A 253131-nucleotide genomic window follows, 5' to 3' on the forward strand; every position below is an offset into this window, starting at 1 on the left:
GTGTTAAAAGAATGACCATGTCTGTGGGGCTGGTCAATATGGGGCTTGATCACTAAAGGGATTCTTGATGCGACTGAAGGGATCTTGTGCTTAGGCTTCTACACTCTGAAAAGGAAATATTAAATTGCTCCATCATCGGGAAAAGTTATTGTAAAGGGGAAAAAAACCAACACCAACAGTGATGTCTGGGCTTGGATAGACAAACTGCTTTTATAAACACCATCTCCATATGTCTGTTTTCTGAAACAAATATTTGAACAAGGTGCTTCATCATTATTAAGCTACTGGTAGGCAAAAAGAAATCAATGACTCTGCAATGTGTTCCCTGATTTTATTCCATTATATGAAGTCAGAGCAGAAAACATCCTAGCAGCTATCCTCGATGAAATAAGCACAGTTTAAGATCTTTGCTTATAGAGAGGAACAGTGTGTCAGGCATGGACAAAGTACCACCTAGAATCATGGAGCATGAATTTCCCATTGGATCCTGTAGGTTATTGTAGCTATCAGTTCATAGTCACAGCAAGCACACTGGACCATCAGCCTCTTCTGTGGTCAGTGGCATGTATTTTAATCTTGCAAGCTAAAAAGGGTTTGTCTCACTGGAATCTCGAGATTCAGTGTAAGAGGCATCTGAGTGGAATGTAATGGTCTGCAATACAACGGGAGGCTTGTAATGTTAGCAGTGTGACTCAGTACAAGTGGACCTGAAAGGCAGCACAGTTGCTTCTGAGAACCTCTGTACTGTGTGTATTGCAGGTTTCACTTAGGATCAGTTCTCCTGTGGACCTGTGGACTGAATATTCATTGTTCGCCTGGGGCACATGTTCTGTTTTGGTTTTATTTAAAAGGAGTCCAGCTTGATTTCTGAAGCTGTCAAGTTATAGGAGTCAAGAGTACAGTATTATTCCAGATGATGAGGAAATTTACTTCTAAAATACACTCATCTGAATTTTAGTGGTACTGTAGAGGCACTCTTAGTGTGCAAGTCTCACTTGAGTTGAGTTTTTATAAGCTCTCTGAGGCACGTTACTCTGTGCTGAGCTTCACAGTGTGACTGCTTCCATATCCATGCACACCTTTGTTCCTTGTGATCAGCTTCTGTCAGGAAAAGCCTGTGGCTCTCAGTATTAGGCAGCCTGTCCCCTAATTTTTAACTTCACCACATGCTGCAATGTACAGGAACTCAGGTGACTCCTTGGGTCATCTCTATGTCACTAACCCAGACAGACATTAACACTCACTGAAGGTAACTTGAAAATCACCATTCTCGGTTTGCCCTCTAGTCACAGATATTTAAAAATCCTCCACAGCTACAGCATCCTCAAAACTTTTAAAAAAAGTTAAAAACTACACAGGCTTTTTCTTCCTTCTGAGCTCAGTTTGAACCCTCTTCAGTTCTACTCTCCACTCTTCCCAGAATTCTCAGCAAAACTCACAGTAACCTCATACAAAGAAAGAAAAGCTTTCACTCAGCCCTGTAAGCCAAGGTGAAAGTCTAAATAAAGCAGAATATATTAGTACTCTGGTTCTCCATTTTTTTCCTTTCATTCAAGAAAATCTCAGGGTAGGCTCACTAACATGCCAGGCTCAGCCAAGCTTCTTCCTGGTCAAAGGCTCTTCTTTATTATGCATTTCTAGACCTTTGAAAGGAAACCTAACTCCTTTGTGGGTAGGTTCTTTGTGCCTATGTCCTTTCTAAACAAGTATCTGTTGAATCTCTGGACAGTACTATAATAAGGCTAATTAGATAGTAGGGTGCCATTAACCCTTATGTGCTACTGTGGATTTTATGCTCCCTGTCTATTGAGAGATAAGCAGCAAAGTCTTTTGTCACTGTGGTTGAAATTGGTTTGCAGAGGATTTTATTTTATCTCAGATTTTAACTTTTTTTTCAGCAAAGTAAAAAGAATTTTACTCATTTGTCATTTACATTGCTATGTGAATGCAACTTTTTGGCGTTTTGTAAAATGTTTGCATTTCAATTTTTTTATTAAATGCGTAAATCCTAATAAGGTAGAATATAAACATGTGAAATTTGATATTCAGTGTTACCCTGTGATTTTTCAGGTCCTAATGTTTAAATGTTTGTATGTACACTGTGAGAAGCCTCAGCTGAATTTTCATAAGTCACTGTAAGTTTATTTGAAAGTGGGAGTTTAACATGCATCATACTTGTCATTGAATAGAGAGGAGAAATGCTTTAGAAGGGAGAGAGCCCAGAGCACTGGTATGTCTGGGATGGGAGGTGCTAATAAATGATTCTTACTGCAGGGTGGGGAAGCAAGATGCCTAAAAATCTGCCAGAGAACTGAGTGGAAAAAAGAACTAAAAAGGTCGGTTTCCCATCCAATTGTCAATAAAAAAATTAGTAGATGATATTTTGCGACTTGCCACCTTGACAGAATACAGCGTAACATCTTGGAGTCCAAGTTTTAATCTTTTTTATGCAGGCTAGCAGATGAGAATACTGAGAGTTTTTTGTTGGTGTTGGTTTTTTTGTCTTTTTTTTTTTCTTTAAAGACTAACATTTGAATTTCTGAACAGCACTCTATTTTGTGAATATCAAAGATATTGGTGAATGTTCTCTGGGAAAGCATCTCTATGAGGTGCTTTTCTTCAGCAGATGCTTTAAATGAAAATTAGTTGCTTATAAGGAATTATTCCACAAGCAGTTGCCTCCAAGGCAATAATAATATGCTTAACAAGGCATGCTTGAACTCATAGGAAATTGATAATACTGCCTCATGACGATGTACTCATGGTGATACACCTGACACTTCAGTTTCTACTATTTGAGGCAGAGTCTATAAACTGTGCCAAGCAAAGTGTACATGGGTGTGTGGGAGTGTGAATCCCACATAAGCAGACATGCAAAAATTCATCTTTCTTGTGTTGAATGTGAGATTTTCTAAACATTGCAAGCTAAAAATCAGCAGGAAAATAATGAAAAAAGACCCAAACTTGCTTGTGGGTTGAGAACAGTTTTCAGAAATGTTGTCACTTGGTAGGTGTATATATATACTTAATATATAGCTCTTGCTTTCACTTGGGTGAAAATGGCCCTATATATCAGAAGAGAATTCAAGTAAAAATCTTTGGTAAAGACAGTAATTTATTGTCCATCGTTAACAATAATAATAATAATAATTGTAGGCAATTTTTTATTTCTTCATTTACTTTGAGGAGACATAAAAGATTGCAAAATAGAAGGACAGAGAAAAAAAGGTAATAAAAATTAAAATACCACATTTATACCAGGTATAAAGAGCAATATATTTAGTAAGATTTCTGGAGCTAGTTGGTATTATGATGATGGATTCTTGCCAATTTAGTTTCAAGTTAAGGTTTAGGAATTACAATGATGTTGCTGATTCGGTGTATTTTGTACTGAGTATTCTACAATATAGATCTCTGTATGTATTTAACAACGGGAAATAGAGCTGAAGCAGAGATGACTAGGAGATAAGTGAAACAAAATTTGTGGCAGCTGGGGATTCATTCATTCTCTCTGAAAGTTTAACTTTGCCTTATCCTGAAAGACCATGAACTTTCTTGCTAAAAAAGGAGAAATGAACACCTAGAACTCCTGTGTTCATCTTCCCTGGTAAGGCAGAAATTCCCTAAGTGGTGATTTTTAAAATACAAAGTCTTACATTACAAATCAGGAGCTTTGAAATGTAAGTGAAGCAGGACTGTATAAAATTAACTTTTCTTCAAATTTGGATCAGATACACTGTGTGCAACAAAGCTATTTCATGAGGGGGATTTTATATCTCAGTTTCATGTGCTTTCTTACGATTACCTTGGTCAGTGCTGATGAAGGAATTCACCAAGTCCACCTCAATTTTCTGGATTATCTTGTTAAAATCAGTTCTATGGTGGCTCAAATCCCCCATATTATCACTGTGCTACCTCCTCTGAACACCTGGACAAAGAGGTTAGTGGTGGGATTAAAAACAGGGAATAAGAATGATTCAGGTGCACCACACCACTTTTGTAAAATTATTTAATTAAAAGATTTTTATAATTATTGACTTGTGATGGAGACTTGATATGTGCATTTTATTAATTGAATTGGCACAAGTTTCTACTTTTGAATCACCAGTCAAAAGTTGTAGATCTATCTGCACCATATCTGTACTCCAAATTCTTATCCATAAAATTGGATTAGTAAATTTTCCTGTCCTAACAGAAAGTTCATTTCAACAAGAATTATTACTTAATTTATCTAAAAAATTATAACTATGTAATTATATTTCACCCAGTTACATCTTATAGTGGCCTTCTAATACCTGAAGGTGCATACAGGGAAGCCAGGGAAGGACATTTTACAAGGTCATGTAGTGACAGAACAAGGGGTAATGGCTTTAAACTGAAAGAGGGTACCTGTAGGCTAGACATTAGGAAGGAATTCTTTACTTTGAGGGTGAGATACTGGAACAGGTTGCCCAAGGAGGCTTGAGGGTGTCCCATCCTTGTAAGTGTTCAAAGCCAGGTTGGATGGGTCTTGAGCAACCTGGTCTAGTGGAAAGTGTCCCTTTCCCACAAAAACCATTCTGTGATTCTATGATCTTGGACTTCTGAGGAAATATATTAAAAATCATTTTCTAAAACATCAGATTGTTTTCTGTGACGAATAACTCTAATGTGGAGCGCTGGAAAATTGTGTGTGAAATATCTTCTATTATGAATTGGTGAATAATTTTCTGGTTTGGCTGCAGTAAGGTTTAATTGATCAAGGGAGAGCAGTAATATGTATTGAGCACACAACCAGAATACAGAGGGTGTTTCATTCAGTAGCAGAGAGACAGCACTGTCTTGTGAGGACAATAGTAACCAAATACCCATCTCAAAGATTTGGCATAGCCAGTTTTTTTTAACTAGCTTGCTTTTGGTGACATTGCAGAAGCTTATATTGCTTTTGGGCTGTCAAGAGCGCTGGAGGTGCCTACTGTCATCTGCTAGCCCCCTGCAGGAGATGCTGCCTGTTGCCAATGCCTCCTTTCCTGGTAGTTCTCAGCAGAACACTATGCTTCTGGCTTTTTACTGTCTTCCAGACAGCTCAGCAGTAACCAGGCTCTCCCTGTCACCATCTAGAAGCTGTTGTTCTGTCAATTTTTTAATTCTAGTGCTTATTCTTAACATGTCTTTCACACAACTTGTAGAAACTGTATTATTTCCACCATTTATCTTTCAGTTTCATACCATCTGCTGCCAAAGACTCACATTTCTCTGGGCTAACAATGGTAGGGGGTCTATACCATACTGTGATGATACTTCACTACAGATGTATCCAGAGGATGGTTTTTCTGGGTGCATTTTCAATTTTTTTTTTCATATATCAAAAATATTTGGTTGAAGGTGATTCATATTCTGGAGAAAGTAAAAGATGAACAAGAAATCTTTGGGTAAGGTAGATTCATATTTTCAATGTATCTTTTTTTTTTTCCTTCCCCTTCCTTCTCCTCTCTGAAGAATTGAATTCCTTTTTCTTCATTCATTTACACTCTTCTCACCTTCTTTTAAATAGTTTTAGACATACAAAGACACTGTGGATATAGATAGAAAACTATGCGTCTGACTTCCTCACTTACTAATCTGCCATGTATCCATATTTCCATTACTAAAAACCTCTTTTTAAATCAGCTGGAAAAAAAGATCCACGATAGAAACCTGAAAGTCAAAGTGAAAATGGGGACAAACACTGATACTGATGTGATATGAAAACTGAATTGCAAACTGGGTCTCGGGAAGCAACCATGAATAACCTAACTCTACTGTTTGTTCAGCTTTGTGTATTTTTATACTCTGGTGATCATTTTAAATTAATTGCAGAGGAAAGAATGATAATATGGTTTAAAGGAGAAAAGTAAGGGAGAAGCAGAAGCTCTAGACCAATCTTCAGAAAGAAAACAGTTGTACACTATTGCATATTTGAATGCTTTGATAAATCACCACAAACAGGTGTGAATAAATGAGCACAGTAAAATGACTTTAGAATTTCTCACAGCCATCTTTTTCTGTATGTATTATGATTATTACTACCCCCTTGCTGGAACAAAAACAACAATAAAAATATTTTGAAACAGCTACAGAATGGGAATTTCTCTACAAGTGAATGAAATAATCATAGTTCTCAATATGTGCAACCACTGCAGAGGACACAGTGGAATAATCGGTGCTTGCAGACAAAATCCTTGGGAAAAGTTTGGCTGCCACGAGTCAAACCACAACTCACTTCACCATAGTTTTCTGTTTATAGAAGGATCACAATTGTATACACTTCACAGATGCATCATGAAGAGACTGAAGTTTAAGCAGATGTAGAGCAGCAATAATACGAGGCTTAGTGATGTCATTACTAGCTATTAAAATGCAATGGAATAAACCAAAAGAAGAGGCCGACATTTAGATGTCTTTGCTGGAAGACTGTAAATATGATAATTAGGATCCCTTTGAAATAATTTAGGTGCCTTTTTGGAGTATATTAGCTGGTGTATTTGACTCGATACTCTAGTAATTGTCAGTTCCCAGGGATAGCTGAAAATGCACAACTTAAGTTTATTGCCAAAATATTAATATTAATGAGAGTGGAAGAAATCCTATTTATGAACATTTTGGAAAAAAATATCTATTTTTAAGCATCTTCATGTCTTTCAGGTACTTACACAGCCACTGCCGTAACAGCTTTATCATTTATAATTAGCCCAACTGGGCTAACTGATATTCAGAACCCCATCTAAATCCATGAAAGACTCCACTTAATTTTGGCTGTTTTAGATTAATCACAAAACTGTCCTCTCTCTTTATGTTTTCTGAACCCAAGCAACCTAAGTTTTGATGGGTTTCTCCATTTTGGTTTTGTTTGTTGCTTGCTCCCTAATGTAAGAGATGTCCTCTTTATCAGAGTAAATTATATCATTAATGTTTCCAGCAATGACTGGAGAAAGGCATCTTTATAATCTCAGACATTCCTGGTGGAGGCTGAAGAAATTACTTATTTTTCACCTTGTCACTGAAAACATTCAAGCATGTCTGTTATCCTGGTAAGGGAATAGCTTCAGAACAACAGCTTGCAGCTTCTGATAAAACTGAACAAGTGAGATGGCTTCAGGCCTAGGAAGTCCACAAGTTTCTTTCAGGGACAACATGCCCAGTTAGAACCTGACTAACTGCAGTATCACAGTGTGCCTCTTGGGAAGTACTGACCTGTGATGAGGATAGGGTGTAATGCAGGTGAATGCATACCTACTAAAGTTCAGCATTGGTATAAATTTTCAGTGGTTACCTAAGTCTCTCTGATCTGAATCATCTTAGTGTTGAAGTCATATTTTTAAGATATTAATATATTGGGAGCACATAAGTACTATTTCTTTTCCATTTGGTATTGTTCTTCTATCTGTCATTAATAAATTAGCATGCCTGAATAATCCTGTGCTACTTTAATTAGAATTAGTCTATAAACAGTTTCCTGATTCAGCCTACAAGCTAAACTTATGTCCAGTTTTAACACCTTCACAGCAGGTATTAGGTGAAAATTTGACCCTTCTTCTGAATTTAATCATATAGCTTCCACTGGTAATGATATGTGATAAAGCCTGAGCTCATGTAACTTACTTATGTATTCTGGCATCACTAAAACATTAAAACAAATGAATAGAGTGTTGTTTCTACACCACAACTGGAACACATTACATTTTGAGTAACATTATTCTTCTCTAAGTACAAACAGATATTCTTAGTTTTCACTCATCTGCCTGTAAGTTGAGAGGGAAAAGAAAGAAATGAGCAGAACATTAAGGCAAAACACAAAGCAACTCAGAATGAAAGTGTGCATGCAAATGATAGTATGTGATAGTGAGAGGAACTGATTGCATCCTAAGTACCCTGCCTTTTTTCAGGTTTTGCATTAGTCTCCAAAGTCTAAAATTATAGTGCTGGATCAAATAATTGTCAGAAAACCAAAACAAACCCCAGTATTATTAGGTTAAGCAGATATACCATATGGCGTTTGTTACCATTTGCTAATTTTCAATTCATTTATTAAGACCATCTTTCGTATTTTAATTTTCAGTAATCAGTGTAACTCTGTTATGAAAGCACCTCTGCAGTCTAGACAGTATATACTCATTTATCTGATAAATAATGGATAAACACTGAGTGTGCCATTAGCCATTAATGCAGCAGATTGATTCCCTACAGCACATACTCTCCATCCTTGCTTTAGCACTTATGCCATCCGTCTCTTGCACTTACTGTATGATGCTTCAGTAATGCAAATGGAGTTCCCTCATCTTTCTTAATTTAGCTCATTTTTATCCTCTCGTAAGTAGGTTGGCATGGCTATAACAGATGCAAATCAAAAACTGTCTCACTACTACCTTTACTCTGTCCAATGTTTTTAGCACAATACAGATTACTTGTGGATAACTAGATAGAAACAGTAGACCTATTTTCTTTCTACAGTTTTCCATTTTAACATATTACTAGTGCTTCGCCTAAGAGGTTGAGACAAAAACAAGTTATTTCAAGTCTCTATTCCCATCTCCTTCAATTGTAAGAACAGAGATTGAAGCTGTGTTAAACCAAATAGAAAAATAAGTAAGTCATGAAGCATTCAATCAAGAGTCTGCAGGAACTCAAATGTGAAATTCCAGTACTTTTTGCCATATTGTCTAACAAATCTATAGAAATAGACCCTGTGACAGACTGCCAGTGAAACTTCTCACTGTTAGAAAGGGCTCTAAAACAGATTTGGGCAACTACAAACTAATAAATGACTCCATTCTTGATGCAGGGTACATCTTACAGTATAAGGTACTTGATCACATGTAGAAGCCTCACCTATGGGGAAGAACTCAGCACAGCCATCTCAATCACCTGCTGGAGTTCTTTGAGCACAGTGGCTAAGCTCGTGGATAAAGAGTTTTCAGGGGACTTAATCTTTTTTATTTTCAAAAGATCTTTGACATGATTCCTCACCATTGGTTATTACAAGAGGTAATTTTCCATGGGGATGAAGGAAATGTTATTTTATGGACTGAAAGCTGGTAAAAGGATTGGGCAAACGGAAGAGTTTGATCATCACTATTAAGACTGTGCTCAGTTACAGGATTCAGTGATTTAGATAATTTTATTCAACACATTCGTCAGTGACATGGAGTAGAAGGTGTCCAGTGAATTCTCCAAGACTTCTTTTGGGTTACAAGGTGCAACACATAAAAAAGAACAACAGAAACAACTTACTAAGTTGGGAGATCAGGCAAGCAGGTATAGCACTAGCTTCAGTGCAGATTCTATGGAAAAATAATCTAAACTCCATGCCTGCACAAAAGGTAAAAGTTAGAAAAGAGATCTTGGAGTTAATATTGACACTTTCTTGAGGTCATTATTTCAGTGTGAGGTAGCAGCCAAAAAAGCCAATATAATGTTGTCTATCATTGGGAAAGGTACTGAGAACATGACAGGAAATGCACTGCCATTTTTTAAGATGTCATTGCACCCACACTGTAGGTACTGTGTGCTTCTCCATCCAACACAGCTCAAGAAGACATGATGGAATCAGAAAAGATACAGAGAAAGAAGACAAAATGGTTAAGGAAATAGAGCAGTGGACTCATAAGAGACTAAATTTTCACTGAGGAAAGAAGAGGGCTGAAGAATGCATGTTCTAAATCATGCAAATGTCATGATCCTAAGTTAAGAGACGCTCGATGAAACTAGAACATTAGTTTAAAATGTATTTTCAAATTACTACTTCACCAAGCAGGTAGTAAATTTTGGAATCTTGCCTCTCCCAAAATTGTGTTTTCTTCTGACACAGTTGGAGAGACAATGCTGAACTAAATGGATCACTGCTTTGAAACAAGGGGCCATTTTTATTGTTATATTTTTGTACACTATTTTCAGCTAACTGAGGAAAGGAGGCATCTCACTTGCACACCTTTGTCACAGCTTTCTGCATGACACAGCAGGGTGTCTCAGTTTTGTTGATGCACAGTACCTGACTGGTGTGAGTGCTGTTATTCTATGTGCTTTGGATGGTTTTTACCAATGACAATATGTGAGATAGGGCACAGTGATAGATCAGGGCAAGAACGTCCTTGACAGATGGATGAATACAGGTATGTATGCAGAAGTTTGTGATTGTAATGCAGTTCACTGTGTACTTTTCAACAATATTTACATATAGATTTATGTATAAAAATACATGTATATGGTATACTAGAATAAATATCTTCTGCTCTAGATTCTAATAGCCTAATTATTGATTTATTTGTTCCTTACATAGTGCCTTTGTGTTTACTGGATGATGTTCCTAAATGTTTCTTGCTTTTGATATTTCATCTTTCCGTGAACATAACAGTACTCAAGTCCTCCTATCTAATTTTTCATGATTCCCCTGATTCTTTGTGTTCAAAGCAAGAGGTGTGTGGCTGCAAGTGGCTACCAAATTACTATCTAACTGTTGGTCATGGGATATGCCAATAACTTAAATGTGAAAAAACTTTTTTTTGATCTGAAACATTATATTGTGGGAACAATGTGCGAGGAAGAGCAGAGGAAAGGATGGGCATCAGCAACTGAAAGATGAACTCTCTCCACTGAGTAGTTGAGGGGTTAAAGCAATCACCAAGTATATGAGAAAGTTTGGTTCAGTTCCTTCCAGCAGCAAAACTCTAACTACGTATTCTGTCCAACATGTTAGAGGATATGTTTGGGTGGAGAAGGGTTCTTTTAACTATTTTAATGACTATATATTTTCTAAAAATAAGAAAAATACTCTTCATTTTAGAGATTCATGTTTGAGTTTCACAGCTGAAGCAGCTGCTTACAGCTTGTTTTATGCGGAGGAAAAGGTGTCAGCAGTAGAAAAATTGACTACCCTATAGCTTAGTCATTAAGGCTCTCATATGAAGATAGTGGGAGAACTGGTCTGAATTCCTGTATACCCATCACATTTTAGACTTGTAGTTAGGTTTCTTTCTCAGACAAAGAACTGAACTTGTGTTGCTCTTTCCTTGGGTAAGCATTTGGACCCTGAAGGTATTAACTAAAAAAAGGGGGGAAGAAGGATGCAAGGAAAACCTCCATTATTCCTGTTGTTCTCCTGTGAAGACACTCCTACCCACTCCCCAAAAGCACCTTGCAGTCAAAAGTATTCAAGCATTTAAACAAATACTTGCAAATAATTTCAAGACTATTAAAAATGCATTTTCCTGGATTTTATATTCCTTCTGTACTTGCTTAATTCTATTGAGGCACAGCTAGCTCATTTTCCCCCTGGATGGGCACAGTGACTTTCCTGAGCAAGTGAAAGATTGTTAGCAGAGAAAACAGCCTTTAAAAAATAGCCCCACTGAGAACACAGCAAAAGCTTATTTGTGCCTTAGTATTCCAGAGCCAGTAACAATGTAGCATGTCCAGAGATTGCCGGAGTTCTCCAACACTTAGAGCTGTAGTGCAAAGGAGCTAAGCATGTGAAAGAGTCAGGTCAGTGTATATACATTAGGAAAATACAGGGATATGATTTGATACATATATTGAGTTACACATACTCTGAGACAGTTCTTCCAGATTCAATTCGTCACAGACAAAATTGCTACTAGAGGGCATCTTCTTTCCAAGTCCATTTGTCTTTTCTATGGACACAATTGAAAATCAAGGGGTTTTGAAAGGCTTTTAGTCAGAAAACTGACCCTTCCTATTTTTTTTTTTTTTTTTTTTTTTTTTTTTTTTTTTCTCTCTTTTTTCTTTTTTTCCCAGCATTTGCATCTTGCAGAATTATTAATATAAGAATATTAGATTTTAAAACTGAAAGTCATGAAGATGATTTCAAACTAAAATCAAACTAAATCAAAGGTTGGCATGCATCTTGCTATTGAAAATTAGCAGTTATTGCTTGCCAGAACTTGTACTTCACCAGCAGTACCAGAAAACTCCCTGGGTGTACAGCTAAATCTTGACTGGCAGGGCTTAAACAAAATTCAGTAAGAAATAAAAAACCTTGCTAATGCCATGAAAATACAAGGAAGTGACCTTTTTCTACCTACATTTCATGTTACATTTTACACAAAACAAAGACTGTCTTGGTTGAAGATAGTTCATGCTGAGTTAAAAAAAAAATTTATTTTTGTGACTATAAATTCTGTCCCCCAGAGGTCACCAAATTTAACCCCTGTTTGGTTTGGGTTTGTTTTTTCTCCCTGGCATTATTTTTAGTTGTGGAATTTCTCTTCCCCTTTCAGCCTTTAAAAAAAACAGAAAGGTGTTTGTAAATATATATATATATATTTATATGTGAAATATATATGAAGTCACACTGGTGACTTCATTAAGCTATGTAAGCAAGGATTTGTGTTTCCAATAGTAATAATGTTCTTCCATGGTTAAGAGGAGTCCCCAAACACAGCTGGTGGAACTGATACTTGACACTGTCTCCTCCTTTGGTAACAAAAGCTCCTTATCCAGAGAAGGTTTCTTTTCTCATGAAAATAAACCTGGACTAACTGGGCAGTAAGTTCTGTTGGGGCTGCTGACAGCACCAGGAGCAAAACCTCTGCCTATTCAGCCAAGCATGGAACTGGCCATGGGAGTCTGTGGTGCTGTGCCTGCCAGGGGATGACAAGCAGGCTTGTGTGGGCTGTCTGTCTGTCTATCTTCCCATCTGCACACTGCCTGTGCAGCCATGGTGCAGAGAGAAAGCCCAGATGCGGCTGGAAGCAGTGCCTGGTCATGGCTGCTTCAGGGGCTGCTCTGTTGCTGGGGCATCAGCACTGAACCCCCCAGAGCAGCTGCTGTCACCTGGGAGACTGGGCCTGGAGGTGTTCCTCAGGGTATATCATGGGAATTGAGATCCTGCTTGAGGTAAACCTGGAGAAGGATCAGTGCTCCCATTGTCCCTTCAACTTTCTCCTCTCATCTTTCAGTATAGGAAGAAGTGCAGGACACCGTGAGCCAAGGCTTACAGGGTTCCTGATCAAATCCAGGGCAACCTCAGTGAGGGAAACCAGGGAATGTATTTCTCTTCATTGCGTAGTTCACAATGTATATTTAAATAATGTAACTCAGTCGATCACTAGAAGTCCTTTTATTAAAAAGAGGACTGAAGTATGAAAACTAAATGAAGCCGGCATGTCTCTCTCTATAGATAGACAAACCGTTTTGACTGTAGTAAAAACATAGCCAAAAAGATCCAATGTAAATCACTTTAACCAACAAAAGCTTTTTCCTCAAAAGGCTGTCAGAACAGGATTCATGTTTATTTAATGTTAATTTAATTTAATTTATTTTGTAGAAGAAAGCTACAACTCATACTCAAATTAATTTACCCACATGCAAGAGAAAAAAGTGAGCCTGAAAAATGTCCTGAGATTTCAGATTTAGTAGCTTTTCTTCTGGTTCCATTAGATTCTTTCCTTCTTTAATTTCAAAGTCTCTTAAGCAACTGAGTCATGCTACATAGGAAAATTGCCCAAAACAATCTGACTTTCAGAAGAATGATTGCTATGGCTGAGCCTTGGAAAAAATGGTAAGAGGCCAGCTTAAAGTACTAGGCATATCTTATTGTCAGTCTTACAAGAGTGAACTACTTTCATCTGTGACTCTACTTTTCTTAGCAGGTTTTCATAAAGGATTCAGAAAAGTGAAGTTATTTCAGGATGAAAAACAGCAACAACTACATCCCCTGTGTCTTTACTGTCAACTAGTATGGTTTGTGTATGTAAGTTATTGCCTGTTGAATTTATTGGAAAGGACCCAGTCATTTATCCTCTTATTTCACGGGAAAATCACTACAGCATTAAGAAAACACTTGAACTGAGCACCAAGATGCAGCTGATACCATGGAAATTAAAGCAGTTTCCACATGAATGCATCAGGGTCCCTTTCTTCCCATGCCAGCCCACTAGTGATGTGACTTAGTTCATCCCAGTCAACTCCTGATGTCCAGTGGCCTTGGGTTTTTGTTCTGATTCTTTGCCTGTAAATACCACCTATGGAGTAAGATATCAGACTAATACTGGGGGGCAGTTAAACCTGATGCAGATCTTACCACAGTCTTGCTCAATGACATGAGTAAGTCCAGGACAGTGGCAGAAATCTCACCTCTCTGGTATTCAAGTAACATATCCCATCTTTGTCACTGTGAAGTCCTTGCTCTACTGCCCTAGGAAACTAATTTATATATATATATATATATATATATATATACACACCTATATATACACACATATATAAATCTCTGACTTTTAAAAAAGAAAAAAATTAAAAATAAATCTTAGTATATCTCAGACTTTATTATGCCGCTTCTAAATATCTGAAGTCTTTCTTGAGGAACAGCCTGAATCCAAAATTGTGCCAACAGACTGGCACACCCATGTCCAGTCAGCACTAGTAGAGCTCTGACTCTATGGGAGCAAAGACAACATGATGATCTTGTAATCTGGAATACACTCTTTGCATCCATTTAGCATCCTACTTTTTTAGATACTCTGTTTGGTCTTCCTTGCTGTTTTCTTTAACCTAAGTAAGTCCTGTAAAATCTGAGGGCAAAAAAATGTAGTTAGTTTCACTGTGATGAAGGATTAGCTGACAGATGAACTGTAATTTGTGAGAAAATACGTTGTAGGCCCTAAGGAGAAAGAAAGAAAAAAATCAATCACAAAACCTATTAAAACATTGTAACTCTTCTCTCATAAAATGTTTGGCTCTTTTACATGTTATGAAAGTCAGTTTGTCAGAGTTATAAATAAGAGTATAGCTGACTAAAGGTCAGATTAATGTATACTGATACAAAATGTATTACATCAAGCAGTACAGTAATTTGTGTAGATAGCTTTAGTCAGTCTATTACCTAACCTGATTGGATACTCAGGATACTTATAATGGATTTAATTTGGTAATAATAAAGTATTGCTTATGCTAATGGTGCTAGCCAGATTAATAGATTTTAAATGGTTAGGGATACTTTATTGTCTCTTCATGACTGATGAGTTAGTCTATGTATGCACTGCACATTGAAAGATGGAGACCAATATTTTAAACAGTATCATTACAGTGGTGCCAATATGGGACATCTGAAAGTTTTTTTTCTGACATGTAAAATGGTAAAGTTGAAGTTTATGAAGAATTGCTCTCAATGTTTAATGTGTGAAACAGAAACTGTAAATAGCTGACAGAACACTAGGAAATTGGTACCGAGTGCCTCACCACTCCTCACTCAAACCATCTGTCAGGCACTTCTTCAGGAAAAAAGAAATACATAATTTTTAGAAATTTTTGTTCTGAAAATGCAAATTAATATTCTTTTACATTGATTCCACTCACATAGATAGATCTGCTGCTTTTACACCATGCTTGCACAGAGATAGGGTACTTAAATACTTCAGAAAAAGGTTGTGAAGGTTTAGATGGTCCATCTGAGGTAAGTCTGGAATCTGTTTAGCTTTGCTAAAGGAAAAGTGGAGTGGCAGAGGACACCCAGTGCATGTTGACAAGTATCTTTAGTTTGTGTGTAGCTCAGCTGCAGATGCTGAAAACCCCAATTTTGCCCTCACCTCTCCTACTTACATATTCCAGCCACCAGTGCAAATGCATTCCTGGTGCCACTGGCAATTCAGCACTGGCAGTTCAGTGGAACACCAGGCCTAGTGACATTGGGAAGGAGAAAATCATCTCTCTCAGTGACAACATGGACTTACATAATTTTAAACTGCTTGTGAAACTTCACTGCTCGAATATATGCCTAACTTGAGGCACACAGAGTATGGGGAAGAAAATATCGAAGCATATGCTTTAGCTTAAACCACATTATTAAGTGCATCCTGAATTGAGATTATTTCCTTCTCAGTATTTCTTCTCTTCCCATCCAGCAGAACTTTATTTTTTCACTCTCTCCCAATATTTCCTTCCTTGCATATTGCCAGCTATCCCTCAACTTTCCAGTTGCACATTTTTTCATCGTCTCAGGCTACCTCTGCCTTGATGTGTAACCTAGGGCCAGGACGTGGTGTGAGCCCTCTGCATGCAATTCTGTATGATGTTCAGCAGTGAACGTGTTTTCGGGTTTTGGCTTGTGCCAAATGGCAGTCTCCCAGATACACCTGAACACAGCCTGGGGAATAGCATGGGCTCGGGGCTGTTTCCGCCAGGTAGTGTGTGTGGTGCTGCTCTATTTTGGGAAGGCATCAAAGATGCAAGGCATTAAAGATGTCCTCAGGGACAGAGAATGGGCCCCAGCCTGGTTCATTGGCTAGCATAGCTATAGTTTTGTTGTCTTCTATGTTTTATGAATCTGGCTGAAAACCTATAAGAACCAAATTAAGAAATCCAAATATGCTCAAGTGAATTTGGATTCAAGCATCAGAACTTATGGTATGGAGGGAAATATTACTTCTGCACTGTTTCTAACTAGTGCTTTGTCTCCTGTGAGCCTTGCAGAGGCAGAGAAGGGAAATGAAAAACTTCTAGAGTAGTGTGTTGTAAGTCAGCTAGTCAGTGTGAGACAGTGTCATTGAAGACCACAGACTGTAAACAAGTTTATGTCACTAGCTACCTGATTTGTTGGCTCAACTATTTAATCCTCAAATTTTTGTTTTATTCTTGATTCAACTAAAAGGACTTTACTGAAACCATCCTCAAAACTTTCTACTTTCTCAGGACTTCAGATGTTTGCTATGCTTTCCACAAATGTTCTCCAGTTGTGGTAGCTGGAACGGCATAGACTATGCAGGCAATAAGTTGTTATATTCAACTGAATGAATAATACCTATTCAGTCTCTGAGGTCCTGTTGGGATGATACTGGAGGACTAGAACTGAAAAGGAATACCAAATCTCTCAGGCTACTTTACTGTCAACAGCCACCTGTTTTGATCTGTGTATCATGTCCTCTAATAGACTATTCTACCTGTACAACCTTTAATTTGTCTGAAGCTATATCTGACATGATGGCTTCAGAGATATTTTTTTCCCCACAACACCTCTCACTTTCTTACTATATCTGGCTGTTAGAATGTTTTTTAAATTTTATTCTTTTAACCAAAATCCATGTTAATTTGCACTTCAGGAACATCTATTGCCTACAGTCACGAAGTGTCTTTAGCCATATTTTGGGGTTTGCTCTGAAACAGAAAATGAAATTTCTATGTTTTGAAAGGAAAACACCTAAACTATTTAACAGACATTTACACTTACCCGAGATTGGAAAAAAAAAAAAAAAAAAAAAAAGTGGTCTTTTTTTAATTACATGGCTGCAAGTGAGGGGCTTCTGTGTTCATTGCTTATAGCACACACTGTTAGCTGATTAATTGCTGAAGTTTGAAAATTTTCTGGATTGTTTAAGTACAATCACATTTTAAATGAAGATGCCACAAAACATTTAGTTTGGTCTTTTAGTGATCTCTGAAGTCCAGGGTCCTTGAGCCAGGAACACTGATGGCCATGATGTAACCCCAAGACTGAATATTTATATATATTGGTACCCAGCAACTGATTTCTCCACCTGAACAGGTTTCTTGCTAGTTCCTTAACAAAACAGTGTTCTTACATTTGCAATTACAGTTCTTAGCTATAGGGAAAATGCTTTTTAAGCAGTCTGTCACTGTCCCTACAGACCAAAAAGATAATCTGACTAATTTTTTTTTAATCTTCTCATCTCTACTGATTTCTCAAAGCTATATTGAGACCACAATTAAAAATGTTAATGAGCAACAGCCAATGAGCACAACCTGTTTGAACTTGGTAGTGTCCACCCAAGTGAAAAATGCAATCATTCTCAAAAAGAAAGAAAGTACTTTACTTACTTTCATTCTCAGAAAGTAAGAAAGAAAAGTAAGAAAAGTAAGTATCCATGTAGATGGATACTTACAGTCATTTGAGATGGGAAGATTGTCCGCATTATTGTATTGATTTGGGCCAAATAATATTTCTCCTCCTTGAGGTTTGTATGAAATCTCTAGGAAAAAAGATGAAAGGCACAGTTGTTCCTGCATTGTGAAATCTAGAGTACTCAAGCATTTGTTTAAATTTAAGCCTATGAAATATCACTGATATCACTAGGTTATTCCTGCACTTAACAGTAAGTATACCTTTACATGCCAGCTTGACTTCAGACTTTACTGTCCTATACTGAGTCTGTGCAATTTTACCCAGCTCACATTGATGTAAAAATCATTGTGCAGTCCTTACTGGGTCTTAAGTGATATTAAATATTCCATTAGACAAATGTTGTTTCCATTACAGTTTACAATTTAACATTTGAAGACTATCATTAAAATATGGAGATTTATAACATACTTTGTTCGTGTATGTAGCAGATTGCTACTTACTGGCAACTGGTCTTATATTAATTTTTCAGAAATGTGTTTCCTGCATATGAGTAATGACTCACATCCCTTTCATACCTCTTTATTACAGATGAATGGTATATGGATTCTGAAATGCAAAACATATGCTGAATACCTAGTAGGACTGACAATGCTTCAAAAAGGTTAGAAGTTAAAAAAAAAAAGTTAATGCGAAGTTTGCTGTCTGGGTATTTCATATTTGTAAAGTTCTGGTATTCAGAAAACAGAGTTTATATTGATTTTTAACTGTTAGAGTTGGTTACATCATGACAAATCAGTATCCTGCTGCAGATCTTTCAATGCACTTTCGTTTTCAAAGCAGAAAATGAAACGTGCTCTGCAATCTCTCATTCTGAAGAAAAACAGTTCAAGAATGAATTGAAATTTTAATTTAATGCTTCTCCATTTAATCTTCAAAACTGAAAATCATGATAAAGGCAAAAAATAGTTATAGGTTTAGAGAAGGAGAAGCTAATTATGGCTTAACTCCCCTCCTCCACCAGCATCCCTAAACTGGTCGGAAGATAAGAGCTGTCTCTGCTGAAGCCAGATGAAAGGTACATGTAGTTTATTATCCTCAAGGTGTGGCCAGTTACATTGCTCAGAGAAAAAAGTTTCTCTTTTTGTCTCCTATATCTTTTCTGTGATATATCTTCTATCAGTCAGCAAGTGGCTCAGAGACTGATCATCCTGAGCACACGTGTGCATATCAGCATTGGTTTAATAGATTTTTTCACAGCTAATGAGGCAAATATCTTTTTGAAGACATTCATACTTTAGCACCCCACTGCATTCTTCTGCTCCAGGGAGTGATTTAGCACTAAACTTGCCATCCCATTCTGTAGAACTGCCCACAATGACTTCCAGACCTTTTTGTGCTGGGTGATAGCTGGTATAGACCCCATGACTGTGATTGCAAGTATAGCATGTTATCTCTCCCCCTGTTTTGTGCATGCTGACAAGGGGTTTTATAACCCTTCTATCTCCTACATATGTGAAGTCTTGAATGCTATGGTTTCAGATAGTAGAGATTTTAAAGTACTGTATGACAGGTTGATTAAGACTGTGACAAAACCAGTAGAAACACTTAAAACTTTTATTATACATATTTTCAAACTGTAAAAATATTAAAAATCTATTCTAAAATACGATTTTGCTTCTTTACTTTCCATCTGCATTTTATAGTAAATTCTTGATGAGAATTTTTTAGAACAATATTTCTTGGAAACAAATACATCCAATGCAAAAGTGTGATAAGTTTTACAGACATAAATGATCTGTTAATTTCAGTAAAACACAGTTTTAGACATTTTGATTATCTACTGTAATGTACATGAGCAGAATTTAAATCACTGACTCCAAAGTGAAGGACTCTGATAAGCATAAAACCCAAAAGTTTTCCCAGTTAATCCAATTCCACAGTTTTTAATAAAAGCAATTGTTCTTGTTAAAATATGTATCTATGATCTCCTATTACAAGAGTTGAAACAACATTGACATCTGTTTCAACATTTTTTTTGAGAGCAAAAATGATGCCTTACTGTACATGAATAACTCAATGGCATGAGACACAGGTAACCAAAGGTAACTTTGTAGCTGTGCCAAACAAGTCATGACAACAACAAGCATAAAGTTTCCTTTGAGCTTGTTCAATCAAATTACTAACTGAAGAAGGTGCACTATCAAAGGTAACTACCATCTGACAGTAAAGGAATTTGTTCACTCATTTGTTAAAAAATATTTACCTAAACAGTAAATGCCACATATGTCAGTATTGCAAACACATCCATGTGCCATGCTGACTGTTCCCAAATCTAATATTTCCTTAAAGTTACAGAAATAATTCTTGATATTTATCCCACTTCTGGCAAAAGTGGCAATATAGAGATAACACTTATGCGTGGTTTCAGACAGAGGATTGATTTTTATCTCTAATTAGACTGCTTACACATAAATTAGACAGAGCTAGCCTGGAGTGTGTTTTCTCATGTCTTTCACCGAAGACTAATTCCTTATTCAAATCAGTAGTGTTCAGGAAAGGAAAAGCTCTTCAGAAAGTCCCATAGGTGTAGGACGTGGCTGAGGTCCTTCAGTAGGTGGCACACTTCCCTCTGGATCAGTGATGAAAGAAGGTATTGGAAGGATGCCTGGGGCACTGGCCTGTGGGAAGATTCCTGAGATACAAAACCCGAAGGGCAACCAACGTGGTTAGAAAGGTTCCCATGGCATGTGCCAGAAGTGTAAAGGAGATAGCTTAATATGGCCGAATCCAAGGTAGCTACAACTTAGTTCATGCCATTTTGAACTGCCAAGATATTCTCCTTTTCCTTATTTTCAAGTGGTCTCTATATACTATGAAGAGTGGTCTGCTCCTCTCTCCAGCCTATACATGAAATTCTCTACACGTGAAGCAGTCGAGGTTTCTTTGAATTGGAAGATGATGCAAAACTGAAATCTGCCAGTTTGAGAAGAATGCTAAATGAAAGGCCACCAGGTCTAATGGGAGTATAAATAGGTAAGCTTTTAGAAAATTAAGTCACTTAATTGTTCAGGTTATATATAACTCAAAAGTTGCTAAATCATTCCCTGTCTTTGGCAAGCTCTTCAGCTCTTCCTAGAAAAAGTGGGGCAAGGGGGGGGGAGAGAGCTTAGCACAGTATACAAAATACATAGAAGCTATTACTCTTTATTTAAAGATAAATAACCAGTGCTTCATAATATGGACCACTTGTTGGCAAAATATTTTTCCAAAATACCTAAAAGTAAAGGTCTTTCAAAAACTTAATTTGGCTGTGATACTAAAAAAATATGATCAAAGAGAACCTGGCTATAGCACTTACAGGGTTCATTTATTTCACATGAGAAGCATACCTAGCCACTTGGCTGAGTTTCTGGTTAGTATTGTAGATTTTCCTATTCAGCTTGTTAATTAGCTGTGAAAAAATGGAAATGAGTAAAAATAATAAATTTTTACACACACACACACACACACACACACACACCCAAGAATTCATGGGCTTTAAACAATGTTCCCATGAAAGGGCATAATTTCAGAAAATTCTTCCTTTTTCATTTCCACACCCCTAGTCCAAGGTCAAGTGATGACATGTTATTATCAAGCTGTTGATACACGCAGCATATTAATTCTGCATCTGGAAATACTTTGTTGTGGAGAAAATAACTTTTTTGTTGTTGGTGGTGGTTGTTTTTGGGTTTTTTTGTTTTTTTTTTAAGGAAAGCTCAATATAGCAGAGAAATATTTCTCCTTCAGGAAATACAGCCATTTCAGCCATTTGTTAATTGCCAGGCAAATAGTACTCCCCTTCCTTTGGGCCCTCTGCCAGAGTTATTTACACACAGGCTTGTTCAAACTAACCACCCTGGCTCCTTCACACCATTTGATACCACATGAGCTTGAAGCTGTTGTGGATAAAGAAGTACTTCACTGTGACTTCTTTGTCTTCAGTGGAGGAGTCATGGGCACACTCCCTTATGAGGAAAGATTACCCTTGCTTACACAGGAGAGCAGACAAACAAGATACAGCAGCCTGGATCCAAGGAACACAAAAGGAGAGGTGTTGAGAGGGTGAACTGGTGATGTGTTTTGCTTTTTGCTTCTTAGTGAAACTGGCACTCAGACACAATGGGGAAGTGGAACGTGGTAGGTGAAAATACATTTTATGCTGTTGAAATGCATCACTGCTTGCTATCTCTGAGAAAAATTGCTTGAGAGAGTCAGTAGAAGGTAAGTATCTCTCAAAATAAAAATTCCCTCAGTTATCTGGGTTAATACTTCTCTATAAGCTGATTTTGTGATGTGTTTGGAATCCAAAGTAAAAGAGGAGACATGCAGCTCGTTCAGGACTCTAAGTGAGTCTTCTGATCTAGCTCAGTCTCCCTTCTCACCCACCTTCCCAGCCCCAGAGCTGCTGCAGGTGCTCCCTCCGGCTCTCCAGGAGTCCCTGAGGAAGTGCTGGTGGTAGGGACACTCATCCTTGCTGGGTATTCATCGTCCCAGCATCCCCAGGTATTTTGCAGTTTTACTGGTAAGCGTAAGGAACACTGTAAGCAGGGAGTTAGAAAAGGCAGTGATGAGGGCAAAGGGACAAAGACAAGCAAGAGACATTGCAGTCCAGGCATTTGGAAAAAGAAGTGAAGGAAAAGGGAAGGAGGCCCCTACACAAATAAACACAATGTGCTTTAAACAACATTGATTGGAAATGATCACTATTTGCTTATTTATGAGGAAAGCCATTCCCAGAAAGTTTCCCATAGATTTTCTCAGTTAATCAGACCTTAAGAATGAGGATGCTAAACAGCAAAATTATACCAAAATTATACTAACACTAATTTTAATTTGCATTTAATTTCCATTTTGTTTTACACTCCTCACACTGAAATCACTAGACAGTATCAATCCTTTATATAAATAAATTGTCTCTTCTGGAGTGGCTCAATCTGTAACAATTATGTGAAGAAATAAAGTGATTGTGCACACAGGTTTAGGTACCAAGTAGTTTTCCCCAAGAAAGAAAGGATGAACTTCTTTAAAACTGTCAGCTATTTTAGGAATGGTTATTTAACATTTCAACTCAGCTGCAGTATTACAGAAAAATTATGCAATGCTTTCTATTATCTGCTTCGGGATCAGCACAGTTTATAAAACCAATGAATTCTGTATCTTTTGAGATCAAACCAAGTTTTCAGAATAATTTATAATGTTTCATAAACTGTGAACATAATTCCTGAATATTATAATTCTGCATTGTGCTCGCTACTAGTGCAGCTGTGATGGCCACGGTGCTATCCAAGCAGTGAGAATTACTTCGTCTTCTGATGAATCTGCAAAATCTGTGCTTAAATAACAGCTGTAAATCTCACACCTGAAAGCTCCCTTAGTTCTTTTTTCAGCTTAGTTAGAGTGATGTCTTTATTAAATGCTGGATGTAAACATAAAAAAAATAATCCAGAGGGAAATTATAGGATAGTATGATGCATCATTATTAGGACATCATTACTGAGTTATGTTGTTGTCACAAGTAGGCGAGGGACAGTGAATCAGTTGTCTTCTGCTTCCCTGTGGAGTTACTGGCAGGAATTTGTGAGGAAAACTAACTCAGCATCCCAGCTGCATTGCCTCTGGGAGCCAGTGCTCCTGCCTCCAGTTCCCCATAGGAGGGGAGGGGTATCAGCCAGGGATACAGGTAAGCCTGCACTCAGTTACACCCATTCCTCTAAAATGGTGCACAAAGGACAAGTGGGCTGAAGGAACCATGCAAAGAGCTCCCTGCCTCTTTGTTTAGGAAAGCTAGGGACTCCTGGAGCTGCCCGTTGCAAATTATGTATATGCATAATGTTATATATATGTTATATATTATGTATATACAAATTATGTATAATAGTTGAAGTTTCTGAGCACACGTGAAGTTTCGGTCTCTTCTCTGGGACCACTAAGGTGCCCTGGAGCTGTAACTCCACTGTGTCCATTGGGGAGCCACAGCAAGGAAAACGTCTGTGGCTCAGATGCTACAATACTGAGAGAATGTGGGAAAGGCCACAGACTAAAACTTTTCCAGATAACCAAGGTAACTGTGAAAAGACCCTTCTTTTGAAAAGTGTTATGGAGGTATTGCGTGAGAACAATTGTCAGTAAATTCTTTCTTCAAAATGATTTTGGATACTGAATCTTTTTGCAGTAGCTTCTGTGAGTTGGTCTCTGTGACAATAAAAATGAACTCCTGAAGTCTTGTGAGAGGTGGGAGAGAGGCTGACAATGCTGGGCACACAGCAAGAAGTTGAATGCGTTGGTCAGAAATCTGCAGCTTCCCAGAGGGGAAGACACTGGCAGCCATCATTTGGTGGCAGAGGTAAACACAGTTGCTCTGGAAAGCAGCAGGATGGGAAAACCCCAACTTAAAACAAATCTTAAGGACTCCTGTCTCTGATTGATGTATTCTGACATGACATCAAATAACGATCACAAACCCAAGGTCAGTATGTTTGCCCCGACAGAATAATTCCAGTCACACAATACCCAGTCTCAGGAACAACAGTACCACACTGAAAATCAGGAAAACAGACATGCTCACAGACTGAATAAGGAGCAACTCTCAGTTATTGTAAGATTACGATCATGTAAGATGCTCGTGCTCGTGTCACTTGAAGTGAGGCCAAAGAAACCCAGACTCTTCTGAACCTCCTGGATTGAGCACAAGGAAGTCCTGTGAACCTGGCTCAAAGGCCATCAAAGTCAACAGGGGTCAGGGACCACGTTGGGATGACAAGGTATTTATTAATAGATTCTGTGCCCTTGTATTGCCAGCCCCAAGCACTGAGTTGTTACTCCCTAAAAGCTGCAGGAATGACTTTTAGAATAGAAATAGAATAGAAATTCCTAACTATTGAAATGGCAAAATATTGGTTTTATTCGCCCTGGCATCTGCCATAAGAATACGTGCTTTCAGGATTTATGCACAGCCTCTTTCCATTTCACACGAGGCTGATTATTTTTTTTATTTTAATCAAGGTAATACTCTCGGGCGCTAATAGGACTTCTGATGTGACAGTGAATGGCTTCCCCAAAGCAAAGTCATTTTGCCCTAAAAACTAAACGAAGACCCTGCCAGACTGCGCCACGGGGAAGCCAAACCAGGCGAAGCCCGAGCAGGGACCCCAGCGCTGCCGGAGCGGCCGGGTGAGAGAACCAGTGGGCGAACCTCACTCTCCGAGCCGCCACAGCAAATCTAAGGCAGAGAAACGCTGCTCCTCATAACCTCCCTCGGGTGTGAATAACCCAAAGCCGCTGTAGCCAGCAGCAGCAATCGGTGCCAGACCCGGGCCAGGTCCTGCCTCAGCGACGGCTCCAGCACCCGGCTGCCGGTTCGCAGAAGCAGGAGCGCGGTGGGGCGGTCCAGGGAAGCACAAGCACCGCCTCTCCCCTCCCCTCCCTTCCTCTCCTCGCCTCGCCCCTCCGGGAGGGTATTCCCCCTGTGGCGCCTCTACCCGGGGGGCGGGACGGCTCCGGCGGCTGAAGCGTGAGACCGGCCCCGACAACGGCCCCGGCACGGCTTCGTCCCGCCCCGCCGATGACGTTACGGGCGCTCATTGGCTGCGTGCAGCCCCCTGAGCTGCGGAGAGGGGAGATGGGGTCTCGCCGTTAGCACGCGTCAGGCGGTGGCGGCGGTCCTCGGCGGGGCACATGGCCCCCGATGGCACCGTCCGTCCGTGTGTCCTCCCGGTGGTGCGGGCCGCTCCCGGGGAAGGCGCTTCGCCGCGGCGCTGGCGGCGAGAGGCTGTCAAAATAAATGCGTGTTTCTGCGGCAGAGCTCCAGAGCCTGGAGCGCCCTCGGCGTGCCGGCCACGGGCTGGCGGGAGAGCTGGCCGGGCTCCGGGGCTGCGGTGAGCCCCTCCGTGCTGCGCGGCCCCTTGCAAAGGGCTGTGTCGTAAGGTGCTGAGAGAGGGTCAGGGCGGCCGCTGGCGGAGCCGTGCGCTCTTTGAGATGCGCTTGCCAGGGTCGGGCAAACGTCGCTGGCGGGCAGGTTGTGCAGCCGGGGACTGCGGCCGGCATGGGGAGCCCCGGCCTTGTATTGTTCTCCCTGACATAACGTGATGATCTTGTCCAGGCAGGAGCGGAGGGGCCGGGGGGGAGGGAGAGAGGAAAAAGAAAAAAGAAAAAAAAAAAAGGAAGCGGAGGGAGGGGGCAGGAGGATCCCGTGTCCTGGGAGGAAATTCTCAGGCCAGGAGGACGCACGGCTGGTGCAGGGCGAGTCGGGGCTGGCTCTCCTGGGAGTTCCCTCGACGAGGAGGGGGGGGAACGGGACTGAGGGGGAGGGGGAGCGGCGGTCTCCGCCGGCGGGGAGAGGCCGCGGCTTCGCCCTCCGAAGCCCTGCCTCCTCCCTCCCCTCCCCGACCGCACGGCGCACCGCGCTCCCCTCGCCACCTCTCCGCATACACACCCGCACACGGACACACACGAGCAGGGCAGGACAGGGCAGGCGGCGCCCATCACCCCGCGGCCGGGAGCTGCCTGTCGCGCCCCGCTCGCGTCCCCGCCGGCGCGCGGGGGGACCCGGTGACGTCACGGGCGGCGCGCTCCCCGCGCTCGCCACCCCGTAACTTCTGTTCTGGGAAGTGGTGCCAGGAATAGCCCGGCAGATCCGCCTGCAGCGCGGAGCTGCTTCTTCCCTCCCTCCCTTCCTCTTTCCCTCCTTCCCTCCCTCCCTCCCTCCCTCCCTCCCTCTCACCCTCCCTCCCGCCGCGGCCGGCCGGGGCGGGCTGCGGCTCCCGGGCCTCCGCCTCTCCCCCGTGCAACACCAGCCCCTCCGCCACTGTCAGGGTGATGGTGATGATCCTTACCAAAAAGAGGGAGAGAAATGACCTGCCTTACGTTAAGTGCGTGAAGCGGGCGCCCCTCGGCCGCTGGAATATCTCTGTCTGTCTTTATATATAAAGAAGCACCGCGAGCCACCTCACTCCAGGCGAGCCCTTAGCAAAGGAGCCACAAGAGCGCCCGGCGGGATCAGCAGCGGCAACAACAACAAGGGCACCGGGAGGGCTTCCCTCCTTCCTCCTCGGTGACTTCCCAGGTGAGCAGCAGCGGCTGCTGCCGGCAGCCCCCTCCTCCCAGCTCGCCGCTTGCCCGCCGCTCGTCCCCTGTCACCGGCACCAGCTGACAGCCGCGCCAAGCTGCCGGCGGGGGGCGGCTGCTGGCGGCGGGGGGGGGGCACTTCGGCGGCGGGGCTGGGGTGCGGGGCGCCGCGGGACTGCGTTTCGGGCCGCGACGGAGAGAGCGCTTTGCTGAACGGGAGGGTCTGACGCCGGTGCTCCAAGTGCCGCCGGAGCAGCTGGCCTTGCCGCCGGGCGCCCCCCGGCCTTGGGGCTGCAGGGGTAAATGGAGGGCAGGCGGCGGGAGGCGCGGGGGAGGGCGCCGGCGGGGGAAGCCGGCGGGGCTGTAAAACCGCCGGATCGGTAAGTCACCTCTGTGGCGGCGGCTCAGGGCACTGGTAGTCACCGGCGCCGTCCCCGGGGCACCACGGCCGGAGGCCCTTCCCCCGGCCCGGGTCGGCCCAGCCTGCCGCCCCGCTGAGCCGGCATAGGAGGAGGCCGGGTCCGGGCACAGGCCTTTGTCGGTGACACGCCGTTAGGAAATGCGGGGAATACCCAGCCTGTAAGTGTATGCAGATGAGGCGCAGGCTGCCTTGCGTAATCCCCTCCTGTGGCGGGGAATGGGCATGGTCACCGCCGGGGAGAGGCGCCCGCGGGGGGGCCGCCCCGACGGGGCTCTCTCCACGGCCTCGGGCGCCCTGCGGCGGGGGGGCACCCAGCGGAGGGAGCGGCGGTGGGGGAGGGCAGAAGGGAGGGGGCACCCGGGGCCGCCCAGCGGAGAGGGCAGGGCAGGGCGTCGGGGTTAGCTGGGGGAGAGGGGAGGGAGGGTCCGCTCTGGCTGGCAGCACGGCTCCGAGGGGGATGTCGACGGGCACAGGGGGGTCTGCGTGTGTGCGGGGAGACCCGCCGCTGTGCCGGGCGGTGCGTGTGCGTGCCTGTGTGTGCTGCGCCGCGGTGACTGTTCCCTGAAGTGGGTGGGACGTTGGCCCGTTCCGGGAATGTTCCATGACGTGTAAACGCCACAGGAAGGGGGTTAACGAGGGGCTCGGCCGGGGCCGCCGCCGGGGCCCTCCCTCCTTCCGCCCGCCGGCGGGGCTGCCGCGGGGGTGGCGGCGGGCGGGGGCTGGCAGGGGCTCGGTTCCTTATGTAACGCGGGGTACGCGTGCGGCCGGCGGTGATTATGTAAGCGGCACGTCCGCGCCTGTCGCGCAGGATGCCTCACACCGGCACCGCGCAGCGCGGCGGGGGCAGCCCCGGCGGCGGGGACGGACGGACGCTGCCCGGTGTCTCGCCGCGTCCCCGCCGTATAGGAGAAGCGGCGCGGTGAGGGGAAAACCCCGGTTCACCCCGGGTAATGCCCCGCACCTCCGCACCCCGCTGCGACCTCCCCGTCGAGGGCTGGCGGGAGGCAAGGCCTTCCCCTCTGTGGGAGGGAGCCCGAAGTGGAGGGGTGGGAGGTGATGTCTCCGCTTCAGACGGTGCTCTGAAGAGCTCCGGCAGCAGGGTGGGGAAGCCGGCGGGAGGCCCCGGCATCGGCCCCGGGAGCTCGGCCGGCCGCTGGCCAGCCTGCCTTGTCTCCGCGGACAGGCGGCTGGGGCTCGCCCCAGGACAACGATAAACGTCTTCCGAGCTTAATTTCCCAGAAAAAGAGTTCTCTGTTTTTCTTATTAGTTGGCAGCAATGGTCAAATGTTATTTAGAGTGGGTTTTCTTTTTTTTTGTTTGGTTTTGGTTTTTTGGGGTTTTTTCCCTCCTTCGTATGGTAATTGGAGAAATTAAACTTATACTCAAAGGCTTTTTTTATTACAGTAATTCTTAGGTACCCTTTTAAATTAAGCTAACAGAAATACTAATGAGTTTCCGCAGAAATATTTTGCTAAATAATTTCCTTTCATTTTAAAAATCAAGTCAACTTTATATTAAAGCCTGTCTGGTTTTGTATGTTATTAAATAATACAGCAAACATTTTATGCCTACTTAGCAAGGGTGTTACTTTTTTCCCCTAGTAAATCTGTACCGTGAACTATAAATCGGGTAGCTGGGATGGCAAAAGCAAGCGATTAGTGAGTAGATGTGTGTTCCCCTGCTCGATGGACCTCCTTCAGTTCCGTGTTTGTGCAGCTCCTAGCACAAGGGGGCTCCTGTTGTCATAAGGAGTCCTGGGGCACGGAGTAATTACAGTAATTACTGAATTCAAAGAACTACTGGTCTAACAAGGTACAGATTCAGTGGGCCCGGTTTTTAAATTGTTGTTATGAATTACTACTGACTACCAGATGAATTTGATTCTCTGGGTACTAAGGACGCAATGCAGAATCCTTAGTATTTTGATAGTGAAAATGATATGCAGACATGCTAAAAATGTACATCTGTTTTTAAAGATAGGAGAGTATTTGCCTGTTAGGTTTGAAATGTGGACATATTTAGATAGATGCCCTGTAACTTGGGGTTTTTGTCTGTTTACAGTTAGATGTTAAATCTTTCCTTGTCCTTCTAGTCAGGAGAAACTTCTGAAACTTCTTGTACAAATTACCTTCTTCATTATTTTTTTACTTTGCCTAATTTTTTTAAAAAAATTGTTAGTGGTGCAGATTATGCTGACAGGGTGTTTTCTATGTGAAGTCTTGTTTTTTTTTAAGGTTATTACTGTTACCTGTAAATATGAATAAAGTTACTGTGGTTTTCAATTGTGCAAAAGCAGCAGCGCTATGGTACGAAGTAAGTGTCATTACTTCTGCTGACAGATCAATCAAAATCTTTAATGCTTTATAGCCTATTGTATTGCTATTGTTTTTTCAATGGCGATTTGGCATAGCAGGCATATACATCCTGGTTGAGGTGGCAAGTTAAAACGTCACTGCTATGGATAAGAATAAAACTGAGTAGCACTTGTCCTAGAGGACTAATATAGAGGACTTTTAATTGTGTATCGAAGTCTCATTGTGTGGCAACAGTGCAGAACGCTTCTTTACAAAGGCAGTTTTTTAGATTCTCAAGTGACTAGATTGCTTCATATGTGCGATCTGTTTACTAACCTTCTTGTTACTATGAAGACAAAACAGAGAGCCATATGTGTTCATGTGGTCCTTGCTGAATAATGGGTACATGTGTCTGCTTGAGTGTTTGGCAGTATATCATGTTTAGTTTATGTGGTGGCACCCTGCAAGGCCATTCTTTTTTGACTTTTAACTATTTCTAATGCCATTGGCTGGAATGAAGCTTACGATACTGGTCTGCATGTCCCTAACTAAGCTGGAAGTTCTTAAAGCAGGAAATCTAGTGCTGAACATTTTGCCATACTTATTTACTTATTTATTTAGGTGCTTGTTTTAAAAAGAGTTCAGGTGAACTTCATGTAAAGAGAACTGAAAGCAGTGAGTATCATTTTCCATGTGCCTCTTGCCATTTCTGAGTCATCAGCAAGGGCAGTTAGTGCTTTTGAAATTTATCTCAGGTAAGGTGAATGGAAAATAGGAGCTGAGTGTTTGTCAGAAATGGTTTGGCTAGCAAAATATTGCAATACCCATCAAAGAGGAAAAGCTTGCTATTTAGGAGTCATGGTTATGTGACTTGTATAATGAAATGTTGCAAGCTATCTTTCATATTTGAGTACGGTGGGGCTTAGTAATAAGCTGTGGTTGGTTATATTGGTAGCTATCCATCCAGCTTTGTAAGCAGAACTCAGCAAGTTCTACTTCCAGGTATTTCTCACTTGATTCTGTGTAAGAATTCCAAGTAGATTTTAAGAGCTGAGTGCTAACTTTATCTGTCTGTCTTTGGTCCAGACATAAACCAGGCGAAGCAAAAGCTGGTTCTTCGTGTCAGTGGCCTTCACACAGGGTAAAGAGAGGAAAATGTTTTATCCATCTTACCTCAGTTGTTGAGAAGAGGTGAATCTGACAGTGTGTGGTTTTAAATTATTGGTCCTCCTAGCAGGAGGAATACATAATTATTAGTAGATCTGATAGGGTGAAGTTTTCATCAAGAGTTTATTGCTAATACTCTTGGGAGCTCCACAGAAGTGTTGAGTGCAGGGACTGCATACCTTTGTTACTTGGAAAAGGTCTGATAAGTTATGAGGAAACTGCTTTAAAAATTCTTTATTTAAAGAGGCAGATTATTTTTTCGCAATAGATTTTCTTGACCAGCATCTCTGAAGTAGTATGCTACAGATTAAGAGAATGATTTTTGTAGTTACTAGGTTTTCTCCTGCAATTTACCTGTGTTTTTTCCCTTCAATAGAAGGAACTATCTAGCAGTCCCTGAAGAAGTGAAGAAACAACAAGGGGAAGCATAAGCTAGATGGTAAATGGAGTGTAAAATGCTACATTTAATTTAAGTGGCACAGAAAGATGGAAGTTTCAAGCTGGCTTTGCCATTTTAATAGGAAATAGCACCTTTGTACAGTTTTGTTTCTCTTTTTTTGGGCTTACATATTTTTATAAGACTTTATAACAGCTGTTCTGTTTCAGCAGGAAGTATTAAAAAGCAATTCATTGGAGCCATATTTTTCATTCTCAAGTGAAATTAGGACTTGTAAAAGTGCTAGTCTGACAGCCTGAGAGCAAAACTGCATTGTAAATAAAAGTATTAGAAGTTATTCCATAATAACTGATTAGTAAGCTCCTGCTTGGACTTTGAGAAATCATCGGTGAATTGAAATAATATGGAAATCTTTGAAAAAGTCTGTTTTTGGTTTTTTCGTCTTAAATAGCAAGTGGGAAGCACCATAAACCTCTTATTTTGTTCATAAATTAAACTTATTCTAGCCATGCATTTGTAGCAGGTTGCCCCCAGTAACATTTGTCCCCAGAGATCTATCTCACAAAGCTATGAGCATGGAAAAGGGGTGAGAGGGTATGGACAGGGGAAAAAAATCTGGTGTGGTGTTTCCAAATCCCCAGTGTGAAATAATCAGAAGACTTACAAGTATCATATGCAACTCTGCCTGTCAAAGTAAAAGTCTCTCTCTCTTTTTTTTTTTTTTTTCATGGTCTTCTGATAAATTTCTCACCATCAATAATACAGTCTAAACGTGAATATTGCCTTTTACTTTTTCATAGATTTAGATATGAGTAAGCAAAAAACTATATGTTGTTTTTTTTTAACTCCACTTTCTCTGGATGGGAATCATGGGTACAAGAAATGTACCACTTGGGTTGTAATATTTTTAAAGTAATACAGTGTACCAATGTGGATTTAATAATTTGATATAAATTCCCTCAGTACATGGCTACTAGTTTATTGATAATTCCATACAAAGAAAAGCAGTCAGGTAATTTGAATGTATAGTTCATTTTAATAGAAAAGTGAGAATTAGAGGAGTTAAATAACACAAGTGGTCCACCGTATATATTTGTGTATTTTGTATGTATGGTTTGCATTAGAACAAAACCTGTTTTTTTTCTATCAAGAAAGAATAGCATGAAACAACAACTGGGTTTACCCTTCCTTGACAACAGGACATGACATGATTTACTTAGAGCAAAAACAATTTGGTTTAGACCAAAGTCAGTATTTGGTGGAGGCTAACTTGCTGGCATCTATTTATGGTCTTCATGGCTCAGTGTTCCAGTGTAGTATGTTCACCCAAGTCCTAACAGGATGTGGAGTTTCATGTTCCATGTCATTCAGAGACAGCTACAGTAGGTCAGCTAGCTGGAAAACATATCTTTATTTGCTCTAACCATTGCCAGTTTATGTGAAGTTTGAGAGTTATTTTATTTCTTTCTATGCAAGCATTAGCTATGAAGAAGAAATGTTCTAGAGAGTAATGCAGGCCTCTGGTGAACTGATGGATGCACATGCTGGCAGCCTTTAACGTAGTGCTCTGTGACACCTGCAAACACTGATTCATCTTGAGATTTGAATTTCTGAAACTGTTGTGTTCCTTTCATTTGTCTGAGATAAAATAGTTCTCCAGTGAAAAAGGTATTTCTGTCTTTGACTGGACATTCATATACACCTAGAATCAAATTTCCTGTCCTGCTTTAGTTAATAAAGTTCGTACACTTTAGTAAAGGGAGAATATAATAATGAACTTTCAGACTAAAAAGTTGGATGTCTTGATACTTTGTGGTATGATAGGCTATTTTGATAGCCAGGAGAGGTCATGGTACTAGACTTTTGTAGTAAAGAGATTTTGCTTTAAAATCTCTGCAAAGCAATGTGAACATAATTACATCCACCATTCTTAGTAAAAAGGTGTCCAACAAAACTTGTAGGCTGCTCTGTTATTTTGTGCTTGGTCCTAGCAAATTTCTCTAAAAGACAGTGGATATTCTTATAGTGCCAGTTGGCTAGAGTCTTCATTTTCTTAAGATTTAAGTAATGGATACTTAAGCTGCTTGTGAGGTATGGTTGAATTTTGATTTAGGCTTAGCAAGACGTTATGAAAAAATCTGAAGAGTACATCTAAAGGTAGGAGTAATTTTATGTGTAACACTTGAGTAGGGAATTGTGTGAGTGAAACACAAACTCACTGGAGGTGTTTGTAGTATTTTAGAGCTAGAGTGATGTCAAATACAGTGCTTTTGCCTCTGCTGTACCTCAGTATGGTGGCAAAATGTTGGGATGGAGAGGGCAATAAAGTTGGTCTCACAACTTTTATGTTTGATACATGTTGCGTATTGTTCACATCCTCTTCAGTTTTTTGATCTCTCATTTACTTAATTACTAATTTTAAAAATACACAATTTATACTAATTTTTGACCAAGTTTATTGTCGTGGGTAATGTTAATTATTAATGAATAACATTAGAATCAGCCATACATTAGTAAAGCTACTATGTAATTTGGAGTAATTAGCAGGGCAGTTTTGGTCAGCTGTGTTTTTGCAAAGGAGTAAGGTTGAATGGTAGAACTGATACACAGTAGTAGAAAGGTTCCCACAGCACCTTCCTTTGGTCTGATTTGTTATTGACAGGATTTTCATCTGCATTTCTCAGGAGACAAAGGGATGACATACGGTACCTTTGTTTTCTCTGCTTTGTTTTTAACTCAGCTCATTAATAGTTGAAAACTGTTACCATGTAGCTGTTCAGTGATTCCATTAAATTGGTTAGTGATCTGTTTGTGGACAAAAATTCATCACTGTCTGTGTTGCTTTTATGAACAGGCTTGACAGAGAGGTGAGAAAGTAATAGACAAGGAAATGAAAGGATATCAGAGCCTGCAGAACTTCTGTTTTGGAGCAAGGAGAAGGTGCATTTATACACCACCTTGGAAATTCTTGTTTTGCTTCTGAGTTGTGCAGATTTCAGCATTTGGAATTTATCAATTTATCAACCTGACCCTTCCGTGATGGCAGGCTGGCCCAGACACATTGACTTGAAGTTTGAAAGGAGAAGGACCTCTGCTTCAGTTTTGCTCTGTATATTTTATGTGATGCTTTATAGTGGTGTGTCTGGGGTCTTTGCTTGTTGTTCCTCAGTAACAGCAAAGTAGCTCTCAGTAGATACACTGTGACTTTCCTTCCCTTGCGGCCGGGATTGCTCTCTGTTTAGCAGGAAAGAGACACATTGGGACGATGGCATCCTTTACAGACACCTCTCAAAAGCTTCAGTACAGCTTATTTTCCACAAATGGAGTGACTGTGAGAGAAACATTTACTTTTCTTTCTCTATTATGGCCTTGGTAATAAAGAAGAAAATAAGAATACTGGATGCACATTTTTGAATGGGTACCATTTGAGAATGAGGCCTAGAGGAGAGGGACGGGGGGCTTGAATGTGACTGACAGTGGATTATAATTGCCTACAAGAAATAATTTTTATCAGATCAGGTCTCCCTCTAACATTAAATCCTCAACCTAAAGAATTTTAGAACTACAGCTTTTAAAATCCCTGTCCATCATACAGGGATGTCTTGATGAAAAGCTAGGATCTGATAGAAGGCAACAGCTTGCATTCAGTGGTAGCATCCTCTAACTACTGTTGTTTGACATCTGCACAGATCATTTATACACAGAATACAATTCCTTCTTATCTTGATCAATCCTTGCAGGTGTTTCTCTTTGCTTTTGCTTATGGACTCTCTTGATTTAACTTAGCTGCATTAACTTAGTAGCATTTGATCCTGGTTATTAGTTCAACCCACTTAACTAGCAAGCAGGATAATAAATGAAACCTATTTTGACTGACTCTTTCTCAGTCAAGTGGGTTGTCTAGCAAGCCAAGAGTGTAATAAATAGATGTTGTGGCTATTTACAGACTCACACACTACAAAACAGAGGGCTGTGCTTCCCAGATTTATTACGCTATTCAGAGAGTATCACATGCAGATGATTGGATTACACCTGTTTTATCTTGCCTAAAAACACAGTTTTTGGCACCAATACACATTTTTCCCCCCATAAACATTACACCAGAAAACTGAGGGGTTTTGCTATATTGTAGGAAGAAATAGTTAAGCATGCATGTATAAGTATAGACATATAGTAACTTATATTTCTATGATCATTGCATTTGCTTTTGCCTCCAGTCATGTTCTGTCTCCTTCACAGTACAGTATACCTGGAGTAACTTCATGAGAGCTTGTGGTTGCAGGTCTGGCTTGTCACCAGAGGAGGATTTGTCCTAGATTCAGTGTAGGTTCAACTTTTGCTATTATTTAAATATCAAAGAAAATATTTTAAATAAATAAACTACATTATTGACGTGTATGAGCATTTATTTCACAAGTGTGCGTATAGATGCATGTACACAGTCACATTTTGTTAAACAGGTGAAAAATTATATCAGTTCTCTATGATGAACTGCTGTGGTTTCACTTTGGTGCAATGGGTATGGGCATCTGCCCAGGTGATCTTTCTAAAGCGTTATTCACTGTCCCTGGTACATTGCTGATAAGATGATGCCAGCACAGTCAGTAGCTGAGCATGGCCCATTTTATTGCCTGTGACTGATTCAGCCAAGGTCACTTCTAGTTGGACCCTGAAGATGTTTGCCTTCATGTTGAAGCACTTTGACTTCCTTTATGTCCTTTTTTTCTGAAGGATATAATTGCATCACTCTTAGCCTCGTCAGAAGGTGAAAGGGTGTTTTTTGAGGCCCTGTCATTGGTGGTGTGTGACAGTCAACTTGTGCGTGGTGCTCATTAACTCTCACCCCTCTGTTAGGACACTACACACTTCAGCACCACAGCTGAATAAGAGAAGATCATTCCATGAACAGAGTATCTGTGTCAATAGTTTATGTAAATGAAAAATATAATAAAGAATTCTTGCATCATGCTAACACTTGGTATCCTGTTGCTTGACCTTCACTTTCTCTGATGTCAAGCAGAAAAACATCTTCCACTCATCTCACAGTTCTCTAATCAGTGCAACAGAGCCGAGAAGATGACATCAAACTGTGCTCAGCACAGCTTGTGCTACTGTGTGAACTGCCTCATCTCTTGTGAATAAAATGAAAACTCTGTCGTTTTGAATCAAATCCTGACTTCAATAAAAGTGCAGAATGGCAAGTTGTTACTGATTTTTCTCACGAGGCCAGTGTTTTGCCATCAGCTGTAGATAAGACTTGGACTGCTGAAATAGTGCTCCTCGTGACTGTCTCAACTTATAAATGGAAACCTCCAGCATATGAGGTTTGCTCTTCATTGAATATAGAAACACTAGGTGAGAATATTGGAAAAGCTGACTGCATGAAAACAGCCTCTGGACACTTCAGACAGAGAAGATGCAAAACGAAACTCTCTATGCAAATGAGTGTTACATTGCCAGATGGTATAAGGTAATTTGGAAAGAAAAAGTAAAGATATATTATCTATCCTAAGGTGCTTTCATTGTGACTGGAATATAAAATACTTAGATACAAGTGTTAAAAATGACAGTTGCTCAGAGCTGTGGTGGTTGTTTGTTTGGGTTTTTTGTGTTTTTTGTGGTGTTTTTTTTTTTTTTTTTTGCTAGTAATGACCCATCTGAGAAAGGAACTTGCTGGACATCAGGACTTCACAGTTCCTGCAGAGTTTGGGAGGCTGTACTTTTGCCTGTCCTGTATGCTGCTTTTCCCAGTGAAACCCCACCATCTGGTTTTGGAACTTCTGGTTAAGATGTGAGAAACTTGCATTTCAATTCACTTTGTGCATGATGTCATTTGTTTTTTTTTTTTAAAGTGAGGTCTGATACCTTGTTTCAAGTGGCATAGTTTTGGAGATTTTTTTCCTGCTTCTGGTACAGTTCCTCATAAAGAAGACAGAACCAATATTTATGGTAGGTTTTCAAGGTTTTAGTGTGATGTTTAATTCTAGTATAACCTACTGTCCTATGTATCTAGTCCTCCATCTGAAGCCCATTAGCACTGAATTGAATTGGGCTATCACTGGTAACTGGATTTCTCTGCAGTTTTTCCATTTCCAGGTGTAATTTTGAAAGACTTTTGCACCTGATGGGTTGATTAGAGATGAAAAAAAATTTTTTGAACAATTTTTTTTTTTTTACTACAAACAAAAAATGAAAAAAAGAAGGGAGGAAAAAGTTCAGATCACCCAAAGCTTATGACATATTTTAGAATGCATAACCCTGGGCAAAAAGGGCCAGTTATTGGAGCAGCTCTTGAGTAACCTAATTGTTTGATAAGGATCCTTGCCTGTTTAAGTTCTTGTTGGTTGTTGGAAACATTCCATTTCTAAATTTGTGCCTTACTGCATACTCTGAGGTATGTGTACAGCCCACTGTAATTGCACAATTTATTATTTTATTAATGAGAGCTCTGATAATGTGTTGGCTCGTGAATTCCCTGCAGTCCAGGTATGGTCTCCTAATTGCCCAGGGTTCTACAATTCTATAATTTGTTCTGGAGGTGGTGACGCTGAGCAAAAGCAAAGCCTTTGCAAGCGTGGTTTAAAGGAGGAAGGTCTTGCCCTAAAGCATGCATTTGGTTTGATATTGCAACCAAAGGCTGGAAGAGGTAGGATACATTTTTAACACATGCCTAATGAATAATAATAGAAGAGGCAGAAGTAAATTCTTACTACATAATCCCAAGTACCTGAGACTTTGCCAGCTGGAAGGAGAGGGACGCACACCTTAATTGGCCTTCCTAACCATAACAGAACACCCCTCAGCACTTCTTTAATCTGGATCTCTCCTGTCTGTCTCTTTGCCTGAGTGGCTGGAAGACTCGCACTTCATTTGCTGCAAGGCACACAACAGTGAGCAAGCATCTGGCATGCAACAGCAGCTCCTATTTTTAATGAGCCTCCAGGGTAGCAGGAGTACTAGGGTGCCCATTCCTGTGTTCTGGAAACTATTTCTGTGTGCACATTTTGTAGCACAAGAGGAAGGAGAAGCATCAGGGAAGGTGTGGTCTGTGGAGGAGTCGGGGAAATCCAGTTTACTGTGTTTGTAACTCCGGAGACAAAACCTTCCTGTAAAAAGCCACGGCAAAACACCACAACCTCAAACAATTTCCACTTGCTCCTCAGCACTGTCCAGATTTATTGGTACACTGTAAACCTCTGACCCTGGGATTGCAAGATCTGGGAAGGTCTCCGAGGACATCGAGGCAGCCCGGGTCCCCCAAGTCCTCAGGGGGAGGGGACGGCGAATTTCCCGCTGCGCTCATCGCCGGCTGCCTCCTCACTGTGGTGTCTGGTACAGTTCCACGGCTTCTGAAACTGCTCATTACAACGCTTGGCTCTTCTGCAAGGGCTTTTCATAGCTGTAGCCCCTGTGGCTTGCTGCAGCACGGTTTGCTGGCAGAACAGATGGTGTATTACGTAGAAAGTTACTGTATTTTTGTATCACTGATTTTTATTTATTTTGCTCTTTGTCTCCCTTCCCCTCCCCCTCCTTTTTTTTTTTATTATTTTTTTTAAAGGGCATATAGTATAAGTGCAGAATGTGGAATCTGTGTTAGGTTTCCATTTGATATATTAATCTTTTTATTTTTGCATGCGTGCAATATTTAACATTGAGTAGCATGTGCTTTCTGAAATTTTAGTGAAGAGATGTAGGCTGAAATTAGTTCAAAATACTTTAAGGGGAAAAAAGCCTATGCAAGAAGATCTTTGAAAGGAAAAGTAAACGTCTTAAGCAAGCTTTTTATTCACTGGAGTATAGTTTTGTTTTTAAGTCGGTAGATGTGTTTTCTGTGTCTAATCTTTGTTTTTATTTAATTGATATCATCTGGTCAGTTTGAGCAAAAATGCTATTCCCATAGGAAAAATATTTATTCTAAATATTATTGTTGCCTAGGATCTTGTTGAATTCATAAGATACAGAAGCAGTCAAATTGATTTAATATTTCTAACATTTTTATAGTGTTTTCTCATTGTTTCCATGAATGCAATTTCAATAAATATTTTAGCAATTGCTTTTGGTTTCTTGAAATTAGGTTACCTATTGTTAAAAACCGCAGGTTCATAAACATGGATTTCAGATCTGCTTTGTCTTTATTAGACATTTAAAATAAAATACAAATACTTGAGCAAGCCCCAGAATAAGGGCTTGCCTTTTCCCGCACTGAGCTTCCAGGATTTAATGTGTTTTGTCCAAAGAATTATGGAAGTCATTACTTATAAAAGGCATTTACAATCACAGAGTTTTGGTTCCACTTAGCTAAATCACTTTTTCATGTATTAACCCTTATTTTGTATGCGTGTATATATATTATATATATACAAAGATGTATATATTATTTTATATATATACACACACAAGTGTATGTATTTACGTATGGCTACACACACTTCACACATACATCCACTGTTAGACTATATGTCTACAAACACTTGCACACACCTGCCATTTGAAATTTAATGTTTAAGTGTTCACCCTAAACCCACCCAGTCCTTGCCACATAATTGCAGTGATGCTTTTCTCCCCGTTGTGGAGCATTTTTCCTGTAGCTTCTAAATGTGAGGCTATGCATTCTTGTGGCTGGAGACCCCCTGAGGTACACCAGTGCTGGTGGCAGAGTCCTCCTGGGGCAGGAGAGCATGGTGTGGGGCATCCAAGTGTGCTAGATGAGAAGGGAGATGATGGGGGATACTTCAGGTTTTTTTGGATGGCTTCCACTTTACTGGTGGTCAGATTGTGGCTTTCCACAGTGGCCAGTCTCTCATGCTACATCCCAGTAACTGCTGTATTTAGACCCAGCACCAGGTTCACAGTGAAAAACAAGCCTTTCTGTTTTCTGCAGTATCTTTCGAAGCTAATAACTATCTGCTATCAGGTGTTTGGCAGCTTGGACCTTGTTATCTTTATTTGCCTTGTTTTCCTCATAAAAGTGGCACAGGGTGTTTTAATAATCTGTTTACAGGATTGCTTGAAAGAATTCCCTTAGTGATGAGACAGGTCAACAAAAAATCGCAAGGTGGTGGATTTTCCACTTGGATTTCTCAAACATTCTTTCAGATGGAAGTGAAAGAATTACAAAAGCCTTGTACATAGTTTAGATTCCTGAATGATATAATACAGATTGTTTTTTTCTCTAAGTATTACACAGATGGCTTGTAAAGGGTAGTATTATAATGGAATTTGTGGGCATCTGTAAAGGTGTTAAATATTTTGTGGGTAGTTGAAGTTGGTTTCAATATGTATTTGTACTTACTGCAATCGACTTCTGTATTGGAGTGGAAAAACATGTGTTTTCTTCAGCATACAAAGGGCACTGACAATGAGGCCAGTTCAGTTTGCATCTGTCCCTTTAAGTTTCAAACTTTAATTGAAAAAAACCCACAACACAACAGATACTTCTTTTTAAAAAATATTAGGGTCCTCTTTGGATGCAAAGTATACTGCAGAGAAGATACAGATATGGTACTTTCTCACCTCAGACCATGGTAGAGATGGTTTAACCATTCTTCAGCTAACCAGTACATGGATAGGTGTGTGAAAACACTGTGATTCCTTGTTCTTTCTTACTAGAAACTGTATTGCAACAGACAGCCATATATGTGTGAAAAATACCTATTGCAATATTATGATGCTGAGTGCTTACATAGCCTGGCCATGTGCTGCAGTTCTGCAATTGTCTCAGTATAGTCAAAAGTACACATTACAGGTGCATTTCTTTCAGTCTTGGATAAGGGGCTAAAAATAGTTGACCAAGCTTATTTTGAGTCAGCATGGTGCTTCATGGTCAGATTTCAGAAAATCGAAAGTTTCTCTTATGTGTTGTTCATGGAGTGTTCTTACAGTACTTTGAAGGTCTTGCCCCCTTTTTCCTTCTCTCAGGAGAATGTCACTATTTACACCTGTCATTGTGTATGATATAGGCTGGATTCTGACCCAGCACACACATTTTTAAGGGTCAGATTATGATCACTTTACTCTGGTTGAAGTAATCCAAACTGTCTTTACTAAAGTTAATGCTTCTTTGATTTGATGGAAAGTTAAGATCAGATTTTCTCCCTCAGATTGTGTATTGTGTACTGCAAGTCATTGTTAACACCGAAGAGTAATTTGTCTGTTTTTGTTTTCATTATTATTATTATTGAAGAATTCTGTTGAATACTGTTTCTCTAACAACTTTCAGGATTAAATCTTCAAGCTAACGTCAGAACAAGTGGCAGTAGATGTTTCTCCATTCTAACTGGGCATGAATCCTCAAGAGAAAGTGTCTTTTAAAAAATTGACCTCCAAAGGGAAGGGTAGAAAACAACCAGATCAGCTCACACCCTTGTAGAAGAGTATATTTTTTAACAGTATACCCCAAATGTTTCATTTATAAATAATTAAAAATACTAAACTTAATGTTCTTTTAGTAAAGTGAGCAGTTTTGGTAAAACAGTGGCATTACATTGGTCTCATGAAAGATAGGGTTTATAATGATTTCAAGATACAGACTTGTGGTTCCCTAGTTTCCGCTCTTAATACTCCAAATGACTACTAGGTTGAAGGGCTGGCTAAAGTTCTCAGTGTGACCACTGGGTGGTTAGTGCAGAAATGTGGCAAGAATACTGGTGTTGGTGGTATGAGATGGGAATCTAGAAAAACATTTTTTCAGACTCCTGGTAAACTTTTTCATTGAGGTTTGTTGAATTAATGCCTCCATTTGAAAATCAGCTTCTATCAAGCAGAGAACTGCTGCCCAAGATGTTTCATTTGGTATACAGAGGTAAAGTCTGGTGTGCTGGGTGCCAGAGATTGTTGCTGGGCCATGCTTTTTGTGGAATGGCTGGGCTTATCACTGTAATTTGACATGCTGTTTAGAGACTAACAAAAATGGGTCTAGAACATGCCTCACGAGTGAGAGTGAAGCATAAGCCTGTCTGCCCCAGGGGAGGATCAGTTATAACCAAACCATTTCCTATGGTAGTAATGGTGGGAAGAGCTGCAATCCAGGTTCTCTCTGTGCTTACCAGCAAGAATACTATTGATTTGTCCAGGGTCGGACAGACAGATGGACGTGAGTCCATCAATTACCAAATGCTGAGCTCTCACATGCCACTGTGCAACTCTTGTGCCTTAGTCCTTTGACTTCAGCTGGGCCCTGTCTTCATCTGCTTCAGAAGGGCAAGGCCAAAATTGAAAAGCATCATCTGTATTCTCTTTGCTGGGTTGTCAGCCATATCTGACAAGGGAATCCTGTGGTTTTACACTCTAGTTTTACCCCAAGTGCATTCACCAAACACATTTTACTTTGTGGGATCCAAAAATATGTAAGGCTTCATATCCAGATGTTGCAGCAGTGTGTGCTCTAGTGCGAGCTCAGCGCATATCCGTATTGTAGTACTATTCTTACACAAGCTGTACAAGAAAAATAAGAGCAGCATGGCTCCTGAGCAAATATTGTTTCTAGTCACATACGATACTTTGCAGCTGAGCCTGGTAACACGCTGCTTAGCTGTTTTGCTATGCAAGTGCAGAGAACACTGTTAGCAATAAAGCCACTGCTGGTTTCTCCTCTAAAACCTCCCTTCTTGCAGTGCATTGGAAATGACTGAACTTTGGCCCTCAATCTGCTGACACCCTGAGGGAGTGTAAATGTAATGACGTCTTTGCTTGTTTCAGCTGCACAACAGGAAACGCTCATGGCCTCCCCTTCTTCCTGCTCTGAGAAAGTGCTGCCTTTTTTTTTCCCCCTCCCTTCCCCTGCAGTGGAGCAGGCTGAGACCTAGTTTCAGGTCTGGGCTCTGCATCCAGCCAGTGCTTGCACAGGGCCCCCACTGCTGCTGCCTCCTCACCCCAGCAGCAAGTCACCTCCCTATTGCTCTGCTGTGGTGGTGATGTCAGGAACACGAGCTTTTCAATTTTTATTCTGTTTGGGTTTTTTGGAGTTTTTTTTTTTTGTCTTTTTATCCCCCTGGAGAAGTGACTGAGAAGAGATCATAGTTACGAGCCCATGGCTTGCTCCACAGAGCATGTCAGTAGATACAGCTCAGCTGCAAAGACCAGGATGGTCAGGTGATGATTTGCCTTGGGGAGACCACATCACTTGCATAATATAGAGGACACACCGTCAGGTGGGCATTGAGGGATCCTGCAATATGGTCCCAGTAGTGCTGAATAATGCTGAATACAGAGGGCCTGAACAGATTTCTTTGCCTTGCTAAAATACGGAGGCTGCTTCTTGCGGAGCATTGACAGGAAAACTGTTTAACCCTCTCTGGCTGCTGCTTGTATACTTTGTAACTGAAACAGGGGTATGAGTAAGAATGGAAATGCAAGCAATTTACATCTTACTCAGGGAGGAGGATTCTGTCTCATCAAAGTCAGCCAAAACATTAAAGCAATACAGAGTTCTTGCAAGTGAAATTAATTGGTTCAATATTCAACTGTTATTCTTTAATGCTGGGGGAGGGTTGGGCAACTCTTAAAAAATAAAATGCATATGCACTAAGGAGATGGCATATTGTGGTGTGAAAAGAGGCACTGAGTAGTCGAGAGTACAGTATTCTGAATTTGAAAGATTTAATTAACTTTGAATGTAAACAGGGCTGGTGCAGTTGCTTATTCATTTATGTCACACAGGCATATTATTTGAGTAGCAGCTTTTGTCTGGGTTCTGTGATAAACAAGTTCTGGGTTTACCTCATCAATCTACACACTACCTAGGCAAATAACTGTTGTTTTTAGCAAGCTGCAGTTATGTAACATGAATCATGGCTGGTGAGATGGTTGCAAGCAGGAAAAAGCAAGACAGGCAAAGAAATAACATCAGTCAACCTTCAGCAGAATGGGATATGACTGGGTTTTGAAATTAAATACTGCGTGTTGGTACTCACAGCCATGCAGACAAGGTCCAGCTATTCCTTATGAGGATGTGTCTTGAAACAAAGTCTTGGGATGGGAATGTTTAACAGACAGAAGAGTGAATTTGCTCAGGCATGTGCAGTCCTTGGAAGGTTTTGTATATGTGCATGCCAACTCCCACCCTCCTCCTCCTTCCTCCCCCTCCTTCCCCCTCAGGCTGTTGTTTTTCCTCTGGAAAGGCAGTGTAGAATAATAAATGGGAAAAGTCTCTTAAATGGGACTGATTTAAGGTGTAAGAGAAAATAACTTGATGAGCTGTGATTGCCCGTATAAAGCGTTATATAAATTGCTTTTCTTCTTTTAAATATGCCCCTATAGAGCCATTAGGCGAGTATACACTACAATAGTCCTCTGTCTCAAGAGATTTTACAACCAGTTTATGGAAAAGGGGAAGCAAGTAATTATATGAATGCATTAGAATAAAAGCAATTGATTTTAAGTTAAATCTTCCTTTAATAGTATTTCCGCGACAATTTTCTCTTCTGTTCCTTGGTTTTGATCTTCAAAGTCACACTGAGTTGGCTGAGATGATCTTTTGTGTTAGTGGCACAGATACAAATATTAAATAATAATATTAGGAAATAAAGGCATGAAAATATCAGGTCTTTAGGAAAGGAGTGGAAAAAATACCTTTTTGAGGAAAAGAAAGGTTTAGTGCTTCTGAATTCCCCTCCAAATTCTCCTGCTCCTGTATTCTAAATTTTTCTTCCTTTTATCTGCAGGTGAAATATCTGTAAAATGTGCTATAGGGTTATTAAGCTCTGTCTTTCAAAATTTTATTGTTATTAACAACAAATATGTAAAAATGAGTGCTGGTATTTATGGTTTTCTCTTATGTACTATGCGTGCACACCTACCTAGTGGCTTAGTATGCATTAGTACAGACAACAGCTGAGATCTTATATAATGATGAACAGTTACATCTGTAAGCCTCTTCTGTATCTTGCACCATTGCTGATAATCTCAGCATGGAGAAGAAGAGCTGAGCACACAGATGGAAAGATGTATTTTGTCATGCAGAATGCTGTTCAGCTCATGGCCAAGAGAAGTCAAAAAGGCACTATAAGGAAGTGCTCTGTGTTGCTCTTGGTATGTCCTTGTTTTCCAAACAAATGAAGGATTTCTCTTGCGACTGTCAGGGCAAAATCCTTCAGGAGGAGCTTAGTTTTTATGAAAACTTAAATACCATTCTTCAGGAGATTTTTTTTCGTTTATCATACTGAATTGACGTAGTGTAGCCATGTGTTACTGTTACAGGAGCAGCAGCTTTAGGGATGGGGATCTATGTAGGGGATGTAGGGATGGGGATCTATATATAAGGACACCAAGATCTTGTAGGTGGAGAAAGACCTTCTCTTGAATCTGCAAATATAGAGTTCATCAAATGCTTTCTGTTTGTATGGACTCCAGTAATCTTTACTTCTGACTTTGTAGTGGTTGTTGGTGAGTAACAGAAATTTGCCCTATCTGCAAATCCATGATTTTTTTAATGCAGATGGATATTATGAATATATCATATTAAACTGCTGCAATTTTTGTGCATATTGTCAATAGCAGCATGGTTGCAATTTTCCCGTGTGGTTAATCTGGGGGGTTCTAGTGTTCTTTACCTTTTCCCCTTACTCTTTTGGATGAGAAGTGCTTGTGGTTTTGTCAAGAACCCAGCTTTGTAGGGCCAGGAGGGTAGGAGAGAACACCATGTGGCCCACAGGAGCTTTCACCCTGCATTTTGGCAGCCTGTGGGATGGGTGGAGCTGCAGGGGTTGTTGCAGCTGCCTGCTGCCTTTCCTTGTCTGGTGAGAGCCTGTGCCTGCAGCCCTTTGTAGGGGCATGAGGGGAGGTGGGCTGAGGGCTGAGCCCATCTCACTGGGGTGTGAGCTGTGGCAGTGGGGTCACTCTCCCGAGCCAGGGCAGGTGTGGGGCTCAGTGCCTGGGAGGAGCAAGGGGTTTTCAGTGTCTGCTGTGGGAGCGTGGGCTGGCCTTGACTTCTGGTGGGATTTCTTTTGAAATCGGTGTGATTTCAGAGCCAAGTAGGGTGAGTATGTGAAAGAAATGAATTGCTGCTCTAGCCCTGATGCACAGTCAGGGAAGGGATATCTGTGTGGGTACGGGTGGGTGGCAGGGGTAAACTCTTGCACCCCCAGGTCATTGAGTAGATCTTCAGAGGTTAATAGTCCAGGTCATAAGGCTCTGCAGAGAGGGATTTCTTGCCTTGCAAGTTGCTGCATGCAGTTGTTATGTTTTCCTTGCTTTTGTTAAGAGCCAGTGTATCTTGTCCTTTCAAACCCTTAGGTGTCTTCCAGTTGTTGAGTTGTTTCTGTATTGCAGCAAAACTTGAAATAATTACTAACATAGTTCACCATTTTCACCTGTTAAAAAGGTGAAATTTAATTTACACTATTTAACTACATGAGGTGCTCAGCATGAAAATGACTGGGTGCAAATTAAGATGAAATAAGTAAAAGAAAAAAAAATACACGGTGTGTTACATTTTTCATGTTTAGTGTTCTATTTGTATTTTATTACCAGTCCATCTGCAAGAAGATTTCTCTTAGCAGATTTAAGCATTTTTTTCAAGAAAAAAATCCCAAAATGTACAGTTAGAGTGATAAAACCAAAGTTTTAGTCTGAATAGATTAAAATGGGGGAGTTTTTTGAAAATCTTCTCATTATTACAGGCTTACTTTCCCTTAATTCTGTTTACATCATGTGCCTTGCTATGATCTCCAGAGCTGTGCAGTGGCCGCCCTTTTCCATGTTTCTTTGCTGAAACATGAACATTTTGTAGACTTCCCAAAGCTTAGTGAGTGTGTGAAATTAACTCCTAAGAAATACCGAAGGTTGCAAAACACATAACCTGAGTAGATGTGTGGTCACAGCTTCTTGTCACAAGAATGGATTTTAGGGTGGACTTCACTGGAGAGCTTTTGCCTGGTTCCTGTAGTTGTGGTTGTTGCAGTCCTGCTGGCCCGTGGCCTGTTCCAGGTGTCGGTGCCACTGCTTTCAGAGAGGCAGATCACAAGTCGTGATGTTTTCCTCCTTTGTGGGGATAAGAAACAAAATCTTTTGTACAATCACCGGCAAGATTAGCTGAGGGTGTGTGTTGAATGTGCCATCAGTCTTATCAGATAGGGTGAGTTGTTGTGGTCTCTGTCTCTTTGGAAGCACCAGTACAACACACTTCTGCATTGTTGAGGACTTGTTTCACCATCCAAAAATACATGAGCTGTCTTTCTTTACCTCAGCTGACCTTGGCTTTGACCTTTCCCAAACTTTGGAGATGTTTGTAGCGAGACTTCCCTTTGTGAACGGAATTTGTTTTTCTAAGTGTGACATGAAAGATTTGGTTTATCTGCACGGAGCATGCTTGCTTGGCAAGCTGCTTTCCACACTGCAGCGCCTGCAGATTAAAATGCTTTCTGTTGTGGTTGTGCCAGTTCCGTCCTTCTGCAGCAAGTCAGCTTTGCTGGGGAACTAGAGTAAGGTACCTGCTTGCATTAGTGAGAAAGGAAATTTTTCGTTTCCTCCAAAGTGCCATCCTTACAGATTCAAAGTGGTAATTACAGTTTCTATAACCATTTTAAAAAGATACTCTCAAAACTAAATAACTCCCTGCTTCCACGTGTATTTTTTTTTCACCTGTAAAACTGCTTTTAATCCCTGAATTTGTGCTTGGAATTTGAATTCTTTCCATCAAAACTAGAAATGACAGTGCCATATGCATGGAATATACTTTTTAGCTTATGGTGGCATGTTTTAGTGTTGTGATGTGTGATCACACGAGTGCAACAGTACATGGCTGACTTGACTTGCTTACTGTAATTGTCTACCTAAGGAAATACGGTCTAGTGATGAGCAGGCTAGGTTCAGTTCAGGTCCCCATCTCGCACTGCGAGAAGTTCCTAGTTCTGCTACACAGTTCATGAGTGTGGGGTAAGATTTACAATACCTTACACTGATTTTCATGTGAATTGTATTAATAAATGTGAGGTAGGCACACAAACGCTTTGTTGTGCAGTATTCTCTTCATGTCAGTTGCACTTCCTTATCTTCCTTATCTCCTGCAGAGATGTCCTGCAGACAGATGCTGTATTCTGCTATTGATCATAGCAAGCCAATGGGAGTTTTATGCTAATATCGACTGCAGAATTTGACTTTTTATATCTTGTTTTGTGTGCCTGTTTTTAAGAGACAGTTCTCAGAGTGATCAATAGTTACATCCTTGCTCACAGTATTTATGCTGCTAAAGATCACACATGTCATTGCAGAAGTCAGGCAACATGCTGCTTTTGAGTCCAGTTCTGTCTCCTTTAATTAGGAGTGAAAATAGCCCAACTAGGGAACAATCAGCAGCTAAGGCACTGGAGAAAGAAGGATGCATAGACATGGATACTGATGTTAAGAGATGTGGTTAGAAGAAAGTCTTAAGCTAGCAAACATGAGAAAAGCATGAAAAAATGAAATAATTAAAGTAGTTAAATTTATGCTCTCTGTGTTGCCAAGGATGCCTCTGGTGCACTCGGGAGGATTTCCTACCTCTGCCGTACTTTCTGCTTGTCTTGTCCTCTGCCTGGCAACATCTGTTGCTTGGATGTCTCCTGGGTGCAGCTGTGCCCATCTTAGCCAGTTTGTTGAGAACATTGCTAAGCAAATGAAGAAAATGCAGGGGCAGATGGAAAACGTAACATGCAGATCCAGTGAAAAAAGAAGCCCATTAACACCTTCCAGATGTATCTGGTGCTTGCTTAGAAAACCCCCTAAGTGAAACTTGAATTTTGTGCAGGTTCTAACTTGTAGTGAAATCACTGTGTCCTACACGTGCTCATAAAGTTAAGTATATGCTTATATACTTTGTGAATAGAAATGGCTTATTGAGCTGGAGCCAGTGTGGGGAATTTTTGGCCTCCTGCTTACAGCATTTTGCAGGAGAGTTTAAGGCTGTAGAATGACACCAACTGCATCCACAGAACAATCTGCTCCTATTCCCGTGAACTCTAAATTATTTTTCTTTGCACATGCAAAGTTGTACCAAGAGCTGCATTTAAAAACCCATCTGTTGTCCATATTACATCAATAGGAAGAAAAACTTCAGACTTCTAAAATATTCTGGTTATGTCTTCCATCCTGCTGTCATCTTGTCTTTCAACTACAAGCCATTTCTCAGAGTTGCACTTCTAGACACTTAAATCATTTCTCTCCCGCCAACAGATGAAACACCAAGTTGCATAAACTGCAAAAGTGGAAGCAGGATGCTTACAAACTGGTAGTGGAAAGAAATGACTGCTTTCAAAATAAGATGCTTTTCAATTATGTAAAATAAATAAATTGATATAAAAGGGGTTTTATTATCAAGTGTGAGAATATTAAATTACTTTAAAAGTTGTGTCTTCATATTTTTAATTACACAGATAGTATATTTGAAGACTCATCATCATGAGTCTATATTTGAAGACTCATCATCATTTCCCAGAGGGGGAAGAGGCTTTTGGGGCAGGACTTAGCAGGGCTCATTGGGAGAGCTTTAAACTAGATGTGAAGGGGGAAGGGGAGAAAACTGGGTCTGTTAGGGACAAACACAAGAAGAACAAACCAGGGCCCAAAGGCAGTTGGTCTAGGAAGGATTTAGTCCCACCAGTGTGCTCTGTTTGTTTCCTGAAATGTCTGTATGCTAATGCACACAGCCAGCCTTTCACAGTCTAGGAGGTTCCTCCAGTGCATTGATGATAACTTCTTAATGCAGATGGTGGACAAGCCGACTAGAAGAGGAGCGCTGTTGGATCTTATACTAACCAACAAGGAGGGCCTTGTCGAAGAAGTGGTGGTCAATGGCAGCCTTGGCTGCAGTGATCATGAGATGGTAGAGTTCAGGATCCTGTGTGGAAGGAACAGAATACCCAGTAGGACCAAAACCCTGGACTTCCACAGGGCAAACTTTGGCCTCCTCAATCAACTGTTAAGAGAAATCCCATGGGACAGGGTGTTAGAAGATAAAGGGGCTCAAGATAGCTGGTCAATATTCAAGGACCACTATTTGCAAGCACAGGATCAGAGCTTCCCTATGGTTAGGAAATCTAGTAAGGGAGCTAGGAGACCAGCATGGTTAAAAAGGGAACTGCTGGGAAAACTTAAGTGGAAAAGGAAAATCTACAGATCATGGAAGGGGGGGCTGGTCACTTGGGAGGAATACAGGACTGTCGTCAGAGGATGTAGGGAGGCAATTAGGAAAGCTAAGGCCTCCTTGGAACTTAACCTTGCAAGTCAGGTTAAGGATAATAGAAAGGGCTTTTTCAAATACATAGCTAGTAAAACTAACGCTAGAGGCAATATTGGCCCACTAAGGGATGAGATGGGAGCCCTGGTGACAGAGGATATAAAGAAGGCAGAGGTGCTGAACGCCTTCTTTGCCTCTGTCTTTACTCCTGCAGGGTTTCCACATGAGCCCCAGATTCATTTAGCCCCAGAAGTAGTCAAGATAGATAAGGAATTTGACGTACTAGATGAGGATTGGGTTAGGGATCAGCTGAGTAATCTGGACATCCATAAGTCGATGGGTCCAGATGGAATGCATCCAAGGGTGCTGAGGGAGCTGGCGGAGGTCATTGCTAGGCCACTCTCCATCATCTTCAGTAAGTCATGGGTAACAGGAGAGGTGCCTGAGGACTGGAGAATAGCAAATGTCACTCCAGTCTACAAGAAGGGCAAGAAGGAGGACCCGGGTAACTATAGACCAGTCAGCCTCACCTCCATCCCTGGAAAGGTGATGGAACAACTTGTTCTTGTCACTATCTCCAGGCATATCAAGGACATGGGAGTCATCAAGAGCAGTCAGCATGTTTTTATCAAGGGTAAATCATGTTTGACTAACCTCATAGCCTTCTATGAGGAAATTACTAGGTGGATAGATGATGGAAGAGCGGTAGATGTGGTTTATCTTGATTTCAGTAAAGCATTTGACACCGTCTCTCACAGCATCCTTGTAGATAAGTTGACCAAGTATGGGTTTGGTGATCAGGTAGTGAGGTGGATCAGGAACTGGTTGAAAGGAAGGAGTCAGAGAGTTGTAGTCAATGGGGCAGAATCTGGTTGGAGGTGTGTGACTAGTGGAGTCCCTCAGGGGTTGGTACTGGGACCGGTGTTGTTCAGTATCTTCATCAACGACTTGGATGAGGGTATAGAGTGTACCCTCAGCAAGTTTGCTGATGACACTAAGCTGGGAGGAGTGGCTGACACACCGGAAGGCCGTGCTGCCATTCAGAGAGACTTAGACAGGCTGGAGAGTTGGGCAGAGAGAAACATGATGAAGTTCAACAAGGGGGAGTGTAGAGTTTTGCATTTGGGGAAGAACAACACAATGTCCCAGTATAGGTTGGGGGCTGACCTGCTGGAGAGCAGTGTAGGTGAAAGAGACCTGGGGGTCCTGGTAGACAAGAGGATGACCATGAGCCAGCAATGTGCCCTTGTGACCAAGAAGGCCAATGGCATCCTGGGGTGCATTAGAAAGGGTGTGGTTAGTAGGTCAAGAGAGGTTCTCCTCCCCCTCTATTCTGCATTGGTGAGGCCGCACCTGGAGTATTGTGTTCAGTTCTGGGCCCCTCAGTTCAAGAAGGACAGGGAAGTGCTTGAAAGAGTCCAGCGCAGAGCTACTAAGATGATTAAGGGAGTGGAACATCTCCCTTATGAGGAAAGGCTGAGGGAGCTGGGTCTCTTTAGTTTGGAGAAAAGGAGACTGAGGGGTGACCTCATCAATGTTTTCAAATATGTAAGGAGTGAGTGTCAGGGAGATGGAGTTAGGCTTTTCTCAGTGATGACCAGTGATAGGACAAGAGGTAATGGGTGTAAATTGGAGCACAGGAGGTTCAAGTTGAATATTCGAAAAAATTTTTTTACTGTAAGGGTGACAGAGCCCTGGAACAGGCTGCCCAGGGAGGTTGTGGAGTCTCCTTCACTGGAGACATTCAAAACCCGCTTGGACACGTTCCTGCACGATGTACTCTAGGTGGCCCTGCTCTGGCAGGGGGGGTTGGACTAGATGATCTTTCGAGGTCCCTTCTAACCCCTAGGATTCTATGATTCTATGATCTATGTGTGTTTTAATGCAGTTTGTAACACAAATATGTGATGTATAACAAAATACAGCAATTTTATTTTTTTTCTTTTACATTTGTTACAGCTTTGGGGCTCTCCCCACCATTTTTAAAGCAGTAGCTTCTCATGGAGGGCTTCAGGATTTTTTTATTTTTTATTTTTATTTTTTTATTTTATTTTTTTATTTTTATTTTTTAAATATATTTTACATTGTGGTGTCCTCCCTGGAAAACTCCATGTGAGACACTTAGCTGGTAGGAGCTGTATGGCATCTTCTCAGTGAGATAAAGTTCACAAACTGTTATCTCACAATGGCTGGATTCGTAGGCCATAGTTCTCTCTTCATGAGAAATTCAGTGCTAACACATCTTTGTTCCTCGTCAGTTCTTTGTAAGGATTTGTGCTAAATGTTACAGAAGTGTCTGTGTTGGGAGGTGATGGGTCCATCTTCATTTCCCAGTGTGAAGAACACAAGAGCTTTCACCACGTATGGCTAATTATCAGCTAAACAGCTCATCTGACCTGTACTTCTGTTTCTAATACCTAAACCCTATACTCTTATCCCAGTCCTCTTCAATGATTTAGTATTTCCAAGGATTCAGCTGAAGGGTACTTAAACTCTTGAAGCCATCCCCTAGGGAACAGAAGGTCCTTGATGTGGGAGTGTTTGGCAAAACCATTTTCTTAACGTGTTGGTGTGTGGCCCAAGAGGATCCAACCAAAGTCTGTCTACAGATTTCCAGCCTTTAGGATTTAGGTAATGGAGGTGATTGACACTGAGGAAAGTTCTGATATGGAAAGCTTCTCCCCATATAAAAAGATTTCAAGGACAATATTTGGGCAGGGATAATCCCACAGAGAGTGTCTGTCAGATTTCAGACTTCAGTGAAGGAACAAATAGCTCCTGAATTCAAATTGTTTTGTTAAATGGCAGCACTAGTTTATTCTGTTAGTACCTTGCATAAGAATAGATCAATCTTGGACAAGCAGTTTGCAAGACCCCCATTGGATTGTTGCATTTGGGAGGGAAGGCACTGGGATAAATCATCAGTGGAAATAGTGGATAAAAAAGGACATAAGGTAGACCTCTATAATAAATATAACCATGGAGTTCTGATACAGTAGTACGTTGTCTAAAATACTAACATGTTAAAAATACTAACATGTTACTTTCCAAGAAGCCTAGAGCTGTCACAAATCTTTCTGCTACCTAATTTCTGTCCTGAACAATTGCGAATAGTGAGTTGTAAAGCAATGACTGTTTTCACTATGGTGATGTATATTTCCACAAAATAATCTCTAAGTATTACTTACTCATTTTTTCACCTGAGTGTAAATGCTCTAAAGTTTGGAAGTATGCTCGAGTTGCTGCTTTTAAACATGATGAGCACACAGTGTAGGCTGGGTAGGTAACCAGCACATGTCTGCAGTAGTAGATTTATGCAACAGTAATATAGGACTGTTTGGGAGAGCCCACTGTGGAAGGATGTGGAAGCAGGTGAGGGCCAGGGGGACGACTGGGTTCTCAGTCTGCAGCAGCTGCATGCTGGGCAGCAAAACTCATCTCCAGAGCCAGCTCTAGCAGGCGTGTCACCCAGTTGTTGCTTGTATACTTGACTTACAGCACCGACATTTGAATTGTGGTCAAAGAGGGGGGGGGGAAGAGGGGTGGGACACAAGAAAATGCCTCCGATTTTTCAGTGTGTAGCAGAAGTAATGACCCCCAGCTTACCCCAAGTGCCTGTCCAAAACCATGCAGCAGGCAAGCTATGGAGCAGTGTGCTGCAGTGCTCAGACTTGCTGCTTTTTCCACATACAATTAGCCATCAAGGTGCAGCTGTAGTTGTGAATTTCAGCTCTCAGCTCCATTTTGCATCTCTGTACATCTATTTTATCTGCAGATTCTGCACTGTCTTATGAGTCAACATGGATTTTTTTTCCCTTAATGGGGACACTGATCATCTCTTGTCTCTTTCAGCATGTTGGAATTAGCAACTGAGTAATTCTGAGATTTCTACATCTTTGGTAAATGCCTTTGGAGAAATTATTAGGGGCAGACATGGGCATGAAATTACACACAGTGTGTGCAGTTTTTAATAAAGTAGGAAACAAGGGATCTTTGAAGGAAGGCAGAATTGATTCCTTTGAGAATACTTTTCTGGTAGGAAGTTGTGTGAAAATGGTAAAATGTTGGTATTGTGTTACATAAGTAATTTTTTTATTATAGTGACTATTATTTTCCCTGTGGTAGCATCTAAAGGCTTCTGTGAAGATGTAGACTTCCCTGTCTTTACATCTCCAAACACACTGAATTTACAGTATAAGTACCTGATGGATGAAGATGAAGAGAGGAAACAAATGTTATCACAGGGACCAAAGATTGTGAGGTGCCCTTCCTGGTCAGATATTAAATCTCTGGCACCTAAGAGCTCAGTCTGTTTCTCAAGCCCTATGAGGTGGTAGAACTCCCAGCATCATACTTTGCTTAGCAGCATAGGGGTCAATCTTGTGATACCGTGTGAACTTTAAACTTCATGTTAAACCTTCAGCAAGCCTTTTTTCAGTGAAGTTTTTGACATATCTAAAGTCTGTTACACGTATCTTTGTGTTGTGATTCAGACCTAAATTTATTTTATTCTGAAACCTAAAGGTCCCATCTGACATAAAGTACACTAATTTTTTTTAAGATTTATGGAATAATGTCACTTGCTGCTATTTAAAAAAAAATGTTACTGCCTTGCAAGAGTGAATTTCTTGTTTCTTTGTCTAGTAACATATTCAGAACACTTGAAAGGAAGTTTTGGAATTAGGAGATTTCTATCCTGGGGGAGTAGTATCCTGTGCTTTCATTAGGTCATGTCAGGCCATTGTTTTGCTTTTCTTATCATGAAGATCTTGTGTCTTTATTCATGCTTAGCTGTGGACTTGAGTTTCCTGCAAAAGAGTGAAATATTTGAGAATTATTACTACAAAATCATATGTCCTCTGTTTGTAACTCTGTTTGTTTAGTTGAAAGCAGTTCGTATCTGTAGTTATGTATAGTAATAGGTGGTGTAGACACATAGCAGCAGTAAGTAGTATCTTAGGTCTGTGATTCTCAGCACAGCTGAAAAGAAATACGAGTGTGCTCTATGAGAAAACATAGACTGAGAGATTAAAGGTCACCCATCAAATGGGTAGTAAAATGGGGGTCTCTTGTTCCCTGCTGATTTTCACCCCTGACTGCCAGCTGATGTTCTCAGTGGCTTCTTCTCTGCCAGTGGATTACATGGTGGCAGGGTCTGGGAAAGGGCATATTTAATTTATCGCTCTAAATGCAGCCACTGGGGAGGATGGTTAGGTACGCAGTGTGGTTTATCAGAAGAAGTGATCATTAAAGTAAGTCATCAGTAAAGCAGAGTGATTAATGTGGTGCCAGAGAAGGGCAGGGGGCGTATTTTACTTGCTCTTAAAATATGTGACCTGCCATACAAGGTCATGCAGCCTAAATACCATCGTGGTGAAAGACGTCAGAGAAGAAAGAAGGGCACTGCCAACCTAAATTGAGAGCAGATATTGCTGTGCAACTGTGTTGTGTGATGGGGTAACACCTCCCTAATGACTGGCTAATGGGACAGACAAACCTCTGGTAAAACTGGCTTGGTTCTGCTGTGACAGAACTGAGACATTAGTTTAAGTGATGTGACAATAGTGTCCCGGTCATGGCCTGGGATACATGAATCTGCTTTGCACGTAAGCAGAATTTCTGGCTCTTGGTAGTGAAATGCCTTTCTCTAGGACTGAATTTATTGGTAAGTAGAAGGAGGCATGAGAAGGTGGAGCCAGTTAAGTCTCATGTGTGTGGGACTTTTGCTTTGAAATGTGTTAATCCATTTCCATTTCCTCCAAGTTTCTTCGAAGTTTTCCTCAGGGAAACACTTAATATATATTTTCTATGCATTTTACCATTGATTCTTCGGTTGTCACTCTCTGCTTGAAAATTATGGCCATAGTTTCTCTCTACTTTATTCTTTACTGTATTCTCTGCCTTCTTGCAGGCTGCACTGTGACACATAGGTTGCATGCCATGTAAGGAAGGTGGCAGAAGTTTTGGTACATATTGGGAGCAAAGCAGAGGTCACCCGGGTGACCCCATAAAACAGATGATAGGTGGGCAGCAGCTGGCAGATCTGGCAGCCCACCAGTTTAGCACAGAAACTTCCTCCCACACAGACATAACTTTTCTGACTAAGGACCAAAGTGTTCTCATACAAACAAAACCAAATACATTGCACCTAGGATATTGCAGCCTTTTCAGGGGACAGCTGTGACTGAGAAAAGCTGTAGAAAAAAACTCCTGGCAGAGCTTATACTGAGGCTCTCCATGTAAGTAGCAGCACCAGAAAGCGACGACACACATAAATGCACAGAGCCTGAACTGCACACTTATGCCTCATCCATCACATACAACCCTTCTATAGTGTGAAATGAAATGTCCAGCACCAACTTTAAGCTTCCCTCAGCAGACATGCTGTTCGTTACCTTCTGTCTCAGTTCACAGCTGTAATCTCATTCTGAAGAATAAGATTTTTTACCTTTCACTTGCCCTTCTGGAGTCAGCTTGACAGAGCAACATGGTAGCACAAACTTATCCTGCTTAATGTCATCTAATTAAATTCATTCTTGAATATAGTACTAAGCCAATTTAATTGTGTCTTTCGGGGCCTGCAGAGACAGTTGTGACTCTCAGATGGGTTTCTGTCTCTGATTAGTGATAAATCTCTGCTTTTTTAGACTCTCCATCTTTTTTTCTGTGTCTCTCACCTATACTTGTGATGTTGGGAAACGGGGTGTTTTTCTCATGGTTTCATAGCCTTAGCATCTACTGTCACATTTGACAGCATACTTGGTTTAGTAACTTTTGTTCTTTGAAATGAGTTTCATTACTGCTGGAATGGAAATAGAAATTATTGTGAAATATTCCTGCTGCTAGATTCTGATTCTGGAGGTTATTTTTCAAAAGTGTTGATCTTTGAAGGGATGAATATTTGAATGACCTTCTAAATGATCTCATATACCAGCCTCTGGATGATCATCCACGTTGCAATCCAAGTGCAACAGCCTCCAGTAATGTTTACTGTCTGTCACTCTCAATATATTTTGTGATCACTAACATTCATGAAAAGGAGGGGCAGAATTAAAAAAAAACAAAAAATCAGAAAAAGGGAGGTCAGAGCAAGCCACAGTGTGGAAAAGAACAATACCTTGATTAAGTAAGTATTAGTGGTAGAATATATCATGCAAGAGACAATCTGATGAGTATTTTTTGTTTTTAAATGCCCTCTTTGCAGGTTAGCAAAAAAAAAAGAATTGTTTGCTTGGGGATTTTCATGCATTATTTTTCCTATAGCTCTGGCGTGTCCTTCACTCCATTTGTGCAGCTTTGTGCCAGGGAGTGCCTCTGATCTGCTTGCTGTCCCTTCATCCCCTGATGCTGTGGGACATAGATAGGTGTGCAGCACCATGCAACCTCCTGATGCAGTTTACATCATGTTTGCGGTTACATTTTCTTTCTCTTATTTTCTTCTGCTTCCCCTACCAGCTGTTGATGTGGCTTATTCACATTTGGACATTACAAGCACAGAACTGGATTGCTATTATTAGTGACATAATTCCCAGTTACTGAGGAACTGCTGCTCTTGTTCCTTCCAAAGCATAGCTAGAGTGTAGGGGGAGACACAGATTGACAAGAAGGTTGTATTGTGGTTGTGCACTGTGCTTGCTCTGGATGGAGAAAGAGGGCTTCAGTCTGTGTGGATGTTATCCTGACACAGTTTACAGGCAGTTGATCCATCTGTCCATCCATCCATCCACCCATCCATCCATTTTTTTGTGTTGCATAGTAAAGTATACAAGTGCTATCATGTCTGTAATGTAACTTCTGATGTCAGAGAGAACTAATATGAGCTTTCTCAACCTTTACAGAAATAATGCTGAAGTTCTGAAATGAAAAGGCAGGGAAATAAGACTGAAGACTGTATTTTTTTTTCTTAATTCCATAAATTTATAGAGAGGAAAGGAAAGTTTTTTTCAGATAATTAATAACATTTTTTCATTAATTAAAAAAATATTTTTCGGAAAAATATTCATAGGTATATCTTTTTGAAACTAGAAGCTATATATGTTTTTAATTCAAAATAAAAATATATTTCTAAAGAGTTTTTTAGGCTTAGCACTTTGACCTGATTTTAATAAAAAAAATTCAGTGCCTGTATCTAATAAATCTAACCATTTAACTTAGATATTTTGTCCATTTTTTAAAGTCTTTGTTCATTTTTTCAAATGAACAAACAGTATTTATTCAAGGTCGAGAAAGAATTGCCAAACCCCTGCTAAGTCCCAGAGCACAGCAGTGGTTTTTATAGGTACTTTTAAAATACCTGCCTCCTTATCTCTGCTGGTGTACCTTAATATGAATATTTATAATGCAAAAGAATGTGTATTTGCTTCTTCATTGCTGTACTTTGTTGTAAGAAAGGCATTCTTTGGGGTAACAGAATAGTTTATCTGTAGTTTAGTATGTATAAATGCAGTTTCAGGATTGTCTTAAGACTGATAGACAGTTTTATGAAGTGATGGCACACTTTTGTGCAAGTAATTTGGCAGCAGAAACTATGTTTCAGCTTCTGTTAATTTTTCTAATTGTGCTTAATGTTTACATTTCCTTAAAAAATGAAGTGAGAAAGGAAGGTCTTGGTTGATGGCACTGGAGATTACCACTGCCTAGCCATAGAAAATCAACAGTTTGGACAAGAACTGTGTGCATTTTCTTCCAATTCTCTCCTTCTGTAGAGACTATATTGATTTATATATTTAGTTCCCAATCTTTCTACCACCAAGATTTTAAGTGTTCAGTCCTCAGTGTATTTCTGTCAACACTAGCGATTTCCATAATAGCCAGAGCCATATATATATGGACTTAAATATATGTCCTATATAATTTCCATTTTCGGATTTCACACAGTCTTCCATGCTTAGGCTTCATCTAGAAGGACTTTGCCTCTGCTCTTAAGAGGTTCTTGCAAATTCTGAATGTATTTTCAGGGCTTTAATGTTTCCTCACTGAAGGAAAGGCACTGGCAAGTCTTTGCCAGAAAGTTCCTTGTGAAAGATTTCAAAGTTGTGAGTTTCACGAGTAGTTCATTTGACTCTTAGCAGCTACTTCTTAGTCCCTTCTGCTCTGCTAGAAGTGATTTGTTTTGAGCAGTTTTGGCTTTCCCCCACATGGTGTCTGAGATTCCTCCATCTTAGCTGTGAGCAGCAAGTACTGTAAAATGGGGCATGACTTGTGGCCTTGAAAATGTGGACCATGGCTTTGACCTGGCCAAAGAAGAGGATAAAGATTCAATGAAGGACTTTGAGCACAATCAAATGTAGAATTACACTAATTTCCTACAGGACTCTGAACAGCAGGAAAGCCAGTGGTAGCTGATGGTGGCTGCAGGTTTGAACTGATTCATTATGGATGAAAGACTGCATTTCACTTGTGTCCATGTGTTGTTATAGATTTCTGTTCAAGATGTAGCTTCTTTGTGGTCATTCTTTTCAATTCATGTGTGATTTAGGAATTTTGTTTTATATGTCCATTTTCCAAGATCAGAGCTAAAAGGCAGCAACAAAAAAAGGAAAGAAAAATGTTTAAATACGTTATTAATCTGAGAAGTTCTGTTAGTTTTCTAAAAGGGAAATGAAGTGATGCAAGGTAAATTATTAGGTGTAACCATTAGGGACAGATGATTAAATGACTCCAAATAAGTCTGCAAGCAGAAGAAGGCTAAGTTGCAGGTCTTACTCTCTTTTCCTGTTGAAAACAGGTGGCCATTTTTAGCAGCATTATTTTGTGACAAGGATGCTTCAAATGAGTTTTGAGCCTTTGAGGAGCTGAGAAATAATTGCTTTTGTCAGTAACAAAGTTACTAGGAAGCCAAATGTAAGCCGTTCAATAAAATGGGTATATCTCAGACTCACAAAAGTATCTGGGTTAGAGAAACTCCTCAATAACATCAAGCCTAGATGTGAATAGTGGAATATGTATGTTCCCCAAAAATTCTAGGTGTAGTTTGTAAGTCAAAACTGCCCACTCAATCCAGACAATGCTTTCTTAGTCTCTTGTACCTATCTATATCTGGGAATGCAGACACTTGGTCAGCTCTTGGCATTTCTGAAAACAAGGGACTGGTGAGCTCTCTGCATGAAGTTTCTGGCAGAAGTCCCCAGGCAGGCAGGTGAGTGGTTTCCACAAATCAGTGCTTTTTGTTAGGTCAAAACTGCTGCCAGTTTTGCAGTGTTTCATCTGCTGCCAGTGCCCACAGCCAGCTGCTTGTGCTGGTGCTGGGTCCCCAGCCCACTTGGCGTTGGCACCTGGCCTGCCCACCCGTGCTCAGCCCTGCCCATGTCTGCCAGAACCTGCCATTACTTACTGGTAGAATCATAGAATTGTCAGGGTTGGAAGGGACCTTAAAGATCATCCAGGTCCAACCCCCTCCCAGGGGCACCTCCCACTAGATCCGGTGGCTCAGAGCCTCACCCATCCTGGTTTTCAAAACTTCCAGGGATGAGGCTTCCATTACCTCTTTGGGCAGCCTGTTCCAGTGTCTCACCACCCTCGTGGTGAAGAACTTCTTCCTAACATCTAATCTGAATCTCCCCTCCTCTAGTTTGAATCCATTCCCCCTAATCCTACCACTACCCGACATCCTACAGTATCCCTCACCAGCTTCCTTGTAGGCCCCTAGCACTCCTTGACATTCGCTGGGTCTACAGGAGCTTCCCAGTGAGCCGCCCGCTGCTTGAGCAGTCATGGGGGGCTGGGAGGGGATGGGACGGGGACACTGTGAGGGGCACAGGGTGAATGACTGAGATGGCTCAGTCACCTCGGCGTGCTCCAGTGTGCCAGCATGTTGCACTGGGGAGCGCAGGAACCGCCCCAGCCCCACACAGAGCCGGGGGAGCTGCCTGCTGGGGCTCTTCTTGATGGAGGGGAGTGGTGCCGATACCCCAGCTATGGGGCCTGGCAGAGCACTGTGTCATCTGCCAGCCACAGCTGCCTCGGGGTGCTGTGAGCAGCCACTGCCATGACAGCTCCCTCCCTCCTCATAGAGCCTATGCTGTGGCTCAGCAACTCACCCCAGTGTCAGGCGTTTCAAGATGTGTATACTGAAATATATTTGTTCACTACCCTGTGCCGATTATGTTTGCTAACTTGTATATATGCTTTCAGAGCAGGCAAACGTTAGATATTACATAATGGCATTGTGCCTATGGGAACTGTACCCTTAACCAATAACATTTGTTTGTTTGTTTGTTTGTTTGTTTGTTTGTTTTGGAGTATGTTCTGTGTAACTTAAATCTTTACTTGGTTTATGCTTGTTGTTGAGGTCCAGAGTATAGGACTTGCTAAAGTGCAGACATCCATGGTATTAGTGAACTGCGTGATGTTGCGGTGGCCAGTGAAGTGTAACAAAAGCAAGAGCCAAGCCACTTTGGAGGTATGAAGAGTCAAAGAAACATTAGAGTAATTTAGAAAATGTAAACTGTGGCTAAAATCTGAAAATATAGTTTCTTGAAAATTCTTTGCTGGTTACCAGACTTCCCTCCTGAATACCTCTTACTCTTAGATGAGATGCAACTTGGAAGAGCAAAAGCAAGATCAGCTTCTCTTTGGAGAGGCTTGATTTGAAAAAATATGACCTGAAGTTTATATGTGATATAACTTCTTATCACTGTGGGTGTGTCTATATGTGTCATCTGGGTATATTTCTCGGTATCCTGTAAGTTGTTGAAATAACATTTGAAAATGTTATTGACATTTTCAAAATAAAAAGGATCCAATTAATCTACCATTTGTATCAATAGGTGTGTTTTACACTTTTATCCCTACCCTCATGCACTGCAGTGTGAGTCAAACAATTAACAAGAATTTCTTAATTCTTATTTCAAATACTTATTTAGGGGAATCCATGGTCCAAGTGAGTTTTCTGTATTTAACACTGTAGACTTTTATGGTGCCCCAACCTACTTTTATTTCAATCAATTGTTATTTTACTGTTGGTTTTGGTAAGAAAAACTTCTTCAGCTCTTAAATTGGAAAGTTTGTTAGTTTGCTACCATGTCTTGTCACTGGAGACAACAGTGCTAGTTCAACCTCGTTTTCTATATCTGCACTGGTTACCTACAATATATATGAAAATATTTAAAACCAGACTCACCTATCATGAAATGATTGAATGATTGTAAATAATTTGATTGTAGTGACCAACAGGAAATTAATACTTTCTGAAGACTACTTAATCTCAAGAAAGTAGTTCATGAGGAAGATCCTATCTTGTGTCTTCTTTTAAACCAGCAGTTTTCAATGTTGAAAAAAGAGAAAGGTATAGCCAAACTGGCAATTCACAGGTGAAAGAAATTATGTGCTTGTCAAAGACCTGACAAATGGAAAATCTGAAATTCTGTATCTGTCTGCCAGACAGTTACAGCTTCAGCAATTAGCATTGAAAACTAGTTTTCCTTGCTTTGATAGCATGCCTGAAATCTGGTCTGGAGCAATGGGCCAAAACAGTTTGGCTTCAGCAGGACACTTTTGCTTGCCATTGGAAGAAACAAAATGTTTTAAGTCTAGAAAGAGCACAAACTCTGTTAAAGTAGAAGAGGAGTATGTAAAAACAGAAAAATATATTAGCAGAGCTTGGTGCAAACCTCTGAATGTGATGAACTTACTATCTGGATTTGTTGTGCTTTCAGGTGGGACCCTCTTCTGAGATGTGATCTACAGCAAGCTACTTTGAATTGTACAATGACAATGTTATCACTGCCACATCTCTGGGAACCAATTATTCATAAGTATACGGTATGTGAACGTCTGCATCTTACATTAACCATTGCTTGTTGGAACATTGTGGTAACAATAACACAAAGGTGCTAAAAGTCATTGAAGTTAAATGTTAAGCCACATGTTCAATCAATTACACCCAGACTTTCCAGCAGATGTTTATCTGCTAGGCCTGTTCTGTGTGCAGACCAGGGAGCGGTTGTGACTTGAAAGTGTATTTATTTACAGATATTGGTAGAAACATTCTACCAATGTTTCCTTTGGATAAAGTTATACTGGTGCAGTCGTGATATGTAGATCTACAGAGTATTACTCTTTTTCTCAAGTAGGAGGTGATGGTAGCAGTAGCATGAAGAGTTCTGTACTTCAACTGTATTAGTGCACTTCAAGCACTAATTTTTGCCTTTCGGAAGGATCTTTCCTTGCTTTTCTCTGTCATTCAATTTTCAATTTCTGGTCAGTCTAAATTAGATAAATTTCACACACCAGTGAATCCTTAAAGAAGTGTAAATTCACTCCATTTTACCAAACCCAGCTGGATGGTGGCAGTTACTCCTTGATGTGTGGCTTTCCATTACTCACCGTCTTTGACCGAGATTTTAATAGAAATTGAATCCATATATTAAGCCTGTTTTCATCTCGCTATATAAGGCATTAGAGACTGAGACCCATGTCTAGTTAAAGGAGGGTATTTAAATTATAGCCTACAAGACCAAAAACATAAGTTCATTGATAGCTGGTGTGTTTCTCTTTTCTATAGTTCTGGCTTGAAACTGTTAACGCGCACTCAGGTCCTGCAAAACCATGACCAAACTGTTTTTATGAGAGTGGTTACATCATTGTTTTATGTTCTGAAGCAGTTTGTAGCATACCACATAATTGTTAGCATGGAGCATCTTCATCTGATTTATGGCCCTGATGCAACTCCTTCTGAAGCCGGCTGAAAAATGTTTCTCCATGCTGGTGGGAGCTGAATGGCACTTCACTGAGACTGAGTGAAGTGGCACTGAGACTTTTGTTTAGGTTATATATTGGTTATATATTCCTTGCGTGAAATTTGCTTTGATGATCAGCCACTTTAAGTATGAAAGATAAAAGCATAAAAAAAATCAGAAGGAAATGGATTGCCAAAATAACCTAGAAGAGACTCAACTGATGAAAAAGTTTGTCTAGCTTCAAAACATACAAACTGATGAAGAGAAATGACCATTTGCTCCAAAAGGATGTATCTGTATTTAATTTAAAATTTAAATACATTTTTATATATAATTTTGAAGGCAATGTTTGTCAGAAGTGTAGGTGATTTGCTGCTTTGTCAGTGCTGTGAGAGAAGGAAAGCAAGACATAAGGGAGTGGGGGGAGAGAGAGGTCATACTTCACTGATCAGGTTAGAGTGTTTTTGGAGAGCAGTTCACAGCTTGACTGACTTATGTGCTGAATGGTGAAGAGGTTTCTAAATCTGGTTTGGCTCTTAGTCACTTCAAAGAGTAGCTCAAACAAAGCAACAGAGCACTGATCTTGCTTGTGGTGGCAGGTCTTCTAGAGCACCTGTATAGCCACCTTTCTTAATCCCTGCTGACCCTTTGCAGTCTTTTTCTATTAATCTGTTCAGTTATCTCCTTCTAGATCATATCTAAGTGCCTTTTCAGGATGGATATAACAATATTAGTCTCCACTGCTCTTGTTTCTTCTGAGCTGGTTAATTTTTAAATGTTTGGAATTGTCTGTTGATACATAATTTGTAAATAAGTCGTGTGGTGTGTATGGGAGCCTTGGTAATGGAAGGCTGATTTGTGGAAGATGAGTTTTGCGTTCTGCAGGAGCAGAGGTCTGGAAAGGACCCAGGAGGCCAGCTGGTCTGCTTTCCTGCTGTCGCAGGTGTCTCATCATGGAAAGCATGACTGTGTCTTGGTTGACATTTTCACTTTTTTTTTTTGGTGAAATGCAGTGCTTTGCTGGTGGAGGGGACCTCTATGGGAGCTGAGGGCAGGTGACAGGTAGAGGAAGTTTTTGGAGAGGTGACTGCTTGCAGATCTCCGTGTTCCCTGAGCACAAAGAGCAAGCAGCTGTCTCACCACCTTGCTTTTAATAAGCTGTAGAGCAAGGGATGTCGTCTTTCCTCTCTTGTGAGGCTTCTTCTGATACACAGTAATAACCCAAATCAAAATGAAATTTCCTTTGACTGGTGAATGCGGCAGTCAGAAGCAAGCAAAGGGTTTCATGTTTGTTTTTCCTTTTGGGCTTTATTTTCATTTTCCTCTTTTGCTGGTTCTCACATAGCGTTGCAAACATTTTAGGAAAGTAATCTGCAGGAGCACAGCTCATGAAAGATCAGCCTGCAGGAGGATGAGGCTCTTCTTGTTAAGGAAAAACTTCTGAGACAGTCACAGCTGAAGAGATTACACACTTCCACAGGAAATTAAATATATTTGATTGTAATATAGTGAAAGAATGACAAAATGGAAAGTACATATATAATGCATTTGTGATTAGTAAGTGGTTGAAAAATGAAAACTTGAGATCCAAAACTGTATGTAATTGTATCTAGATATAGATACAAAATTCACAATAGTTTTGAAAATATTTGGCCTTCTGCTTTCCTTTGCTCAGTCTCGATGTTGTTACCTCAATGTAGAAATTCATTACAGTCTCATAAAACTATGTCAACTTTTTGGGCATGTTAGATTATAAAGTCTTTAAAACAAGTTTCAGAGGAGTCCTATAGAGTCCAGTTAGATCGTGTTCTTCAGCTCAAGGTGCATATGTGACACCAGGCTGGGAATGAGAGGCAAGAGCTTCCTTCTTTGCTTTCTTCTTCTTCCATGTGGATGTGCAGTGTGGACAGAGGGGGAAGCTTGCCTTCTCTTCCTGTCCATGCCTCTTGTCAAGGTGCAGTCTGGTGTTTGAGGGTGGATGGAGGTCCCAATCCCATCCCAGCCACTGAGCAGAGGATGGGGACTGTTCAGTTTACACATGTGCTGAAGAGATCTGGTAGTGTTAAGGTCCTTGCTGCTCATCCAGGGCACAGGCAGGGGATGTGTCCCCTCTTCCTTTCAACCTCAGGGTCAGCGTAAGCACTGTGGTGAGCCAGGCTCTCTGCTGGCCAGGTGCTTCATAGCAAAATGTAGGTTTTCTTTCAAAGGGGCCAGTAATAACTTAAAATATTTTAATATTTTTTTCCTTTAAGATCTGGTTACCTGCAATTGGAAAGAGTAAGTGGGACTCTGGCAGATTTAACTTTATTAGCCATCATAAATCCTTTCCCTTTTGACTCTAATCAGTCCCTGGGGTCCTTTTAATGCTCCTGACATTGCACTGGCCTTTCATCACAACACAATATACATTTTCCTGTAACTAGAAAACTGATGGTGAGAACCTTATGTAAACCTGAGGTAATGGAGGCAGTGGTGGGAATGTGCGGCTGTCAGATGCTTGGCTGCTGCTGAAGAGAGGAGAGGGAACGTGTTCTGCCAGCACAGCTCTTCCCTTGGCAGAGGGAAGGAGGGGAGACCTGAAGGTGCTGCTTAGGGTTCTAGTGTGCACCCAGCGGTGCCCAGAAACAGGGGACCAGTCACTTTACTCTGACCCAGACATACAGACAGGCAGGCAGAGAGGAAGTGGTGCTTTTGTCTTCTGCTGGCAAGCTGGGGGATGCCAGGGGCCAACCCTTGTCTCAGAAAGCCCTTCTGTGAGCAGTCCCCAGCCCACATCCCCAGGGCAGAGAGTGCTGGAGCTTGCCAGTGGCCACCCGGCTGGCTGGGCCACCGGAGCTGCTGGCCAGGAGGAGGTCGCTTGTGGCGCAGGGACCAGTTGAACCCACTGGGACAGAAGGGCTAGGTGAATGGATCTTTTCTGTGCTGGGGACAAGGCTAAAAGGACGGAGTGTTACCAGGTGGTCGAGGGGCAGGCACCCAAGCAACAAATACCTTCTTCATAAATTAGCTACCTGGCTTATTGCCTTTCTGTCCAGCCCGCACACAAAATCCCATGGAAGGCAAGAGGGGAGTTCCCTGGTTGGTAGTCTGTCTGTCTCTCTGCTGTCCAGGAATTCATGAGACCGAAAAGGCATCCCAAGAATCTGCCCCTGTGCGCAGAGAAGCTAAATTCCCTCTTGTTTTTCTGTGTACACAAGTCAGCAAGTTTCTTCAGCAAATGCTTTAATTTTAAGTTTAATACTATGCAAATATTTAACTTTGGACAAAAAAGCCTCCAGCTGGCTTCAGACCAGGGACGGGCTTCCAGCTGTTCCTGCAGGTACACATCCAATGTTCATGTACACAAACAGTTGTTTGTTTATTTGCTTATTTACTTACTATGCTAATCTTTTTATAATGAACTTGGCTATTTGTGTACTTAGTTTTTCTTTTGAACATAATAATCTAGGCACTAGGAAAATGTCTACAGCCATTTTCAGAAGCTTTGGCAAAAGCTGAGATCTGCTGAGTATATATCACTGTAGGCTGAATCTCTAGATGACAGAGTTGTACTTAATAATTTTTTTCTGTAACTGAATTTCCTGAAGCTCTGTTTGCTCCTGAAAGCCCACCAGCCTAGGTTGTGAAAAAAGGTGTGGAAAGACCAGGCACCTGCTGCAGGACCTTTATGCTGTAATTTGGTTGTCCAGACAAGTGGGTGTAAAAGAATATTCAGAAGGAGTGTCAAGAGTGGTAGCACTAAAAATGTTAACAAGGTTTCAAAAATCTGCTATCTTGATATATAATACTTTGTTGTATCCACATACAGTTCTTAGGTGTTTGCTTTCTCTAGTCATGTCTCAGCTGCTGCATGTCTGCAGACAGCCTCTTTATTATAAAGGTATAGTCTGTAGTCTTGTGGACCTTCTATAATGTGCTCAGTGTGTGAGCTATTGACTTCAGGGAGAGGAGAATAATTATGTCAAATGTGTTTCATTTGCATGTGGCAGAATAGAAAAAACAAACTCTATGTGAAAACAAGCAGACATGAACGACATCAAATGCCTTAAATACTAAGGGAGTTAATGCTATGCAGTGATTCTGCTTCTGTTATAGGAAGTGTAAGAACAGTGTGTTTCCTGGAGTGTATCATCATCTAAAATGCAAAGGTTTCAGTTCCATGGCAACACGAAGAGCCCGATTGTGCTTAAGGTGTATCTATTAATGCATGCAGAATGAAGGGCTAGGAGTGAGTGAGCTGGGAAAAAATAAAACATGCAAAATCTTTCCTGTTTGTTTATTTATTAATATAAAAAGTGAAGACTGCTCTTAGAAAATTATAACTGACATGAATACACTCGTCTCTGTCTCCCCCAGTTCTCTCTGCTTCTTGTTTAAACATGTTTTTCTTAGGCAAAAAGCAAATGAAGAGGCTGCTTTGGTGTTTTTTTTGTTTGTTTGGCTTTTTTTTTCTTTTTTAAATAAGACTAAGTGCAGCAGTGCTTGAATGTTGCAAGAAAAAGCTATTAATTCCTGAGACTGTTGTATATCCCTGGAGAGAGAAAGACTTTGTGGGGAGAGGGTTATGTTTTCCACAAGGTACTGCTTTAGAGAGCAGTGTGGAGCAGTGTTTGGTTTTTTTTAATTATTATTTTCCTTGATCCTTTTGATCTGCCCTATTTCTGCCTTTCTCTACATTCACCTCCAGTTTCCCCCGCCTCCCCTGGCTGAGGAGCAGGAAACAAGACTGAGCTCTGTTTCCTGACATCCAAAGAAATGTAAAAGTATGAGGAAATAGTGTATTTTGTTTTGCCAGCCAACTCAGATTTGCAGACCCATGCTAGGAAGGCACCTGCTCCCAGAAAGGGTCAGGAGTCACTGTCTGGAGCAACTGACAATCACCAGGGAGTAACTGAGAGCTGATCATAAGGTGAATTTTGTTTGATCAGCTTAGTTGACTGTGGGAATGTAGGAAGAGGGATTATGACAAATGTATTTTGCTCGGGGTGAGGAACTACCTAAGGCTGGTCCTGCCAGCTGTGCTGATGGGTGAATGAATTGCAGATCTCCAGGGTTTGAAGCTGGATTGGGTGGTGGGGGAAACCTCCAGATGCTGAGGCTAACAGCAGTGCTAATCTGGTATGGGGAAGATGAGAGAAACTGGAAAGTTAAACTGGATTAACAGCTGCTTTACATTGCTAAAGCAGGCAAAGCATCCAGAACATATCAGTGCATCTGGCTATGGATTTCAGTGAGGTTTCTCTGTGTAACTGGGGAGAGAATATAGCTCTGCATTTGGAAGTTGGTTAACTGCTCTCCTCTTGCTGTGCCAATAAAGTTCATCCCTCTCTTATCTGTATCCTTTCCTTTCCTTTCCTTTCCTTTCCTTTCCTTTCCTTTCCTTTCCTTTCCTTTCCTTTCCTTTCCTTTCCTTTCCTTTCCTTTCCTTTCCTTTCCTTTCCTTTCCTTTCCTTTCCTTTCCTTTCCTTTCCTTTCCTTTCCTTTCCTTTCCTTTCCTTTCCTTTCCTTTCCTTTCCTCTTTCTTTTCCCCCTCCCCTCCCCTCCCCTCCCCTCCCCTCCCCTCCCCTCCCCTCCCCTCCCCTCCCTCCCCTCCCCTCCCCTCCCCTCCCCTCCCCTCCCCTCCCCTCCCCTCCCCTCCCCTCCCCTCCCCTCCCCTCCCTTCCCTTCTCTTTCTCTTTTTCTTTTCCAAGGGAATAAATAGAATTGAAATTATTAAATTACATTGTCTTAGCATTCTACAAAGGTCTGGATTTCACCCTTGGGGTATCAGAATCTTGAAGTAGGAAGGTGTAGTTTTCAAACAGTCACTTTGTGAGGGGAGAGCAGCACTGGGAAGCCTGGGCCACTTGTTAGTGCTGAGTTTGACATTGTTCCAAATTTGTTTCTGTAGTTTCTAGTTTCTCCATGGCCCCCAAAGGAAAAAAAAAAAAATCAGCCCCTCAAATGTTGCTCCTTGAGTACTACAGTATGCTTCTCAAATTATGTGACACCTTTATTTTCCTAGCTTGTGACAAAGGGACTGTACATACAATCCTGAATGAAGAGGAGAGATCACGGCAGCCAACAGCATAGTAAGGGAGGTGAAGAACTCCTGGGTAGGTGTCCTGGCCTGGCACCAAACTGGTTGGCTGCTGTTTGCAACCACCTTCCCCATGGAGCACCTCATCCAGCTTGGGGCAAAGGATGAAGAGAAAGCACCAAGAGGTACTTCAAAGGAAGAAGAAAAAGAGTTGAGAAATCAAGGGCAGGAAGAGTGAGGAAACAGAACAAAGGCAGAAGGGCAAGTGGAGAAAAAACGGGGCTGGAAAGAGCACAACACAGGAAAGAGATGATGCTCTGATGCCTGTAAGGGAAAAGCTGTTTTTCATATGTAATGTAGGGAAAAAAAAACCGAGCAAGAAAATTAAAATACATGAAGTGGGAGAGGATATAAGGATGTCAGAGTTATGAGTGAAGAGAATTCAGTTTGAACAGAAAAAATACCGAAAACATAATAATTTCATACACTAGTCCAGCCAATTTTAAATAGTAACTCCTAAGTCTGTAGCATCAAAGTCTTGTGACATTCTCTATGGGGAGGCTTTGGGGGCTGGTGGGGAGTAGCGGAATCACACTGTGAGGCTGCAGCAGGCACCAAAGTGGGTAGTTAGAGCTAGATATCTTCCGGGCACCTTGGCTGGAAGCCTAAAACCAGTATGAATATCCCTGAGGAAAATTGTCCATCCTGCATTTGGAGACTGGCAGTCATTAAGATGTGTCAAGTTCTCTCTAAAGGTATCTGAGGAAGGGCTGCTGCCGTGCAGGCAGGGATAAGGGCTCCCTCTAGATCCCTCTTCTTCCACTTGTTCAAGTAATCCAGGCTACCAGAAATAAATAGCTGAATGGAAAATTTAGTTCTGGCTGTGAAAAGAAGCTTTTGAATGAATTCTACATGAAGTAACAAATGTCTTCTTTCCACCTCCTCTCCACCTACCTTGTTCCTAAACATTAACATTTCATGTCACTTCAGCTAAGTTCAGTGTCAGACTTACCAGATCCTGCTGAAAAATACACCCCTCTTTTGTGGCAAGCTGAAGAAAATGAGAGGCTTGTGCTGTTTTTCTTTCTCAATCTCTGCTCTGCTGGGAGAAGCAGCTAAGGCTGTGTGAAACTGTCACCTTCCCACTCTCCTAAACTTTGCTCTTAAACATCCTTCTCCCTCAACAGTTTTGCTGCTTTGCTGGAGGAGACATGGCTTGACCCATTTATTAGTGCTACCCTTTGCCAGGGGCTTTTTTCTCAGATGGCCATGATTTTTATTGTAATAGGAGGCTGAAGAAGAGTGCTGTGGAATAAGTCATGGGCAGCGCTAGCCATGCCATGTGAAAATACTTAAGCATAAAAGAGGAAGATCAGGAATTAAGAGATTTAAATCCTACCTGAAGCCCCAGACCTCCAAGTAATTTCTTCTATCTCTGCTTCCAATGTTCTCAGTGCTTGGGCTGTATTTGTGTTTTTATTTTTTTTAAACTTTCCTCCAGAACCAAAAAGGTGTGAGAAATACCCTTTCTCTGAATTTGGTTATTTTGTGGGCAGCGGTACCAGTGTGTTTTCTCCTCTGGGACTTTTTCACCCCCAGGACTTCTCACTCACCTCCTCTCTGTGGCTAGCAGCAGCAGGCTGGGGGCTGCTCATTCCTGCTTGCTGCTGAGGTGGCTGTGCAACACCCAAGGGCTGAGCTTGGGGAATTGGTCTGGCTTTCCTCCTCATGCAGCCAATTTTCTTGGGACTTGTAATTATTGAAATTCAGTGGAATTTCTCATCTAGGAGAGAGGATAGGAATGTCTAAAGTGTTAAAAAAAGTGTCTATTTGAATAATGAGTTTGTTGTACAAGAAGAGGAATGGGTCTTGCTGGGCAGTTGTGTCTGAAATACTCTGCAGCATGTGGTAGTATTCACAATAAATATGTATGCTTTTATGGTAGAAACATGGGGACCTGAACTTATGTGGAGACCTTAACAATTCTTCCTATTATGGAGAAAACAAGTGGTGAGGAGGCACAAGAGAGAAATGTTGTTGAAAACAGACCTTTTGACAGTGAGTGCAGTTTTGCTGCCTTTGGTGGAGTGAGTGGGGATGTTCCTGTATTGCAATGTAATTATGCAGGGATGTGCTGATACTTGCTTATTTTGATCAGTGCTGAAAAACAGAAGCAAAAAAATTGAATGTGGCTTTGGGGTGCTATAATACAATGCTGAATCACCTCAAATCAAAGTCAGTTTGAGGTGAAAATACAGTAGCTGATTTTTGTGAAATCCTGAATCTCTTCTGAATTTACTGAATTTATTTCTCAGATGTTAAGAGAAAAATCATCCTTTCCACAGATGCTGTGCAAGCAGAGCAGCCGTTCCTCCACAAAAGGAGGTTTTTTTCCCCTTTCTTTACCTCACTGGTATACAGTCCAGCAATTAGGAATCAGATTTAACCCTCAGTGATTGCTTCAGGCTCTGTGAATCTTTCATTTTTTCCCAGCAGCAAAACAATTATTTTTGATAGACACAATAGTTGTTTGTTAATTTGTTTATAATCAGTTTTCCAAGAGGTTTCTTTGATGTGGGAGGAACTGAATTCTTTGGGTGCAAATGCTTACTGCTGACTCTGTTCTTAGTCATTAAGAGTTGTTTTTCAGATTAAGGCGCCTTTACTTTTAAGGGAAAAAGTCAGGCATCTTCTGATACCAGACATACAAAATGTGTGGTTGCCTAAAGTGAAACCATTCTCTGAGCTGCAGCATGTGAGGGCAGAAATGGACAAGGGCAGCCCAAGCTTTCGCTGGCCTCCTGGGGAGGGGCTGAACATCCCCTGTCCCCTCTGGCTGCTCTGCTGCTGCAGCCACCTGCACTTGCCCCATGACCTGAGACCCTGCAGATGCTGCTTCCATCTCCCGACCTACATCCCTGCTGATACACCTCCATGCTAAAAGATGTCACTGTTCTTTTCCAAAAAAAGTGTGTCTTTTTTTTTAATTTTTAAATTCCCTTGCCACCTTTTTGTATTTTCCAGCTGCAGCTCCTTTAAGTCTCCCTGCCTCTGCAGTTCTTGCCTTTGTATAGGTTATTTATGGAAACTGGGGAATCAGGAAGAGGGCTGAAATTTAGGGAAGTTAACTGCAGTAGAATTAGAAAGCTCTTTCACTTGGTGTGCTTTTTCTTCCCTCTCCTTTCTTCTGGTGACCTCCATGGTCTGACCCCAATCGCATTGCTTGTTCCAGGGCAAGCCACAGCTGATGCTCTTTGTGCCCAGTGAGTGACTTCTTCCTGCACAGAGGCGTGCTGGGTCACAGGCTGAGCTCACCTCTTCCCCCCTACTGCAGCCATTGTGTCTCTTCTACTTTTCTGGGTCAGCCAGTTGGCCAAAAAGTGTTTGGTAGTCGAGCATAGTTTTTCATAGTGAAATACCACGTACACTTGGGAAGTTATGTGCCTTAGAGTAAATTGGATGCGGTTCCTTTTTTACTTCTTCAGTGGGGCAGTCCCATTGAGGTGGTTGGCTTTTTCTTGATATGTTGGCGAGCCTTCCTGTCACTACTACTGCATGCTGATCACCAAACTTTGCGAGAAAAAACAAATTTTTCTGAAGAATGAGGAACTGCAATTGAACTCCCCTGACCTGGTGGGGAGACAAGGCACAGGGGGGAGGTGGTGAGCCCTGACCCCCAAATTGTCTAAGCTCATCTGCACAGGGAGAAACACTTCACATCTTTCATTTTGAATGCAAAAATATCAGGAGATATTTTCTATAAAGGAGCGCTCAAGGACTTTCTTTTTTTTCTTTGTATGTTTTCTACAATCACTAGGGCATAGAAAGACATTGACCATACAGTAGGTCGTGCTGCCCTTTTGATAACTGAGACAGTATTCGGATAATTGAGATGCCTGTGATTGCCCATGAAAATTTGCTGATGTTTACAGTGCTGTCAGGTAAAGTCACACTGTAATATTTATTGTGGGATCTTGCAATGGATTTTTAAGTAGATCAATATCACAGCACAAAGTGGGAATTTTCCTCATTTGTTCCTGTGGTTATCAAAATGCCTAAATAGCAGTATAGTGCAGTAAATGTTAAATGCTAAAAACTGTTTTTGTGTGTGCTAAGGGTAGATCGGTAGAGGAGGAAGTGACTTGAGTTTGGTTGGTAAAGTTGGCAGGAGTATGATGGAAATCAAAGCAGGGGAATTATTGTAGACTCAAAGCAGTAGCATGCCATCTTTAAAGGATAGGTTTGGGTCAGCAGCATAACAAGAAGCGATAATAAGGAAGACTTTAAACCTAAATTAAAAAAAAAATAAAAACAAAAGAAGCAGATGATTGTATACAAGAAGCTGCAAAACTGATGTAAAAAGCCAGCCAAATACAGGGAGAACAAAGTCAACAGAACATGAAGTACTGTCTTAAAATACATAGAAATGGAGGGGTTTTTTCTGCTGTGCTATGGCAGAGATCAATTAGGCTGTGCAAAATGGTTATGCAAAATGTTCGCTGTAGGGAAAGCACCGTTTCCTGTAGGTGCTATGAAGGAGTCCTGGCACGCCGCCGGCAGCGATTTATTTTCACCCAGCCCCGGTGCTTGTGGCTGGCACTCAATGAATTCTTTAGGGTAGATTATTTATTTAATTAAGAATGGCCACAGTTGCACCGAGAGACTGGCAGCACAGTGGCAGGAAGTCTGTTAGAGCTTAAGTCTAACTTCATACAGATAGGCTGCTTATGTATACTATCAATAATTAAAATCGTAAATAAGTGTATGTTGGCATTGTTGTGTAAGCTTATTAAAAAGGGTTCATAATGCTGAATGTGGTGTATGTACTGCTGTGTCTTGTAGTCTTCTGATTTCTTGATTAACAAACCCAGAGGCTTGTGCAGCAAGCTAAGACATCAGATTGCTGCTAACTGAACTTTTGAACTTTTCATAAGAAAAGGAGATGTCAGTAAGTGTCAAATTTATGAGTGCGTATGCATGAGCAACCCCAAACCTTTCATTTCAGGAAGTATTCCCATAAGAGCAAAGAGAGAAACCCCCCTCTTCTTAGGTAAAACAGGCAAGGTAGTGCTTAATTCTTAGTTTAACATATTCCAAAGATAGTAGTTGTACCTGATGGCTTGAGAGAGACCCAGGAAGAGAGGAATTTGAATATAACTTAATGAGAGAGAGTCATTTAAGGAGAAATCCCTGAAGAAGTTCTACAAGGGATCTGTGTTTGTTGGTTGGGGTTTTTTTGTTTGGTTTTTTTTTTTAAGTGAAGCAAGCAAATGTGATTTGGCAATTTTTGGTAATTGTGCTTTTATCAATAAATTTGATTTTTGAAAAATACATTCTGAGTTTGATCCTTGCTTTCTTTCCTGGATTGTTGAGTAAAAAGAAAACATCTTGCAAGAGGAAATCACTTGTGGATTTAAGCTGTATAGTTTGTCATGAAGGAAAAAAATGTACAAAATGTTTTGAAAAATATCAGAAATTGACAGTTTTGAAACATTGGACACATTTGATTTTGGACTGGCCTAATAAGCAAATCAGCACAGAGCTAAATTCACCATCTGGGAGCAAGTTCCCCTTTTGATGGGGGCTGACAGTGCCCTTGGACTGACCTCACAGGGGCATGAAACTGCATGCTCAACACAGATCAGATCTTGTATGTGTGAGGCTGTTCATATTTGAGTACTGTGTTCTGTTATCAGAGTAATCAGGAATGGATACTGAGAAGATGATGGTGAAGGACAGTGGTGCTTCCTGTGCTGCCCTTTTCATCTTCCCAGTTTTGGTGACCTCAGGTTACATTCTGTTTCCCTTTCCAGATGGAATCAGAAATGGTTATGTATTCAGAATCAGGTTTTACTGACAGCACCTGTAAGCAACAAAAGATTGATTGTGCAGATTTGCAATCAAACTTCAAACTGAAATTAATGTAATTTCAGAGTAGCTTACTTGCAGCCATTTTTAAATTTTTTTGCAAAGAAATAAAAGGCTCTACAGTAACTCTGAGTTATGATTCTAGTTACTGTGCACTAGAGTCAGGTAGAATCACAGAATAGCTTGAGTTGGATAGTGCTTTAAAGATCACCTATTCCCAGCCCCCTGTCATTGGCAGAAATATCTTTTACTAGATCATGTTGCTCAAAGCCTCGTTTCAACCTGGCCATAAACACTTCCAGGGAGGCAACATCCACAGCTTCTATGGGCAACCTGTTCCAGTGTCTTGCCACTCTCATAGTGAAGAATTTCTAATGTCCATACTAAATGTACATTCTTCAAGTTCAAAAGCATTGACACTTGTCCTGTCACTAGAGGACTTGATAAAAAGGCTCTCTCCATCTTTCTTAGAATCTCCCTTTATAGATTGGAAGGTCTCACTAAGGTGTCACTGGATCCTTCTCCGGGCAGAACCACCCCAGCTTGTAGCAGTTCTCTGGACTCACTCCAGCAGGTCCATGTATTTTTTATGTTGGGAGTCACAGAACTGGGCAGTGTCCCTAGGCCTGCTGGCCACATTTCTTTTCATAGAATAGTTGGTGTTGGAAGGGAACTTTAAAGGTCATCTAGTCCAACCCCCCCTTATGAGAGCAGGGACATGGACATCTTCAACTACATCAGGTTGCTGATGGCTGGAAAACAAGATGATGAGTTTTGGGCTGCCTGATCTATAGGAAATTCTCATCGAACCTAATTTGGGAATAGCAGCCCAAATTTGACTTTGTCCAACTGCTGTACTTCAACAGCCAGGTACGTATTCATAAAACTTCAGATGTGCTGTGGATTTTGAACTGTTCCTGGATACTGCTTTCCTAAGCCTATTGTTGGGTTTTGGGTTTTGTTTGTTTGGGGATGGGGGGCGTTGTTTTGGTTTGGTACTGTTAGTTTTGTTGCAGCCCAGGATACTGTTGGCTTTCTGGGCTTCAAGCACTCATTGCTGCCTCATGTCTGGTATTTCATCTACCAGTATGCCCAAATCCTTCTCTTCAGGTGTGCTCTCAGTCCTTCAGTCTCTATTGCCCTGGCCCATGTACAGGACATTTGCCTTTGTTGAGTTTCATGAGGTTCCCATGGGCCCACTCCTCAACCCTGTCAGGGTCCCTCTGAATGGTGACATTTCACCACTCAGCTCAGTGTCATCTGCAAACCTGCTGAGAGTGCACTCAATCTCACCATCTCTGTAATTTATAAATATATTGAACAGTACTGGTCCCCATATGGACCCCTGGGGGACACCACTTGACACTGATCTCCATTTCAGCATTGAGATGCTGACTGCAGCTCTTTGGATGTGGCCCTCCAGCCAACTTCTTATTCATGGAATAGCCCATTCATCAAATCTGTGTTTCTCCAATGTAGAGAGACAGTTGTGTGAGACTGTCACACAAAACCTTAAAGAAGTCAAGACAGGTGACATCAATTTCTCTTCTGTTATTCACCATTGAAGTCACTGTAGAATAATATATAGAATAAACCTGTCATATTTTGGTGGTAAGCTTTATGTGGCCACTTCAAGTCAAGTGGTGTATCTGTGATGTGAACAGACCACTGAGACTACTATTAATTTTCATCACCATATTCTAAAAATATTTTTTAAGAATATTGGTAAAGAATAGATCTAAAAAAGGTATTTTAAATTAGTATCTTAATGTACAAAAGTACACTTTCCTCAACTTACAGTTACTCAGCTCTAAAAGAGCTAGTTGTTTAGGGGACTCAAACTGAGTACAGTGAAATCATGAACCCTCAGATCCTTTTGCTGCAGCTGCAGAAGAGGCTATTGCTATCAAATACTAGTTTCTCATGTTGACAAAACTTTATGCTAGATGCTCAGGCAGCAGCTTTCCTTCATTTTGTAGTTTAATTTGCTTTAAAATTTTGGTCAAAACCTATACTTTACTGTAAACTATGTTACCAAATGTAACCAGTTTAGAGTATATAATAGATAGTGATAATTCCACATAATCATGGAATCATAGAATGGCTAGGGTTGGAAGGCACCATAAATATCATATAGATCTAAACCTCCTGCATGGGCAGGAACACCTTCCACTACTAGATGTACTTATTTTCAAAAAAAAAATGTTTTGTGTTAAATATCTAAAACAAACACAACTGTCACTGTCACCGCCCATTGTTACTCATCTTAGACTTTTTTGGAGGTGTTTGCATGCAAAGAGAAGTATCAGATTCCTACTTCCAAACAGAGAAAAATCATTGTGTGGTCTTAGAAGCCTCTCCTTCTACGATATATTTATTTTGCTCTTCAGTTATAATCAATATTACCTGTTTTCCCAACACTAGCATTGGGAGAAAAGCTCTAAGAGATTCATATGCAGGCAGAACGGGAGTAGTATGACTATTGCCTATTTTTGTGTTTCTCATCAGAGTTATGGTTTATCTAATGTTACGTAACACAGCGATTAAACACTCCATACAATTCCATCCTCAGTGTATCAGATATCTTTTCAAGTATTGCCCCTTGTTTCAGAAGTTGTAGAAAGGTTAACAAATAGTTTGCTAATTTGGGCTGTTCTCTTACTGCCTATTTGGAAAGCTAGCTGTCTCTTTAATTTTCATAAACAATATTTCTAAACCACATTAATGTATATTTCTAATTGGATGCTCATGGGTCAGTAAGATTAATGAGCTTCCTACTTCACATATGACATTTTTTAAAACATCATGAATCTTTTTTACAACAAGATATTTCTGCACTCTTTTATGCTTATTTAGACAGGTACATGCAGTTACCATCATAATTCCGGTTCTGTGTTTTAGCTGTTTTCATATTTTTTTTCTCTCTATTGGAAAGCAATACATTTTTACTACAGGGAACAGTAACAGCTGCCCCTGCTAGATACTCATTTTTCCACATTTCCTTTCTCACCATAGATACCGCCTTCACCACCCATCTGTCACATTCCCACAACTGTGCCTATTCTGTACAGGGGTTTGCTGAGTTCCTTTATGTTTCAAGAAAGCAGGCTTTTGAAAAGTCTGTTGACTTCCAGAATTAGTTGTACAAACCATCCTCATGCCAGGTCTCCTGGATGAGAACTGACAGAACTTACAGCTGGTCATAAAAACAAACAAAAAAACCCAAACCAAACCAACCAGCCAACAAACCAACCAACCAACCAACCAAAAAAAAAAAAAAAAAAAAAAAGAAAGGAAGAAGAAAATGAATTGTGCTGAATTTTTACTTTCTGAGTGAAGTAGAATATGTCTTGTGTAGACAAAGGATTTTGACTATTACTGTTCAAACAGTCCCTTGGTCTTTTAATGATGTAGAGATTTGGATTATATCCCCTTAATGAATATTGACTGAGTTGTGTGGTATCCTTTTCCTGGGTGGGTGTCTGTGAAACAAAACTTTTAGTTGTAATATTGTAATAGGTTGCTAGAGAAATGAAGCCCCAGGACCTTTCCAAAATGCCTGGCTCCTGTGACTAACCCATACTGTGTTTCACAGGCAAATGGCATTTGGAAGTTAACTTCCAAATACAGCTGCATGTGGCACTTGGTGCTTCTCAAACATCTGAGTGGTTACTGCTTTACAGCTGCTGTTCAGACACAGAAATAAGAGTGTATGGTACAGCTTTCTTCCCATCAAGGTATAAACAGAATCACAGAATCATCACAGTTGGAAAAGACCTCTAAAATCACCATGTCCAACCGTCAGTATCTCCCCTGAATAAAATACGTGTATCAATATCCATATCACCCACTAGAGCATGTCCCAAAGTGCCTCATTTACATGGTTTTTAAGTACTTCCAGGGATGGTGACCTTTTGGAATTATTAATACTGTTTTAAAAGTTAGCCAGTTGCACAGTGTTTATATTGAGCTTCAGATCCTGGTCTTTCTTCATGTTTGCTATGATTAATGGCTGGTGTGGGGCTACAGACATCTTTGGCTTTAACTAAATGCAGAGACAGCCAGCTCTGGCTAGCCTCTGCTTCATGCAGCTGGGTGAGGAGGAGCCTTAGCCTGCAGCTTGAGTCTTGTTTTTCTCATAGCCTCCCAGCCTCTTCATCCTCTGAGCTGCTGATGGCTGCTGGAGTGACTCAGAGCAGATGCACCCACTGGTGGAGATGCCAAAGAGCTCTCCTGGCAGCCTGCTCTCAGGCAGGCACCTTGTGCTGCTCCTCCCTTGGTGCCAAGGCTGGGGACACCACAGGCACATGGTGTCCTGGGGCATCTCTTCCTCAGTGGGGGTTTCCCTCCAGCTAGGGGATTTCCCATTTGGGATTTGGGTACTGTTTCATCTGCTCACCTGTGACACCAGAGATGGTGTCTGTCAGCACCCCGGCCTCGTGAATTGGATGGCTTTGAAGATGCAGCAGTGCTTCAGGCTTGTCCCCACCACAACCATGCAAGGGTGTGGTGGTGGGGCTGTGTACCCCCCCTGCAGAGAGGGGATGAAGGGAGAGGGCAGCCTGACGGGTGGACTGGGCAGTGTTTTCTTTTGGCAGATATCTGTGAAGGAAGAGGCAGGCTCTCACCATTCTCTCAGGCTTGCGTGATGGCAAAAGAGAGGTCCTGGGCTGTGAAACTGCCTGACTAATCTTGCATGGATCTCAGAATATGTGGCAAAACATAATATATGCCTTATAAACTGTTTAAATGCTCCTAAGGATGGGGGTGCAGGGTGGGTTATATTGCTCACTTCTGAACAAGTGATGGGCTTTGTGTGTTTCATGTCAAACTTTGAAGGTTGTATTTTCCCATTGAATTTGAAAACTGATTAAAAAGTATATTTTGGTACTTCACAGGTTCCTGGTGATGTAGTATCTTACACATTTACACTTCTACTATTTTTCATGATGCTTGTGTTACTGTAAGAGCTTCTACAATAGACAGTGCTAGGGGTTTGAATGTTTTAACTCACGCATCCTCCCATGGGAAGTGAATTGTTTTATTCCAGGACATTGCATTGAGTGGGCACCAGCAAAAAGTCCAGGGCATGACAGGAGGAGAAAAGTGAGAGTGGTATTAGGTGTCGGTAGCAAACTGGTTAGGATAATCAGCTAGAGGGCACCAATGAATATTTCTTCTTAGGGCTTCTTATGGCTTCTTAAATTAGGCCATATGGACTGTCAGCATATATATGCATGAGAGAAACAGAAGGACTTTGTGAAACAGTTGTGCTAAAAATAATTTTTGCTATTACTTTTAATGATGTTATCACAGATGAAAAAAGTGAGGTAGAATTTTATAGCCTGGGACATCTCTTTCTTCTGCTTTACAGTGTAAACACTATAAATGCTTGAGTGTTTGTTTGGCTGGGTAATGCTTTCCAGAAGTATATCAATGAAGTAGGCATCAGAGTCATAAAATACTTTTCTATATTTAGATTATAAATATGCGATAGAAATTCATTAACTTTTAGACTCCTAAGCACCAAAAATGCTTCTGAAAAGGGGGCTTGGATATTAAAATCAGTTAATTAAAAAATAAAGATTTTAATATTGCTAGAAATGCACAGTCAGTTTTTTGTCATCAGCAGTGTTAGTAGGCTCAGTCATAACTTAGTAAATTTGGTTGCTCTGAAGGCAGGAAAAGGATCCTGAAACTGTGGAATGGGTCAGAAATATTGTGGGATTACCATTTGACTTGTTAATTTGGACAATTGTTTTAAATTTGATATTAATGAAAAAAAAAAAAAAAAAAAGAAATTGCACAGAATCATAGAGTGATTTAGGTTAGAAGGGATCTCTGGGAATCATCTTTCTAGCCCCTTCTCAAAGCAGGTACATGATACATGATTTTGCATATTGCTAATAATTTACCTTTAGATGGTACATTGCCTTTGTTCAAGGAAGGTTAACTACTCAGTTGTGTTTCTGAGTAATAGAGAAACAAAGCCAAAGAGAAGTAAAATTTAACTAAAAAATATTTTGCAAAGAAGTTTATCCATATATCATTGAAATGTCTTGAATAAATCCCATTGCATTTCATGTATATTGATCTTTGTTTTAAAATAAACATTGCTCTTGGGTTGCGCAAGGGACTTAATTTGAGCATTTGTGACTTAATTTTAAATTGTTCTTTTTATTGCTGGCTGATGTGTAGAAGGGATTGGAAAATAGTGAGAGCGAAGGATATGCAGCTTTTTATAGCCAGTGGTTTTGTTTAGACTTAATCCGTATAATGCAGTGTTAAAGTTTACAAAACAGCTTGTAATTGCAGTAGCTTATTTAAACCAGCTATTTGTGGTTACGTCTGCTGAGGAAACTTAAACTTCAATGTTCCTCAGCCATCTAATAGCAGCAAATTGACTGCGGGTCTCTTGTAAGAATATCTAAATGTAGGCTGTTGAATAATCCCTTTGGGGGCCCTATAACTATTTTTGTGCCTGGATATGCGTCATCAGCGGGTATTTTCTCTGGTGACTAGCTTACATCAGTAGGTCTCCTACCATACACTCTGTCAGTGAGTGACTTATGATTGATGGGAGTCACGGCTGCTGTTTCGCTTTTATCTGTGACCTCAAGTAATGGACAACCAGAATTTCCAGGCTGTTAAATTCCTTGAATGACTGAAGACACGGGATGGCTCTGCTGATAAATGCAGGTAGTACCCAGATGCTGGGTGTTCAGGGGGGCCAAGGCGGGGAGGAAGGAGAGGGGGGTTCCTCGGCTGCGTGGCGGTCAATCCAGCTCCGATGCGTACCCTGCCCCGGATGCCGGGGAAGCGGCTGCGCTGGAGGACTGCCGAGCGCCCGTGATGCTCTGACTGACTCTCCCGAGCTCTCCAGCCCTACGGATCTGCCGCTGGCAGCATTCAGTGTCTTCGACCAGCTCATCTTTAGGGCAGTTCATCGGCAGGTTTCATCCCAGGGAGACTGCAGTTTGCGGCTCTGTGGAGGGAAGTGCTGTGGAATTTCAGCTGCAGCCTAGTTGTTTTCTTAACCCTTTTTGGTACTGGCCGAGAGAAGCGAGGGGGTTTACTGGAGTGCTGAACCCAGGTGCTTTCTGGGTTAGATCTGAAGGGGCAGTAGGCTATGTGGTTTTAAGGTTAAGTTGCACCTGCCTCAGTGACCTGCTGAACGTGGGGTTGCAGTTAATTTCCTGGTGTTCAGCGCTCCATATTACAAAAACAAGGACTGCATATACTGAGTTATCTCCCTCTTTCTCCTTCCACTCTGCCTTTCTGTCAGAAGCTGACGTGACATGGAACTGCGAGACAGCTATGAGATCTCTGTGAATGTTACCTGGGAGGAATTTAGCTGCTTGAGTCAGCTCTACAGTGAGGGACTTCGTAATGTCTTCTTTCCTTCTCATTCTTCCCATCTCTCCTGGGCTCAGTTTCTCTGATACAGCTGTGATAGGAAATAGGAGACTGGCCCCCTGTGAACTCGAGCTCCAGAGTTTGTTTAGTCCTTCTCCTGGCAAGCAGGGAGTGAAAATGAGACATGGTTGCTCTTGCTGTGATTGATGATTAAAAAAAAGTCCTTAATGCTATTCCTTGTGTGGCATTGTTTGACTGAGGGAGTATAGCAGCTGAATCCCAATTCCTCCTCACTACTTCTTCCAGTTGGCAGGTGGCCCTCAGCAGGGGCCAGGCTTGCAGACTGTCACACAGGTCTTCCTTCTTTGAGTGCCTACTACTGTTTTTCACTCAGGTGACTGCAGAATGGGGTTTTGTGAAGTATTTTGACACATTAAACTTTCAGAAGGAAAAGAGGAGCTTTGCTTTAACTCTCCTGTGCACCGCCTTCTCTGTGTGCACTATCCTAGAGGTGATAGCTAATGAATTAAGCCAGGATTCCTGCAGGAGCCAGTTAACCCATGTCTTTGCCTTTGCTGGCACAGTGCTTACATAAAGTTGCCTCCTGTACCAAGGCATATGCTGTTCTAGTGTGGATGCCCTTGCTCTGAGGGATACAGGTTGTGTATAGCTTTCCATGCCTTACAGACCCGTGCCTGGTCCAACACATGCACTGGGGCTGAAGTTTCCTCATCTGCTCTCTGGCTAGCTGAGTGCCACTTAGGAATTGTTGGGGATTGTTGGGGACCGACCAAAGTAGGAGGCAAAGAAGCAGCAATGAAAAAGAGTCTTGGAAGATCAAGGGAGAAGAGGGAATGAAAAGGTTTTCATTGAACAGTGGTTTACGAATGTACTCTTCCTTTCTGTATCATATTTTTTGCAGTCACTTCAGTATGGCTTTGTGATTCATGACAAACTGGTTATGTAATTCATAATCTATGAAAGGTTAAACACAAAAAACTTGATGAATCTTGAGTCATCTGCATTAAAATTCAAGCTTGCTAACTGGTTGATGTTGCTATATGTATTGTTTGCCACAGCTTTCTAGGAATCATGCCTAGTAATGTATTTTGGCTAATAACTGACCTTCTTTCCTCTCATTTTTAGAGGGACTGGATTTAGGATAGTGATAGTATTTTAGGGCAGATTTCCCTCACAACATTTGTGTGAAACCTCAGCATCACTAAGTTTCCAGAAAGTGCATGTCTTCAAAACAGTTCAGAAAGAGTCATCTTTTGCTAGGAAAAAGTGTTAGCAAATTGCCTTCTGATTCCTGTTGCTTGACACTGGGGCTGTCTGAAAGTCAGAGGTATGAAGTCCAAACTGACATGTGGTAGTGTAGGTTCCTCCCTCTATGATGTGACAGAGCTGTTGCATTGGGGACAAACTAATTTAGGTGCTGAGCCTGCAGTTAAGCCATCCCAGGTGGATGCCTGGGTACATATGCCTACACCCTGCTGCATCTTTTAATAACCCCACCAGCAAATTTTGCCTTCCCCCACTGAAGTCTGTTGGTGTGCAACTAGTTCCCAGTGGGTGCAGGGCTGTAATTACCATACTTGAGAGCTAGGGAGGTGAAAACAGAAACTCAATCCAACATGGAAATATCAGAGGCTGTATTTTGAACTTTTTTTTTTAATGTGTCAGTCAAAGCAAAATATTAAATGCAATTAATTTCTCCCCTTCCTGGTAAATCTATAACAGCACACTCTGTACAGCTGCGTTAATGTTGGGTATTTCTTGAGGGTCATAACAATAAATTGTTATTTTTGTAGTTTTGTATTGTTTCAACAGAGTATGCTCAGTGCTTAAATACTTTTGAGAATAAAGAGATGCCCTGGGATGGGAAGAACAATATGAAGGCAGAACAAAGTTTATCTTTCCCATTGCCCTCCCTTCTGGCACCACTATTTTGCTGGAAGAGCATGGAGCAGACAGTGCTGTTCAGTCATTCACAGTATCAATGTGATACTATGAGCTGGCTTATCCATTGTGAAAGTGTTCTGAAATATGAGGCAAAGTAGTGATTTCACTACTATTTCAGGGCATACAGTGTCCTTTGATTCTGCTAGTTTAGAATCATCTTATTGCAGCCATTATTACTTAATCTCTCAAAGTCATCTGTATAGTTCCATAAAGTGCCATTGAAATTGTTGAACCAGTTCTTAGATACCAGGAAACTCTAGTATTTGTCAGTTTGGGTGAGGAGAAGCTCGAGTACTTTCATTGGTTTATTCTGCATTTTGTTTCTTCAGGTGTCATGGAAGAAATACAGATTAGCCATCACCTCATTTGGATATTATTTTGCTGTAGGGAAAAATAAGGAGTTACTCATAAACATTGTGATGTTTGTAGTAAGCAGAGTAATATGTATGGAGTGGAGAGTTAAAAAAAGCCATAAGGTAACATAATGTAAGGTATCTGCAGCATAAAGAAAAGTCAGAAAAATAAAAATAAGTGTTGGTGTTTAATTTTTGTGGTATTCGATGTTTTAATACAATAGGTAAGATAAATTAAGAGCTTTCCATAACCTTGATATTACTGTGTACAATAATGTGAATGAATGGAGTCAGATAACACTTCAGCTCTCCATGTGTGCTCCGTGGCTGATGGCCTTGGTCCTGAAACCTTTGCTCATCAAGAAAAGCTCAGGGTCAGGATCTTTCATATGACTGTTGGAGATCCTGGACCAAGCTGCCAGTAAATTAATAGATTTGCAAATGTTACTCTGGCATCAAGTTATCTGGAAAGGCATCCACACATTAGTTTGCACATGGGCAAGAAGAAGGAGGGAAGATGGGGATACAGGTGAAGGCTGTGTACTGTGGCAGATGGGAAGGTACCTCTTTTGTGTCAGTAGCCCAGCACCAACTCCTGTAAACTGTGGCAAAGTCTTTTCTTTGTCTTTTTGTTCTGTGTCCTGTATGTACACTGTGCAGTAATTCCAGCAGGGATTTCTGCTCTTGGCAGAATTTCTTTTCAGTGCCACAAAGTGAGCATTTTCCCTGCAGGACCTCAAACAGCTCAACAAGTGGTGTGCTGCTGGTGAGTCAGCACTGAGTTCCTGGCTGGCTGCTCGCAGCCATGAGCACTTCCTACCAACCTCCTATTTTCAGACACAGACCAGTAGGTGAATCCTGAGGGACAGGGCAAGGGACAGGGTTATCCTGGGGAAGGAGGTTCTATATCCCAAGGTAACAACAAGAGAAGAAACTCCCCTTTACACTCAGGTTGTAATCTTTGTGAGTCAGGACTTGGCCCTTCTCAGGATGTTTGGATTGGCTTGGAAACTTGGTGTAAAGGAAGTGAGAAAGAGAAAAGTGAGAAAGAAATGCCATGTACTGACATCCCCAGGAGCTTTAATAGTGTCAGAACACCTCACAGTACAGCGGTGCCTCAGAAGTCACACTGTTCTGAAGGATTTACATGACACTGCAATAGCTAATAACAATGACAGCAGTGCAAGACGTCAATTGGAGATTGCTGAGGGGTTTGCCAAGTGTCTGTAGCTTCATGTCATGACTTTGTCCTTTTGCAGACAGGCTTTTAGTTTTGATGAGTTTTCCAGGAACTCATCCAGCATTTCTTTTTCTCAAGCACAGTTGCCAGTTGCCACCTGGCTAGTTAGATATAATAGCAACTGAATTAAAAAATAAAACTGCTTATCAGGTAGTCATTTTGTTTTTCACAAAGTTATTCCAGAATGCTTAAGGACAGTGAAGTGAATCTATGGTACTGAAATGGAATTGCTCTGCATGCTGCTTGTGATGGTCTTTGTTCAGGGACATAGGAGACAGAAAGTCAGGCTAGGAGGTCCTGACATCTGCTGTTCCTTTCTTGGTAGGCAGAATATCCATCTGCAGTGTGGAATTCCTTCCCACCCTCCAGGAAATTCCATTTCCAAATAGGAAAGCCAGCCAGAAATCCTAAATTGTAGTTAGGGAATGAGCATTTTCTACCTTAATTGCTCTTAAATTAGATATCACTGTGGTAAAAGCATCAGAGCCAAGATCACCTAGAGGGGAATAGCAGTCTCAAAGAGTATGTATAAAAGAGTAAAATGATGCAAAAAAATAAAAGGAGTATTAGGTTAACTACCAGGAAAAAGAAATTGTTATGATGAATGTCTGTTCTCCTGATGGAAACCAGAAGAGCTGATGAGTTTGGGTAACTCAAAGTGAGCTGGACAAAACAGTGTAAAATATACTGTGTAGACTTCTTATTTGGGTACAAGATGATCTAATAGACTTCGGTCATTTCCTTTTTGATCTAATTTCTGGGATTCTATCATCACTTTTAAAAAAGGTTATTTTCTTGCCTGTCTCCCTGCAAACCTTCATCCTGGAAGTTTTTGGTCCTTTTTACCACAAAGGGAGGCACTTGCAGATATCCAACATGGTGGTATTTTGAAGACTGTACAGATTTTTCACGGCCATATCTTGCCATTGCTCATTGTAAAATTCCCACAATACTTGATTAGAGTTTTGCTTTACAACTGTATGATATTTATATCTAGCTGCTTTTTAGAGACCCAAGCCATATTCCTGCTCTGTTCCCAGAGTAGCCTTCTTCCATTTCCTTAAAGCTACACTTTGACTTTACAGGAAATAATACTCATGCCTACCATACTATAACTAAAATATTCAGACACATGAATCTTTCTCTTGACTTCCTATAAAAATGTCATTTGTAGCTTTATTTTGTTTCTTCTGGTTTGACTGTAATATAAACAAGAGTTTATTAAAGCATCAGCTTGAAGCTGAAGTTCTTTCTTGAGACTGCAAGGTCTTACAAAAAAAATTATCAAAGCTGCAGGGCAAAGCATGTATTAAGAGAAAAATGAATAATGAGTCTGGTTTCATATAGATTTTTTTTAACAGTACTGGTTTTTGTAATTGAACTAAATGTACTATTTCTTCTACTACAGCCAAGAAGCCCTCATAGCCTTTTGACAGCGCCGCCAAAAAATTAATGCTTCAGCTGTTTAAAAGATATCAAAAGCTTGTTTGACAATTGTAATCTCTTCCAGGAATTTCTTTCTCATTTTCCCTCCCTATAAAAATTGATAACAAGATGCTTATATAGTAGAAATGGAAAGTCAGAGGTATGTTACAAAGCCTTGTGCATTCCTTCCAGCCTCATGAGATGAGGCACAGCATTTCCACGTCGGGCTAGGACATGCAGGCACTCCACAGTGTAACTAGCATTTGCTTCAAGGATTAGCCACTTGCCAAGACAGTGCAGATTTAAATGTTTTCTAATCCATTTTTGAGTTTTTACATGACGTGGCAGCCAATAGAAGAGTTGCTGGAGATGTCTGGGTAGGAACTCAAAGCAGTGACCAAGGAAAGACAAAACCAAAGGAAGCAGAGAAGTAGGCTGCATGTGCCATCATCACCCCAAGGGCAGGGACTGAAGGCAAGGGAAAGCAGTGCCAGCCTGGCTGGCTTCTCTTGTATTTCTTTCCTCACTTTTACATGCAATGAGATGTGACAAACTGAAATGAGTGGAGCTTGAACTTTTGTTCTGAAGCGTGTCAAAAAGGCACTGAAACATGGACTCAAAGGTCAGATTTGTTCCCTTTCCTGTAACAAATTCCCATGACAGCTGTTAATACAACTCTGTCTTTTAAGGCTAGTTTTTAATAGTATAAAGTGCTATGTAATAGGAGATAAATAGTATTACTCTGGCTGTGGTAAGGAGCAGTTTATTCTTCTCTAATGATAGAAAGGAGATTGTTTGCTAGGAAGAGTGACATAATTAAAGAGGTTGCCAGTAAAAAAGCTACTGTGTTTGCAGAGGGTGCCCTTGCATTCACAAAATGCCAATTAGAGAAATGTTACTTTATCTGTACGATGGTTTATAACTACAGAAACACTTGTGCAACTATGTGCTGTGTCAGGAGGACAAGCTACCTTCACCACACAGCCATTATTTTAAAGCAAACACAACTATCAGGCACACCAATATCAGGCACTGTTGAAGGGGAACGGTAATGAGTATTTGAAAATGCAGGCTAAAGAGAAAAAGAGTCAATATAACAAACCTGGGTGTTGTGGGAGGTGATTTTTACAATGTTTGCACTACATGGATTAGAAATAACCATCTTTACATAATGGAGAAGCAAATGCTTCTTTCCAACACTTAAATAAGGTTAATATACTGTTGTGTTGTTCTGATGCTTGGGAATGGGAAGAGAATATATATTTTTTCAATTACCTTCTACTGAAATATTTGTAGTCTGCATGCCTTTGTAAGTTGAATTTGTGTACTTTCTTCTACTGTGCTACCAATGGCTGGTATCACCAACCTCTCTTGTGTGGCGCTGACTTCAGTAAATAGAATAAAGGGCAGCTCTGCAAGTATAGTGCTGAAAGGCATGGCCTTGAATGTCTATTACTTGCTCCTGTTTAAAGGTGTTCTTCTTGGTATGTTATTTCCATGTTTTACCCGAAGCTTCATTAGATTCAAGTCAAAAGAAGCAGAAGGCTCTGAGAATGCTGTAGCTGTCTCAGGTGTGTACAGGGTAGCTGTGCTATGTGTGGATTCCTGAGTTTTGCTCCAAGGATATCAGGATTATCTTCCTTTCCAATGTGGCTGCAATCACTGCTCATGCTGACTTCTCTCTGGGTTGTGAGAATGAACAAACTTCAGTGGGGATTGTGTTATCATTGCTGGCCTCAACCTTTGTGCTTGACCTCATACCTCTAGGAAGCTCAGCTGGCAAACGCAGCACAGACCTTTGTGGCAACACCCTCCAGGGTGTGTGGGCTGCCAGTTAGGTCCCGCTTCCATATATGCCAAGATATTTTCATCGACGTGCTCTTTTCACACGTTTGAAATTGCTGTGGCTTTAAAGTACCAGCTTTCCCTAAAGGGGAAGCACTGTTCTTGCCTGAGGACCTGCTTGAGCCCAGCATCTGCTGGGGCAGGACAGGGTGGCAGAAGTTAAATGGAGAGTGTTGGTTTGAAAAATTTTATGAGGTCACCATTCTTTTAAATTGGTTTACACAGATGGCTGTCTGGTTTGTTGCTTTGTCCTTGCTTAATAGTAACTGTTTATGGAAAAATGCATTGCTTTGCAGAAGGAGGTCCAAAAGCTCATGCTGTTGTTTCCCTCACTGGAGATCTTCATGTTATTATGGGCATACAAAGATTTGGCTTGAAATGGAGATTAATTATGAAGCATACAGTGAATAATTAACTATTTGACTTATTCCTCCTAAGCTTTGTAGTCACCGAGTTAGAAATGATTTCCCAAACTGCAGGAGATAAGAAAAGGTTATTCCTGTTTTCACAATGTCCACATTGTCAGGGCTTTGTGCTGTGTGTACTCTGACATCAGCTGATACCTACGCAAGTTGGGTCCAGCTCCTCATCCAAACCACTTCCTGGGGTTTTCTCGGGTAATGGCAGTGATTCAGAAGACACCACAATGCCTCAGAAAACTGTTTCTTACATGTTGCACCCAGACTGTGTGACCAGGAAGAAATGAGGTTCTTAGAGTTTTGATCTTACAAATACTGGCATTCTCTATTTTGTTCTGCACTCAAATTTAGATGTGTGCCGCTTGGCTTGTGTCCTACTGACCTGTTTGTAGAGTTGCGGTATGTATTGTGGAAAATGTAGGAATATGTCTGTACACCTATGCATGAAGCAAGAGCCGGAGACTAGCTTCCAGGCAGGGATGCTGATTTAGCATCCTCAATTGTTCCTACCTGGCAACTCCCTCCCACAAGAAATAGACAGGATTAAAATCTTTTAAAGGAAATCGAATCCAAGTTATGGTACTCTGCACTTTTGCAGGACTGTCTACTTAAGAAGCTGAGAGTGAGTTAGAAACATTGATGAAGCCTCCATTCTCTGAGGTGAGTATGTTTTTTGATTGCTATTTTGAAAAAGTATAGAAAATTCAAACCATTTGCCCAAGTCCGTGCACAGAGCTATTTAAGAGCTGTGAATAGAGTCCAGAGCTTTTCTGCCATGGCACATGTTCTGATCAATACCTACAAATAAGCTCTTTTGCCCTTCTGTGGAAGGAAGTGATGAGTTTTTGCACTCTGTTAGCATTTGAAGTAGCTCTTTTAATTTTCAGTTTCTGACTAATGGAATAAGGGAACTCTCCCAGATACTTTTGCTCCATTGTCCTCTTGATCATGTTGTGTGGTGGCCTTAGATGGCAGTTTGGGGAGATAACAATCTGTGTTAGGGTAGTCAGTAGAAATCAAATATGTCCACTTCATCCAGGCCAAACATCAGAAATATTCAATGTGTTTAATTATTTTTTATTTTAGCATTTTGTCACAGCCAGATGCACAGTCAGTCTTTTAATAAACCTTCTTCTGTGTTGAGACCTGCAGCTCAGTTTTGTAGACACATGAGGGCTGGATAATTTGAATAAATCTGAGAAGTGAAACTGAACATTTGTAGGTGCAGCAGCTACAGGCAGCAAAACTAGTGAATCTTTGTAATGTTGATAGCCTTTCTCATTACAAGATACTGCATGCGAAACCATCAGCTCCTCTTGCCCTCTGTATGAGCATCTTGGACATGGACTCTCAGGTCTTCTGTGTGCTGGGCTGGGTGCCCACCCCTGCTTGAGGGCCCTGATCCCAGATAATTTGTTTTGAGCAGTGGCCTGAGGAAACTCCTTGGGCTCTTGGGTATTTCCATTGTTTTCCTTTTGGCTTTGGGAGATAAAACTAGAGAGTAGGCTTCTCCCTCCTGCTTCACACCATCAGGATCCTGGACTTGCCATGGCAAGGAATAAGTCAGTATTGAAATGTGTCTCTGTAAGGATTTGGGTTTTTCTCTAAAGTAGTGTTTGTCTTTAGAAACCTTTTTCGAATAACTTGCTCTGACAGTGAGTACCAGAATAGATATTGATAAAATATGAATTTATGCATGCCAGCATTTATCCCTTTTGTGTCTATTCACAAATACATACCAAAAATTGAATCTAGTTCCATATGGCTTTCCATCTCTTCCCTCGCCCGGCTGTCAGCTTCTCCTTACCTGGAGCAAAGTGCTGGGCCATGAGCTGAAGGTGGGTGTAGCTGAAAAGTTATATTCAAAATGTTTTTCTCTAGGATGTAACTGTGGCTCCTTAAGTAATCTGTCAGTTCAGGCAGAAAATGCGTTAAAATATGTTGCAGGTTAATGTCAATCTTAGCTTGAAAAAGGAATGAAAATATTCAGAGGGTGAGTTACCTATATGGAGATTTGCTTTCTGGTTTTTAGAGACTCTGCAAAAGCTTTCATTGCTTTAGAAGCTTTTCAATACACATTATTGGCTATTAAAATAATTTATTTTTTAATGAGGAATTTACATTTGGTTGAATTAGAGATTAAAAACCTGCTTGTAATCTGTTCAGTGGGGCTATAAGAAAGTTGAGATACCTCCATCCTGAGGCCTTACATTTCCTGAACATAAACACCATTTGTTTTGATCAATTTTGAAGCATTTAAGTTCAAAATCTATGTTGAGATTAGTAACACTTCATTTGGTTGAAATTATGCACATCCATTGCTGTAGTGTAGCAGTAAGATCTTTGCGAGAGAAACCACACATTGCTTCTCCCTTAATGCTCCCGGAGGTGGAAGGTGCAGATTTCTCACAATATGTTGGGAAAGCTTCCTGCCTCACTCCATGCACCGTGCTGCCAGATAACCTGCTCCAGTCACCTCAAGGCTTTGGTGTGAATGGACTCCCCCCAAAAATTCTGAGCCCGTATTAGGTATTGTTGCCATTAATTGGTGGTTCCATTATGACAGCTTTACCTTCTGGGGCCCTGTGTGGGTGGGCACCTGAGCCTTGAAGTCGTCTTCTGTTGCTGATGCTCATAGTCAGCTGGTAAGGGAGCTGACATGGTCACAACTGATGTGGAGGTTTCTTTGGGATTCCTTTCTGCCACTGTCTTTAGAAACCAAACATGAAACCACTGCTTTGTGCACTGTTAGAGCATTAAGTTATATTGTCAAATTAAGACTGGTGAGATCAAGTTTTAAATATATCTAGGGGGTGAACAGAGAGAGATGTTGCTAAGGAGGAACAGAAGATGAAACTGGTTGGAAGAACACTGAAATGGCAGAAGGTTCTCAAAGTACTTTACCTGTGCTCTAAACTAGGACAGACCCTTGACAGCTCTTATACAATATCTTAGATCAGAACATTTTAAGTGTTCATTCAGTTTTCTTTTGCATAAAGATATTTTGATGATTTGAAGGTACTCCAGCTCATCCTGAATGTCTTGTTAAATTATAATTCATTGGGAAGCACAACAATACTGTTAAACTGTTAGTATTGAAGTAATCTTGTTTTATCACATTTATTTATCTTCACTTAAACCAGGGACAAAATCGCTATTTTTAAAGGAATTTTCACTTCTATCAAATCAGTATGTTTTTCTTTCAGGAAAGCCTTTCAGTATGAGAAGTTTGTATGAGTTACACAGTTTTAAAAACATTTTCTATTCTTACTATACATTTTCAATGTTTAAAAGGAGTGAAATGTGCCTTCTTTCATTGCCTATAAACCCCATAAATCCCTAGAATTACATATTTATGATTGCATAGGATTTCAGCACAGAGAAGGCTGTGAGAATGTTTACAGTTGAATGGTCTCAAGAATAAAATTTCATCTTTTTTATGCACGTGTTTTGCGAATACAGAACTCGCACACACCCCGAGCCGTGAACCAAACCCTTCAGATTTAGCCAGCAGAGAGGAAGGAATTTGTCTGCTTTACAGCAAAAGGAAGTATTTGCTGTGTTATTGTAGCACATGGCCTTTTGCCATCTTTGATAAAGTATTTAAGGGCTGTGCACCCAAAGTCTGCTGCCCTCTTGACCCACTATCCATCACCAGCTGTGGGTGAGGTGGATGCGAAGCGGCTCCATCCTGGAGCCGTTCCCTCATCCCACGTGGCTCCGCCAGTATCGGAAGCTGCAGACAACGATCCCAGCTCCCTGGGATTCACCGCGCCGCTCTGCCCCACAGCCTCTCTCTTTTACCTACACCTTTTCTGGCGCTGCTCTGTGTCAGACAAGGTGGACAGACAGAGGGAGGAAGCTGTGGGATTGCTCTGCTTCCCACACAGCTTCTCTGGGCATGAGTGAGAAAAGCAACTGGGGTGTTTTTTTCTTTATTATAAAGGGAAACCAGAGGCAGTTATCATACCATTGGATATATTTACATTTATTTCCTTTTTGACTGTTCGACACTGTTGATAGATGATGCTTGAAGGACAGAATTGCCCATCATTTTTTTTTCTAGTCTTTAAATTTCCCAGTCTTTTTTTTCCTCTGTCAATGCTGGTTACAGAGGTGCCAGCATCCTCAGTAACTATGCCAAGAGTGTACGTGTTACGGTCCGAGGTAACATTAAAATTTATTTTCGTTTGGATATACAAAAAAAAGTCCAACCATAGAAAATGGTCGAGTGCAAGCAGAGTTTATTTGACAGTTGTCACAGGCAAACAATATAGAACCAGACAAAAGAGGTAGAGAGGAAAAGAGGATATAAGAAAGAGAGAGAAAAAGTGGTAAGAAGTGGTAAGAAAGAACGAGAATGAAGAGAGGAGAAATAAAGGGTAAGAAGTTGGGAAGAATGAGAGAGAGAGTCACCACCAGGGGTCCAGCTGTCCAGCGAGGTTCTTCGGGATGGCGTGCTGATCCTGGACAGGGTCCGGTGCAGTAATGGTGGTGGGTCAAAAGACGAGGACGTAGTCAGAGCATGGACAGCAATATATACCCCTGAGTCCTTTTGTTCCTAAGGGGCAGCTGTCAGTCAGCCAGGGTCGTTAGCAGGCAGGCTGCCTGGAGGGGAGCAGAAGGGTGTAGTCCCCCACTCAGTCATCAATTCCTATCTTTGTCCAGAAGCAATTCCTCCTCTCTTCCAGCCACTTAACCAGGTACATCGTGCCTCCAGGGGTGTCCCAGCATTGAAGGTTGGCCCTCAGGAAAGGGGCTTCTTCCCGATGCCATCCTTGCTCTGCTCCAGCCCCATTAGCGTGCCTGGAGGGATGTCCCAGCATTGAAGGCTGGTGCTCAGAGGAGGAATAGCCTCCACCCAGTAGCTCTTATCACATCCCGAGGGGTCACCCCTGCTCAGCTCTGGCCAGCCAGCTCCTCCACCCTATCCAGGGCTATTCATTTTAAAATTGCTCTTTTGAGACAGTTGCAAATCAGTGAGGTCAGACTCACACAGTACAGTTATACTTCAAACGGCTAAATTCACAGACAGTAGTCTCACCAAAGCAGATTTAGCTCCCAGATGGGAAAAAGTCTTCTCTAGCCCAAATTTTAATGACTTCCTTATATGAGAAAGTTTCACCAATATAGCATACAGGGTGATTTAAAAATAATTCTGTCATCTCTTTATGTTGATGACAGGTAAGTTGTAAAAAATAGTGATGATTTCTTTATTTTCAATGACCAACCATGGCTTGGCATGTCTGGACATTTTGGCAGGTTGTATCTTCTTGTAGTATCTTAAACTATTTAAAATTTAAAATGATAATTTTTAATTTGTCATTTCTACTTTTCTGAGCACTGCTTTGAAATGAAAAACAGGGTCTGGTTCTTATTTGATTTCTTTTGTATTTATATGCATGTAAATCTATTATCCTTGTGAATGTAGTAATAATTTGCATTCTTGTAAGTGGCAGAAGAATGAGTCCTAGATGATGAAACAGCACTATCAGAAGAGCTAACTTCAATTCTTGCAAGATGTGTTGCTGATGGCATGAAATATTCTCAGACACACAGTTCTGTCTCCTGACCTGGAAAGCTCTAGTCATGAGATGATGAAATTTGTTGTCTTTGATGATTTACCTGTGCCACCTGGAATAACAAGGGAGGTTTTGCCCTCCCTGCAAATTCTATCAATGATCGTGTTATAATGAAATGAGGCAGAAGTTTTACATTTATTTAAGAGAAGGTAAAGGGTCTTTCATTTTTATAAACACTTAAGCAATGCTGAAGTCCATAGCCAGACTACTCCCTGCAACCGTTTTAGATTTCTGCCAAGAAACCAAGTGAGATACCCCAGTGCTAGAAGAAAAAGTTGAAATAGGTGTACGTGTGTTTAGATAGAATTACACAATTCTCTGTGGTTTTACCAGACACTGCAAATGCCAAAATTTCCAGTCATTACAGGTGTTCAGACATTGGAGAGATACTTTAGGTGGGACTAATTTGAGTTGCTGTCCAGTTCACAGTATCTCTAGTTTTCAGTGCATTGTACAACTCTATTCCTGTTTATAAATCTTTTAAGCATGCACATTAAAAAGTAATTAAATTGTCATTATAATTTATAGTACGCCTGAAGTCAATCACCTAATTAAATGGAAAGAGCAGAGAGGTAGTAGGTTTATAAGCATTTATTAAGTACTATAGTATTAATTATGCAGGACTTTTGAACCAAGCAAAAGAGGAAAGAATGGAAACACCAATCTAAAAAGGCTTTCCATTGCTGCCCTTCTCAATTTAATAATATGAGACACTCCCCTGTCCCCAGTTGGCAGGACAACAGTAATGCTTTATTTTTGTTAATTTTTAATGAAATTATGATGGAGGGTTTTTTATGATGATCACTTGCAGCATTCTCCTACAATATTTTTGAAAGAATAATATGTACCTGTGCGGGGGTCTATAAATTACATCAGTAGAATTAGAGGATATATTTAGAGTTATGGTTTTGGGTGGATTGTGCAGAACAGACTCCCTTGATCATCACTCCTGAGCATCTCAGGCAGGGAGCAGAGCCCCTGCTGGCCCCAGAAAAAGGGCTTGGATGGCAATGAAGGAAACAGCTGGGCCCAGAAGAGGTGGCACTGAAAGCAGCAGGGATGGGTAGGGATGTTATGCTCATGAGTAGGTTTGATCCTTCTTGGCAATTTTTAAATCTTTAAGCCTTAAATTTAGCCTTTCTTCTTCTCTCCTAGTTTGTTAGGAAATTGAAAATGCTAATAACACACTGAAATAGACTTAGCTGTGGTGTGTGTTGTTCCTGGGACATTCATTTCAGCCTCAGTGTTCCTTGCATGTGAACATTAGAAATCAAAACTTCTCTTTTAGTTAGCAGAGAGGTTGATCTTGCACCCCCCGGACTCTAGCCCTGGCTATGCTGAAGTGGCCCACAGGCTTACGGGAGAGAGCAAGTGAGCAGACAAACCAGCAGCTGCTCAACTCATCAGCAATATGTAGTTATGATATAAGGGCAAAATCTAAAAGTTGGACCTAACTTAGCTGAAAACTAGAGAATCAGTTCATTAGCTCCTTTTTTTTTTTTTTTCTGGAAGAAATTGAGATTGTGTGGTTGGAATAGAAATTCCTGCTGAAGGCTGTTTCTTTTCACAGTCTTTAATAGGCTGTCCTGAACTGACAGCAAAAAACATCAAAAAATGTAAAGATAGCCTGAATAATCAAAATTTACCATGCATAATTTTTTTCATTTATAGAGAAAACATTGAATCTCTTTGGCAATGAGCACTGCAGTATGCTGCACTGTCTTCTTTTGTTCAAGGATGCAGGGGATTTTAGGATTTTATGCTAAGGCCTGATCCAGCAATTCAGTTGTCAGCACCTTGTCTCCATGTCCTGCACACCCACTGAGACATGGGCTTGCATGCCTTGCTGGAGGGAACCCTGTCATTAACACTCTTAATCCAATCAAATAATTAAGAGGTTTTCTAATGTTTCAGAAAGGTATAATTGGGATTCCCTTTACAAAAAGGACAATTTTTTACCTTATATGGGGTGAATCAAATAACTGACAGCTCCAAAACTCATAATAACCCTGTAATGAGCACAGTCATTATGGTTCATGTTAGCACTGCAGCAGCATTATGTAAGGAATGTAAGATGATAGTTTTCTGGGCTAAAAATAATATAAAGACATGTATATAGAAAAAAGTTAATGGCCTAACCAAGGCCTCAGATGACATAATACAGGTTGGGTTATATAATTCATTTTATGGTCAATAAGCCAGTCTTCTGAGCTGCATATTGGAAAATGTAACGCTTGTCTGTTTGTATCAGACTTTACAGCTATCTCTTTAATGTATAAATTGCTTATGCCATGCTATTGTTAAATGTGTTTTTAACTTCTCATGCAGGCAATAGGCAGAGGCACTTCGATCAGCAGTGTCCTCTCTTTATTGAAACAGTTAAAAATTAGAAATCCCAAACCTTCCTCATATTAATTTTGAAAACAAGTTGGATGAGTATTATATTGCAACTATTTGAAGCAACTGTTGAGTGAGCTGTTTGGATTCTGTCTGCCAGTTTTTTTTTGTCCAAACAGAAGGAAAAAAGTCTTTTCTTTGTGTGAGAGCCCCTTCATTATCACTTTCTTTAGGAATGTATTTTCATTGGTAAAATTGACTTGTTTTGTTTTACAGGCAAATAATTGATCTAAATTCCTAGATGGTACTTCAATGCCCATGCATTATGATACAATGACACACAAAATGAATATTGTATTTTAAATGCATGCCTGTGGAAATACTTGCAAATCCTCAGGTATTGAAACTGGCACAGGTATTCTGTCACAGATGGAGAACTTGGCCACCCAAGTCTGCTTTATGGGTTGCTCAGAAATCACTCAAGGAGATCTGTTTCAGGCAGATTTAGGATGGGTGGGTATTTGGTACCATGTGCATCCCATGTATGGTGTGTGACTCCAGGCAGCTCAGCAAAAGGCTCTTGCTGCAAGGGTGAGCAGGCCACCAGCTTCTCCTCTGCTCCTGGACCTTCTTTGTGTTGGGAGCACAGGGATATCACAGTCATTAATTAATATGTGCCAGGTGAAGGGTGTTACTTGAAAATCAAAGTATATGGTGCTTTTGCCATGACTGCAGCCTGACCAGGCATGTCAGAAGCAGCTTTTAAGTTCCTGCTGCTGGAATTTAGTGTGGACTTGACAGCTTTCAGACACTGTAAGTGCTCAAGTAATCTTTGTGATGATGTGGCTTCACTCCTAGCAATGCCTAATAGAGAAAACATGCATTTATGTAAGGAGGTAACACTCCTTGTTCAGGTTTGGGTGGATCTTTCTAGGAGCACTTCCTGAAGAACAGCAGTATTAAATTCTCTCATTAATATGTGTATTGATCTTGTATATGTGCTTTTCTGAAGGCGTTTCTGGAGAGAACAGTATTAAATTTGTAAGTACAAATGCCACTATCAAGCAAGGAGGTGTGATGTGTCATATTTGTAACTTCAAGCCTCATATAACAAATTCCTTGGTAGACTTGGTGCAAACTTTTCAAATCAACTTCAGCCCACAAAATCAAAAGCCAAAAAATAACCTCAATTCACTGGACTCCTCAGGAAGATGGAAAAGCCCAAAATTAAGATGGTAGAGTATTTGAGAAAAGAAATCTAGGTATGTTGGGTCTGGAGAAAGTGTAAGTCAGAGCTTTAACTGCATATATATATATATGCAAAACGGATGTAAAGAACAGGACAAGGTGTTTTTAAATATTATTGAAGATAAAAGGGAGAAAAATACCATGGTTAAGTTCCAGCAGGGAATATTTTGCTAGACTGTTTGATATTGGAAGGGGGTTACTACTATGCAACATTTAGGTCAGTGGAGCAAACTGCCATGGGAGGGTGTGGAGTCAGCCATGGCTAGACTAGGTAAGTGTCTATTATAGATGATCTAGGATGACCCACTTAAAGGTGGCTTCCAACCCAAATATTTCTGTGATTTTTGTTCTCCTCAGGTACAGCTCTTTTCAGACTGACTCATCCTTCCTGTTAGTATGTGAATTATTACAGCCCTATTGACAAAAAAAGCCTTCTGTGCTTAGAGCATGTTATCTAGAACTATTACCAATATTACTTTTCACGTTATAGCAGATGTAAAATGCCAAATAATTATTACATAAACTCAATAGTGTGTTTGCCTTTATGAATAATATCTTGAAATCTGTGTCAAATTAAAATGTCTTATGAATATTTAGTCTTAAAACATTAGGTTTTCTTCTGTTGGATAAAGCTTTTTTTTTACCTACAGAAATGTCTCCGTGTTTTAAAGACAGGAAATATATAAAATTGTAGAGAATTAGATTACACAGGAGGTGAGATACACTCTGTGTCATCATGACCACATGCACCACACCTCTCCTCCTACAAATGTTTGTTGTGCTGCTGCTTAGGGAAGGGTTTAGAAGGCCAGGCCTGCATATCAGTAAGGGAGTGCATGTGTATGAACATATATACATGCATACCTTTAGGTCGTAGTGTGATAGTCTTACACAGTGGTTAAGGTGGAATATTAATTGATCCCAGGGCACAGAAAGCATGTGTTCTATATTCCAGGTTATAATTTCTGTCATGGCACTATATTGTTCAAAAGCAAGCTCAATTGTTAAGTAATTAAAACCATGAATGGCAAAAGATACACTTTATTAAGAGAAGAAGTATAATGTATAGCTAACCACTCATAGGGAAAATAAAACTCTGGGCTTAATCCAACTTCCATTGACTTTTACAATACATGGGATCAAGCTTCTAATTATGTTGCTGTGAGGATCCTCAAACCCACTGGGGACTTAATTGCTTATTGCCAAGACTAGTTGTAATGAAATTATAGGAAAAACCCTGGAACGTCAATGCTGAAATCTGGATCTGCAGTTCAAATTAGGGATTTCTTTAACTTGTCAGAATGAAAGAAAAGGAATAGCCCCAGCAAAGGAAATTCTGACTCCATTTACTTAACCTCTTTATATCCCATTTGAAACTACTGTAGGGTTGGTGTGCTAGGAAGCAATCCTTAGAGAAGGGTTGTGGATTTTTTTACAATATCCTCAGGGCACTCTAGGTATATTGGATATACTGAGCCTGCCTGGAGCCTTCTCTGGGGATCTCCTAATTCTTCTTGTCTCCTGTGAAGTAGTACTGATAGAAGAATAGCCCGTTTTCTTTTAGTGTTTGCTCTTTTATCATTTAAGTGGTTTCAGCTGGTCACAAAGGCTCTGGAACAGGGTGATAACAGTTTGGGATATAATTGGTTGAATTTTAATATATCTGCTCTAACTTCCTGAGTCAGTGGTATTCATCTCTGGAAACACTGAATCTGAATAACTCTTTGGAGATGTAGAATTCAGTAGGGTCTTTTTTTCTCCTTTTTTCCCCTCTAGCGTATCACCTTTCTTAGTTTTTAATTGTGTCCAAGTTTCTCAATGATCACTACTTTTGTTGTGCCCTTTATTCCTCATGAGCAGCTTTTACCTTGATTTATTATGTTTTTTAGCAGTGGTGTTGTGTTTTTCTGGTAGAAAATGCACTTTCCTTTCCATGCTCTTTCTTGGCTCCTTTCCTAGGGCAATTTTTCCTCTGTTGGACTTTCTACAGTCATTGTGGCCTCTCACCATTTTCCTGCTTTTATTAATTTTTAAGCAGAAGCCCAAATGTAGAATCACACCTTAAGGTTTTAACGGTGAACTTGCCACCTTGTAGTCCTTAGTCTTTTGCCTGCAACTGCACTAAAAGCTCTGCTGAACACTGTAGAGAGAGTAAAGGTTGGTTAAAACCAGTTTTTCCATTTGTCTGGTTCCTGGAGCAACCAACCAGGCCTTGAAGATAGTCCACTCTGATAGGAAACAGCCCCAGAAACCAGGTTTAGCTGGTTTCCCTGCCAGTCACTTTGAGTCAACCGTGAGGCCTCTTTCTGTCACTTGGTGGTAGGGTTTTCATGTGAGCTTTTGGGAACAGACATATAAATTCAGTAGAGACTCTGCTCTCCTGAATTGCCATTTGTGTTTCCAAGGTCAGTAATTTTCTTCTTTAAAATATATTGCTTTTTAGTAACTTTTCTGGATATTGCAAATAAAGGTAGTTTAGAGGGGGACTGGTTTAGTACACTGTTTCAATGTCTTTTAGTCTGACTGTTATACTGGCCATCACAGAAGGAGATCAAGGTGGTACTTTGCGCACAGCAACATTCACAAGTCCTGAAAAACTGTGTGTCTGCCCTAAAGTAACAAGTTTTCTGTAAAGTGCCACATGATAGACAATCGTTACTTAGAGCTCTTAAGTTCAGTAGGGTTGCTGGTAGAGCTCTTAAGTTCAGTAGGGTTGCTGGTAAGCTTACCTTTCATCTAGTACTGTAGTGATACAGAAATTAAAACTTTCTGTTTAGACTCCCATTGTCTGGTGTAGGAAGTGTGAGCCTCCAGACAGGCAGGAGGGAGCTGGGCCAGGAGCACCTTCAGTTTCCATGGCTTGAAGAAGATGGCTTCTGTTTTGGTCTTAGCCTGCAGCAGTTTTCCTTTAAACGAGACACGCTAGAGTTGATAAGACAGCTACAACCTTTCATATTATGTGTTTTCCTGCCTGATGCTGTGGAGCACTGGTTGAAATTCAAATGCACAAGTGTACCAGAGTCTGTCTGGTAACTATAATTACAGGAGCTTTCTACTGTCTTCCAAACCCTAGTCTTTTATCTGAGATCATTCTCCAGGCAGTTGATTGCATTTTTCAGAGCTGCAGTGGTCTCAGCGATGATTGAGTCAGGACATTTGGTTGTTAATTCCAGGTCCTCAGTGTTCTTTTCAGCCTCCTGCCATTTTAATCCCAAACTTTCAAGCTTCTTGTCTGTGGAAACCATAGTAGCCTGAACCGGGCCCATTCTTCCAGAAATATGTACTTACATGCCTTGTAAAGAAGTTGGATAATACCAGGTGGCCAAGGACCACAGCTCCAGACATTGCCAAATGTAAGGCAGGTAAGCAGGTAAGCAGGTAAGCCTTTTTAACAGGCTGAAGCTGTGTATGAATATGCTGCCAGATCCCTTGCTGAGCTTAATTTCCTCAAAGGCATGTTAAAGTCACTGCCCCTTCTCTTATGGAAATCCTAGATGACAGTGTTAAAATCATAAATCACTTGAGTGATTGAGACCAGCAGGTCATACTCCACAGCACACCTGGAAGATATCTTTTCACACAGCTCTGGAAAGCAGATCCACAAATTCCTTTAGAACACATCTTAAACCAGCTGTGTTTTTCAGCATTAGTGAATTTGCTTATTTTCTCAAAGCTGCACATCTAATCCGAGGCATTTGATTTGGCATATTTTTTCTTAGAGAGCTGGTACATATGGAATATATGATGTACCATTATCTCCCATAATGGTACCTCATGGTCTGCCCTTCTCCATCCAGGGAGGGGGCTGTGTCCACAGAAGGCAGCAGCACCAAGCCCATGTCTGCTTCCTCCTGCCTGTGGCTCTGGGGAGGAGCCACAAGAGGGGGATGAGCCTTCTCCTCCAGCATGGTGGCGCAGCAGGGTCACAGACCACAGCCTGGGGTCGCTCACAGGCACCCCAGAGACCTATTTTGCTTGTGGAAACACTGTAGCCCATTCAGTCAGGGCACCTGTGACAAGATACTTTGTATTTCTGCTAAAGTGAATGCCAATGTTCTATTCCTGTTAGTGTAAGAAACCAGCACCGGAGTCTTTACAAAGGACTTCTCACTCCTATGGAAGACAGAAAATGCCTGTTTTACAGGTTTTTGCTGTCATAGCTGCTTTGACCAAAGGTTTAAAGAGGCTTGATCCTTGACTTGATCCCTGACTGGCACAAAAGCTCTGATTGTGGACACACTTAGAACAAACCTCTACTTTTACTGAAATGCTTTTTGCTTGGTGGATGAGGGACCTCAGGAAAAAGCAGTGCCAGCAAATTATAAGATTTTGCTGGTATGAAATAAAGCTGTGTTGGGAACAGACTCTCAGTACAGTTTGCTAGGACAGCTACACCAGCAGAGCTGTCCTGTTCTGGATACAGCCTTTTCTTCTGTTCCAGTTTGTCATACACGATTTATCTTTCTGTCACCTCTTCAGGTCCCTCGGCACCTCTCAGCATAAAAAGAAATTAAAACACAATACAGATGAGTCTGCACTGTATTGGAGTCTTGACCTTTAATATATCAGCTTTTCATATTGCAACTTTCCCAGCAAATAGGCTTTCCTACAGGAACTGAGGTTGCTTTAGTTATCTGCAGAGGTCCCACCTCAGCCATGCTTCAGTTTTATTTGCTTCCAGCTACAAACTCTAAAGCTGCCTGAAATGCTTTAGGGAGGAGATAAAGATTGCCTAGGAGATCATAATAGTGAACTCCAGTGGTCCTAAGAGGAAAAAAATTATCATTAAAAATCAGAGAAAACATTTTGGCCACCAAAGTGTCAGAATTTTTGCTTAATTTTTTGTTCTGTTATACCAGCACTAATTTTTAACAGATTTCAGGGTTTGTGTTTTTCTCCCCTTGGTGCTCTCATTACATTTTCCTTCCTTTAAAAGAAAGCGTCTACATCTTGCTTTGTCCTTTTGTGGCAGCACTGCTCCTGAGCACACTCCGACAGCAGGTTTTCAGTTAGACTCCTTAGATCAATAACCCATCTTAGTTAGTTGTTGAGTGTACAGGGTTTGAATTTTAAAAACCCACAGTTGTACTCACAAGGCCACAGAGGCCAAAACCTGATGCAAATTTTAAGGGGCAGCTGAAGAACTGCTATATATTTCAGTCATAAAGCTTTGCCAGCATTACCATTTGACCAGATCACTGCTTGGTTTGGTTTCAGTCTCATGTTTTTCATGTTTTTCTCTGCAAGAATTGAGGGTTGTTCTTTTTTTTCTTTTCTTTTCTTTTTTCCCTTTTCTCTCTCTCTCTTTTTTTTTTTTTTTTTTTTTTTTTTTTTTTTTTTTTTCTGAGAGACAGACAACTGTGTCTTTAAAGAAACAAAACAACTGTGTCAACAGATGGGAGAGAAAATGCTATGTCTGAAATAGTGATAGGAATAAACTGTGTTAAAAATAGGTAGTCTTGCCACAACTGTTTCTCTGGTCAATGTGGAAATCCTTCTTTCCCTACTAGTATGTTATCAAAACTGTACCAAAACCTTCCTAGAAAACCTTTCTAATCAATCCATTGAATGTTGCTAGAACAATAACTACCCTTTTTCTGTCTAATTGTAACAGTCATGCTAGGAAAGGAGAAAGGCTGAGGGGAAGTTGCGTTGCCACGGGAGAGATCTGAACAATTCCCTTGACTGGTGCCTGACCAACAGCATCTCTGACAATAGCTCTTGCACTTGTGGATATAGATTTTAATGATGTGACCCCCTCTCCCCCTGAAGCAATACTAAGACTACTAGGACACTAGACCTTGTCAGGATTTTTCCCTTTCTTAGAGGCATCCTTTCCTTCCTAGGTACACAGAAAAATAATTTTCCTGTCCCACAAACTATCTGGGGAGAACACACAGCAGTTATGCTAACAAGTTGTTTTTTTTAAAGAAAACTCCCACCCTCCCCATAATAGGAAAGCAAGCCAAACTCTGCTTAAATGTGCCTGTTACTAGCAGAATTATAGCTGCATTGTATTTCTGCTTTCCATCTGTTGTCTCCTTATTTTTGCTGTCTGTCTCCTTGCTTTCAATTGTCTCTTCTGTGTCTCAGTTTATCCAGTTTTCAGGGCTGGACAGCCATTTCAGCATTATCACTGTCCTAATGTCTGTAAGGAGAGCAGAGCAGCTCTTGACTAAATGATATTTTTTTTCCACAATGCCTCTGTGCTTTGTTTGGTCGGGTTTTGTTTGTTCTTCGTGCTCCATGTTGTGTCATCTGGGAAGAGAGATGTTTGCATAATGTGTATTTTGCTGGGGTTGTTTAATTTCTGCAAACATTACTATTCCACAGCTCTCGGTGCCTTTGGGGCAGGGACAGATTGTAATCTCAAAGAGAGAACAAATCAGAGGGCTGACCCCATGCTGGCCGTCTCTGGCTGCCTGGAGGAACTGGAGAACAGGTAGAGCCTGGCCCTTGGCTGGGAGACCCGCTTGGGAGGAAGCAGCCTCTGGCAGCTGAGCATAATTTAGGGCAGCCCTGCGGCGTAGGTAATTGATTTCTGATCTCTGAGATGAAATGCAAAGGTAGATAGGGCCCCTTCATCAGGGAAGAAGGGCAGAGGTAGGCAAGCAGTGCAGCCTGTGGCTGAGCGTGAATTCCCGGTGAGTGGTTCCAGCCCTGCTGTTTGCAGGAGGCTTTCCCTTCCTCACTTATCTGCAGTCGAGGAATGCTCCTGGGGATCCGTGCTTGCCTGGAAGTTGTCTCTGTTAGATTGATGTTGGTTGCTAAGACTAAAGGAAATTTAGCTTAAAAGAAGAGGTTTCAGAGGACTCAAGAGGTTGCCCAGTTACTTTGCTGTATCGAGCAAAGAGCCGCATTCCTTATCAAAGCAGTGTGTTTGTTATCCTTTCTCTTTCCACATTCCCGTGGGAGGAAAATTGAAATGGAGGAATCAAAACTCCCAAGACTTTTCATTATTCTTCCAGTGGATAAGAAAGCTCATAGTCCATTCTGTAAAAAGACTTAGGTAATCAGCAATTCTGGATGTAGAGGATTTTCTGTAGTAGCTTCCTCATCTTTTCTGTTACCTCATTCTACCTCTGTGGTCCCTGGCAATCCAGGGATTGTATGTACATCTGTCTGCGTCCAGCCTAAGGATACATCCCATGGCTTTTTAAAATTGTTTTTGCCTAACCAATCTATGGGTGAGTTAAAAATACTAGTACTGTACATGCATAAGTGACAATTTGATTAGCAGCTGAATTCTGCATCTTCCAGGATGATGAGCTCTAATGGAAATCAGGGGAAGTTTTGTGCAGCATCTTCAGTCTGTGAAAAACCTGTATTACAGAAAGCTATACACTACCTATTCACTTTTAACTTGGGCACATGCTTTGCTTTGCTGAGTTGGCATTATTTATTAGAGATGGAATTAAGCATATGCTTAATGACTTGCTTAGCTGTGACTGAGGTTGCATAATTTGTCTGCTGGAGCTTTCCCATACAATGCAGTGAAAATTGACTCAGGCCACAGTGCTAGAGAGGTGATGCAGATGTAATTGGCAGGATATGCCAATTAAAACTTATTCCCTTTTATTGTAAAATGAAGTTTTGCTTTCTCATTACTGCCAGTTTCAAATTATGCTTGTGAATTGTGGTCAAGCCAGTATGGTTTCATGGGACAAGTATAGCAAAACATTTTTGTAATTAGCCAGAGGTTCTCCTGTAGCTGTATCCAGGCTGACTGCTTGCTGCTGCACTGCTTTATTTTTCATACTGCTTCATCATTCTTGTGTTGGACACCAAAATCATTATAAAACATGCACTGGCACCAATAATCTATTAGTAATTTTTTTTTTAATTCCACTCCTCCACAAATGAAAGAGAATAAAATAGAAATTGTTAAAATAAAGGCGATTTTTTAAAAAACGTTGTATATATGGCCTTTGGTTTTTTTCTTTTTCTTTAATGTACCAGCTTGTTTTCTTTTTCCGAGAGTCAATGGTGATTGCAGAAGGTGAAAAATTGCAAATAAAACTAAGAAGTGCAAGTGAGCTGTGGAGCCAAAAGTGTGATTCAGGAGCCAAAAATATCTCTGTGCTTCATGCATCAAACTCAAACACTGTGCTTTGGCAACACCCCCTGGATTAGAAGCGGAATTTGAGGTCATTCCTCCTCCAGCCTGCCATGTATGGATAGAGCCCACGTTCATGATAAATTACTGACTTACTGAGCACACACCAAGAGCAGAGTGACATCAGTGCAGAGGGATCTTTTCTCATTGAAGAGGACCAAAGACCCCACTGCTGCCTTCCTCTTGTCTGTCGTTAGACCTGTAGGACCACTGTGGAGGTACTGTGAAGGAGGTCACCTTAAACAGTCCTTTTCTAGACCTGGCAATAACAAGGGGTAGTGAGGTAGCACTTGTCTCCTGGTAAAGCAGTTGCACAGCATCCAGCAGAAGTGCTAACAATGTGTGTGGTCGGAGCTGTTTTGGTGGCCCATTCAGATATTTAAGAGAACTGATCAGCTGCCAGTGGTGGTGCCTCATGGTGCCTGCCAGTGTTAAATGCCAGCAGTATAACCTATGCTATACAAATTCTCTTTTCAACCAAGAGCATAGGGTCAGAGACTCATCTCAGCTTCTCATGTGTAAATGCAGTGTCTTGAATGATGTCTTTGCTTGACTAAACACCAGTCCCACTGAGGTCTTAGTTTTATTTGCTAGAGAACATTGGCTTAGATATTGAGGTAACAACAACCAAAACTCTGTAAGCAGACCCTAAGTCCTTAGATTATTCTCTGTTGTTCCTAGGCATCACACTTCCCTCCTGTTGTCCTGCATGTTTGTTTAGTTGCTTCCAACTTCTCAGGGGCAAGTTAGCTTTTATCTACTGCTGAGGCTGCCCGGTGCTGCTGCCATCACTCTGCCATGGTCGTGAACTTGCTTTGGTCTTCCTTGGAGATGGAGATAATTTTGGCTGCTCAAGTGATTGTCATGGGCTTGTAGCCACATTGGTTGGTGGCTACAAGTGGGTCCGCCTCAGTTGCTTTACTGTGTGCCTGGCTTTATTGGTTTGCCCCAACACAGCAGAGTAACCATTCAAAGAGGGAAGGAAAACCGGGGCACTTGGTGTAGGAGGTTCCTTGTGGTGATTTTGCTGAAGCTTGTTTGGATCACACAGAGCATGAGCTCTACCTGGAATCCTATCTTGGGTTTGGCTGAAATCTGATGTTTTTGCCTTCTCTGCCCACTCTCAGAGGATCGCCAGATGTACTTGCATCTTGCTGCCAGCTGCCTACACAAACAGCCCTCTTTTGGCAACAGCAGGCTAGGCAAATGGGTTGAGAAAAGTGTATATGGACACTGTGTCAATTGTCAGCCTGACCATTGTCTAAAACCATCAAGCCTGGTTAGTAAGGGCATTGATCTCAGCTGGCACTGTCTAAACTGTTATTTGCAGTGAGGTTATGGACCTATACTTAGGGGGATGTGCTCTTGCTAATTTAGGTCCTGGCTGAACTGAAAAAAAAAGCAACCTTAAATCATAATTCCAGCAGTAGTAGCAAAACAGGATCCTGTGCAGAGTGGGCTGTGGGGACAGACGAGATAATGTAGGGATGATCCAGAGAAGAAAACATGTCCTTTATTTTAATAAAGCAAATTGCCCATGTGTAAAGCAGAGTTCATAGGTAATGCTCCATAAGTCATTTTGCATGAGATATCTTTTAGGTAAATTTTATTCTTATTGCTAACTCTACGCAGGACCTGAGAGACAATAAAACCATCTCCACTGACACACACGTGTTAGTTGATATGGCTATTTCTTTTATATAAGATGTATACATATGTGTACATGCATATGCACGTGTACATGTACACATAAATTTATTTATCTATACATACACGCATGTATGTGTACACCTGAATTCACACATATTTCAACAAATTAAAATTTTACTAAAATTTTTTTGGTGCTCTTTGCATCCAGATCTGCAACATGGTGCTAGCATGCAGGAACCAACATACCAAAATGAAGAAAAGATGTGAATAAACAACATTTAAATGGGCTATCTCACTCTAGTGAGAAAAATTTGGAAAACAAAATGCATAACTACTGAAAAACAAATTAGTCTTCAAATGTCTTTCTGCTTAACAATGAAGACATTTACCTTTAACCTTGTAGGTAGTTCAAGATTTGATTTGTTAATTCCATCCAACTCCTTGTAGGAAAACATTCCTGCAGCATCAAGAGCTGCCAGAATGACCTGAAAATAAGGGGGCAAAGGTAGAGACACTGTGAATGTTTTCAGTCATCTCTTCATGGATGAATTGTGTGAACACATTACGAACACCATTAAGGTAATGGGAACAATTTTTCCCCATTTTTTCTTCATTCAGTTGTAAATGGTATGATTGCATTTTATCAGTACATGAATGTAATTTCTTAGGTATTGTGTTTTGCCATTGATCATATGAAATCAATTTAAACTATGACATTGCTTTTATCTTCGTCAACTGGGAAAACATTTTTACTTCTAGAGTTAGCTGCCATAGCTATCAAATTGTGTGTATAATAAATTGGGCTTTGTTTAGAGAGTGATAGCTATAAAATATTCCCCATTCAGAGAAAAAGGATTGAGATTTATGCCTGCAGCATAATGCATTGTAGCTGCAATGAAGAAAATTTTAGACTTGTTACTTTTGCCATTACAGGCAGTAATTTACAGAGTTCACAGAATCATCACAGTTGGAAAAGACCTTGAGGATCACTGCATCCATCTGCCAACATCCCCCCAAATAAAACACAAGTATCAATATCTGTATCACCCACTGCAGCATGTCCTGAAGTGCCTCATCTACACGCTTTTTCAGTATCTCCAGGGATGGTGACTCCACCACCTCCCTGGGCAGCCCATTTCAATGCCTAATTACTCTCTTAGTAAAGAAATTCTTCCTCAGATCTAGTCTAAACCTTCTCTGGTGCGACTTCAGGGGTTTTCCTCTACTCCTGTCATTTTTCACTTGAGAAAAGAGGCCAACACCCACCTCCCTACACCCTCCTGTCAGGTAGCTGTAGAGCAATAAGGTGTCCTCTCAGGTTCCTCTACTCCAAACTAAACATTCCCAGTTCCCTCAGCTTCTTCTCACAGGACTTGTTCTCCAGATCCTTCACTGGGTTGGTTGTCCTTCTCTGAACTCACTCCAGCAGCTCAAGGTCTTCCTTGTAACGAGGGGCCCAAACCTGGACACACCACTGGAGGTGCAGCCTCACTAGGGCTGAGCACAGGGGCGCCATCACTTCCCTTCTCCTGCTGGCCACACTATTGCTGATACAAGCCAGGATGCTGTTGGCCTTCTTGGCTGGGTGCACTGCTTGGCAACTTTCAAGCCACTCCTCCCCAAATTTGTAATGTTTCATGAGGTGTTCATCAGTTCTCCAGACTTTCTGTGTTTGAAAATGAGAAAGAGGGCAAAGAGAGGATTACAGTTATCCACACAGTCTGGGTTCACAGTCTTTAGCTAAGAGTACAGAAGCTTTGTCAGTTCATTATATTTAGTAAAAAAAAACAACCCACCTATAAAGGGGAATTTGAACCCATGGAGAAGTGGGAGATTTGCATATAGCCTCACTGCTTTGAGTTACCCAGCCATGAATTCAAACCCTTGGGTGGTATGCTACAGAAGCGTGTACATTTTTCTACCTGTGTTGCCTGGCTTCTCTCTGGTATGAATTATCCTGTATAATCCTGGAACCAGTCTACTATTTAAATGGCACCTGTTTGTTTTTTTTTTTTACAGACTTTGTCAAACTGAGGCTTTAGGTAAATTCCCAACCCATGGTCAGGTACAGTCTGTGCTGGAATGCTATCTACTGCAAGCCAGTTAAGAAGCAACACTGGCACAGCTTTATTTGCCCTTCATACTCTTGCAACAATTTCCTCCATTCATTGCACTATTTCAGAACTTTTGAATAATAACCAGTAAAATAAATATTATCCAATTACTCTCCTTAAGCTTTAGTTTCTCATTAAAATATGTATGAGATTTCTGCTCTTTTTTACCTTGTGAAGTGCATAGGAATCTTCCTGTAACCCCACTACTCCCACCTTAACTTACAGTGTAAAAGTAAGAGATATATAAGAAGTAATATGAAACAAAACCCTTGTTCTTGTTGATCCATGAAATGAAATAATCTTTATGGTCAGATGGTGCTGATGCCTACCACTACATTTCGGTTTCTTTACTGAAGGTGTAGTTCTACAATTACAAAATAATTACAGGAGTTGCCAAGGAAAAATGTAGCAGTCTCTCAAAAGAAGATGGTATAAGAGTCATTATTGGAGCATTTCTGCCCGTGCGTTTCCAGGTCCTGTGTAAAAGGTTAATCCCTGAGTGATGAAGATACAAAGTTTATTTTGAAAAAAGAACCTCTTCCAAGCAGCGAGGCATGCTGTACTTCTCATACTCCCATTTTCCTTCTGATGTGCTTGTTTAATCTTAGTCTCCATAGATGGCAAACAACTGCAGCAGATGAGCAGAGTCATGAATAGATATGACCAAATACTAGCAAATGCTCAGCAGCAGTGCTTGTGTTGCAGTCTGTCTTTGGTGGGCAGTTGTGGAAGGCATGCTCATTTCTGTTTGCTGTCAAGGAATCAAGGATTGCACAAATTTTACTTAATGCGGTGATAAAAACAAATTAGAAGTTCCTGGCTTTAGAATCACAACAATGCCTCTGGGAGCTCTTATTGGGCAGTAAAATCCTGTTTGATGACACATGCATTATACTGGGTTGTTAGAGACTCTGCAGGTTGGCTGTTCCCTCAGACCACGTCCTGTCTGGTAGCACCAGTGATGCTGTCAGATGTCAGTTTAGAAAGGAGATGCACTAGTTCTGCCTTGCTGTCCTTAACCAAATCTTGTTCCGGCTAATATTTTGCCTAACTGGAAGTCATGGTTAAGCTTCTCAAAGCCTCAGAAACTGATCCAGCCTTCACTGAAATCAGGGGGCATCTTTCACACTTGGATGAGATGCTAAGGTATTTGAGGAATGCTGTTGGACAGAGAGATTACCACAGAGGGAAGATGAGTTAAGACCTAAGAAAGAAATTATGGAAAATATAATATAGTGTTCCTCATGGTCTTCACTTTAAATACTCTTTATGAAGCTGGAGCAGCAACGGTGTGATTTTGTTTCCTAAGTGATGTCTTTCACTTACGGCTTCATTCTCTTTTCATGAATGTCCCTTCTGCTCCTTCCTGGGCTCTGTAGAGAGGATTTAGTGTAAATGAGAATAAAGACTCTTGTTTTAGGATTGTGGATTAAATAAACCAAGTCACAATGCATATTAATTAAAAATAACTGTGTGCAAGTGTAGCCTATGACCTGCTTGGGAGCTGGAAGATATCCATGCCACACCAGGGAAGGGATGCTATAATCTAAAGCACCCATAGGTCCTTAGGAAGGATGGGAGAATAAGGATTCTTTATTGCATTGCTTTGGTTTTTTACAGGAACTTTTCTCAGGCCAGTTGTAAAAGCAGCAAGTGAAATACTGGCCCTGCTAAAAACAGAGTTTTGCCCTTGAGTCCAGCTGTGCCAAGGTTTTGGTCACAGATTAAAACCGTATTCAGCCATGTTTGTTCAAAGGTTCAAAAGGGGTTCCTGGCTACACATCCAGATCATTTCCTAGAAAGCTGTATATTGATGTGATAAAGTGTCAGGGTCTGGAGCCAGAGCATATGTTAGTTTATACACTCAGATGTCTGTATAGACCACTGTTGACATTGCTGGTCACTAACACATTATCATTTGCTATTTGTTTTTGTTGCTGATAGCAAACATTACAGGGGAAAAAAAGCATAAGCATATGCTTTTTATTGCTAACCAGTTTCAGGCCTGCTTTACCCTTCAGCTTTTGGCACCCTGTTTCCAGCAGCTCACATCTGCACTCTGCTCGCAGTGGGAGTGCCGTGCATCGCCCACCCCAGGCTGTGCCCCGGGTACAGGATAGCATGGGCAGCCAGTGCGCTCACTGGAAGCTGGGGGAGGTTTTGCTCCTGTCTTCAGTGCCAGTATGGTTAGGCTGTGGGCACAAATCTGCAAGTTCTGCATGCTGTGTTTTATCTCTGCCATGCTCCTCTGCCATAGCATTTGTAATCCCTTGGGGAGCAGGTACCTTTTCCTGCTGCGGTGACCTGACTGCCCTAAGATGGTGGCCAGCCAGGGCTCAGAATCACAGCCAGGGCGAAGAGCAGGAGAAGGGGTGACATGAGCTGCAGCTCTCACTGGGATCCTGTGCTTCCCTGAGGTGTTGCCCTGTTCAGGAGCATCCCCCTGAGATGTCCACACTCATCACCCATCCCTCTCACATCACCTGATGTTGCATCTCATGCGTGGGCTTACAGGGAAAGACAGAAACCTGGAAGAAAGCACCCAGGGCAAAATGCAGACTGTGGTCTTCTCTGTGTCCATGCTGGCCTTCAACAAAATCAGAACAGCAGGGCCTGTTTGAGTATGTGGTCACTGAAGGTTCATTGTCTCAGTATTAATGAGACGAGCTTTTTAGTCAGCTCTATTGTGTGCAAATTAGACATGAGTCTCCAGTTCCGGATGCATTGCCAGTATGCTCTGATTAAGGCATACCTTCAGATATTCAATAACCTTCTCCCTGCAGGTATAAATAGGGCAGCCTGTATCTGTCTAACACAGTTAGCACATTAACAAATTTGTCTCCTTGTGCTCTGTGACTTGGACACATACATAGCACTCCTGCATATAAGTGTACAGCAGGTCTTATGTATACAGAAAGTGCCTTTTTGTGGTCTTTCCCAGAGTACCAGTAATATACATTTTCATAATTTTATTTTCTAAAATAAATGGTCTCACTTTTAAAGCACGGTGCTATGTGGGAAAAAAGTGGAATGAAAGACAATTACACTGCTCTGATTTAGTAACAGGAAAGTATTTGCATTAAATTAAAAAGTACATGTTCTGAAATTTTGATTTGGTCATGATGTTTTGAAAATGAGGCAGAAAACTGCAAGCCCTAAAGGTAAAAAGACTACAAAGGCACTTCAGTACTTTGTGTGTTTATACTGCTTGCTGTAAATATATTTGAAAACACATCATTGTATGCACCTTTTGGTCTTGTATGTCCATTGTTTTCACCTTGGAACATATGATGTGTATTTTAGCCCACAGCAAGTTGGAAACTGCAGGACAGTTTACTGATGCTGGTGCCACATTGCTCTGAGGGAGAAAGACCTGAGTACTGGGGAAGACTGACTGAATATGATGTTCTTACACTCATTGATGTAGCCAATGGCATCATGTCAGTAAGGCTGTAAAATCAAACAGCAAGCTGAATTGTGCACAATGGTTAAAAATCTTTCATATTTGTTTCCCAAAAAGGTGGAGGAGAGAGTCAACAGCCATAGTTGCTGGAGCAGTGAACCAAATTGCCTTGACTGGAACCATTACTCGTTTGCAACTTTGATGGCAGGAGCCAGGTAGGAGAGCAAAGAAGGGATGGGTTTGAATGAACTGAGGGAGCAGGCCTGGGTCAGTACTTTATTGTTCTCAGGAGGCTTCATGTGGAAGTCACTCACATTGTAATACTGATTACACATCCTTCTATTACAACTGAAGTTTACTCTTGCTGAAATCAGAGGCATTTCTCTTTTGGGGCAGGTTGTGTTTTTGTTCATTTGGAAGTTGCTTTGTCCACATTATTGGCTGGCCACTTTCCCTTCTCTGTGCAGTCCTTCCATCAAGCACGTGGGGAGCACACTTTCTGAACCAAATAAACAGAAAAATTATACTGTAGAAATAAATGAAGAGGTGATGGGTAGAGTTCTGATATATGAAACAGAGCTTCTTGTTTATTTTTGTGTGTTTTTTGAAGCTTTTGAATTGTCCTAAAATATAAGCTGCTAATTTTTGCTTGGTCATCTTGCCATTTGAAGTACACCACTGGCAATACTGTTAAAGGTTTATTTTTTCACCTGGGTCCTTTTTCACCTGGGAACACTTGAATGCATATAAACTGCTTTATGAAAGTGATGACACTGTAGTAAAATGACATCCAAGCTATCTTAGAATTAGTCAGTCCCCAACAGCAGTCCTACTGTGGCATTGAAAGCCAGTTTGTCTTGTCAAGAAAAGATCTGTTTTCAGCTACTCACTGCAGCTTCAGGTTTATTTGGGTTGGTAGTCACAGACTGGAATGGTTTGACACCCCAAAAGCTGTGTCTGCACGCATGAGTTACTTTTGTTAGGAGACCTGAGGCACTGAGAAGCTCCTTTTCTCTAAACTTCTCCAAATGGTCACAGCCTTGATAGACAGAGAATTGTGTTAGCCCTCAGAATTTAATGATACTGGCTTGAGATAGTGAAAAGTTCAGAAAAAGTTTGATCCTTTCTTTGATCTTTTTCTATTATCCAGTACCTATTTGCAACCGTAGGAGCTTGGCTGGGGACGGGCTTTTTACAAGGGCACGTAGTTTAAAAAAAAAAGGGTTAATGGTTTTAAACTAGAAGAGGGGAGATTTAGATTAGACATTAGGAAGAAATTCTTTAGTGTGAGGGTGGTAAGACACTGGGACAAGTTGCCCAGGGAAGTTGTGGCTGTCCCCTCCCAGAAAGTGTTCAAGGCCAGGCTGGATGGGGCTTGGAGCAACCTGGTCTAGTGGGAGGTGTCCCTGCCCATGCAGGAGGGTTGGAAATAGATGATCTTTAAGGTCCTTTCCATCCCAAATTATTCTATGATACAAGGAGGACACTGGAGATTCTCATGTGATATCATGACCACAGGAGAAGGTATTCAAAGAAAATGCAGAACATATTTTGAGATAAAGCCTGCATTTTTTTCAGAACTATGTACATGGTGTTGGACCTATGTTTCATCCTATATATGGATCGAAGGAAGGGAGTGGGTTAACTGGAGATGGTCTATCCCTTGCGTCTTTGCTCAAACCTGGAACTGATCCCAAATATTCTGCAGTCCAGGGTGGTGATCCTCTTATGGATCCATCTCCAAATCCCTGCAATGGATGTTGTGTGTATCTGTGTGGCACTCTTTCCACCCTGCAGCCTCTGAGAGCTAACCAAGATATTTCTCTGCAGTTTGGGATTAGGGTTGGTAGGCAAGAGAGGTACAAACCGATCAATGGCTGTCAGTAGGGCTGTTACCAATGAACATGTTGGCAAAAAACAAGGCATCATCCTTGCCAGAGGTCCTGTGGAACTTATGTTTAAAGTTCAGCAGTAAAACAAACTGTCCTTATGCACCCCTGAGCTCTGTTGCCAGTTCGGGAAGCACTAACAGCGTGTGAAATTTATAAGCAGGAGTAATGGAATACTCCTGCAGTACAGAAACCTAGCCATGTCCTGACTCACCAGGAGGGACTTAAGTGGAAAACTGAGAACTTTGGTACACAAGAGTGTGGCAGCCATCCTCTGAAATGGGGTATTAGCATAAATTTTTCAGGTTTCATTAGCATGTTATTAATGATACTTCTGTACATTAGGTCCTTTTTGCTGTGGCTCTCTTGGATGCTGAAAAATCTCCCCAGTAATGTGTGAGCCAAGTAATGGCACACTTTACTTTTTTTGTTTGGAACAATTGAATTTGAGAATAGATCCTCCCAAAATATGTGTAGTTCAGACCAATTTTATTGTAACCATGATAATATGTACTGCTACTTTATGTGCTAAGAATTTTAAGGCAAGCACTTAATACTGGTAAGGTAGTAAATACATCGTGTGAGCTGAAAAAAGGCTCCCATTATGAAACTGAACCCTTTTACTACCTACTTAACAGATGAAAGCCTGCAGTCTGATTCCACTGCTGGATATGGGGCGATAGGAAGGCACATTTGCTCAGAAGACAGCAGCATGCAGTGCTGCCAAACCAGCAGTCCCAGGCGTCCTGCAGGGGATGATTCTTGCAGCAGGGTGAGATTGCACAAGCTGTGGTGTGGAGGACTAGATGCTTTATTTTGGCTGAGAATCCTTTGAAGATACTGGTCCCTATTCTCCACCACTCGAAACCTTTTGCTATTTATACCTGGGTAAAGAGAATTCCGAGCGAGCATAAAATGCCAATACCCTAGCGCTGAAGGAGTGTTATCCACTTTGCCCAAACGTAAATGACTATGCGAAGGGTGAAGCAAGTTCAAGGTCTCGCTTTTTGTTACGACATTGCCCCTAGACCCTGCAGCTCCTTGCTGACCGTGTGAACAGGAGTAGGCTGGGTCTCAGCGGCAGTTTGAGCTCAAGATGTGCTAACTCGGGGGGAAGCAAGAACGCTCGCTCCTAGTCCCGCAATTAGTCAGGGAGAGAAAAAAAACCATGTTTCCTCTTCCGCGCCCAGGAGGTGGCCGGGATGGTGTCAGGTCAACAAATCCTTTCGCTAGTTCTCTGACAGCCCGGGGTGAGGAGAAAGATTGGAAAACATCCGGCGGGGGCAGGAACGGGCGCTGCGAAGTCTCCCAGGGCCCGGCCATGAGGCGCTGCCCTGCTTGCGATGCTCCCCGCCGCTCCGCCACCGCGGTTCCCGGCCGCAGGCGGAGCTGCGGGAGTGGGACTTTGCGCCTACGGAGCGACGGGTACGCGCCCCCGAGGGGGAGGCGAGGGGCAGAGGGCGGCGGGTGCGCGCCTGCCGGGAGCGGTGTCGGCCCTGGCGCTCCCCGCGCTGCACCGGAACCGGGGCCGGAGGTAGCGCTCGCCGCGGGCCGGTGCCCGGTGTGGTCGGGAAAAAAAAATCCAGCTCCTTCTGCAGCTGCCGTCTGCCAACCCCTGTGCCCTCGGAAAGCTGCCGACCCTTCTTGCTAGCGAGGAGGTGCAGTATTTATCTTCTGTTTATTTCAGAACCCTCCCCCTCTAAAAATCGGGGCTTGATTAATGAAATGTAATGCTTCGTTTGGTCACACACACACATCCCCTTACACAATGTGTGTTTCGGGTCTCCCGTGCAGCCACAGGCGGCTATGAGATAGCCAGCAGGGCATTAACGTGCCATATATTTGAAGGGCATGGTCCTTGAAATCCTCTGACACCTCAAGCTACAGCTTTCAAACTAGAAGACAGATAAGGGTATGGTGAAGGAGAAATTCTACGAAGGATATTAAAAAGTGGAATCTGTAAAAAAAATGGCTACTTTTGGCAGTATTTCATATCTTGTAAATAAAACCATATATATTCATGCATATTTTAAATAGAAGTATAGTGCACTGGAATTTCTGCTATCTAAGCAAGTATCGTGGTAGAGCAATTTAAAAATTTAAAATAGCAATTTAAATAGCAATACTGGCCTATGTCACATTCTGGGCCAGTACCTTGCCAGCTGTATGTTTAGCTCCTAAAGGCAATGAAGATGTTCAGGAGTTGACCTAGCACAGAGTGAGGTCATCAGTGAGCAGAGGTGTGGGGGCTGTGTGATGCCATACACACCGCTTTGGAAGGGACCCATTTAAAAGTAAGAAATGCAATTCATTTTGATTTACAGACAGCAGAAAGGATTCTTCCTCTATAATATAGATAAACCTCTGTTTAGGTGGCTCCATTGTTTCTGCAAGTAACCTACCTTTTGTTAAATGCAGATGTGGTAACAGTATCAACACTGAACCACACTCAATGGGATTCATTTTATGTAACTTCCAGTACATGAATATTCCTATTTGCATCCTTCTGTCTAAAGATATCCTAAAGTTACACATTCAAGACTTACAGCTTCAGTGAAGACACACAGTGAACAATTGCAATTTTAAACCTGACAGGGATATATATGCAGATTTATTGTAACGTGACATGCTCTAGTAACAATAAATCAAATATTTGAAAATACAAACAAGAAACTGTAATATTATGTCAGTCTTTAAAAGTTATTATATTAAATTAGCCTTTTTCTTTTTCTTTTCCTTGTTTGTTTTTTTTTTTCTCCTGCATTCTTATCAGAAATTTGAAGAATTAATGTTTTTGGGAAGTTACATAATACCCGGTGCAAATCCATGTGAGTGGAGTTCCTTGCCCACTGGTGCTTTGCTAAGGAGTTCTGAGATTGCTGGGAATCTCAGATCTGTGCTAGCAGTTATCTCCAGATGGTTGCACTCTTAGTGTGTACCAAGGCTTCTAGCATCTCAACTTTTGCATGTTTTGGAGGATTATGTGTTCTGTTCCACTTGTTTTTGCCAGAAATTGTACAGGGCATTGTATGATAAGTTTTGCTACAGGGTCAAAGAAGAGGTGAGAGTGAGAGTGGGGGTAGAGAAGAGGGGAAAGGAGAAGAGTAGGACAGGAGAGAAAAAGAGTAAGAAAATTCAGAAAGAAGAGTTTATGCCAGTGTACTGAACTCAGTCTGACTAGCAAATACAATTTGACTGCAAGTTGTGAATTTCATTGAATTTGATCCAAGAAAGACACAGCTGAGCAATCTGCAGCAAGCAGTCTTTTCCTAGAAGTATGCAGCTCCAAACCATACAAATTCTTCCACTGGTCATAAAATGTCTGTGTGCCACTGAAACCTGTGTAATCATATACTTTTGAGGAGAAAATAGTGTATTGAGACAGTCAACTAAAGAATAACAAGAAAATCATAATTGGAAGTAGAGTTTTGAAAGAAGAAAGCCTGTATCACTTGACGTTAGCCAATGAAGCCCTAGTGATAAGGACAGTTAATCATTTCTGGTGCAGCTGTTTCCTGAAATTTCTGCAAAATGTTGTGGAAAAATTAATGAAGGCTCGTTCAGTAATGGTTTCAAGCTTGGCTAGTGGAAAATATGACAATATTTCCATCTCTAATTAAGAACAAGTAAGGACTTCTTTTTTCTGTAGGGGAAGTGGTACTCAGTTTGTACTGCACAGGAAACTGTAGACTTGAGAGCAGCTGTGTGATAGTAACAGGTATGCAGAGAATATGTAGAAGAGACTGGGCCCTCTTCTCTTATCAAACATGTCTTAGTGTAGTAGAGGTATCTCTGTTACGTACTGGAAAAGACAACTTACACTATCTGGCACGTGGGGTTATTCTTTCGAGTGTCTGACTCTGAAAATAAACGCCCTTCTTGTCCTTTCAGTAGCAAAGCTTTTATCAGTAGGATTTTCATTGTGTTTTTATTTCATTACTGTGATGTCCCAAAAGAATACTTAATTTGGGTGGAGAAATGCTGGATTTTTTTGCTGATCTCTGAAATCCATGTCGCAATTTGATCTCAGCGTGTGTGATTTTCACAGCCATGCAGCATGCCTTAGTGAGGACGTGGTTGCTGTGCTCCCAGGGTGCAGAGCAGCAGTAGCCCTGCTGTAGCTGGCTCACCATTTTGCAGTCAAGGTTAGAGTGGAACTCCTCACCTCATGTACAATACCTGGGCTGTGCATGTGTGTGACCTTGGTATCCTATGTGTGTACATACTGTTGCGGATAGCCAAGAAAATGTGGTTTAGAAACAGGAGCATGTCCAAGGGGCTCATTTCCATCGCAGATCAGCATAGCTGAAGGTCACTGTAGCAGCTGAGCAGTGGCCTTTGTCCACTCCTTCACCTCGGCGTGGCCCGCAGTGCCTGGCAGGCAGCCAGCTGCTGACAGCCTCCTCAATGGCACCTTGGGGTTCCTGCTTCTGCTACAGCTCTGCTGGGATTGAGTTCCACCAGCTTGGCTCAGTTTGGGGGATGCTGGATCCACTCTACTGTTGGATGGGCTAAATGGGACAGGATGTAGCCAGGAAAGAGGCAAAGTCAACTCTTGCGAGTATGTTGTTAAGGTCAGTCCCTTGATGCCAGTAGAATTAACTTTTTTACTCACAGGGATCCATGTTTTATTTTGTGTTAAAAATACAATAGTGTGAAAATACAGGACTGGCACAGAATTACTGTAAATCACTGAAAATATTTAGGGGAGTGGTTTAGGTGCTTAATACCTCTTTCTGGACTGTGAGGGATGGTACAAGCCTGCCTGCTCTAATAGCTTATTTCTTCCTCTAACTTTCTGAGATACATTGAGCCTTGCCATAGATACAAATTCTAGCCCGTTTACACAGTAGGATGATTCATGCTAAAGTGGTTGATAAAAGGAAGATGTGTTATAATGAATGGTTTATGCTTTTCTAATATTCTGTAAAGGAGACACTCAGTGTTCCTGAAGCAAATGTAGAAGACTCCTAGCAAGGTCACTAAAATTGCTTGTCTTACTTTCTGTAATGTTTGCTGTGGAGTGAGCAGTCTTTATTGATGGTTTAAGACAATGTAAAACAATTAATAACAATGGAGTTACATCTATGATTCATGACCATTCACACAATCACATAGCCCATAGTCAGCCCATAGTTTTCCCTCCACGGTGCAGTCTACTGTTGAGGAACTTTGTTTAAGTTTCTCCCAAGTCTGCAGTCCCTAGGGCATATAAACATGCTGCTGAAGTCAATGACAGCTTTACTAGTATCAGAGTGTTAGGGACAGCTTATATATGAAAGCCTATAATTAATGTTGATTTGAGACATTAAAAGAGTAATCCTTTGAGCATCCCATCTGTAACCATGTGCATACTGCTGCTGCAGCCAGTGCCCCTTTGTGCCCATGGTGGGACTGCTTGTGTGCTGCAGGGTGTGCATGAGAGTAAGGGAGAGATGAGGGCTCTGCTCTTGAAGTTTATCTGATGTGGGAAATCTGAGGGCAATGTGTCAGACGTGAGCTGCTTTTCAACATCTCAGCATGAGGGCGTGCCTACAGCTGCTTAGGAATTTCCCATAAAAACAGTGTGTTGATTGAAAGTGGAATTTCCACAGGAACAAGTTTTCCACTGGAAAATCTCCTTATTGCTATTTTTATTTCTTTTTTTGGTTTTTTTTGTTTTCCCATGGAAATTTCTGATTTAAATGCTTCCTTTCAAGTCACTTTACTCCATGTGGAAGAACTTCACTTAGGTGAAATGAGCTAAAATGGTTTCAGTTGTCACTAAGTTGTCACCTAGTATTCCCTTCTGTCTCATGGCAGTAAAAAACTTCAAGGTTGAAAAGTTCCTGTGGGCAGGTCACCTTGTCAGGCCTCCATGTCCCATGCTTACTGTAGTAACACTTGTGAGAAAGTCTACTAACTACTTAAGCCCCAATGTCATAGTGAAGTAGATTCTAAAACAGAGGTCCTAAACCCTGGGAAACCAGAGGAGCTTTGGCCATTTGTGAATTTGTATCTGCTGATGAAGCTCAATTTCCCAAATTCTAGTGTATTTTTTACTAGTTATTTAGAACATCTGTGGGTTGTAAAACTCTTGGATTCCGCTTGAGATTAATGGGGAATAAAAAATAAGTAAATTTAAGTAATTGTAAAATTGTTTAAGGTCATACAGTCAAAGAGGTTGAAGAACTCCCAGACATGTCTTGCATTATTGCCTGCCCTAAATGTCCCTATGAAAGGCAGCTGGGTAGTGGTGGAGACTTGGTGACAGACTAGGTGGACACCTAGTGCTGAGCATATGGGAAGGGAGAAGGGAATGCTGCTGACACGAAGGTGTTCATTGAGTCACACAGTGACCTCTTATGGATGAACTTCAAAAAGGAATGAATGCTCATACCACTCAGATTTAAAAGTAATTGTTTGACTAAGTCCCAAGATTTGTAGTAGATACTTACACTCTACTTACAGTAGAGTGTTTCCATACTTTTATTAATATTTTTTTTCTTTTGCTGTTTGCCATCAGGTTTTCATTCTGCTCTCATTTAGACTTGCAGGGACTGCTACTTAAAACACCAGTCCTTTGACTGTATTGCAAGGTGACTGGTTCGCAGATTTGATGCTCATGGCTATGGCATGCACAGAGCGTTAGCCTCCACTGTCCCACAGGTATCTGTGTCCCTCAGAGGAAATGGGTTGTACCAGAAAGCAGGCTGTGTGTCAGCCACTGCACTGGAGGAAATTCACAATCTTTACAGTTCTGAAGGCTGGGGCAGATTTCTTCCCATTGTGCACATAGGAAGCAGCATGGCAGATGTCACACTTGCCTTCAGGCAGCCTCCTCTAAGCTTCTGAGAAAGGCATGGGAGTTGCAGTTAAATATTTCAGTCCAAACGTTTGCTTGCTCATAGAGCAAATGGGAGCTAAGTATTTTTAAACCATTAGATACATTTTAAGTATCACTTCCACGGGACGAAGTGCAGTTGACTCTCAATCATAAATTATATCTTCCAAATGAATGACAGAGTGAAAAGCCTGGGCTGACCTACAGCAGAGCATGGTGCCAGTGGATCTAGTGAAACAGAGAGGTGCAAAAGTCCCCTGTGTCCCTTGTTCTGCTCCTCTCATAGGTTTATCTCTATTTCCCTCTTCCTCTTACTCTGTGACTGGTTTGGTTTTGCCATCAGACCTTTCCCTGGATAGCCTGAATCAAATTTCTGAATGCTGACTGCATGAAGCCTTCTTGCTTCTGGAATAGCAAGAGTGACAGCTTATGGAGAACTCACTGGACTGTGAAATCAGGACAGTCTCTTGAGAACTGCCAGAGCTACTAGCACCACCAGCATCACCATTTTTACCAGAGGGTTCTGGAAACCCCCTTGCCCTGAACCCTTCTACTTTGCCACTGCTTGGCAGTCCTAGTGGCCCTGAGGCCAAAGGTAACAGATCTGAACTGAAAGAAGAGGTGGCACATAAGGATGGTTGTTTACTCTTTATTTAAATATGTCCAAAATTGCCTTTAGAGGATACCAGAGTAACTCAGTGGTATTCAGGGGGATGCTAAATAGGCTTTTCATGCTAACAGCAAAGACTTAATTATACCTGAAAAGCTGAAGAGTTTCAAAGATAACACAACGAGACACCACTATTTCCATTTGTGTAATGTCCTTTGGGGGAAACCCCACCTGACTTCTAATTCCTTATACTAGAAGAGGTGTTCTTCAGTTAAAATTGAAAGTTTTCATTCACCTGTTAGGATTTAAGCACTAAGTGAAGTAGGGGTTATGGCAATTATTTAGACCATTTGAAAAAAAAAATTGGCAAAACTTCCATTGATGACAGTAATTCACAGTTGTATTGCAAAGCTACGAACAGCCTCAGTTCTAAATTTGAGATAGGCAGAAGTTGTTCTGTTTAGTGTGTCCTAAAATTATCCAGCACAGAAATACTTTGGGGAAGTGTAAAAATTAATTCTCAGTTTTTCAAAAGGCAGCTTAAAGGGGAAGGAGTGCTGATGTGGAAGCATTACATTAATACCATCTCGATAACAATTTTACCAAATGTAGGGAAGAGTCATACACTTCGTGTCCTTGTTATAAGATACTTGGAGAAAATACTCCCACTCAGATAGAAATCTGTTGTAAACAGCTCTCTTGCTGTTTGAGCTGATGTACTTTTGAGGATGCAGTGGCTCTTAGAAGGAGTGGAGCGCATTGTGCAATAATGTGACCTTATGTTGCATGGACACTTCCAGTTTTGGAATGTGAAATGTCTGAAACTGGGAGTGGGTGGACAAGAGGTGGAGCCATCCAGGAGCCTGAGTGGCTGCGTTTCTGAGAAACTCTTTTCTGCTAGTGAGTGCTGCTAATTTGCCAAGCATATGGATAAAATGCTGGCTAGGGTTAAGTTGAACCGCTAAACAACACAGAGTTGCAGATGGACATGGAGCTATAGGGTGATATTTTGGAAGATAAACTTGTAAAACTTAATTGAAAACAAGGCTGAATTCTTTCAGACTTGAAACCACAGCCTCCCAAAATGCGTCAGAGAGTCTTGATGCTGCAGCGAGGTCAGCTTCCCTCCCCCCCACCTGTGAGTCAGGACAACTCTATTAAAGGAAGCTTTTATTGGAAGCTGTCAATAGAGAGGTGTACAACATGCAGATGGTAAGGAAACAGTGGGAAAGAGTTTGGATCCTGTGCCTGCATAAATGGTCACCAACAGGGAGAAGACTTTTTCTGGAGGACAGAGGGTAACTGAGGAAAGAATAGTAATTAAGCAAGAGGTAGGTTCACCTGGTTTCACTTTCTCTTCTAATTAAAACTGGGATTCAGAGTCCACTCAAGCTAGCATTGTATCTGCTTCTCAAGGGGGACAAAGGCTAAGTCTGTGCTGGGCTTGATGCCTTTAGTGCTTGTCCACAGTTTCTTCTCTATTTACTTTTGCTGAAAATCACAGAAAAATAATCTTGGAGCAGCTCAGTTCACTGTAGAGAGAAAATGAAAACCAAGGGGGAAATGGCAAGTATTTTACTGGGGGGAGTTTCAGCAGCATGATTTTGGTTTTTCATGCAATACAGACAGTTTTTGAAATAGGAACTTTCTGTACTGTAGTCACACACTTACTCTGCTGAAAATTCAGATCTGCTCAAGGGTGCATCCACACTAATGGGGCTTAAAAATGTCAGTGAACAATGCTGCCCCATTTATATTAGTTGTCCTTTAACTTTTTCCTTATTGTTTGCTATTGCTGTTATTACTGGATTGCTCTACCAGTCTTATCATAGATTCCTGTAATAAGTAGCATTTTAACAACTGTGACCTGTGGCTTTAGATGTGCTCTTCTCTAATGCTGGCAGGTGTTCTCTGCTTCCTGAACTCACCATTACTGCTTCCAGAGAAGAAATATCTTGCAGCAGCCTTGTGATTAAAAGATACCTCTAGAAGTAATATACAGTGTCAGAGCTTTTGTTGTTTCTATGTGTGATTGCTAGCAGAAGGAAAGAGATCCTGGAAAACAGCTGTGACCTGCCAGAAAATAAGGTTTTAGTTTACAGTCCAGATGAGCATCTTGAAAGAGTGAAAGAGCGTGGTCCTGGCTCTGCAAAGGGCTGACCTACCCTAGCACCATGTTTGAGTGATTCTCCTGAGAGTATCATAAAATCCTGGAATGGCTTGGGTTGGAAGGGACTTTTAAAGACTATCTAGTGCAACCCCCACTGAAATAAGCAGGGGCATCTTCAACTAGATCAGGTTGCTCAGAACCTCATCCAAATTGACCTTGAGTGTTTACAGGGATGGGACATTTACCACCTCTCTGGGCAACCTATGCCAGTGTTTCACCACCCTCACTGTAAAAAAATCTCTTCCTTTTATCTCATCTAAATCTACCTTCTTTTAGTTTAAAACCATTACCCCATGTCTGGGGTAATGCCAGGCCCTGCTAACAAGACCCCATCTTATAATCCTGCTTTAAATGTTGAAAGGTCACAATATTGTTTCCCAGCATTCTTCTCTTCTCCAGGCTGAACAACCCCAACTCTCTCAACCTTTCCTCATAGGACAAGTGCTCCAGCTCTCTGATCATTTTTGTTGCCCTGCCACCTGTGGAGTTTTCCACTGTCTTGAAGGCTTACATTGTACTGGTTTGATCTACTTACCATCTCACTGGTGGAATTAACTTTCCTGCAAGCTGATTCAAACTTCATTAAAAAAAAAAAAAAAAAAAAAAAAAAAAAAAAAAAAAAAAGTGTTAAAAAATGTTACTCTATTTGCACCTTGTAATTTTCACGTCAATGTTAAGATCTGGATTTGAATCCGTGGGTAGGGCATTTTACAAACAGCCACAGTACCACCTAGTACCCAGAGGTGTAAATAACCTTTTCTTTGAAAAATTAAAATGAACTGAATACACCTGGGGTGACTCTGACTGCCAAACATTATCAAACACTCTGTCAAGTGGACCTCTTTATGCAGATATTTCTGAGCTCCTATGTGTACTTACTCACATGTGGAGTTTAAGTTGGAGAAAATAAGCTGCTCTTGATAGACTTGCTGAGTCAAGTGTCTGCCCAAAATCAGATTTATGTTTTCCATGCAGAACATATTCAGGCTGAAGATGGTTACAAGGGAAAAAGATAAAGAAGTACGTGTTCTTAAAGTGTAATGCAAGGCAATGGTTTATTTGAACTGGATGATGAGGGAAGGAGGAGCTGGACAGACAAAACAGAGCATAGCAGCATGGACTCCCAGAAGGGATGCAGAACTATATCAGAGGCCACTGATCCAGGCAAAGGGAGATCCTGGACATCTTAGCAGGACTAGCTGCCACGTTCCCCTTTACTGTGATTCAGCAAATTGTTTCCCTGTTAGAGAAGCTGCAAGGATACTTCCTCCACCATCTGCCAGGTCTCCTGCCACCCAACCCAGCTCTGTACAGACAGCAGAAAGCATGGATGCCTTTGACCTTCACTGGCCTTTTTGTGTTCTTCCTCTGCTCTTTGCACTTTCTGGCAAGGCCCTGGTGCAGTCAGGCTGCAGGATAGCAAAGTAATGGCTAGCATCTTCCAGGTGCCATGGGAAACTGCAATTTGGTTTATATCCATTCTGTTCTTGGTTTTTTTTTTTGCTAAGCTGTTTTATACATAATATAAAAGCCCAAATTCTATTTTAAGATTAGATTTTACATCCTTGAACAGGTCAAGGAGAAAAAGAAATTGGTATCCTGAAGAAAGCTATGAAGAAAAACAGCAGACTGATAGCATCTTAGCTTAAAAGTTTTACTGATCAGAAATCAGAGGCTGACTTCTGGATCATACATCTGTAGTGGTTTTGCAATCAAATACTCCCAGTTCATGAAGATGCAAGCAGCAGCTCCTCCAGCTTGCTCAAATAAACTGGCAGCTCTTGGTTGGAGCTGGCAAAACAATTAGACTCCTTGCTAGAAGAATGGTTTTTCTTATGCAGTTGCATCCAAGTGATTTGGGTTATTTTACTCAAGCAGACCTTACTGATCCACAATTATGTCTCACACTTAGAGGCTGAGAAAAAGCTTTTGAAGATCTTAGTCACTCTGATGATAAGCTTGGTAGCAGAATAAAATCAAACAAGGATCTTGTTAAAGCAGCTGGGTCATGATTGAGACAGTTGGCTACTTCATTACAGCAAACATGTTAGTGGCCTTTCCTGTATTTTGAGATCCAAGGGAAGAGTTGTGACTTTGCTGACATCTTTGAGGGGAGTGAAGTCAATCCTTTGCAGAAGTGGGGTATGTGAGCTGTGCTGTATAAAGCGTGTGCCGGCAGCAAGCTCTTTCCCATCAGTGACTTTGAAGCTACAGGCTCTGGTTTTCTTTCTCTGTCAGGATCAGATCTGAGTGCTGGGATAGCCCAGAGCTTGGGCAACTTAAAACCTGTCTGTAATTTTTTGCACCTGTTTGGTTGTGGTATTTATAGCCCATCTTTACCTGGGTTTCCTCTTGGTTGTAATAGTTACCCAGCAGCTTTCCTTGAATGTACTGGTTCAGCTCTGAGGGAAACACTGGATGTAATTTGGAGGATGATTAGGGTGAGATCAGCTCTTGAAACCTGAGTCAAGTTAATGATGAAACCTGAGTTTGGTTAATAATACATTGTGATTATTACTGCCAGCAGGACAGATATCTCATATTTCTCATCTTCTAGCTTGAGGGTCCTAGTTACAGTGATCTGTTCAACTTTTCAGCTGTTTCCTCCCATGCTTGGGTCTGCAGAAGGAAGGTGTTCCACCCCCTCTGCTAGATTTCTGTTCGAGTGTTCCCTGGTAGGGCTGTGCTTCTGCAGATGCCACTGTGGCAAGCTGGGGCACTGAGAGGCTGAGAGGATCATGATCATGATACATGATCAACAGATGAAGCAGCAAAACGTTAATAATACAAGACACCTAATTGGGCCTGCCGTTTCGCCCAGGAGTGAGGACATGGCCCGTGGCAACCCCCTCCCACCTCCTACAGGCCTTCAGGGGGGAAAATTGCATTAAAAGCCATGCAGCTTGCCTGCTGTAATCACCAATGGAGCAGTGTTAATCCAAACCTTTTCTAGACTGCATCTATTGCTCACACCTCAGAGAAGGCAGGCCAGGTTGGAGAGGTGACATAAATCATGGTGTGCCTTACAGGTTGGTGAGTGGGAGGGGAAAGTGACACCACTCAGGGGTGGGAAGGGGACGGCTGTGGCAGAAGCAGTGACCTGTGGCAGGATGTAGGAAGATGTGAGGGAGCGCAGCCCTTCCTTACTTACTTCACGTGGTGTCTCTTTACTGCCTCCCATTGCTCCCATTGCAGCCTCCCCTGCTGCCCCGCGCTTGCACCCACGGCCTGCGTTTGCCCGCAGTGGGGTATCCCCTGCCCTGGCTGCCAGATCAGCTGTGCTGTTTCTGGTTGTAAACTTCCATTTTGTGGAAAGTTTTGTGGAACTGCTGTCCCATCTGGTGGGAGTAGCTGCTGCTTCGAGGCTTCCACCACACCTCTGCTGCCTGTGTGTGGGGGCACATGTTAGGGACTGATTTACACTCAGGAACATAACTTTTCAACACCTACAGTTTAAATATTGGCCGGTGGAGAAAGCTTGCAGCCGGAACTTCACAAAAATAAGTGCTCCCGCCCTGTTTTGTTTTACTTCTGCTCATTACCCTCCCTGTGCTGAGACGGAGATGGATGACTGGATATGTCAGTGCAAACAGGAAGTTTTCATACCCTTGGGTGGGCTTTGTACGCATCCAGCAGATCCTCATTGTGGTTGGGGCAGCAGAGGAGGCAAGAAAGTGAAGCAGCAGCCTTGCAGGAGTCCCAGGCATAGGGAGATGGCATTGAGCAAGGCTGGGCTGGATGTGGCCAGGTAGCAGCTCGCCCTGCTCCACCATAATCTGTGGCTGCCCCCCTCCTTCCTCTTCTTTCCGGTTGTGCCACCTCACAGCAAACCCCAACAGCAGATGGACCTGGCTGAAAATTCACCATTTTTTTCCCCTCGAGTTATTTTGCAGTCAACCCCTTTCTTGTTTCTAAACTGAGTTATGGTTAGGGCTGTCTCTTGTGAGGAGGACACAGGAAGCCCTGAGGCTAAAGACCCATGTGGGTGCAGGGTGGCTGAGGCAGCCCCTTGCCCTCGCAGCTCCCCAGGGATGGCACAGCAGTGCCAGGGGTGTCCCCAGGGAGATGGGGAGGCAGCTGCCAGGCTCTGCCCGCTGTGTGTGGCTGGCCCCAGGCTGCAGAGCTCCAGAGAAAAGGCACTAGGCACCGTTTCGAAACATACCCTCTAATAACAAATGTTTTCCTAAGCGTATAGCAATGGTAATTTTTCATTTTTGTAATGCACTTTGTTGCTTGTTTTTTTTATTTTAATCTCCCCCCTTGTGCATTTTTCCTTAAATAAGCAAAGTCTTAAAAATAGGTATTATATAACTGTTATTTAAATAAGATTTCTGCTCTAAATCTGAGTGGGGGGGATAGGCTGAAGTTCTGATCACCATGCTTTTAGCTTTATAAGCTTAGAGTGCTTTGGGGTAGATGGTCCTGTCTCCTATTGACTTTATGTAAATGAACTGCCTTAAGCATTTTAACCTACTGATAATTATTTTTACATACACATTTCCTCTAGTGTAATAACATTTATTCTTAATTTCAGATGAAAATTAAATTATTGGAAGAATAATGTCATCAGCTGATTTGTCTTGCATGACAATGTTTATCTATACTAGGAAAAAAATCAGTGACTATTAAATTTACTGCTAGCATAGGATGAAAAGACAAAACTATGATGCTGAACAAAGAATGGTCAGATCAATGGGACTTAATCACAGCATATCAAGAAAAGAGTATGCTCTCTATTTTCCAGTGGACGTAATGTTAAAAGTACAATTTTATTAACTTCAATTACTTTTATATATACGTATATTTTTAAATCAGAACTGAATAAAAATTGTAATGTCAGAATAATAATTTTGATTGTATCCTGCATGTGAAGTTTTCAATGTCTTACAGTAGGCTTTTTTCCTACTGTAAATGAGATAAAATGTCTGGTATAAACCTGTGCCTTTTTTCTTTAACCTGAGCTCCAGAACAACTTGGTGTGAGCATGTGGGTATTTGGAGCCACACAGAAAAGCTGCATAGTAATGAAACAAAACAAAACCCTCATGTAAGCATCAGGCAAAGGAGTCACTATGAGAAATAGCAAAATCTAAATTGTAGAAAAGACCATTTCCTTGCACAGATCTTGTGGAGAATTAGAAAGTTGTGAGTGTATGACTTCCAGTAGTGATATCTCAGTAATGTACTCTAACCAGTTGCAGATATTCTGAAGATAGTCTTTGGGGCTGAGCTTGCCTTCCCTTTGGGTTAAGGGGAGCTAAACTCACATTGTGCAGGAGCCCAAAGTCACCCTGCAAAGAGATGTTGCTGGACACCTCTGAACATCTATGCTGAGCACAGTTGTGGCTTCACCTGTTGCAATTAAACATGTGAGAGTTTCAGGACACAGAAATGGGGTGGTGGGTGGTGGTTAGCTGTGGGCTCAAGCGTGGTCGGCGTGGCACTGTGAGCATGGGTAGCATCTGCTGGCAATGTGGAGATGGGCTGGGAATCAGCGTGAGCCCTGCTGTCTGTGAGCATGAGCAGAGCAGACAGGTAGCATGGGGTGTCTGGCTCAGCTCATCATGTATGCCCAGGTACAGCACCAGCACTTGGAAGGGACATTCATTAATGCCTGTAAGTCCAGGTATTTTGGGATCAGAAATTCAAATGTGCAGTTTTGAGCGCTTCTTGGTGTTGCTCATAAGATACTAAACTGTATCACGTGGCCAAATGGTCATTTATACTCATGCCACTTTATTAGGCCATGTAGCAGTGCCTTAAATGGGACTAAGTTACATTTACATCTTTCCTAAAACCTTCTTTGTGCTAAAATGATGTAAACTGACCTCTAAGTAGTGCAACTCCATCTCATCAGACTTTAGGTCCATGTGTCTGCCTCTGGTGGGGGGGGCACAGCCTTCTCCCAAAGGCAGCACTGGCTCAGGCAGTAGAATTGGCATAGGGTTGTGTTCTCAGGGTCTTGTTTCTGGTTTCTGGAGAAGTTTGCTGATACTGCTCTGTTTTTGCTCCTGAATCTATTTTCTAGTCCATTTGGCTGTATTAGGATGCCCTTAACAGCAAACTCTTGTCTAATTGTTACAGGATGTTAGGATGCAAAACTCATGGAAGATCTTACCTGTTTTTTTTCACATTTCATCTTTTCATAATCTCAGTGAAAAAGGGACAATTTCAAAATCTGAATTTTTCACCATTATGTTCTCAAGTTTCTCTAGTTATGTTTAGAAACAGGAAGCTGTTTAGCATTAAGGTAAGATTATGTTTTTAACAAGAAAAGCTGGTGTTAGACCAGCTAAATATACCTACACAGTCATACTCAGTGGGTAGTCCTGGCTATTTTTAGCCTTTATTTTTGCCTCTCTTTATTTATTTTTTTAGTGACATCTCCACTGTACCTTCAGCTCTTGGTGAGGCACCACTTCCTGCACCAGTATGAAACTGGCAATTACAGGAGGAGTCGATCTTGTCAGGTGTCATTTATCAGGCACTGCAGAGGGCTGGTTTTAGCAAAGGAAGAACAGAGCTTAATAAAAGAGAGAGGGAGAAAGAGAAGCATTCTCTTAATAATTTGCCCTTTGCAGCAAGAGACCCTGATCTGATCACCCACGCTCATCTAGCAGCTGACGCTGTACTTGCTTCATTAGTATGGGCTATTTTTACACCTTTTGTGTCTTTTGAGGAACCGAGTGAGCCCGCTGGCTTGTGGTGATTCACCATCTCTAGGTGAACAGGGCGTCCTCAAATCCTGCAAGGGGGGTAGGAAAGGAGAAGTAGAGGGAAGAGTTCAAATGAATAAGCAAGTTGATGAATTGTTCTTGGTGGTCTGAGGGCTAAAACTTTGCATGTTCGTCTCAAGGAAAATGATTTGCAAGGCAGTTTTTCAGACTGGGAGGAGCTATCCCAAAGAACATATAGTGATTAAGTAGTTTCTCTGTAGCTTAGCAAACATGAAGGCCCATATGCCTGTGTGTTTACTCTTATGTGTTTGTTTTCCTGGTTGCAATATGTTGGATTAGGGGATTTTTGGTAGTTGAACTAGATGATCTTTTAAGCCTCCCTTCCAACCCAGACTATTCTATGATTGTTGGTGATGTTTGCTTCTGTTTGTAGTGTCACTGATATGTCACAAGCAACCAAGAGACTTGTGGATAAGAGCTTTATCTGTTTTCACTTTGACTTCTTACAATGGAATAAAAGCTAAATTCAGTGGAATGGGCCCAACATGTTGCAGGAGAAGACTGGAGGTTTCTTGAGCTGAGCAGTGTTTGCTTTCCCTTTCAGTAAGCCATCAGCCCTAAAAATGACCTCTTAGAACCACACTACTCTTAGAGCTGAGCTCTTGCCTGGTGGCTGAAACCAAGATATTTGCTGCCCTTCCTTTGACTTCTGGGTGGAGTGATTTGGTGTCCCATTGTATCACTTACTAAGTACTGGATAATGGTTTCATATTGCAGGTTTCCTTGGAGCAGTTTCAAAAGTTGGTGTGATGTGGGATACCTATATGAAAATTTAAGGTGCTATTTGTAGTAGGGATGCCCTGTAATACTGTACCCTGGTCTAATCTTGTCTGAGACACTGTCATCATGAAACCTGAGCGGTGCCTTTCCTAAGAAATGTTTTGGGTTTTATGGTGCTGTGCATGTTGAAAATCTATAACCGAGCCATCAGCTTAGCCTGTTCCTCAAATAGCAGCCTAACCCTGTGGAATAACAGAGTTTTTATGTGCAAATTCAGGCATTTGGGTAGACCATCATCTTTTCAGAGGTGTTAGCTCAGGAGAGTGATGCTCATATTAATAAACACTGTTGATTTGTGTTTTGTAGAAAGAAACCTAACTGCAAAGAGTGAAATTTCACTTATACATACATAATGCAGCTGAAAGCATGTGCATATTTTACTGAATGTTTAAAGAAGTGTTTTGATGCAAATGGATATTATCATGCTGACTTCCAGTGCTTTGTTCTGTAAAATATGCAAAATATACATAAAATATGTAATATGGCCAGAGTAATTTTGGAGTTGTTGTTTGGGTTGGGTTTTTTTTTGTTTGTTTGTTCGGCTTTTTTCCTTACCAAGCATTCTGAGGGTTGTAAAGAAAACAGCATCCTTTAATGTGCAGGCTAATTAATGTATCTTTTATTACTACTGTAGTGGTCAGAGACTTTAGGCAATGCGAAGTGCCTAGATTTGCTACAGCAAAATGGTTGCATTGAGTCACTAGTCAAAACAAAACATTTCATCTACAGAGAAGAGTATGTTGTGACATATGTGCAATATGTAGAATTTGGAGCTTCGCAGCTGATCTCAGCTGAACTTTGTAACAAAGTATTCAGAATGGATTGAAAGAAAAGTACCTCGGGTGGAAAAAAATGGCCAAACCCCAGTAAGAACATGCTACTGATGTTTAGCATGCATATGTTTTTGTTTTGACATGTGGTGACCACAAGGCTTAGTAAACAATGACAGGTTTTAAAATAAGATTGTGTAATAATTGGTGTGAGTGAAAAACAAGTGGGAGCTCAGATACTATAAATGTCTTCCTATGTAATTCTTCCCGGGGTGAGGGCGTCTGTCAGAAGCAGTGCATTTGCTCATTCAAGAAAGTGTTTGAAAGACACTGATATTTTCATGTGAAATGCAAGTGTCTTCTCCTGACACAGTGTGGAAGGTGGCATAGCTGTTCACAAAATCTGCCGTGGTTGCATAATTAAGATTGTGTAACTTTTAAACTAAAAAAACATTCACTTCCCAGAAGAATCAGTGATATTTTACCTCTTAAGATGAAAATTGGCCTGATATTTGCCTAGTATTTCCATTTGGCAACAGAACAATGATTACTTTGTACCAAAACATGATGCAATATTTACACAAATTTAGATTTTTTTTTTTCCCAGGGAAAACTTGGGGAAAAACTGTAGCAAGGACCTATCACCACATATCTCTCTTTATGAGCTGCTGCTCATGTTTGCAGTTCTTGTGTGAAAACTGAGGCATTTCAGACTTTGTGTGTCATTTCAGTTAGGAAAATTGTTATATCTGACAACTTAAGTGTCTGAAGTCTCCAGTGATGTTGTTCTTACCCTTTTTACTGTAGGTATTTTATACATCTAGAACTTACTACAAATCATGTCCATGTGGAAATCTTGCTCTTTGTATACATTTTATTGTTCACAAGTGCTGCTAAATTCATACTGTAATCTGTCCTTCACAAGGTGCAAAATTAAATTTCCTTGTCTGATTAATATGTTTATTTGTGTTGAACTGAGCATCACTGGTTAGTGTCTGGGCCTTACTTGTCACAGATTTTAACAATTTGGGGATATATAGTGCCTTTTTTTTTTTTTTTTTTTTTTTTTTATGAGGTAGTAGTTTGGAGTAGTAGGTCCGAGAGCAGACCCAAAGCTGAATTGCTGCATTTCTTTTCTACACTGAAAGGGCAAAACCCTCCAAGTAATCCTACAAATAGTGATCAGGAACTATTTCACATTTCTACAGTATGGCCCAGTATCCTGGTGTTCAATTGCTGTGGCTCAGCATCAAGTGAGACAGAGTTGAGTTTCTGCTGGTGAAGAGAGCACCCTGAGAACTTGAGAGCTCATTTGTATCTTAGCATTGCTTTGGATGCTAGTACACATCGCTAAGTTGTATTTACTTAAATATTGTTTACTTAAATATTGTTTACTTACTACCTAACTCAAATCAATTCTTCTTCAGGTTAGGACCAGTAGGATTAGGTGTCATACAAACCTACCTTTAGCCATCAACATAGTGTTTAAAACAGGAGCTCAGTGGTGGGCTTCTGTTTCTGACTGTTCTCTGGATAGGAGCTGCTCTCATTCTCATGAGTCACTGCATACTATAATTCAAAAGAAAATGGGAATGGAGGGAGAGCAATAGAACAGTGATGTTTTTGTTGCCTTCTGAAATTTTAATCACACTGGAAGTGTTTAACTTGTACCCCAAGGAAATAAATAGGGTTGGGAGAAGATGAGCAGTTTGTATAATCCTCTTGTTTAGTTTCATATCTGAATAATACCAATCCTCTGCTTAATATAGAGATAGATTCAGGATATTTGCATTGAAAGATGGTCAGAACAGGTAAGTTTCGTATTATCTGGCATTCTTAAGCACCTCCAACAGTCTCTTATGTGCACAGCAAAGTTAGGAAACAAGCAACAAAATATTTACCTGCTCTTTTAAAAGCAGTGGAATCAGAGAGATATATTAGCTGCTAATTGACGAGAAGGTTGTTCTGTTGGTTATTTTGGCATCCCTTTGGTATCAGGTTTTTGTTCAGTTCAAGTAGAACTGTGATTTGTTTGCAAACTTTTATCTATAAAGGAAGTGTTTAAGTTGAATTTGGCTCCTTGGTAGTGTTTGCTTGCTCTCTCTCTCTCTCTTTTTTTTTTTTTTTTTTTTTTTTCCCCTTTAAATAGTCATCCTGTGGAAATAAGTCTGTGTTCAGTTGGACTTTGGCAACATGAAAGCTTTTTTTATACATTTTTTTCCAAACAGTACTAATGTGTACATTGGGTATGATGCTGAAACAGGAAATAGTGATGTACTTTCAGTGAGCAATCCATGTCATTATGGTGAAAAGGTCAGTTTTCAAGCATTTCTTCTGTAGACTTCTATGGCTTCTTAAAATACACTTGAATTTAAGTTTTTTGAGGGGTGCTATTTTTCTATAAAAGTCGCAATTTGAAATTATATTTGAGATACTTAACATAACAAAAACTGAGTGCCTTTCTGCAGCTGTTCTGTAAATGTTTATGATGCAAGCCAGAATCTCTTAAAGAAAATGACCCATGTTTTCTTTTTGCCATGGAATGGAACATTTATTTGTTGCAATATATGGTATGAATTTCTCTGCAGACATCTTAGGGCTGTCGGATTAGTTGGTTTTCATCTTGTAACAAATAACCTCAGATACTTAGTATATAGGATGGAAAAGCCTAAATCTAAGTGATAGCTGATTTTTTTTGTTTTTATGAGGAATAAATCTAGAATTGTGTCTTTGAATTTGCAATTCATTGCTTCAGATTCATACCAGATTAATGTAGAGCAGAATTTGGCTCTCTTATTTGCTGGTGGAATAATTTGTTTCCTTTGAGTCTCTCTGAGTCAAACTTCTTATCTGTTCAAAACTTCTTAAAATCAAATGAAACACTCTTGTTTCATACCTCATTTTTCTGTAAAATCACCCCAAAAGAGATAGAGTGTGCCTGACCTCTGATTAGGAAGGATCACACTCGGAGGAGGGAAGGAGAGAGTCTTGTTCTTCTTTGCATCATGTACCTATTCACCTTTTATATGAAATGTCTGAGGCAGGTTTGAGTTCCAAGAGTTAAGGTTAACAGATATCAGAGAACAACAGATTTGTTTATTTGTTTATTTCTTGTCTCTGGAATGCTTTTAAACAGAAAGATTCCAGTTATTTTTTTCAACATACTCAGGTAATGGTCTCAGATAATAGTTTGAATTACCTGAATGAACAAGATTAAGGTGAGTTTGGTAAAACCTTAAAATGGATGAAATAATCAATAGTACTACAGTTAATTAAAATATGCTTTTATGCCCATCTCTCGATGGCTGATAACTGCAAAAATCAGGAAGCTAGGTTTTATACCACTTCTAGTTGTAGGTGCACAGATTCTGTCCACTGAGACCAGCAACTACCAGGGACACAACCATTCATTTGTAGAAACCTGAGAGTAAGAGCCTGAAGTTGGTGTTCGATCACAGTGAGCTTGCAGTCTGCCCTTGGTGGGTCTGTAATGGAATTTTCTCAGTCAGCTTCTTGAGGAATCCCTGTGAACACAAGTGTTTAGCCAACATAGAAATGGAGAATAAATTCTGCCCTGTAGCTTCTCCTTAGTTAAGCTTAGTACATTTTGATCATTTAACAGTAAATTCACAGTGTACTGTGTACTTGCTGAGAAGTATTTGATTTGGTATTGGTAGTACTTTTCAGTGGCATTTAAAAAACATACATTGTAATGATTAGTTGAGCTACACAAATTTAAAAAACGTGTATTACTCTAAATTTTTCATGTTATTTTCAAAACTATGATACTCTGGCTGGTTTTGGAGAATGGCAATAAAGCTCTGAAACTCAAGGGAAGGCAGAACATCTGGGGTAGGGTTAAATGAACAAATTAGACTAGAATGTGAAGAGGTAACAATAGCAATTACAATATTGAAAGTGGTAGAAAAATAAATATAACTAACCTGTTTTTAAAGGGTTGCCTTCTTGGAATTGCAAATGCAAAAGAATGTCTTACAACTCCTGCCAAACTTCGTCAAAAAGCACAGGCATCCTTGCATTCCCCAGTAATTCAAGACTGCCAAGTGTCAGTGGTTGAGATAGGAATTTGAAGTCATTCCTAGAGGTGTTCAAATAGGCAGGTAGAATGCCAGCTGCAAAACCACAGTCAGATGGGACCCCTAACCAGGGGCTGTTGGAAATGCAAAGAAAATCTCTCGTCAAAAGTAGGAAACCTTTTTACAAACCTGGGAAATTGAAGGAGTGTTTCTTCTTCCTTATCTCTTCAGTAAGTACAGTTGAAGACTGTAGGTTTAGTGTCAAATAGTATAAAAAACTTGCAGTTGATATGCTTTTTCCCCCCTTCATTTGTGTAAAATGTGCAAACTATATACCCCAAGGACTACATCACTTTTGTTCCATTGCCACATAACTCCCACAGCCCATGAATGAGTGTGTAATGTTGTGCAGAAGGGTGAACCAATGCTTGTCTGCCTTCATGCCAATAAAATCCTTCAGTTCAGAGAGGCACATTGACTGCTGGTTGAGAGCTCTTCTTCAGACTTAGCCCACCTGTGACTTTGCTTAGGTAGAAGAAATTGTAAATCCATGTTCTATTGCGGTTCCCAATATGTATTTTTTTTTTCCTTCCCATCTGGATGTCAACACCAAACAGCTCTTTGGGAAGCATCATTAGGCAGAGGGAGATGTGGGGTAGCACAGCCAGCCAAAGGGGTATTTTCTTCCCAAGAGGCCAAGGCAATTTTCTTTTCAGTTGCAGGTGGGGAATTGCTCAGAGGTGGCCTCTCTTGTAAGGCTGCTTGGCTGCTGGGCTTATCCCAGACATAAACTAAACTTGCCTAATATGAGTCTTGGCAGAGATCTGTGCATGAGTGTAAGGATTTCATACGAGCCACTGCAGCTTGTCTGTGCTAACGCTTGCCCTATAGAATTAAATTCTTCAGGGGCCATTTACTGTGGTTTTAGGCCAGCTTTGTGCTGGCAGAGCTGGACAGAAAAGATTTAAAACAGGACTGGATCTGACCCTTAGTCCTTACACTAGAGTCAATATTTATTCTGTACAGCGCAGTCAGGATTTAGCCTGGAAGACATAAGCTTCCAATTTGTTCGCTTGCAAGAGCTGTAAGATGAGCTACAAATTGAGAAGTAGTAAAAGTTGTATTTTGCCAAATTTTATTTTAAAGCTGTTGAGTGTAACCATTTTAATGGTCTGAAAAAAAATTTAAAAAGAGAGGAAAAAAAGAATGGAAGGAATAATCTTGAAGCTTTGCAGTTAACCACATATGTGTCCCATGCATGCAGCTCACAAAGGCACCTTAGGAAAAGAAATGACAGGATAATGCTCCTTCCTAGAAAGTTTTAAGTGTCTTGATTTAGTAGGTGCATCTGACATAAGTACAGCTCCCGTTTTTTTCAGTATTCTCATGTTCAAAGTTTTCACAGAAGTAAAACATCCTGGTTTGAAAGGGGCGGATAGTGCAGTTAGTGTGGCTGGGGGAGCTCGCTTCCTGGCCACATTCCTGCTGGGAAACCTGGCTTGGCCTCTGGCCAGGCTGGACTTTGCAGCTTCTGTCAAATGATGTGCTCAGCCCAGCAGCCATATGGCTTCTGATCCATGTAGGTGGGCTCCTCTTAGTCCCTCCAGCAGACCTGAACCATGTCGAAAGTATTAAAGAAAATGTACATTTTTGTCATCCTTAGTTTCTTAGTTTGAAATATGTGGTATTTGAAATATAGGGAGTTTCTGTCTATTGAATAGTCTTTGCTTGATGAAGAGTAATACTGAAATCTATATTTGTGGGGTTTTCTAAAGGGGACACATTAAATCAGTTGACAAATGGATGTCTGTTGTTGGCTTAATCCAGACTGTGGATGCAGGCAGATGAAGCAGAAGCTTGACTGGAAAAAACAGACAGAATGCAAACTAATTTTGCAGTGTCTTAGGTTTCTCCTGCTCTTCCACTAGGGAGTGAAAAAGAACAACAAAAACAAACAAACCCCAAAGAAATAATATTAAACCCATCTTTGACACAGGGTGGATGGCATCTCAACCCAAACCAGAAATTATTATGTTGGTTCTGGAACAGGATTTATTTTCCTCCTGAGACTGACTCTGACCAAACTTAAGGCATCAATAATACCTGTAATTAGTCTATACCTGTTTCATAGTGTAGGTTGAAAAATTATATAGAACATTCTTCAAATAGCAGGACCACAGAATGTCCCGAACTCTGTAATGGAGGTTTCAGTGCAGAACAGAAAATTGTTGGAAGTATATTAGCATCATATTTTGCTTTCTTTAAATAAAACCATTAAGTGGTTTTCTTTAAACCATTGCTGTCAGATTTCCATGACAGCCAAATTTCTTCTGTAAAGGCACTTTTGGTAGAGGGAGTATGGAACAGAAAGGATGCTCCCATCTTCTAGAAATTTCTTCTTCACCATTTGCAAAATTGCCTAATAAGGAGAAAAGTATTTTCCTTTGAAGATGCTAATAACTTCATGGTCTCTCAGTGAGGCACATTCCCTCTCTTCCCTGTTTCTGCTTCTCATTTTTCCTTTACATCTATGCTTGTATATTGGCATCAATACTGTCCTGAGATTCAGGTTAGCTCAATTGAGGAAAATGGTTTTCTGCTTACCTGCCATTTCTGAAGGCACTGCAGAGCTGCTCCATAGTAACAACTTCTGATATTTTTTAAATCACATGAGAATTTCTTTTTCCATTTGAAGCAACACTTTTTATTTGAGGAAGTGAATTAGGAAAATGAGAAAAAGTTTTACTTGAATTACTTTTTTTTTCTTTGTTCTTTTAGAGAATGAGATGAGAGATATTTAAAAAGCCATTAGCACATCAAAGCTGAATGGCATTGTGACCTCAAGTATTCTTGTTTGTATTTCATTGCTTGCTATTATTTTGCACTATGTGGGATTTCTGTACAGTTATAATTTAAAAATATGTTGTCCATATTTGACTAAACCAACAGTCCATTAGCTGCTGCTGTCCTGACTACTGATATGTCATTGGCATTATTAAATAATTGACAATTGGTGGCACGGTAGAAACTCCGCTTATGGGAAGTCATGGGGCTTTACTGACATCCAGTTTTTCTTTGAAAGTGTTATTAATGACAAAGAATTAAAAATTATTTTTCAATTTCTCATTTTTTTTAAATTTTATAGGCTTTACTATTTCATCATCCATTGGTTTTATTCAATGGAGAAAACATGAGTGCTCTAGTTGTTTTTCTGTCAGTTTCTAATTGAGGATCATTATGGTAGCCTACATATCATCCTCCAAAGCTAATACTCCAGCTGTTTCTAACGATCTGCTCTTTAGAGATGCTTTGAATTTTGGCCTTTATAAAACATAAAGAAAATCTGTAATTGTTGCTTTTGTTATCACAATTGAGCAAAATTCCTTTTTAAGGAAGCAAAAGCCAGACTCTGTTTTCAAGATAAGACTTGCTGAAAACTGAAAGGGAGGGTCCTTCTTTGACTGGATAAATGCTCATCAAGAAAGTGAGAGGGTCCCTTTTTTAGGGGTGTTCTCTGTGCTTTTGTTTTCTGCAGTTTATAGAGCAGCCTGCAGTCTGGTAATGATCAGACAAATGGCATATTGTGGCAATCACAGAAGTCCTTTGTGTATTTGGTCTGTATGTTTCTTCTGTTAAAAGGCAGCCCTATAGTCTTGAGCAGTATCCAAGTGACATTAACTGATTTGGAAACCTACTCACTTCACTCCATTTTCTTGTACCTGAGTGGTGACACCCTGGATGGGGTTTTGCTCAGGTCCCTGAAGCATTTAATGAGAGGCCTGGAGCCTAAAAGTATTAACTGGGGAGAGGCATTTAAAGAGGATTTGCCAATGGGATTCAGGGATAATCCAGGCTTAGTGAAGGGACATTGACAGCTCTCTTTTGAATGATTCGGGAAGGTGAGACTGCATTAGTTCAGACTTGCAGTTAAACCGAAATATTTTGAAAAGACTTGCACTGGTTCTTCTTCAAAATGGGGTTGTTCAAACCTCTAATACACAATGTGACTTTCTTCCAGTATATGGAGAAATGAAATTTCCAGGCCTCTGCTATAAAAAATAGATTTTTTTTCCAGCATTATGCTTAATGTCAGGAATTTCTTATGATTGTATTTTTTTTTCTACAGGAAATTTGAAGATACTCATGACTATTAGATTCCTGGAAGATGCAGGTAATTGTTTTATACTGAAAAAAAGATCATATATTTCCCTATGCATTTTCCTGCACTTTGCTAATGCGTCTTCAAGCCCGATTGAGTTTTTTCACTGAAAAAACATTCCAGTTTCTCTAATACTGCTTTTTTTACCCTTTTCCTTGCTACTGTAAAATCAGGACTGTTGCTGTATTTCTCACTGTTGCATCCAGAAAAAAGCCTGTGTTTGGATAATACGGAATCAAGAAACCTACATTGTTCTTCAAATTCAAATGCTGGACTTCTATATGAAAAGCATACCGCTGAGCATTTTTTCTTTGTAATAGAACTGTGGTAGCCTGGTGCATTTAAGCATAAGTGGTACATGTATAGCTGGATAGAAATTTTGACATTGAAATCTAAAATGCTAAAGGCACATAAACACAGTCAGAGCTCATTTCTTTAATACGTGTCTTGCCTCTAGTAAAACATTCTCACTAAAATTTATTGCAGTGGTTGGAAGATGGAGATGTGGAAAGGTACTGGTAGAGTATTCAGAATGCTTATGCAATATCTCTTTTTTTTTTTGAGTGTTTAAAAGTAGTTTAAACATCATCCATAAAACCAGTTAGATGGTCTAAGATAAAAAGTACCTCATTTCAGCCATCTCAAAATTTGGTATTGTACTCCAAGGTATTTAGTATTTCTGCCTAGCCAATAGAGAGAAACAGGCATCTCCAGAGTGGAGGGCCATGTGCAGACATACCCTGTGCCTGAAATACTCAACACAAGATGGAAAGATTTTTGCTCTGGACGTACTGGTCACCCTCCACTGACTTTAGAGGAAAGCCAGGGACTAAGGTCCATTTCTGAGTGTGAGTAACATTGGGTAGGGTAATTCCCACCCACAGTGTTAGGATGGTGGTGGAACTTTCTGATAACCAATCCTTTAAACTGTCCCCAGAAAGCCTTCCAAAGGGACTGTTCAACTTGGAAAGTCTAGATCCCCGTTTTCTGTTCCTAAGGCTTTTATCAAGTAGTGATTATGCTTGTGTGCTATTTCTGGAGCCAATCTTAACCGTGTCTCCTGACAAAAGGGAGTTTTGTGAAATGTAGTTACCTTTACTTAAGTCTCTAATCACTTTTCATGAAAGGCTCAATGAAAGTGCAGCTAGCTGCATCAATGTTAGTTTGCACAGCTGTATTAATAATAATTGGTGTGTGTGGTTTCTTTGTTTTTGCTTACAGATAGCTGTGTCCCCATGGAAGAGATGAAGAGAATTTTGTCCTAGTAGATGACAGATTTCTCTGGGTCATTCTGCATCTCAGTATTTAATAACAATGGAAAATGTCCCAATACTATAACAAGTCTTTGCAAAGGTATAATAAACTGTTTAGGAAAGCTTCTGCCATGAACAGAACTGTAGAATACTCAAAGTAGTGTACAGACACAAATCTAATGCCTATAGACTACTGCGTGGAAAGTTCCAAAGAGAAGGAAAAGTCTGTGAACTTGCAACAGCCCTGGAAAAATGGGAGCAACAAAACTTTAAAAAGCACAGCTTTGGACACACTCCATGTGTCTGCACAGCTTTCAAGTGAACTAGCACTTAAGACCTTGTGTAACAAAATGGACTCTGGGGACACTGCTATAGGGCAAAAAGCTACCTCAAGGTCTGGAGAAACTGCTAAAGTACCAAGTAGATGGAGGCAAGAACATTCAGCTGTTATTAAGATGAGCACTTTTGGCAATCAAGAAGTACAGAGGCAACCACAAATAGATCACGAGCAAATTGGACACACAGCATCAGCACAACTTTTAAGTTCTGGGAAACTGGTATCATCAAGTGAAGCTGCACAGCAAGTCACGGAGAAGCAATATCCACAGCATCGTCCCAGTCCTTACTCATGTCAACATTCACTTTCTTTCCCACAGCATTCATTGCCACAAGGCTTCTTGCACAATATAAAGCCACATCAGAGCTTGGAAGGCCCTCCGTGGCAGTTTCCTAGCCACTTGCAATCAGTTGCCTCAGAGGACTTGTTTCCTTTTCACATGCATAGCCATAGCGGAGGTTTCTCCAGAAAGAAGATTTCAAGTTTGAACCCTGCATTCAGCCAATATTCTCAGAAATCTTTAGAACAATCAGATGATGCTCACAAAAAGGAGCACAAACCCAAAAAGCCCGGCAAGTACATTTGTCCTTACTGTAATCGGGCTTGTGCCAAACCTAGTGTTCTTAAAAAGCATATTAGGTCTCATACTGGAGAGCGACCCTACCCTTGTGTTCCTTGTGGTTTCTCCTTCAAGACAAAGAGCAACCTTTACAAGCACAGGAAGTCACATGCCCATGCAATTAAAGCAGGACTGGTACCTTTCACAGACTCAGCAGTTTCTAAATTGGACCTAGATGCCAACTACATCGATGTGGAAGCAGAAATACATTCAGATGGTGAGCAGAGCACAGATACTGATGAGGAGACCTCACTCTTGGTGGAAGGTTCTGACAAACTGAGCCCTGTCCCACAGCTCCCCCTGGACATTGCCAGCAGGAGCGGTTTTCACTCCTCCATGGAAGAGTCCTTGGTGGGGCCAATGAAAGTACCCATTTTGATTATCCCTAAAAGTGGACTTCAGTTACCCAGTGAGAGTTCACCATATATTGGCTCTGATATGTTGCAAAACCCATCCTTAAGTACTAAGCCTGAGGATTCTCATACCGTTAAGCAGCGACTTGCACTAAGACTGTCAGAGAAAAAAGGGCAAGATTCTGAGCAGTCATTAAACCTCCTGAGCCCACACAGTAAAGGAAGCACTGACTCGGGCTATTTTTCCCGCTCAGAAAGTGCTGAGCAGCAAATTAGCCCACCAAATACTAATGCAAAGTCTTATGAAGAGATCATCTTTGGGAAGTTCTATAGGATTAGTCAAAGGACAGCAGTAACAGTAGCCACGGCAAATCAGGAACACAGTTTAATGGGTAGAAAGGGCAAAGCAGAGCCATTACCTCTTTTAAATAACAGATCAGATATCACAATGCTTGAGGAACATGTTTCTCAGCTGACTCCAAATAAAGAAGAACTCATTGACTCCAGTAATTTGAGCACTATTAAATCTACACAGGTTTATCCAGGCAGCAATACAGAATCTAGACAATCCCAGACCACCACATCATCCATCAAAAGTGAATCTGGCCTGTACCAAGCCAGTCAGCAGGGTGATGTGCCCGTCCTTCTAGAGCCCCCAGTAGATTCCTCGCCTCTTATAAGAAGTAACTCCATGCCAACCTCTTCTGCAAACAGCCTAAGTATCCCCCCATCTCTGAGAGGAAGCCATTCATTTGATGAGAAAATGACTGGGTCAGATGATGTATTTTACCCTGGGACAGTGGGAATATCACACCAAAGGATGTTGAGGAGACAGGCTGCCTTTGAACTGCCCTCTGTGCAGGAGGGGCACTCAGATTCAGACTATCATGGAAGACCAGGGAAAAATATAATTATTGCTTCCAGCAGGCAGACAGACAGACATGACAAAGGACAATCCTTAAAAGAGAAGAAAGGAGAAAAGGGTTTTTATGACTATGATGCCACTGGAAAGCACTACAGAAAGTGGGAAGAATTTGAGGCTCAGAAACAGAACTACAGGGACTCACCATCCTTAGGTGGGATGAGCAAGGTGGGAGAGTGCTTCACTGATCCACTTGGACAATCTCAGGCAGTGCCATACATGCTTGGAACAACTTTTGAAAACAGAAAGCGCAGGAAAGAAGAGAGTGTTGGAGATGAGGAAGACAGTCCCATGCTTTGCAGCAGTGTGACTGGTACCACTGGGGGAACGCAGCATTTGGACTTCGATCCCAAGTCCCAAATTCAGGAAGTGCCAAGGAGTGGATTTGCTCTTCAAGGCCTGGACAATGCTGCCCAATGCCATGTGGAGCGTTTTGAAATCTGCAGGCCTTACTTGAACTCTGGAAGCCCAGCAGCTTCTCTGGAAGACTCATCCTTATCTGCCGAGCAAGAAAAGACTGCAGAATCTCTGGCTAGAAAGCCCCCTGGAAATGTTATCTCTGTCATTCAGCACACAAATTCATTGAGCAGGCCAAACTCATTTGAAAGGTCTGAATCTACAGAACATATTGCCTGCCAGCAGGAAAAGATCTATTCACCATCTGAGACATGCGAGAGTGAGATTTGTGAGTCCCCAATGAGCCCAGACCGAGCTCCACAAGTGGAAAGTGCTGACACCAGTAAGCCCTCTCCATCACAGCAGCCTCAGTCCTGTCACATACAGCCCAGGTTGGTTCGCCAGCACAACATACAGGTACCTGAAATTCGTGTCACGGAGGAGCCAGATAAGCCTGAGAAAGAAAAAGATGTGCAGAATAAAGAGCAGGAGAGACCCACTGAAGAATTCCAGTGGCCCCAGAGAAGTGAAACCCTTTCTCAACTTCCAGCTGAAAAGCTACCACCCAAAAAGAAGCGATTACGACTGGCTGACATGGAACACTCCTCTGGAGAATCCAGCTTTGAGTCTACAGGTACAAGCCTCTCACGCAGCCCTAGTCAAGAAAGTAATCTGTCCCACAGTTCAAGTTTTTCCATGTCCTTTGAAAGAGAAGAGAGTATGAAGTTCATCACGCCTCCCAAACAAGATGAGTTTGGAAAACAGTCCGAGTTTCTAACAGTTCCAGCTGGTGCTTACTCACTTTCTGTCCCTGGGCATCACCATCAGAGGGAAATGAGACGCTGCTCATCTGAACAGATGCCCTGTCCTCATACTACTGAAGTTCCAGAGATCCGAAGTAAATCCTTTGATTATGGGAACCTGACTCATGCCTCTTCAGCTGGGACACCTACTGTGGCACTGTCTCCATCCCGAGAAAGGAAGAAATGCTTCTTGGTTCGCCAGGCTTCCTTCAGTGGTTTTCCAGAGATTTCCCAGACTGATCAGAGCACAGAGCAAAGTATTAAGCAGGAGCAGATGGAACTTGTACAGGCTGGTCTTCGCTCCTCTCATCTTGCCTGGCATCCCTCCCCTTCCTCTGTACTTCAGCCCATTCAGGTAGATGACTCTGGAAAACAGGCAATTATTGGCTCTTGTGCTCAGCTTAGTAATAGCTCATCCCACCTCGCCCAGCAACAGGCTCTTCTTGCAGACAGCCCAGAAATGTTAAGGACTCCCTTGATCCAACAAGCACCTTATATTCCCAACAAATATCCAGAGCAGCAGCAGCTATTTGCACATCAGGAAAAAGTTCCATTTTCTCCTATTCATAGCACCTTGTTTCAGTTCCCATATCCAGCTGTCTGCATGGTTCACTTACCACCATCTCAGCAGCCTGTCTTGTGGCAGTCATGCACAGAACCTCTACACTTCCAGCATCATTTTGTACAGCAGTTGCAGAAATCTTATGTCAAGCAGCCTTTCCAAACAGACGTTCCACCAAGTTATCACCTGGAACATGCACCAGAGCTTATTGGAAAGAAATCAGCTGATTATGTGAATGCTAAAGAGCAAGCATACCAGCATTACTCAGGAACATCTGAGCAGTATTCAAAAAATACACTTGCTAAGTACCGGTCAGACCATAGCATTAAACCAACAGATACCTCCTCTGAGCAGCATCTTCAATCAGATTTTGACTCCCCAGGTGATGAATCTGTACAGTCTTTGCCAGGAACAGTTGTTCCCGTCAGGATTCAAACCCATGTGCCATCTTATGGTAGTGTCATGTACACAAGCATTTCCCAGATCCTTGGACAAAGCAACAGTCCTGCAATTGTAATTTGTAAAGTTGATGAGACTGTTTCTCAAAGAACATTGGCAACTAGTGCAGCCATGCAAGGAATTGGATTTAACATAGCTCAGGTGTTAGGTCAGCATGGAGGGCTAGAAAAATATCCGTTGTGGAAGGTGCCACAGACGCTACCACTTGGACTGGAGCCACCGATTCCCCTGTGCTTGCCTTCCAGTTCTGACATGGCTTCTACCTTGGGAGGAAGCAAACGAATGCTTTCACCTGCCAGCAGCTTGGAGCTCTTCATGGAGACCAAGCAGCAAAAGCGAGTCAAAGAAGAAAAAATGTATGGGCAGATAGTTGAGGAGCTAAGTGCAGTTGAGTTAACTAACTCAGATATAAAGAAAGATTTTCCAAGAATGCAGAAGCCTCAACTAGTAAGGCAGAGCTGTGCTACTGAGCCAAAAGAAAGTCTACCATCCGTATCATCCTCTTCACCACTCTCGTCCTCATCATCTCAAGATTTCCCATCTGTCAGCATGCCAGCAGCTGATGCTTTCCCACTGAGCAGAGAGAAACTTTCCAGCTTTGATTCCACGTCACCAGGACAGAAGTCCAGTGGTCCTTCTGAAGGAAGAGACTCGCCAGAAGAACTGGATGTCGATGAAACGGCCTCAGATATGAGCATGAGTCCACAGACGTCTTCATTGCCACCAGGAGAAATTCAGCCAGAAGACCAACTGAAACATCAAAAGTTGCCTCTTGGGATGTTAGTCCAGATGTCATCCAATAGCAGTGGGAAAGTCACAGGCTCAACCATTCTCCTGACAGACATAGCGGATTTTCAGCAGATCCTTCAGTTCCCAAGTCTGCGCACAACTACTACTGTGAGCTGGTGTTTCCTGAACTACACAAAACCAAATTACATTCAGCAACCAACCCTCAAATCTTCCGTTTATGCTTCATGGTGTATAAGTTCATGTAACCCAAACCCATCTGGGCTAAGTACAAAGACCACTTTAGCACTTCTAAGGTCTAAGCAAAAAACCACCGCAGAAATCTACACTCTAGCTGCTATGCATAGGCCTGGAGCTGGTAAATTGACATCATCGAGTGCGTGGAAGCAGTTTGCTCAGGTAAATAAAAGGTTTTAATAAAATTAAATTTGTATATCTTTATTTGATAAAATACTGGTAAACTATTAATGTAAGTTAATGACTTTTTAAAAAACAACATTCCCCATTGGGCAATCAGACATTGACATCTTTCCATGACAACTGTACCCTTCTGCAAGCTCTGCTACTTCTGCTGTCTCTGTCTCTGTTTTCAAAAGGAGATGTAAAACGTGAGGCTTTTATAGCCATCCCTTCATGTGTGCCAGAGCCTGATACCTTATCTCCTTTTATTTTGTCTTTTGATTTTGCCATGTCCTGATTCGAACAGTATCAAAACCAAACATCCATTCTCATATGTAAATGAAGTTTTAGTTAAAATTGTGTAAGATCTTCAGATCCAGTATTTTGCATACTGACTCTTTCACATGGACTAGGTATTACATAATTGTGCCAGGGAAAGTTCTGTAATGGCAATAAATTACCTAAGACTTTTCCATCTCTATTTTCCATGATTGTTTTTTCTGAGGAAAGTTATGGTGCTGTCTTTTCTGACAAGACTCTTGTAAATATTTGTCCGTGCTGCCCTCTATCCTATTCACCATCAAATTAAATGGGACAAATGAATTAATCCTATACAGTTGCACCTATACAGTTGCATACAGTTGACCTGGAATGTTAAAAGTGCTTGCAATAGTGTGTGTGTTTATTTTGTGCTCCAGCAGTAACACCCTTCCTTGACTTTGTTCTACAGATGAAACACGAGCCATTCTTCTTGCTTGGCAGCAAGCTTGAAAAGAAAGTAGTGGGGAATATTATAAAAGAAAGAGTAAAAGGAGACATTCATGGAGATAAAGACATTACATCCAAACAAACTGAGCCGATACGAATTAAAATCTTTGAAGGAGGGTAAGGAAATTCAACTGGAAATTTCAAGCTCAGCCTGTCATTTTTAAGAGATTTGAAAATTAATATGAATGATTTAGAATGTGAATAGTCTCCTGTATTCCTGCCATGTCTTGTAGCTCCCAATCCTCTTCTTGTCTGTGTATATGTCAGTCTAAAGATACAGGGTACCTATTCACTTACTCTTGGCTCTGCCCGCTAGCAAATAATGTTTTCCATCTGTGTGAGAGCAATCACTTGAAATTGTTACTTTCATTCCTTAGATATGAAGAAATGGATAAATTGTTAACATTTTGATGTTTTCTATACTGTTTCTTTGTATTTCATGACCTCAGTGAGCCACAGCTTCTCTGCCACTTTTAGACTGCACCTCCACTCACTTCAATGGGTTAGCTGGGCATGCGTACTCATATTCTTATAAATTATTATTATTTTAAAAAATTGTATATTGGAAATAAAATTTAAGTGACATTGGAATCTATGGTATTTAAGCCTAATCCATAAATCTGTCACATATGGTTGATAAAATACTGTTTAATTTTACCATGGCTATTTGTCATTCAAGCGATAACAGAAAAAAATAGCAAAGAGGGGGAAACAAGAGATCTGAAAGCCCATTAGGATTATTTTGTGGCTTACGAAGCTTGTTATAAAAAGCCAATGAAATGGATACTTGTTTGCCACTGCAGTAAACTCTAAAGTGTTGTTTTATTTTGTTTACAGAATCCTGATGTGACGCAATTAATTTGCCACTTGCTAGTAGTGAGTCATCAAGTGACTGAGCAAGATGTGTTTTTCAGTTTGACCAATGTCAAATGGTCTCACAATACTATTTTATGGGGGCAAATAAATAGGTCAGGATGAAGATGTGAGAAATCCATGCATCCATTTCCTACTCCCATCAGTTTGTACCCTTTAAAATCTCAGTTGCTCTTCATTGCCATTATGAGTTTTGGCTCCACTTGGATAGTCTCCATGAAATGAGCATTAGCATTTCTCTGTAGTCTGCAAGACTGAAGTCTACATCTTTCATGAAAGACTGAAAAAGTTATTTTGGAGATTGTTATAGGTATAACAGGCCTATGCACTATGATCCTGGCAGTTCTCTGTAGTTGTACAATGGCCTAGTACCCAAGCCACTAGGCTGCCTACATAAGAGTGACACAAATTCGGGGGTAAGCCTAAGTTTACAAGAAATTTAAAGAGCTGTTGGTTCAACTCACAGCCGCTTTGAGGTGTAAAATTTGCTTGCTTCCCACTATTTATTATTTCTGAATTTGGATCACCAGCTAAAGATGGGCTGCACTGATGTAAGCTGTGTGGTGAGAGGTCAGAAGAGTAAAAGTGTGTTAAGAAAGGGAACTTAAAGGAGGGTTCAAATCAGTGTGAGCTGCAACAGATCATTCTATAAAGCACCTCTACCATCTAACACCTTTCAGAAAGTTTGTGTGTTACTTACACCATCTTAAGTTTGCCCGTATTCCAATAAAGTCCACGAAACTATTTGTATAAAGGTATATAATTAAAGTCACCTAGAAATGTCTCTTAGTAATACTTGAATGTGTTTAGATATCCTTTAACCTTTGAGTAGGAAACCTTGATGTGCACATTGATTTCTGGAGGGGGGAACAAATAATCTCTGCGGTAGACAGAGGCTTCCCCTCCAGGAGGAGCATATAACCTGCTAAACTACAGTGAATGAGATGATGTAGTGCTATTGGGTCCACTCTTTCCTTGTACATCATAATTTGTCATACCTTTCATACGAATTATGTGTGGAAGGGTAGATTTATTATTTTAATGAGTTTGGCTGGTTTATTTTTAATGGATCAAATATTCTTTACATATTATAACCATGTTTTTCATTGTTTTCTGTCCTAACTATTGAATTGATCCTTCTCTTCAGGTTTTTGTTTATGACTCCTAAAAGCTAGTTTTTAACATGGGTGGGTTTTGTGCTTGCTTGCTCTTTGTAGAGCTGTTCTGTTGTACTCTGTTCTGGTCTACTCTCACCAAGCTCATCTTTGTATCATCTCAGCATGTGCAAGTGGTGCACTGAACTATGCGGCAAATGTCCTTTCTTTTTCATGTTTTCTCCCCTCCTGGACAGACAAGCACGCGTGGTTGTATCTTGTTTCAGCAGAGTATTTTCATTTTGGTTTTCATGTGTCTTGGTGAGCACATTCGCTTAGGCTTCTTGGTTGCTTTTGTTTTATAAGTGTGGAGAAGGCAATTCAAAATTCACAGCTGAGAAAGATCTGCTTTTGTCAGTGTTAGGTTTGTGGGGAAGCCTGTCCCCTCAGCAGGGAAGTGAAGTTGTGCAGCTACCTTGTGCCAGGAGAGTGGAGCTTTCACATGGCAGGTGGACAAAAACCAGATGGGCTTAGTGATGAGTGAGAAGCTGAAGGACCAGAATGAATGGAGTTGAGCTGAAAAGTAGGTGTCACAGCACATCACCACTTTGGTGCACCAAAGGTCATCAAGAGTAGTTTGTAAGCAGCATAGCTGAGGGAGTTTTGAAGGAAGAACCTAATAACCATATTATTACCTCAGGCAGGTAGCTTGATTCAAATTAAATTACCTGAATCAGCAAATCTGCTTTCCATCATCTGTGCAAAACCCTGATAGGATATGAAGCAGTGTTTCTCAAGGGAAAGCAGCAATTTGAAGTTTGATGCTTGCTGTAGTACAGCTAGGTAGTTACTAGCAGCATGAAGTGAAAAAGGAGGGACCTGGTAAGCATGCCCACTCATAGGACATTTAGCTTAGTGACATTGTCAGCTGACAGCAAGAATTGACATTCTACTTATGTTTGCTCTTTATATCTATCACTAATAGACTGTAATTGAAAAACCTCCAGTAAATCACATTCTGGATAGAAATCACAAGACTCTGAGGCTTGTTACTGCTTCAGTCTAAAGTCCCATTCAAATCAAATTCAAGAGTGGCTTGAGTGGCTGCAGACCTTATATGAAAGTTGTGTATTAGGAAGGGGGAAGTTACTGAAAACTTTGGCAGAGGCACAAGGTAATAATAATACCTCATATTCCTAGGGGCTAGAAAGATAATAATTGTAGACATAGTCTTCTGGTGTTTCATTTTTTGGACCAGACCTTCTTTAAATGTCAGAGTAGTGTGTGTCATTTCTATTACAGTCATTACTATTAGAGAATCAAGGCCAGTTTCAGCCAAGAATTGTCCATACAAATGATGAAGAGATAGATCTTGTCTAACTGTCTTTGTGCCCAATGGGACAGTTGACAGAAGCATGTAGAATGAAGTCAGGAAGAGATGGAGAAGCAGAGATGGAGCAACAGAAAAGCATGTGTTGTAACACAGCATTTGTCTTACCATTATCAGGGGTGGTATGGTAGACTCTGTCCCAGAAAAATCAGGCTATAAGGAGAATTGAAAAGAAGATGAAATGGCAGTCTTTCAAACAGTAATGGATGTTTTTCCTGTCTGTGGGAGAAAGCCTGGAGGTAGTTGAAGAAGTGGATAGAGAGATGACTACGAGTCATTGGCATGTGTTTATGAAGGAGAACCTGGGAAATGGGGCAGATAGAAAAGCAGAATCACAGAAATGTTATACAAAAATCCTGCTAGAGAGATCATGAAATATTAAATTATATAGACTATGCCAGTTTTGCCCATGGAGCTGGGGACCATGAAGGAAGAGGAAAGGGCTAACTTGATTAGAAAGGAGATGAAAAAAACCCTGAACTTAGGTGTCCACATTTGAAGAGGAGCTGATGTGTTTCATAGATAGCAAGATGGACATGAGAACAAGACAGTGTTTTATATATTTCTAAGAGAATAGTTTCAGTATTTATATTGCCAGTGATATAGCTGAACATATGGAAGAAGTGTTCCTCTAAGAAAAGCACTCTTGAAAAATGTTTCAGCTCTGTAACCCCAAAATTTCCACTTGCTTGTTGTAGAGTTGTCACGACATTAACAGAATCTTTCACACAATCCCTTATTTATTTCGAGCTGACTGTTAGTACCAATGATAGTCTGTGGGTTCTGCATAGACTGGGTGACTGGAAGTACTTTGTGCTGCTTAGAGAGAGGGCAATGGAGGACAGAGAGCAGAAAAAATATGATTTCTTAGTTCTTGAAGTTTCTGGATTTTTCTTGGGGTTTATGAGGATAAAATCTGCTTCTAGGGAATGCCCAGTGCTCTTCAAACATCAGAACAGCCCGAGCAGATCCCTTGGGCCCTTTCAGATTTCAGCATCAACAAATGAACATGATAGTAAAGGTCATGTGCAGCTTTACCTAGATTTGCATAGCTTATTTGCTATCTAACTACACACTATGTGATTAGCAAAATTATGCTTACACCTTTAACAGCTTTTTGCTAAGTATGCAGGTTGGAAGTTTCCCATTTTAATTCTAAAGGAACATGTACCTGAGTGAACTCAACTTGTTCCTTAAAAGGGGAACCATCTTCAGGAACTTCAGGCATCTGTAGAGTACATGCATGCATCCTTGCTAGTCATCTGCATTCCTTTTCTCTTAATGGGGAGAAACTAGCATTTCCAGGATGTGACTTTTCTGATCCTAAGGGCTGAATACATTAAAATACCATGCAAGAAAATGACACTGCTTTCACTGGTGGTAGATGCCTGGATTGTATAAGACTACCATTAGCTGAAATAAATACAGCTGCAGACTCATATTTGGAGTTGTGCTGTGTCTATGGGAATGGTAACTAAGCTTATCTGTTTCCTGACAAGGTGTATATGCTATTGTTATGCTGCAACCCTTTGGTCTCAGTGTTAAAACACACTGGGACCAGTGAATTCCCTGACAGGCCAATACTTTGTGAGTCCCAGAGTGAATGTTCAGTAGTTCCTATGGACTTCTGTGGACTTGTGATGTCTGTGATGATAGACGGGATGAGGATCAGATACACAGAGGTTATGTTTGTGCATGTATGTTACCTAGAGTCTGTATGTCTTAACTGCTTGCTCTCTTCCAACAGGTACAAATCAAATGAGGATTATGTCTATGTCAGAGGTCGTGGCCGAGGAAAGTATATTTGTGAAGAATGTGGAATTCGCTGCAAGAAGCCGAGCATGCTTAAAAAACATATCCGCACTCACACCGATGTCCGGCCTTATGTATGCAAGTTGTGCAATTTTGCCTTCAAAACTAAAGGTATTTAACCATATTTGCTGAGCTCTTGCCACTTGCCAAACAAATCTTGAGCTATTTTGACAGCTGGGATCCAAGCACCACTTGCAATCAAAAAGAGATTTTTTTTTTTTCAGAATAAAATTATTGTGTTTATGTATACAGGACTTCATGAGAGAGGCTTTTCTCTTCTGTTTAGTTGATTGAGGGATTTTGTGAGACTTTGAGACTCCCTGGACAGCTTCATTAAGAGCTATAGGCTCTTGACTGGTCCATTTGTCTGAAGAGAAAATGTAGTGGCGTAAGAACAAATAATACTTTCTGCCAAAATTGTTACATGGTGCAAATTTTAATTGCAGCAACACTTAAATGCTACTAGGAGAGTATGCTAGTTATGACATAATGTAGAAGCAGAGCATCAGCTGCTGAGGAAAAGATGCCTTCGTGGGCTTTGCAGTGGGTCAGTTTCAAGTTTATAAATAATGTATGTCTCCCAGATGGGCTACTCCATCCACTGCAGCATTAATTATGAATAGAGATCTGATAGCTTGTGTGCACATGTATTTATCAGCACAGAAAAAAAGCTTCCATTTTTCACCCTGAGGCCACAGATAATGATATTCTTTGGAATTCAGATTTGTGCTGCAACTATCTCTTTAAAAGAAAAAAAATCCTTTTATTTAGTAGCATTACTTTGTAGCACGGGACAAATGAGCCTTGCATTCTCCCTTTTGTAGCTGCCCTTTGGCAGACAAGGGAAATGGATTCTGGTTCCAGCGCAGTTAACTTACTTGAATGGGGAGAGAGGAAGCTGAAGGAAATTTCTCCCAAGCTCCCAGTGCGGCTTCATGGCTGTTTTGAGGATTGAGAGTTATAATAGTTTCCATGACTCCAGCACTTCTTCCTCTGCCAAAGATGGGAATAGCTGATGGATGGTAGTAGACCCATCAACCTAATTTAGGATGAGAACTTTCATGGGGGTGTAGAGACAAAGACAAGGAGCTGCTTGTTCATAGTCCCAGTAGACCCTCTGGTGAGCTGTTCTCAAATCATTGTTTACATTTGACATTGCTGGAGGAATGGATCTTGAGGAGGGACTTGAAGGAAGATTGTGGTTTTGCAGCTGTGTTCAGGGAGGACATTCCAGGCAGAAGAGATGGCATGGAAAGAAATGTGGAATTGCTTGCTGAGGCTGGCATTTCTGGCAGAGAAGAAGAAACAGGGAGGAGGTGGTATGCTATTGCACAAGAAGGGCATGAGTAGGAAGAGACTGAGCTAGCCTTTGAAGTACAAGAATTGTTTAACTGTTGTGTTACTGCTTATGAGTGGTTGCCAGCATTTTAACTTTTGTTGCTGTTTTGCTTGTAAGAGTAGGGGAAAGTTCGTAAGAGGTACTAAGGTTTTCAAGTGTTTGGCCACCCAGGGGCATCAGTGATCAATTTATACTTTTCATGTAGTGCAATAAGAAACTCTTACTGAGAGGGTAATCACTGGAACTAGCTGGGACTGAAAAGCAGAGGAGAGAAGCTGTCCTTGTGAATTTCTAAGCACGACTCTACCACCGAACTGAGTGCTGCAATGTTCCCGACCCCAGATTGCAAGTGCCACATGCACCAGCTGAAGATGCTGTTTGGGGTCCCAACACTAGAATAGGCACATTCACATAGTGCTTTCCTTGAGCTAAGAAGCACCATCTCTTGGTAGTGAGTTGGGTTTGCTTGTGCCGTACTTTCCCTGTTGGGTGTTGCAAGTGCACTGAAGTGGCTAATGGATTAAAGAGATATTCTTGCTTCTCCAGCTTGTGCTCTGTGCTTGAGATTGTCTGCCATGAAATGTCTCTTGGGGCCAGTCTCAACCCAGTTTTCTTATCTGTGAAAAAACAGACCAAGACAAGCACTCTAGAAAGTCAATAGTCTAGTGTTAGATTGCTCCCTCAGGGAAATGGGAGATCTGATTTCAAATCCCTGCTGTGTCTGGTTCAGATTTGTGCTCCAAAGCAGGGAGTGGAACCTGGATTTCCCACATCCCAGGTGAATGCTGTAACTACATCTCTTCTCAATTCAGAGATTACAGCTGGACAGTAAATTTGTGCAAAGGACTCTCTCATAAATGTCTTTTTTTGAGGGGTACTTTTGATTCAAAATGTTTCAAACACACAGAACATTTGGAGCCTACATATGAAGTAAATGGGAGGGCCCTTAGCTTAAAAGTACCACTGTGAAATTAGGAGTCTGAGCTCTGAACTTCTGATTTGCATTGGACGTGGTTTGATGTCCAGGCAGTCTGTATGTATCATGAACACTGAGCCCAGGGGTAGATAACACTCAAAAGTGAGTTTTTTGCCTTGCCAGGGTGCCTAAATGTCATGTGAAAAATTGGAGAGATGGCTATATACTTTTCACACCCTGAGGTTAGGTTTATATATATATATATATATATATATATATATTAATATAACCCCCCATTCTCATTAAAAGAGACTGAGGACTGTGGGATAGATGAGTCAACCCTGTGTGTTGAGGTTTTTTGGTTTTTTTTTCAACTAGAAACCTGCATCTGCAGGATAACAGAGTTAAGATACAACTAAACCTGACTTGGAGAGTGATCTTTGCTGTTGTCCATTAATTAGATTAATCTCTAATCCATAGGAAATCTGACAAAACATATGAAGTCAAAAGCACACATGAAAAAATGCCTGGAGCTTGGAGTATCAATGACATCTGTAGATGATGCTGAAACTGAAGAAGCAGGTATGTCAGAACAATTTAATTTGGTTGTAATGGCCTCTGGAGTATGTAAATGACTCATTGAACTTTAGCAGGATGGCTGTCATGGGAAAATATATTGAGTATTTGGGGCATTTTTTAATTAAGAGATATCTTTTTAATAAACAGGAAGCATAAAAAATCCATTTGTCTGAGTTACATTTTTAGTTAAGATTCATGAGGAGGAGCTAGAAATAAAAGCATAACCTGTTGTCAAGTTCCTGATCTTTTTAAATTTAGATGGGAGAGATGGCAACATTTAGCAAAGTTGCAAGGTGGCATAGGGTGAATTTGCTTTTTATACTTACTTTCACGTATAGATTTTTAAGGTGTTACTGTAAAAAAATAATGTGTTTAGCTTTTAAAAAATGGCATTATGCTGCCATCCCAGGTGAAGAGCATCTTGCAATGGCAATGGGTGTGCTGGGTGGGGAATGAATGTGGCAGAAGGCTTAAGAAGTGGGATGTGTGCTTACTATTTTGACTTGTGGCTGTTTCAGAAAACATGGAGGACATGCAACAGGAGGCAGAGAAGAGTAGCAGCCTGGCAGGCCTCTCCGCAGAGCACCAGTTTTCTGATGCAGAGGAGTCAGATGGTGACGATGCTGATGACAATGATGATGACGATGAAGATGAAGATGATTTTGATGATACTCAGGGAGACTCGACACCAAAAACCAGATCAAGAAGCACCAGCCCACAGCCACCACGGTTCTCCTCTCTGTCAGTGAACTCAGCTGGGGCATCACAGGGGTCTTCCCCCGAGGGCTCTCTTTCCGTGGGACACTCTTCTCTCATCAGTTACTTGGTCACCTTGCCTAGCATTCAGGTTACCCAGCTCGTAACACCAAGCGACTCCTGTGAAGACTCACAGATGACAGAATATCAGAGGTTTTTCCAGAGTAAAAGTACTGATTCAGAGCCTGATAAAGACAGGTTAGACATACCTAGCTGCATGGATGAGGATTACGTGCTCTCGTTAGACCCCAGTTCGTCTCCAAGGGACCTTTCACCTTCCAGTCAACAGTCATCACCTGGCTATGATTCTTCACCCCATAGAGATAACTCACCAAAGAGGTATTTAATGCCAAAAGGGGATTTGTCACCCAGAAGGCATCTTTCACCCCGCAGAGATATTTCACCCATGAGGCACCTTTCCCCACGGAAGGAGGCTGTGTTGAGAAGAGAGTTATCACCAAGACGGGACATATCACCAAGACGTCACCTATCTCCAAGGAGACCAATGTCACCAGGGAAAGATGCATCTGTTCGAAGAGATTTGTCTCCTAGGCGAGAGAGGAGATACATGTCCTCTGTTAGAGCAGCATCTCCCCGAAGGGGCTTATACCATAATCCAGCACTGTCCATGAGTCAATATTTACAGCCTGAATCTATTCCAACAGGGCATTCAGTAAGTATGAAAAAATATTTTCACTTCTGTTGTGAAAAACAGTGCTCTTACTTAATCTGTGCATAGTATTTTTAAAAACTTTGCAGTCTTGTAGAAGAAGGCATAAGCTCTGAGCCTTGGTTGGAAGTCACAGAATGAATGCAAGAAATTTGAAGCAGGCAGGGGACCAAGGTGGGATGTCAATTCAGTTAGATGCAATAGAGTCAATGTTAGGGTCTAATCTTCACTTCATACAAGGCTGAGTAGCTCTATTAAATTCAGTGGAAGTAGGCTGGCTTACAGTAGCTGGTCCTGTTTTTGTTATGTTTATTTTAAATATATATAAAATATTCCATTATTTTAAAATGGCCCACAAAGCATATGTGGCATGTGGGACTTGTTTCTGTGCTGTAAAACCTTCTATTTCCCAGACTGCCAGGTGGGGTTGAGCCAAGACCCGTGGCTTAAAGCCCTGATACTGCAGTATGGCACCCATAACCCAAGTATTTTTTAGTGGAATAAGAACACTCAAAAATAAATGCAACCCCTTGAAAAACCTGGTTGCTGCTTGAAATCAGGATCTGTGGATGGAATTTAAAGGATACTACCATGTGAGAAGAGCAGGCAGTGGTCTGCCCAATAGAGAACAGCATCACGGCTGGCTGTTTCTATAGGGATGCAGCTGTCTGGGTGGAAACAGAAATATGCAAAACTGACACAGCTGCTGTCTGTGCCATTCCCTTTCAGTACATCATCTCTCAAAAACTGCTGACTCGGCACATTTAACAAGCCCTAACATTCACAAAGCTCTCTCTCCACAAATAACTTTGGTCTTAGAGTTAAAGAATGGCCTCAGTGTTTGTATGCATGGATGTATGTATGTATGTATTTAGTGTGCTTCCCTCAACATGCTTAATATTGCTTCTACTGCCCTTTCACTGCCTGTTCTGTCCATGTGTGTGGATTAAACCTGGGCAAGCTGTGACAGACTCAGGGCTTCTGCCTCCCTGTCTGCCCCATGGCAGGGCTCTACTTCCTGCTACCTCATTGCCAGCCTTCTTGGTTCTTTTTGTTGTTCTTTGTGGTGCTTCTCTGTAGAGGAGAAGAATTGAACCCTAAGTTAAAAAAATCAGCATTTCCATAGCTTGAGGATGTGAATTTCTCTAGGCTGATGTACTTGGCTGATGTGCTACCTGTGCCTGGGAATGGAGTGAGGGATTCAGCTGGGCAAAGGTGGCTGAAGCAGGGGTGGTCTGAACAGAGCTGGGATGCTGCCAGCCTAGTAGATCCAAAAGTGGCTTCCCAGCTTTTCAGGGTGATATGGGAAAGCTGGAATGTGAGTGGCCCTGTGTGGGTACATAGCAACACGGGTACTTCTCCCAGATCTTAGGCATGGCTCCATGGTAAGTTGTTGGAGGAGCAGCAGAGAGGGGTGGATGATTAAGGGGTCATTGAAGAATGGCACACTGAAACCTGGCTGCGCTCTTACAGGCCCAGTCACTGCGTAGCTGAGCAAGGATACAAATCCCGACAGCATTTCTACTGACAAAATGAGGAAGCACAACAAAGGGCCACCAATTTAACAGTCATAATGTCTTAGTATCAAATGGAAGGGATTATATGTGACACAACAGCTGATGTTGTGCAGGGAGCCCCAGTCCCTGGTGTCCTGCATGAGACACTTCCACTGGCATCCTGTAGCAGAGATTTTGGATGTGTGATGATGCTGGCAAAAGGGTATGTAACAATCACCCTTGGCCATTTGACAGTGCTTACTATAATGCTTTGCCTTGTTTGTTATGCACACCTTCCAGCCAGGCCTTTAGCACATTGTAAGGACTCTTTTAGCACCCTTACCTCCTTCTTTTGGAAAGTCCTCTGTGCCAGATGAGCTTTTAACACTTATTTTCAAGGTAGGATCAGGCATGTGGCAGTGAAAACCCCAATGTAAAACATCAGTTGTTGTGCAGAAAGCATCAGTATCTCAGCAGCACGTTGAGTGTTTTGAGAGAAACCCAGACCTCAGTACAGTCATTGGAACCTGCATACAGACAACACTGGAAGCAGAGCCCAGGCAAATGTAAATGAAGGAATGGCAAGTGAGGTTGATTACCCATTTCAGCAAGCAACTGCAAGGAAGGAAAGATGGATTCCTCACTTCTGGAAGTTAGCCAAACAGTAGTTGAATTTAGGTGAAACACAAGGTATTGCACTCATCGTGTGGGACAAAAAATGACACCTGAGCTTGCTATAAATGAGAGCTGCCTGAGAAGGAAAAGGAATAAAGGCTGTTTGTCACTTTCAGAGAAGTGAAATCCAGCAAAACAGAATATGATTAGCAACTGCATCAGTGATGCAGATGCCAGTTTACAATCCTGCTTCCTGCTTCAGAGTTGCACAGGGTTCCCAGTCCTTGCAGGAATAAGAGTGTTTTTTTGGTGCTGGTTCTGAGAAGAGGCCAGTTTTCTTCTCCACTGAAATAGATGTATTAGCTCATTTATTTGGCCAGTACTGGCCCAGTTTCCCATCATGTTTCTGCTCCTTGAATGTTCATGCACTTTTGTGGTCTCATGCAAAGAGCCTGTAAAGTGCTCTGGCATTGAAAGCACCACACAGAAAGCAATTGAAGTTATTAATTTAGGAAGTGAAAAGGAGCGTGCGGAAAGTAACTATTTTTTTTTTTATCATATGAGAATACAGAAAAGACAAACTTGTTTTTTTTTGTTTTTTTTGTTTTTTCCTGTGGCACTTAATAATAGGATACCCTCTTGCAGCAGGATACTGTCTCCAAAGTGGCCTAAGGCTCTGGTTGATGCTGGTGCACATTTGGCCTTGGCAAGTTAAATTGGTGTCTTTAAAGGCTGATCCCCATTGCTCTCTAAATACTTTTGGTATCTTCCGTGTCAATTCCAAAGGTTTCTTTCCTTCCTTCGGGCTGGTGCCATTCTCAAAGAGCTCTGATTCTTCTCCCCAGTCATCTTATGCCAGTCCTGAGAAAAGGAGGAGAGATGGGGAAGCTGCTTTTGTTTACCCTGAGTGCATCCCTGTTAGCATTTTAGTTTGGATCAGTCATTTGTCTCTCTTGCCATGTTTATTGCTCTGTGACTCACATTGCAGAACAGTCTTGAAGTAGGTGGCCTGGATTGTTTTCAGATGAAATTAAACTGAAAATGTGCTCCAGGGGTACAGCAGGTGCACTTAAACTGTGAGTGGGCGTTCAAATGATGAGAAGAGACCGCATAGCATTAGTCTGAAGCAACCTCATCCTCCAACCTTGTAACACATGTATTGTGACCATGGGATCCAGCACCAACATTTTCACTTTGTTGATGCTTGTCTCCATTCCAAGTGCACCCTGCCACCTCCTAGTGTGGAGCTTCTGCATTTTCTTCTAGACCCAGGGCTAGACTCAATGAAACTGTGAATGTACCCTGCTTTGAGTGGTACAAACTTGTCCCTAGCAAGAGTTTTAGCTTCTAGGAGGTAGTGGATTTTTCTTGGACTGCTGTTTTGTTGTAGCTCTCATTCATTTTGAAGTCTGAAGCCTGTCTTGATATATTCAGATGGGCTGAAGGGAATTAGGCACCTCTATATCCACTTGAAAGTTGATAGGTCCTCTGATCATCCCAGACGTATGGATATTAAATCCTTTCCCAAGCACTCAATATGTTATCATCTTGAGTGAAATGCATTCCTATAGAGAGAGACAGCTTCTGAACTACAAGTGAACTGTAAATAGGTCCACTGGTATATGTGGGCTGCTCCGGTGCATTCTCAGTAGGACTGCAAATCAAGCTGATCCTGAAACTGAAGTCCGCTTGCAGTGACTTTATTAAGCATCCTGTCTTTTAGAAAGCACATCAGTAAATACCCTGTTACTGAATTTCACAGAATTCAACGTTTTCTTGTTTTTAACTTTAAAAAGCCTCAAGTACATGCCAATATGGTAATCAGACATGGTTTTACACCTGCCATTTTTTTGCAAGCTGTGATCTGAGGCTGCTGGGAGAATGTCTGTTTGGGGTGCTTGACTTTGAAATGTGATCTTGCTCTTAATCCCCACAGCCTGTTTTGGGTGATGTACCAGAATACGGAGCAAACCCGATCTTATGAGACATTCTGGATGACTCTGAAGCTGGATATGGCTTTGCTTAGGGGTGTCATATAGCAGTATGGCTTTATGAGCAGGTCAGAGAGTTTAGTGAAAAGCTTCTACAGAGTATTGTTGCTTGGGAAATTATATGTCACCTGCAGCAGGAGGGAAATATGCTAAACTGCAACAAAAGAGAATTATTAAGAACCGCTGGGTTCCCATCACCTGATAAAGACAGGAGCTCATCTCACTGTGCTGGCAGCAAGCAATTCTGACTGCACAGCAACAAGATACCATGAATTTATGCACTGGGCTCAGTGGTGGGATCCAATACTTGACCTGTCAACAGAAGAAAGTCTTTACATTTTCAGTCTGTTTGTTGAAAGAAGAGAGCTCCACTAGGATTCAGTCTTTTCTTATGAATATGTATATGCACGTCTTCTTGCAGGTATAAAAATGCTACATATTGGTAAGGGAAATAAAAACAGGAGAATAGGTATGAACAGTTACTAATGCCTATAATCATTTATGTTGTCCGTTTCCAAACTTATCTGCCAGAGCTAGAGAAAGACAGTCTGATATATGTACAGCCAGACTTGGAAGGCATCCAATGGACAAGAACACACTGTCACTGTCTATGTAAAAATTTGGCATATGAGACATATATTGGATGCTACTGCTGATCTTGAAATGTGTAGCTGATTCTGTGTTAGCCACCTCTGTCCAAGAAGGGCAGACTGTTGCTCTATTCCCTTTAGAAACTGTGGCAGGGCACATGAAGCTAGTGTCTTTCTCAATTTGTGTGTCTAGGTTTGCTGTTCAATGGGTTTTACTTCTTTCTTTGGTTGCTTTTGCTCTATTTCCTTTAGCCCAAGTTCACATCAGCTGCAATAGTGATAGATGTCATGTCTTAGGAAACAGCCAAGAGAACAGCATGGCTGAGAAATGGGTTGACAGACCAAAGATGAAAATAAATGAGGGGGCAAGCAGCTGTGCAGAGGTGAGGTTAGTGATAGGAAGGACTGACAGGGTAGGTGAACTATGCCTTGTGGCTTGGCAACTGCATTTTATTCTCTGATTTTTTTCCCCATTCAGCAGATATAACATGCTGTCACTGTGCTTTCTTATAACAGCTTTTTTTAAGAGACTCAAGTGTCTCACTTTCTGAATAGGAAAAATCCCAACATAGATTAGTCTCTGAGTAGTAACATCTCTTAAATTCTTGTCTGATGATTAAGGGTCACCCATCCTGTCTCGACATTGCCTTATATCAAACAGGACAAATCATCTGAGCACAGTGAGATTTAGCCCCTGGATAACAGAGAAATTGAATTTTTAATTGCCCCCTAAACAAGTTCCTCGGGATGGGATCAAGAGGTTGCTTAATGCCTTGGGAGCTAGGATTTCCCAGCAGTGAAGCACTGCCACTTAAATGAATTGGAATTTAGCAATGCAGTCCTCAGGCTGCCTCACCGGGGCTGTGGTAGCAGTAGAGCCCTGGGGCAACGGATAGGTGTTTGGTCAATTTACAGAGCTGAGATGAGCATTTTTGTTCATTTGTTCTAATTCCTATGGGATTCCCTGGAGAGCTGTGTGGCCAAATCCCACACACAATTATGAAAATGTCATCCTGCACTTTGTCATCATTATTCCTCTAGTCAGCAATAAATGATGCTTAATCTTCAGATGGGGAAAAAAAAAAAAAACAAACCAGAAAAAAGTTTAGAATGAAAAAAAGAGAAACCCAAAAGCCCAGAGCATATTTAGTACAGAATGGAGACAGAGCTATTCATTCTTCTAAAGCAGGAACTAATGAGAAGGCACTGAAAAAGTCAGCATTGTGAGATTGGCTTTTATTAGCCGTTTCAAAATCCCTCATTCTTCTCAAGCCCATTTTGAGTGGACGACACAATCATCACTTTCACTCACAGCTAATGTCTGTGCTTTTGTTATTATTTATTGTTTACACTACAGATAGGCCAGAGTGGTGCTCCATTGTCTTACTGACTATAAAAATTTCAGTCAAAATTGCACAGAACTTCCGTGGAAATACCCGCCGTTTCATGAAGGATGGAGTAAAGTTTACAGTGAAGGGTAGGAGAAGCAAGTACCTTCTTTGGGCTCCAGAGCAGGATCTTTCATCAGTCAAAATCTACATACGCACAGACAGGTTTTTCCAATACTGCCAAGCAGTGGTAGCAAGCTGGGAGTGTTTGGATTTGTAATTCTTTGCAGCAAAGTCTTGATACCCAGTGTGAACTGCCAATACCAGCGCAGTTTGTACAGTTTGCCAAAAGAGCGTAAGGTGGATCTCCTGGCCAAATTTTTCCTAGGGAATGAAACTCTATATATCCCAAATTCTCTCTGTAGTTTCAGTTGAATATAATAGAATTCACTTTCTCATCTAAATTGCTGCATTGTGTCACTGAACACTCTTAACTACCTGCTGCCTTTCACCTCAGAGGCCTGAGCCCTGCAGGGCTGAGCTAAGCAAAACCTCCTATGGTGTTTGGATAAGGAATTAGTGGAGTCTTCCAAATGCTTTGCGATCCATCTGGATGAAAGGTGCTGCGTGAATGGAAGGTTGTGTTAGACAGGAAAGCAGATAGGTGGTTTGGCAGCCAGACAAGAATGTTGCTAGCAGCAGCGCTGACATTTCTTTTGTTTTTCTTGTTACAGAGAAGAGGGTTGTCTCAGGGGCCTTACTTCAACATATACGGAGAAAAAGGAGGTGTGGAGCACCGTGGGTCCAGCCTGTTCCCCGAAGGTCCGAGTGACTATGTCTTCAGTCATCTGCCACTACACTCCCAGCAACAGATCCGAGCACCCATCCCCATGATGCCTATCGGTGGGATCCAGTTGGTCCATTCAGTACCGGTGGCCCTTTCAGGTTTACATCCTCCGTCCACTCTAGCCCTGCAGCAGGAGAGCTCTGAGGAGAAGCGAAGAGGAACTGTGGAAATCCTTTCAAAGGAGTCGTACAGTATTTCGAAGCACCAGGAGAGACGTCCCTCCCCGCACAGCTTGCCCCCCGCCGCTCCCTTCAGCGCGCCCTCCTCCCCGCTGCTGTTGCTGGCGCAGCGTGCATCGGAGGAGAGCGTGGTAGGTACTGAGAGGGAGCAGGAGGAGAACATTCAGACTTGTACAAAAGCCATAGCCTCTCTGCGAATTGCCACAGAAGAAGCCGTTCTGCACGGGGCGGAGCAGCTGCAGAGGCCTTCTGAGCCTCACCAGAAACCCTTAGAAAGTGCACATTTTAGCATTAAACACTTTAGTGGATCTGAGCCAGGCCAGACCTGTGCCTCAGCCACCCATCCTGACTTGCACGGTGGTGAACAGGACAGTTCTGGTACATCACAGACTGCGTTAGCTCATCCCACCTTTTACAGCAAGAGCTTTGTGGATGTCCGGCAGCTGGGCTTTCACAGCAGGAGCGACCCCCCCTCAAGCACACAGGAAAGGAAAGATCCATCATCTGAGAAGAGCAAGACACATTGATCTGAGATGCATGGAGACTTTCACCCATACATTTACCCCACTTTTTTTCTTTTTTTTTTTTTTTTTTTTTTTTTTTTTCTAGAGATAGAGGAAGTAGTCAACTTTACAGCATGCCTGTTCTAAGTTACAGTAGTTTGCTATTATATATACTTTTGTTATATCAAAAGAATTAGATAAAATAACAAGTCATCACGAGCCTGACCAAAACTACATTTGAAATTCTTATTGGGTCTCGTACTTTTAAATTGTACAGATGTTTGTGCCTTTTCTTTACTTTGCTTATATTCTTATAAGCATTTTTTTAGCAGTAATTTGTACATATTTTAGAATTTGTGTATCTGCTTTGTAATAAATGTAATTTCTTTCCTTTTTTGGACACTTGGATCTAAATGATGTAAAGCAAAACAGCATCAATATATGTGAGGTTGCACTAAAACATATTTTTATATGATTAAAACTGAACAGCTTTTATGTACAGCTCTGATTCTGTAATACTAATATTTATTTACTTTGTTTCATAAATTGTAAATTTTTTTCTTAATGTTGTGGATTGCTTTTCTATGTGAAGCATGGGATTTACTGTTGCGTAATTAGAACAAAATGTATATTGTAAAACAAGATATTTAAACTAGAGTATCTTATCTTATTCTGCACTTATGCATTAGTTAAAGAAAAAAACAAAAAGATAAAGGATGTATCAGTCAGTTCTTAACTCTTGTAATTTTTTTTTGTCTCATATTTGCCGGATTGACTATAACTTAAGTGCTGATTGTGATTTTAAACTGATAGTACCGTAAAGCATTAAAGTAAAACAATGTGCTATTGTGAGTTTTTTCAAAGCTTTATAAAACAGTTATAAATATATTAAAAGTATTTGGTCTTATGTGAACATGTTGATCTATATGCTCCTTTAAAAAGAAAAAAAAAAAAAGCTATGGGAAAACATTCCACCCCATGTAAATATTTGCGAAGTGCATCACTGGTGCTGTCTGTGTAGCTGACCGGAACAGACAAGGTTTGCTGTGCTGCCTGGAGCCGAGCCGGGGCACTGCGGGCTGCGGGAGCACAACTCCTCCTTCCCCGATCCCTCTCCCCTGCCCATAGCCTCAGCAGCAGCAGCAGCAGCAGCAGCAGCAGGGTGGCGAGGCCCCTACGGTCGCCCGGGGCTGGGCGAGGAGCTGGCTGGATGCTGGCAGGACACAGGGCTCCTGCCGAGCCCCAGCAGTCCCCTGCTTTCGAGGGCTGAGCCTGGGGCCGAGGTGTCATTCAGAGGTGCCCCCGGGGTGTCAGAGAGGGGTTTGGAGCTGGGGGAAAAATGAAAAGGTGTCTCCTTGCACTCCGACCCCACGGCTGGTCGCTCCCTGCTGCGGGACCTGGCTTCAGGGGGGTCTCCCATCCTATCCCATCCCGCGGATGGAGGAGTGTGGCCCTGCTGACAAGGCACACAGCACTGCCACTCCGGCCTCCTCAAGTAGTGGGAGTCACAGGCGAGAAAGTCGCAGTCTTCCAGAGCAGGGTCTCGATCTGGGTGAGGTTTGCTTCCGAGGAAAGTCAGGAGGAACCCAGGCTTGTGTTTGAACACGTGTGGTGGGTTACCACTACCACCAGCAGCACACGTACGTGCACTTCCTGCACACTCACACACACACATATACAGACACACACACACACACACATATACAGACACACACATACACATATACACACATATATACAGACACACACATACACACACATATACAGACACACACACACACATACACACATTCAAGCACGCATACACATGGATGAAAGAAACCGACGACCTGGATTATATTTTGTGCTATTTAGTGGATTATAAATCTGTGAAACCAAGTTTGTATTTTGACTTACAATACGTTTAAGGAGTGTTCTTTTAAAAAGAAATAAATATACAGTTACATGCACGAGGTCTCTAGTTTTCATGTGTTCTTTGGATTTTCCAAGTTCATCCGTATTCCAGTAAATTGTTGGAAGTTTATATTCCCAAGCAGTGCTTTCCCGCATAAGGAATGCCCTTAAGAATGTGAGCAACAGTGAAAAATATGGATCATCTTTTGGCCTCCTCAGATATTATCAAACTAAACCAATTTATTTTTCCAATAATACCATGTAGGGGCAGAACCACCATTGTCATAAATATAGCACAATGGCAGATGACCAGCATAGTACCATAATGGACGGTGACCACTTCTAACCATTAAAGGTTAGTTTCTTGTATACTTTGCAGTGTTCCTATCTTTATTCCAGATCATTACTTCAACCTTGCCAAGAAAAGCACATGCCAGAAAAATGTTTCATGTCAGACTGGAGAGAAGTGGTAGATGTAGTTGGAGGCAAGCAGCTTGTTGGATCATGCTTCCGTAAAAAAAGGAGTCAATTACACATTTTAAATAAACAAGTCTTATCTGATAAAAGCCTCTCTTCTTCTCCTTGGCTTCATGGCTGTATTGAGTCAAAATGCTCTGCACAATGATCAGCTAGCTAATCAGGTAATCACAGATAGTTTATTAAAAGGGAATCAGGCAATCCCAATGGTAAATGCTCTATTAACATTGCCTTTATAATCAATCCCCTTACTGTGGGAGTTACCTCTGGCTTGTTTGATTGTTTTAATTAATTTGCAGCTGCAATTTACCATCCGCTTTTTCATCCTTGGGGCATTATTTTTTTTTATCATCATTGAGCAAGTATCACTGAAATTACATGTGATATTTTGGGGCTACAATGGAACTACCCTGAAGAGGTTTCAGGTACTCAGAATCTTAATTTTATTTTTTTAATGAGTTAATGTTTATACAGTGCTTTGAAAAGGACATATCCTCATAAAGGCATTGATAATGACCACTTTTCACAGTTCAGAAAAAGATGTGGAGGAGGAAGGCAAAGGTGTCCAGCAAAATTTTCCCAGGTGTGAGCAATTTTTTGAACTGACATAATTTGTACAGCAACTGGGAGCAAGGACAGATAATTCCATGAGTGCTCTGCCTATTCTCCCCAGAGCAACCTGATGCAAGCCATCCGCAGTAGTGGCATGAAGCTGTGCTTGTGTCCCGCTGAACTGAGCTAACACATGGCAACTCAAGACCATGGGTGCTGTGGGAAGGCATCTGCAGGGCTCCCAGCCAGAGCTGTGGGTGTCCGGGGAACACTGACGATGCCTGTGTGCACTGACAGTCCCCCAGGGCTGATGGGGAGGGTGTTCCTCCAACACACTTGGTTTGGTGGGTGCTTGTAGATCTGATGGAACCAAGAAGAGTAACTCTGAGATCTCTGTCAAAGTTCTGTGTTGTTAAAGGATGAAAAGAAGAGATTTAACTGGGCACTCTAGAAAACTTCAGAACCAAATGAGGATTTTTATATGCAGTATGCTATAGAATTCCAAAGTTAGGAATATAATTACCTATTATATTTTCTAAGGAGGTTATAATTTTCTATGAAGATCCATGTCTTTTCTGTAAAGCACAAGGGAAATACAGATGCTCTGGCAAGCTCTCTATATTCCCTTCTCGCAGAATACTGTCACCAGAGTCACTTCAGGATTTATTTGCATCAGCAAAAAAGCCAGCATATAACTGCCTGCTCAATCTCTTATGAAGCTTTAGGTTCTGACTCAGGGTAGTAACTCTGCTGCATGCTAAATACCTTTAAGTGGACTTCGCTGCAGGACACATTGCCAGCAGTGGATAAGAATTAGCACCAATAAAGGCCATTGTTAGCTCTAGAAGACCCAAGTAGAGTCAAGCTACTCAAAGATCAATAATTTCAATCCAAGAATACTGCAGTCTGCTCCCATTTAATCCCCAACAGCACATAGACTTACAGAATGCCTGCATGTCTGAGGCTATTTCCTTGAGTTCTTTTGGGCATGAGCTGAATTTTTCAGAAATGCTTCACGACTCTTTCCTTCCCAAACTGAGCTGGACATCAGAAACTACTCATTGCTTGGCCTAGATCCTCCAAGGAACCAGCCTTAGTAAGCAGGTCTTTGAAAATACCTGAGATGATGAAAGGGAGTTCCCTGTTGAATTGTATTTATGACAGGTACTATCATCACCTTTTATGAGTTAGACTAATGACTTGATTCCCCTCCCTACGTATCTAAAAAAAGCCAAAACAATCTATGTTGTAACCTCTCTCTTTGTAATTCCTGCTAAATTCTGCTACTACAAAGCAAGAAAATCAAGATTAATTGGATTTGCAAGATTGCAGCCTATTTTCCCCAAGAAGAAAAGCTGTTTGGATGTGCCCTGCTCAGTAGAGAGGGAGTTAATGGTGAGTTAAAGGTCAGTGAGTTAATGGTGTGACAGAGACTTTGCAGGACAGAGACTGAGCTCAAGCAGTTCCCTCCCTGCAGTCTATTAGACAGCTTGGTTTAAAGCATGGTTTCAAACATGCTTCCTACTTAGCATCCAGCTCCTCTCTAAGGTGAGTGGCTCTCCAATGCCCAATGGAGAGGGCGGCAGAAGACAGACAAACAGTTCTGGGCTTCAGAGTGAGGACCAAGCCCCCAGTTTGGTGATGCAGTGCCTGAATCCTATATTGGGTTTTGCCCTGAATAGCTGAGAGACAACAAGCCTTATTGATTTGTTCCATTGCACTGTGGAAGAAGTCAATGGGAGTTATCCTTTTAAGTCATTTGGCCACTCGTGAAAATCACGATCAATATTCTCTAAAAAATGTCCTTAAAGTAAATCTAGGATATTCAATGCAAAACCTGCACAGTACATCATATATTTTAGTCTAGTGGGTATTTGGGCATTTCTTTTTCAGTTAAATTGCCTAAGTGAAAAAAAAAAACCCACAACACAGTAGTACTAATTGAGTTTATTGGTCTGATGGTGTCCCTGTGCCCTTTTCTCATATACAGATAACATACACTAAACACAGATATGCTCACTGAGCATAGGTCAATTTAAGATTAAAGCACTGAATAGTTTAATGTCTTTTGGAATCATTCTTAAAGGCATTGCATATGCTAGATCTGTGATGTGTGTTTGCACTATCTTTAATATGCTTGCTTTTAACTGGATTTGGTATCATTGATAGCACCGGGAATGTGGGAAATAGCTCTCACTGTGAAATACTTGGCTATTGCCCCTACATGATGACAATATAACAAACTCATGTGTTGTGTGTACACAAGTCTTTTCCAAATGATTGGGCTTGGTAAGGGAAAATCCTTTCAAGAGTTCCTTTATTTTCTGAGTGTAGAGGTCCCCTGTACATATGGCTCATACATGTAGTGGTCTATTAGGCATGGAACTGAACTTAAGCAAAAGAAAAAATGCCTTTATCTTTTTACACAAGATTATCTTGATCTGTACCACTGTGGAGGCAGAGTTAGATTAAACTCATCTTTGAGGTCAGACCACTGCAATGACTGTGAACCACAGAAACCCCCAGAGGAAGAACTGGCTTTCAGGGACTGCTGGCTCCCTGTGCAGGCAAGTGGCTGCACATGATGCCTTGGTGTAATTTTCCCTGCAGCCTTAAAAGTCCAGGATAGCCTCCTGTTGCATTGTGTGTTGCTGTTCACTATAAAATCATCTCCAATTGCATCAAAGCTACAGACAAGCTTCTCAGCCACTGTGCACCAAACTGGTTCCAGTGGTACCAGTGCACCTCTGCTGTACAGCAGCCAAAGTACTCTGGGGGCCTTTAACTTCTGATGTCTGCTCAAGCATGCGAGTAACCTGCACGATCTTGGCTGCTTGCAGGCTGGTGGGAGCAGTGGTAGAAGAAAACAAGAGTTTTTTGAAAATCAGTAAAAATTTCTGCTCTAGTGAGTTTCCCTGCTTTTCAGCATTGCATGAATATTCATTCTGAAGATGACATGATGAGGGCAGCTTGATCAGCAGCAACCTTAATCAAAACCCAAACCAATATTACCATATAAACTGCCTTTTCTCATTCGTTCTAGATGAATGACATCTCCTAACTGGCAGGAGCACTGCTAAGCAAAGCAGAGGGGATGAATATGCATGGAGGTGCTCACAGCCCTGTGGACTCCCAGCAAGGTGGTGAAACCCAGCGGAGGCAGATCCTGCTCCATGCTGGAAAACCACATTTCCTCTCTCTTTCTCTCCCCTGCCAGAATATAAGAAGAGGCTGACATAGGAACTAATGGAGTTTCCACATTCATTTTAACAGCAGGAGGTGCAGTCTCTGAAGGCTTGTTTCCATGAGGTGATGAGAAATCTTGCTGCTCAAGTTGCAGGGATGTCAGAGGACTTGGCATCTTGCCGTTTCAACTTCTTTTCTCTCCATCTGTTCCTAGAGAAGTGAAGGTTTGTGCCTGCTTCAGCCGTGCTTTGCTGGGGCAAGGAGGACCATGGGGGGCTGCACTGCCTGTGGAAGGAGCTGATTCTTAAATATCCTGGTTGATGGTGTAAATACCCTGAATCTTCTGGGCATATTAGCGTTGGCCCTCTAAACAGTGGCACTGTGTAGTCTGCAAGGCAAATGAAGGCCTGGGGGAGAACTCATGTGCTTATTCTTCCTAAATACATATATACTTGTAGTCTCCAAAGGGTTACTTTGCAAGGGTCACTGTTTCAGCAGCCAGATTTTCTGAGGAGCTGGGCTCTTTGACTGAAGCACTCAGATTAAGTGGACAGAGTTTTCAAAAGTGTTGAGCACTTGTTCTCAGCAGAAACTGCCAGATTCTGGGCACATGTGAAACTCCGGCTCTTAAAACTACTTAATGACTAACTTAATGACATCTGGCACTTCACTTTCATTTGTTATTTCTCACAATCTTTCTTCCCTCTACAACATCTATGGTTAGCCAGAAAGAAAGAAAGGAAGAAAGACAGAAAGAAAGAATACAAATGAACAAAAAAACCAAGAAAACATTAATGGCTGAAATGGCCTGTTCCTTTTTACTGCCAGGAAAAATGAAAATGATAAACTGGAGGTTTTGACCAGTTTTGTGACAAAGTTTTTCCTCTCCATTTTGTATTTCTTGATGACATTTTAACTCATGGTACTGTTACATAGGGACATCTTAGACTCATCTTAAATCTTTCAGAAGTCTTTGGACACTCAGTAGAGAGAGGGGCTTTTAGCTCTGAAATTTAAAAAAGCCCCAACAATATTAAAAAAGCAAGAGCATGGTGTACTGGAGGGAGCAGCTTTTCTCTGGCAGAAGATGAGTTAAGTAGTCTAATAGTTTTTTCCATCTGTATTTCCTCTGGTCCTGCTGTGAGCAGAAGGGATTCAGACCCAGCTGATCTCTCAGGGTGGGGCATGAAGGGGACTGAGGAATATTATAATCTGAGCCCTGCTGCCTGCTCCATCAATTAGCAGAGGCAGCGGGAAGAAGTGGATGGGATAACACCCCTGCGGTGCTGCCCTTGCTTTGTGGGATCCCGTGAAATGTTTTTTGCTGGCTCTCTGCAGTGCTGGATCCCTGACAGGCTGTGAGAGCAAAGGATCAGCCACTGTCTAGAGCATTGCCCTGCGCTAGCCTGCTGGATTTCCATGCAGAAATCCAAGTGAGAGTTAATGCTGCTTTAAGCAGCCTAAGCTGTGGCTGGGTTTGCTCTTTAGCTGCTACTGCACAGCAGTGCCAAGGCCAGGAAAGCCACTCACAGAGCAGGGATGGTTGGGGGGCTCAGCTTGGTGGGGCAGGGCCAGGGCACTGGTGGGGAGCTCCAGGGTGGCCATGCCTGGGAGATGCACAATTGGAGGCTTCTCAGGTCAGTCAGTGCTCCCCAAGCTCCCAAAAAGAGCTTGGAAAATCTGTACCCTGGAGCTTGCAAAGTTTCCTGGCTTCTGCAGTCTGATTTTCCAGGAAAGGGGACAAGCTAAACCCTCCAACTGTTCAGTGTGCTGTTTTCCTTAAAATGATGGTATTCAAAATAATGCCAATGGTGTCAAACATTACCCTTCTCTTGGGGAATATACAGGAGCTGAAAATGTGTTGTCACAATCTGCATTACCTGAGATTTCATTAAATTTAGAAGGACAGTGAAGAACAAAGTCATTTTAAATAGGTAAGGTAGAGTTTCTTTCTTCCACCCCCACCCCCAATTTGGATTGTTAGTTTCAGAAACATCAGCAGTGATGCTGATTTAGTCATCTGCCTTCTGCAGGCTTTAATGGGATGCCAGCTCCTGATTTTATACACAAGTTTCTTGATAGATTGCCTATTTCAGCAGAAATTACTGTTGTCAGCTCAGTGTTCTGGGTGTTAAAATCATCAATGTCACAATGTTCTAAATAGGTGATGCAAAATGTGACATCCAAAGAGAAGAGCTCAGAGGGTGTAGCTTTTTCAAAAAATTTACTATCATTCAAATGCTGAAGGATCTGAAGTGAAATGAAGGCTGGGGGTGTGGGCTGGGGTATGTGGGTGGGGATGTGGGCAGAGAGGAAACCTTGTTGTATTATAATGCATAAAATGCTACAATGGAGTTTGAAGGTGCAAATCAGACTATAACAAAACATGAGTGTGCATGCTTTCAGCACCAAAATGACTTACTGGCTGCTAGTTAAATCTCACTGCAAATGGGATTTCATTTTTATTTTTTGATGGAAAAAGTGGTTTTATTACATTTACTTGGCCGACAGCCAGGAATGTAGCTCAATACAAATCAAGCAAATTTAAAGGCCTTCTGCAGCAACATATGGCTTGTATGGGAAGTATGAGTCATAAATGGAACCAGATGCAAAAAAAAAAAAACCAACCAAACAAAACCAAACAAAAAAACCAAAATAAAAACTGGTAATAAGAAGGTAGCAACTGTCCTCGGGAAGATGCTGGCATTGTTATTTCTGATGTTTCCACCTCATTGTGAAAAACTTACACAAGCATATTAATGAACAGTTTTTTTCAAATACAGACTCTTTTTCAAAGCCCCTTAGTGTCATAGGTGCACTCCATCTGATTACACAGCTGGTTCTTACCTTAGACAAGATATTTTCTTGCAACTCCTTAAAAAGTGATGCCTGGTGCTGCTTGCTTCTCCCCTGGTTTCAGGGTGTTCCTTAACATAAACAGGGCTCACCTTTATTTTGTTCTCCAAGCCCTATGTAAATGCAGGCTGGTAGAAATATGTCCTTGCCTAGGAAGAAACCCAATGGGTGCTTGGTAGCCGCACCCTGCGTGTACCTGTGAGGAGGGTATGAGTAGTTAGGCCTGAACACAGAGGGGCCAACACAAGTGCCAGGAAAATGACAGCTGACACAGGGAGGGGAGCAGCCAGGGGACATCTCCTGCCAGCAGCTTCAAGTGCCTGTGGCAAGGCAATGGGTAAACAGGGGAGGACAGGAACTGATGGGTATGGGCAGACTTGGGCCATTTTGGCACTCTCAGCAGGGCAGCCACGTCTCTGCCTGCAGGCTACTGAGGTTGTTGTGTGTTTGGTCTCCCTGCAACTGTGCACCCACATAGCATACATCTGCTCTCAGCACAGGGGCCCATAAGCTTCTGAGTTTGGCTCCTGAGCCCTAGACATCGTTTTTGCCATAGTCTTGTGTCTGTATTTCACTCTGCCCCCGTTGTTACTCTGTTTACCAGGTAGGATGTTAAGAACTTAATCAGAAAATGTCAGCAGCATCCCCTTTCTTCCCACATAAAATTCTCTTCCTATAGGTAAAACAGATCCTCTGCCCTGCGGGGTGAAGTCTAGCTAACTCTTGTCTGAAAGGAAATAATCTTGTATACAGACAAGTCCTGCAGAGGAAAATAGTCAGGTACCCTTGAAAAGTGACACAATTCACTCACTGCAAGCACTGCAGGTGCAAACACCAGTTGACATCATAGGCTAGAAAAAAAATCTCTTTCATTCCATGGTGGGCACCAGATGAAGGGCAAACAGTGAACACCCCACTAGAACATGGTGCCCCAATGCACGTGTCCTCCCCTGCCCTCCCTGCATCTCTCTGCCAAGGCTCCTCCAGTATGGGGCTGTTCCACAGACCAGGGCTGTCATGTGGCTCAGTTCTGACACATTTCCTCAGAGGTGGAGCCCTGCTTCGTGTTGAGCAAGATGCTTGGAGAACTTGTGAGGCATCTGCTTTACGTTTTACCCTCTTCCAGCAGGATGTACAAGAGTTGCCCAGCACCTTGTTCATGTCCTCCACTTGGAAAATTCAGTGCTTAAGCCACAGTTGGAACCGCTGCCCTTTTCTTACCTTCTATGCATACTCCCTTCTTATCTTAGTGAAAAGTAAGGCAAACATCACCACCCAGGATTTGCATTACAGCATACATGACATCCTTTGCACTTTAGGAATTCAGATTGCATATCTGTGTTGGAAATGTTATTTCCTTCTTTTGCATCTGGTTTCTGCTAGTGTCTGGGAGCCTAATGATAGAGGAGGGTTGGCTGTCAGTAATCTTGAAAGTAGTGTCAGGGACTGAAGCTAAGGATAGAGTTGCTATTACGATTGTTGCTTTGCACCCGCAGAAATCTCCTGTGAAGACAGAGGGAAGCTCAGCAAACTGTGTGGCCTCTGGTATGAACAAGAATCTGTTGCCTTGGTAGGGAACACACAGCTCAGACAGACAATGGGACAGGATGTATAAGATGAATGGATAAAAATGTATCCATCCTGAGCTAAAACCAAACCTATAACAGAAAATACTACTTAAAAGCAGCTAGATTTTGCAATTCTTGCTCACACTGATGACATCAATGGGATTACTTAAGTGTTTATTAACATGAATAAGGGCTGTGCTATGTAGCATTAAATGCACCCCAGTTGAGCTGGGGGTTGGGGAGTTCACTTTCATGACTAATGCTTGGTGCCTGCTAAGAAGAGCTGGGAGTGCCAGAAAAGGAGCTTCCAGTTCCTAGGGTGGAAAGGCTTTACTTTCTGTGCATTAATTGTACTTGACTTGCTTACTGTGAAGGAAAAACTGAGCTTTCCAGCATACCCTCCAAAGGCTTCCTACCTCAGGAAGAGCTGCGGGAGGTTTTGTGTGCAAATGCTCCATAGGAAGAAAAGACCAAGAGGATGGAAAAACTGTGTCTCTGTACCAAACTCCCACAGAGATAAGTTTTGGGGGCTGAAGGGATTGGTCCTACAAAGCTGGAGGTATGAGCTTAACTGTGCACACTTGGAGAGGCCCCATTGACTACAATTATTGAAAATCATCGTATGGTCTGTGCCTTAACTTGTAAGCTCTTTTAATCACAGATTTTGTCTGCCTCTTGGGCCAAGATTTTGTTTCAGACAGTGCATCCTTCCAAGCACAACACTCGTGGCAGTGCAGCAGGTAACCCTATTGCTGTAGCACAGGAAACCTAGCAGTTCTTTCCACACTCTCTGCTTAGACAACCCTCTACCATACACTGGAGGCCAAATTTCCTCTCAGAGCATGTTTCCTGGCCCTGGGGGGTGCAGGAGGGAGATGTGAGCCTGTTACTGGCACATGGGGAGGGCTTGGGATCTCTCCCCTCATGTACATCCCTCCAGAGCATCTCATTTCTGCTGGTGTAGATTCTGTAACAGAGCTATCAAGATTTAATTTGATGCAGGATTTGGTTCTTGATTTTGCATGATTTTGATGAGGATCTGACGAGGATCTGGATGAAAAAAAGCTGCCTGGATGTAAACCTTGCTTTGACTTTCTAAGGTTTCCAGGTGGGTACAAAGCATACTAATGGCAGACAAAGCCAGATCTGTATTTTGTGGACCAAATATAGCTATTCTTATAGTATAAATGGCTTCCACAAACTATACATGGTTGTGTTTTAAAATCTATCTGTTTCCACCTCACTGAATATAACATTGTGGTGATGGTTGCTGTCATAACACTCAGTTCTGCAAAGTCACAGTGTTACAACAAACAAGTTTTTTAAACATTTTCGTATTTTCTTAGTGATACTAAGTGATATTTTTGGTTTAATAGTTGGTCTTTGTCATCAGCCTAGTGACAATTTACTGAGAACTGACAATAAGGTATAAGAGAACTGCAAGTTTTGGAGGGATTGGTCACATCAGCTTAGAAATCTGATGGCCGTTCAGTGGGGTCTAGGGGGGTCCAAGCTCCAGGCTGCAAATGCCCAAGTCAGAGCTTGGCCAATTAAAGCTCTGAATAAAGACCAAAACTCACAGCTTTTCAAAAGGTAGGGGGATGGGCCACTTGCATTTTTAAACTACAAGCTGGAAACCAAAAGAGGGGGTAATAATAAAAAAAATTCAGAAAAAAAACCCTCCTAGGAAGGATTTCTTATATTAGGTTATATTTCCTACTGCATGATCATTTTATGATATTAACATTCAGGTATCTGTCCCTCCCAGGAACAATGAAATACCAGAAGATCTATGTGTGAGACCAAAGTCAAATATCCGACTTTTCATAGAGGTTTTCTAACAAAGAGATGTTTATGAGGGGCTAGTTGCTGCTGAAAATGGGGCCAGGTAAAATATTTGAAAGCAGGTTTTAATTTGGAGTGAATTGCTTTTTTAAGCAATTAAAAGCGAATTGCTTTTTTGGAAGCTTTGGGTTTAGTGAACATTCCTGAGAGACAGAGAAGTCAACAAATAAAGATTCAAGCCTTTGTTTAGAATATTTAATTTAAGATTCTAACTCGTGGGGGGAATAATTCAGTTTTCAAGTATAAAATGAGATATGTGGAATAGAAGTAAACTAAAAAATGCTGTCTTCATTTTTTTGTGTTCTGAATGAGAAGATGCATAAATTTAGAACCAATGTCATGGGCAACAAGTGTAAGTCATTGCTCTTTTATTAAGTGCTTCTTGATATCACAGGAAGAGGGGCTGCTTCCATGGTACTGAATATTTATTCTACTGGATCCTCCTCTGCATTATATTTGTGCCCCATTAACAAATAACCAGTGCACCCAACTGAGCCAAGTGAGGTCTGTTAGTCAGGACACACCAGAGAGTTAGTACTACAATTTTTTGTTATGCTGGAGGCAGCTGGTGTCTGTGGCGGAGATGAAAGTTTGGGGAATCTAAGAATTTTTGTCCAAGTTTATGGATTATCGTCCCTGTACATATGCGTGATATGGGAATCTCCATTTTATCAGAAGGCTGACCTTTGGGTTGCTTCTACCTTTCACCCTCTGATATTCCTGGGAGGACCTGGCACAGAGCTCACAATTATAATTAGTGATACCATTGCAATGCATCATTCTGAGCAATACAAGCTCTCTCCTGTCAAGTCCAACTGGGTCATCACTGCATTACTTAGTTTGGCAATGCTGTCACCTGGCAAGGTGCTCTTGTCATTTGATAGGGTGAATCAGAAACTGATCCAGCCAGGGAAGGAGAATGCACCCACTTGAATAATTTTAAACCATGATCAGGTTATACAGCTGAGGAACAGCCTGCAGGAGGAAATCCTTAACAAAGGGGAATACCATCACTGTTGAATGCACAGGGGTTACCAAGGATGCCCAAGAAGGTGGATGAGTCAAGTGGACAAAAGGTTTTCAGTTTGTCCTTGAAATTCAATTAAAGTTTTTTTTTTTTTTTTAAAAAGGCAAAAAAACCCACAGAAAACTTACTTGCATGTTCCCATCCATTTTTACATGCTTGCTTATATACTGCATTTGTGTTCTTGAAGAGTTATTACATTAAAAAAAGAGGTTTTTGTCTCCCCTAAAGCTCCAGGAAAGTGAAGCTCTGGTAGCTCTGTATGTATCAGGTAGTTTTCCTATGGATTCCACTCCTCAGGAAACAGTACCAGTAGAAGATCTACTGCTTGAGAATTTGTTTACTGTCTCAAGAGACAGGCAGGGTATCTGGACTCTTGTTCACCCCAGAAGGCTCAAAACACAAAAGGGTTCGGTGCTGCAGCTGACTCTACTGTGTGGCTGACAAGGTACAGTGAGCCAGGTGTTGCAACAGTAGATCCAGACACAGTGAAACTGATGTGCATGCTAGATATACTTGACTTAAAGTTATGAGAAGTTACTGATTTTCTTGAGGACCAAGATCCTTGTCATGCCAGGAAATGATCTCACAAGGGACTAGGTCTCTCCTGACCCTTGCAGCCTTCAGAGAGAGTGAGGGAGTGCATGCACAAGCACAAGAGAGAGCAAGTACACATTCATTGTAGCATTTGGAATTTGCAGGATAAACAGACTCTGGACAACCATTAGGTATTGGGCTAAATTTTGCCTTTCAAAGCAAAGGCAGTGAGAAGGGGGTGAGAAAGGATGTTCCAAGGGGTTGTGCAATGCATCAGGGAATCACTGCTGTAGCCCAGTGGAAGTGGAAGGAGGCCCTGGTCAGATGGCAGCCTCTCATTGCATGGTTATCAAGGGCAACTCTCTTTCAAATAAACATGAAGAAAGGAAGGGTGTAAACCAGGGTTGCAATAGTTTTGAAGACTTCCAAAAAGCACTGTATTTGCTTGGTAAGCTCATGGAAACAGGCAGTGATACAGAAACTAGAGCCAAATGGATCAGCTGGGTGCAGTGAGGTTAAAAAATAAAACAGGTCATGAAATGGCTTTCGTAAGGTTGAGTCTATTGGCAACAGCTAATCCCAAAAGCCTGGTGAAGGCCACTCAGTCATTCGAGGAATTGTACCCCAAGAGGGGAGACATGAGACACTCTAAAAGGAGAATGAGAATTTGAGGACTGAAATGCAGTAACAACTGAGCATTACACAGCATTTAGGGTGCCATCTCAAACATGAAAACTGTTGTGAGATAGGCCATGCAGAGCAATGTGAGAGAATAAGGGATCCAAAATAAACTTCGGATTAGTCTCAGGTGCAGAATGTAATGTGAGTTGTGCAGCTGTTCAAATCTGGGGAAATTATGGAAATTGTGAAAATGAATTTCTAAAGCTTGAACAATAATCTCTGCATAGCTAGGGCAATGGATATCTTTGCTGTCATTTTGCCAGAAATATCAGGAAAGAGGACATTTATGTGAATAGATCAAGCAGATAGTTTGTAGGCAATGGGTTCACTGTGGTAAAGCGGCCCTGCCTCATATTGTGAATGTATTCTAACAAACAGTGGGGGGAAAAAAGAAAGTCTGGTTTTGAAGTCCAGGTTTGAAGTTGAATTTTAAATTTTATCTATCAGAGGTCTCACAGGTTATGAATTCTTACCTGTTTGTGCAGTACTTCTGATCCAAGCACAAATTTTAATTGTTTTATAAAAGAGAAATATGAAAACACCAAAAGAAAGAGTGAGCCAGAAGATTTCATGAGTGGTCACTTATAAGAAAGCTGTGAAGTTTTAAGAGATGAAAATATCTCCCTTCAAAGTAGGAAGTGGCCTAACATCACCCTGCCTTCCAGCTTCCCTCAGATTCCTGGTTAAAAAAAGGAATACCCAACAACACTGCTCACTGGGTGTTTCCCCTTCACATAAAGAATCTCATAAAATGTAGGCAGGGTAAAGAGCATTGGCACAGGAGAGGTGATGTTTGTGTTGCAGAAAAGAATCCGTGTAATACAAGAGCAGCCATATCTCAGGGGATAATCAATGGATCATGGTTTTCCTTTGTTTTGCTTTGATTTTGGTGTGTGTAAACCTTTGCTTGAGGCAGAGGTAGGCAATTGATATTTGCTGTCAGCAGACAACTACTTTACAAAACGATTGGAAGTTTTTCCAGAAGGGAGCCAAGAAGATTCTGAGAGCAATGAAATTCTTGATCACCTCTGATAGAGTCATCTACAGAGATGGTTTTGAAACCGAAGTTACTTAGTGAGTTTATGAGAGCTGCGCTATCAACAGCCTGCCCACCCCAGCATCCCACAGAACTGTGAAGAGCCTCTGGGGGTTTGGCTGCCTCCACTGTGCAGCACTCTGGGGCTGGGTATATCCCAAATGTCCTCTTCTGGGCTGCAGAGCTCTCCTGGTTGTGTCCTCCCTGTTAAGGGAGGCAGGTCTTTGCACCTTCTTTGTAAATAAAGCACTGAACTCCCAGGAAACACCTAATTTCGGCTGCCCATCCTGATGAAAGCAATCTGCATGAAGTGCTGACTTCTCAGGCCAAAGCAGGGCCCAAGGTGCCAGGGAGCAGGTTGGCTCCTTGGAGCCTGCTACACCAGTGTGTTGTTACTCTAAGTAATGCATTTCCTCGAGTGCACTCCCCTGAGGTCTCCTCCCTGGGAGTAGTTTTTCCCCAGCCACACAAATACCACCTGAAACAAAAGCACATAGTGTTCCCAGGCCAACACTGTGGCCTAATGGCCATTTTACTCCAAAAACCTCATGAAAGCTACAGCAAAATCCACTGTCTCCATCAGGAACCAGACCGAGTCCTTCCAGACATCCTTAGATTATATACAATGTGTCTTTACCAGAAGAGTCATAATACCCACTGAGGGTATTATGCCATAAATGCATTTGACTTGTTGTGGCAGATCCCATATATCTTCATGGAGAATTTGTGGTTACTCTAGCAAAATAAGTCATTTAAGCTGCCTTAGTTATATCTTGGAATTTCCTTTGATTTATTCATGGTTGGAGGATTTGCAGTTCAGAGTTTTGGCAGCTTATCAACAGTTGTTGAAGGGAGAGATGCATTCCACAACCTTTAAATAGGCTGGGATCGTCTTGTCGGATGTGTTTCTAACATCTGACCAAATTCCTTATGCCTGTAGTTAACTCAAAAAAATTTCTTTCAATTATACCTACTTTCTAGGCTCTACTATTTTTTTCCTTACAACTTGGATTAAAGAAAAATTATTTAGCTTGTAATTCATATGAATACAAGAGTATAGGCGACAGATTGTAGAAAAAAATTATAATCCTTAATATGCAATAAATAAAATTATTTACTCTGATACATAATGATTAATTATTCCTTTTTGTGTCTTATTCTTAGAACACCTTCTCTAGGTAAAATATTGTCTTTCTTGTAGTCTACCTACAGTGTATTTATCAAATATTTGCATAACCACAAAAAAATAACATGAAATACAAAGTTATTTCGAATTGAAATTATTACATTCCTGAAATTTGGCTCACGTTTAATATAACTTTCCATCTCCACCAGAATACATACATCAAAAATGTTTCAGAAGTGCTTGCATTCATAACTGCCCCACTTCTAATTAATCTAGGATTTCATTCTGTTAGCTATCATTAATTGTTGTGTAAATCGGGATGCAAATATGCCTGGGTTCTCTTGCTTGTTTTGTGAAATGTAGTTTCACTGTGATTTATTTTCGGAAGAAAAAAAAAAAGGACCTAACAACAGTATTTTGAGAGCTTCTAGGTCTGTGTGAGGGAATTATGAAGGAACTTGATCAAGCCAGCATACAAAAACTCTTAAAACACTCCTTGCAAAAGCATCTTTTTCCAAACTTGGAGGGTCCTGACCCAGCCAAGCACGTAGCTGCATTTCCAACTTAGAGCACCTGCCTCAGTGTTTCACAGAGCTGGCTTCTCCCTCAGCTGAAGTGTACAGGATAGAGCTGAGAGAGCTGCAGGCATCATTTTTTAAGGCAAGAAGCTTTAACACATTGGGGTGGTGGAGGAGGAAGAGAAATGTGGGAGGAATCTGAACTGATTTCAACTCATCAGCCTTAAAGAAACGAGGAGTGAAGTCTGAAATTGCATCGCTCCTCTCCCTTCCTAATGAAAGTGAGAGCAGTCAGTCGCTCAAGCAGGAGCAGACTCTGCTCCCTCCTTAGCCAGCCCCCAGCTCCTCTCCTCCTGAAGAGAGCACAGCCAGGAGTGGTCAAACTTACTTATTGTTGATATATTTTCTTTCCAATAATTTAGCTGTTTGTTAAGGTATATTTTCCCCTTCCTTGTAGACCCACAGGAACTGAAACAGGGAGGCAACCTTTGACCTTGAAAATGTATGGAGGCACAGCAGGCAGTTGGTATCATTGGAAATCACGCTGCAATTACAATCTGAGACGATTGTTATGATCTGGCTTTGGCTTGCAGGAGCTAGCACAATCCCCCAGGCTGAAAGATAAAGGTCTGCTGACGTTAAATGAGGGTTGCAAATTAATGTAATGAATGACTTTTAATAATAACCTTTTGGAGGTTGCTCAGTGTTGTTAGACCTGATGAGCATTTGCTGTACAGGCCTGGAAGACCGGGGCAGGCACCCTCAGGGAAAATAAGTGGGAGGGGGTTTGTCCTTGGTTCTTCAGAAAAGTTTGTGAGTGGCTGCTGTCAGGCCTTCATTGCTCATAACTTCAAGAAGGTCAGAACTTCCCAGTTTTATCTCCAGAGATGTGAACAGAGTGACTTGAACCAGTGTAATGTTGTTAGGTCAGGCTTACAAAGACATATTTCTGAATCTTGAGTATGATTCGGGCTCATCTCTTCAACAGCAAGGGATAAAACCATGATGGTCAGCATGCGATTATGTTTCAAATTTAGGAGCCATGCCTCCTTTAAGGGTCTTCTTCAAAAGGTATGTCAGGTGCAGAGAGCAGTAAAGAGGGAAGAATATGAAAAGGTAGAAAATAGTATCTTCTGGGTGTGCTCAGGGCCACTTTTAATTATTTGGCACTTGGCTTAATGTTAAACATACCCGAGGCAATCCACACAAGAAGTGGATGGATGCCTTCCTCTGAAATGTGAGCACAGTGTTTGTGGCTGCATTAATAGGGGAAGGAAAAATGTTGCCCAAACTGAAGCAATGAATGGAAAAACCCTCAGACATCCTTACTACACTGATTAGTATCTTGAGTCATTGCCTTTGAGGGAGGTGAGAGTTTCCTCAGTATGGCAAAGTTAGATGAGCTCCTTTAATGAGGTTAAACACCAGAGGCATTGCTCAGTAACATGGAGTTCCCTGGGGGAAAAAAAAAAAGCAAAAACAACCCCCCAAAAAAAACAAAACAACAAACAAACAAACAAACAAAAAACCCCAGAAAAGATGTCTTTTCACTCTGAGAGTTGAGGTCTAACTGGGGATCATCAGCATTAAAACAATAAGCTTTGAGAGCTACTAAAGCTACCCTACCTAGGGCAGCTGGAGGTGGCAGCCAGTGATGGGCAGAGCTGCGACACTGTGGAGGCTCAGCTCACCAGCAGATCTGCCTCCAGATTCTTCTCACTCCTCGGCCTCAGGGGCTGTCACTACAAAGAGGTCCCTGTCCTGCCTGTCAGAGGCTGTCCCCATACCAGCTCCCAGGCAGCCAGGGGCAGTGGCTTGGTGGTGAAGCCTCTCTGAGGGCCGGTCGAGGCGCAGGCAGTAACGCTAATGCAATGTGAAACCTCCCCCAGACAGCAAGGCGGGCGGGTGGAGGGGAATGAGGGCACAGCCAAACAAAAAAGGAAAAGAAATAGGGCTTTCTCTTTATCTCCTTTCAACAGACATTTGTTACACAATGTGTCTCTTTCTGCTGCTTTATATAGCACACACTGAAGTTTTCTCGCCTCCTGTGTTCACCGATCAGGACACAGCACAGAGGTTAAGTGTGCATCTGCTCTGCTTCCGGTCTTGAACTCAGCCATGGAAGAGGGAAAGTATAACCTGTGTGAACCTCATGACTGCTGATCTCTGTTTGGTGGATGATGTAAAAACCCCCAGATCTGGCTGTTCCAGTTTGGAAGCAGGGCTCATGCCAGGGCTGGGTCTCAGGGGGCTTTGCAAGTTTCGACAAAAGAGACGTGATGAGTTGCTCTGAATAGCACAATTGCACCTAAGAAAGCAAAGCTGTCACCTTTGAAGTTAAACCTGCTGAACACCTTTAGCTACCAACTTGGTAAACAGATTGTTGCCAATTTCATATGGCCAGTTCAGAGGCCTGACCTCTAATTTAAAGTGCCATTCATCAGGCTACATCTCTGGAAGTCGAAGTCTTCTATCTTTTAAAAATAGTCAACACAAGCAATGGTGAAGGAATAATTCAGAGAACTGACTTTGCATAGAGTGACCAGGCTGTACTGAGGTTGGGCTTTGTTTTTCATTCTTTTCTTTAATTCTGTTCCAAGACTTCATAACTCGATAATTTTTTCTAATATTTTGATATTAAAGTGTTTTTTTAGGAGACTGAGAGTCTCTTCATTACCACCTTTTCCTTCTTGAAAGTGCTAGACTGTTTTTTTGCACAAAAGGCATATTAATAGACTGAGAGCTGTTGTAGTGATAATAAAACCAAACTGACTTGCAGCTAGCTTGCTGCGTGGGGGACAGCAAACCCAGTTGCCAAATCTGTCTAACCCAAACCAAAGGAGCTCTTCAGTAGGAGCACTGGTCCTGATCCTGCTCATGCTTGTGACAGAACTTGGACCAGCAGAAGATATCCTGGTGGTAACCGGTCCAGGAGAAGATGCAAAGCAAGTTAGACAAAGGGTCTTAGCCAAAGAGCTGAGATTCAGATTTAGTTTTGGACCTTCTGGGAGCACAGGATGAAGTGCTTGGGTTTAGGGCTCTTAGTAGCTGTAAATCTCAGGTGAAGTTCAAAGATACTGTAAAGACAAGACAAGAGGAAGTCGGTCGTGCAGTAGCAGGAGTGGAGGCATCTCACCTTCCAGTAAGAGCCCCCCTAACCTATTTCATCTTTTCTTTGGTGAAATGAAGATTTCTCTAGTCCCCTTAAAGCATTTATCACCCCTACTACCTTTCAAGATAATAACTATGAATGCCTCCTTTGTTACAAGACGCCTGTTGCCCCATGTGTGTGGGAGGTGGGTGTTACGATAGGCATCATACAGCAGTATTCTGGTATTTTAATAAATGAGCTTCTGCTGAAGGTGACATTACTTGAGTGTAAAACCAGGCATATCTGTCTCCGTAATAGGATACTGGGTATTTTGTGGGGGTGTGAAGCAATTTTCTGTGAATAATTGAATTAAGTAATTACAAGTTATATAAGTGTATAAGGCTCCAATAGCCCATAGTATCTGTGTACCATTCACAGAACTCAATGCAATATTTTCTTCTGATTACATGAACACTCTATTTTGAATATGCCAAACAACCTGCCTTTCTCCTTTTTTGCAGTTCTCTGAGAACTACTTCTGTAACACCCATGAGATGTGAAGAACAACCGGAGACCTCCTACAGGGAACAATCTGCCACCAGAAGAGCTGAGCATATAACTGATTTTTTCGGCTCTGTTGCCAATGCACACCCTTATTCTAAGACAAAGAAAAAAAACCTTAAAAAAACCTAAAAATTGATTTCTTGGCAAAGCAAAAATCTCAGGACATCCTTTGGTCCTTGCAGACCAAAGAAATAAACACTGGTTTCTCAAAAACTGCTGTGAGAGGATAGATTACCTAGTAGCCTGGAGCATGCAACAATCCTTAGGAGAACCGGTTCAGTTTGCATCTCTGAAGCAATCTGAGAGCATGTGCTACACAGGACAATGCTTTTACTAACTGCCTGCAAGCTGATTATGCCTATGCAAGGCTCACTCCTAGGTCTCTCCTAATGAGACAACCACTCCATGTGCAGCATTTTACATCCACTGCAACATGCTTTAGAAGCCAAACAGCCGCTTCCCAGACGTATGAATCATTTTCACATTTGTCTTCTGCTTCAGTGCCTGTCAAAAGTGTTTTATTCCAAGTAGACTGGCTCTTCAAATGCAATATCTAAGGAGAACCAGTGAATATTAGAGTAACTGGGCAGGGGTTGGTAGGACATGCATTTGCAAGCTGGAAGAGCTAAATTCAGATCTGCCTTTAAAGGAAGCACTGATGGTTTTAGTGGGCACCCAGTGCTCCCCAGCAGAGTCACAGACCTCCCAGGCACCTGGGTACCTCAGGCAGCTCCTTGTAAGCCCTCATCTAGCAGGTGCTAAGAGCAAGAGTGAGAAAAATGTCTGGAAGACTGAGGCACTCACCTGGGAATTGCAAGGACACAGTGGTGTGTACAGGGCTGAAGCATGACTCTCTTGTGCTACCCAAGGTTTCAATTGCCAGCATAACTAAGGGGTATAAACTTCACAACACAGAACTTCTGGACAAAGCAGTCCATGTGGATGGACACCTGTCTAAGGTGGGAGCTGGGGTGCCACATACACCTTTTTCATTCCTGCTGTTTTTTCAAAAGGCTACAGGATCATATATGGATTAAGCAAATCTGCCTGCTTTTTTTTTTTGAGGCCTCTTCAGAATAACTCTGGGACACCAAACAAGAACAGTGTCAGTTTATTGGGAAAAGTGAAAAATTGCCAGGCATTAGCATGTTGATGATGGGAAGCCCCATACTTTTCCTCTTCTCCTCCTCAGATGTGTAGAGTAAGTGCAGGAAGCATGAAGTACAAGTTTACAATATCAGGATATGTATAAATCAATATTCATTTCTCTACGGACTGTACAAATAGTAAAGACTTTGCTTTACTGACTCTATTTTGTTTCATCCTCAAAATCTCTTCTTGACTTTTCACTTTGCTATCGTTTGTCTGAAAGCACTGAACTTTTCCAAGATCCTCTGGAAATTTCCAAGACATTGAGTTTTGCTCTAAGCTTCAGTGATCCCACTTGTGGCAACATTTAGATTTTTATTTCAGTTGCATATCTGAGTCACAGAAGAGCATTTATTCCTTCTTCTCTCTCTCTCCTGGGTTTTTTTTTTGGTTTGTTTTTTTTTTTAAGTATCAGAAAATGTTTCAGTTCCCTCCCCCTAGAAATGTTTCAGCAGAATCAAGAACCAGAATTTTAAAAATTGTTGGAGCTGCTTCAGTGACACAACCAAGAAGCTTATCATTTATTGGTTTTGTTTATGATTTTGAAGAAAGAATGTTGTAATTTGCAATGCTGTTTCCTTGTGGCTTTGTCTTTTGCCAAGTTATTTTAAAATCATAACATAATATCCCTGGTGCTGACTGTCCAAAAACAGTGGAATTTCATCCCTTCAGGTGACTCTGCTGGAACCAAATGTCACTCTGCTGCCTTATAAAGCCAGTGAAATGTGGAATAAACCAGTCAGTAGCCTGGGGAAGTACCCCTTTCTGGATGCCTTTGTGTTTCTTGGCAATTTTACATGCCTGCATACATTATCCTTGTAAGTGTGATCTGATGTGTAGGTGGTCCCTATTTCTAACACATTACATTTATCTGCATCTCTGGAGCAGCTTAAAAAGTCAAGTCTTTTTTACAGTTGGAATATACCATGAAGAGGATGTATTCTGGGGATGGCATTCTGCATCTCAAGCATTCAGTTAATCAGAGCTGCAACTCCAGCTGGCTGTATTTTGCTACTGAAATCAAACGGAGCTATATAGGGAGAACACGTGAAGGCATGCAGTAAATCTTTATGAACCCGAGGATGGAATGACCCCATTGCTCAAGAGCTATAAAGGGCTTAACCAAATACGTGGCAATAAAAACTTTATAGCATTTCACGTGGTCATGTGCTTGTTTGTGCCCTGTGTGTAATTTTTAGCTCTTGTTTACACCTGCACTGGTGAAACTGAGGACAGCATATGTTGCCATATGGTCACCCGAGAGACACGATTTCTTTTTGCTTGTTCCCAAATCTTCCTAGAAGTTTCTTGGAGCTTTTTCACCCCATTTGGAAATAGAGGGCAGTAGTAAGCCAGGAGGGAGCTGTGCAGTAGCCTTCCATGGGGTCCCTGGCACCAAGCAGTGACAGTGCTGTGGTCTATAGCACCCCATAGGAACCCTTTTCCTCCAGAAAGTATACTTCTGTAGATACCATGGAAACTGAAATGTAGCGGTGGTGCTTATCACTGTATGACAAGCAATGGAATATGTGCTTTTATAACAGCCATAGAGTATATTCATTAGACAGCTCCTTGAACAAAACCTAGTCTTAAACATACTTTTGAGCTTTGTGTCTGATTCTAGCCTTCCTCGACTTCAGCCTGCTTTCAGGTGTTTTTTACATTGTCTTTTCCTGCTCCTGCTACAGGGAGTCTCTCTGGTTCTCCTTGTACCACAGCGAGAGCCATGGAGAGTCTGGTCAGGCAGAAGGGAAGGCAGAAGGTGCCAGCTCTGTCTGGCAGGGAAGAGGAAAAGAAAATCACCTCAATAAGGATGAGAGACCGGGAAGCAGGGCAAGGGAGAGTTAAATTTCTGGGACTCTGGGATCAGATTAAAAAATATAGTAAAATGTCTTGGGACATCTCTTCTCCTGAACCTCCAGCTGACAAAACCTGAATGACTCAGCCCTGCTAACATGATGAGAAAATCTTCCACTTTGAAAAGTCAGGCCTCTGCCATTAAACATCACCCTCCCTGTTTCTGGCCTTAACATGTTCACCAGTGCAACCCTGGAGTCCTGCAAGGTGTTACCTCAGAGATAAGCCTGTCCCCAGGGAATCATAGAAAACAGGAATGGAAAGCATCTCAAGAGATAATCTAACCCCTGTTGTTCCCCTAGGCAGAGGAAGGCAGATTACTGACATGGGCTGGGGGGGAGTAGTGGGTGGGAGGTGTGTGTGTGGGGTACATGGACTATTAAAGCACATTGGGAAAATGATGAGGTAATGGGAATGGTGTTGCATGCATACAGTGTTGGAAGCATCCAGGTAGAGATGAGTTGCTTTGTGGTGACAGCGGAGAGGCAGTTAATACAAGGTAATGACTGTGTTCTAAGTTTTTGGTTCCAGAGAACTTAGGGTCAGATGGAATTCCTGAATTGACTGAGATGACCTTCATTACACATCTGTGCCTTTTGTGAAGCAGGGGTAAGGACTAGGAGGACTGCAGCAGGGCTGTAGCAGAGCACATACTGTGCTGTTAGTACAACTTCATTATTGAGAAACATTGCCCTTCCCAGTGACAGCACTGATGGATCCAGTCTGGTTGCATTATAGGCTCAATAATTTGCAGTGACCAGCTCAGCAGCTGAGGAAGGCAAGAAGAATAGTCACATCTGCAAAGAATGTGACTATTCCAGACATCTGAAATGTTGTGATTCTGAGGAGTTGGAAGTATTTTCAGATTCAGGCTTTCAAGTTCTTGCTCTGGATATTGTAAAAGTTCAGAGATGTCAGGGTTGCTTGTTGGCATATATGAATGTAGAGAAATGTGGGAATGAGGAGGACTAATGGGAAACCTGGGACACAGTTGGGTAAGGTACAGAGTTTGCTTGAATATTATCTCACTGTTGGAAGTCAATGTTGGAAATTCAAGAGAGAAAGTGACCAAGGATATCAAAGAGCTCACCACTTAGCTGGACTGAAAAGGTCACAAGGGAACCCCTAGAAGAAAATCGTCACCTTTTGTCCCGCTAAAATTCTGCCAGATGATTGAATTAAAAAAAAAAAAAAAATTATGCAGAACACAAGCAAATGAGATTGAAAGCTACAGAACACAAGCATCGTTTGACATCCGACAGTGGTGGCGGGGAAATTTGGTGCTTCCATGCCACCTAGTGTAGGAAGCTGAGCAGCTCTCCTGCTCCTGGTAGGAAAACCGGGACCTGAACATCCTGAGAGACTGAACTCTGCAAGTAAAGGTGATTAAGCAGGAAATTAAGCGGAGGCCTGAAGCCTGACACTGTGTAAATGGGCTTGCTGCTGCAGATAAAAAAACTGCATCCTGCAGCGTGGCTGTAGGCAACAGCACTTGTTGTCTGTGTTTGCAATGTGACACACAGTTTTTGACAGAATTGTGTGGCCTATGCTTTTATTTTAAATGCTATGTATGCTATGTATCTTAACCAAAAAAGCAAAAAAGTATCTAACTTGCAGCTGTCAACATACTGGGAATAAAAAAAACCAACAGGGTGGGATGTATACATTATGACAGTTGGTAACATGGTTTGAAAGTCTTTGTTTCTGGGAAATATACCTGGACCATGCCTAAATACATGTGGTATTTGTTTCGTTGTTTGTTTCTTTGGACAGAATAAGTGAAATTTCTCCTTTGTGTGAGGAAAAATACTAAGCTATGGTTCCATTAGTAGTTGCTCCAAAACACACAAACAGATTAAAGTTTGTGGTGTTCTAATTGCTAAACATACAGGTCACAGTGTTTAGGAATAAATTTCTCTAGTTAGTGCTGCAACCAGCTTGAATCAAGGACTCTTGACCTTACTTCGGGACACTTGGTTCTAGTTTCTCTTTGATACAGAAGAGTAGATTAGGTGGGAGAATTCTGATAGTCTTGCTTGCTGCAAGAAAATCTATGCCATGTAATCTGATTTGTTCAAAATTGCTTCTTAGTATGTTGCAATGTCAGTTCAGGATGTTATCTGTCCCAGAATAACAAGATAGCTATATGTATTTCACCTGGAACATCCATGGAAAAAGGCATCAACACACTGTCAAATTGCCTTATGCATAAGGTAAGAACTGTGTTTAAAAGCAGTTTTAGAGAGCAGTGCCACAAAACCCATAATTTCTGGTCTATAAAGAATGGATTATCTCAGCAAAATAAAAAAACCCCAGTGAACTAGCAGCTACCTTGAACACTATGCTGGAGAGCCTACAGCAAACATGGGAAGATGTCATTCATGTTTAGTTTCTGACTTAACAAATACCTTGTTTTTTAAACTCTGCTTTCTAAATTTTCTTCTACTCCATTGTTTATTCCCTCTAGACTTCCTCTGAGTTGTCCTGCTGGGACCCGTAAACAGTTTTGCCTTCAAACAGGAGCACTTCATGCCTGTGTCAGGCTTTACAGCAAATCTTTGTCCTTCCTTTTTCCTGCTTGCTGATAGACTCACCTGTATCCATGTTTCTGTTCTCTCCCATGCCTTCATTGCGGTGCAAGCAAGGTTTTGTGCAGTGTGTAAACAAGGAAATCCCTAGAAGAAAAAGAGCACTTCAAAAATTTGGCTTGAATGATGGCAAAATCATGAGATGTTACTACAGCACTAATAAAGGCCGTATGTCTGCATTATATGTGGAGAAATGGGTGAAGCATAGCACAGGGGAGGAAGAGATGGAATGTCATCATATGCTTTCCATTTGCACCCACGTAAAAAAAAAAAAAAAAAAAGATAGTCTCTCTAGTCCTTCCAAGGCAATGTGATGTATGTGTCTGGTTCCATTATTAAAAAGAGATTAAAATTGTTTAGAATATGTTTAGGTATTTTAAAAAAATAAAGTGGTTGATGGTCATTTTGAGTCATCAGACAAATTCTTGGTCTTCCTGTTTTCTCCTTCTCTTGGAACTCACACATATATCTAGTGAGAAGAACCCCTAAAGGTGACTGATGTTTAAATATTTAAAGTCTTTCTTTTCAACATTTTTCTAGTCTAATTATTGATCCCACAATGTTTAGTATCCAGGAAGCAGTCCTAAGTTCCTGAAATGAAAACCACCTTCCAAAAGCCAGGCTTTTAAAAGATGAGTCAGAGGCTGGCACTTGAGCATTTTTTGGCACTTAGCTTAAACGTAAGAGGTTTTGAGGAGAATTTCTGTGTGTGAGAAAATGAAGAATAAAAATAAATTAAAAATTGTTTGGCAGGCAGCCCATCAACTTTCAGAGATGAGTGTAATAAAATTATGGTGTCCTGAGTGAAAATAGGGGCATTCTTCTATTTGGTATTTAACTCCTTCCTGAGCAGTCTGTAATTTCTCAAATCCTGTGTTTCTCTAATTTCATCCAGAAAGGCATGATTGGAATGAAATAGTTCAGAGGACTCTTTAGGAATGAATCTTTTCCCAGCTGGAGCTGTTAGGGTCTGCTGGGGCTTTTGTTTGCTCAGGGGACTGTGGGAGTCCCTGCTTCCTCACTAGCTCCTGCTCCCTGTTCCTCATTCCTTCAGGATTGCTATTCCTAGAACAAATGCCAAATTCTGGAAGATACTTCATAATTGATTCATTTGAGACTTGTGCTCTCTCTTTTTCCCCTTAGGCAAGACCTGGAGCAAGGAAAGAGTGGGTAGGCATCTGACTGTGTCAGCTAAAGTGCTCTTAACATCTGTCTGTAGATTAAAATATTTTCCTTATTGTGTTTTCCCATCTATCTCCTAAACTCTGTAGTCCAGTTTCAGGAAGTTCTTCTTGCCAGGGCGGCAAAGATTAACATAAAAAAAGAGGGGGAACAGAAAACACAGGAATTGGAGTAAGTACCTCCCTGTACCTAACAGTCTCAACAAAACATGTGTGCTACTAGTGGGGTGCATGGTGTCTACTAACCCTCTGAGAGAAAAGACCTGATGGTCACATATTGTACTCATAGCAGAGAGGGCAGTACTGCAAATTTCCGAATTTGTCACCAGACCCACAGCACACCATAGTGCCTGCCAAGAGAAGGCTCACACTGCAAGACTTTGATTTCTGTCTCATTGTGCAGGGGTAAATGGGAAATAATACTACTGAATCAAGAGAATTGAGGTTGATAATCATGGTGTTTCTTAACTTTCTTACAGTTTTTAATCCTGCTAGTCTAAATTTGCAACTTCCCATCTTCAGTTTCTTAAGTTTGTCTCTTCGCAGTATATACAGTGGCCAAACATCATTTGCTTTGTTTCAGGCTTCAGAATTAAATCTGTAAAGAACCTGTGCCAGTTTTCGTAGAAGATGATCGTGATCTTCTTAGAATTTCCATTCTAGGCATCTCCTCAATAAAGAGCAAGCTGATGAGGACCTGAGTTATGTACGTGCTTGGATGCTTGGACATACGAAACCATGGAGCAGCAGGCAGGTTGGCAGAGTTCACCTAGACTCAAGCAACAGTAAGTATAACCAGCCAAACTGGAATGGCCATGGATTATCAGTAGCATCACCTACTGTTACATGACTCTCTTGTCAGTAGCTCCTCGCCTGTCACAACAACAGCTGGGGTGAGGTTTCTCACGCCAAGGGCTGCGATTGAGATACTCCTGCGAAAGAAAGAAAGCAAGCCTTTTTTGCCTTTGTTAAAGAATAACTGCCTCTTTTGGTGCTATTTTTCTCAGAAACAGCAAGCTAAAATTTGGCAAAATGCTGGGATCTGCCCATTCCAATGCCAAGTGAAACTCCTGAGAAAATCAATGATGTTACAAGATTTGGGGGGAGAAAAATTCAGCATATTCTGTTTGGCAGACTTTTAAAATTCAAACAAGTGCTTTGAAAACTGAAGCTGCAGAGAGCGTGTCTGATCCTCTCAGTGCCTGTGGCTGATCAGGCTGTGGCTACAGAGAGCACTTGGGAAAGGTCTTGCCTTCAGTCAAGCAAAGATCTGGGCTTTCCTTTTGAAGGCAGCTTCCCACTGCACTGATCCAAGGAGGGTGGGACACCAAACCCTGAGCATTTGTCCTTTGTCCCTGTATTCCCCTGCTGTGGTCAGCTGGGTCAGTAGGACAGGAGGGAGCCATGTGATTTAAGTGGAGGGGAAAGGAGCAGATAAGGACACAAGAGTAATGAAATGACTAGTTGGGATCAGAGGAAGTGGGAAGCTGACCTAAGGAGGGAAGAATGTCATTGGGGACATCAGGGTGGGGACAAGTGAGCTTGGCAAAGAAACTGGGAAGGCCAGCCAGGAAGGCAGGGTGAAAAAAGGCTACTGGACAGGGACCACAGAGAAGGTCGAGTTTTGGAGCTCAGCTCTTTTTGGATTTGGGGACAGGACTGAGTCTGGAAACTCAGCAAGTGGACCATGGCACTGGTCTGTGAAGGGGTCAGGAAACAGAGTGCAGGAAAAGTCAAAGGGCTTTGGGCTGAAGGCATTGTGCTGGGATGGAGAAGAGGCAGAAGAGCTTGCACCTCCCTGGACATGCTTCAGCCTCCAGAGCTGGAATGAGACTTGAGAAGACTGCACCACTGTTTGCAATCATCTTTCAGGCCTATCTTTCAAGACAAGACGCAAGAGTGTCCTTCCAGCTATTTTCATGTTTGAGAATTTGGCTAAATTGGAGTGCTATAACTTTGTTCAGTAGGGTGAAAAGTGAAGTCAGGAAGGTGAGCCACAGTGGCATGCCTGAGCAAATCCTTGTGGATTTTTTCTGCTCTATCATAATGTATTTTTAAGTAAGAATCACATTTTATGGCCAGAGAATTTTAAATCAGTTCTCTGCTTTGCCATTTAATTAATCCATTAGGTCATAAATTTTAGCAAATATTTTAGAATGCTATAAAAAACTAGAACATTTTGAATGAGATATAAACATGATCTCTTGTTTTGTCTTCCCAATTTTTACTTTTCTTAAGGAATTTAGAACTTGTAGCTAAGATTTTTCTGTTAATGTAATTTCTAAGAGTGGGCACAGATGAAAACAGCTGATCAAGATATTTCAATATTTCCATGCATTTCAGCCTGACAAAATATAGATCCTGTGATCCCTTTTGTGAGGGAAAGTAAGGAAAGGTGATGAAAGTGTGACTCAGTAGTCAGGTGGAAACAAATATATCTTATAATTTTCTAGTTTATTTGTAAAAAGAAGAGTCTGTAGCTAGAAGAATGGTCTGCCACAATTAACATTGTAGTAAGAAGTTCACACACATTGACAAAATGAACCTTATTTTCCTACAGAACACTTTTTACACTTTTTCACATACTTCTGATGCAGTTTCTGTGCAGTAAAAAAATAATCATGGACCAATTAATTATTTCCATACAGTTTTATTTCAGAAGAGTAATTAATTGTGGGTTTTGAGTGAGATAAGAAGGATAACCCTTTTTAGTTTGTATGCTGCTAAATTATTTTTTTCAGCTTGGTGTTAGTGTAAACTGCACTTGAAACAAGTTTTGCTGACATTGCTCATCATGAGCACTCACATGAGCACCCTGCTTCTGTCACCCATGGCAAGGCTCTGAAATCACTCCCTGAGCAGCTTTATTCCCTCCACTGTGGGAAGAGGAAGGTATATCCATCCTATGCCACGCAGAATTTAGCAGAGAAATCTGTGGCATTTCAGCTGGCTTCCAAGGCTAGAAGCAATGTAGATATGCCTGCACTGTGCTCACACAACTGTAGTGGTTAGCAGGACTCCAGTGAGGTCTTCATTGCTGCACTTTGCTGTGTGCTTCTACTGTCTTACTTGGAAACTGGCTTCAGCATTTGTAACACTGCCCAGTGTGGAGAAAAGGAAAATATCATGGAATCTGTTAATTGAATCTGCACTGAAATGCAAGCACATGAAGGTATTCAGAATGGTGAGCACACGATGAAAGAGCACAAGATACTGATACACTTGCTCCATTCTGGTAGTCCACTATATTACCTGGTAATATATAGCCTTGACATTTTTTTTTTTTCCTTAAAGTACAATGTGATGTTGCTAAAAGCTATTTAATGAAAATGAAGTATTTTCCAGAACAGTTTTGTCATGAACAGTCCCACCTTCCTTTCTGCTCTTCTTATTTTTACCAGATGTATTAGCAGTGCAGTTTGTAAGGTTCTCATCCAGCAAAGTACTTGAGCAGGTGCTTAATTTTAAGCATATGCTTAAATGTTTTTCTCTCTTAAACCCTTATTCTTGGCTTCCACTAAGATTACTGAAAAGGGTGATAAATGTATGGAAGTTTCTGTGATGTAGAAAGCTGTCTATTAGTAACTCCAGAGAAACCACCAAGTGATTCCACATGGACCACCAAACTGTCTTCAGAGTCTAACGATTTTCATTTGCACTGTCAGCTTGGGGTAGACTCAAGATGAAAAGTTATGTAATATTTTTCCAGCTCCCCGAGCTATTCAATCCTCCCTCCGTCATTTGTTTAATACATTCCTCATATGTTGTTCTGGTCTCCTGACACCCAGGCTGTTCCTGGGAACAGCTGAATTCCCATATGGGGGGAAACACATTTCCATATGTTTTTTAGTATTTCAAAAGTGTTATTTTATTTAATAGATTTAAAATGTTTAAGCCCTCACCCTTCCACCCCCCCTTTGGCATGCTTTTAGTATGTGTCTCAAGAGAATGTAGAGCAGAAATGAGAAAAACTACAATAGTACAGAAAAGCATGCTTTTCATTGGAGTTTGTGGTGACATACTGTCAAGAAATAGAGAAGAAACCACTTGAATTTAGTCTTTCCTCAGTTTTATTCAGACCTCCTCACCTCTCTGTCTCTTTTCAGAACTACTTTTATTGTTTTAGTTTCAAAAGCTAATAAAATACTCAGAACCTGATTCTCTTTTTTGCATCAATTTTAGATTGTTAAAGTCATGGTTATATTGCTCCAATAGATACGGGACTCCATTAAATTGTCAGCACTACACCAAGAAGGAGAACTATGTCCATTTTATCTGAAAAATTCTGTCCTACCAGTATTCTGGGCACTCTTTCAATTTGCAGATTAGAGGTGTCTCTTTAACACAGAAGTGCTAGTCCTATTAGGAACTGAAGTGGGACAGAAGAAAATGGGCTTTAAATGGGCTAAAAATTTCTTTTATTATATGGAGAAAATATGAAAAGAGAAGAAGATAACTCCTGAAAGCAATTTGTGTTCTTAGCCTTGCTCATCTGAAGGTTCTGAATTTGCAGAGGACAAAGATGCCAGTTACTCTGTGGAGCCCTAAACCAATAAAATATACAGAAACATTTGCACAGTTAAAGACAGTGGGAATTTCCCTCTTGCCTTTCATTTGAGAGGATTTAGTGCAAAATACAGATGCTATGAGTTGCAATGATTATGTCTGAAAAGTTATGTTCATGCCTATCCCAGTCACATGAAATCTCTCCAGTCTAGCAGTGGGCTTATAGACCCCTGCTCAGCAGCCTCAGTGTTCAAAACTATGAAGCTTTACAATATAGGACATGGTGAAGTAATCCAGCATGCATCATGGAGAACAAAAAAACACAGACTACTGAGATAAATGATCTTTTTAACAACAACAACAGCAACATGAAATGGTTTTCATTAACATCTGCTCTTTTTGATTTCAGCATTCTGTATATCCAGAGAATGCAGTGTGATGACCCCCAGCATCTGTAGTTTCCAAGAAGAGTAGAAAACTCCACAAATTAGAGAAAAGGTGACAGAGCCAGAACTCTGCTTTGTATCTGTCCTCCCCTTCTCCTCCTATCTATGTCACAAAGCATTTTCTATTAATTCTCCTTTCTTATTCTACATGGGGGCAGATCTTGATATGAGTCAGTGCTAGGGAAGGCTTCTTGGATGGCAAAGGCAAAGAAGCAGCATTAGTAATAGTTTCAAAACAATAGGGAATACTGGAATGTCCAAAAAAGGAAGCACTAAACTTTTCCTGTGCTAGACTGTCACTGGCTTACTGTCAACTCATTAGGCAGCACCCTGAGTGATGACAAAGGAATGTATTTGAAAATACATTTGAGACTGGTTTGCAAACATCAGAATATCTCCACTTGTTGTGAGATTTCCCCCTCTTTTGTACTGGGTTACTGTGCTAAGGGTGTTTGTAGTTACAATCATTGTTTGCTCCTGCCAAAACCCAGCAGTTCCTTTGGTGATTATTTCAGAGGTTTGGAAATTTGGTTTTGATATGCATGTGGTGGAATGAAAATGGGAAATTTAGAGTCTTTTAGAAATAACAAGAAGAGAATCAGAAGAGGAAAAACATTCAAAAGATGAACCTGGAATTAATCTGGCATATGGAAAAACAACAACTGCTCCTGGTAAGGTGGGGACCTTATAAATTACACTAATAACACTTCTGGCTTTTCTACGTTCTTCTGTGACAGTCTATAGGAAACCTTTTTGATTCACAAAACACTGGAGAAAAGGGTAATTCTGGAAATAAAAAACTGTTTCTGAAAATATTTGGATTGTCTTTATCAAGACCCCAAGAGCCAGCTACCTTAAGAGATTAGACCTGGAGGCTGTCACGGTTTAACACTGGCCTGGCAATTAAACCGAGTAACAGAAGCTCTCTATTAATCTCTCTCTCCTCCTTGATAAAGAAAGGAGAGAGAATAAGGGAGAGAGACTTATGGGTTGGAAACTAAACTACACAACTTTAATGAAACAGTAAATAGGAAAAATTACTAAATATATACAAATATACAGGAAAATGGAAAGCACATTCCTCCCCCCTTTCCCCCAATAACTCTCACGTCAGCACCGAGGCTGCAGGGCAGCCCTGGGAAAGTCCAGGCTGGACTCCTGGAGTCGGCAGCAGTTGGGAGCTGGAGGCAGGAACACACAGATATGGGCTGGCACGGATCAGGACCACAGGCAGACGAACGGACGGAATCCTTCCAGGATGCCGGGTGAAGGAAGGGAAGCAGGAAAGGTAGGAAGGGCAGGCAGCCGGAAGCTGGAAGCAGGAAATCAGGAAATCATGTCTTGGCCCTCGTGATCCCTCAAATTTATACTGAGTATGATGTGTATGGGATGGAATACTCTGTTTGATCAGTTCTGGCATCTATCTTGTCTGTTCCTCCCCAAAGGAGGGCTGCAGGTGTGATCTTTTTCTTCCTCCTGGAGGGTAAAAGTTTTCCTCAGAGCTGAGCAGTGTCCTTGGCTCTGCACACCAGTCTCTAGCAGTAACTATAAACATTAAGTGTTATCAGTCCTAGAAGCACACACTGTCTGAGAAACTTGCTGTTAATTTCGGCAAGTGCAACTACTTACAAGAGACTTAGCTAAAAGCAAAAGTACAAGACAGAAAATCACCTTTATCCTGGCCCAAACCAGGACAAGGCATGGAAAGTGAAGACATCTGCAAATCCTGATCCTGCATTCTCTTTAAGGGGAATTAATTGCCTTTAAGGGCTGCCTCTAAATTACATTGATTTAATAATGATAAAGTTTTAGTGGCACCCACTTTTTAGTTTTGGAAAAATGAACAGTATCCAAAGACTGTGCCTACAATGACAAATGTGAAGCTGGTGTCTACATTATGTATCTCACCTCCACATTGTTGTTTTTCCCTCTGAACAGTCATGGGGTTATAAAAACCCCAGAAGCTCATTATATCTAATAGCTACTACAAAAAAGTCTTATATGGTGGAGAACAATAGGGAAGCAGCTTAGGAGTTTGATATCAGATACTGCTTTCCCTTTTGAGGCGATACTTCTGCTCCTATGGCTACACCTAAATTTTATAAATTGTTCCAAAAATCTGAGAATGTTATAATTAAAAAATTTCAGTTAATATTTAGAATAAATTTTTAAGAAAAGAAATTGAAGCAAGGACCATAAATAATCTTAAGAGTCACCTAAGTTTATTTGTGGAGAAAAGACGAGGGAAGGCCTAGGGTAAAGCCAAGCAAGCCTAATAGAAATGTATGTGAAAAAAAGAGATAGATATAGCAAGATAGCTGGCCATTTTCCTGTTCTGTTTTGTGCTTTAATCACAACCTAGGAGTAATTTTAACTGAAGATCATAAATGCATTCCCTATGTGTCTTAATTCTATAAACCCTGTAGCTTTGCACCATATCCTCTAATTGCAAGCAGATGCAGCATCAATACCAGGTCAGCAAGATAGCTTATCCAGAGAGAAAACAATCTACTCAGGAATTTTAAGAACCATGTCTGGTCTAGTCATCTGAAAGTGGCCAAAACAGTGGACTGGATCCTGCATCCTTTGCATCCTTTGCACCCTGGTTCTGACACAAAGAGGTGGGGCTGGAGCTAGGCTGGGTCTGGAGGCTGCTGTGCTAGTGCCACACTGTGTCATAAGCATGGGATTATGTCTGACCATCACAAGGACCCTGCTCTGCTTCCATCGTGGACTCAGGTGGCATCAGTTCAGGACTCTATAAATTGCATATAATTTTGCTGTTTAGACTTGAATTGCTCTGTGGGATTTTGTCTGCTGGTTTAATGTAAAGCAAAACTTGGATCATCACCACATCCCAGAGGTGCAATTCATAGTGTCTTCTGGCTTTCTCTTCTGGTCCTGGAAGACAGAATTACTGCTGGCCTCAGTAATAGGGAACAGTATTAAAAATTGGCTTTGCTGCATACAAGGAGACTTAGATGTTGAAACAGACTTTTGGAGAAGCCTCTTTGCATTTGTGTGGAAGTGTAGAGTTTCTAGGGCAGGAAAAGGCCAGAAGGGTAATCCTGTGGCTCTCATCTTTAGGCTTCTTTGTGCCAGAGGCATGTAATAAGGGCGTGGTGGCTGTCACTACAGCTCTGCAATGTTTGGGAGTAAGACTCTGGTGCAGATGGAGATGTGCCACACTGACAGTGCTTGCCAAGCCCCCTTTCTTTCCCAAGCTGACTGCTCATTGGGGGATGTCCAAGAATATTGTAAAGACACTTCCCGCTTCCTTCTCCTTGGCTCTGTCTGGCACTCCGAGAACTGTATCACATCATCTTCAGCTTAGATAGTTTTATAAGCTTTTATCATTTATTAAACACTTTTTTTTTTCTTAGAGCTTCACAGGTCATAATAGCTGTCAGAGTTTTTTGCTATTATAATCTGTATGTTGCAAATCCCTTCTACACATAAGCTCCTTAATTTGAGTAGAGTGGCATTTTTAACGCAAGTTAGTGGGCTCACAAGGGACCATTAGCCATAGTTTATTAGTTCAGCTCCTGAGATGCTAATCCAATCTTTTTGAATAGCAAGCCAGTCTCTGTCTATAGGACAGGTGTTACTTCCCTGTGCACTATCTCTCCAGCCAGGCTGGCCCAAAAGGCATTAATTGCAAGGCAAATGGTTCGATTCAGCAATTGAGATGTGGTCATGGCAAGAGAGGCAACAGAGTCACCAGCAGATAGATGCAAGCAACAGGCTAAGGATGTTATCTTCTGTGTGCAGGATTCAACCAAAATTATTCTTTCACATAACAGAAATATTCAGAGGTTATGGTCTTCACCAAAGATTTGAGATATTTTGCTTGAATCACTTCTGAATCATCTGTTTATGGCTTTACACCTCTGTGTATAAAAATATTTTTAATACCACACCAACCTACATGTGTTTTTGTTGTCTTGAAAATGCACCTACACTACCAGTAATCCCACTTGGGAAAGATCTACCTGCCTGCTGGCTCCTCTGCACAGCTAGAGAGCAGATACAGAGCATCCTTTCTCTAAATGACTATTTAAGGTACAGCAAAGTAAATGAAATTGCTATTAAGTCTTTTTATTACGTTAATGTATGTCCTGGTAATTTTAATGACCAGCATACTACAATGCCGGCTTAATAAAATGTCTCATTATGGCCAAGAACCTGGATAGAAGATTGGAAGCAGCTGAGATACTGCAGGTCTGAGCCTGTGTAAAGATATGATTTTTGCTCATTTTGTTCTCTCCCAGCTGCCTGTAATGAAGGACAAGAAAAAGCAATCTATGTACATCTAGTTTTGATAACAAGTTTGATGGCAAGATAGACATCTTGAAGTAATGTAATACATTATGGTACATGACTCCTCTTGCTCTGGCCCAGACAGATGATGGGACTGACTGTGTGTAACAATGGTTTCAGAAGTCCCAGCTCTTAAAAACTAAGGGTCTGTTTGTGTCACAAAATTCAAATAAAGTAAGCTGTTCTACGATTTTTCTAGAGTCTAGGTGTTCTTTGTTTACTTCCATTGAAAGTTAAGTATGCACCTTCTGGATTAATGCCACTAGAGGCTATATTCACATATCCTGAATTCTACCATCAGGCTTGCCTGGTGCATTCAACTGGCTGATCCTGAGTAGTTCCCTTTATGGTGCTCTTGCAATTTCTTTGACATGTGTGTCTCTGGCTCTTGGCCTTTTCCACAGGCTGGAGATACGTGATTAGGTGGCATTGGATTAATCCTGGGTTGAGTTTGAGGGTGGGAACACTGGGAAGAAGTACAGAGTCTTTGTTGTAGTGTAAATTCCCCTTAATTCACTCTCTTGTATTGAGAGTGAATATATATATATATTGTATAATATATACCCTGAAATTTAAAGGCACAACCCTGAAAACCAGGGTAAAAATCCCCAGTAGAGGGCAAAAGGAAAGACTGGTTGACTAGCAGCTCTGTGGAAGCTGAAATAACAGGTAACATTCTGGCCTCCCCCAGTGCAAGTTTTTGCTTAGCTTGCAGGACCAGAATTTCTCCTCTGCTTGATAAGTTGCTTGTGGTTAATGAAAGGTCTCTCAATTCAAGTTCTGTTCTGGAGAAATGAAAAATGTAGTGGTTTATGTGTGGAAAATCAAATGGGTTGCTGATCTTAACCTAATGAGTTCCCCATATTTTTCATCAATAAAGCTTTTTTCCAGTTACGTGATTTAACTAAGCACCATAAAAATACTTGGAATGGAGTGTGGTTTTGATATAGGTAGGTATGCAGAGATTAAAATAAGTTTCATCTGAGTATGCAATGTGGTGTGGAGAAGGACATTGATGGGTCAGAGAACCATCAGCTGACTAGTAAGAGGTGGGCTGTTAAATCAGACAACACTTTTGTCCACCTACTGGGGAATTTGTATTGTTTTCCTTGAGGAAAATTAATCACAACTCTGTGCTTAAATATAAAGATTCGCTGAACAATGACTGAGACAGAGTTGTAACACCATCAAGGGGTCAACAGTAAATCTGCAAGGAAGTGTCATCTGCCAATACCTTTATACAATTGCACCGGTATCAATCCTGTGAGCATGAGCATCAGGTGCCTCAGCATAATGTTGGGCCCACTGCCTGGCCTAGCTCTGCTGCCCAAAGGTGACCCTTTGGCATTTGCACCCCAGTACTGCTACAGGAGGGTTCTGTGTCTGTTTCTTAGCACCAAGGAAAACCTCAGCCCCCCTACAGACAGTCCATCTCTGGAATTCCTCCTTTCAGGCACTTTAATCTGTTCTGCAGTTGGGAATTCTTGTCCTCCATGCCAGATCATACATCGGTCACGAATTGCCACTGATTAAGCAGTTACAATATGAATTTCCTCTTCACTTCTTTTTAATAGGACCATCAAAATCACAAGCCAAAAAACTCGACAAAGAGTAGTTATATATAACTGCTGCTAGAGGAACTTTCTTTTCAAGTTTATCAACAGATGAAGCATGAAAGAACCACGTTTTTACAAGGAAGTTGTATGTGAAAAAGGAGGAAAAAGGAAGAATTACACAAACACTACAGAGTTCTGAAGTTTGTAATTTGCCCTCTTACCAATTACAGAGAATTGCAGGATATTCTCATTTTCCATTGGTCCATATTTTGCCATTCAATCCCTGAATAGATGAGCATATCTAGTTGAAGATGAGCTATATTCAGTGCTTCCAAGACTGGGCCAAATTATCTTAAAGATGACTACCTAGAAGCTGATTCAAGGATGCAATCCCAGTCAGCTTTTGAGAGGTATTAAGATGTTTAACAGATGCATCATCTTCCAGAGTTAAGATTTTCTGGGCTACAGTCTAATGTCTATGCATCAGAGGTTGATAGATGGTTTCTGTCATTACAAATGTATGGCTTAAGTGCATTTTGTTGGAAAAAAGTCAGGAATAGGTACTAGAAAAAACGAAAGCCCTTAGTCTCTGGTTGGCAAAACCATCACCTCCCATGTTCCCCGAAAAGTAGATGCCAGAGTTAATTTCCGGAGGTATTTGGATTCCAAATGGTGTTTTCTATAAGTCCTTTTGATCTGTAAATTCCTAAAAGCAGCTTAGAAGCCTTGTCTCCTGCTGCAATACAATTATATTAGAGGATCTGAATTTGGCATTTGAATGCCTTAAATTGGATATTTCAAACACATACTTCCCCTCTAGATGAGTTTTCCATGTTGAATTTCAGGTAAATGCAGGTGTAGGCAGAAACATTGGAGTTGTTTCTAAGAGGAAGAAAAAGGTGCTGAGTATGGAAAAGCCGTACAGACTGAAAGGATCTGACTATTTTGGAGTGAGTCCTGGATCAAGGTTTTTATTTACCTGCATTGATTTTAAAGGGCACATGAATCTTCCTGTGAGAGGATTTTTGCTGAATTGGATTGATAGCTGAATTTGACTTGGTATTACAGATACTGCATCCGTGCTACATAACTGGAAGCAGTTACTAGAATGGTACAGAGGACAAATCTGGCAAGTTTTCTCTACATATGTCAGAACTGTTCTTATGTTAATCACTTGAATTGAGAGTGGGAGTTCTGTGTCCTTTGGAAGCACTGAGGGATTTTTCTCTCAAAGTGGAAAGGAAGGTCAGAAAACAGCAACTGCCTGTTCTCCTTGCCCTGTAGTCTTTTCCTGCACTGATTTGGGAATTTGAATACTGCTCCCTGGCTGCATTTGTAAATCAGTCCTAAAGTAAGGCATTTGCATTTGGTTTTTTTCCCAATGAATCATTTTACTAGCTCCCCTACTAAATCCTGAACTAGGTCTCTGTGAGAAACGTTTGAAAGTATTTGCACTGGTGGGTGCAGAGAAGAGAGGGAAGGGTGAAAATGTGGTTTATGTGCCTGCTCAAAAGCCAGTCATTGGGGTAGTAAGTTCAGCTAAGCTCCTTCCTAAAACCTGCTGGATATCAGCAAGACAGTCTTTATTCTAGTAAAGCTTCACAGTGGTGGTCTCCAACTGTTCAAATGCAGCACAAATATAATTTTCTGCTTTAAGATTTCTCTCCATGTGTCTATAAAGCTGATAAATATAGGAACTGCTAATCTGGATTTACCAAGGTACGCAAGATCTCTTTGCATCTAAAACGAACTACCCTGAGGTATCTATTTTCCATCAAGTTCTCCATGCTGTCATGATGTAAATCAAATGTTTACAACAAAGAGTAACTGGTTGCCAGATGAGACATAACAATGGAAGGAAAAGGTTTTCTTTTTTCATTAAATATTTTGCAATCTTATGTGATATTGCTACTAGCAAGTGTAACAAAATTCTTGGGAAAAAAACCCAGCTTGTATGATTCATGTAGGTCTGACTGAGATTATTCTGCAGACAATCTTCGAACTTGGAAAGAGCCAGAATACCTCCCTCTTTGTTGGCTGCTCTAAATGACAGAGCCCGTGAAAGTACTTTTTCTCTGGGACCACCTGCAGCTCTACAGGGAGGTCACATAAAGCCACTTGCCCCGTCTCTGATGCTTGCCAGGGCTTTGGGGACAGCAAAGTCCCACAGCAAGCTACAGGGTGTGAATGGTTTCAGCCCTGGCAGACTTTGCAGTTTCAAGGTCTCCTTCACTCCTTCTGCTCCTTTCTTCCCATGACAGTGATGGAGAGAGGACTTCAATGGAAGGACCTGGGCTCCTGTCAGGGCAGAGTTATAACATTACCTGCTCTGCTCTACCACCCTGAGCAGAACTGCTCTGGTTTCACTGCTGCTGGAGCCCCCTTGGTCCCCAGATTTGTCTGTGAAACTAATTTCTCAGCACTGGTGCAGTTCTGATTCCATGTATAAGAAGTCCTTTCCTAAAGCATTTCTCCAGTTGATGAAGACAGATCTTTCCATGGTGTCTTTGTTTCCGCTCCCTACACAGTTCTCCTGCAGATATAACATATGCTCATAAAACCAGCTGGAAGTGGGACACATAAACAGCAGTCACTCAGCAGTGGCTGCTCATGCCAACTTCAGTGGAACAGAGTGTGAGGATTACATTTATATTCTGCTTCCCTACTGAAAATAACTCCTTGCTCCTGGCACCAGTTCCTTAGCTTGTGTAAAAAGTCAGTGAAGCCATACCAGTTTGCACTGGCTGAGGGTCTTTATGTACCTCTCAGTTTTAAAAAAATCTCTCCTTCCTGAGGAGAAGGAGAGGGGGAGGGGAGGGGAAAAGAGCACTTGGCTACACCAGCTGAGAGTCTGTTCTGGGTTGGTGGGAATGCCAATGCACAGTGATAGTGGTTATGTTCCTTTTCCTGCCACAGGTGTTAATCTTGGCATTGGAGTCAGCTAGCAGAACAGAATGAGTCCTGGGTTCCTGCGACGCAATGACGCTTCTTTAAATTGCCTATTTAATTAGGATGACAAATGACAAACTGGCAAAACTGGAAACAGGTTTTCCATTGATCCACAAAACAGCTCTAGGAAGAATGGAGGAAGAGCAGAAGTCTCCACTAATCCCCTTTTTTCCTCAGTTGCTGCCAGACAACCACTCTCCTCTAAGAGGGTCTCTCCTGCAGGCCATTGAACTGGCTTTTGATCTGACACTGCCCATCTTTCTCTACAATTGAATATCAATATATACAATTGAATATACAACAATGAATTGAGATGATTTTAAATCTCTCTCAAAAGCTGTGGATAATTTGCCACTTGGTCCATCACAACTTATTTAGCTTGGATTAGACACTCTGATTTTTTAATGAAAAATCAGCCATCCTCCTCCTTCTTTAGTGAAAGAAATACCATGGAAATATTCAATCACAGCACAGATACATGATTTGGTTTCTCCATTTACTCCTAGTGCAGGTACAAAAGATCTTTCCCTCATCATCCTGAACATACTTTAAACAAACAGAAAAGGCAAAAAATAACTTTCTTTTGCTTTAAGAATTGCACAATATCTAAGTTGCATCACTTTGTAGTGCAAACTGGCCCTGTGGAGGGGAGTGCTGCTTTGAGTTTGCTTCACACAAACTTTTTATGAAAAGAAATAAAATGATATATTTGTCATCTCTGTGCAGTTTTCTGGCAATTTTCAAAAGTACAGAGGTGAATAGCACACTTTTAATGTATGATTGTTATCTAAACTTATAGCATCACAAACTGGGGATTATTTACCTTTATATACCGCATATAGCATTTTGGGGTACTGAAGAACAAAGAGATCTTTGAATTCTAGCACATTCGTTGTTATTATTTTACTTTTTAGTGTGGTAATACTAGTATGCATTTAAGGCTGTGCTGTGCCAGTTATATTAATTGAGCTTTAAGTTTTAGATTAGATTCTTGCATCCTGTCCTTTTACACAGCATGATGCAAAAATTGCAGAAGTCTGTGGCTATGGATTAGGCTCACAGATATTAGCTGTGGTACCTGGACTCATCTAATGTCTACTTTTGAGTTCCTGCAACACCTTTTGAGACATGAAAAGCATTTGAAGGAAATTAAATTTCTAATGGAAGCATGAAAACCCTCTGAATATCCTAACTGTAAAGAATCAGGTAAAATAGATAAAGTTCTTTCTAAATCAACAGTTATTAGTTAAGAAAAACAATATTAAATTTTAGCTCTGCTCAAAGTAGTATTGGTTTCAGTTAATGAGCAAAGCTGTACCAATTTAGGTCAGAAACATCAACAGGAGGATTACTTTGGATGTGAAAATTATAATCACTTTCGAGCAAGTTTTTTTCTGTCCTTTACCTTCAACAACACTAGGTCTGAGGTGAGGTGAGGGCTTTATAGCTGAAAGCATCATTAGCAAAGTGAAAATATTTGTCACTTCTTTAGCAACAATCATGTGTCCATAAACTGCACAGCATTTGTGACTTCCTTGTACCTAAGATTTTCTTGATTTACTTCTTCCTTCCCCTCTTAGGTCTCCTCATTAATTCTGCAAGTGATTTGTGCTTGCAGAATCACAAATTATTCTCCTTAAAGAACACTGAAGGCACTTTAAAATTTTTTTTTTTTTAATGCATCTTTTTATTCATGGTTCCATAGACCATTACTATGATCCTGGATGTTATGCAGCATACCTGTTAGTCTTTCATCAAATTAAAAAGTTTTAATCTGTGCAAGAAAGATTTCTTCTCTTAGAGCAGATCAACAGTTGTTTGACTGTCTGTATCAGATGATGGGGAATGGATAACAGGGGAGTGGGTGTCAGGATCATTTGATTTTCATGTGCCCTTACACTTCAGTGGCAGCTGTGTATGCTTATATGGGAAAAAACACTGCAGTCAAAACCTTTTAAATTAATAAATGCCCCAATGTGTCACAAAACAGATTCAACATGGATTGTTCACAAATTAATCATCATGCAGAATTCTAAAACAGATAGGAAAGTTCATTTTGGCCACCAGGAACCCTCTTCATAATATAACAGAATACAGAAGATACTGAAAATAATATTTATATAGAGAGATGATAATTTATGTGAAGGCAAAATTGTACTCTCAAATTTGTATCAGATGCTTTGGTGGGAATCAAAGAAGTGTGCTCCCCAGCAAATGGATGGCAAACTAGATTTCATGGGAAAGTGTTGCAGGGACCAGGCTAGCATGAAAAGAAGCATCTTCCTGGGCCTGACGGAGAAATTTGCACGGTGTTTTGTGCCCACAGGCTCTGCTTCCACCCATCTTGTGCCTGCAGTCTTTGTCAAAGGATATGAGTTGCTCTTCTTTAGCTGATTCACTCTCCTTCATGACCTGAAAACACTCTTCCAGTCTGGAACAGATGTGAAAACTTAGAAGAGCAGCTGTGGGATTTTGTGCTTTAAAAGGAATTGATATTGGTGGCAAGAAACACGTTTGATACTTGCTTGTCTCTGGTAATACTTGCTTGTTTCTGGTAAAACATGTAGCCTTTTCATCTAAATGAAACATATTATCCCTGGAGGCTGTCAAGTGAACACCTTGCAGATGGTTTTCTGTTCAGCATGGTGTAGGGAAATTGGGGAAAACTGAATGGGAGAGAATCAAAATTCAAAGTGACAGGGAGGAGAGCCATTCATTTCCCATGTCTGATAAGCAGATTTACATTCAATAGGTTGATCTGATTGCTAAAATATTATTCTCAAAAGGTCGAAAACTCTCTGTGACTCACCTGGGTATGAGTCTGCATTACAATGCCAGTGGTGATTCTCATCTGCCTGTGCTCCAGCAACTATAGTGGTTACCTCAGTCCTTAGATGAATGAGGTTGGAGGCTGTCATGCCATCACCATGTGGGGTGGTACATACACCCCTCAACCCCTCAACTAAACCACTCAACCACTGCAACTAAACTCTGAGTTTTACAGCTAATTCTACTCACTCCTTTATTTATCACCATGTTTGCTCTCCAGGCCTTTTCTTCATCATCTTATGTAGGCATCAATTACCATCTTCTGCTCTCTCTTCAAGCCCATCTTTTGAATGAGTGTTGCCAGCTTTCCCTTGGTGCCCAGTGTATTTATGAAATGTGTTAGAAGACATGTCCAGCAGAGAAAAGGAACGAGACACTCCAAAGTACAGTATAAAAAGATGCTGCCAATCTTGGTTTTGAATACAGCCCAAAGCACAATATGCAAAAAAGAATTAGGGCAGATACCAGTCTGGACCACAGTGTTTTGTGTGGGCTGGCTTTTGGACTACTTGCTACTATTAGCTAAGTATTGTAACAAATTAGGGAACCATTTTCTGCCAGAAAAGTGAGAGGTCTAAAGATATGCACTGACTTCATGAGACACAAGGATTCTTTTTGTTATGCCCTTCCATACTTGCGCCTGTGAGTACTCTTCCATACCTGTGCGCAGGTGCCCTAGGAAAGTAAGGTTAAAACTTTTGACTTCTGGAACAAAAATGTATACGGATGTTGACATGTACAGTGGGACTGGAAAGCCCAAATAAAGGAGATGGGAGAAAGAAGGGAGGAAGCATAGTGGACTGAAAACACAAGGTTGGGAACCTCATTAAATTGGTAAAAGAGAGGAGGAAGTAAAAGGAATCAGTGAAGAAATATATATAGTTGCTTTTTGTGATTCCTGTTCATAATACATATATATACATGAAACACACCTGGCTTTAAAAAAAAAAAAAAACAAAAAACAAACAACCCCCCCCCCCAAAACAAACAAACAAACAAACAAAAAGCAAGAAGGGCAAAGGAACACGGAGCAAAATGCAAGTTGTTTTTCATGCACTGAGCACAAACAGCTTTACATGCCTCTTCCCACTGCTTTCTCCCAGCTGGAATCCTGAGGCTCTCAGAACTGGAGCATGTGGCTGCAGAGCTTTCTGTGGAACAGTGGTCAAAGCACCTCCAAAGAAGAACAGGGCCTGATGTCCATCAGGTTACCTTCAGGAGAGCAGGTGCTTTAAAACAGTTTATTCACAGTTTAATATTTCACATAAGTTCCTAAGAGAACTTGTTTGTTAGAAGCAGGTGGTGACTAATCATCTCTTAATCCACCTTTACCACATACAAGAGTTGTCAGAATGCTGACAAGCATAAATATCTCTTCATCATAAAATACTGACATAGGAGGCACCGACCCCCGCTTCTGTTGGATCAAAATGGGAAAAATAGGGCTTTCAAGTTCCTTTTTCTTGTCTTTGGAGCTTCTTTACTTAAGTAACGGCAGAAATATGTTCCTCACACAGTGAAACCAATACATGCATAATTCTTCTTCCCCACAAAGAAATTAATCATAACTTCCAAACCAGGACTTAATATTTTTTTTAACTCTTTATGTTTGCTGTCACATCTGAGGTTAGAAACATAGAAACTTCCTTCATGGTCCCACGTAGTGCCTTATGCACTGCCTATCAGCAGAACAAGTCAACCACACTCCAGTATTACACAGGTCAACTTGCAAGCAGAGAGGGATTACTAAGTGACATCATATTCTCCAGCCTAGAGCAGATGTTGAAGTACCCCATATTTCATACCTGCCAGGCAATGAGGAGAGCAGCTCTGAGCTTGCTGGGATGTAGCCTGGAGGAAAAAAAGCCATTTCCTTCATCCTGAGGAGAGACCAAAAGGCAGAGTAAAACTGCTTTTATATGCATTCTTCTGGGAATGGGACTTATGGTAGCTTGTATGTACATAGAGAACTACAAATTCAGCAGATTCTGATTTTAAGTCTAATCTAGGAAAAGTTGGGCTTTTTTGTTTCTTTGTTTTTTTTGTTTATTTTTAAAGGTATTAGCAGAGCAATGAGGAAAAATATCCTGCAGCTGGAACAAAGAACACTGTAGAGATGAAAGGAAGCTAGGTATCCTTTGAGATGGCAGATGTACTACCAAATATTTATTTCTTGTAAATATTTTCTTAAGCCTTTAAAGTAAGGTAGTAGCTTCTATTGTTTCCTTTGGCAGCTTATTCTTGCCATGAGTTTTCCTGTGTAATGAAATTCCACCTACAGTAAATCTTCTAAATGCCTGGCTGTTCTTGAGGTTTAACTCTTCCAAGTCTGTCTTTCTGCTCATCTGCCTGCCCTACACTGAGTTAATTCCAACTCATTACCAGACTGACATCAACAGCTCTGTCCTGAATGTCCTGGGCTGCCAGTGGAATGAAGTAGGTGACCCAGCCAGCTCTGTTTTCTGTTTTCTTCTCTTATTCATCCATCTAATTTGATCGCTGGAACTCCCAGTCTTTGGAACTCATTATTTTGATCAGGAGAATGACTGTTTTGTGAATTGGGTGTATTTGTCTCTAGCAGCTGGAGTCTGCATGGTTGGAACCTTGGATGACCCCAGACACACCAGCTGGACTGCTCTCCTGGTTAGTGATATTCAGGGTGGGCTGGGCTGTCTGTGTATCTTCATCTAGTGAAAGGAACAGCACTGTGGTGCCCATACATGTGTGCAAGATGTAACATGTCTGGGAAAAGGCACCAGGCCCTGAAGCAGGCTGCTGGTTTTTTCAGGGTGGCTCCTGTGACTTGCCTGCTACCAAAGGCCAGCTGATGCCTGGAGACTTATTCTGCAGGTCAGCCACAAGTTCTGAGTACTTATGCTCCATTTCATGGTGACTGAAGGTTTGGACCCATAATTGCAATAACCTCAGGGTTTGCTCTAGCTGTTCCTCATCTACTGCACAAAACCAGGGACTCTCAGCAAGAAGCGACTCTATGGCCTGATGAGGCTGCCCAAGCAACACAGAGCAGTCAGAGCCAAACACTAGCAGAGAGATGATGAATCCAGTAAAAGCACAACCAACTGATGGATGCAGGAAGCCAACAGATCCTTGGTCAAACAGCAACTGGGCAGCCACACCTCAATCCCAGAGAGCTTCCTCTGGGGACTCATGGCTGCCAGCCATGTGGAAAGCAGGGTAATTTCCTATGCATCCTAAAGTCCTTTCCATGTTACAGCCTTTCCTGACATAAGAATATTTATCAGCTATTTGGAAAATGTATATTATTTTTGGAATTAAAAACCCGCTAATTTATTGAGCAAAGAAGGGCACAGTCTGCTTAATAAGCTCTCCAGGCTCAAGCTGGTGCCACTGTACTTGAAGCATTAGCATTTTCTGCAAAACACTGGATCCATGTCTGCTCCAGGCAGAAATTTTCCAAAAGGTTTAAAATAATGACCCTGAAACCACCAGCTGCAATCATCTGAATCCCATATGTCTGTATGTCTTGAAGGCATTTTACCTTTGTAAAATCAAACATCATTCCAAGCAGGCAAATTCAGACTTGCCTGAATAAAGCCTGTGGAAACATACCAAAAAGCTTTTAATTTTATACCTAATATGTTAGAGTACTTCTGGTAACCCAGTGTGGTTTTAGCACTCTTAAAGTACTATGCTTCAATGATCATTTTTACACTATATTTTTTGATTCATATAATTCTGTGATATTTTGAATGTAATTTCAGTAGCCCAAACAACAGCCTGATCTCCTTCCGTTTTTCTTCAACTTTGGGGAAAAAAGAAGAAAAAAACTTTTCAGGAGCTATTGCAATGTTGCAGATTTTAGAGTATTTTCTCTGTTTACATACAGAATGGTTTTCTTGATTATTTCTCACTGTTTCTCAGATATGAACTTGATATTTATTTAGCAGCTTGACATTTCAGCCAAGAGAGATGAAATCCACATTAAGTAAACTGAAAGGTGGAAGACAAAATTAGTGCAGAACTGAAATGACTCATTCAGTGTCCATGCAGAGATCAGATACAGAAAATAAACTGGAGCTTAGGGAGAACATGCTATCAATTGGAGAAAACATCTTTAGGGGGCATAGCGTTCTTCTCTATTAATTTGCTTTTCTCCATCAGGAATTGATGAGTTTATATTAACCAACATCCCTCTTTGATTCATTCCAACTGCTCTTCAGAATTCCTCTACTTTACTGACATTGACTAAAATATTAAAAATAGAGATACTCGTATGGATAAAAATGGTATGTGTAGATTTTGGCAACTGTGCCAAAGCTTTGATCTGTATCTGTAAACAGTGGAAGGTACTTATGTCCCTGGGAGTTAAATGTTTAAATCCGTTGAGAATCAGAGCTTTATTGAGACATTACGTAAACTTACTCCATTTTCTTTTTTCTTTTTTTTATCCTTTGCTATTATGATAGATTTCATTCAGGAAGTAAACATTGTGGAAGAAAGAAACCTTACTGTTAAAGCATTATGAATGCTTAATACATGAACAATTGTCATAAATAAATAATTAGTCCCGGTCTTGGAGTATGGTACTGTCTTGCTGACAGGCTGAAAAGGGGGCTGCTCAAAATGACAGAAGAGGCTGTGTGCATAATTTTTCTTTCCTACAACAGACTAGGAAATATAAACTAATTTATATTGACGGAATCTGAATACTGGCTTGTTTCATGTGTACAAGAACTTTACCTCCCATGTAGTATCCCAGCCTCTCCCTGAGGAGCTGTGAACATTATGTAAGAGTTGAACACGAGTCTACGCACTGTGTAAAATTCCTGAAACTTGCAAGGAGGAATGTGTCACCTGTCAGAGAGGTGTCAGCTTGGCTGACTGCTGAGTGCTTTGAAATGGGCTCTAATCCCCTTTACATATCTTCACTGTGAAATGATTTAACAGGATGAAAGTATTTATTTCAGTTGACAAAGCTCAAGTGAAAAAAAAAAATTACTCTCCCCTATAGATTTATTAAGCCACAATTGATTCATGGCTTTTGAAATGAGCTATATCTGAGCTATATCTACCTGGTAGTATCTGGTCCTGTGCACCCAAGCACCAAATCTTTCATAGCTGCATTACCTATGGGATGATATGTGTCTCCCCCTTTGCAGGGTATACTAGTCCTAAACCTCTTCTGCATAAAAAGTTTGTGTCCAGTATTTTAACTTGCATGGCTGCCATACAAATTTCTGTGCCAGAATGCTGCGCACTCAGTACTAAATATAATTATTCTACTGCCTTACCTCATCTTCTCTTTTAATTTAAATGACTGGCTTTATTGTGGTTCTGAATAACTAATGCTCCATAGTGGGCCTCACTTTTACAGATTGTGATCCATTGTAAAATTCTATTTCTGTTTAACAGGAAGAAGAAATGAAATTCAGAAGAGTGTGACCAAGTTCCAGACTCTGAATCTGTGTTTGTGCTTCTTTATCCTGTTCTTGACTTTATTCCATTACAGAGATGGAGACATGGGTGACAGGATGTTTCTCTGCAAGAAACTTGGAAAAGAAGCGTCAGTATGCCAAAATGCTGAGCATTTTTGGAACCCCATTGACATGGAAAGATGATCTGAGTTTTGGGATGTGGGTTTGGATAAATTTCCATTGGAAGTCAGAGTCACCATTAACTGTGAGTGACACACAAACCTCATCTTCCAAACAAAACTTTAAAGGTTAAAAAGTATGTAGAGCAAAAGGTTATAGTAGTATGTACAACTCTGTATCTTTCCTCTTGTCTAGCCTCAATCTGCTCTTGTAACCATTTCTAAATGACCCTCTGTCCTGCTCCCAATGGGAGCTCTGCCTCTTTTCATTCCTCTGCTCCCCTTATCTCACAAGTATCCTGACAGATATGATGCTGGAGGACCAAGACTGGATTGCAATAGTCAAGTAACTTGCTGAGTTGCACTGCTGACACAGTTGTTACATCTAGATCTCCAGATGCAGACTCCATAGATAATTTACTGGATGGTTTAATCTGGACTAATGAGCTGAGGTGCAGATACGTGACCAGACCTCTATGAGCCTGAACTGTCACCTCTATCAGCATGTATGCCATGCAGGTGCCCATATTGGTCACTAGCTGGGGGACTCTGCACTCTGCTCTTTTGCACAGTGTAAATAATTCTTCAAACACGGTATAGTTACTCACATGAAGACTATAGATGTCTAAGGCTAGGTTCTTCCAGTGGTTTTTTTACACTTAAAAGTGTATAAATAAATGCAGCTTAGATCCATGACAGGGGGCTGAAGACAGAAAGGATCAGTCTTGAAATAAGACATGGGTCCCATCAGGGAAGATAATTATACTTTTGGATGGTTTAGTAGGTGATAAATTTGCCATCTTTACAATAATATTGAAAAATATTTTTTATTTTAAGAAGCTAGCCAAGTCCAACAGTGGGAGAATCTTTTGCAACTTGGATATGCTGTGGTCAGATGCTCATTGCAACATGGGCTATAAGTCATTTGTAGTATGAAGAAAACCCTAGAAATTTAACCTTGTGCAATTCAGTTGCCTTATTTATTGTTTCTGAAGCTCATGACCCATTAAGTATATATTGGCAAATCTTGGTCTGCTCTTACTGACTGTCAATAACTGAAACTAAGCAAGATCAGCACATATATGTCTGCATGTGTATAGGTTTATATATATGCATATGATTATATACACAGTTGTTTATAGGTAGGAGCTAATCTCATCTGATTATCATATATGAAGAAGTACTGAAATGTCAGAATTTGTAACTGGCATTTGGCAAAATTTAAAAGCAGACATGTAAAAATGCAAAATACATAAATTGTCTGTGACAAGGCCAAAAAAAGACTGGTAAAATTTTTCAAAAATAGTTTACAAGCTTAAAGGTCATACAAAGGTTATGTTAAAGGAGTTAATGCAAGGGCATCACGGGAGTCTCATTCATAAATGAATGTGACCCATAAAAAGTCTTTAATCAAATAAACATGCTAGCTAGAAGAAATCCATACATGTTATTGTTTAATGATATATAAATGAAAGAATAAATATTGTAGCCAACTTTATCTTTTCTGACCTAAAGTGAATCAGTAAACTCTACAAAGCTTGGGAAGAATAGACCAGTTTTTACCCTATATGGAACAGGTTCTGGTTCAATAAACAGTTTCGTTAGTGCTCTCTCCAGCACCCTTGTTGGTTTTATTTTCCAGCCACATTCCCTTAGTAACTCTCTTGGTCAATATTTACAGTAACTTGCTAAGTAACAAGGTCCCTTATTTATTCATACTATATAATGTTAGTTCTGTTATATCTTAGAAATTTTGAATTTGCAATGAATTTATTCTTTTTCCTGAAGAAGGAAAGGAAAGATGCAATTACCACTGATCAAACAATAATGACCTCCCTATGGACTTTGCTGTCCTTATGCGTTATTGGAAGTCTCTTACTTTTGTGAATTTTATTGTTGTGCCAGAATTACCAGAAAAAATTTGAGGCATACAGAACTGTGAGTGCCTTGAAAGCACTTTGAAGGAACTGTAACTTCTAAATTCAGCAAGACATTTCTGTCTTATTATCTGCCCAGAATCTGCAATCAGGTCATTGCCTAGAATATATTAATAAAAAAGTTTTAAAAACTCTAAGTTTATGAATGTTCTTTTTGAAAGATGAGGAAAATGCCAGAAGCACAATAAGCTGATATTTTAAACCTCTCTCTGGACTACAGCATCCATTTCACTGAATCACACAGTCAGTCGAATGAAATGCAAAAAGAGTCTGTGTTTATGCTGGCAGGAATCCTGGTCACTGTCAAGGGAAACGCTGTCTTAAAAAAAAGTGATATTTTAGATGAAAATTCCCAAAAGACTGCCTCTCAGTTTTGACATCATTATGAAGTTTTTACATGGAAATGAAGTAATTAAAAAAACTAACCTGGGTATTGCAAAGACTCATACTGTAATGACAGATATTTTAGTACTCTGTAGAGATTCTTGCCTTGTGCTGAGTTGTACTGCAACTTTTTGTTTAGATACAAGAATGCTGCATCCTGCACAGGGAAAGGACAGGAATTGTTATGAGAACATGCAGACTACAAAGCAACAGTGGATGAGGTGCAGGATCTTTTTTCACTCATCCTTTGTTTTTCCTGATTTTGCAGGAGCTTGCTGGAGGAATACATGCCTTGTGGGGCACTGCAGGACAGCTCAGGAGAAACATTCTTTATAGATAGGCAGCCAAAGATTTTTTTTTTTTCCCAATCCCAGAGACTACAAAGTGTACTACACAAAGAATAAATATCCAAAAAAACCCCAAAAGGTGACAGAGGGGCAGGAGGAACAGAGATCAGTGGGATACCTGGATGTCAACATGATGACGTCCAAAGGTCCATCTGGTATCTATACAAAGGGAAAAAAGGGGATACCTGGTACTCAGGGTTTTGAGGTATTCTCAGAGAGTAGGAAAGAGGTTCTGAATAGTGATAGCAAACTGAAAAAGTCACTTATGGGTCAGAAAAAGTGGTAGTCAGAGAGTTGTGCATCAGGAAAAATGCTGAGCAGAACAAATGAGATGATGATGCCAAGTCTCTATGTTGTTAGAGAAGAGGAGGAAGAAAAGAAAACAGAAGAAAGAAAATCACAGCCTCATTCCTGTTACAGGTTTACATGTTTTGTTTTATATTGGGTTTGTTTGTTTTTTTTTAAAATGTATTTTGATGCATAATACATATATGAGTAAAATGAGGGAAGCCATGACCATGTACCCAGAGTAACACTACAGCTCTCAGGCTCAGGACCATTAAACTTTTGCCACTGATTTCTCCAAACCCATTTGCAATAGGTTAGCCACTTAATCCAAATAAAAAATGGCTTTCATTACTTGGACTTAATCAGTGATAAAGCTAATTTACTGGTGACATCTTTGATTTTTCATTTTAGCCATCTAGTCTATATTTTATACCAAAATTGCTTTTCTCCTTAATTTGACCATGTTATAATTTTCTGATCTGTTTTATGCATTGATGTACCCTCTGCATTGGATCCAGTTTGGACACTGGTACACAGCTGAATTTCTGTTGTGTAAAACAAGATAAGTTGCATGTTGCCTTGAGGACTTTTCCACCAGGTTCAGGCTACTTATGGGGGGACAAATGATGGTCAAACTGAAATGAGAGCTGTACCAAAGTACCAAGCCAAATAACCAAGCTGTTTCGATGAGGAAGTTCATAACATATACAATTTTATGCCATGGGGCCATAGTGGTTTTTAACCTGCTATTAGAGTCCCAGAACATGTTCTCTTTCATGATCGAACTACAGCTAAGGTATAAAAGGATCCCTTTTCTTTCCTGCTTTTTAAATGTTCTCTAACCTGTTTTCTGTCTTCATATTTTCAGATGTCCAGGATCTTTTCAGACAATTGTGCCTTCAACACCGGACAATGGATTTTTCACTGGAAATAATAACAGAAAAAGTAAAGAAAAAAACCTTGTTTATTTCTGATGTATTTGATGTGGATTTTTTTACTCCTGTTTTCCACTTAAGAGCAGAATAAGAAGTGGCAGACATCTCAGAGAAGGGTTGCCTTTGTGAAATTTCCAATGGCTTTTTTTCTTTTTTTTTAAAAAAAAGAATGATACAGAAAGATTGGATTATCTTTCAGATGTTTTGATGGCTGCTTGAATCAAATCCTGCCCCAAGACCTTTCAAGGCTTATTTGCTGCAAATGCATATTGACAAAAATACAACCAAATGCCACAAAAGTAGGCTCTAGTCAGAGATGTTATTGAATGATTCTTCCAGAAGAGTGCTGAAATGGAGTGTGAAAACAACTATTAAAAACAAGCCAAAATTTATTATCTGTTTTGTAGTCAAAATTACTCTACAAGCAAAGCCTACTCCCTCATTCTAGTGGCAATTCCTACCAGTATTGAATTTCGACTCTTCCACTTTTTTAAAAGATCATACTTTTTGTAGCAGGTTAAAGCTTGTGAACTTTTTTTTATTAGTAAATTCAAAACCTTTTTTCTTGCTTCTACAGGAATCTGGTTTTTTTTCCTGTTGTCCTATATGTATTCCTTTCTCTTCTTTAAGCTCTCTACTGGAAAACAAATTGAGTATTAGGACTGAGCAGAGTAATTCTTCCTGGGCACTTTCCTCCCACATTGCCTCCATTCTCCAGATCCAGAGCAGACATTGCTCTGTCTGGCCATGGCACCCCTTCATTTTATTCTTGGACACAAGCTTTGTAAGTCATAGCCATATTTATGGACTCAGATTCTGTTTTAATCATACAACCATATCACAAATTTAGACTTGTTGGCTAGTTGAGTAATCTGTTTTGGAGATGGAGTAATCTCAAATGGAAAAAGGAGAAAAGTTTAATAAAAGAGATGATGTTAATCTTCTATTAACAAACTTCACACCACTCAAAACACACCCACAGCATGTGACAAGATGACACTGAGTTCCTTCTTTTCACCCAGTCTGGTCAAAACATGTTTTAAGAGAGACCAGCAAAGAAAATGTAGAACTTCAAGTCCTAGTACATGAACACTCACTCATCTTGGCAAGGGTCAGGTTCCTTAAATGACTAATTCTTCCCAAACCATTCTCTACCATGCCAAGTGGTTGAGAAGTATTGCTTTCTGAATTAGAACCTAAACTTTTCTTCACCTTGAGGGAAAAGTGTGAGGTTTTCATATGAGAATATTTGTCAAAAAAGGTTTATTCTACTCTTTCCTTGGTAGATCTGTGCATTTAGAGAACTCTCTACAAGTGAAACTTGTACACACTAAGAAATCATTGTTTTCAGTTTGCTTGAAAAATCATCTTGAAGAAGTGTCTTCATTTTTCAAGTTTCATGACCACAGCTGAAGCACATAAACTGAAAAGAAGTGCTATAAAGATATAAATCTTCATAGAAATCATAGATTTTTCATGACATTATTGCTGTTCCTTGGCAAACCATGCAGTCATTTTCCATTCATTTGGAATTCAGTCAAGTAGGATCAATTGATGTTTTGCTTGTCTGTATCCTGTGATGTAATGCCATCTAATGAAGCTACAAAGTATAAAATCTGACTTCAACCATCAAGACCATTATAATGATCTTCTTTCTGTTCTGACTTTTAAATAAGAGTGTAAGGCAATGAGTGCTGCCTGTAACTAACAATTGTGGCAACATGTTGAGTACAAACAGAGATGATATTGCTGCGAATCTTCCAGATAATGTTATCTATGCAAATAATTTATTTAAAATGAGAAAACTTCATTAAAGAAACACTAAGTCTGCAAAGTAAAGCACACAAAATTTAGGAAGCTGTAGAACTGAGATAGACCATTCTGCTTCAGCTCAAATCCCCTAAGATTGTTAGAATGTTAGAATGTAATTACATGTTCAGATGTTCTGCTGATGTGTTCAGCAATGGTAAGTTTGTGAGTAACTAATCTTCTTCTGCCTCTGTTTCAGTGTGTGCATAGCTCATGAAGACACCGTCTCCACGCAGGTCTATACATTTCCTGGCAAATTTTCTGCTAGGCTTAAGAAAATTAGGGCTTCAGAAAGACTGATACACCTCTTTCTCACTATATATAGACATAGTCACATGCGCCCATTGACAAGTGTATTAAGGCAATCATTACAAAGGATTTTGTGATCATTGCATCTTTATAAGGCCTATGCAAGACAGAGACACCAATCTGCTTCCATGGCATTCCCCTAGCCACAGAAGCGTGGATACCCTGGAGGAAGTGCAGTGGATACCATCCACTCAGTGCAGCTTTGGGGCACAGCAGGCTCAGTCTCCTCCAAGCTGCCTCCCCACATGGTGCATTAGAGCTGATGCTGTGACCAAATTTTTTGCAGGTTTCCAGGGGCCTGCCTGAAATCTTCTATGCTTATTTGGTGCCAAGGCAAGAAGGTGCTCAAAAATTCTAGTCTGTATAGTTTGGCTGCAGCATAGAAACTTTACTAAAAAAAGAAAATTCTAAATAAAACAAGTGAGAATGTCTTCAAAGTGTGATACAAGCATCAAATGTTCCTTGTGACAACCTGGGGAATGGAATAGGTGGAAACTGTTACCTCTGCATTGCAAATGGAGAGATCAAGGCTTGGACTGAAGAAATCTGCCAAAATCTATACAGAAATCCTAGGGCAAATGGGAACAGTTTTCATCTGTTGTCTCTGCTTATTCTCCTTTAACCATGCTGCTCTTCTTTACCCACACATTACACTGTATTTTTCAGCACTGGTACTGAGCCTCGATAGCTTGAGAAAGTCACTGTGCAGTCAGCTGGAATCAGACAGGGACAATTAATTGCCTTGTGAGCACATGCTATTTTCTTGTCCCATTCAATTCAGCATTTTAAGGCAGAGCATCTGTGCAGTGACCTGCTGTGCATACTGTGTTCCAGATCAAAATGTGCCCTTGCTATTTTCTATAGTTTTCTACAGCTCTGTTTAACTGTGAATTTAACTTCATCAACTGGTTATACAAAGAAATGAAAAAAAAAAACCTTCACTAATAATTCAGGATGAACTTTCATTTAAAGTGACATAATTTTGTTAAGTAAATATTTCTTCTCAACATAAAAAGAAAAAAGAAGAACCTCAGAACAGATAAAAAATGCAACCTTAAGCAGTAATTTGACCATCACCGCCAGGGGAGAATCCCAATTACTTTGAAGTGACGGGCACAGCTTTCATTGCATTTGATAGAATTCTACCACTACTGTCTACATTTATATAAGGAATCAGTTGGAAAGCTTACCTGGAGTAGGGGAAAGGGAATGGAAAACTGTGGCAAGTGAACAAGCAAAATTGCTTGAGAACAGTTTGTTTTGTTCCAACTCAAAATTCATTACTCACCACAGTGACTGTTCAAGATTCACTTTAAATTCCCATTGCATAAATTCTGGTCATGTTGAATTATTTGATGACCTAGGCTGCCAGACTAACTTTTTACAGGTGGGGCAATGCAGAATACATTTTTATTTTCCTTTCTCTGATTCAGCAGATCATTTCCCATCTGTTCCCATCTCCAGAAAGACTGAAGAATCACCTGTTATTTACATTTCCCTTGCTTTTGACAGACATTATAACCCTGATGTATTTCCCAATCATTCTTGAGTCTGCATTATGTTTTCTCAGAGCAATTTCCACTTCTTTTTTTAAAATCTTTTACAATGCTTAGTGTGAGACATTTATCAATAATTTCATGGAAATTATTCAGATTAGATTGCTACACATTTTTTCATACATATTCCCCTCCTGAAATAAACATCTTAAACCAAAAATTTATCTTTCTGAAGCACTGTGCCAGTAGTCTGAGTTGGCTTCTCCTATTATTTATAGAATAGTAGAATCATTTTGGTTGGAAAAGACCCTTAAGATCATCAAGTCCAACCATTAACACAGCACTGCCAACTCCACCACTAAACCACGTTCCTAAGGACCGCATCTACACATCTTTTAAATACCTCCAGGGATGGTGACTGGATGACTTCCCTGGCCAGCCTGTTCCAGTGCCTGACAACCCTTTCAGTGAAGAAATTTTTCCTAATATCCAATCTAAACCTTCCCTGGCCCAACTTGAGGCCACTTCCTCTTGTTCTATCCCTTGTTACTAGGGAGAAGAGACCGACCCCCACCTCACAACACCCTCCTATTACGTAGCTGGAGAGAGCAATAAGGTCTCCCCTGAGCCTCCTTTTCTCCAGTCTGAACAGCCCCAGTTCCTTCAGCAGCTTCTCACAACACTTGTTCTCCAGAACCTTCACCAACTTTGTTACCCTTCTCTGGGGGTGCTCCAACACCTCACTGTCCTTCTTATAGTGAGGGTCCCAAAACTTAATACAGTACTCAAGATGCAGTCTCACCTGTGTTGAGTACAGGAAGACAACTACTTTGCTAGTCCTGCTGGCCACACTATTCCTGATACAAGCATTTACATTTCTTAAAGTCTGTCATAACGCCAGTGAAGTTGGAAGTGGTAGTGAGTGTAGAAAGCATCAGATCCAATGAATGAAAGTTCAAGGCACTGAAGCCTTAGACCATCATAGCAAGCCAGTTATAAAATATAATCTCTTTCTGTTTGTTTTGTTTTTTTGTTTTGTTTTGATTTTTTTACAGCAAGGTCACCTGAAAATCTACTGCTAATGGAGGGAGGGTTTAGATTATATGGGCTGTTTATTGAGTTGAGCCTTTACAGAAGTAAATGCTTTGCATCAAATACAGAAGAGCACCCTCTTCTCTACTTAAGAGGCTCACTATTAGCAGGCCTTGCCTGAAAAAAAGCAAGCTGGCCATTTCTTAGCAGGTAAATTACACTCTGAAGTCTCACAGTTCTTGTAGCCAGAGGTGCTCTTTGGTATAGTACCTCCAGAGAGGTTCAGGAAGGGGAAGCTCCCGGCAGCCAGGTTTCCATTGGCAATGGCATTTGGTTTTTTTTTGGAAATTCACGTCCTGTTCATTTTGGATTCTCTCTCTTCCAGGGACCCAGTGAAAAAGTTCTTATGAGGGAAACGGCAGTGGCACTTGTTTGTTAAACATTATTGTATCACCTTTATATGTCCCATATGGCTTCTGCAGCTGTTTCACATCATTCTGACATTGTTTAGTAATAAATAATTTTTATACCTTTTAATTTCTGTGAAGAAAAGAGAGAGATGGAGATTCATTACCTTGAAAGTGTTAGAATTTTCCCAATGAAAATTTGAACCAGTTCCTTCAAACAGGCTTTGAAATCTTTCCAATAGCAACCACTGCAGAAAACGCAAAGACAAAAAGATATCACTTGCCATTGGTTGTGAAAACCATTTTCCTCGAATTACAGAACTACAGAACTACAGAACATCAGAAATCATATCTCAGATTATGATGTACCAGACAAGCGTGTGGAGAGGTAAAGTTCTATTGCCTTATTTAGTAAGTTTGAGGGGACTGATCAAATGTGTTTTCTTGTTTCTTTAGGTCTGGTCCTTTTCACTGTTTCTTCTAAACCTTCATTAATCTAGAGAGAAATTTCCTCTAGAGAGCTTACTCTTGTGGCCAGTAATTATTTGAAATAGTTGGATAAAAAAAAAGTTGTTTTTTTCCAAATGTGGATTTTCCAGCTAGCAGGAGAGACCATGAGCTTGTAGGTGCCTGCAGAGTGCCTGGAGACCCTGGCATTGCTGTCTGTTCTAGTGCCACAGATGCTAGAACTTCACTTTTTTTCCCCATCAGGTCCAATTGTGGAGCACCTGCATAATGCAGATGACTTTCTTTAGACCTTTAGGAGGTCTTTAAAAATGAGACTAAGAAATATTCTAGGCACAAAAAATACACAAGTGATAAACAAAGTGATAAAAATCAATTTACATTATGTGTGAGCTTGCCAAACAGAAAATGTTCAAGACTTTACTGTTTGGCCACTTTCAATCCCATTTCACAGTTTATGTACAGCCTTTTTAGCAGAGTGTGCATTTTTTTTAACATCCTTATGTAATCATAAAACCAAAAATTTGCAAAACTGTTGTGTCAGTGTCCAAAATGTGTTAGGCACCAGTTCAAGAACTTTGAACAAAATTAGTTACAACTCTTTTTCCTTATTTTTCCAATAAATTTGCAAATCAGATATTTGGCTCTGATTCAGAAAGTGAGATTCTGCACTGTTTTTTCTTTTAACTTTGGTTAAAGTTTTTTAAGCAGTTGGAAATTTTCAAGTTAAAAGAATTATAGGAAAGTAATATGATGTGAAAGTCTGATACAAAAGCAAATATTTGTTAATATTGGTGTTCCTATATAAATAACTGGAAAATTCAAGCAGAATCAAAGTTTTGTAGCTTCTAACTCCTCAGTCTGTTATTTTTCAGCTGAAAGAAATCTTAGCTCTGGTGACCCCTATGGCACTCTTAAAAGCTGATCCAAACTCTTCTGCAGTCAGTGGAAGGACATCAAATGCTTTCACTGACACAAGACCAACCCTGAAAGGTTTCACTTGGAAAAAATATTGAATGCTAAATTCCTTCTCTTGTACCTTGGACCTTTTTTATCAGTACATTTTCAGAATAAATTTTTATTGCTTTTCAACAGGGTCTGAAATCTGTCATGGCATATGTAGTAGCATTGAACTAAGTGGAAGATCTCATGATTAACTAGAAAGTTTCTGTCTCTTCCTTGACTTCATTTTAAGGGCTAATTCAGTGCAGATTTTTGAGATTTTGCCTGAATGCTAGACCTAGAGAATCAACCATATTCTGTTGCAAACATAACTTCTAGAAACAACCCCACCTTGGTTTTATTATCCAACTAATGTTAATGAATCAGTACAATATGAAGGACAAGGAAAGCATAGACAAAACAACATTGTTTACCAGATAAAATTTCATCCATGAGTCACTGGAATATTTCTATGTATCATGGTGGTGCATGTGGCTACTAATAATTTAAACAGTCAATATTCTTAAAATGGAAGATTTTCTTATAAAAAAGGGCACAGAGCCCTGTGTTTATTGATCCTTCAGACATTTATACTGGGGAGAAAATTATTACATATACCAAACCAAAATATTATATATTCTGTGACATTGTGATACCTCACACTCACAGCAACTCAGGTTTCTGTGAAACTTGAAGTCTGGCATCCAGGAACTCTGGAGCTTTGTAAAGTAACCATGCATGGAAATGTAGATGAATGGGGGTTGAAAAATTATTTTGCTTTAGAATTACTTTTTAACACAATGCCCAGGACTGAAGAGGCCACTGTGGATCAGAGACATTTTCAGCCCTTACATATTTTAGAACAGAAGTTCTAGGGTTACATATTGAACAAACAGATTCTGTAATTTCCTTATTTAACATAAAATCACTATTTAAAACATGAAAACATGCCATTTTATAAAAGCCATATTATAAAAATAAACTTTAATTGTTCTCATAAATAATTCTGGTTTCTCATTATGCACTGTTTACTGTGTAACTTACAGCTCTCTGAAGTGTCCCAGGCTGTCTAGGCCTAAATAGCATCCAAACAGTTTAAGCCTCTATCCCAGGGGAAAGGACTGAGAAGAAAGCTTCTGTTCTTGCAGGAACTGTGACACTGCAATCTGAGCTGGGCTTCCTGACTAGGTACGGGTGCAGAAGGCAAAGGGCATCAGAAGGACACCAACATTTCTGTATTAGGCTGTGCCTAAGGACTATGCAACTTACTCCATGGAAGGTGTTAAAATTACTGGAGAAAATCTCAGGCAGGGATAGCATGCTCTTTCAGTGTGGGATACTCCAAGGTATCCCAAGTGGCTGGGAGAGCTGTATGGTGCCTTTTTTTGGCCCCCAGAACCCCCTGCCCCCAATGCCAGCTGGCTGCAAGGACCAGTGCTGCCTGAGGCAGCCATCCCCAGCATTCCCAGCTTTGGGAACAGATGGGAGTACATGCCTCTCTCTGGCTGCCCCACTGCTTGTCTGTTTGGGCTTCAGGCTCAGCACGACTCGGTGCATTTGCAGCCGGAGTTTTGTACCCAGGCATTGGGATGGGTCCTCAGCAAGAAGTGGGTTCTGCTCTTCCCTGCTGCTGTGGTGAAGCCTCTGACACTAAAGCACACTCACTTGTGAGGGTTGTCTGCAGGAAGAGAGGTTACTGGCTCAAAGACTGATTGCAGTGTGAAATATCAGGCCTCTCAGGTCTTAAAGGTTATCCTACCAAGGGAGCTGCACAGGCAATTTGTGTAAATGTCTGGATCTTACCATTGGGAGCCTACTGAAAGTTTGGTTTCTGCTCCACTGGAGCTATGAACACTCCAAATAAAGATATAAATGTATCATTCATCCTTCCACATTTTCTACACCTAGAAGCATTTTGTGGAGCTTGCCCCATTCATGTCACCTTTTGTACTCTGGTGAGACAAAAGACTATTTTTCTCTATAGCTAAGACAATAACATTTTTAGATTTTTTTTTTTGCCTTCATTTTTGCAACCATTTCCCCTCAGAAGGAAAAAAACCCACCTCTTGATTACGTGTGTGAAAGCTAATGAGAATTATACAACAACAGTTCAATCAAGTACCTATCATTATAATGTTCATTGGAGTTGTAGAGTGAAGCATCACCGGTATTAAGTATTTTTGTGGCTTTCATGGACTTGCTCATCATGCTCTGCAATTTTTCACTATGTGTTTGTGCAGTGTGCTTAAAGGTGTCTGGAACAATTAAGAATGGTGCAGTAAAATAATAATGCTAAGTCCTCTCACAGAGCAACCTCACATATTAATTTTAAAAGAAACTTCAGATATTTAGGGGCTCTAGCGTTAGGATAACAATGTTTCATGAGCTGTGTTCCAAAGGCTATCCTGATATCATTAGCAATTCAGGTTAATGGTTGAGGATGCAAATAAAGAGAAGGGAATTATTTTCCAGAACCATGAAAAATAGTAGACAAGGGACAAAAATACAGCTGTGGGAAAATAAGGTGATTATTTATCAAAGTATATTTTAAGAAATTTTCTCAGCTTTTATGCTGCTGCTAATGAGCATGAAGTTAAACGAATTAATTACAAATGTATCTCTGAAAGCTGTTTCGCTTGAATTCGGTAATGCATCCTTTACCAAATATTTTCCTCATCTTAAGGCAGTATGTGGGGTTAATTTGCTGCTATCCATTATAAGGGTGATTCTCTTTGCTTACGCTTAAAACTATACTTTAAATAATTCCAGTTAACTGAAAAACAAGCATTGCAGAAGTTGTTCTGAAATAATGTAAATGCTGTATTAAATGTACAAAATTAGTAACTAGTACCCGGGTGGACATTTTGAAGGGTGGGGAGTTTAATCTCATTTATAGAAACACAAACAACGTGCAAGGAATTAAAACTGTGTTCTCATAATTAAAGTAATCCTGACATATTTGTGTGATGCAGAAGGAATTAATCAAGTTTTACAATTCAGGCAGGATACGTGAGTGATGGATAAACCCATGCTGTGGAAGTGATGGTATAACATCATTGCCAGTGGCAGCTTGCATCATGGAAAGAAAAATCTGAATAGGAACAGCAATTTCTCCTCTTACTTTCAGATGTCATCAAAGGTCCATGGGAAATTTGTTTGAATTAATGCATTCTTCACCAATGGCAGCAGGAAAACCACTTTTAGCCTGAAAAAAAAAAAATTGACCTTTTTCTGAAATGGTGAATATCCATAAGCTTTTTTAATTTAAAACATCTTCAACATATGCTTTGCATTCTGATGTAGTAGAGACTTCAAAATCATGACATCAGATTCGTTCATGTTTTTGTTACAGTGCTGCCACACAACCCACCCTCCCTGGTCTTTGAGAAGCTATTTCTAGTACCTAACTGCAGCTAAGATCTCTCAGTCCAACAGCAGCCATGAGGCCCCTAAATGGGATTCTTGATGACCATTGTAGGTGAAAGGCCATCACAAGATTTTTTTGTGTCCTCTGTGCATGAAATGGCTCACGTAAAATAGAATCCCAGAATGGCAGAGGTAGAAAGGGACATCTAGAGGTCATCCAGCTAAACCTCCCTGCTCCGAGCAGGGTTGGCTGGAGCAGGGAACTCAGGGCTGTGTCCAGTCAGATTCTGAGTATCTGCAAAGATGGAGATGCCACAACCTCCCTGTGTAACATCTTCCAGTGTTCTGTCAGCCACACAATGTTTCAATGGGATTTCCTGCATTTCAACTTGGACCCAAAAAAGATTACCTGATGACACTGTGTATTTGTAAGAGGTCTTTCAAATTGCATGACTGAACCAAAGTCATTGTGCATCCTAGGAGCTTAAAAGAGAAAGAAACCTAAAGAAATCCATGTACAGGAAATTATGCTCAGTGTTAAATTCTGAAGTGAGGGAGATTAGCAGATAGAAGTGCAAACCTGGCTTAAAGCACAGACAGGAGGGAGCCACTTCTCACCTGTTCCTGGTCACAAGGTTGGAAATCTCAACTCAGCTGACCCTGGCAAGCTCATACGCTCAGCAAAGCTTTACTCATGCAGAATTAATGTTCAAGGTATGAAACTTCTTGGTAGAACAGTTATTTGAACACCCTCCCCCTCATAATTTTGCCTTGATGGTCTGTCTGGCCAGAGAGCTGTCTGGATGTGACAGGGCTAATGGGTGTGAGGAGTGCCCTGGAGAGACAGGCATGGAGTACTCAAATGCCTGAGCAGATCTGAAATGCAGGCTAACAGTGCCAGTAGGTCTCCTTCAGCTATCTCTGATAACCATGTCATTCTCCTCTTGGTCAAATCACACGGGAAGTGACAGTACTCCCTGTATTAACAAATGCACATGGCCTTGAAAAGAAAAAATGTAGATGTCTAGTTGTGGATAGGACAGTTCAGGAGTGTCTGAAACAATTTTTGTTCACTACTGTGGACCTCTCCCCGGTGAGACAACCAGCCTTTGGTCTGAGGAATGCCATGGTGTGCATCCTCAGGTCCCAGAGAATTGGGGCATCCTCATTCATTGATAACAAATGAAAAAAGGAACATACTGTTGTTCAAAGATTTAACCATAAAAATAATGAGATTTTTATCTAGACATAATGAAATGGGAAGGGGAACTTCTCAGTAAGCTTATCAGACACTGGAGATTTATTTATTTTCAAAATTTTGGCCAGAAAGAAAGAGAACCCTGGCTGGTGCTGGTTGTCCTTACTATACGCAATAAGCAAACCCCACCAAATCCTCTGAACATCAGACTATCAAGCCTTCAGAAAAAAGTATTAAACATAAGATATTTATCATGTGCTCAGGTCATGAGAGTCAGTGCTATCTCAGCTCCCTGGAAGTTGAGATATGGGATGGGTTTCCATGAAGGCCTGGTGGCCTGATGGAGGTGGTAGTGGTGGGGCGGAGAGAGAAAAACAGATGGATCAGGCTGCTGACAGCAGCAGAATATATACTGTCCTTACTCATCCACCACCATCCAATGGTACTGAATGGAGTGTGCAGCCCACAAGAATAACCAGGAGACTGAGACAAGGCAAGCCGGCCATTGGAATGGACCTGAGAAGAGAAAAAGAAGGGAGGTGTTCGAATGTGAACCACTTTGATGGGCTGGATGGGAAGATGAAAGATTCAGGATGAGATATCAAACCCTCAAGCTTCCTAAACTAAGGCAACACAGTCCTGGTGATGATGGCTCACATAAGGCCTGAATTCAGCTGAAGCAAAATGGTCTTCAGTTTGGCTAAACCAAGAGGACTTTGAAGCACAGCCTGACCTTTTTCATGTGCTTTAACTGCCAGACTGAGTGAAAGCCAGAGAAGAGCTCTCCTCTTTTCCCTGCAAGCATAGCTCGAGTGAAGCATGCTGGGTCCCAAGGCAGGATCATCCATTTGAGGACCCAAAGATGCTTGGGAAGGAGGCATGTGCTCAAAGCTCAATGTGATCTCAGCATGGGGAGATTTGCACTGCCCAGGGGCAGATATTTTAGAGGCTCTGGTGCTAACTGGGAAATGCTAAGGAAGTGAAAAATGATAGGCAGTGTGTCCTCGTTTGAGAGGACCGGGACAGAAAATCCCTTCCTGGGAACCCCCCAGCAACTGCCCCAGTGTTGATGGGGAGCAGCAGAGCCTATGGGAGGAGAGGAGAGGATGGGCAAGGTGACCTCAGTGAACCAATAAGAGTGTTCCTTCCCATGGTGCTCAGTGTAAAATGGCTCCAAAGAGAGCCCTCTGGTGACTGCTCTGCCTGGTGTGGTAGTTGGGTTGGGTTTTGTCTGCTCATTCTCACTGGAGCAGAACAGCATTCACCTTAAAGAGGTCTCCTTCCCAAGTAGGACCAAAAGGTTGCTCCAAGACTGTTGCAAGCTGTGACTGAGACCCTGGACATCGGCACCCCTCTCTGCTGCCCAGGCCACGGTGGGACTTTTCTGGTTGGGAAGTAATTACCAACTGAGGATGGTGAGTTCTGCATTTGCATATTTTTGTATTTATTTGTAATTTGCTATTACCACTTTGTTAAAACCTACCCTATTTTTTTCTTCCAATCTGAAAGTCTCTCCTGTTCTCTTCTTTGTCTTCCCCTGGGAGGGAAAAGGGGAATAACTGGGCATCTATCACCTAATTACTGTGTAAAACTGTGACACAGCCTCTATCACTCTTTGCCTTTCACCTGTGCTCAGTACTGTGTGCACATATGTCCTCTCTTTCTTAAAAGAGGCAACTAAAAAAAATTTAGCTGACTCCCCAGTGTTTTGTAGCACAAAAATGGAGATATATTCCTATTTGTCCTTGTCTAAATTTTTTACACATTATAGAAGGATGCAGTAAGGTTTAAGATCCTAAGTCCTGTAATAGGGCTTGGTCCTCTAAGTCAGCTAGGGGCCACTATACATTTCATCTTAAACCTCCTTTTCCCTTCTTCAGTTGAGTTTTTCTCTTTAATGTACAATGGAGATACAATGGAGAACAGGAATGAAACAAGTAAGTCTCCTTCTTGTGTCTTTTGCTCATTTTCTGCAAGTTGGGTCACTTGGTGTTTGAAAATTCTTTTTGAGGATGTAGTTTCTGATTGGCATATGTTGAAGAGGTACTAAGCATATCTAAAATTGTAGTCTGAATATCTACAGTCTTAGGCAGCAGATTCACTATTAGGAGGCTTAAATACATAATTATTGCTGTTTTGGAGATAGAGGATGGAAAATATAAGTGTTTAAATTGATCAAGCAGTTACTTTTTATGCTGAAGTTTCTTTTTAATTCTAATTCCCCTCTCACAAATTTTTGTTAGACACCGGTAGTTTCATTTCATTTCAATAATCACCAGATTCCTTTGGGGAAAAGATTGGCTCTAGGCAGATGCTCTGTTTAGCCAACTTCTTTTCTTTAGAGGGAAAGAAAAAATATGTCAACACAAACACAAGTCTGTGACAGATGAGCTGCTTTAGGGCAGCAGGGAGTATTTTCAATTTTAATATTTTATGCCCTTAATAATGAAGAAATGAAGAAGGATCCTGATAGCTTATTTAACTAACTTAAACTTATTTGGTTGGCCTTTTAAAGGCTAGACTTTTGGCAAGAGTAAAGTAAAATAAAAGCAACCTTTTTCCTTCTGATCTAGGAACTAAAAATTAAAAAAAAAAATAAAAATTTTGGCAGTTTTTGAAAGGCTGTTCCAGCCTGACATTATGAATATGGTTAAATGTGTGGTAAGGAGTTTTTAAATATAGCACTTTATTTTATTTTGACAAGTTAGTCTAGCATAAAAGTGACAATTCCTGTGGGCAGTGTCAGCTTTGAGACCAAGATCTTAGTGGTGCCAGGGACCAACATCTTGTCTATTTTCTTAGAAAATCAGATGGGATTTTTCTCAGACTAAGAGGACACTAACCATTGAGTTTAGATTATTTCTGGGAATGTCTTTCTCCTATTGCACTTGTTTCCTTGTTAATATGACACCCATTAGGAAAATGAAGTTGAATCTTGAAGAATGTCACTGTAAAAAACCTCTGTTTTTCACTCCTATACGTTGGGATTTTTATAGAGAAATTTATAATGTTCAGTCATGTAAGAAACTTTCCCTTAGCACTTACATGGATAAACAAGGGAAAAAGAAAGCCTTTTGTGTCATCATATTAGTATTCTTTCTCCTCTAGACAAGCCAGTAATGTTTTCTTAAGAAGACTTTCCCAGTTCTGAATAAACTTCCTCCTTTTCCAAGCCCTAGACTAGTTTACTTGATCTTGCCTTAGGAACATATTTTTGGGAGTTTTGCCCATTTGGTTTCCTAAACAAATGCAACTGCAAAGTTAATGTTTTTTGCCTGCCCTTGTGGATTTAAGAACTGATTCAAAATTAAATATTTTTGAAGCATCAAAATTTATTCATCTCTGTACTTTCTGTCTGCGCCTTGATTTTATCTGAGCTCTGTTTTTCATGTTGTAATATTTCTTATGATAAAACAGCTTTTATTCTAAAGAAGGAAAAATGTTTTCTTTGCTCTGCACATATAGTAGATGCTCTTGATTTTTACCTTTCTCATTTTTAACTCCTCTGGAGGCCTCAAATATTTCTTCTGCTTCATGGCAGGAGACAGTCATAAAAGGGTACATAAAGGACAATGATTTGGCTCATAGCAGTTAGATGAAGGAGGAGGGACGAGGACACATCTTGTTATCAGGCAGCACCAGAACTCTTTGTTTGTACTGAGCTCTTTCAAGACTGGGGGGAAGTGGTCTTTCAGCTGCTGAGCCTGTGCTCCAAACACAACTCTGAAAATAAGTGAGGTTCAGCACGAGGCCAAAGATCCCAAAGTACATGGATTGTCTACGTCTGAAAATGCTCAGTATGTAAGATGTGACAGATCACACTCTATTTCCAGTCAAGCTCTGGACCATTGCATTTGACTCCCAGCTTGTTACCCAGGGTCTGTCTGACTAAGAGGAGAATAATTTCTTCATCACTGCTTGTGGTATCATTAGCAATTTGACTTCCTGTTCCACCAGCATCACCTTGCAATCCCAAATTAGAAAGGACTTTTTTATATTTTAGTGTGTCGTAACACAGAATATGATCTTTCTTTTACAGAGGCATTCAAACTGCAAAACTTCAGCAAACTGCATGAGCCCTGAATACTGGTGTGGTTTCAGTAAGCCCCCTTCTTAAACACGGAGCTCTCCCTAGACACTTCTCTGCAGCCAAAGATTTAAATATTCAAAGAAATATTTAATGACTCATTGGTTTTCTTCACTGGTGTGAATTTTCTTTTGCATGCCAGTGGGACCTAACAGAAGAGCCAAGTGGCTTGAATCATGATAACCATGTTGCCAGTAAATGGCCAGCTCTATGTTTTGACTGGCAAAGACACTAAAGAACATACCAGCTGTGAATTATTTCTTCTCTCTGTGTTAAGGGGGTTTACAGGACAATTAAAAATAAAGCCAGATTACTTTGGGCTGGAAATAATAAGCAAGTTGGGGGAAATTATGAGTAGAGCTGAGAAAAGTCCAGAATGAGCTCTTAAGTTGTTCAAAACTGCATTGTTAGCATCTATAATCAAGCTACAGCCTCCTCAATACACCATTGAGGAAAAGAGCACAGATGAACCTCTATGAGGACAAAGTCTTGGGAGAATCTGCATTTGTTCTCCTGACTTAGCCAATATTAGATTTTCTGAAGAGTATGATTCTATGATTCTATGTGGGGGAAAGCTGTGAATTGGCACTCTCAGAAAACTATGGAAAATCTTAGGTGGAAGCTGGAGATCATGTTAATCCATCTAAGTCAGAGTTAGTACTCCAGGAAGGCTCCCTCATTATATATTCTAGTGACTAATCTAGGCTCATGTAAATTGATACTTATAGGGTTATTGTTTTCCCTTGGTTTTTTTGAGACTCAATAATAGGAGGTGGGAATCTAGGATTAAATGCTAAGAAGTTGTATTTCTTTGCCTCAGAATGCATGGCTCAGCTCCAGCAGAATGCTCCTGTATTCCTTTGTGCTTAAAAATGAGGGCTTTTTTCACCTGCTTTTCTAATGTCATAATTATTCATATCTTGTACCTTAAGTACTTCATTGAAGATGCCTAAATCATGTTAGGGTTTTTTTTGGTTCGTTATGGAGCAAGATTCCTTTGGTACCTTCAGTATTGTCCTGTATGCTTCATAGCGTCAAACAAAAAGCAAGCAGGTGAATAATAAAGGTGAATAATTAAGGCCATTAAACTATTCCTTTCCTATACCATGAGGTGCCAGCCACTGAATAAGGCTGGCCAAACACAGCAAAGGACCTAGAGGTGAACTGTTCCTGTGCACCACACACAGCCAGCTGCTGTCTTCATTTAGGATGGGAGGAACCCAGGAAAGAAAGATTTGTTACAGAAAACCTCTATATTTTCCAGGTTGGGCTACTGTGGAAACTGTAACAGAATTTCTTGCAGGTTCTTACATTTCAGGCTTGTGGGGGAAGTAGGACAAACTTCACAGATCACCAGGAGTAGATGCTGCTGCTGCCATTGAGTTCTGAAGACTCGCAAACATAAAATTGCTAAACTAATACCTGTGGAAATAACACACAGTTCAAACCTGCAGCAATACCAAAAAAAAAAAAAGCTGACAAAGGTAATTTTGGTCACTGAAGGAGCTGTCTTGGAAAATGAAGGCCAGTAGGTCTAATTTTGCATTGTGGGAAATAAGTAAAAAAACTAGAAGTGTAGAATAAACAGCTACTGGATAATAAATTACAAGAAGAAACAGGTAAAATGGATGTTACCAATGCTTCACAGAGTTAAGAGTCCATTGTAAATAATACTGATAGATCCATGTAGTATAGTAGTATATATGGGTCTTCTACAAGCTTTCAGCAAGATCATTCACCAGAGGTATTAAAAAACCCCAAACACTTAAACACCCCTCCAACTACAAACCAAGCCCCCTTGGAGTAACTACTACTGAATGATAAAGAAGGAAAACTTTCAGCAATGGAATGAGGTTACTGATTTATCCACATGAGAGATGCATTACTGAAGACTACTGTTAAAAATGGAGAAAAATGGAGAGGTGATGAAGTCTGAAGGTGATCTGGGATATTCAGGTGGAAACATGACAATAAGAAACTGGAGCACAGTACTGGGAGACAGGGAATACAGTAGAGGAAATGTAATGGGAAGTACTGCATGGTGTTAAAAATTACAAATCCAGTCAATGCTCTCAAAATCAGCTACCTGCAATCACTTCAGACATGGCTTGATTTTTATGCTTTTTTCCCCAAAATAACTGCATGCAGTATCTATTGGCTAGACAAAATACTGAGCTGTATGAATTTTCAGTCTGAACTGTTGTGGCAGTTTGCTGTGTCCTGACTCACAGCTGTCCTCTGGAAATGTCCAAGCTGTCTCTTCCCTTCTGCTGTAGTCTGTGTACAGTCTAGGATGGAAAGATGGCATCAAGGAGTGATACCCACTCATGGAGACAGAATATTATATTTTCCATAAACCACCCTCTGTATCTGAAGAGCTGCAGTTGGAGAGATACCGGTTCCTATGCTGTACCCTCATGGCCAGGCAATACCACAAAGTGAGGGTCATCTTCTCTTAATTATTAAAAATTTCTGCTTGTTCCCTCCCTAGATGCTGTCATCACTTCTATACTGGAATGTGCTGCACATGTTTGAAAAACATTAACTTTTGTAAATCATAAGCTCAAGGGTTGCAAGCATTCTATGATCCTTGTGTGGCAGGGAGTGAAACTTCGTCTATTGCTGAAACAGAACCTCTGGAAAGGGAGGAAGAATAAATCAGAAAATTGTTTCTGTCTGGTGAAGCAGAAAAAAAAAATAATTGGTGGAAAGAATTCCTCTTCAAAAAATCTAGATTGCGCTTGCAGTTTATTGAGCAAAGATCTGATATCTATTTCCTTTCTATTACAGTCCATGAACTTAAAACTGGATTTTATTTTTTTTTTATAGAAGAAGAAAAAAAGTTCAGTGAGCCAGCCCATAAAAGAGTATTGGACTCTTTAAAATTATACTATAACTGGAATTTTTAAACCCATGTAGAATCGTTACTGCGCTGAAATATCTGAAATAAGATATTTTCAACAAAAAATAAACCAGATATAAACACTGGTATTATAGGACAGGAAATTACCAATTGAAGCACTCGTTTTAAAAGGAGTTACAGCTAATATAAAATAGACATTTCATTTAACAGTCTTCTGCTGTTTTGGTAGCTATGCACCAAGAGACAGATGGGCAGTTGCATTATTTGTGGCTATGAGCAAGTTCATCTTACAGAAGAAATAAGATGGGAAATGTGTGAGGAGTCTTCTTACACCACTTTGTTTGCTTCTGTCTTAATTATGGTGATACAGAAAGGAAACTCATAACAAATGCCATAAAAGGGGCAAAAACTTCTGTGCCACATTAAGGAATCAGTGTCTCTCAGTTTACTTTTTAGATTTCCCATCCTGGGGTCTTAGGCTCCCCAGGTTTTTGTGGCCATTTTTTCTGAGAGAAGAAAGAATAGCTCTGGTTTGAAGTGAGAAGATAGCACACAGAGCCCACAATGACAGTTGAGGACCAGCAGGTCCTTGTACAGGTCAACACCAAAGGGACTGTAGCTTTCCCAAGCTGGGGCCCAGCAGTATTGCCCACCCTGCCCTCCTGAGTGACCTTGGGAAGAAGGAAGAGTAATAAGACACCCAAAACCAAGGCAGGCCAGGCAGAGGGAAAGAACTGGAGATGTTGACACTCCTTTGACTATGTGTGTTGCTCCTTGCAGGTGCATATGAGGTCACTGGAGCTTGTGGGGCTAAGTCTGATCTCCTGGGGCACTGCTGTTATGCTGCAATTTGTTGTGGTGTGCTGCAAAGTCAGAGTGAGACCCTGAGTTAACTGTTTAAGCTTTAGGAAAGTTTACTAAAAGTACTTACGCACACCAAAAGAAGACCTCTTGCAGTGCAAACTTTCTGGCCTGTAGCTAAATCAGTTATGGTTAAAAGGAAAGAATTCAGATCATCTTGGGGTGAATGCACTGTTTGCAACCATTTATATCTTAATTCTCTAGAACTTATTACAGGACTGGGAAAGAAGCAGCATGTGAAACAGAGAGAAAAAAGATGTAAAGTGAGGACCTGTGATTTTTAACTAAACCAGTTCAGCATAGACTGCAATTCCATCAGTTTGACTATGCTGATTTATGACAACTGAAGCTGGGGTTGGTTTTTTTTTTATTGTTTTAATTGCATTTAAAAAGTAAAGTATTCATTTCTAATCCTCATGTTTGCAGAGAAGTGCTTTAAAACATAAGTGCATCTAATTGTTTGAAGAAGCAGAATGCAATTAGAATCTAATAGCATTATTACTTTATCTTGTGGTATTTAAAAAAAAAATTCCTACTTTTTTCAGACTATTTTGAGAATTTGATAGGAGTCTGGTATCATGGTAGCTTCCTTTGTTTTTTGTGTTTCTATCAAACACTGCCAAAGACAGTAAACATTATTCAAGGTAAGAAAGATTTAGCATAAAAATGGTGGTAGTAGCTATAGTAAACATAGTAATGAAATTTCTTATCACTTTCTATCTAGAGAAATCGAGTGATTGAATCCTGTAGAAAGATTACTAGAAAATTTTGACATTACAATTTGCAAATATCTCTTCTCAGAATCTTGCATCAGAAAAGTTCATCTCCTTTAACTGAATGACCAGAAAGAAAATAATTGACATCTAGGACAACATTGAAATATATTACAAACTTCTTCTTTTCAGATCCATTTAAAATTGCAGATCATGCTAGTTTGGTCACACTAGAGACTGAATTCTCTGTTCAACAGCCATATACAGATCAAGAAGCAGCACATACAATCTACCAAACCTTTTCTCAATGTTAGGGTTTGCCTTCATTGGTGATCTGCTGATGTGCCTTGAGGTTTTGCTTCTGAGCCAGCCCATAGCTGATGCCTGGGCTCCAGACATCGAAGAGGCAATCTTTTTCTCAAGCATTCCAAAGTCTGCAAACCCTACAGAGGATGAACTCAATGGCCTGGAGGAATGAAGAGGTCAGACAGGAGGCAGAACAGCTTTGTGCTGCATCCCTGCATGACCCTGCTGTGTATTTGCATGGTGTTTTTGAGGGCACTGCCTGTGAAGAGATTAAAATCTTTCTGATACGTCCATGCCTGTCATCTTCATAGACCAGACCGGTCTACTTGATGTGCTAAAAACCTCTAGACATCATGTAAATGTAGAAAAATACTCAGTTAAGTGACAGCCTTTTGCACATGGTCTTAAAGATGTCTAAATCTTCTCTGCCTAATATTCTTAAAGAATAGCAAGGAGAGTCAAAATTGATCTGAGCTGGAGGTCCCTTTTATTCATAGCCAAGTCTTTCAGAGCTGAGGGATCTTGCAGCTACAACTTTCTGCTGCACCTATTTATTTAGTTAGTTCTTTCATAGAGATTTTTTTCTTTCTTTTCTTTTTCTTTCTTTTCTTTTTCTTTTTCTTTTCTTTTCTTCTTTTTTCTTTTCTTTTTCTTTTTACTTTTTTCTTTTTCTTTTCTTTTTCTTTTTTTCCTTTTCCTTTTTCCTTTTCCTTTGTCCTTTTTCCTTTCCCTTTTCCTTTTTTCCTTTTTCCTTTTTCTCCTTTTTCCTCTTTTTCCTCTTTTCGCGTTTTTTTACCTTTTTCCCTTTTTTTCCTTTTCCTTTTTCCTTTTTACCTTTCACTTTTCCTTTTTCCTTTTCCTTTTCCCTTTCCCTGTTGTTCCTTTCCCCTTTTCCCCTTTTCCTTTTCCTTTCCCTTTCCCTTTTCCCTTTTTTTTCCTTTTCCCATTTTTTTTTTTTTTCCCTTTTTTCCCTTTTCTTTTCCTTTTTTCTTTACCTTTCTTTTCCTTGTTTCCTTTTTTCCATTTTTTTTGTTTCCTTTTTCTTTTTAGCCCTTTTCTTTTTTCTTTTTTTCTTTTTTCTTTTTTTCATTTTTTTTTCTTTTTTTTCTTTTTTTTTTCTTTTTTTTTTCTTTTTTTCTTTTTTCTTTTTTCTTTTTTTTTTTTTTTTTTCTTTTTTCTTTTTTTCTTTTTTTCTTTTTTCTTTTTTTCTTTTTTCTTTTTTTTCTTTTTTTTCTTTTTTTTCTTTTTTTTTCTTTTTTTTTCTTATGCTTATGCTGGCACCTTGAATTATTAATTTCTCTGATGGGAATTCTCATATCTGTGTTTTCTCTGCATTAAGCAGAAAAAAAAATCCTAGAAGTTCTTGCAGAAGGAGAAGAATGTTTTGTCCTTGCTGCTCCTTGCGGTCAGGTGGAATTATCCAGGCATGCAGGGGCTCCTCTGAACACACTTGAAGCACAGTCTTGAAGCCAGTGTGGGATGAAAAATGATTTATGACAAAAAAAAGACAAATTTTTTTGACAACTATTTCCCATAGCGGTTTTCTTTTTGAAAACATAAAAAAAAAATCAAAATAAAAATATCAGTGTCTGAAGGTTCTTGTATACAATTTTTTTATTTTAAAAATGAAAAAAATGTTTAAATATTGAAATAATTTGCAAACATACCATAGTAAAAATATTTGCATTTTTCCAGCATTTTCTCTTACTTGCCTTGAATATCTTTGCTGCCTTAAAGCTTATGAATCAATTACCTGTGTCTGTCTGAATTTGAAGTCAATTACGTTGGACAGAATTTGAACACTTGGCATTGACAGATTTCTTAGGGAGACCTTTGGTCATGACTCTTTACTGTGCTTCTTTGGGAACTGGTCCATAGAGATTTTTGGTGTATTAAGGAAAATGTGCGTAGCAGCACTTTGCACAGAAAGGAAGTGGCTCAAATGAAAGTAAAACTTTCACTTTTGCATTTCTAACCTCACTATGGCTACAGGAGCACAGCATGCACAAACACAGCTGCAGCTACCACCATGCCTTCTGGTGGCAAAGATTTCCCCATAGCTTATCACAACTTGCTCTGTGGCTGCTAATTGCTGATTATTCCTCTAGTTTTCTAGATGTGTTTTTTCTCAAATTGGTCAGCACCCTGGGACTGATTTAGCTTAATTATAATCATCTGACCATCCCTGGCATTCCCGACTTGCCTGAAGCCTCTGGGCCATGAGGCAGGATGGCATCACTGTGGCTCTGCCACCTTCCCACACACAGCTTTGTGCCCACAGCTGCACCTGCCACCAGGCCCCAGCTAAGAATAGTGCCCCATGAGCTGAAGTTATGTCCAAACTACTGATGAAGAAAAGCCAATAGAAAAAACTTAGAATTGCTGGGGGTTCCAGAGGAAGCCTGGGGCTTAAAGAACAAGAGGCCCTTAGGGTGCCAGCAGGGTGCTTTGATAGCACTATCTCCTTTCTGCCCCTGTGTCCACCTCAGTGTTGATGTGCTCTGAGTGCTGAAGTGCTCACCAGAAGATCCATGGGGAGTTTGAGGACAAGGTGAAAGTCAGATTAAAAATCTCACATAAAGTGAGCTTTGCCTAAGGCTGCTGTCAGGAGGAAGATCTTGTTTCAGCAGCATAGTGACTGCAAGATGAAAAGAGGCAGGGATGAGAGGGAGAGGAGAGATGGTGTCTTGAGCTGTAATGCAGTTTCCTGTTGGGGGAAATGCTTCTTATCCTGTGGCATTCTAGAAAGCCTCCCTGTCACGGTTTAACACTGGCCTGGCAATTAAACCGAATAACAGACGCTCTCTATTAATCTCTCTCTCCTTGATAGGGAAAGGAGAGAGAATAAGGGAGAGAGACTTATGGGTTGGAAACTAAACTACACAACTTTAATGAAACAGTAATGATAAATAGGTAAAATTACTAAATATATACAAATATACAGGAAAATGGAAACCACATTCCTCCCCCTTTCTCCCCCAGTAACTCTCACGTCACCACCGAGGCTGCAGGGCAGCCCTTGGAAAGTCCAGGCTGGACTCCTGGAGTCGGCAGCAGCAGTCGGGAACCGGAGGCAGGAACACACACAGATATGGGCTGGCACGGATCAGGACCACAGGCAAACGAACGGACGGGATCCTTCCAGGATGCCGAGAAGGAAGGGAAGCAGGAAAGCAGGAAATCCAGAAATCCAGAAAATCCGGGAAAAGATCTGGCTCGGCCCTCGTGATGCCTCAAATTTATACTGAGTGTGACGTATATGGGATGGAATACTCTGTTTGGTCAATTCTGACATCTATCTTGTCTGTTCCTCCCCAAAGGAGGGCTCAGGTGGGACTTCTGTATCCTCCTGAACGGTAAAATGTTTTCCTCAGAGCTGAGCAATGTCCTTGACTCTGCATACCAGTCTCTAGCAGTAACTATAAACATCAAGTGTTATCAATCCTAGAAGCACACACTGTCTGAGAAACTTGCTGTTAATTTCAGCAAGTGCAAGTAAAAGTACAAAACAGAAAATCACCTTTATCCTGGCCCAAACCAGGATACTCCCACTGAGCAAACAGCTCACAGGACTCAGGATTTATTAATGTTCTATCAGCCTTGTAATGCTTTGATGCCTGTCTCATGTCAGGCGTGGCTGGTGTCAGAAATGAGTGCAGGAGCTCTCCTAGATCCCCAGTAAGGATGCACACCGTGTCCACATGTTGATCTACTGTCTGAATGCTCTCTCTTCAAGGGAAAGGGAGGCTCAGATGGGTGCCCAGGCCAGGCCCTTCCTTGGGATTGGGCCAGGTTGCTCATACCTGGACCCCTTGTAAACCTGGTGGTTCTCCAGCACTGCAACCCTGGAGGTCCATTCACCTGGTGCACAATGTCACAACAGTCACCCAACACTCATCTTGGAGACAATCTTGTTTGCCAGACTTAGGCTGACTTTTACCCCAGAGCTTCATGACTGCAGGAGACAAATGACACAATTTAAGGCTACCCTTTGCCTTGATTTTTAGAGTCTTAACTATTCCTGAGTCTTAACTATAAATTTTTCTTTTGGTTTAAGCCATCTGACAGTTTCTTGCAATTGATATATTTATCAGGGCAAGTAGACACAGTTAATTTATATTTTTGTAAGTGTTCTTGTACATATCTTTTTGTCTTTCTCAGATAGAGAAGTGCAAGATGTGCTGTTCATTTACTCTCACACAGTGACCAACCATCTGAAATTCCCTCTTCCTTACTCAAGACTTCGAAATCTGTTTCCATCTAAAACTCCAGTGCCACAAACTTGTAAACAGCAGTCTTTACACCAAAAAAACCTATGGCAAATCCAGTATGATAGAAATTTTTTAAAAAATAAAATAATTCCACTTTATAATGAATCCTGCTAAAAAAAAGTACAGATATTTTTATACACTACGTACGTGTTATCCGAAAGTCTTGTAAATTGATGTCCATGCCTTTTAAAAATTACAATTTCACTTACACATAGAAATAATTCAGCTATGAAGGCTACAAATAGAATTGCCTCATGCATCCACACTGAAATAATCTTTTCTTATGACAAAAACTGCGAAGACAAGCAAACATGTCATTTTTTTATATAGCCAGTTACACCCTCCTCCATAGGCATAAGAAGACATCTGTAGAACATCACACTCAATAAATCAGTGCATTCAGGTCTTGGGCACACAGTTCTGCTGCAGCAATTCATTGCACAGTGGCTGGGTGAGGACTGGCAGCAACTACCTTGATTCTTGATTTATGCCAAGTGTAAGATAAAACACAGTAGAGAGAAAAAGAGGTGGATGAAGAACCTTCACTTTGTCAGTCCTAATGACTCAGGAGGATTGGGCAAACTTTTAAAATTGCAATAACTTGATTGTATGTCTGAGCTCCAAGATTTATGGAAAAGGAGATTTAAGTGCTTGAGAAAAGATGCCAGACTTTGTGGCTGTGACAGATCAGCCAAGGAGATTACATGTGGTCAAGTACCAGCCCTGTGGCTTTAAGCTTCTGCTGCCTCTATTGTGAGAACATACATGACAGAACTACCTGATTTTAAAAGCTCTTGCTTTGCAGATAAATGGATCCTGATAAAATGGAAAAATGCATTTTCATTCTGTGCATTTTTGTTACAATATGTGAGCAAGACCTGCAGTACCACTACACTAATGCTCCACTGAAGTGCCATTCTTGCTAGAAAACCAAAAATTCATATAGGGAAATTGCACCATACTAGGCTCAGGCTGAGTCTTCCATCTGGGGAGAGAAAGAAGGAAAGATTCTGTTCAGCCTGAGTGAAGCTGGTGTTTCTCATCTCTCTTCAACAGTGTGGCTTAATAAAGAAATCACAAGTGTGTGGCATGAAACTTTAAACAAATTGGTCCTATTTTAGCTGCCATAAAGGAAACAATTTCTGCAAGAGCTGGATCAATACCTACTTCTTATATGTAAGTGTTGGTTCAGTAGACCCTATCCATCCCAAACTGGACAAATGAGGTTGTGCTAGACAAACAGCCTTCATTTTCTGAACTCAGGCACTTACCCATTCTAAATAATAACCAACGACTAAAAGAGCCAAAACACTTCATAAAGCAATATTTTTTATTTTGTTCCTCAGCTGTTTGCTCTGCTGCTTTTCCACAACCACATTAATATTGAAATGCTTCTCTTGGTATTGTGCCAGCTGTGGTAGAAACAAGGATTGTGATTGCCAATCACAATCATAGGGCTGCCCTACACACATTGAAATGTCTGATTTACCTGAATAAACCACCACAGCTCCTATCATGAGGCAGCCAAAACCTTGTGATTTGTATGCACCAAGACAATTCAAGGTTTGTGTGTATAGAAACCCTGTTAAGCAGAGATTGAGATCTAAGGAGGAGGAAGTCTCTGCCAGAGAGAGGTTTTGAGGGTTTTTTTTCCACTCTGCTATGAAAAATAACAAAAATTGAGCCATTTAATTAAATACCTAAATGTGGAACAGAGTTTATCCATTTACTTGCAAATATCCTGGAAAACTATATGTCAGCTTCTTTATCCTGGGTTTTGGGACAATTGCAGCTACTGTTTTGCTTTTATGCTAGATTGTATATGCAGCAGTTTAGAGGAAAAACAGAAGAGAAAACAAGTGCCCTGTTTTTCAGACCTGTGTGTATGTGCATCAGGATATTGTTCCCTGCACAAGCAGTACTCATATATGTTGTTACTTACATCCTTCACAACTCACTGCCTGCAGAGTACCTGCTGAAATGGCTGCTCAAATAGGCAGCACTGCAGCAGCCTCTGCAGATGCACACTCAAGCATTAATGCCTGCAGTCACTGGCAAATGTCAGTGCTTTGGGACAAACTTCTTCACGTTAACATTTACCAGCATCCAGCATCTTTCTCACTTTCTGTTTTCTAAAAAACACTGAAAAGTCTTTTGCAGCATCTGCAGTAGTGGATGGATTTCTCTGAACTGGCAGATTAAGGGTCTGTCAATTTTAGCTGGCAGACTCAGGGGTTCAGGCAACCATGCTCATGGTAGCAGTTCACTCAGGCAACCACATGAACTTAGCATACAGGTTAAGGAATGAAACAAATACGTGAAGCTCGGGCACAGATTTGACCTGACCCTTAAAGATGGTGGTCAGAAACCCTGGTTCCTAGTGTAAATAGTCCACACAAGCCTGCTGTAGATGGCAATGTTGATACAAGGAACTGAATCTGAGTAAAATAACAGGAGCAAAGGCAAATGGAACCAAAAAAGTTCTCAGAACAGTGTCTAATTTCCTCCTCTGCCATAAGGCAAACTTATCTATGTCAAAATCAACCCAGAGACATATGCCCAACCCAGAGGTTTCCAGCCCACCTTTAACAGGGACCAGGGCTGAGAGGTTGTGGGGGCAATGGTGCCTCTGGATGCTCCTCCAGCACCTGCATTGCTGACACATGGCAGGTTACTGCTGCCTGGATGTGCAACAGTGCTGTGCCAATGCCAGGCTGCTGGGAGACCACCAGCAGCCATCTCTGCTTTAAATCTGAAGCAGAGGCTCTGGTAGGTGAATGGATGGGGGCTGTTGCCTCCATGGGGGAGGCTGGAGACTGAGTAGCATGACAGGATGGAAGTGCTATGAGTGGGGTGTCCTTGTTTTGAAAGGTGAAGTTATGTGGTGGATCAGGCAGCTGTTATGGGCAAAGGGTTCACAGCTGAGAAATTTCTGTGGGGGAGAAGATAAGCCATGGAGGTAGGGTACTGATACGCATTTATTGTGGGACCACCTTCATCCTCATGCAGTGTACTGTGCTAGTAAAAATAGTTACATGAAACTTAAAAGCATCACAGGGCAGAGGTTGTCTCTGTGTCACCTGATACTGCTGTTGGTGTTAATGATGGCACTCACATCAGTGGGTTTAGGAAGCCCAGGTTCAGCCTGGGCCTCTGTCATCTCCAGTGACAGAGGGTGTCCTCTGTCCCGAAAGTCTTCTGATTCTTCACTAGGGCCTTTGCCTTGTTTAGGAAGCAATTTATAGACTATCTGACACTAATCTCCAACTGATGTCCAGTCTGAGTACACTGAGAGGATTTCTTTGCCTGAATGTAGGAAACATCATATCTGGTAGGAAAACATCTGGTCAGAGTATTGCTTATTTGCTGAACCAGAGCACACATCAGTTTGGGTGAAAACAACAAAGTAAAAAAGTCTCATCTTTGGGAGTCATTGAAAATCAATGAGAATAAAAGAAAAGGATGCATTAAAGTCATCTGGCTGTTACCCAGCAACAGTATCTGACAGTCATCCTCTCAGAGATAGGCTGCTCTGCCTGTGCTGATCTTTTTTTGGGTTGATCTTCTCTGCAATGAAATGTGCAGAGAAGAATATGCAGGGCTTTTCTCTGAGTACTGCCCAGCCACTCCAGAAGCACAACAGATCCATTTCACTGTGCCTCTAGCTGAAGCTGGTACAAAGATCTGGGGGCATGCCATGCAGTATGGGGTTTGAAAAGGCTTATCTTTTCTTTGAAAACCCTTTGTGAAGTATCTCCACAATGTAAGCTTTAGAGTCACCTATTAGGAACTGGAAGGCTTGATCCCAGCTTCTCTTCCATCTAGTGGAGCTAAAATAAATGCAAGTTCCTTACCTCTGATAAAAGCAGACAATCAGATGGGAGGGTGGGGGGCTTGTTTGAACAATTTTAAGTCCTAGTCTGCCTAAGTACATCCTGCAAGAGGCATTAACCTTAAAGCTTCAAATCTTTCTGCACAGTTATGGCTGTCCCTAGACCACACCAAAGAAACAGTGAAGAAGACAGCCAGGGGTCAAAGACAAACTAGGATGCTAGAGCTCCATCCCTGCAAGCTGCCCTAGCTACAAAGCTCAGCTTGGGTCTGTTCCATAGTGAGCTGTTGCAAGCATACACAAAACTCATCTTTGAGTAGAAAGCACATTGTTTCAGCCCCTGTCCTCCAGTGCTCCTGCAAAGGTTTGTAATTGCTGCTCTCCTCCTCCTCACCTTCCTGTCTTGGGCACCCTCACTGTCCTAATCTGTCAACTGTAATTCTCTGATCTGAGCAATACTGTCAGCATCTGCAAAATGCCTAGCTCACCCTGTACCTTTGGTATTTCTAGAAAATTATCACATCTGAATAATGAGACATTTGCATCCAGACTGAGAGGCATGCTGGCATGTCTGCTCTCCTGGGAAGTGAGCGTTGGTGGCAGGGAGCATGGAGAAATAGTGGGAAGCTCTGTGTGCAGACCCTTGCTTGTGTAAGTTCACCAAGAGGCAGTGTGCCAGCAATGCAGCTGTGCTGTGACTATGAAGTTCTCCAACACCAATGCCACCAGTGTTTTGGAGAATGATGGTGTCATGATGTCTGTCATATTATTCTTGTGACCTGCTCTGTAACACCAAGTCCTGACTGTTGGTGGACATCCCTTCCCACTGCTCCTTTGTCCCATGGCCATTGCAGCCGTGCCTATGGACTCTGTCCAGAAAAACGTCTGAGGCTAAAGCAGGTCATGTCCTTCCCTGCCTTCCTCACTCCATGTGCTCTACCACCCGTCTTCCCTTAGTTTGGTGTCAGGTTGGTGCTGGCGTGGGTGTGGGTGAGAGGGAGGCTCCTGGACAAGCACAGATGGGTGAATTCAAACTGTTTCAGACTGCTTCCCCTCAAGATCTTGCCAGAATTGCAGATGAGACATTTTGATTTCATAATGGTGCCATTTTCCAACAGAGCAGCTTCCTAGTCAGTCTTGCCCCACGACCAAACAGCCTTAGGAGCAGCTGTAGAGCTGAGCATGTTGCTGAGTGCATCTTCTGCACCTTGCTTGAGCTGACCTGGTAATATGTACATGGAGCAGAGGCTGCAGCTCTGTCCTGCTGCTGTTGAGGGAAAAAGCGGTGAGTAGGTATAGGCCTGTGTGCCACTGTGAACAGAGGGCTGCTATTTTTTGTTTGCTCCCTGGATATTTATGCATACGGTGAATTTATGAGTTACAAGATGGCAGCCTGGCAGACCAAATCATACCTCCAGTATTGGAACACGCTGGCATTCAAACCAGCAGTGTAGCAGTTGTTAATTCTGCTGCATCCCCTCAGAGCAAAAAAGAAGAAAATGTAGTAAACAGCAAGAAAAAATACAGAGATGCACTGTATTCTTCTTTCCACTGAATATGCCCAAATGTAGGCAGACAGCTCTTTCCTCTCACTTCCCCAAGCGCAGAGAGTTTGCTTTATCCAGTGATGTAACGGATTGCTAAATAATAGAAAAACCTGATATGAACTCTCCTACTTATCTCTGCACCAGCGCGTACACGTGGAAGAATCTAGCTGCATTTTTTCCATGTATTTTAACAGCTTTCCAACTAGCTATGTGCCACTGCCCTCTGCTGGTAAAGCATGAGTAGTCCTGCTAGGCGATTGGAAAAGGAAGCCACAGTAGAATTCTGTAAATGCTTAATATTATTGCATTTACTGCATTTAGAACTGGAGTTCTGCGAAATGCAGCACGACAGGGAAAGAGGGAGCCCTCCGCCCATTGGGCAGAGCAGGATGCATTCCCCTGCCACGGACCTCCTCTTCCTTTGCTTCAGTGAGCTTCCAGGGCGAGAAAAAAGATATCAGTAGAGGGAACCATAAGATCAGAATTACCAGCATTTGCTCTTTCTGCTACACTTCACTTGTGGAATACTGTTGGGATTTTAAAGAACTCTTTTCTATCTGAATCTATGGTTTTTGAGAACTCTTTCTAGAACAGTCTGGTTACAAAGTACCAATCTGGTATATGCCAGAGATTCAAGTTGACATTTCTTTCCTCTGATAGATGTCCTTCAACACACCTTGAGTAAACCATGTTGTTCAAACAGCTGTCAGGTGGCTGTAGTAATACAATCCATATAGACATCACCACAATGTGCACTCCTTGTGAGTATTAAATCTGGGTTTAATCTAAGACCAATAGAAGCTTTGTGTAAACAGACACATCTGAGAAAGGGCGATCGTTCCAAGAAATGTTTCCATGAGAATCATGTAGCTGTCTCTGATGTGGTGCTTGAATCTTATCAGAATGGTTTCTCATCATGAGGGGCATAACATTCTTCTTGAACTACAGAGGTTCTAAGGCATGGAAAATACAGTTGCTGTAGGACCATGGCAGATTAAAGCTGGAGGGTCAAGAATACTAGTTTTGCTTAACAGATGCACAAATAGCCATGATGATGTGTTCCACCTATTCCAATGGCCTGTCTGCATTACTGGCCAAAGTGGCAAATCATGGGGAAGGGGCAAGAAATCATATGCAAAGTTTAAGAAGATACAGAGCAGACCTTGGCAACCACCTTTCCTCTTCCTCCTTCCTATTCTCCTTGCCCTTCCTCTTCTTTCCCTTTTAGTTTCCTTTTCGTTCTTTTTCCCTTTCCCTTTGCATAGCACTGCAACAAATTATTGTCCTGAGGATGAGTGTGCCACAATGGGGCCAAAAGCTCTGAAAATTAAATGGACCAAGTAGCCAAAGACTGTCTAAGCAGAGGGTGAAGGGCAAAGCCTCCTTAGCACAGCAGCAGCTGGAGCACTGGGCATGAAATGGCTGCTTCACAGTCTGGTTTGCATGACTGGTTTTCCTGACATTAATTTATAAGCTCTTTGACTAATTCGCTGACCCACAGAAGTCTTTGGTTATAGTAAATGCACAGCAACACTTTATAATGGCTGTATGACTAACACACGGCTGCCCTGTAAGATGGTGGCTGTCCCTCTGAATACAGAGATGTGTCTGACTATGGATCAGCCTTTCAAAAGTAATAAAAGGAAGTGGCATTTTATGTAACTCGATGGGTTACAGTAGGAAGCTGTTAACAGCAGAGGATTAAAATAAAATTGTTCTTGATATTTAAAAAGTGATGAAGAAAAAAACCCACCTCCAAATGCTGCAAATCATTCCTTAGAAGTTTGGCATCTGCCAAGATCCTACTTGCAAAAAAAGTTGGGCTCACAGGGACTCTCACAGGGTCTTCCCACACTGTTCAAGGTATAAAGCTCAAGGGTAGCATTCACTGTCCACACACAGGCACACCCAATATTCTCATTAATAAATACCACTTATCACATGGGGTTGGTTTTGATTGCTTTCTAAAAATATTACTTCTAAATCTTTTTATTCTCTGCATTTTCTATGATGACTTAGATGCTGGCTGAAGTATGTCAAATCTGCTCCCCTTCATTTGTGTTCTGTAAAGGTGAATATTTAAAGGTAGGCCATTCATATGCTTGCCTTTAATGTTTATATATTAGTGTGTATCAATCAAGTGATTGGCTGACTAAAATATTTCAATAGTGATCAAAGTATGATTACAAGTTAAACTGAGTTACTGATAATGAGGGACTACATTCAACTGTAAAGCAAAACATGAATAGAAATAACTCCTGAATTTTAGATTG

General features: G+C 41.1%; 1 protein-coding gene and 1 long non-coding RNA gene across 9 annotated transcripts; one reads left to right on the forward strand and one right to left on the reverse strand.

Annotated features, from left to right (window-relative positions):
- Positions 1–20267: 20267 nt before the first annotated feature.
- On the reverse strand, positions 20268–27621 carry LOC115598041. The gene is made up of 3 exons (XR_003987344.1): positions 27325–27621; positions 22259–22391; positions 20268–20508 (listed from the first exon to the last, which is right to left on the reverse strand). It is a non-coding gene; the product is annotated as an uncharacterized LOC115598041 (long non-coding RNA).
- Positions 26442–168466, forward strand: HIVEP2 (HIVEP zinc finger 2). 8 transcript variants are annotated; one of them, XM_030447288.1, is made up of 11 exons: positions 26442–26933; positions 63021–63126; positions 91132–91193; positions 115101–115198; positions 142925–142969; positions 144179–149807; positions 150538–150692; positions 155680–155855; positions 158480–158581; positions 159097–160007; positions 166759–168466. In XM_030447288.1, the coding sequence occupies exons 6-11, from the start codon at positions 144390–144392 to the stop codon at positions 167575–167577; spliced, it is 7581 nt and encodes a 2526-aa protein (XP_030303148.1). In that variant the 5' UTR covers positions 26442–26933; positions 63021–63126; positions 91132–91193; positions 115101–115198; positions 142925–142969; positions 144179–144389; the 3' UTR covers positions 167578–168466. The 8 variants fall into 8 exon arrangements, with proteins under 8 accessions (XP_030303148.1, XP_030303149.1, XP_030303150.1 ...); XM_030447291.1 differs by lacking the exon at positions 26442–26933 and adding an exon at positions 27191–27234 and having other exon boundaries at positions 166759–167577; XM_030447292.1 differs by lacking the exon at positions 26442–26933 and adding an exon at positions 43203–43363 and having other exon boundaries at positions 166759–167577.
- The last annotated feature ends 84665 nt before the right edge of the window (positions 168467–253131 follow it).

The sequence above is a fragment of the Calypte anna genome, chromosome 3 (genome assembly GCF_003957555.1).
Source record: "Calypte anna isolate BGI_N300 chromosome 3, bCalAnn1_v1.p, whole genome shotgun sequence".
NCBI lineage: Eukaryota > Metazoa > Chordata > Aves > Apodiformes > Trochilidae > Calypte > Calypte anna.

Coding starts and splice junctions, on each gene's coding strand:
- HIVEP2 (XM_030447288.1), top strand. CDS start 144,390: ATGCCTATAGACTACTGCGTGGAAAGTTCCAAAGAGAAGGAAAAGTCT. Junction 155,856..158,479: donor TTTTGCCTTCAAAACTAAAG/GTATTTAACCAT, acceptor TCTAATCCATAG/GAAATCTGACAAAACATATG. Junction 160,008..166,758: donor CTATTCCAACAGGGCATTCA/GTAAGTATGAAA, acceptor TTCTTGTTACAG/AGAAGAGGGTTGTCTCAGGG.